Source organism: Argopecten irradians, chromosome 6 (genome assembly GCF_041381155.1).
Source record: "Argopecten irradians isolate NY chromosome 6, Ai_NY, whole genome shotgun sequence".
In the NCBI taxonomy this organism is placed as follows: domain Eukaryota; kingdom Metazoa; phylum Mollusca; class Bivalvia; order Pectinida; family Pectinidae; genus Argopecten; species Argopecten irradians.
Window position 1 is genome coordinate 43,025,657 of NC_091139.1, and position 236,301 is coordinate 43,261,957.

At 37.1% G+C, this 236,301-nt stretch overlaps 7 protein-coding genes across 12 annotated transcripts; 5 read left to right on the forward strand and 2 right to left on the reverse strand.

Moving 5' to 3' along the window:
* The first annotated feature begins 15,270 nt into the window (after nucleotides 1–15,270).
* Nucleotides 15,271–21,050, forward strand: LOC138325978 (store-operated calcium entry-associated regulatory factor-like). Its single transcript, XM_069272018.1, has 7 exons — nucleotides 15,271–15,406; nucleotides 15,772–15,911; nucleotides 17,559–17,764; nucleotides 17,994–18,104; nucleotides 18,353–18,480; nucleotides 18,746–18,948; nucleotides 19,308–21,050. Exons 2-7 carry the CDS (start codon nucleotides 15,845–15,847, stop codon nucleotides 19,619–19,621), a joined length of 1,029 nt encoding a protein of 342 aa, XP_069128119.1. The 5' UTR covers nucleotides 15,271–15,406; nucleotides 15,772–15,844; the 3' UTR covers nucleotides 19,622–21,050.
* A 2,701-nt stretch (nucleotides 21,051–23,751) lies between these two features.
* Nucleotides 23,752–165,946, forward strand: LOC138326533 (KICSTOR complex protein SZT2-like). Its single transcript, XM_069272632.1, is given in 64 exon segments — nucleotides 23,752–23,903; nucleotides 24,448–24,573; nucleotides 24,999–25,196; nucleotides 25,515–25,592; nucleotides 25,965–26,057; nucleotides 30,796–30,927; nucleotides 32,150–32,285; nucleotides 33,519–33,739; nucleotides 36,141–36,283; nucleotides 40,121–40,275; nucleotides 44,116–44,212; nucleotides 44,593–44,757; nucleotides 45,216–45,371; nucleotides 45,790–45,855; nucleotides 46,250–46,453; nucleotides 46,887–47,204; nucleotides 48,487–48,708; nucleotides 50,631–50,709; nucleotides 51,077–51,162; nucleotides 51,372–51,528; nucleotides 84,472–84,587; nucleotides 84,889–85,040; nucleotides 85,361–86,431; nucleotides 87,572–87,827; nucleotides 89,116–89,335; nucleotides 91,996–92,047; nucleotides 92,892–93,167; nucleotides 93,376–93,595; nucleotides 98,385–98,463; nucleotides 98,781–98,972; nucleotides 99,357–100,137; nucleotides 100,836–100,974; nucleotides 102,509–102,741; nucleotides 103,912–104,082; nucleotides 104,601–104,706; nucleotides 104,983–105,050; nucleotides 105,983–106,026; nucleotides 106,922–107,039; nucleotides 108,163–108,287; nucleotides 108,782–108,946; nucleotides 111,634–111,715; nucleotides 116,356–116,457; nucleotides 116,460–116,522; nucleotides 121,623–121,820; nucleotides 129,820–129,864; nucleotides 133,422–133,591; nucleotides 138,338–138,509; nucleotides 138,653–138,846; nucleotides 141,851–142,016; nucleotides 142,453–142,580; nucleotides 148,164–148,334; nucleotides 150,385–150,646; nucleotides 150,978–151,060; nucleotides 151,738–151,905; nucleotides 152,551–152,777; nucleotides 153,079–153,283; nucleotides 153,606–153,816; nucleotides 154,310–154,437; nucleotides 154,738–155,011; nucleotides 155,614–155,743; nucleotides 155,902–156,043; nucleotides 157,559–157,759; nucleotides 158,170–158,238; nucleotides 161,919–165,946. Coding segments are annotated over 64 exon segments (11,190 nt in total). The 5' UTR covers nucleotides 23,752–23,864; the 3' UTR covers nucleotides 162,063–165,946.
* LOC138326534 (uncharacterized) lies at nucleotides 162,174–163,245 on the forward strand. The gene is made up of 2 exons (XM_069272633.1): nucleotides 162,174–162,206; nucleotides 162,340–163,245. Exons 1-2 carry the CDS (start codon nucleotides 162,174–162,176, stop codon nucleotides 163,243–163,245), a joined length of 939 nt encoding a protein of 312 aa, XP_069128734.1.
* A 3,207-nt stretch (nucleotides 165,947–169,153) lies between the features above and the next one.
* LOC138325980 (ERI1 exoribonuclease 3-like) lies at nucleotides 169,154–173,863 on the reverse strand. Its single transcript, XM_069272020.1, has 4 exons — nucleotides 173,752–173,863; nucleotides 173,270–173,342; nucleotides 171,723–171,819; nucleotides 169,154–170,211 (listed from the first exon to the last, which is right to left on the reverse strand). Exons 1-4 carry the CDS (start codon nucleotides 173,823–173,825, stop codon nucleotides 170,132–170,134), a joined length of 324 nt encoding a protein of 107 aa, XP_069128121.1. The 5' UTR covers nucleotides 173,826–173,863; the 3' UTR covers nucleotides 169,154–170,131.
* An 11,224-nt stretch (nucleotides 173,864–185,087) lies between these two features.
* LOC138325981 (zinc finger FYVE domain-containing protein 16-like) lies at nucleotides 185,088–209,610 on the forward strand. 3 transcript variants are annotated; one of them, XM_069272022.1, is made up of 17 exons: nucleotides 185,088–185,206; nucleotides 185,774–185,847; nucleotides 186,833–189,010; nucleotides 189,493–189,713; nucleotides 191,067–191,166; nucleotides 192,628–192,771; nucleotides 193,773–193,928; nucleotides 194,069–194,173; nucleotides 194,722–194,775; nucleotides 195,085–195,153; nucleotides 195,867–196,031; nucleotides 196,627–196,851; nucleotides 201,337–201,524; nucleotides 202,713–202,863; nucleotides 203,282–203,525; nucleotides 203,914–204,196; nucleotides 204,828–209,610. In XM_069272022.1, exons 2-17 carry the CDS (start codon nucleotides 185,793–185,795, stop codon nucleotides 204,978–204,980), a joined length of 4,491 nt encoding a protein of 1,496 aa, XP_069128123.1. In that variant the 5' UTR covers nucleotides 185,088–185,206; nucleotides 185,774–185,792; the 3' UTR covers nucleotides 204,981–209,610. The 3 variants fall into 3 exon arrangements, with proteins under 3 accessions (XP_069128123.1, XP_069128125.1, XP_069128124.1); XM_069272023.1 differs by lacking the exon at nucleotides 185,088–185,206 and adding an exon at nucleotides 185,221–185,465; XM_069272024.1 differs by lacking the exon at nucleotides 192,628–192,771.
* An 806-nt stretch (nucleotides 209,611–210,416) lies between these two features.
* Nucleotides 210,417–221,242, reverse strand: LOC138325983 (geranylgeranyl transferase type-2 subunit alpha-like). 3 transcript variants are annotated; one of them, XM_069272029.1, is made up of 13 exons: nucleotides 221,197–221,242; nucleotides 219,792–219,902; nucleotides 219,240–219,364; nucleotides 218,420–218,607; nucleotides 217,915–218,112; nucleotides 217,434–217,517; nucleotides 216,596–216,678; nucleotides 216,157–216,255; nucleotides 215,855–216,021; nucleotides 215,234–215,322; nucleotides 214,790–214,924; nucleotides 213,185–213,457; nucleotides 210,417–212,835 (listed from the first exon to the last, which is right to left on the reverse strand). In XM_069272029.1, exons 1-13 carry the CDS (start codon nucleotides 221,197–221,199, stop codon nucleotides 212,675–212,677), a joined length of 1,716 nt encoding a protein of 571 aa, XP_069128130.1. In that variant the 5' UTR covers nucleotides 221,200–221,242; the 3' UTR covers nucleotides 210,417–212,674. The 3 variants fall into 3 exon arrangements, with proteins under 3 accessions (XP_069128130.1, XP_069128129.1, XP_069128128.1); XM_069272028.1 differs by lacking the exon at nucleotides 221,197–221,242 and adding an exon at nucleotides 220,954–221,183; XM_069272027.1 differs by lacking the exon at nucleotides 221,197–221,242 and having other exon boundaries at nucleotides 219,792–220,492.
* Nucleotides 221,243–224,675: 3,433 nt separating this feature from the next.
* LOC138325986 (putative hydroxypyruvate isomerase) lies at nucleotides 224,676–234,090 on the forward strand. Of its 2 annotated transcripts, none has more exons than XM_069272035.1 (8): nucleotides 224,676–224,982; nucleotides 228,951–229,062; nucleotides 229,344–229,443; nucleotides 229,859–229,937; nucleotides 230,291–230,340; nucleotides 230,736–230,805; nucleotides 231,094–231,225; nucleotides 232,661–234,090. In XM_069272035.1, the coding sequence occupies exons 1-8, from the start codon at nucleotides 224,724–224,726 to the stop codon at nucleotides 232,711–232,713; spliced, it is 855 nt and encodes a 284-aa protein (XP_069128136.1). In that variant the 5' UTR covers nucleotides 224,676–224,723; the 3' UTR covers nucleotides 232,714–234,090. The 2 variants fall into 2 exon arrangements, with proteins under 2 accessions (XP_069128136.1, XP_069128137.1); XM_069272036.1 differs by having other exon boundaries at nucleotides 231,094–231,157.
* The last annotated feature ends 2,211 nt before the right edge of the window (nucleotides 234,091–236,301 follow it).

A 236,301-nucleotide genomic window follows, 5' to 3' on the forward strand; every position in this document is an offset into this window, starting at 1 on the left:
GTCCAAATATTTGCTTAGTTTTGTGGTCACACTAGAATTCCTCATATGGGCAACAATACTGTCTCTGCATGATTTATGTCCATTTTCTGTCCCAGAGAGTGCAAAACTAATCGCACGAAACAAGCAGTTGCCGTCTCCTCTGATGCTGTGTATTTCTGATGGCTTTCCTGCTGATTCCTTGTCATTTCCATAATTTGGGTCTTGAGAAACTTAATGTTCATCCTATTGCACAATTTAGGGAGGGCTGAAGCTGGAAGTGTTTTGAATATACATTTTGCAGGTGTTTCCTTTGTGATGTTCACATGATGCTGTTGTGATTGCCTTTGTGATGTTGTCTTGGTCTGCTTTCTTGTTTGTTTTGGAGTTAGAGGTGCTCTCTTTGTTGTCTTTAATGTGCGCTTTGGAGTACTGGTGGGAGTCTGGCAATGTGATGTCTGTGTATCAGGTGTGTACAGCTTGAGGTGGGTGCTATGGTAGATGTTTGAAAGTGTCTTCTTACTTTTGGCATTCTGTAGTCTAACCCGTCCTTTGTCTAAAGTTTCAATGACTCTGTATGGTCCTACCCACCTTGGTGCAAGCTTGCATCCAAACCTCCTAATTTTGCTCGTGTTTTTCATCAGAACAGAAGATCCTACTGGATAAGAGCTGTGTGATTGGTGACGTCGATCATAATTTTTCTTCTGTCGTTCTTGTGCTGTCTCAATATTGTTTTTGACACATTCGTTGATCTCTTTTCTTTGATCTGCAATATTAGTTAAGACACTATCTGCAAATTTACATGATTCTAGTGTTGGCTTCTTCCCAGAGTTTGGAACAATCCTTGCCTTTCGTCCATACATCACCTCAAATGGTGTACACTTTGTAGATGAATGAACACTTGTTCTGTAGGCAAACAATGCGCTCTGAAGCAACACATCCCAATCGGTCGCATTTTCATTTGTTACTTTACTTAACATTTCTTTCAAAGTTCTGTTGTCACGTTCTCGCTGTCCATTTGTCTGTGGATGGTAGGCAGAGGAAATTCTGTGGTCAATTTGAAGTTCATCTGTTAAAAAGTCTACAACTTTGTTGGTGAACTCCTTTCCTTGGTCTGTGATTATAGAATCCATTGGTCCTAGTCTACAGACACAGTCCAATATGAACTTTCCCACATTCTCAGCAGTTTTCTCGCCAATGGCACGTGCTTCTGACCACTTTGAGAAATGGTCTGTTGCAGCCACGATGTATTTATTGCCAGTATCCGTTATTGGTAAAGGTCCAACAATGTCAATTCCAACAAGGCTCCAAACTTTGGAAGGCACTGATATAGAATTAAGTGGAGGAGCATTTTTTACTGGTCCAAGATTGACTCTACAACACTGATCACAGTCTCTAACAAACAAAGTTACATCCTCTTTCATGCCTTTCCAGTAATATCCTTGCAGACACTTTTGGTATGTTTTGTCTCTTCCTAGATGACCACCAGCATATTTTCCTGTGAATTGCAAATATGTTAAAATTGTATGAAACAAATAATCAAACAGAAACATGACATCCCTAACATTAGAATCAGAGATGGGAGTGTAAAATCTCTAACATTAGTATCAGAGATGGGAGTGTAAAATCCCTAACATTAGTATCAGAGATGGGAGGGTGACATCTAAGAAAGTCAGGGGCACGCTGATCTCTAACATTAGTATCAGAGATGGAAGGGTGACATCTCTAACATTAGTATCAGAGATGGGAGGGTGACATCTCTAACATTAGTATCAGAGATGGAAGGGTGACGTCTCTCACTTAAGTATCAGAGATGAGAGGGTGATATCTCTAACATAAGTATCAGAGATGGGAGGGTGACATCTCTAACATTAGTATCAGAGATGGAGGATGACATCTCTAAATTAGTATCAGAGATGGGAGGGTGACATCTCTAACATTTATCAGAGATGGAAGGATGATATCTCTAACATTAGTATCAGAGATGGGAGGGTGACATCTCTAACATTAGTATCAGAGATGGGAGGGTGACATCTCTAACATTAGTATCAGAGATGGAAGGGTGACGTCTCTCACTTAAGTATCAGAGATGGAAGGGTGACATCTCTAACATTAGTATCAGAGATGGGAGGGTGACATCTCTAACATTAGTATCAGAGATGGGAGGGTGACATCTCTAACATTAGTATCAGAGATGGAAGGGTGACGTCTCTCACTTAAGTATCAGAGATGGAAGGGTGACGTCTCTAACATAAGTATCAGAGATGGGAGGGTGACATCTCTAACATTAGTATCAGAGATGGGAGGGTGACATCTCTAACATTAGTATCAGAGATGGGAGGGTGACATCTCTAACATTAGTATCAGAGATGAGAGGGTGACATCTCTAGCATTAGTATCAGAGACCGGAGGGTGACGTCTCTCACTGAAGTATCAGAGATGGGAGGGTGATATCTCTAATATTTGTATCAGATATGGGAGGGTGACATCTCTAACATTAGTATCAGAGATGGGAGGGTGACATCTCTAACATTAGTATCAGAGATGGAAGGGTGACGTCTCTAACATAAGTATCAGAGATGGGAGGGTGACATCTCTAACATTAGTATCAGAGATGGGAGGGTGACATCTCTAACATTAGTATCAGAGATGGGAGGGTGACATCTCTAACATTAGTATCAGAGATGGGAGGGTGACATCTCTAACATTAGTATCAGAGATGGGAGGGTGACATCTCTAACATTAGTATCAGAGATGGGAGGGTGACATCTCTAACATTAGTATCAGAGATGGGAGGGTGACATCTCTAACATTAGTATCAGAGATGGAAGGGTGACATCTCTAACATTAGTATCAGAGATGGAAGGGTGACATCTCTAACATTAGTATCAGAGATGGGAGGGTGACATCTCTAACATTAGTATCAGAGATGGGAGGGTGACATCTCTAACATTAGTATCAGAGATGGAAGGGTGACATCTCTAACATTAGTATCAGAGATGGGGAGGGTGACATCTCTAACATTAGTATCAGAGATGGGAGGGTGACGTCTCTAACATTAGTATCAGAGATGGGAGGGTGACATCTCTCTAACATAGTATCAGAGATGGGAGGGTGACATCTCTAACATTAGTATCAGAGATGGGAGGGTGACATCTCTAACATTAGTATCAGAGATGGGAGGGTGACATCTCTAACATAGTATCAGAGATGGGAGGGTGACATCTCTAACATTAGTATCAGAGATGGGAGGGTGACATCTCTAACATTAGTATCAGAGATGGGAGGGTGACATCTCTAACATTAGTATCAGAGATGGAAGGGTGACGTCTCTCACTTAAGTATCAGAGATGGGAGGGTGACATCTCTAACATTAGTATCAGAGATGGGAGGGTGACATCTCTAACATTAGTATCAGAGATGGGAGGGTGACATCTCTAACATTAGTATCAGAGATGGAAGGGTGACGTCTCTCACTTAAGTATCAGAGATGGAAGGGTGACGTCTCTAACATAAGTATCAGAGATGGGAGGGTGACATCTCTAACATTAGTATCAGAGATAGGAGGGTGACATCTCTAACATTAGTATCAGAGATGGGAGGGTGACATCTCTAACATTAGTATCAGAGATGGGAGGGTGACATCTCTAACATTAGTATTAGAGATGGGAGGGTGACATCTCTTACATTAGTATCAGAATTGGGAGGATGACATCTCTAACATTTATCAGAGATGGGCCCAGCAACAACTAAGTATAGGATAAACCATGAGTTGGTGTAGAATAGGCCAGAGAAAACACACATATCGAAGGGTGAAGTACAAACTAGTATTTTGTTTTCATAGACAAAAGTTACTTACTTAAAATTTACACTCCTCTACACTATAAGCATCATTGAAAAATTTGAGCTTCTTATTGTTATTCAGAAAAGAAATATGTAAAAGAATTTTGAAGAAGATTGATCAATATCATTATACTGTAAAAATGAAGCACACACAAAAACAATCATACTAAATGTTTTTAAATGCTTTAAAAATTTGGAAATAGCAGCATTTGCACATGAAAAGCCACCTACGGCATGTACATTCCTCTGAATTGTGTAATTAAACTTAAATACATGCAAGTTTAATGTTTTTTGATTTTGAAAACAGAATCTGTTTAAATATACCCAGATTTACCTGGCAAAACCTCAAATGCTAATTACCATCTGCATGTGTACATGTATATCACATCGATATACATTGTATATGCACATTAATTTAACATGTTCTAATTTATATATTCAAAAATTGCATACTTGTTGAAACTATTTGAATAAAAACATAAAAATCGGACAGAAGTAAAATTTAAATTAGATAATAAATTTTAAATGATCATCTGCTTTCAAAAATTAAGCTCCATAGCTGACAGCATTAATGATACTAGTCATTTGAACAATAATTGGTGTTAATAATCATGTGTGGAATGTATATGTCTAATTAACACAAAAAATAATATAAAATGATTTATTTTGTTTTTGGTGTGTGTGAGATCAGTATTCCATTCCATATAGAACGGAATTTTTTCTGGATGCATTGATTAATGTAAATATTTTTATCTTGAAGTAAAATTAGAAGTTCAAACTTTTCAAAATGATGGTAATGGTGTAACTGAAGAAAAATACTGAATTGTCTGCTCATGTTTTTGACGGAGAAAAATACCATTTGTCGACAGTGGAGCATCTTTAAATATAATAATTTTGAAGATATATATATATACATGAATATATAATTACCTGAGTGAAGGCTGGTCAAGACAGCTTGTACTTCATTGTGTCTCAGTACCTTCTTGTCATCTTTGTATAAGGTGCCATCTTTGCACTGGAACCCCTTAGCTTTGATGCGAATTCTTCTTTTTTCAGATTTCTTCTTATTTGCATCTTTAATGTTTGTTACATATGCAGGGTACACTGATTTACTGAGGTATATAACAAGTTCATTGTAGGAATTATCTTCCATGGTTTTTCAAGGTGGGATGATGCTGATTGCATCAATGAAAAGTATACAATGTATAGTGGTCACAAAAGCAGACAAATGTATATATATATAATATTACCAAATATGGACCTTACTGATGTCAAGGTGTGAAGCCATACCCAATAAACAGCAACTATTAGCTATATAGATCAGACATGGTGACTAAAGACTACAATGCTTTAAACAAAAGAGTCTTCAGCCAGGTGTGATATGTTAGGGTGAACCGATGTTAGATCAGGTGACAGTCATTAATTAGTACAATCATCAACACCTATTTAATTGTCTTGTAATTACCATCCCTTAGAGCTATTCCAACATATAGATGTTGTTATTTCAATGGTGTACAGGTGTCACTTCAATGTCAAAATTAAAATTAATATAAACATTTTTTACACAAAGACAATTAATGTAAAAATGCAATGTACTTTTTAAACTTAAGGGAAAAACTTCCAATATGTATTTGATTATATCTTTTACAAATTTAGTACATCATGGTTCCATTATTTCGTTAATTTCTATATTACTTGATATATCAAAATAGGAATTATTGATATAAAGACTCAAATAACTCAATAATTTCATATTTTTGCTGAAATGTAGCAATGTTCCATTACCAGTGGTATAATTATATAAAGAATATAAAGAATTAAGAATAAAAAAAATACATTGTATATACAGATCTGTATATTTTGAACATTTACGCAATTTTAGAAATATGAAGGGGCTTAATTTTTGTTTTAATTTCCTTTAGTATGGGGGGCGGGGGCAGCAAGAACAGATGAGAAAGCCAATAATTTATTCCTGAGAAAAAAGGGTTTGGTGCAAGAATCAAGTATAGTCATGCAATACTACATGTTATTCTCACACCTACATGTTCACCCCAGAAGTAAGTAGAAAAGAGGGAAAGATGACCGCCCCCCTTCAGCTAGCCAATAGTCGAGAGGGGAGGGGGTATCACCTAGCTATATCACCCCTCTCAAAATATATGGAGTGGGAGGAAAGAATAAGCTACCTAGTAGTTTTCCCTTCTCAAATAAATCAAGACTGGGAAAGAATCAGTTAGCCAATAGTTTCCCACTTAAAAATATATCGAGATGGGGAAAAGAATCAGCTAGCCAATAGTTTCCCCCCTAGATATAATCGAGAGGGGGGAATGAATCAGCTAGCCAATAGTTTCCCTCTAGAATTAATCGAGAGGGGGGAAAGAATCAGCTAGCCAATAGTTTCCCCCTAGATATAATCAAGAGGGGGGAAAGAATCAGCTAGCCAATAGTTTCTCCCCTAGATATAATTTGTGAGGGGGGAAAGAATCAGCTAGCCAATAGTTTCCCTCTAGATATAATCAAGAGGGGGGAAAGAATCAGCTAGCCAATAGTTTCCCCCTAGATATAATCAAGAGGGGGGAAAGAATCAGCTAGCCAATAGTTTCCCCCTAGAATTAATCGAGAGGGGGGAAAGAATCAGCTAGCCAATAGTTTCCCCCTAGAATTAATCGAGAGGGGGGAAAGAATCAGCTAGCCAATAGTTTCCCCCTAGATATAATCAAGAGGGGGGAAAGAATCAGCTAGCCAATAGTTTTCCCCCTAGAATTAATCGAGAGGGGGGAAAGAATCAGCTAGCCAATAGTTTCCCCCCTAGATATAATCAAGAGGGGGGAAAGAATCAGCTAGCCAATAGTTTCCCCCCTAGATATAATCAAGAGGGGGAATGAATCAGCTAGCCAATAGTTTCCCCCCTAGATATAATCAAGAGAGGGGAAAGAATCAGCTAGCCAATAGTTTCCCCCTAGAATTAATCGAGAGGGGGGAAAGAATCAGCTAGCCAATAGTTTCCCCCTAGAATTAATCGAGAGGGGGGAAAGAATCAGCTAGCCAATAGTTTTCCCCCTAGATATAATCAAGAGGGGGGAAAGAATCAGCTAGCCAATAGTTTCCCCCTAGATATAATCAAGAGGGGGGAAAGAATCAGCTAGCCAATAGTTTCCCCCTAGATATAATCAAGAGGGGGGAAAGAATCAGCTAGCCAATAGTTTCCCCCCTAGATATAATCAAGAGGGGGGAAAGAATCAGCTAGCCAATAGTTTCCCCCCTAGATATAATCAAGAGAGGGGAAAGAATCAGCTAGCCAATAGTTTCCCCCTAGAATTAATCAAGAGGGGGGAAAGAATCAGCTAGCCAATAGTTTCCCCCCTAGAATTAATCAAGAGGGGGAAAGAATCAGCTAGCCAATAGTTTCCCCCTAGATAAAATCAAGAGGGGGGAAAGAATCAGCTAGCCAATAGTTTCCCCCCTAGATATAATCAAGAGGGGGGAAAGAATCAGCTAGCCAATAGTTTCCCCCTAGATATAATCAAGAGGGGGGAAAGAATCAGCTAGCCAATAGTTTCCCCCCTAGATATAATCAAGAGGGGGGAATGAATCAGCTAGCCAATAGTTTCCCCCCTAGATATAATCAAGAGAGGGGGGGGATATCAGCTCGTCAATAGTTTCCCCCTAGATATAATCAAGAGGGGGGAAAGAATCAGCTAGCCAATAGTTTCCCCCTAGAATTAATCAAGAGGGGGAAAGAATCAGCTAGCCAATAGTTTCCCCCCTAGATATAATCAAGAGGGGGAAAGAATCAGCTAGCCAATAGTTTCCCCCTAGATATAATCAAGAGGGGGGAAAGAATCAGCTAGCCAATAGTTTCCCCCTAGAATTAATCAAGAGGGGGGAAAGAATCAGCTAGCCAATAGTTTCCCCCTAGAATTAATCGAGAGGGGGGAAAGAATCAGCTAGCCAATAGTTTCCCCCCTAGAATTAATCAAGAGGGGGGAAAGAATCAGCTAGCCAATAGTTTCCCCCTAGATATAATCAAGAGGGGGGAAAGAATCAGCTAGCCAATAGTTTCCCCCCTAGAATATAATCAAGAGGGGGGAAAGAATCAGCTAGCCAATAGTTTCCCCCCTAGATATAATCAAGAGGGGGGAAAGAATCAGCTAGCCAATAGTTTCCCCCTAGAATAATCAAGAGGGGGGAAAGAATCAGCTAGCCAATAGTTTCCCCCCTAGAATATAATCAAGAGGGGGGAAAGAATCAGCTAGCCAATAGTTTCCCCCTAGATATAATCAAGAGGGGGGAAAGAATCAGCTAGCCAATAGTTTCCCCCTAGAATTAATCGAGAGGGGGGAAAGAATCAGCTAGCCAATAGTTTCCCCCTAGAATTAATCAAGAGGGGGGAAAGAATCAGCTAGCCAATAGTTTCCCCCTAGAATTAATCGAGAGGGGGGAAAGAATCAGCTAGCCAATAGTTTCCCCCTAGAATTAATCAAGAGGGGAGAAAGAATCAGCTAGCCAATAGTTTCCCCCCTAGATATAATCAAGAGGGGGGAAAGAATCAGCTAGCCAATAGTTTCCCCCTAGAATTAATCAGAGGGGGAAAGAATCAGCTAGCCAATAGTTTCCCCCTAGAATTAATCAAGAGGGGGGAAAGAATCAGCTAGCCAAAGTTTCCCCCCTAGATATAATCAAGAGGGGGGAAAGAATCAGCTAGCCAATAGTTTCCCCCTAGAATTAATCGAGAGGGGGGAAAGAATCAGCTAGCCAATAGTTTCCCCCTAGAATTAATCAAGAGGGGGGAAAGAATCAGCTAGCCAATAGTTTCCCCCCTAGATATAATCAAGAGGGGGGAAAGAATCAGCTAGCCAATAGTTTCCCCCTAGAATTAATCGAGAGGGGGGAAAGAATCAGCTAGCCAATAGTTTCCCCCCTAGATATAATCAAGAGGGGGAATGAATCAGCTAGCCAATAGTTTCCCCCCTAGATATAATCAAGAGGGGGGAAAGAATCAGCTAGCCAATAGTTTCCCCCTAGAATTAATCGAGAGGGGGGAAAGAATCAGCTAGCCAATAGTTTCCCCCCTAGATATAATCAAGAGGGGGGAAAGAATCAGCTAGCCAATAGTTTCCCCCTAGAATTAATCGAGAGGGGGGAAAGAATCAGCTAGCCAATAGTTTCCCCCCTAGATATAATCAAGAGGGGGGAATGAATCAGCTAGCCAATAGTTTCCCCCCTAGATATAATCAAGAGGGGGGAAAGAATCAGCTAGCCAATAGTTTCCCCCCTAGATATAATCAAGAGGGGGGAAAGAATCAGCTAGCCAATAGTTTCCCCCTAGAATTAATCGAGAGGGGGGAAAGAATCAGCTAGCCAATAGTTTCCCCCTAGAATTAATCGAGAGGGGGGAAAGAATCAGCTAGCCAATAGTTTCCCCCTAGAATTAATCGAGAGGGGGGAAAGAATCAGCTAGCCAATAGTTTCCCCCTAGAATTAATCAAGAGGGGGGAAAGAATCAGCTAGCCAATAGTTTCCCCCCTAGATATAATCAAGAGGGGGGAAAGAATCAGCTAGCCAATAGTTTCCCCCTAGATATTATCGAGAGGGGGGAAAGAATCAGCTAGCCAATAGTTTCCCCCTAGAATTAATCAAGAGGGGGGAAAGAATCAGCTAGCCAATAGTTTCCCCCTAGAATATAATCAAGAGGGGGGAAAGAATCAGCTAGCCAATAGTTTCCCCCCTAGAATTAATCAAGAGGGGGGAATGAATCAGCTAGCCAATAGTTTCCCCCTAGATATAATCAAGAGGGGGGAAAGAATCAGCTAGCCAATAGTTTCCCCCTAGAATTAATCGAGAGGGGGGAAAGAATCAGCTAGCCAATAGTTTCCCCCCTAGAATTAATCAAGAGGGGGGAAAGAATCAGCTAGCCAATAGTTTCCCCCCTAGATATAATCAAGAGGGGGGAAAGAATCAGCTAGCCAATAGTTTCCCCCTAGATATAATAAGAGGGGGGAAAGAATCAGCTAGCCAATAGTTTCCCCCTAGAATTAATCAAGAGGGGGAAAGAATCAGCTAGCCAATAGTTTCCCCCCTAGATATAATCAAGAGGGGGGAAAGAATCAGCTAGCCAATAGTTTCCCCCCTAGATATAATCAAGAGGGGGGAAAGAATCAGCTAGCCAATAGTTTCCCCCTAGAATTAATCGAGAGGGGGGAAAGAATCAGCTAGCCAATAGTTTCCCCCCTAGATATAATCAAGAGGGGGAAAGAATCAGCTAGCCAATAGTTTCCCCCTAGATATAATCAAGAGGGGGAAAGAATCAGCTAGCCAATAGTTTCCCCCTAGAATTAATCAGAGGGGGGAAAGAATCAGCTAGCCAATAGTTTCCCCCCTAGATATAATCAAGAGGGGGGAATGAATCAGCTAGCCAATAGTTTCCCCCCTAGAATTAATCAAGAGGGGGGAAAGAATCAGCTAGCCAATAGTTTCCCCCCTAGATATAATCAAGAGGGGGGAAAGAATCAGCTAGCCAATAGTTTCCCCCCTAGATATAATCAGAGAGGGGGAAAGAATCAGCTAGCCAATAGTTTCCCCCCTAGATATAATCAAGAGGGGGGAAAGAATCAGCTAGCCAATAGTTTCCCCCTAGATATAATCAAGAGGGGGGAAAGAATCAGCTAGCCAATAGTTTCCCCCCTAGATATAATCAAGAGGGGGGAAAGAATCAGCTAGCCAATAGTTTCCCCCTAGATATAATCAAGAGGGGGAAAGAATCAGCTAGCCAATAGTTTCCCCCCTAGATATAATCAAGAGGGGGGAAAGAATCAGCTAGCCAATAGTTTCCCCCTAGATATAATCAAGAGGGGGAAAGAATCAGCTAGCCAATAGTTTCCCCCTAGAATTAATCAAGAGGGGGGAAAGAATCAGCTAGCCAATAGTTTCCCCCCTAGATATAATCAAGAGGGGGGAAAGAATCAGCTAGCCAATAGTTTCCCCCTAGAATTAATCGAGAGGGGGGAAAGAATCAGCTAGCCAATAGTTTCCCCCTAGAATTAATCAAGAGGGGGGAAAGAATCAGCTAGCCAATAGTTTCCCCCTAGAATTAATCAAGAGGGGGGAAAGAATCAGCTAGCCAATAGTTTCCCCCCTAGATATAATCAAGAGGGGGGAAAGAATCAGCTAGCCAATAGTTTCCCCCCTAGAATATAATCGAGAGGGGGGAAAGAATCAGCTAGCCAATAGTTTCCCCCCTAGATATAATGAGGGGGGGAAAGAATCAGCTAGCCAATAGTTTCCCCCTAGAATTAATCAAGAGGGGGGAAAGAATCAGCTAGCCAATAGTTTCCCCCTAGATATAATCAAGAGGGGGGAAAGAATCAGCTAGCCAATAGTTTCCCCCCTAGATATAATCAGAGGGGGGGAAAGAATCAGCTAGCCAATAGTTTCCCCCCTAGAATTAATCAAGAGGGGGGAAAGAATCAGCTAGCCAATAGTTCCCCCCCCCCTAGATATAATCAAGAGGGGGGAATGAATCAGCTAGCCAATAGTTTCCCCCCTAGATATAATCAAGAGGGGGGAAAGAATCAGCTAGCCAATAGTTTCCCCCTAGAATTAATCGAGAGGGGGGAAAGAATCAGCTAGCCAATAGTTTCCCCCTAGAATAATCAAGAGGGGGGAAAGAATCAGCTAGCCAATAGTTTCCCCCTAGAATAATCAAGGGGGGAAAGAATCAGCTAGCCAATAGTTTCCCCCTAGAATATAATCAAGAGGGGGGAAAGAATCAGCTAGCCAATAGTTTCCCCCTAGAATAATCAAGAGGGGGGGAAAAATCCTAGCCAATAGTTTCCCCCTAGATATAATCAAGAGGGGGGAAAGAATCAGCTAGCCAATAGTTTCCCCCCTAGATATAATCAAGAGGGGGGAAAGAATCAGCTAGCCAATAGTTTCCCCCTAGAATTAATCGAGAGGGGGGAAAGAATCAGCTAGCCAATAGTTTCCCCCCTAGATATAATCAAGAGGGGGGAAAGAATCAGCTAGCCAATAGTTTCCCCCCTAGATATAATCAAGAGGGGGGAATGAATCAGCTAGCCAATAGTTCCCCCCTAGATATAATCGAGAGGGGGAAAGAATCAGCTAGCCAATAGTTTCCCCCCTAGAATAATCAAGAGGGGGGAAAGAATCAGCTAGCCAATAGTTTCCCCCTAGATATAATCAAGAGGGGGGAAAGAATCAGCTAGCCAATAGTTTCCCCCTAGAATTAATCAGAGGGGGGGGAAAGAATCAGCTAGCCAATAGTTTCCCCCCTAGAATTAAATCGAGAGGGGGGAAAGAATCAGCTAGCCAATAGTTTCCCCCCTAGATATAATCAAGAGGGGGGAAAGAATCAGCTAGCCAATAGTTTCCCCCTAGAATTAATCAAGAGGGGGGAAAGAATCAGCTAGCCAATAGTTTCCCCCTAGAATTAATCAAGAGGGGGGAAAGAATCAGCTAGCCAATAGTTTCCCCCCTAGATATAATCAAGAGGGGGGAAAGAATCAGCTAGTCAATAGTTTCCCTCCTAGATTAATCAGAGAGGGGGAAAGAATCAGCTAGCCAATAGTTTCCCCCCTAGATATAATCAAGAGGGGGGAAAGAATCAGCTAGCCAATAGTTTCCCCCTAGAATAATCAAGAGGGGGGAAAGAATCAGCTAGCCAATAGTTTTCCCCCTAGAATTAATCAAGAGGGGGGAAAGAATCAGCTAGCCAATAGTTTCCCCCCTAGATAAAATCAAGAGGGGGGAAAGAATCAGCTAGCCAATAGTTTCCCCCCTAGAATTAATCAAGAGAGGGGAAAGAATCAGCTAGCCAATAGTTTCCCCCTAGAATTAATCAAGAGGGGGGAATGAATCAGCTAGCCAATAGTTTCCCCCTAGAATTAATCGAGAGGGGGGAAAGAATCAGCTAGCCAATAGTTTCCCCCTAGATATAATCAAGAGGGGGAAAGAATCAGCTAGCCAATAGTTTCCCCCTAGATAAAATCAAGAGGGGGGAAAGAATCAGCTAGCCAATAGTTTCCCCCCTAGAATTAATCAAGAGGGGGAAAGAATCAGCTAGCCAATAGTTTCCCCCCTAGAATTAATCAAGAGGGGGAAAGAATCAGCTAGCCAATAGTTTCCCCCTAGAATTAATCAAGAGGGGGGAAAGAATCAGCTAGCCAATAGTTTCCCCCCTAGAATTAATCAAGAGGGGGGAAAGAATCAGCTAGCCAATAGTTTCCCCCCTAGATATAATCAAGAGGGGGGAAAGAATCAGCTAGCCAATAGTTTCCCCCCTAGATATAATCAAGAGGGGGGAAAGAATCAGCTAGCCAATAGTTTCCCCCCTAGATATAATCAAGAGGGGGAAAGAATCAGCTAGCCAATAGTTTCCCCCCTAGATATAAATCAAGAGGGGGGAAAGAATCAGCTAGCCAATAGTTTCCCCCTAGATAAAATCAAGAGGGGGGAAAGAATCAGCTAGCCAATAGTTTCCCCCCTAGAATTAATCAAGAGGGGGGAAAGAATCAGCTAGCCAATAGTTTCCCCCCTAGATATAATCAAGAGGGGGGAAAGAATCAGCTAGCCAATAGTTTTCCCCCTAGATATAATCAAGAGGGGGGAAGAATCAGCTAGCCAATAGTTTCCCCCTAGAATTAATCGAGAGGGGGAAAGAATCAGCTAGCCAATAGTTTCCCCCCTAGATATAATCAAGAGGGGGGAAAGAATCAGCTAGCCAATAGTTCCCCCTAGAATTAATCGAGAGGGGGGAAAGAATCAGCTAGCCAATAGTTTCCCCCTAGAATTAATCAAGAGGGGGAAAGAATCAGCTAGCCAATAGTTTCCCCCCTAGAATATAATCAAGAGGGGGGAAAGAATCAGCTAGCCAATAGTTTTCCCCCTAGAATTAATCGAGAGGGGGGAAAGAATCAGCTAGCCAATAGTTTCCCCCTAGATTAATCAAGAGGGGGGAAAGAATCAGCACGTCAATAGTTTCCCCCTAGAATTAATCAAGAGGGGGGAAAGAATCAGCTAGCCAATAGTTTCCCCCCTAGAATTAATCGAGAGGGGGAAAGAATCAGCTAGCCAATAGTTTCCCCCTAGATATAATCAAGAGGGGGGAAAGAATCAGCTAGCCAATAGTTTCCCCCCTAGAATTAATCGAGAGGGGGGAAAGAATCAGCTAGCCAATAGTTTCCCCCCTAGAATTAATCGAGAGGGGGGAAAGAATCAGCTAGCCAATAGTTTCCCCCCTAGATATAATCAAGAGGGGGGAAAGAATCAGCTAGCCAATAGTTTCCCCCTAGATTAATCAAGAGGGGGGAAAGAATCAGCTAGCCAATAGTTTCCCCCCTAGATATAATCAAGAGGGGGGAATGAATCAGCTAGCCAATAGTTTCCCCCCTAGATATAATCAAGAGGGGGGAAGAATCAGCTAGCCAATAGTTTCCCCCTAAAATAATCAAGAGGGGGGAAAGAATCAGCTAGCCAATTGTCTCCCCCACCCCCTGAAAATAATTCGAGAGGGGGGAAAGAATCAGCTAGCCAATAGTTTTCCACTAGATATAATCAAGAGGGGGGAAAGAATATGCTAGCCAATAGTTCCCCCACACCCCTGGAAATAATTTGTGAGGGGTGAAGAATCAGCTAGCCAAAAGTTACCCCCTTGATATAATCAAGAGGGGGGAAAAAATCAGCTAGCCAATATATATATATAATTTCCCCCTAGAATTAATCAAGCAGGGAGAAAGAATCAGCTAGCCAATAGTTTCCCCCTAGAATCAATCAAGAGGGGGGAAATAATCAGCTAGCCAATAGTTTCCCCACCCCCTGGAAATAATTCGAGAGGGGGGAAAGAATCAGCTAGCCAATAGTTTACCCCGTAGATATAATCAAGAGGGAGAATAATCAGCTAGCCAATAGTTTTCCCCACCCCCTGGAAATAAATCGAGAGGGGGGAATGAATCAGCTAGCCAACAGTTTCTCCCCTAGATATAATCGAGAGGGGGGAAAGAATCAGCTAGCCAATAGTTTCTCCCCTAGATATAATCGAGAGGGGGGAATGAATCAGCTAGCCAATTATTCCCCCTAGAATTAATCAAGAGGGGGGAATAATCAGCTAGCAAATAGTCTCCCCCACTCCCTGGAACAAGTTCGAGAGAGGGGAAAGAATCAGCTAGTCAATGGTTTTCCCCCTAAAACTAATCAAGAGGGGGGAAAGAATCAGCTAGCTAATTCTTTCCCCGGGGGATAAAAGTAATTAGGGGGGGGAAAGAATCAGCTAGCCTATTCTTTCCCCGGGGGAAAAAATCAGTAAAATATCGTTTTTGACCTATGAAGCTCCAAATACTTTGAATTTCTTCTGTTTTCTTTACCGTTTTCTCTTCCCCGTCCATGTTGGATTCGACGTTGACAACACGCTTGAGCTAAATGATAATGTCTAATTGAAACACAAGCGTTCGACTGCGACTGATTTTAAACCGGAAGTAAATAAATACACGTCAGTTTACTGTTTGCAATGTCATGAAAAAGAGTTATTGAATCATTTCTTTAGGAGAATACCATCAAAAGCAGTCACGTTATAAAAGTAAGTACTAGAAGTTTAATTTTAAAGGGAAAAATCGGGATCGAGACAATCTGATCAAATATTGTGGGGAATCAAGGCTAAGTTACGTGCTGCATGGCTGACTGCAGTTCCATTCTGATAACGTTTTTCTCTTTAAAAACTAAATACGAAATTTGGTTCAATCTATATGTTTTAGCAGTCTATACAATCATGTTTAACGTACCACTTTGAAAGAATGTGAATATTTAGTCTAGCCATTTCTTTTGAAAAAGAGTACACTGTAATTTTATGTATTTTCTTTTTATGTCTCAGAAAAAACCCATTGTTTATGTTATAAACTACTGTATATGTTTTTTAAACAAAATAACTTTCTGTTTATTTTTCAGAAAAAGAATCTCATTTTAAGCTGTGATATTAACATTGTTGTCAAAAACTACAAATATCCAAGAACAGAAGAAAATGTCCAAATCAAAAGAGTTTTGTCGGCATTTGCTAATTTTCATTGTGTATATCCACCTAGGTATAGGTGAGTAGTCACTTACTCTCTTCATATACTCATTAAACTAGTACTGCCATGTACGGTGTATTTACTGCTGTAGATACTACGTAAACATACATAACTTTATTTTCTTAATTCTATTGTACATGTAATTGTTTCTGTTTTTGGTGCGAGCTTACTCTCCCACTATTATTTTCCTTGTTGGATGTGGAGTCTGTGTACATCCACTATGCGCAGATTCCAACCACGTACGCGATACTCGAAGTCAGTGTCTTATACCGTTTAATAGATTTCGTTGTGATTAAGTGACACCAACCTTTCAAAAACATATATATACTAAGATACACCTGTCAGCGATGCTCTACTATAAATTAACATCAGTGACATAACACAGTGCTAAACACATTCTTTTTTTGTGTGTGTAAATTTCAAGCAGAGTATCATACAAACTATTGCGTCGGTCACAATATCTAACCACCAAATCGACTATGGAAACTTCCGGAACAATACAATGCAAATCAGGTTTATATAGTCAAGAAAAGAAAGTGACGAAGGTTAACTTTTAGTACCGGAACATTTACAGCGTTATTTAGCAGATTAAATTTAACTTATTTCATCCTAGGGTATAGGTGTATGTTGTACTATCGTACTAGCGTACAAATATTTTGAACAGCGAAAAAGGTCAATTGTATCAATATCAATATGGTAATAAACACACTTCTATGTAACGAAGAATACAATTAACAAAGTTCAAAGTAATTTCATATTTAAAGTTTTGATGAAATAAAGTACTTATTATAATACATCAAGGACGTAAACAATGTCCTTGCAAAAGTCCCAAGGATAATGAGTGAAAGTGCTAGTACATATATCTGACCTGTTACCGAGGATGATTTCATACTGAAAATTAAGGTTAGGAAGTAGTTAGCGAGCACTTAATGTCTAACAGACATATTTGTAGTTTTGTTATATTATACAGTATGAATTAATAATCTAAATTTGAGGGTGTACACTTTAAATTATACACAAATGCATCGAGAGAGTAAAATATACATGTGACATTTTGTCTGATGATCTTTTATGTACATATATTTTATGTTGTATGTAATTTAAAAATTACCCCCTCCATGGTATATTGGGAAGTATATATGAATACATGACTTTATACAAAAATTTAGATTAACATCAAACATTTGGCTTTTATGGTTTAACATCCTAATTATAGCAAGGTTTAGGGGTCATTTAAAGGGACAATTCAGTCTAAGAGAACATTAAAATTTGTACATATATCGAAAAAACCCAGTTCTAATGGAAATAAGATCAGTCGGTTTCACTGTGATATGGCAGAAAAGCCCATGGTGGTGAAAGTGTGTGTGAAATGTTTATACTCGCTCGCTGTCCGCCATTACACATTGTGTTTGAACACATTGTGTTTGAACATCTTGTATGCTGAACCCTGTCCCTTGCTCGTAGAGTAATGCAACTTTTGTCTAGAACTGCTCAAATCGCTCTGACAGTAGTGTGTTTACCTTATCAGGTGAATTGTTTTGTCTAAAAAGTCGTTTTTCAGACATAAGGTTTCCATCAGACTAAATTTAAGTCCTGTATAAGACATGTCTTCACTGGACTAATAACAAACCTGACTTACTTAAGTATGACATTATGTTATTGTAGTATCCTCATCACGGAGCAGTGGAAGGGATGGAGTTTTACTTTCTGACGTTAAAACATTGACCTTGTACAATGGTAAAATGACAAACTCCCGCCGGAGTGCTCCAGTACCACAGTTGAAGTGTGTAGGAGGATCTGCCGGATGTGGTGCTTTTGTCCCACAAGTGGTGCAGTGTACAAACAGAGGATCAGACGGGTATGATGTTCAGGTGAGTTGATTATTACCTCCCAAATAGGATGAATAGGAATGTTTTATATAAAGCTTTACCCTAAAACTTAAAAAAGTTCCTGTTATTTTCCTTTTGCTACTTTTCCCCAGAAAAATAAATTGAAAACAAATGGAATCTGTTGGTGTCTTGTTCTTATAAAAACTATGGTTATTTCACATTTAAGATTAGGAAGAGGAACTAGACTAGGATTTCATTTGTTTTTTTCCAGTGGGAATGTAAGACAGACATGGATAACGCGTACAGGTTCGGGAGAGTAGAGGTGTCATGTGAGGGATACGAGTATCCAGATGATCCATATATCCTAAGGGGCTCCTGTGGGGTAAGTATCTAATAATTAACAAAATGTATAAATAAATCAATGTGAGATACTAAAATTAAATATGCCACTTTTTCTATGAGTTTACTGAAACCATTTTGTATGCACTGCTTTGTTAAGTTTAGTGTCTTGCAATAATTGAAATGGAATAATTTCCTAATTTCAAATGGATATAAGTTTATATATGATATTTTTTACCGTAACTTACTTCAGAGTGAATGGTAGTTAAGAGTTGGTTTGTTCTGTTCCAGTTGGAGTATACCATTGACTTAACTGAGGAAGGTCATGAGAAGAGAAGGAATCAACAGCATCATAACTATGGTAACCAATATGGAGGTAACCAAGATGACTACCATCATAGATCCTCTTACCAATCTGGGTTAGTACTCGGTAGTCAACATTATGTTAATCTGGAGCAATAATGACTGAATGGTTAAGATGATCGACATTCAACCCCCCGAGTGGTAGCCTTTCTGTACCAGGCAGGGGTTTAATTTCAAGTTATTTTAGTTTTCTCTAACAGTACACAAAGGCACCTCATGGGCTTCCATGAGGGCCAACAGAAATAAATGATAAAAGCTTGTATAATTTTTCTAAACAAATGAATGAATGATTGATTAATTTCAATCCTGTACATGTCACAGCTATGGCTACAGTAAGGCCAAGTCTATCCTTGGGGACGTGATCATGCTGTGTGCTGTTGGAGGAGTCGTCTACATTATCTACCGGACCTGTATCGCAGGAGGTCCACAGACTGCAACTGGATATCCCCCTAACCAGGACAACCAGTGGGGTAACAGTCAGCCCCCACCCCCGGGGTTCCGCCAGGACTATATGCCAGGGGGAGGTGAGTGATAGATACACAACACAGACTTCAGACAGATTCAACAAAAAGTCAGACGAGATGCAGTGAAATGATACACTATCAGAATTATCTGTTAAAATCAAACTTAGATTAAGGTTGTATTCTTAATGTTCATAATTGCATTACATGAAATGAAAAAATTCGAGATATAAAATAATCGACATGTATTTTAATGTTTGAGTTACATGTATATAAAAGGATAATGTAATATGCTTACATGAATGCACAACCCCAGAGTTACAGGCTATTTTGGTATCAATTGACCCCTCCATATCAAGTAAGGAACTACTGCTACCTCTACATTGTATATTTTAATACTGACCTGTTATTTTATTTTCAAGCCTCATGCTCAGGATCTTCTCAGTATGGTGGCCATACAAACTACGGGCAGCCTGGTAACACGGGAGGTGGCTTCTGGACAGGTGCTGCCACTGGTGGCCTCCTTGGATACATGTTTGGTAACCGTGGCAACAATCACTATGGTAGCAGAACATACTCACCCTACACAGGATCCTCCTTCTGGGGCCAGTCACACACACATCGCCCCACAGCGTTCTCGGGAGGATCCTCATTTTCATCTTTTGGTGGAGGTAGTAGCTCCAGAAGCTCAGGTACTAGAACAGCCTCAGGGTTTGGTGGAACCAAACGGCGATAGTTTTGTTTGAACTTTAGCTTCAAAGATCAGGGAGTTGATAGGGAATATTTCAGATTAAAAAATTAAATTGAGGAAATTATGCCACCAAATGAAAGATGATATTGATTCATAAAAACTTTTGAATTTACTTCAAGTTTAAGGAGCTTATCAAAATTGGATGAAAGACCAGTCAGCATGAAGGCTCCTACATGGAAACCCACATGATTCTAGTCTGACTCCTAGAGTACTGTCAACCATCCAACCAACTTTATTTAGGGTTTTCATAGCTTACTACTTTTTCACGGCAATTTTGGTACTCTAGACTTTTATGAATCTATTTTACCTGTATTTGAAACATTTTTGTGGAGATCTTATCATCGCCAATATACTCAGAATTAAATCGCTCATGAAAATAAGTTGGTTTACAGTAATAAAGGTATTCAGTATTTTTATGTAATGTATTTGAATTTGTTTCTTCATTTGTAATTTTTCACTTATTTATGAAGATATACCTTTCCATATTCAAATTGAAAAGTAAAAAAAAAAATAATTATAACCTTAGAAATAATTTAAATGATTCCATTGTCACATTTGTTTACATGTATATCGTGAAGATGTTAATGATATGCAATGTTTGTAGTGTTTTATCATAGAAATTGAGCTGTGATATTTGTATGTGTTCCATGTGTGATACAAAATAGTGTTCTGCTATACCTATAAGGTATACACAATATCTCTGTATGGAGTGTTTAGGATGATCATCAATATTTTTTTGTGAACCAGCTATTGTTCACACAAAGGGTGTTAACACTAGCTAGATTCACCTTTTGTTTTATCTTTTAACTTTTCCTAGTCAAAGTTTTTTTTCAATATTCCAAAACCTTAACTTTAACCACTAATACTTTCCTGTTGAATTTCCTTATGTGCAGGAATGTTGGTAAAACTGGCCAGTCAGTGTAGACATAGCCATGATGATGTTAACAGTTGTGTCGTATTTGATTGATTAAGTCTAAATTTTAAGTCTAAGTTTGTTTAGGTTCCTGGCGCTAGGAAACAGAAAAATCTTGTTTCAAATTTTCTAAAGTCTGTCACAGGTTTACTTGGTTAATTATTATTAAAGTTTTATATTTTGAAAGGACTTAAAATAACATCTAAAGTTGAATAGCATTATATATTTCTCCAAACTTTGTCATCTAGGACTTATCTACGCATTGTTTTGAAATTGTTAAAAATGTGGATGTGTTAAATCATTATCTTTTGTAATCATTCAACGTCTATATCGAGACAAATCAAATTCTACAGATATTAAAGTTCCTATTTGAAGTTGAAATCCACACATTTGTTTTCTATTGTATAATCATATACAACTTCGAACTATGAACCAGGTCCTCTGCAGTTCGAGTTTGAGAGGTTTTCCTGTATTGTAAAGTAGAAAATCTATTCCTTAACATTTTAAGGAAAGACATTTTTCATACATCACTCACAGATATATATCCACATATATGTTAATTTGTGATATATTGCTCTTGTATCTGGTTAACTGGAATTCTTGATAGTTATCATTTAAAGTGTTTTACAGTATTTTATCCCAGAAAGATTTTTTTTTTATACAGAGCTACTGTTTGTTTGTTGTTCTCCTTTATGATAATTGCTATTCATGTAAACATCGTAATAATAATATCAAACATTAACTGATAAGTGTGTATGTTATGGAATGATTTTGGGTTAAGATGAATTAAGACAATGATAATTAAGATAATGACATGATTTTACATCATTCCAACATTAATCAAGGTTTTTCATAAATTCAATCACCCCTGATGTTTATCATGAATTTTCACAGTCTTAGAATAGGGTGACCAAGTTCATGCTGGAATGCCCTTAATACAGTTTTGGATTTTAATAGGTAGATATAAACATCATTATTATTTAGATATTATAAATACCATGGCTTCACTGTGATTCTTGTCTGAGAGTCATCATTAAACTTTTTTATGTTGTTATTGTTCATCATTAAACTTTTTTATGTTGTTATTGTTCATGATGTATTTGCATTTCATAATAAAAAAAGTATTTATTATTTTATTCTTGTGTTTTTCTTTTTTAAGAGTCCATTATCATAGCCATGGATGCTCTGTAGTGTAAACAATCTAGTCTGTCAGAAAGTGGTTTGTCAGTCCATTTACTTTTGATTCCTTGCATTTTATTTCGTTGTATTACTTGAAATGGATTGTGACTCATCTGTTTCATTTTAAGGTCAAATGTCAAGGTTCTGCTTAAGTGCCATGGATTGTCGCCATGGTTAATCAACAGAAGACTTAAAAGTCAAAGGTCATGCAAGGTCATATATTGGGAAGACAATATGCAGCAAGTTAAGAAAAATCAATTATAACCTATTTAGCCTGAGATACTCTGGCCCCGACACCAGACTTAGACTTTATTACAGACAGATGCCTGGTGCAGGGACTAAAATACCTTGGTCTTTTCAACAAATAAATAATTTAGCTACCGAATGCAATCCATTTCATCATGTATGCATGTTATATTATGTGAATACATGTATTAGTTTCTTTTCTACAACTTTACCTGGTCATCGCCATTTTCTCATAGTATACAAATCGCCTGAATCTCAATGGATTGCTATATTTGGGTCAGACTAATTCGGAGATGACCTGCCCGATACCCCATGCAGTGTAACTTCAATTAAATTCAGTTTGAAATTATGAAAACGACGAAGGTCTCCTCATTTGATTTCTTTTTCAAATTGTTTGATGGCTTACTCTGTGAAATAATATTACAATGAAAGACTAGCCCAGATTTGGTTTTAGTGCCCCTCATAATAAGGCAATAATATTTGGCATTGTTTTAAAAAATTTCGCTGCAAATCATAGATCGAAATGAGATCGGCAAATTCCAATTGGCGAATTTAAAATTTTTTACCCAGAGCTAGCCCTGCTTATTTTTTTCAGTTTTTAAAGATGCTCCACCGCTGACAAAAGGTATTTTTTCACTATCAAAAACAGGAGCAGACGATTTAGTATTTTTCTTCTGTTACAAAAGTTACTTACTTTACACAATTACCACCATTGAAAAGTTTGAGCTTCTAATTTTACTTCAAGTTAAAAATATGAAAAATAATAAATTGCATCCCGAAAAAATTCCGTGGCACTATATTCTATATGAAATGAAGTACTGATTGTGCATGCACCAATGGCGAAATAAATGATCTTATATTATATTTTGTGTTAATTATGCATATATATACACGATTTAACACAAGTTATTGTTTGAATGATGAATATTATTTATGCTCTGTCGGCGGTGGAGCATCTTTAAGGGCCCTGTGGGCTTATTATTGGGTCAATTTTTTAAAGGCCCACTACCTTTCCGGAGCAAAATATATAGATTTCTTAAAAACATTAATAACCTCAGAAAATATATACCGATGGCCTAAGATGAGGTTACAACACCAAACATATGCAAGATTTCCTGCGTAATGTATGATAACAATGGAGAGTCATTTCGCTGTTTTACCGTCTGCCGCAGTGATAGCCAACTACCGCGCGGTATTTAGGACGACGGGGGGAAACATAAGACGACCCGCGTTATGAAAATTAACATTTTATTTATTTTAATTAAATTGTTTAGGAGGTGATAATAAGTGTAGTATTAACGTTAAGTTAATAACTTTTGCAACTCTACAAAATTATCAATCTCGTTTTACATTCCCATTTTAAAAATTAAAAACCGTTTCGGAAAGGTAGTGGGCCTTTAAGAGTATCTCTTTTGAAAAATGTTGTTAGATTAGCAGAATTTTGTATTTATAGGCTCAAGCACTCAAACTTATGTCAAACAAAAGTCCTATCAACTTATTATGGTCAAATAGTTTAAAGGGAGGTAACTCAAGATGTAATGATGTGGTCATTTTAAAAATGTATTTTGTCTAATTATTCTAATATTTATCATTTAATATTATTTTGGTGTATATTTATGTTACCTAAATTCCGAAATCGACGTGAGGATGCACATTTGTAGTGAACGTTAGGACATAGATTTAATAAAATAAAATAACGAAGTCGGAGCCTTAAAAAATATATATAAGCGTCTAGCTGATTGAGACTATATCATACTAAGCGTTCAATTGATGTTGATTTGTTAGCTGCAGACTGCAAAAAGTTTCTGTTGATCTCGAAGAAAATGTTGCTTGCAGAGTCAGTGATGTGAAAGTCACGCAAAATCAACGTTTCCAAATCGTCCATCAGACATGGAGGACACGGGATCTGACAGCGAATCTGAGGACAAGGTGTGTTAAATATGCTAACCAACTGTTCTCTTTTGCGTTATCAAGATTGGTCTTCACTGATGCACGATGCAATCAGCTGATTATCTCAAGGCCAACTTTACTCAAGTTAATCAAAATCTGATTAGTTCTAAATATATATATATTCTTTTCATTTTATATTGTTTAATACGATGCATTTTTACTAGTTTTGCATCGATATTAAACTATTTTGTAACCATATTTTTTGTAAGATCAATGATTATTTTCCCTCTATGTTCTTACTGGACCAAACTCCCAGCCTTCGTGTATACAAAAAGTTGCAAGTATACCAATGTCGTAATAACACGCTTGAAATTTTATGACTATACATTAAAAGTTATTTCATGGTATTCAAACACAACTTTATTACCACAGTGAAAAGCATGATGATTCATTGATCTTGCAATACATATCTTATAACTTTCTAAATAACTAACAAGAATCTCTTCCTTTCACCTTATATAGAATGATGAGGAAACATTTTATTTGAATATAGTGTTTGTTTTAAAACAAAATATTTTTTCAGATCCTCCCAGCTAAAACAGTGTACCTGCTTATGAAGAAGGATTACAGGATCTCCAGAAATATCAGGGCATCATGGTTTCTCGAGCATTTGAACAGTGTTATGCAGTTCAACCCTGTAGAATGCATTGTAAGAAAATAAGTGTTACAGATGCTTTTATGTGATGAAACATTCAGCAATTAATGTTTGTAATCAGTAGCAGGACTGCGTTAGGTCAATCATTGATGACCAGATACATCAAGCTCTTTATTGTATCTTTACCCATCGCAGTTATAGAAAAGTTTCAGTTTTATTTACTCACTCATTATACCTCCCACAACGAGGTTAAGGAAGGGTAAACTGGAATCAGGTTGTCTGTCTGTCTTTCCATTTGTTTGTTTGTCTGTAGACTTTGAATAGTAAACTCCTCTCCATTACATAATTGCCACAATTGTGATTAATGTCAGATGTGATCTAGAGAGTTTGAAAATGATTAAAATGTCACTGAATATCTCAAATTTCAAGCTAACCTGATCAGCTTGTTTGCTGTAAAGATTAATATATTTTGTTGTCAGAGTGACACAGATGAAGAGCTGAAACTTGTTTCCGTGGTACCTGCCATCAGGGAGGAGATTGGGGAGGATCAACTGCCACAGGTACAGCCAGGGATGCCATTTATGTTCCAGCTGCTTCCGTCGACAGTGGTCACCTTCCTGGCGAGGCGTTACAGACTGGTGTTTGTCCTTGACCTTAGCCCTTCAGCAGCCTCTGTTGTAAGTGATCATGATGTTTCTGTGTACTGTGTATAGAAATTTAAACTGGCAGTATTAACTTGACATTAGATATCTTTGTCATTTAATGCTTGATGACTGTTGTTGATTTACTAGGTCATGTATTTTTATTGTGTAATATCATCTCGTCAATGAATTGTGGTTTAGATATATTGATTTTACGATAAACTTTGTCATTTAATGCTTGATGACTGTTGTTGATTTACTAGGTCATGTATTTTTATTGTGTAATATCATCTCGTCAATGAATTGTGGTTTAGATATATTGATTTTACGATGAAATATCCCTCATGTCTTCAGGATCTTAAAACAGGAGAAGTGCTGTTGGACAAAATCAGCCACAACTTGAGATGCTGTATTATTGGACTTGTAAAGCCAGTAAGTTCTAGAATTTGGAAAATTTTGCAGCGTATAGATAGCTTAAATTAGCTTTGGTGAACTACCACTGGGTTCCTAGATTCCTCGGTACCACAGCTTTCTTTCACCTCCTAAATCTGGCACTTCCTTAAAAGTTCATAAAAATGATAAACCTAGCCCAATTAAAATGTTCAGTGATTTTCATTGATTTAAAGTTCAAGGAACTTTGGAATTTGGATGCTTAGAAACTAGAATACACAGACCTTGGTTCCTTAGATATGATTTCAAACTTGGTAAAATATTCATTAAGGACAATGTAAGGTTTAAGTTATCATACCTTATCAATACATTTTCTAGTATTTACTCAAACAATGCTATACCAAATTTTTTCAGTTCATGCTTCCTGGGACTCGCCTGAAGTTTGTACCTGAACTGTACGTCACAGTCATAGCCTACACACCTGTTCTTGCATGTACAGCTAACCAGGTAAACTGATAATGATGAACTTTATTGAGGAACAGTATCAGTATTTTTTGCCCACCATCATCAGATGGTGGGCTATTCAAATCGCCTTTCGTCTGTGGTCTGTGGTCCGTCCTTGGGTCCGTCTGTCCATCCTTCCGTCCATCCGTTAACAATTCTTGTTACCGCTATTACTCAGAAAGTACTTAAGGGATCTTTTTTCAAAGTTGATTTGTAGGTTCCCCTAGGGCCCTTGTCTGGGATCTTTTGTATGTATCTTAATGACTATGTAACGTGCTCGAGTCTACTTTAATAGTATAGCCCTCTGGTAGGCGAGGTGCTCTATAACCTTTGGTAACAAGGTTCAAATCCCTGGTAGCGAGGTACAACTTACACCTTTGGTAACAAGGTTTCCACAGGTACAACCTCTGGTAGCGAGGTATCACTGTTACGCCTTTGGTAGCAAGGCTATAGATATTTAAGTACAACCACACAGTGACAGAATTGTCTAACTCATTAAATCAAGTTTCAGTTTTTGTATTATTATTTACATGGCCATATCAACAACCAGGAGATTACAGATAACACACAGTACAATATCTAACAGATATAATACATTATAGCTGCAGTAGAATAGATCTCAATAGTATAATTCCACATTAACTCGCTTATTACAGATAAATACTATTTTCTTTATAGTAGTATCCCACAAGAAATTAATACTATTACTCTTTCCACTACTCTATCGCAGTACCACACTACCTGGAACTACCGCAAGTCTACGACCTTGACAGAGTTGCTAATGTAAATAAACCAAATAGACAAGCTGTAAAACCCCTGTTCTATTAATAGCCTAACTATGACATCACACTAAATACACCAAAGCCATTTACATGTGAAGATAGGGGCTGAGTTGCGTAGACCCTAGGTTATCAGTTCTGAGATCGAGAACACGACTTACCTCATCGACTGCAAGGGCGCAACTGACCTGAGGGCATCAGATGCCCCCCGATGCCCCAAATTCCCGTGCAGGTACTCCGTCACGCTGATTGGCTGGCGAAAATAACCAAACCGGAAATGTGATTCCCAACCGCGACGGACATGCACAACACAATAGTCGAAGCGGAAAAGGCTGTCTGAAGTTGTAAGATTTACGATGCCTAGAACGGCAAATAACATCACTTAACGACCATGATATAGGTAAACTTGACATCACGTAGATAAGATACCACTCGCTAAAACCCAGAATTATCGTAACACTTACTGTTAACGCGGGTAAATACGACAATCTCACAAACTTCATCCAGTCACATGGCCGGTTGGTACAACTGTAAACGTAAACATGTCATTGTAGATTAAAACATTACAAACTTATCTTTACTCAATACATGGAATGATGACAATAATAACAATCTATAGATATATGTACAATAGACGTAATTCTAGTCACGCTACAACTACATAGTCTTTTGTTTGTTAATTGTATAGAAGTAAAATCAAACATAGGAATTTGACATTTAATTTTGTCCAGAATAAATATCATACCTCAATATCCAACATTCTCTGACAGGGATTTGAGCGTCAGATCAGAGAATATTGTCTACCTAGGGACATGGACTGTATCAAATCTCTACAAATATATTACAGTTATTGTCAGTGTTACTGTGGTCAAAGTGTGATAACTGACCCGTGTCTTATCTTTTGACCTCACCATGTCCCTTTGTCTCAACTCTAAACTTTATCATTTCCCGATGTCCTAACTCTAAACTTCACCATGTTCCCATGTCCTAACTCTTAACTTCACCATGTCCCTTTGTCCTAACTCTTAACTTCACCATGTTCCTATGTCTCAACTCTAAACTTCACCATGTCCCTTTGTCTCAACTCTTAACTTCACCATGTCCCTTTGTCTCAACTCTAAACTTCACCATGTCCCTATGTCTCAACTCTTAACTTCACCATGTCCCTTTGTCTCAACTCTAAACTTCACCATGTCCCTATGTCCTAACTCTTAACTTCACCATGTCCCTATGTCTTAACTCTAAACTTCACCATGTTCCTATGTCTCAACTCTAAACTTCACCATGTCCCTTTGTCTCAACTCTTAACTTCACCATGTCCCTTTGTCCTAACTCTTAACTTCACCATGTCCCTTTGTCTCAACTCTTGATTTCACCATGTCCCTTTGTCTCAACTCTTAACTTCACCATGTCCCTTTGTCTCAACTCTAAACTTCACCATGTCCTATGTCCACCAACTCATGCCTATGTCTCAACTCTAAACTTCACCATGTCCCTATGTCTCAACTCTAAACTTCACCATGTCCCTTTGTCTCAACTCTAAACTTCACCATGTCCCTTTGTCTCAACTCTAAACTTCACCATGTCCCTATGTCTCAACTCTAAACTTCACCAAGTCCCTTTGTCCTAACTCTTAACTTCACCATGTCCCTGTGTCCTAATTCTTAACTTCACCATGTCCCTATGTCTCAACTATAAACATCACCATGTCCCTACGTCCTAACTCTTAATTTAACCATGTCCCTATGTCTCATCTCTTAACTTCACCATGTCCCTTTGTCTCAACTCTAAACTTCACCATGTCCCTTTGTCCTAACTCTTAACATCACCATGTCATTTATGTCATAACTCTAAACTTTATCATTTCCCTTTGTCCTAACTCTTAACTTCACCATGTCTCTATCTCTTAACTCTTAACTTCACCATGTTCCTATGTCTCAACTCTAAACTTCACCATGTCCCTTTGTCCTAACTCTTAACTTCACCATGTCCCTATGTCCTAGCTCTTGATTTCACCATGTCCCTATGTCTCAACTCTTAACTTCACCATGTCCCTATGTCCTAACTCTTAACTTCACCATGTCCCTTTGTCCTAACTCTTAACTTCACCATGTTCCTATGTCTCAACTCTTAACTTCACCATGACCCTATGTCTCAACTCTAAACTTCACCATGTCCCTATGTCTCAACTCTAAACTTCACCATGTCCCTATGTCTCAACTCTAAACTTCACCATGTCCCTTTGTCTCAACTCTAAACTTCACCATGTCCCTTTGTCTCAACTCTAAACTTCACCATGTCCCTTTGTCTCAACTCTAAACTTCACCATGTCCCTTTGTCCTAACTCTTAACTTCACCATGTCCCTATGTCTCAACTCTAAACTTCACCATGTCCCTTTGTCTCAACTCTAAACTTCACCATGTCCCTTTGTCTCAACTCTAAACTTCACCATGTCCCTATGTCTCAACTCTAAACTTCACCATGTCCCTTTGTCCTAACTCTTAACTTCACCATGTTCCTATGTCTCAACTCTTAACTTCACCATGACCCTATGTCTCAACTCTAAACTTCACCATGTCCCTTTGTCTCAACTCTAAACTTCACCATGTCCCTTTGTCTTAACTCTAAACTTCACCATGTTCCTATGTCTCAACTCTAAACTTCACCATGTCCCTATGTCTCAACTCTAAACTTCACCATGTCCCTATGTCTCAACTCTAAACTTCACCATGTCCCTTTGTCTCAACTCTAAACTTCACCATGTCCCTATGTCTCAACTCTAAACTTCACCATGTCCCTATGTCTCAACTCTAAACTTCACCATGTCCCTTTGTCTCAACTCTAAACTTCACCATGTCCCTTTGTCTCAACTCTAAACTTCACCATGTCCCTTTGTCTCAACTCTAAACTTCACCATGTCCCTATGTCTCAACTCTAAACTTCACCATGTCCCTATGTCCTAACTCTTAACTTCACCATGTCCCTATGTCTCAACTCTAAACTTCACCATGTCCCTTTGTCTCAACTCTAAACTTCACCATGTCCCTATGTCTCAACTCTAAACTTCACCATGTCCCTTTGTCTCAACTCTAAACTTCACCATGTCCCTTTGTCTCAACTCTAAACTTTCTTCACCATGTCCCTATGTCTCAACTCTAAACTTCACCAAGTCCCTTTGTCCTAACTCTTAACTTCACCATGTCCCTGTGTCCTAATTCTTAACTTCACCATGTCCCTATGTCTCAACTATAAACATCACCATGTCCCTTTGTCCTAACTCTTAACTTCACCATGTTCCTATGTCTCAACTCTTAACTTCACCATGTCCCTTTGTCTCAACTCTAAACTTCACCATGTCCCTTTGTCCTAACTCTTAACATCAACATGTCATTTATGTCATAACTCTAAACTTTATCATTTCCCTTTGTCCTAACTCTTAACTTCACCATGTCTCTATCTCTTAACTCTTAACTTCACCATGTTCCTATGTCTCAACTCTTAACTTCACCATGTTCCTATGTCTCAACTCTAAACTTCACCATGTCCCTTTGTCCTAACTCTTAACATCACCATGTCCCTATGTCCTAACTCTAAACTTTATCATTTCTCTTTGTCCTAACTCTTAACTTCACCATGTCTCTATCTCTTAACTCTTAACTTCACCATGTTCCTATGTCTCGACTCTAAGCTTCACCATGTTCCTTTATCTCAACTCTAAACTTCACCATGTCCCTTTGTCTCAACTCTAAACTTCACCATGTCCCTATGTCTCAACTCTAAACTTCACCATGTCCCTATGTCCTAACTCTTAACTTCACTATGTCCCTTTATCTCAACTTTTAACTTCACCATGTTCCTATGTCTCAACTCTAAGCTTCACCATGTTCCTTTATCTTAACTCTTAAGTTCACCATGTCTCTATGTCATAACTCTTAATTTCACTATGTCCCGGTGTTGACAGGTTCTCGCCCAGGGGATGAAGGTGACAGAAGATAATGCTGAGAGCTTTCTTCGTTTAGTGCTGGAAAGGCTTGACAACTTTGAGCAAAGTTTGGCCACAGGATTCAACAAAATGAAAAACAGCCTGAATTTGGTAAGTTTTACAAGAATTGTTTCTCTGCATAACTGTCAATTTGAAAATGGCAGTTTATTGTGGTAATCAGAATGACATTAATAATTCATTTCCCAATGCTACAAATTTGTTGATCAACATTTCTGTAATGAGCACTCACCAACGCATTGTAAATAATGAGCTTCTCCTTAGTGGCATCATTGTATGATGTAAATGGCGAACAATATTGCATGGTGTGACAAAGATCTGACTCCCATTATCTAACGTAAGATTTACTAAATTATAACGATTTCAAGACAAAGTATTTTGTTGAATGCATTAGCTATTTATTCTTATTGGAATGGTTTATTTGTGAGATATAATCCATGTAGATTGAGAGAGACAGTTTCATTCTGTTACAGTATAGAGATAAAAGGGGGATGTAACAAGTTTCATTCTGTTACAGTGTAGAGATAAAAGGGGGATGTAACAAGTTTCATTCTGTTACAGTGTAGAGATAAAAAGGGGATGTAACAAGTTTCATTCTGTTACAGTGTAGAGATAAAAGGGGGATGTAACAAGTTTCATTCTGTTACAGTGTAGAGATAAAAGGGGAATGTAACAAGTTTCATTCTGTTACAGTGTAGAGATAAAAGGGGGATGTAACAAGTTCATTCTGTTACAGTGTAGAGATAAAAGGGGATGTAACAAGTTTCATTCTGTTACAGTGTAGAGATAAAAGGGGGATGTAACAAGTTTCATTCTGTTACAGTGTAGAGATAAAAGGGGATGTAACAAGTTTCATTCTGTTACAGTGTAGAGATAAAAAGGGGATGTAACAAGTTTCATTCTGTTACAGTGTAGAGATAAAAGGGGAATGTAACAAGTTTCATTCTGTTACAGTGTAGAGATAAAAGGGGGATGTAACAAGTTTCATTCTGTTACAGTGTAGAGATAAAAGGGGGATGTAACAAGTTTCATTCTGTTACAGTGTAGAGATAAAAGGGGGATGTAACAAGTTTCATTCTGTTACAGTGTAGAGATAAAAGGGGGATGTAACATATTCACTCATGAGAACACATTGGAATTCTTTCAGATCTGAAGTCGGAACAGTTTATTATGAAGGTTTAAGGATATCTACAAGTAAAATCCCAAAGTATCATTTCATACATATCAAAGCAAAGAATTCTTTCTTATAATTAAAATTTATTATGAAATCTTTATTGATATTGATATAACAAAAGAAATGTTTCTAATCTTACAGGTTGATGATGAACTAGGTGAAAGTATTGGGTATGAGGAAGTGACTGCACATCGTCGCAAACTCAATGATTCGCTGTACAACCTTATCCGCCAAGGACTATTTGCACTTCAGCTTCTCCCGGAGAACTCTAGTGCAGGTAAGTTTTCATGTGTATAGAAGGTGACTGAAGCAAAGAAGGGCCACAGGTCATAGTGGGTAAGTTTTCTGACATTCTACCATTAGCTGTACATGTTCACCTCATGCAAGCAGTCATCAAGGAAGCAATTTTTTTATGTAGCAGAAAATATTGTTATAGAGTTGTCTGGAGACATCACCATAAACATTCCTTTCTAGGAAAGATTCTTGACTCAAAGGAAATTATGTCGGGTAATGTCAATAGAGGAACATAGAGAAGGAACAATTTAAGAAGGTCCGTATGATCATACTTGTATCTTTTTGGGTGTATTTGGGGTCTATTAAAGGCCCCTTATTTTAGTTATATTGTTGCTATATTTTCCAATTTCATTTAAATATTTTCACAAATAAAAGGGGGAAAATTGAATATAGACTAAAAGAATCTTACATGGGTCTGTCAAGTGGACAGGGATATCTCAACCCAAGTGAAAGATTTTGGCTGGTCAACCCGAGGCTTGCCAACGGTTGATGGCCAAAAATCTTTTACAAGGGTTGAGATAATTCTGTCCACTTGACAGACCCATGTAAGATTCTTTTTCTCCCATACGTATTTGAAAAATGTGAAAAAAAACAGTTAGCATTTTCATCGCGTCATGATCAAAGGAATGTCGGTATGCGTCAAAATTGATGACGTCATCGACAATGCACGCCGCGGCTAAGACGCATGTATTGATGACGTCACGTTATTGTCTTGCGCCCGTGAGCTGTCTTACACCCTCCTGTGTAAGACTGAGTTATCTTTTCCCTAGCAACCAAGGGATATCCTTGTGAAGTATGGCATATATACATGATTTTACATATTTTATTGAAATAAAAACTCGAAAATAAATTCATATGTACAAATAAATACATACACATTAATTCATTTACATACCTTTATCATATGTGTACAATATATAATTACTTGCAGTTCCTCACCAGTCAGCGATATAGAGCTATAGAATTACACAACCCAAACCTTGAGGCGGAAAATTTGGATCCAGAATTTTAGCTCCAGATACCAACATAGTGAAATTTTGGTGTTTTAAATTTTGGAGCTCTGGAGCCAAATAAGCCAAAATATGACCATATCCAAACTATTCCAATTTATGGTATAAGAACACTCAAGGGAGACACTCCAAATTGTCTTTAAAAACAGGTGTTCTTATACACAGGTTAGATAAAAAATTTGTTAGCATATGCAACTTATTCACAGGTGTTATAATAGTGACTGACGCTATGATGGGATCACCAGACGCCAACATGTTTGATCATATCATGACCCAACTTAGAAATAGCACAGTTGCATGTTCCTTCCTGAAGCTTGGCGAGACGTACTGTGCCCGGTGTCAGTTTGGATGTATACCTCATGTGGAGCTCCTACAGTTCATCTCCACAGCGACGTTTGGGGCCTACTTTGCAATGTGTCCCAACGTGGTGAGTATCATATTTTCTAAATTTGATTTACCAGTAATTATGCTTTGGTGTTAGAGCAATCACAGTATTGCTCTGACAGGAACTAATTCAAGTATTAGTAGTGGCTAATAATACCTATACTGGAGGCTTCTGAAGGCTTTCTATTGCATCATATTAATGTGGAGGGATGGTATAGTTGAAGGAGGAAATACCATCTCATTGCAAGATAATGCTGGAAAAGGAACAAAATTGTCAAAGTCAACGATTAGGTGTTTGTATATACAAATGGGTTCCGTCCGTCCGTACGAATGGTTTCCGGAGCACAACTCTAAAACCAGCAGAGATATTTCCACGAAACTTTATACACACATTGGTCTTATGGTCTAGTAGTGCCTTTTGCTATTTTTAGGTTTTCATTTTTTGCATTTTTTCGGTAACCATGGAAACATTGCTGAAAATATCATATTTTTGTACCAGGTTAGTTTCCGGAGCATAACTCTAAAACCAGAAGAGATATTTCCACGAAACTTCATAGACACATTGGTCTTATGGTCTAGTAGTGCCTTTTGCTATTTTAAGGTTTTCACTTTGTGTACTTTTTTCTGTAACCTTGGAAACATTGCTGAAAATGGCAGATTTTTGTGTAAGAATCGTTTCCGGAGCACAACTCTAAAACCAGCAGAGATATTTCCATGAAACTTCATAGACACATTGTTCTTATGGTCTAGTAGTGCCTTTTGCTATTTTTAGGTTTTCATTTTTTGCACTTTTTCCGTAACCATGGAAACATTGCTGAAAATATCATATTTTTGTACCAGGTTCGTTTCAGCAGCATAACTGGAAAACCAGTTGAGATATATGCACGGAACTCCATAGGCACATTAGTCTTATGGTCTAGTAGTGCCTTTTGCTATTTTAAGGTTTTCACTTTTTGTACTTTTTCCTGTAACCATGGAAACATTGCTGAAAATGGCAGATTTTTTTGTAAGAATCGTTTCCGGATCACAACTCTAAAACCAGCAGAGATATTTCCATGAAACTTCATAGACACATTGTTCTTATGGTCTAGTAGTGCCTTTCGCTATTTTTAGGTTTTCACTTTTTGTGCTTTTTTGCTGTAACCATAGAAACATTGCTGAAAATATCATATTTTTGTAGCAGGTTCATTTTCGGAGCATAACTCTAAAACAAGCAGAGATATTTCCACGAAACTTCATAGACACATGTACATTGTTCTTATGGTCTAGTAGTGCCTTTTGCTATTTTTAGGTTTTCACTTTTTGTGCTTTTTTGCTGTAACCATGGAAACATTGCTGAAAATATCATATTTTTGTACCAGGTTCGTTTCAGCAGCATAACTGGAAAACCAGTTGAGATATATGCACGGAACTCCATAGGCACATTAGTCTTATGGTCTAGTAGTGCCTTTTGCTATTTTAAGGTTTTCACTTTTTGTACTTTTTCCTGTAACCATGGAAACATTGCTGAAAATGGCAGATTTTTTTGTAAGAATCGTTTCCGGATCACAACTCTAAAACCAGCAGAGATATTTCCATGAAACTTCATAGACACATTGTTCTTATGGTCTAGTAGTGCCTTTTGCTATTTTTAGGTTTTCACTTTTTGTGCTTTTTTGCTGTAACCATAGAAACATTGCTGAAAATATCATATTTTTGTAGCAGGTTCATTTTCGGAGCATAACTCTAAAACAAGCAGAGATATTTCCACGAAACTTCATAGACACTTTCTTTTTATGGTCTAGTAGTACCTTTTGCTATTTTTAGGTTTTCATTTTTTGCACTTTTTCCGTTACCATAGAAACATTGCTGAAAATATCATGGTAAATGGTAAATGTTACTTTGCAAAACTCCACCCGTCTTTGTGTATATAGTCTAATATAAATGTCAAGGCTGTATACCTGATTCAACAATTGCAGCCCCGCTCTATTTGAATTATGCTCCATCTTTCTTTAGCTCAACTTCCTTTTTCCTGTTTTTTTTTCATACACATAAGTCTCCACAATCAAACTTACTTCAGCTTTGATATCTCCATTGGCGGGAGATCTGAATGACTATGTCCTTGTTAAAAGTAATAATAAACCTATTGAAGCTTTTAATTCTTGTCTAAATTCAGGAGGAGAGTCATTTGGAAAATCTCCAATCCCTTTGATTGGTTTCTACACTATGTAATACTATGCAATTTGAGCTGACATCCATCTTGTTCCCATAATAAAGAATAGATCTTTTATACAATATTTGTGTATTTGCCATTTCAATCAATCTGAAAGCTTAACTTGTGAAATTAATTAACATTTTAAAAAAGTGGAATCAATGTGATAAATACTAATGTGTGTATGAATTCCTTATTTGTTTATTGATGATTTCTTTGCGTTCTGTTGACCTATCATTTTATATTTGTTAAGTCCAAAGATAGTTCGGGTCAGATGAACATCTACCATAAGGCCCTGTTACTGTGGAGTTTCCAGAAAGGTCTCGAGGGCTTTAAGTATGAACTGACTCATCATCGCCATGTTGAACCCATGCATCCCGTGGCTCTGTCTAGCAGGTAGTATATTCTCTTCTATTGTGGAAAAAGTCAAAGGTAAAAATCTTACTAAATCATTACTGTACTGCAGAATGTTAAGCCTCAGAATATATATGTAAAATATAGTTCTATAATGTTTTTCAGTAGCATTACATTCAGATATGTAGTAAAATTCTCTGAAAGATTTGATAAAGACAGGTTAGATCTGAAAGGTTTGATGTATAAGGATATTCTTGGTCAATCATCTGTGACCAGGTTGTTCAATGTTGGTAGAGCAGTTAAGAGCAATTGTTCAGAGGTCCTGAATTCAAACTCCATTCTGTTTGTGACATGTATCCTCTCATGTTACAAAATTAGTTGTGAAATGAGGATGATCGTGATATCTACCGGTATGTTGATTAGATAAATCTGTAGGGAATATTTCAAAATTAAAATTGTTATACAGCAGCCAATAAGCCAATAATGTGTAAAATACTGCATGTGGTGACGATAATGGTGTATGTTAAAATACTACATGTGGTGAAAATAATAGTTTATGTTAAAATGCTACATGTGCTGAAAATAATAGTTTATGTTGAAATACCACATGTGGTGAAAATAAAAGTGTATGTTAAAATACTACATGTGGTGACGATAATCGTGTATGTTAATATACTACATGTGGTGACGATAATCGTGTATGTTAAGATACTACATGTGGTGACGATAATCGTGTATGTTAAGATACTACATGTGGTGACGATAATCGTGTATGTTAAGATACTACATGTGGTGACGATAATCGTGTATGTTAAGATACTACATGTGGTGACGATAATCGTGTATGTTAAGATACTACATGTGGTGACGATAATCGTGTATGTTAAGATACTACATGTGGTGACGATAATCGTGTATGTTAAAATACTGCATGTGGTGACGATAATCGTGTATGTTAAGATACTACATGTGGTGACGATAATCGTGTATGTTAAGATACTACATGTGGTGACGATAATCGTGTATGTTAAAATACTACATGTGGTGACGATAATCGTGTATGTTAAGATACTACATGTGGTGACGATAATCGTGTATGTTAAGATACTACATGTGGTGACGATAATCGTGTATGTTAAAATACTACATGTGGTGACGATAATCGTGTATGTTAAAATACTACATGTGGTGACGATAATCGTGTATGTTAAGATACTACATGTGGTGACGATAATAGTGTATGTTACTGTCGGCGCAAGAATAGTGTGAACGGTTTCGGTTGATCACTACATCAGCATTCTGTCGCAATTGCCTGGCAGGCTGGCGGTACACTCTCGATACCTTGGTCACAGTTTTGGTTATGCTATCTCGACGGTGCCGGCAGGTGGCGCTGTTAAGTCATACACACATGTGTAAGCCTACACAGGTATTTCATTATAGCTGCAGCGACAAGCGACAATGATTACATGTGTTTTTAATGAAACGTACCGTACATTACAAGACTCAAAGCAATGTTACTGAAGTAGTTTACATATTGTAAGATTACGTTCAGTATGTACAGTAATTACCGTAGTCAAATCGGACATCAGTGTGGAATAGTTTTTGGCAAGCGTTGAAACATTATCATGGAGAAAACGAAGACTGAAATGTAACCCAAAAAATACTAAACGTATTAATTAGGAAACCGGACTACACATACAGAAGCGAAAGGTATTTTACTTTTACCATTTCTGTGAGTTGGCTTTCGGTGTTTTTTTTAAACAAATAAAATATTATTTAATCTCAAAACGATGCCAAATATATTTGGAATGGTAGGAATGTTGTTGTTTTTTTCGTGAAAACCATGCAACTTGGATACTGGAACTGCCAGAAAAAGAGTAGGCCTAATACGAGGGGTGTTCCTAAATTATTGATACTTTGGTGTTTTCTCTTTGATAGAAGTAATTCTGATCATTTTACTTTGCCCTGTCCCTCGAAGTACTCCCCCTCTGCATTTATGCATCGTTTCAACAGATCGATCCACTTTTGGAAACAGTTTTCGTACTCTTGAATTGGTATACTCATAAGATACTGGTAAATGGCAGAGCCAAGTGCATTTCTTGATTTATATTTTGTTCAAGACAGTTGAAATTTTGGTTTGGGGAACAAGAAAAAGTCACAGGGGGCCAAGTCTGGTGAATATGCAGGGTGGGGGAGGACAATGACATTTTCTGCCTTCAAAACTCCATTACAATGCACGCCTTTGGTGCTGGCGCATTATCATGTAAGAGCCTGAGGTAATTCAAACCTGACTGTGGGCGGCAGCGTTTGTAGACTTTCTTAAGTTTTCAAAGTACAACGTCTCTATAATACTTCGCTGTGACAGTTTTGCCTTTTGGAACAGGGATTTGAATGATTGGACCCTTGTTATCATAGAATATGACATACAAAACCTTCCTCACGGTGCATATTCTTTTAGCAATGCTAGGGCGCCTGGCGTTTTTGTTTGCCCAGATTCGATTAGAGCATTATCTTTTGGGTTCAAAAAAATACACCCATGTTTCATCACCTGTGACCAAATTATCAAAGGCAGTTTTGCTGTATTTTGGGTATTTCTTCAATAAGGATTTGGCCTTGTCAACCCGGGACCTCTTTTGGTTGTCAGTTAGTAAATGGGGTATCCACCTGGCATTGATCTTGCCCAGCTTAAGATGTTTCTTTAAAATGCAATGAATACGTGCTAAAGAGAAGCCTGTCATTTTAGCTAACTGTCGAACAGTTTACCTTGCATCTTTTTCAAGGATTTGCCGAATTAGTTCAATGTTATGCTTTGTTGTTGTTGTTGCAGGGCGACCTGTGTGGTCAGCATCTTTAAGCTGCTGGTGTCCCGACTTAAATCGAGCAACCCACCTACAAATAGTCCTATATGACATTAGACCCTTCCCATATATATCACACACCTCACGATGAATATCCACCGGCTTTAAGCCAAGTAGAGACCTACCTTTGATATAGGCCCTAATTTCAATTACGTTTTCAACTCTCTTGCCAACCATATTTGTATAGAGTGTAACGAGTGCGCTACAAAACAATGTACACAGCACCAAGGTCAGTGTAATTGTGAGCGAGATATTTACCTATATCACGCTTCAGATATCACGCTATCGCCACGAGGTAGTTTTAAGCCCATTTAGCACGATTTCCAAGCAATATTGCGCAAGTAACATTAATTTCGGAACATCCCTCGTATGCCGTAACAACTGTATCGTAGTTTATATTACGGAAAAGAACACTTGTATGACATCAAAATCTCAAATATCAAACTATTCGATGTTAACACTCTTATCAGATAATGATAACGTATTTTAAAAGTTATTTTAAGCAAGGACCTATTGTACAGTTCGTGTTACGAACGCCAAATGCTTATTATTCCACTGTAGGTAGGTCCTAATTTGTTGCCATGATCTCTTGATTAATCAAATAAATATGACAAAAACAATCAAATCAGGTTGTTGCACTGGTATCAGGTCGTAAATATAGATAAGTGGACACAACAACGGCTAACTTCTCATTGTATTTAACGACAGTACCGGGTTAACACGCTCAACAAAGTCGTCCATTTTGACAGTAGCTCAGCTACCGACAAGCGTGTTTCCTGCAACACCTGTGTGTGACGTAACAGCGCTACCTACCGGCACCATCGAGATAACATAACCAACACTGTGACCAAGGTATCGGGAGTGTACCGCCAGGCAATTACGACAGAATGCTGATGTAGGGATCAACTGAAGCCGTTCACACTATTCTTGCATTGACAGTAAAATACTACATGTGGTGACTATAATAGTGTATGTTAAGTATTCAAATACTAGACTGAAAATTGTTGCTCTCCTCTTTCAGAATATTGTCCCATCCAATAAAAGACAAGAATTCTGTGGTACTACCAACTGTTAGACAGAAACACATGGACACCAAGCTCAGTGCTAACATCTTAAGTGTTCTATCGGTGAGGCTGAGGGAGGGATACACAATCAAGGACGTCAACCTTACTAAAGGTAAAGTGTTCTATCAGTGAGGCTGAGGGAGGGGTACACAATCAAGGACGTCAACCTTACTAAAGGTAAAGTGTTCTATCGGTGAGGCTGAGGGAGGGGTACACAATCAAGGACGTCAACCTTACTAAAGGTAAAGTGTTCTATCGGTGAGGCTGAGGGAGGGGTACACAATCAAGAACGTCAACCTTACTAAAGGTAAAGTGTTCTATCGGTGAGGCTGAGGGAGGGGTACACAATCAAGGACGTCAACCTTACTAAAGGTAAAGTGTTCTATCAGTGAGGCTGAGGGAGGGGAACACAATCAAGGATGTCAACCTTACTAAAAGTAAAGTGTTCTATCAGTGAGGCTGAGGGAGGGGTACACAATCAAGGACGTCAACCTTACTAAAGGTAAAGTGTCATCGGTCTAGGCTGAGGAGAGGGTACACAATCAAGGACGTCAACCTTACTAAAGGTAAAGTGTTCTATCAGTGAGGCTGAGGGAGGGGTACACAATCAAGGACGTCAACCTTACTAAAGGTAAAGTGTTCTATCAGTGAGGCTGAGGGAGGGGTACACAATCAAGGACGTCAACCTTACTAAAGGTAAAGTGTTCTATCGTGAGGCTGAGGGAGGGGTACACAATCAAGGACGTCAACCTTACTAAAGGTAAAGTGTTCTATCGGTGAGGCTGAGGGAGGGGTACACAATCAAGGACGTCAACCTTACTAAAGGTAAAGTGTTCTATCGGTGAGGCTGAGGGAGGGGTACACAATCAAGGACGTCAACCTTACTAAAGGTAAAGTGTTCTATCAGTGAGGCTGAGGGAGGGGTACACAATCAAGGACGTCAACCTTACTAAAGGTAAAGTGTTCTATCAGTGAGGCTGAGGGAGGGGTACACAATCAAGGACGTCAACCTTACTAAAGGTAAAGTGTTCTATCAGTGAGGCTGAGGGGGGGTACACAATCAAGGACGTCAACCTTACTAAAGGTAAAGTGTTCTATCAGTGAGGCTGAGGGAGGGGTACACAATCAAGGACGTCAACCTTACTAAAGGTAAAGTGTTCTATCAGTGAGGCTGAGGGAGGGGTACACAATCAAGGACGTCAACCTTACTAAAGGTAAAGTGTTCTATCAGTGAGGCTGAGGGAGGGGTACACAATCAAGGACGTCAACCTTACTAAAGGTAAAGTGTTCTATCAGTGAGGCTGAGGGAGGGGTACACAATCAAGGACGTCAACCTTACTAAAGGTAAAGTGTTCTATCAGTGAGGCTGAGGGAGGGGTACACAATCAAGGACGTCAACCTTACTAAAGGTAAAGTGTTCTATCAGTGAGGCTGAGGGAGGGGTACACAATCAAGGACGTCAACCTTACTAAAGGTAAAGTGTTCTATCAGTGAGGCTGAGGGAGGGGTACACAATCAAGGACGTCAACCTTACTAAAGGTAAAGTGTTCTATCAGTGAGGCTGAGGGAGGGGTACACAATCAAGGACGTCAACCTTACTAAAGGTAAAGTGTTCTATCGGTGAGGCTGAGGGAGGGGTACACAATCAAGGAAGTCAACCTTACTAAAGGTAAAGTGTTCTATCGGTGAGGCTGAGGGAGGGGTACACAATCAAGGACGTCAACCTTACTAAAGGTAAAGTGTTCTATCGGTGAGGCTGAGGGAGGGGTACACAATCAAGGACGTCAACCTTACTAAAGGTAAAGTGTTCTATCAGTGAGGCTGAGGGAGGGGTACACAATCAAGGACGTCAACCTTACTAAAGGTAAAGTGTTCTATCGGTGAGGCTGAGGGAGGGGTACACAATCAAGGACGTCAACCTTACTAAAGGTAAAGTGTTCTATCGGTGAGGCTGAGGGAGGGGTACACAATCAAGGACGTCAACCTTACTAAAGGTAAAGTGTTCTATCGGTGAGGCTGAGGGAGGGGTACACAATCAAGGACGTCAACCTTACTAAAGGTAAAGTGTTCTATCGAGGTCGTGAGGCTGAGGGAGGGGTACACAATCAAGGACGTCAACCTTACTAAAGGTAAAGTGTTCTATCAGTGAGGCTGAGGGAGGGGTACACAATCAAGGACGTCAACCTTACTAAAGGTAAAGTGTTCTATCGGTGAGGCTGAGGGAGGGGTACACAATCAAGGACGTCAACCTTACTAAAGGTAAAGTGTTCTATCAGTGAGGCTGAGGGAGGGGTACACAATCAAGGACGTCAACCTTACTAAAGGTAAAGTGTTCTATCAGTGAGGCTGAGGGAGGGGTACACAATCAAGGACGTCAACCTTACTAAAGGTAAAGTGTTCTATCAGTGAGGCTGAGGGGAGGGGTACACAATCAAGGACGTCAACCTTACTAAAGGTAAAGTGTTCTATCAGTGAGGCTGAGGGAGGGGTACACAATCAAGGACGTCAACCTTACTAAAGGTAAAGTGTTCTATCAGTGAGGCTGAGGGAGGGGTACACAATCAAGGACGTCAACCTTACTAAAGGTAAAGTGTTCTATCAGTGAGGCTGAGGGAGGGGTACACAATCAAGGACGTCAACCTTACTAAAGGTAAAGTGTTCTATCAGTGAGGCTGAGGGAGGGGTACACAATCAAGGACGCAACCTTACTAAAGGTAAAGTGTTCTATCAGTGAGGCTGAGGGAGGGGTACACAATCAAGGACGTCAACCTTACTAAAGGTAAAGTGTTCTATCAGTGAGGCTGAGGGAGGGGTACACAATCAAGGATGTCAACCTTACTAAAGGTAAAGTGTTCTATCGGTGAGGCTGAGGGAGGGGTACACAATCAAGGACGTCAACCTTACTAAAGGTAAAGTGTTCTAAATCAAGGACGTCAACCTTACTAAAGGTAAAGTTATCGGTGAGGCTGAGGGAGGGGTACACAATCAAGGACGTCAACCTTACTAAAGGTAAAGTGTTCTATCGGTGAGGCTGAGGGAGGGGAACACAATCAAGGATGTCAACCTTACTAAAGGTAAAGTGTTCTATCGGTGAGGCTGAGGGAGGGGTACACAATCAAGGACGTCAACCTTACTAAAGGTAAAGTGTTCTATCAGTGAGGCTGAGGGAGGGGTACACAATCAAGGACGTCAACCTTACTAAAGGTAAAGTGTTCTATCAGTGAGGCTGAGGGAGGGGTACACAATCAAGGACGTCAACCTTACTAAAGGTAAAGTGGAGAATGGACATATTCAATGGAGTTTCAGTTCTAAAGATTTCTTACATATTTAAGAACATTGTACATATATTGTCCATAAAAAGTACCATATTTGACCTCAAAGCACTGCACAAGTAAGTAAAGAGTGGGAGTCACAGAAGATGATGATTAAGTTAGAAAGTGCAAACTTTGTCAAAGCATTTTAAAAAGGATGGGAAAGGAGGAGGAGAAATTAAAAGGACGTTGACAAATTATTATTAGTCAAATATGGTCAATTGGCTTACCGTATATATGTTGTCAAATATTTACCTGGCTATTTAATAATGATGACAAGTAAGTTCTACAGTGTGGAGGTATTACCTCCCTTTAAAAATATGTATCAAAGTTGAACCCTTGTTGGTGTGTAGTACCATTGAAGTATCTAACATACATCTTTCTAGCTGTTACATGTTATGTACCTACAACAAAGAACAGGATTACAAACAAATTCACCAACACATGATAGCATGATTATATCTATAATTAGGACTAAGTGAGAGACCATTAAGACTGAATGCTTGTGCCATTACACTGTTTTCACCCATGAGAGATCAAATTATAGAACCTATTTAATAACATGTATTTGGTAGTTACTCTTGTGAAATCCTCTATTACTTACTCTGCCACACTATGAATATTTTATATATTACTTGCAGGTGGAACTCAGATTGAGGTTCGGCTAATCCTTCCTTATAAAGACTATGTCAAGATAGAATACATTGCCACAGCTCTTTGGCCAATGGACACTGGCATGTAAGTTCACAACTACAATTACCAGAATTTTATAGTCACAAGTTAAAATACAACAATTATATGATAAAATGTGCAATATTTATATATGCTAGATACATAAAATGAAATTTTTGTCTACATTAAGTCTGCCTGCATTATTTTGATGGAGTGGTAATCTTGAGAACTGCATTTTCTCCATTTACCAACGGTTCTTGCACACTTACATATGGCCCTCTCATAAAAATATTCTATCTTTCTAGTTGCCTGTGTTTGATGAATAACAAACTAGAAAATGAAATAATTGTAATGCTTTGTTGTGTGAAAAGCAGATACATTTACCGTTTGATAAGGAAAATCTAGAATTGGATTGCCACGTGAGTTGAGTGTCTTTGTTGATGTAGGACAGCAGATGGTAGCTTCAGTCCTCAGGACTCGCAGACATACGCCGAGGTACACATGGAGGGTCGTTATGACTTCCTACACGACTTCACCTGCTCACAACTCAAGGTCAATCAAAGTCAAACTCGAATGTTCAACATCAAGCGTTTTTGGATGACTCTAGAACGGTAATGTTATTTCACTTGATTTATTTTTCATTTTCTCAGTATGACCTTCAATTTTCAAAGATACAGTTGAACTTAATTATTTTGAAGTTGTTGATAGGGCCACAGTAAAAATTAAAGTTATGTAGGTATTATATTTACTGTAAATATGGAAATTTACGAAGTTTCGCTAATGATGCGCAGGTCGCTCGATCGCGAAAATTTCCCCTCTTTATACATGTAACATGTAAACAGCACTGTGAAAGTTTCATGTTTGCAAATCACGAAATTAAGCACTCTCAACAACATCCAAATTTACAGTAAATGTGATTGATTTAATGTTTATACAGCATGATCCTCCAGACAGGATCTATGTAAGGATTAGTCCTGTAGTGACAGAGATTTGGCTTGAAGAAATGTGAAATCAACATTCATTTAAATCTATGACTGTAGATGATATTTATGCTGTGATTATATTGCAGCCTGAAACAAGATGACCAACTCCTCGACCACCTGCAGTCGTTCGGATCTAATGCCATACACTACAAAGTCCCTGACAGCATACAGAAAGGCATTCCTTTGTTTTACATGCCACCAAACTCTAACAACCCGGTGCTCAACTCTCAGCATAACAACAAGTGAGTTGTCTCCCCTTAGTATTACTGATAATAAACCAGTGTTTCTGATAAACAACTTAGTTGTGTGATGATTGAATTTGACACACAATGTTGTTTTCCATGGACATAAATTACTCAAAGTCATGCCGTGATCAATATTTTTAAGGATCAGTTTCCATCAATAAGGTCTACTGTATTTCTGATTGAAAAACAAAAACAAAAAAACTTGTGCATTTCTTTTGTGAAATATTTTGAAGATCAAATAAACTACACACACCACACAAATAATTTGGTTTACTATAAGTTTTATTGCATTACATTTATTGGAAAGTGTTTACTTAGAAAACATTTTAGGGTTGTTTCAAGCTTCAAAATTTTTAAAAGTTTAATAGTTTCCATACTTATTTCATTTCACTGATTTTATGTTCCTTACTTTAAGGGACTCTGGTCTACTTTCATTTGCAATGTACTGGAAACCAGTGGTGAATCTGGACATCAAGATTTGGTGAGTTGGTTTATCTAAGTCAGGTCGCAATGGCCAACATGTTTTTTGTATAAGTAATTGCTTCAAGATAACTCTGAGGAAAATCGTTTGATTGCATGATAAAAATGGTAAACAATACAGGTTTTTCAGATTTTTATGTTAAATAGAGGATTGGTTTGTGTTGATATAAGTTTTCAACTTAATTCAAGAAATTGACTTTATAACCCTTCTTTATTTGATTATCAAAGAAGAGAGTTTGTACTCCCTGAGTGTATGAAATGAAAACAGTTATACATTTCATCTTTTGTTATTGACATGGCAGCAATTTGAAAATGGTATTCTCGATTAACGTTTGATTATCATATAAAATAAAAATAACGTCCAAAATGAATGATTTAAGATTTGTGTTGAACAGGCAAAAGTGGATGCACAGTCACCGTATAGGGATGATACTAGAGCATGACGTACCTTTACCTAAATACCTACACACCCCAAACTCAAGTGGACGCTTCCATGTGGTGCTGTGTCGTCAGGCCCTCACATCTCTACATGTACTGCTACGGGATTGGAGCACCTTCGTCTTACTGGAGAACGACTCCTACATCAAACTCCTATCAATGTTTGTAACCTACATGTACTTCAAAATCCTATCAATGATTGTAACCTGCATGTACATCAAACTCCTATCAATGTTTGTAACTTACATGTACATCAAACTCCTATCAATGTTTGTAACCTACATGTACAGTAGCCATAGTAATCACCTTTATAGAATGACCAACAGCTTGTAAGGCCATCTTTGTGTGATACAGCCCAAAACCTTTTAATTGTAGAATTTTCTGTTTCTTGAACTAGTGAACAAAATCCTTGCTAACTTAAATTGATCTGATTTGGGTTTTGTCACCTTAAAAGGCAACCTACATTTACAAAATGTGAGAGAATGATGTGACTAAATAAACTTTAGACTCCATTATGTTTTATATAATTTGTTGTTTGGTGTAAGTTTGTAAATTATGTGACAATTCCCATTGTTTTCTTTTCTTTTTATTCAGCGATTCAGAAAAGCCTCCAACTTCTTTTCTGCTACTGAGGGTGACATCCAAGCCACCCTATATGGTGATACGGTTGGCGTTTTTAGGAGGTTCGCCTGGCTGGGAGAGGTACTGTATCATGCAGGAGCTACGAGACAAAGTTGCTGCTCTGAGGTTTCCAAAGAGGGGCCCCACCAAAGTAGAGAAGGCCAAAGTATCCCCAACTAAAGAAAGTGCCGTGAAGAAACTTAAGAAGAGGCCATCACCACTTTTACGGGACTGGTCAGAAATCAATTGTTGTGTTCTACTGACCAAACCGATGGAGCAGATTCTTATCAGGTAATGGGTCACATAGATACTAAACGTGTTTAACTTTGTATGCCTGCACCATGAAATTTTGGGAGGGGCGGCACTTTAATTGTGATACCTATGTCCCCTTTTTCCCATTCCTTCTCGACATTAGCCTTCTTGTTCCATTTGATAAATAGCGTAGGGGTGGCGATTATGTCTTACAGATATTTCTTTTTGATAAGACACTAAATAAACATATTTTAGTGTTAATGTAAGTTAAGCAGCCTTTGCTAACTATTCTGCTATACAGAATTATTGTAACAATTATACAAATCAATCTGTTAAAAATATATGTTAATGCACCAAAACAGTTGTTTCCAGATCAAATTATAAAAAAAAACTTAATACAAAAACTTTATTGGTAGACATTCTTTTATTTCCAATATCCACTAATGAACTTTGGGAAAAGAGCCCATAGTTTGATCACAATGTTAGTGTTTTACACTGCTTAATAAATTAATTATGTATCAGCATAGAGAAGGCAAGTATGTTATGCCTATGTATCATTGATGCTTTAGGATTGTAGTGTGGTAGAACAGTGATGATGACTGATGATGCACAAACCAGGGAGACAATCAACTACAATATATACAATTTATTTACATAGATATTTTACATTGATATATAAATCTATCCATCTTGCTTACACAGATTCATTCAGTCTCGCTCACTAAGCCTAAACATATATATATACAGAAACAGTTGCAAATGTTCAGATACTGTCTCTGCACATGATCACTATCCACTATGATAGTCGGGGTCTCTCATGCGCGCAGTAATGTGATGGCCATGACAACGATGATGTCACCCAGACGTAAACAGTTGTTTAGTTGTTCCCTCGGTCTTGTTCAGGACCCGTGAACACTCTCTCCCTGGCTCTTATGTGTCACCCAAACACTTCACATAGGATGCTGAAGAATTCCATTTGTAGGAGGTCAGGCAAGTCTCTCATCAGTCCGTGGAACCAAATCTATCGTGTCGAATTGGTTGTCTTATCCACTCAGTAGCAGTATCCTCACCTACAGGTATGTCAATCATTGAGACCAGACATCCCGCTTCCTGGGCTGTGATCGACACCTGTCTGGTGTTTACAACGGTTTGACACGTCTTACCAGTTTGCTGGTCTTAGACTGTGTTTCGTTACTTACCTGGTGTGTCTAATACCCGGAACGGAAGTAAAAATATCCGGCGAAACATATTTTAACTTACTGCGAAATATGAATCGTGACAAGGATTACGCCTATATTTATATGTACCTGTTGATTGACAGTTATGACCGCCTACCCCAGGATATGAGTATCATCGAGGATCCATCCAAGTTCCTCCCAAGCCACCTATCTAACCAGCAGCTAGCCAGTAAGACCGCCGTGGCTAATACCTTCAACATGATGTCCCGCTACCTCCATCATCAGCGTTGGGTCTGGACGGTTAAACAAGGAAAGGTCGAGGTCAGCATGCCGGCCATAGGGCGAATCCTGTCCACTCTGGCAAAGTAAGTAAAGGTCACATCCTGTCCAATCTGGCAAAGTAAGTAAAGGTCACATCCTGTCCACTCTGGCAAAGTAAGTAAAGGTCACATCCTGTCTACTCTGGCAAAGTAAGTAAAGGTCACATCCTGTCCACTCTGGCAAAGTAAGTAAAGGTCACATCCTGTCCACTCTGGCAAAGTAAGTAAAGGTCACATCCTGTCCACTCTGGCAAAGTAAGTAAAGGTCACATCCTGTCCACTCTGGCAAATAAAGTATTAGATGAATCCTGCCAACACAGGAATAGAGTAAAGTATGAAACAAGTAAGATGAAACTATAAGTCACAATAGAAGCAAAACATTATTTTAAACTATCTGAACAGTGAATGTAGTTCCACAATTCTGTTTGCTGAAAATCGAACTCTTAGGTATGAAAATCTTAGGCCTTTATTTAGTGATAAGACCCCTCCCCAATAAAATCCCAATATTTATTTCTAGTGTAGAGGGGCTTATTGCAGTAGAAAATGGTATACATTGAATTACAGTATACCATCAAACGTGTAATTATCCCCCGCCCAACGAAGTTGGCGGGGGATATACAAATGGGTTCCGTACGTCCGTCTGTCTGTCCGTACGAATGGTTTCCGGAGCATAACTCTAAAACCAGTAGAGTTATTGGTCTTATGGTCTAGTAGTGCCTTTTGCTATTTTTAGGTTTTCATTTTTTGCATTTTTTCCGTAACCATGGAAACATTGCTGAAAATATCATATTTTTGTACCAGGTTCGTTTCCGGAGCATAACTCTAAAACCAGAAGAAATATTTCCATGAAACTTCATAGACACATTGGTCTTATGGTCTAGTAGTGCCTTTTGCTATTTTAAGGTTTTCACTTTTTGTACTTTTTTCTGTAACCATGGAAACATTGCTGAAAATGGCAGTTTTTTGTGTAAGAATCGTTTCCGGAGCACAACTCTAAAACCAGCAGAGATATTTCCATGAAACTTCATAGACACATTGTTCTTATGGTCTAGTAGTGCCTTTTGCTATTTTTAGGTTTTCATTTTTTGCACTTTTTCTGTAACCATGGAAACATTGCTGAAAATATCATATTTTTGTACCAGGTTCGTTTCAGCAGCATAACTGGAAAACCGGTTGAGATATATGCACAGAACTCCATAGGCACATTAGTCTTATGGTCTAGTAGTGCCTTTTGCTATTTTAAGGTTTTCACTTATTGTACTTTTTTCTGTAACCATGGAAACATTGCTGAAAATGGCAGATTTTTGTGTAAGAATCGTTTCCGGATCACAACTCTAAAACCAGCAGAGATATTTCCATGAAACTTCATAGACACATTGTTCTTATGGTCTAGTAGTGCCTTTTGCTATTTTTAGGTTTTCACTTTTTGTGCTTTTTTCTGTAACCATAGAAACATTGCTGAAAATATCATATTTTTGTAGCAGGTTCATTTCCAGAGCATAACTCTTAAACCAGCAGAGATATTTCCACTTCATAGACACATTCATTATGGTCTAGTAGTACCTTTTGCTATTTTTAGGTTATCATTTTTTGCACTCTTTCCTGTTTTTTTCATACACATAAGTCTCCACAATCAAACTTACTTAAGCTTTGATATCTCCATTGGCGGGGGATCTGAATGACTATGTCCTTGTTTCAATACAAATTGACTTGTTATAAAGACTTGGCTATAATGACCATGCTTTCTTGTTCCTTCTATGATCTTTATAGACAGGTGTGACTATTGCTTTTCAAAAAGGCTATTTGTGGTCTTTAGGAATGTAGACTACCCTAGAATTTGTTGAGTTCGTCTGTAGTGATGGGTCTTTAAACTGGCAAGTACTGCTTAGAATTAAGGAACATGAAATTGATGATATGCATAAGGCTTCTTTTTCAGTATACTTAATACTACTGACTTTGTTTTTCAGAATTCGTCTCCAGGAAGGGTTCAATTTTGTTTCTAGTAATTCAGGTATTGTTAACATGGTGGCTGAAGTAGAAATGCAGGTGAGCTATTTCAATTTGCAGTTTAAGTATTTAAGCAGCTATTTTGAAATTCTGACAAATACTTTAAAGATGACGCTGCTTTAAATTTTGGTTTTAATGCATTTTGATTAAAATGAAAAAAGAAGATAACTGATGTGGGTAGGTATATATCCATTGTAACGCCATTATTTTGTTAGCAAACGTCTTATCTACCCCTGTGGGTAGATAATACTGTAATATGCAAATACAGAAGTTAGTATTACAGAAAAATGAAACTAAAGCATAGATAGATTGGGTCAAATTTATTTAGAAATTCCACATTTTCTTTTTGCATATTTTGACATATTGCATATTATCTTTTCATTCATTCTCTTTCTTTTTGATGTAGGACAAAGGAGGACTGGACACAGATATCACTAAGTGTGCTCTACAGTACATCATATTTCCTCCTTACATCAAAACTACCAGGGACAGGTCAGTTATATTTTATGATACGGAATAAAAACCAAGGTCATTTATTAAAAGTCTCCTTCTCTGTGTGTGTTTTCTACTCACAAACTAAAAACATTGCAATCGATACAAGGGCAGATAACCCTGTTACATGCAAAGGTGAAATGTTTAACATAACCACCACTCTCTGTTGTCTTTGTCATCAGAATGATAGTGTTGCCGGTGTTTTATAGTGTTTCAGAGGAAGATGAGCTGGAGACTACGGAGGCTGATGGTGATGTCCAGATTGTCACGGAGTGCTGGGCAGAGCCTCAGTTTGGTGTTAGTGTCAACAACCCGACGGAGAGAAAGCACTGGGACGGCATGACTTACAAAGACATGGCTAAAGCAGTAAGTACCTAGTATTACTATAAATATATGTATCTTAGTGAAACACACTAATATACTGTAAACATACAGGTTTTAATAGTAACTGATATTTTATGGATTCCAAACTTGAAATGTTGGTAAAATTTGAAAATATGTTTCAACTATGTAATTGTGTGTTTCTGTGTGGTGTTGATACAGAATTTTTTTTTAGAAGCGCATATTTATTATTGTGCTAACTGTTCAAAATCAGTATTAAAACACATGTATGTTTACAGTTATTTATCTTGCCATGATTTAAGGAAGCAATGTCTTATTATGTAAAGCAGAGCTAAAACTTATTAGCTCATTAAGCATTGAAATACTTACTACACACCAAGTAGGCACATTAAAGTTTCCTACAAATAAACAAATGTGACTTATTGCTGTGTATGGAAGGAGCCTACTGATAATCATATTTAACCAATTCAAGATTTTACTTCTCTAATATAAGTGACATACAACTATTTTATAAGATGGTATAAAAGGAATATTCGTTCCAAGTTGTCACTAAATTATGTTACACCGGAGTACGACATTTTTATCTGATTTAATGACTCCCCAACATACAAGGGTGGAATCTCACAGGAAGATATGAGAAAAAACGTTACCCAGTATTCTACAGTTTTATTTTTACTGTTTACGACCAGTGGGAATATTGAGTTACCTCCCTTACCTATTACACCTACCATGATATCATTACTATTGAATCTAATCTGGAATGTTAGTACCCGAAGGACACTTTTAATTAAAGTCTAGGAACGTAGTCACAAATCACCAGTTATGTGCGTGTGTGCCAAGACACCAGACTTGTGTTCACTGGGACATTAAACTGTCACTGTACAAATAGTTTGTTGTAGGTTGTAAATATATCTGAACTTTGGTGACTACAAGCCATAGAAATTGAAGATCCTGATTGATTCAAAAAAATGGTTGGTCCCCACCAAACATTATACATTACAAAAAAATGGTTGGTCCCCACCAAACATTATACATTACAAAATAATGGTTGGTCCCCTACAAACATTATACATTACAAAAAAATGGTTGGTCCCCACCAAACATTATACATTACAAAATAATGGTTGGTCCCCACCAAACATTATACATTACAAAATAATGGTTGGTCCCCACCAAATATTATATATTACAAAATAATGGTTGGTCCCCATCAAACATTATACATTACAAAATAATGGTTGGTCCCCACCAAATATTGTATGTACATTACAAAATAATGGTTGGTCCCCACCAAATATTATACATTACAAAATAATGGTTGGTCCCCATCAAATCATTATACATTACAAAATAATATTGTATGTACATTACAAAATAATGGTTGGTCCCCACCAAATATTATACATTACAAAATAATGGTTGGTTAAAATTTTAAGACTTGTAAACACCTATGACTGCTTGAAACACTTAGGCAAATAATCTTATCTCAGTGTATTGACCATCTCAGACAAATTATCTTTCTACAGTGTACTGACCATCTTAGACAAATTATCTTTTTACAGCGTATTCTATTTTTCTCTTTCTGCTGCAGTGTATTTGTAGTATTTCCAGTCAAACCTGCTTTAACGACCGCCTGTATATAACGACAGCCTGTCTATAACGACCGCCTGTATATAACGACAGCCTGTATATAACGACCGCCTGTATATAACGACCGCCTGTCTATAACGACCGCCTGTCTATAACGACCAGTTTTTGGACTCCCTGTGCATTTTTAGCCCACCAACATCAGATGGTGGGCTATTCAAATCGCCTTTTGTCTGTGGTCCGTCGTCTGTCCTTCCGTCCGTTAACAATTCTTGTTATCGCTATTTCTCAGAAAGTACTGAAGAGATCTGTCTCAAAATTCATATGTAGTTTCCCCTATGGCCCTTATTGTGAATATTGTATTTTGGGATGGATCGGTCAACAAGATGGCCACCAGACAGCCATCTTGGATTTTGATAGTTAAAGTTTGTTATCGCTTTTTCTCAGAAAGTATTCAATGGATCATTCTCAAATTTCACATGTAGGATCCCCTGGGGCCCCAGTTGTGCATATTGCGATTTGGGACCGATTGATCAACAAGATGGCCACCAAGGAGCCATCTTGGATTTTGATAGTTGAAGTTTGTTACTGCTATTTCTCAGAAAGTACTGAAGTGATCTGTCTCAAATTTTATATGTAGTATGTTTGAAAAAGTTTGAAAAGTAGAGAAAAGATCCATCTTTCCATTGTCAGACATAGATCATTCTTTGGTGGGAGGCCAAGATCCCTCTGGGATCTCTTGTTACTATATAGTGGCACTCTGCATAACGACCACCTGTCTAATGAGGCTAGCGACTGGTCATTTTAGCCCCATCAGAGTTGTCTAACAACCGGTCGCTGAGATCGAATTTTGGAGTACCGAATACAGTGTGTGTGTAGTAGCGTCCCTTTGACCTACTTCCGGTAATTAACTCCCTTAGTAAGCAAATGCATCCATTACTGAAGTCTAAGCTATGAATTATCTATACATGACTGTATGGTTTATAACCTAGCGGTCGTAACATTTGAGGTACAAATATGTTTGCCGTCTTGAAGATGAAAGTTTTACGACCTTTTATGCCTATCAAAGACTGAAATTATATTTGGTCACAAACGCCATGTGCATGAAAAGATCACTCGTAAAGCGTGATTTTGAAGCCATAACTCGGATGATACGGTAGGCAAAATAAAACATGCCGATTTATTCAATGTGTTCCGTTATTCATTGTCAATATTTAGCATTGTAATACTACTAAGAAATGGCCTGTAAATAGCCTAACCTATTTCAAATTAGGCCTATAAATTCACGTTCGATTTCTTCACCATTATAGAGTCAGTCGGATTATCGCCCGATGTAACCGGGGTATTTTCGATGTGTTTATCAATAAAATACGGTCCCATTACTTGGTAGAAATGCTACTGAAAGTTAATATGTGTACCTGCATTGTGATTTTTATAGTTTTGAAGCTATATATTGTGAGAAAACGCCTCCAAATCTAGGCCTATCTTTCATGTCCTGAGATTAATCCGTCAAAACTTGTTACATGGCAACATTACATACGACTTGCCAGCGAGAAAGTGTTGTACAAAATATTACACGCATACGTTGTGGGAAAATTAATCTTGCACAGATAATTTCAGGCCATGTCAAGTCAGTAATTAGGTAATTGTTATGTTTATAGCTGAAAAAATCTACAACTAGTGTGTATCAAAACGAGTTGATTTTGTTATGATCGAAATTCCGATTGCATTTGAAGGCCCCATCCAAACAATAAAAAGTAAAATGAACACAAATTACTGAAAAATATTGATAAAAGCAGTTCTTAAATAATGCATGGTAATCAATATATAATATCCAATAACAGGTCTGTTTTGCATTAAAAATAACAACTGTTTTATTTATTGGCTCGCTGGTTGGCACGAAAGCCCCAACCTGTCTATAAAGGCAACCTGTCTATAGTGACCGTTTTTCTGTCTCCCCTTCAGTGGTCGTTATAAAAAGGTTTGACTGTACTTTTATTTAATGTATATTGTCTTTCTGTCAATATATCTGCAAAAAGCATCACATCATATTCTACTATTGATGTCTACAATGAAATAATAATGGAAATTGGACTATCCAGTCATTACCTTTCATCCTTGAAGCACAGTTATTGAACTCTTCTTCATGTAATAGTAGGGAAGTTTGTTGTGAATTTCAGATGTGATTATCAGTTTGTAGGAGTGCTATATAAATATAAATATAAACTTTATTTATTTTACATCGATTGAGAAACAAGTTACACAACTTATATAAATCATCCTCGATGGCCCGAATGTAAGCGTGCGAGGGGTCCTAGTGTGGGAGGAAACCGGAGTGCCTGGAGAAAATCCACGTGATCGGGCAGGTGACCCCTGACCTTTTCACGTCCATGCCGGGGATTGAACACTACCCAATCACCAGGAGTGCTATCAAGCCAGTTAAAACTAGAATATGTGTCCTTATGCAAAACATGAGCTAAAGCTGTGAAACAGTGACCTTTATGTGTCCTGGTTATATATATAATTATCTGCAACATTTTGACTGTTGCCCTAGGCAGGGATAGAATTTAATTTTTAAAACCACTTCCATTTTTGGCAAGTTTGTAAAATTTCAACTCGCCAAAACAGTAATTTGCTTGCCGCTTTGAAAATTAAAAATTAAGATCAAAATTAAAAGCAATCAAATTTGTTGAAATTTAATGTATTTATTTATTGTAGGTAACAATAAATGTTGGACATTTTTAGTGTCAATGTAATGCAGTGTAACAGGGGTTTATTTTTAGAATGTGGCATTTCATGCAAATGAAAACTTGTTAAATATGATTAAAGTATCACGTCTGATTCTCTATATATATATTGAGAATAACGACTGATGCATACTCTGGCCAAAAATTGCAAGTACAATATTTTTCAACTAGCTAAATAAAAAATCAGCTCGCATTTGGCCAGTTGGCGAGTGTTAATTTTGAACCCTGCTAGGCCTGTTGTTCAAAAGTACAATGAGATAATTGTAACTATTGGTGATAGTATAGTGAAATCAGGTGAAACAACTCTTTACATGTATCATAAGCATGTTTACGTGTTGGTAAGATAGTGTTTTAATATGTTCTTGATATTTGTGGTCATTGTGGCGACTTTTTTCAGTCAGGGGCAGAATATAAAGAGATGAAAATCACATTTATTGGCATATGATCATGGACTTTGTTTAAATTTTACCAATGATAAACCGATTTGTTGCTTTGTGATACAAATTCACTAGGTCATTGGTTTTATCAATGGATTTTTTTTTAAAGTTTAATATGTAAACCACAATGATTTATGAATGAATTGTTGTTTGATGAATGAAATAGTTTTTGAAGCTCACCAATGATATGACCACCAATGTAATGGAGGTTTGTGCATATAGCATTACTCATGCCTGTCGCATCCTCGTTGCATTCCAATGCATCGCTTCTAATCTGATCATAATTTTGCTTTAAGGTGGATTATTCTTGTCTTTCAAACATTGCTAGTTTATGAATGAGAAAGTAATTAAGCTAAATAAGTACACCTGACTGACAATGAGGTCGGGGTGAATGTACCTGTAATAGATAATCTCTGTATTTACCTAGGAGTACCTTTGGTCGAGAGAGAGGATGTGTGATACAATTGATAATGAGGAAATCACTGAAGAATTAGCTCAGGACAGATAAAAGGGATAGATAGACCAAAGGCCGCCATTTCACAACCTTTGTCTGTCCCCTTATCTAATATAACTACAACTCTCATTGTTCATACCCATGAGAAATGTCACTGTGTAATCTGAATTATCAATGCATGTTTACAATAGTCATTTTAATTGATACAATGGGGCAATTAAGGGGATTTCTTTTATTTCTTAATTCATGCAATAATGATTTATCTCAAAGAAGTTATGTCTATCTAAAGTCAGGACATGTTTTCTGAAATACCACATTGTTTTATAATGTGGCTGATTATCAAGAAAATATTAATGAGTTATCTCCCCTAGGTAATGACTGCTTGTGGAATCTAAAGTTAAAGATGCTCCACCGCTGACAAATGGTATTTTTTCGACATCAAAAACAGAAGCAGATGATTTAGTATATTTCTTCAGTTACAAAAGTTACTTACTTTACACCATTACCACCATTGAAAAGTTTGAGCTTCTAATTTTACTTCAGGTTAAAAATATGAAAAATAATTAATTGCATCCCGAAAAAATTCCGTTGCACTATATCCTATATGGAATGAAGTAATGATTCTGCATGCACCAAAGGTGAAATCAATTTTTTATGTTATTTTTTGTGTTAATTAGGCATATATATACATGATTAAACACCAATTATTGTTCAAAGGATGAATATCATTTATGCTCTGTCGGCGGTGGAGCATCTTTAAGGTTTAGTGTTTGTGTTTCTAACCCTCTTAAAGATACAAAACAGGAAAATATCACTACAAAAACACCAATAAGGCAGGTGAACTTGCTGGATTGTGAAGCACAACATCTGTTAGGATTATACAGGGTTTAGGAACAAACAAGGCAGTAATTCCAGAACTAGCTATAACAGCCTGATTAATCCTGCTTAGAAATCTAAATGGGAGAAAATTATCAGCTAGGTAGGAGCTTAAACCCACAACCTCTGAACACTAACCTGATGCCCTACCTGTCAATTGCATTACCTGTGTAACAAGAGAGGAGAAAATGCAGGGGCCAGACTGGAATTTGAACAAGGGACCTCCAAACACTAGCCGAACGCTCTACTGCTGAGCTACTTGGTCACCGATGATTGACCCAGTCCAATACTGCTACATTCCTCCCTTCTTTTTCAGTCTTTGCCCTTGAAGACATACCAGACACTTATACCACTACCATGTGTATTTTAGTTGGGCGTCTTGGTTACTGATGATTGACCCAGTCCAATCCGCTACACTCGGTCACTGACAATTAATCAGTCTTGCTATACATGTTTATGATGTTGATATATATAGATACTGTAAACTATTGTAGAACAGCAGAAAAATAAAAGACAAATTTAGTTTGCATATGATCAACCAGACAACACTCAAACATACCCTGGGGTCTCTAGTATGACATTTGTATCATGGATTTCAACATTTTCAGTTATTTACAAAAACAATACAATGTAAGATTCTAAGTATTAGAACTGGCAGGTTGGAAATAAATGATCTGTAGCCCCTATGAGGTTGTGCTTTCAGTGTGTGTTTTGTTCAAACAGCTATGGTCATTGAAAGGCAATTGTCAGGTTTTGATGGTCAATTCAATTACAAAACTATTTCCAAATGTAATAAAACATATAGGGATTACATGAAACATAATACTATGTAGTTAAACAACAAGGTGGAGAACACAGCTTAGGTAAAGATAGTAGAGAAAATCCAGAGTTCCCAGAAAAAAACCTGTAATGAATAGTCACCTATACTTTAATAGATAATCAGGCAACTTTTCCTCAAGCTTTCCACTGAAAGATGTGCAGACTAGTTAACGTTTTAGACTGTTGGACATTCTGTTGACTATCATAGTCTATACCATTTAACTGTCTCCCTGCCCAGTAACTTACAATATTGTCAAATGTCTGTTACACAAATGTCTTGTGCAATGGTGTATAGAGCTTAGATATTTAAGACTTTAGGACAGAGCCTGCAAAACTCACAATTATTTTGATCAGGTCTACGTACCTTATTTTATCATAGATTATCTTATATATAGATGTTAGAAAAATTGTAAAACTTCAGTAGACAAAATGGTGTTTCATGTATGTTAACTCTAATTTTATCATAAAAAGTGTATGCATGGTGTGTTCAATTCAGGTTCAAAAAAAACATCTATGAATTGATTCTCGATAAATAATATTAAAAAAATACAAATTGCAACAGAAAACAGCACCATACCAAAACATTCATATCTTGTCTGTCACGGCTTCATTGCTATTTATCACTTCTGAGACTTTCTAGCTGTGAAATAATTTTTTAAATAAAAGTAATGGCGATTAATATCCAAGATTGATTTAATTAGATATACCAAATGTATTTGATGTTGAGAATAATGGAACACATGCCTGAGCTAATTGCCCATAATTTACTGTTGATTAGAGTCATTTAATTTGTGAAATATATTACAACATAGTCCATACTGCCTTTTGTCACATGACGTGGATTTCTGTTATCTGGACTAGTTCAATGGGCTTATCTCCAAGACCCTAATGAACCTGATAGCAAGTGTGAGGCAAACTTGAGAAAATATAATGTTTTAACAAGTCGATGATAATCTGAGCTGGGTTTGTATACCCGGCTGATAGAGCGGAGCTGATAGAGGCGGGTGGGAATACCCTATGGACACCTTTTGGGCTATCTTTATCTGGCGTTTCTTTAGTGCCGCGATAGTCCACCTATTATCATCCCGACGGTGGCTATCTCTGCCTGAGAAATCCTGTGACCACTGATAACACAGATACCTTATATTCATATATTTATCATAGATTTGTGTGCTAATCTCCTCCCATACCTACAATAAAGCTACAAATTCAACAATTTAGGACTTCACTATTAGTGGAGATTTTATAGTGGCGTTGGCTGTATATATATACATTATGATGAAGGTTCTGGTCATATTTGGTTACATTGTTAATGAATCTGATTTAGTCCTGGACATGATTGGGGCTGTTCGGAGAGAAGTGTTGCTCGGGCTAAGATAATGTGTTCTCGTTAGGACTTGCCGTCCCCTCAGAGATAGTGGAACATGTCTCGTAGCTGTCAAAGTACAAACTTCATGTTTGCTGTCCTGGTATGGAGAGCATAAAAATGGCTGGCGGAGCAGTGCACCCCATTGTTGAGCCAGGTAGAGCAGCCCTGTGGCTGGGGACAAGAGGCCTAGCAGGCCCCCTACTGTCCTTATACAGGTGTGTTATCCTCGCCGCCGCCAGGTACACAGGAGTTACACGGCAGCATGGAAACGTAAGCATTCACTCTAATGTACAAAACTTGTTCAACTGTTCTAAACACAACTAAGCCAGGCCTCTTTAATTGGGTGGTACTTCATACAAAGTCAACACACTGAATTAGTGTTTGTCTTTCTTCTTGTCCTCACTAAATTGATATTCAAATAGGTGATTATATACGGCTTTCATTTTGTAGAATATTCATAAGGCAAAATATGCTTAGCTGTCAAAATTAAAGTAGATATTCAGTGACTTCTCAAATGTTCTGTTTTACACCTAATATATTTTAACTTTTATAATGCTTTTATACTAATAGGAATGACAAGTTGTATAAACTTAAATGTCTTCTTTGGAATTTAATTTTAGTAATTTTACCCAATTATTGTGCATTCTCTAGGTTCCATGTTACCAATAATCTATTTCAGCAAATTTGTAAAAAAAAACTTAAATGTATCCATTATTTAAAAATGTCAGTTGAACAAGTGTTTGTCCGAGTAATATTTCAGAAAAGCCGCGATATTGTTGTCGTACGTCTGTGAGTTGGAAGGTTTGGTCTTTAGCACTCTTGTTTCCTTGCCAGATCTAACTCTTCCAGCTCATGGCTGTACGACCAAGCAACACTTCTCTCCTTCTCAGTCCACTGGGCTCTTCAGTCTTACTAGTGTTAGGTTTGTTAGGAGTTGTACTCATTTACTTATGTTTCTAAATCTCAGGTTTTTGCTTATTTTCTGAGAATACCTCGCTGCATCATATTTCATGGTTGAGTGATTTCTTTCATGTTATGAACACTTGAGGTCTGTATGTTTGAAGCAGTGGTAAGAAATCAACTTTAAGTGGTTATATGAAATGCTGTTTGAAGTTTGACCCAAAATTTATGGTGGTTCACTTAATATTGTTTGAAGTTTTTATCAGATATTTATACTAAAGAATCATTGTATTTTATGATATGGTTGATCCCTAGTTCAATATAAATACAGTATCTAATAATTTCCTGTTGTTGTAGGTTTCATTTCATAATTAGTGGTTTTAGAACTTAATGAAAGTTTGAAGTTTTTTTTACCAAACTATTTCGCTACAGAGTTGTAACTGTTGTATTTGATGTGTAAATTCCTTGATGCCCTTGGTATACTATAAGCATGTGTTTTAGTGATTATTAAGTCTACATATAATTAAGTCAAGCTGATAATGTTGACTGTGAGTTCTGTAGATTGTATTATCTCGAGACTTATAACAGCTGTTGTTTTCACTCCAACGTGACCGACCACGGTGTGGGCCAGGTTTGGACAATGGCACTAGCTTTTTGAACAATGGCACCATAGATTTTGATTGCCACTATGAGGAGTCGGTACATTGTTGGTGTATGTGGTTGTATTTTGTGGGAGGTTTTGTTGAAATTACAATAATATTCTTATCACAGGTATGTATGGTAACCTCTATCTTTTTCAGAGTTGTTTCTGCCAATACTTTCATGTAGAATTAAGTTGCACATTATATTTCTTTGCTATTCTTTGCTGTCTTTGTATGACTAATGGATTTACTTATTAGATCTTTTGTGCATATTTTACATGGAGTAGACAAAAGTTGTCAGTTATAGACAAATGGTTTACCTATGGAGGTGTCTGGTCTGTTTCATTCAGGGTTATCCTTTAGTTCTTACCAGTGGTAAAAAACTCATTAAATGTTTGCAGTGTCATCCCAATACACAATACATTCTGCGATTGTTAAGGGGAGGTAATCCTCTCCTTTTGTAAATTTTAGTAGTTTTGTTTGGACTACAGTATAGCAATGAATTGTAACTTATGCAGTGGGATTTGAGCAATAATAAACCTGACAAATGTTTTATATTGTGTAGTATGATGGTCATGAGTTGTCTGGTAAACATTCAGAAGACTTATAGTGTGTAGTTGTCATCTAGAATATATTGTCTGGGAAGCGTTTGGACTATGTAGACCTTTAGTGTTAGTTCTGTACTCGGAGTAAACATTACATGGCCCCTCCCTGTCGAGGGGGGACCCATTCACAACCAAATCCCTCATCCCACTATGTTTGGATTTCTTATTAAAACAAATGGAATAATCTAGTGCAAATATTGGCTCATGATGGAGTCAGGGTCAGTGGGATGTTCCTGGTGTAATTACATTGTTCTGAGACATACTATCAGGGCCATAAGTGGGAGATATATCACTAGCCTAATATTTAATCAGTTTGGATCGTAAATTTATATAAACAAGATTAGAAGCACCTTTTGTTTTCTGGAGATTTCCTTAATGCCTCTTTCTTTAAACTTGAAACCACACCCCATTAGGTACGGTATACTGTGACTTCACGTAAAACTGTTAAACAGATTATGGAAAATAGGAGCTATTTCTGATTTCTGTAATTTTTCTACAAATGGTGTCCAGATATATATAATCACTAGACAACTGTTTAAGACATGCTTTATTTATGTTATTATGATTTAAGTTTTTATGAAATCTTAGATATTTAACATGAAGTGTGTGATCACCGGTGTTGTCTAGCCCACACATAGCTGTAATACTAGGGTTGTAAATACACTAATGAGTGAGTAGATTTATATACCAGGGTTAGTGTTTGTTTTGTAACACTGGGGCCAACATTCAAGTGTTAGCCTTACATCCATAAAGCCAGCATTATCAAGTTATAGTGTAAACCTCAGTCATTTCACCATAGGATGTGGCTTTCTACTCGTCATTGCCCCTCATGCCTATACAGAGCGGACCTTCTGGTACTGCCAATATTCATCTCAAAATGTTCCTTTCTGGATATATCCAAATGCTTTAAATTTGTGGTCTCTGCTGATCAAAGTCGATAACGAACTCTTATTCTCTAATGTTTCCGATGTCTCTTTAAAGCTTGTTAAAGCTGTGTCCTGTTTCAATTCTACATTTCTTTTGCATATACAATGGTCTTTTGTCATTATTCTCTGCTATTGTTTGTAGTTTTTGATATTTTTATATGAATTCTAATGTTTTCTCTTCTGATTTCTCAACTTATCTTATCTTTTTCCCATTTCATCTGAAATAATTCATTAAAGTTGTCAGTTGACTTATTTGTTTTAAGATAAATCATGTGGTAAACAAAAGCAAGATACTAATTGTTTTTCAAATGGAATTTCTCTATGTTCCTGTACATTAATTTTTCCAACTGTTAATGACTGGTTTATCACCTACACGACCTATTACTCGTCTGCTTTAGATTTTGTCTGATCTCTGTGTCTAATGAGGTTGATCTTCCCTGTATATTGTGACTGTCTCTAGTTTTGAACTCTACATTTCCGGTAGTGTGTAATTAGCCATTTTGTTTCTTTTGTAAAGTCTAGTTTTAACATAACGTCTCTCATTGCCTCCACCTTCCTCATAGTTTTCAAATACAAATGTAATGTTGATGAAGATTTCGTTATGAATGACTTCCTCATTAGTGTATGGGTAATGAGAGTATTTATAGTACAGGCACTTGGCGTTTCCTCAAACATGAGGAAGTGGACTTTGTATCAGATGTGTAACCTATAGACAGTGGTCTCGCACTAGTAGGTGGACAACTTGTAGGAAGACATTGGTTTTATGGATTACATGGAGGTTAAAACTATTGAATGGAATACTGGATCAAGGACACCACTGACCCATTTTTTCACCCTATCTGATTCTGTGGTTTTCGTGCTGATAATGTGGAGTTTGAGGGTCAAATATCTCGGCTGCTTCGATGGGAGGGGTTAGTACACCGCCACACCTGCCTAGCTAGATAAGCTGTCACAGGCCCCTGGAAATGTGTCACAGGCTCTGGAAATGTTCAACAGGCATGAAAATACTGGTCAGGTACTAAATATTAGCTAGGTTTGTCAAATAATCTGTTCAGGGCCCTGGAAATCCTAGCCAGTTGTTTGATATAGCGGTTAGTCAGGCTATGATACATGACCTGCACAGGGCCATGGGAATTCTTATCTGGCACCTTCTATTGTCTAGAAATTAATGTTGAATAATCTGCTAAATGGGCTGTATATATAAGTCTTATATTGTGTCTGTATTTATTGAATGATTATAGGGTTTTGATTTATGTGAATAGTGATGTTTGTCTGGACATCATCAGCGTTCCCTTGCATAGTACATTGTTGTATTACTGAGTTCTGTACAAAGTAATCTTTATGTTGCTAACTGTAGTGGTACTTATCGCTGAAATGCTTGGAAGGGTCTTTGGAAAGCTTGTCTTATGTGTAATTGTGGTATGCTGCTGTCGCATGCATTTGTCATCTTATGAAGATTTGGTTTTTCTCAGGGTACTCCAGCTTTCCTCCACGCTCTAAACCTGGCATGTCGTGAAATGAATGTTTTAGGGGTGGATGACTGGATGTATGTAAACACATATGTTCAGTATTATAAAACTGTACATGGAATGTGGTCAATCTGTAATAAATCTGTCACATGATCAGTCAAGTTGTGTAGATAGTAAGGCATTTCTTTAGTAGGCTCCAGATCTCACAGACATACAGAGGGGAAATCTACATAGAATGGGGATAGATTGTTAATTGATGTTTACATTAGGACATATAGTACAAAAAGAGCAGGGAGGGGTTAGTGATGTTACTGTGAACCATTCTATGTTGGTGTGAACTTTATTTTAGAGCAAAGTGGTTGACCATAAAAAGGTTGAAAGAAGTTACTACTACAAAATTAGTTTTCTTTAAAAATATCATTTCTTTAACTTCTTTAAAACTAATCTTGCCATCTTTCTTTTAGGTAATGGGTTTGTACTAATTAATCCATGATTTTAAGACAAATATAGAGTATTAGATACAGTATTGTGTGTGAGGTGAATGGAAGAATTTGATGGATTCATGGGGGGTAGAGAATAGCCAGGAGCTGGGATATATTCTGGTCCAGACCTGTTTAGGTGTAAATTATGCGTGAGTATGAGGAGAAGAGTGATCAGGTGTGTGACAGGCATGCTAATACAGTTGTCAATCAGTGCACAGTCACTGCTGCTAAGCCACTGTCTTACCACACATTTGATCTTAGGTGTCTTAATCAAAACTCAATTCCTGTGAAATTGACTGGAATTGAAAAAGTTCAGCAGGGGGCATCAGTCAGAATTGATCAGGCTCCATATACTGTATTGAAATACCCTGAGAGTAAAGTACAGCATCTTTAAAGTAACAAAATGGTTGTTTAATTCATGGATACCTGAAACTTTTGGATTTTTCGTTTAAAGTGAAAGTTCAAAATTTTAGAAATGAGGGATAAATCTTAGAGATGGAGATGAATATATAGACAAAAGCCTTAAAATTTAGAGATAAAACTTCAAGATTGAGAGATAAAACTTCAAGATTGAGATACAAAACTTCAAGATTGAGAGATTTAGAGATAAAGATACTATTACTATCTATAGAGACATCATTATAAAGGGTAGCTATATACCATAGGAATATTTTGTAAGTACTTGAGAGTTTCCCATTGTATCAGACCTAATGTTAAGTCAGTGGTTTGGGATTAGTTAGCAGTAATTACTGTACTAATCTGGCTTCAAAGGTTGTTAGTGTCCTCAACTCTGCCTTAAGTGATCTTTGACATTAACAACCTTGTCATCAGTAGTAAGTCAGAAAATGGTGTCGTCTGCTCACAATGTTCTGTCACTTAGTACAGGAGATATTGTCACATGGTGTCTTCAGAAGGGAATCAGAAACTAATGGTTTTATCTGTGGGAAGGCTAAGAATTAGGATACTATACACAAATAATTTAGGTATTGTTTACAACTGGAAATGTATACTAAAGTGATATATTCAGATTTCATCAGTCAGATATAGTCTTCTTTTTACTTTTAGTTTGGCCTGTAACCAATGTTTTGGTTAAATTGTTTCCTTGGTTGTATTTGGAAGGTAGGAAACTGTTTATATTATAAAAATTTGCAAATCTATACAAGATGGTCATTTAAATCTGTATGTGATTTGTGATTCCCAAAAGTCCCTGTGATCCCCAGAGGTCCCTGTGATTCCCAGAAGTCCATGTGATCCCCAGAGGTCCATGTAACTTGTAGATTAGAGCCCTGGAGTGATGTGACCTTCTGATAAAGTAGGTTATATAGGACCTGCTGGTAGCAGATTCTCATAGGCAAATGTGACAAAATATGAAAGGTCACAGCAGGCTAGTAACACCTTTTGGCAAGTATGACTCGGGTGTAAAATTCCTAGGTAACTACAAGTTGTGTTTGAAATTCATTGGAACTACATATGTAGTACACTTGGTTGTCAAATCCTTGTAGGCTAGCAGAGTTTGTATCTGGGTTCTATTTTGACAAGTTTCACATGGTTGTCAAGTCAGTAACACATTCAGGATTTGTATCTTGATTTGTATAGTCCCTTTATGATACCATACAGTAACTTGGTTGAATGTTCATTATATAGGCAAGTATTACCGTTACTTATTTCAAATTAAAAAAATGTGACTTGGTATGCTGGTACCTTGTAAGCTAGTATAACTTGGTTCAATGGGACATGTGGATGCATTTTGAATCTGTATATAGACCTTAGGGTAACGTATTAGCCAATGAAGTCAAGCTATATTTACAATACATAACAAAATGTCGACAGATTTTTGTTTGTCAAGTCAGATATCATAAATCTTACGTTGTTTCATTGAGTTTTTTCAAATGTGGATGTCATTTGACTGAGAATGCGTTGTACATTTTATGACCATTAAATACAATTGAATGTTGGGTTTAGATCTTTTTCATATTTAAAAATTCATCTTTATGTACTGGACATAGTGAGGTGTGGGACTGGAATATAATTTTCTGTGCATTAATTCTTTTGTACTCCTGACCGTGTTTAATCTGTGTCTGTTGTGTGTGGTAGGTAGTATACAACTGTCATAGCCGATGATGACCTGTCCCTATTATACATACATGATCAACCCAAAAATTTTAGAACATGCTCATACATAATCAATATAAAGTCAAAATTGGCTTTGGGTATAGAGTGGGGCAGATTGTATTTCACACTGTCGGTCGTGTAGGCTTAGGATGAGCGGGGAATATTTGGGTAACTGCAAACGATTGTTTGGACACAACAAATAGAGGGACTTATGGGTCATGTAAACTTGCCTAGCGTTGTCAGTCTAGTGGCTAAACTCACATGCCAAAAAGGTTAGGGTCTGACTAAGGCCTAACATTAGGGGTGGGATTGGGCCCAACACCGCCGCGGTCAACAGTGTGGACATATACCTGGAGTGGAAAAGCAGCTTTTATCATTGCCAAAGGACTAAAAATCGATGGACAGGATTTAAAGTTTGGTTAAGATTTGTGACAAAGGTATTTCATGGTTGAGAATTGCGAAATTAAGTCAAACTGTGGTGGAGGTGAATTTTTACTTCAATCTGATTTATATATCTGTGGCTCTTTTATACGTTGTTTTATGTGGATTTTGTGTTGTTAGCTGAGTTAGTTGTTTGACTTGATGCTATGATTTGAGGTGAGATCTTTGAGTGGTTGGTTTGATGTTTCGAGTGACTTGGTATTTTGTTGTAGTTTTGTGGCTGGAATGACAAACTGGTGATTTATCTGTGGAATGTTCTTTGGTTGTGCTGTATGTAGAGCGAATATGTGGCTTAGTTTGTTCAAATGTTTTATATCATTTATATACAGATCAGTAGTTGACTGTTGTTTGAACTTTCTGTGAGATTTTGTTTAGTAAGTTCCAAGTTGGAATATATATCTATCATTTCTTGGTTGATTTGATGCTGCAGTTGAAATTTGATGTTGGAAAAGTCAAATTGGAAGTATCAGGGTTGGTGTTGGTGATCGGAATGCTGAAAAGTAGTGAACAAAATCGTTTGTTGTTTCTATTACTAATTTGGTGCTGGTAACCTTTGAACTTGTTTCCACGGTGATGGTTCCTAGAAAGGGTGTAATTTGTAGTGGAGAGAGTTTTATCTCATCGTAAATAGCATGGTGAGATTCAACTCCTCCAACTGCAGGATGCGCCATTTTGCCGCTAACATACTAACCTCACGAACACCATGGAAACACAAACTCTTCCTGTGTGAAACACTGGTGTATGTGGATTTGTAAGTATCTTTGGTAAGTAAAATAATTAATAAACTCATCCTAAATAATAGCTTAACGAAAAACAAAAGTAATGCTTTGTTGCATTTTATCTCTAAAATAAAATTTTAAATATAAATCAATTATGTCACAGTGACCTACGGAACTCTGTGGTCAAATAAGGCTAAAGGGCTTAGAAAGGTCACATTAACTGTAATCACTCCAAATATTGACCTTTGTTTCATCATGACCTTTTAAGTTCAAGGGTCAAAAAAGTTTAAAGTGACTAGAAAGTTTTGTTGAAATGCAAATTGACTAGAAAGGTCTGTTGAAATGCAAGCTTAATTAAAATCATGAAAAGATTATAATTTTGTCCCAAAGTGTGATTTTGCTAATCACATTTTGCATAAATTTTGTTATACCAGGTAAAAGTAGTTATTTTGATAGCATATAACTATGTAATTAATCATATTAAAAATCTGTTCAATATCAGCTCACTGTATTCAACCAAATAAGCGCCCATGTCCCTATAAGTGCACACCCCTCCGCCTATTCTTGCCTCAATTTCATTTGACTAAGAAAAGACCAAAATTATCAAAACTGTGTAGGTTCGACTTTGCTTTACAATAATTTTGTCTTATTAGGCACCTTTTCATTTTTTCAATTTTGTAAACGCCCTGGTCGCTTATTGGGTCGAATACAGTACCACTGAAATTTGATTGTGCCAATATTTTCCCAAGATTATACTGATTAATAAATATTTTTCAATCCAAAGTTGTATGAAACAATATGAAACATTAGATTAATGAATCTGTTATTGTAAGAAATAGGGATATAACATGCAGCAGACTGTAATGATCAATAAATAGATAAAATATAATATTATAAAAAGTTGACATGGGTGATGGTTACTTGACCAGAGAGTTTGTTTCTATGGTGATACACAAAAGGTGAGTAATGTGACTTATAAATGCAACTCTTTTTTTATCACTTATATAATTTGACATGTCAGCGATATATACATAGAAAACTTGATTATGGTTCTTATTTATGGTACTTACAGGTATCATGTTCATATCAGACTAGCACAAGATTTTGTAAATATTTGGATAAAATTTAGAAAAAGGCGTTTTTGAGACTCAATTCTGCTAGGCCAATACTACTACTAGGCTAGGCTAATTACTGAGTATGAACATTTTTCTTTTAGACATTTTTCACACGAACAGATGATAGTCCTTCTCACAGGATTCACTACATAACTCAGTCGCCACGACAAAGAAATGGAGTAGAATTTTGAATTCCAGTTGTGCACATGTACAGGTCCAGTGGGCCTTTTGCTCTATAATTTTATGGCCTGAAGAGCAATTTACCTCATAGCTTGTTGATGGTCATTTTAGTAAGTGTAACGTACTTCATCTAATGATGCAAAATTCTGAATTCCAAATTTTGAAGTACATGTAGCATCTTATTTTTTGTTTGAATATGTACAAAAATGAAATAAACATTTTTAAAAATCTTTGGTATTTGTGTAATCAAAAAGACTATATTTCTGATTCAGTAAAGTTGGAATTGAAATAGTATACTTCAAATGTCAAACTTTTAAAAGATGATGTAATCATAACATAAAATGATTATGACTTGAAGACATTTCCAAAATTATTGATAAAAAAAGGAAACTTTATTGTATTTTCAGCATTCTACAGATCTTTCGATGCAATGTTGTTTTTTTGTATGTGAAATTTTGTGAGTGTCCTTTTGGATATACCTTGTTAAGATGGGGTCTGTGTCAATGTTTCTTGTTAAAAGTGATTACCCTAGATTTTCACACTTAGAGACATCCAGTTTGACAACACATTACGCTACTACTAAGTTATAAATTGACGTGGATTGTACACCGTCAGGTGTTCTGTGGTGAAGGTCGGCAGTAGATCTGGGTCGTCGCTATATCACGAGATACGTTAGTAACCTTTACACATCCTCAAGGGTCCTCCCCAGCAGCCAAAGTCTGTACAGATACGACAGGTGCCTCTTCACCGACTCACCATCCACACATCAAGACACTCATTGACAAGTCATAACGTGTTCTAACAGGAGTGTTTATAGAATAATATCATATGATTATAGACTGGAGGCTCAGATTGGGGTGGCTTATATAACCAAGTAATAAAATAATAAAACTTCGGATAAACAATAGAATATGACAATACATCCAAAGTCAAACCTCACTATATCAAAATTGGTGTAACTAAGGAAACTTAAATTACCTAAGTGAGTTCAAATGTTTAGTTCAGTTAAAACTTTGAAATAATTTGAAATTAATTTGAGTATTCAAATTAGACAAAATAGAGATCATGGGGAGTTTAAGAATTAGCTAAATATTATGTGACAGTTATTAAAAAAGTTAGCTCCCTTAGCAAAAGATTTCATTAGGCTTATTATTTTTAGCCCACCATAATCAGATGGCCCCCCTAGGGCATATTGCATTTTGTAACTGATAGGTCAACAAGATGTTGGCACGGCCGCCATGGATTTCATTGTTGAAGTTTGTTACCATTATTTCTTAGAAAGTACTACAGCGATCTGTCTCAAATTTTATATGTAGTGTGTTTGAAAAAAATTGAAAAGCAGGGAAAAGATTCCTCTTTCCATTGTCAGACATAGATCATTCTTTGGTGGGCGCCAAGATCCCTCTGGGATCTCTAGTCATTTAAAACTCTGATTATAAAAATATTTCAAATCAGTATAGACTATGAACTCAGACTCGTTCATTAATTGATGTTCATTCAACACATGATCTTGTAAGTGTATATGAGGTTCCATTCGGGTTAATTACAAAGGTTGTAAATGCATATAGGGGCCAATAAGGGGTAATCATAGACATTTTTGTAACTTAAACTTATTGCGAGGTCCCTACAAGGGATTTTAGGCATCTACAACCAATGTGATTTATCAATATGATTTATGGAATAACATTTAATAATCGGAGCTGGATCACTGCAATAGGCTTGCATCAAAAACAACATACAGTGCTTTCATTTATCATGTGATAGTGTAAGCATGATGCCTAAGTACATAGTAAAAGTGATTCCTGTTGTAAAGTAAATTTGGCCAGATTTGAGGAGGTAATGAGATTTAAATAGCAATATATGCAAGTAAAGTTTGTACAAACAGGCAAACATAAATTAACTAACTTAACCCAGACCTGGAGAGGTTTAAATACCCGTAATAGGTTTATCAATATATACAGGGTACATCACTGTGTCAATATCGGCAACTAATTTATCATCTAAAACTCTTGTTTGTTGTGAGTTTTGTACAAAACAAAAAAGATTAACGTTATCATTGTACGAAAGGTAGTAAATTTGTATTTTCAAAATTGTGAAAAAAAGGAAAAAAAATTATAAATACAGTTATTATAGTTACTTAACAGCTCACACGAAAAGTGATCTTATAAACATTACACTTTCAGCTTGACTGCAGAATAATCAAGATAATTATCCGATTATCAAATTAAGTAAGTTTTAATATTCGGATGTTTAATTGAAATAAACAAGTATTAAATTCATATAGGTTTATGTAAAGAAATCTCAAGAAACTTTGATGCTTCGTGAAGCATTATTTTTGTGATATCTTAAAATGAAAAAATCTGGATTTCATACCGGGTAGTTGTAATCGAGATACAATGCCTTTACTGTTTTTCTATGCATATGACGGTTAGGCAGTGTTATCTTGAACGATAAAGGTGGCATATGATTGAGATGTTTGTCAGCAGAAATTAGCCACTGTATTGACTATAGTTATCTTCTATAGATAAAGAAGTGCCTTTATCAGTTTTCGATCTGCCAGAGCCACGAAGGCACAGCTTATAAAGTCAGGACATCAAGGTCTAATGTGGGCATACACAGGGGGAATATAAGTAAGGTACCAGGAATACCTCTACATGATGTGGGTAAAGTATAATTTACCGTCGGTTAGTCCCACGTTCTGGTAACTGTGACATCATATTTTGAAGTGATTTTTGTGACGTCCCAATCAGCAGGACGTGGGATTAATCGACAGTAAATTGTAGTTTACCTGCGTTATTGCTGGAAACCCTGGTATCGGTCAGGCAGCACAATGACAACTAACTTCTTTTCACCAAAAAATTTGGGTTTGATTCTCTGATTGAAAATGAAAAGATTAGGCTTGCCTAAAAATGTGGATTTTAACCCTTTTTACTGTGTCTTTTAGTTTACTATCATAGTATGACCCAAATGTGCTTTTGTTCGAACCACCAAATGATATGTGTCTATGAAACCTTTTTCTGAATTTTTTTAAAACTATTTTCTTTACTCAAAATATTTTTTTCGTAATGTTTGCATATTCCTTCTTAATTGTTTTCTCAAATAAATTATGGACAATAAATCAGTTTTTGAGTTTGGATGTTCATGTTAGTTTCTGAGATAATGTTGAAAAATCTTCTTTATCACATTTTTCACAGTTAAATATAAGGTTTTACAGTGGCCATAAAAACGATATACTTCGATCACTCCAGTCAAAATTTTGATATCTACACTTGCTTTTGACCAATCGGAATGCAGCGTTGATAAAAACGCGTAAAAATATGATGTTATGCTCACAAAAATACAATGTGGGTTTTTTTTTTTTTTTTTTTTTTTTAAATAAGTTAAACGTCCTATTCATAGCCAGGGTCATGTATAAGGAAGCGGCAGGTTTGTTGGTGGAGGAAAGCCCGAGTACACGGAGAAAAACTACCGACCAGTACCTGGCAACTGCCCCACATGAGATTCGAATTCGCATCCCAGAGGTGGAGGGCTTGTGGTAATATGTTGGGACGTCTTAACCACTCGGCCACCGCGACCCCTAAATACAACGTAATAATCGCAGGGGCAAATAACTCTGTAAAATACAATGGCTGAATAACCTTTGGCAGAACTACTAGTTATGGTCTTTAGTAAATGGAAGTGAGAAAAAAAATGTTAAATAGTATATTCCTTATTTCTTGATGAATACCAATAATATTTCATATCGTGAGGTGGAAACTTTGCTGTTTTTCAATTATGTTTCGCACTCATGAAAGATATCAAAGTTTCCACTTCATTCGGTGAAATATAACTGGTAGTCATCAAGAAATAAGGAATATCCTCTCTTTATCTAGGACTAATAATGGAAATATCAAATGACAATCATGTTATTGTTTTTACCTTTTAAGTTCTAATATGAAAGAAGAGCAGTATTTGAATTTCAAAATTTTTGAGTTAAAAAAATAACTTAAAAAAAGTAAACTGAAAAATAAAAACTGAAAAATAAAAGAGTTTTCTGCATTTCTAATTAAAATATTAAAAAGTATCCATGTATATTGATTTCTATGTCTTTCTAATGTAGATAGCTTACATGTATTTTATGTTTTTCCAATAAGATATTTTCTGTGGGTATCTAACCATGTCTATTGTTGTTGTTTGAAATGAATTATACCGTATAAAATGGACTTTTTTGTTGTGTATATATTTCGTAGATTCCGTGCGTGGTTGAAATGGATCGAGTAAAATAAAAGCAACAGATTTTATTTTAGGCCTATACATAAACACAATCATTGTTTCATTGCTCGACCAGGAATATTTATATCTAGGAAATGATTTGAAAGATCCAGAAGTACACACAATAAATTCATGTTTTACAGTATCTAATATGGGGGTGTCAAGTTTAAAAAGAATCGTTGGTAAAGTACCATTTACCTTTGATTAGTGCCACCTTTCTGTGATTGTGACATCACGAAAATCATATAAAAATATGATATTACTAGGATGTGGGACTAATTGACGGTAAATTGTAATTTACCCACATTGTTTTGGTGTCTCAAAAATGACGTATTATTTCAAACAAACCTTGGTATCTTCTGAAGATAAATTGAATATGATACATTGTCCTGTCAGACATCCAGTATGATGTACTGGAACGAGTACTTGATTTTCATCCGGTAAGTCCAAACCTGTTTGGATAAGAATTAAATCATATCTGATATGATGGATGGGTAGTCCTTCACACCCTTCTTTAAAATTTGAAAGAATTTTCCAAATTGAAATTAAGTATTTTATTTCAGATGGATATATATGTATGACATTAATGTATACAATCCAATTTTTGTGTCTTTTAACAAAAAGAACAAGTACATAAAGCAGTGTGCCAGTGTTTAATTAAGAAGAAAGATTGTCAGTTGGTGAATTGATACTAAGTATCATTTGCAAAATTCTGATGTCTTCAAAGGTGAATGTATGACTGAAATATTAAGTTCCAAAATGTAAAGAGTAGAGGTTTAAAATCAAGCATTGTGGCAAATATTAAATGAAACAACATATTTAAAAAATACATGAGACAAAAAATTTCAATAGCATGTATAAAAATCTTCAAATTTTCAAGACCATCTGTTAACATATTATCCACACATACACAAAAAAAAAAACCATATACATGTAAATGTATAAAACATAGATAAACTACGGACACTATCATAACATATTGTCTGAATAATCCCCAATGTTCGTCGCTATTGGATACCTGGTAATCAAGAGTGTAATTCCAGGGAGACAACTCCCACAAACATCACATTTCATAAACTTGTGAAATCTATTTTAACAAAACAAAGTTATTGGTGCAAATAGTTTAGAAGATGTGTTTGGATATTGCTTATAGAGAAGATGCTGCAAAATAAAAATGGAAACTACATAGGTGTCTATAGATTTGTCAGAATTACCTATGTCTGAAATGTAAATCCAACCACAATCAAGTTTTAACAGTCTCCTTGAAAATTAAAGAATTATGGAGTTTTTAGTGGTTTTGAAAGTCATTATTTGTTTGACTGTGAATACAGTGAAATTAGATGACCTGTAAATAAAAGTAACTTTACAGTAGAGGTTGTAACAAAATTTAAGCTTGATGGAGTAATTACTGGTAATTAGGATTGTTAGAATGTTTGATGGAAAATTCAACACTAATTATCTCCCCTACCTAGATTGTGACTGACAAAATTATCTCCCTTCTCTGGGATGTGATTGACAGATTCTCTTTCTCATACCCCAGAGAAGGGAGATAATTCACTCCAGGGTAAAGACAAACTACACAATTACGTCAATTACGAGAATAAACAATGTCATGGCATTGGCCTGACAACACAACAACAATACAATGCAATACAAGTATGAAAAAAATGTCATTCTCTCTATACTTTTGGACAAGACAAGTAATCTTAACTCTTAGGATATGATAGCTGGCTAACACTTGTCAGATTGACAACTTAGGTTCCAGTCCTCAGGTTCAGATTCCTGTCTAATTCTAAAGTGGTGATTAATTCTCTTATGATCCCCGCAATTTGAAGTGGTAAAGACATGACATACAAGATTTTTGCACATACACAATAAAAGTATGATGGTGTAGAAACAAGTATCTTAACATCACGGAAACAATGCCATACAATCAGTCCAACAATGCCATACGATCAGTCCAACAATACCATACCATCAGTGAAACAATGTCATACCATCAGTCCCAACGATGCCATACAATCAATGCAACAATGCTATACGATCTGTCCAACAATGCCATACCATTAGTTCAACAATGCCATATCATCTGTCCAACAATTTTATACCATCTGTCAAACAATTCCATACCACCTGTCCAACAATGTCATACCATCAGTCCAACAATGCCATACCATTCCTGCAACAATGCCATACCATCTGTCCAACAATTCCATACCATCAGTCCAACAATGTCATACGATCAGTCAAACAATGCCATACCATCAATCCAACAATGCCATACCATTCCTGCAACAATGCCATACCATCTGTCCAACAATTCCATACCATCAGTCCAACAATGTCATACGATCAGTCAAACAATGCCATACCATCAGTCCAACAATGCCATACCATTCCTGCAACAATGCCATACCATCTGTCCAACAATTCCATACCATTAGTCCAACAATGTCATATGATCAGTCAAACAATGCCATACCATCAGTCCAACAATGTCCAAGTACCATCAGTCCAACAATGCCATACCATCAGTCCAACAATGCCATACCATCAGTCCAACAATGCCATTCCATCAGTCCAACAATGCCATACCATCAGTTCAACAATGCCATACCATCAGTACAACAATGCCATACCATCAGTCCAACAATGCCATTCCATCAGTTCAACAATGCCATTCCATCAGTTCAACCATGCCATTCCATCAGTTCAACAATGCCATTCCATCAGTTCAACAATGCCATACAATCAGTACAACAATGCCATTCCATCAGTTCAACAATGCCATTCCATCAGTTCAACCATGCCATTCCATCAGTTCAACCATGCCATTCCATCAGTTCAACAATGCCATACCATCAGTACAACAATGCCATTCCATCAGTCCAACAATGCCATACCATCAGTGCAACAATGCCATACCATCAGTGCAACAATGCCATACCATCAGTGCAACAATGCCATACCATCAGTGCAACAATACCATACCATCTGTCCAACAATTCCATACCATCAGTCCAACAATGTCATACGATCAGTCAAACAATGCCATACCATCAGTCCAACAATGTCATACCATCAGTCCAACAATGCCATACCATCAGTCCAACAATGCCATACCATCAGTCCAAAATGCATCCATCAGTCCAACAATGCCATACCATCAGTCAACAATGCCATACCATCAGTCCAACAATGCCATACCATCAGTGCAACAATGCCATACCATCAGTGCAACAATGCCATACCATCAGTGCAACAATGCCATACCATCAGTCCAACAATGCCATGCCATCAGTTCAACAATGCCATACGATCAGTCCAACAATGCCATACCATCAGTGCAACAATGTCATACCATCAGTCCCAACAATGCCATACAATCAGTGCAACAATGCTTTACGATCAGTCCAACAATGCCATACCATTAGTTCAACAATGCCATACCATCAGTGCAACAATGCCATACCATCAGTCCAACAATGCCATACCATCAGTCCAACAATGCCATACCATCTGTCCAACAATGTCATACCATCAGTCCAACAATACCATACCATTCCTGCAACAATGCCATACCATCTGTCCAACAATTCCATACCATCAGTCCAACAATGTCATACGATCAGTCAAACAATGCCATACCATCAATCCAACAATGCCATACCATTCCTGCAACAATGCCATACCATCTGTCCAACAATACCATACCATCAGTCCAACAATGTCATACGATCAGTCAAACAATGCCATACCATCAGTCCAACAATGTCATACCATCAGTCCAACAATGCCATACCATCAGTCCAACAATGCCATACCATCAGTCCAACAATGCCATACCATCAGTCCAACAATGCCATACCATCAGTCAAACAATGCCATACCATCAGTCCAACAATGCCATACCATCAGTCCAACAATGCCATACCATCAGTCCAACAATGCCATACCATCAGTCCAACAATGCCATACCATCAGTGCAACAATGCCATACCATCAGTGCAACAATGCCATACCATCAGTGCAACAATGCCATACCATCAGTCCAACAATGCCATACCATCAGTCCAACAATGCCATACCATCAGTGCAACAATGCCATACCATCAGTGCAACAATGCCATACCATCATCAACAATGCCATACCATCAGTGCAACAATGCCATTCCATCAGTGCAAGAATGCTTTAACATCAGTCAAAACATGCCATACCATCAGTGCAACAATGCCATACTATCAGTGCAACAATGCCATTCCATCAGCTCAACAATGTCATACCATCAGTGCAACATGCCATTCCATCAGTCCAACAATGCCATTCCATCAGTCCAACAATGCCATACCATCAGTGCAACAATGCCATACCATCAGTCCAACAATGCCATACCATCAGTCCAACAATGCCATTCCATCAGTTCAACCATGCCATACCATCAGTTCAACAATGCCATACCATCAGTGCAACAATGCCATACCATCAGTGCAACAATGCCATACCATCAGTGCAACAATGCCATACCATCAGTCCAACAATGCAATTCCATCAGTTCAACCATGCCATTCCATCAGTTCAACAATGCCATAGCATCAGAACAACAATGCCATTCCATCAGTCCAACAATGCCATTCCATCAGTTCAACCATGCCATACCATCAGTGCAACAATGCCATTCCATCAGTTCAACAATGCCATACCATCAGTACAACAATGCCATTCCATCAGACCAACAATGCCATTCCATCAGACAAACAATGCCATTCCATCAGTTCAACCATGCCATTCCATCATTTCATTAATGCCATGCCATCAATACAACAATGCCATTCCATCAGTCCAACAATGCCATTCCATCAGTTCAACAATGCCATACCATCAGCTCAACAATGCCATACCATCAGTTCAACAATGCCATACCATCAGTGCAACAATGCCATACCATCAGTCAAACAATGCCATTCCATCAGTGCAACAATGCCATTCCATCAGTTCAACAATGCCATTCCATCAGTTCAACAATGCCATACCATCAGTGCAACAATGCCATTCCATCAGTCCAACAATGCCATTCCATCAGTCCAACAATGCCATTCCATCAGTTCAACCATGCCATACCATCAGTGCAACAATGCCATACCATCAGAACAACAATGCCATTCCATCAGTCCAACAATGCCATTCCATCAGTCCAACAATGCCATTCCATCAGTTCAACCATGCCATACCATCAGTGCAACAATGCCATACCATCAGTCCAACAATGCCATTCCATCAGTCCAACAATGCCATTCCATCAGTTCAACCATGCCATACCATCAGTTCAACAATGCCATACCATCAGTGCAACAATGCCATACCATCAGTGCAACAATGCCATACAATCAGTGCAAACAATGCCATACCATCAGTGCAACAATGCCATACCATCAGTCAACAATGCCATTCCATCAGTGCAACAATGCCATACCATCAGTGCAACAATGCCATACCATCAGTGCAACAATGCCATACCATCAGTGCAACAATGCCATACCATCAGTGCAACAATGCCTTACCATCAATCCAACAATGCCATACCATCAGTCAAACAATGTATTACCATCAGTCCAACAATGCCATACCATCAGTGCAACAATGCCATACCATCAGTGCAACAATGCCATACCATCAGTGCAACAATGCCATACCATCAGTGCAACAATGCCATTCCATCAGTCAACATGCCACATACATCAGTCCAACAATGCCATACCATCAGTCCAACAATGCCATTCCATCAGTCCAACAATGCCATTCCATCAGTTCAACAATGCCATACCATCATGTCAACAATGCCATACCATCAGTCAACAATGCCATACCATCAGTCAACAATGCCATACCATCAGTCAACAATGCCATACCATCAGTCCAACAATGCCATTCCATCAGTCCAACAATGCCATACCATCAGTCCAACAATGCCATACCATCAGTGCAACAATGCCATACCATCAGTGCAATAATGCCATGCCATCAGTCCAACAATTCCATACCATCAGTGCAACAATGCCATACCATCAGTGCAACAATGCCATACCATCAGTGCAACAATGCCATACCATCAGTCAAACAATGTATTACCATCAGTCCAACAATGCCATTCCATCAGTCCAACATGCCATCCATCAGTCAACAATGCCATTCCATCAGTTCAACAATGCCATTCCATCATTCCAACAATGCCATCCATCATCAACAATGCCATTCCATCAGTCCAACAATGCCATTCCATCAGTTCAACAATGCCATACCATCAGCTCAACAATGCCATTACCATCAGTCAAACAATGCCATACCATCAGTGCAACAATGCCTTACCATCAGTCAAACAATGCCATTCCATCAGTCCAACAATGCCATTCCATCAGTTCAACAATGCCATACCATCAGTGCAACAATGCCATACCATCAGTAACAATGCCATCCATCAGCCAACAATGCCATTCCATCAGTTCAACAATGCCATACCATCAGTCAACAATGCCATACCATCAGTCAACAATGCCATTCCATCAGCAACATGCCATACCATCAGTCAACAATGCCATACCATCAGTCAAACAATGCCATACCATCAGTCCAACAATGCCATACCATCAGTGCAACAATGCCATACCATCAGTGCAACAATGCCATACCATCAGTGCCATACCATCTGTCCAACAATGCCATACCATCAGTGCAACAATGCCATACCATCAGTGCAACAATGCCATACCATCAGTGCAACAATGCCATACCATCAGTGCAACAATGCCATACCATCAGTGCAACAATGCCATACCATCAGTGCAACAATGCCATACCATCAGTGCAACAATGCCATACCATCAGTGCAACAATGCCATACCATCAGTGCAACAATACCATACCATCAGTCCAACAATGCCATTCCATCAGTCCAACAATGCCATACCATCAGTGCAACAATGCCATACCATCAGTCCAACAATGCCATACCATCAGTCAACAATGCCATACCATCAGTCAACAATGCCATACCATCAGTCCAACAATGCCATTCCATCAGTCCAAACAATGCCATACCATCAGTGCAACAATGCCATACCATCAGTGCAACAATGCCATACCATCAGTCCAACAATGCCATACCATCAGTCCAACAATGCCATACCATCAGTCCAACAATGCCATACCATCAGTGCAACAATGCCATACCATCAGTGCAACAATGCCATACCATCAGTGCAACAATGCCATACCATCAGTGCAACAATGCCATACCATCAGTGCAACAATGCCATACCATCAGTGCAACAATGCCATACCATCAGTGCAACAATGCCATACCATCAGTGCAACAATGCCATACCATCAGTGCAACAATGCCATACCATCAGTGCAACAATGCCATACCATCAGTGCAACAATACCATACCATCAGTGCAACAATGCCATACCATCAGTGCAACAATGCCATACCATCAGTGCAACAATGCCATACCATCAGTGCAACAATGCCATACCATCAGTGCAACAATGCCATACCATCAGTCCAACAATGCCATACCATCAGTCCAACAATGCCATCATCAACCATCAGTGCAACCAATGCCATACCATCAGTGCAACACATGCCATACTATCAGTCCAACAATGCCATTCCATAAGTCCAACAATTCCATACCATCAGTGCAACAATGCCATACCATCAGTGCAACAATGCCTTACCATCAATCCAACAATGCCATACCATCAGTGCAACAATGCCATACCATCAGTCCAACAATGCCTTACCATCAATGCAACAATGCCATACCATCAGTCAAACAATGTATTACCATCAGTCCAACAATGCCATACCATTAGTGCAACAATGCCATACCATCAGTGCACCAATGCCATACCATCATGCAACAACAATACCATACCATCTGTCTTACAATGCCATACCATCAGTGCACAATGCAACAATGCCATACCATCAGTGCAACAATGCCATACCATCAGTGCAACAATGCCATACCATCAGTGCAACAATGCCATACCATCAGTGCAACAATGCCATACCATCAGTGCACCAATGCCATACCATCAGTGCAACAATGCCATACCATCAGTGCAACAATGCCATACCATCAGTCCAACAATGCCATACCATCAGTGCAACAATGCCATACCATCAGTGCAACAATACCATACCATCAGTCCAACAATGCCATTCCATCAGTCCAACAATTCCATACCATCAGTGCAACAATGCCATACCATCAGTGCAACAATGCCTTACCATCAATCCAACAATGCCATACCATCAGTCAAACAATGTATTACCATCAGTCCAACAATTTCATACCATCATTCTAACAATGCTATACCATCACAGAAACAGTGCCATACCATCAGTCCAATAATGCCATGCCATCAGTGCAACAATGCCATACCATCAGTGCAACAATGCCATACCATCAGTGCAACAATGCCATTCCATTAGTACAACAATGCCATACCATCAGTGCAACAATGCCATTCCATCAGTTCAACAATGCCATACCGTCATTCCAACAATACCATACCATCAATCCAACAATGCCATTCCATCAGCCCAACAACGCCATACCATCAGTCCAACATTGCACCTGCATCAGCCGTGACAATAATATAATCACAATAAGTTTTATTTCTTGTCATTTTTACCATCACAAACTCTCATAAAACATACAATGTGTGAATATGGATACTTACATATGATGGTTCAGATCCATAAAAGCATCAATATACTATTGGCATAGTGGTTAATGTTGCATGAAATATTACACGTTTGGAAAGAACGCCTCAGTCAATGCCATATTTCAAACTTTCGAGTAATATTGGAAAACTGAGTTGCATCACGTGATCAACATCGGCAATATATGTAAAGATCGGAATAGATTAATGATTGAGACATCTCTCATATTTTCCTGTGTCTGATCATTGGATGGTATAATAGTAGCTTGAAAAAATGTTGTCCTCAGACGTAGAAAACATATTTTTTTTCTGCAAATAAGTTCTTATTAGGTCACCTGAGACAAAGTCTCAAGTGACCTATTCTAATCACCTTTTGTCCGTCGTCGTCCGTCGTCCGTCGTGCGTCGTGCGTCGTGCGTCGTGCGTCGTCCGTCGTATGTCCGTAAACAATTTACATTTTCGACTTCTTCTCCAAAACTGCTGAAGCAATTTCAATGAAATTTTGCACAAACATTCTAAGGCATAAGGCCTATCAAAATTGTGAATTATATGGTCCCCACCCCCCAGGGGGCTGCCGGAGGGGCCAAAAAGGGTAAAATTTAGTAAAATTTCAAAAATCTTCTTCTCTACTCACAGATGTGGCAGAATCAAATACTCTTCATAGATAGAAAGGTCTTAAGGTCCTTTACAAAAATTGTGAATTATATGACCCTGGGGTCTCTAGTTTCCCCCTGGGGAGGGGGTTAAGTTTACTATAGTTTATATAGGGAAAACACATTTTTGAGCATTATTTGGTCATTTGTAATAGGAAATGAGTCAAATGTTGTCAGAATTGTCAGTATGAGATGGCCATTAAATCCTATTAACAAATTTTCTATGACTGACCCCCAGGGGCCTTAGGGGCGGGGTCAAAAGGGGTTAAATAGGCTAAAACTTCAAAAATCTTCTTCTGAAATTCTGGAAATGGTAGAATCAAATTCTTTTCATAGATAGAAAGGTCTTAAGGTCCTTTACAAAAATTGTGAATTATATGACCCTGGGGTCTCTAGTTTCCCCCTGGGGAGGGGGTTAAGTTTACTATAGTTTATATAGGGAAAACACATTTTTGAGCATTATTTGGTCATTTGTAATAGGAAATGAGTCAAATGTTGTCAGAATTGTCAGTATGAGATGGCCATTAAATCCTATTAACAAATTTTCTATGACTGACCCCCAGGGGCCTTAGGGGCGGGGTCAAAAGGGGTTAAATAGGCTAAAACTTCAAAAATCTTCTTCTGAAATTCTGGAAATGGTAGAATCAAATTCTTTTCATAGATAGAAAGGTCTTAAGGTCCTTTACAAAAATTGTGAATTATATGACCCTGGGGTATCACGTTTCCCCCTGGCCTGGGGAGGGGGTCAAGTTTACTATAGTTTATATAGGGAAAACACATTTATGAGCATTTTTTGCTCAATTTTCATTGGAAACGAGTCAAACTTGGTTTGAATTATTAGCCTGAGATAGCATTTTAACATCATATCCATATTGGTTCAGGCCGACCCCCTGGGGGCAGAGGGGCGGGGCCAAAAAAGGTCAAATAGGCTAAAACTTCAAAAAATATCCTTCTAAAATTCTGGAAATGGTAGAATCAAATACACGTTATAGATGAAAAGGTCTTAAAGTTTGTTTCGTAAAAATTGTAAATTATATGACCCTGGGGTCTCATGTTTCCCCTTGGGGAGGGGGTCAAGTTTACTATACCGGTATATGTCTTTAATTTGTTTCATTATTTGTTTCATTATATATTCTAACTCGGGTGACCGTTAAGGCCCATGGGCCTCTTATAAATAATTAATTAGAGAGAAAACTACGTATGCTTTTATATGATGGATATAATGGAAAAGGAATTCCACCCTTAGCCATCCTACATTAGCTCTGTTTTCTCTCAGCCTCGGGTTTTACCTGATTTAGTAACACCTCAGGTAGAATATCCCTATCCTTTATACCCTCATATGTAATATATATATATAAATATCTTATAATCTCACCTTTTTATTTGATGACTGATACATTTATCTCCTTTTTCCTGATGCCTCAGTCAATGTAATTGTTGATATTTACAGCTGTACCCCCCAGATCTGGAGTGTATCTCGTGTCTGGTGACGTTTGAACATCTCGTGTATGTGTGTCAGAATACTTTTGCTGTCCCCAACAGCGTGGAATGGCTACAAGATGGCAGGTGCGTACAAATAAATGCTATAAACGTACATATTTTAGTGCTATAAGCAATTGATTGTGCCAAAAGGAATACATTTAGTATAAGAGGGAAAATCCATCTTGAAATGTAATTAAACCTATTCAGCTTACCTGTAATTGAAAGGTAACGCTGCCCTGGCATGGGTGTTCCATCTCAAAACTGTTAACATTTTTGAGATATGTTTTGTGATGAATTATAGGTCCAAAAATTACCACCCCACACCATTTGGATATGGGTCAATCATCTAGGAGTGAGAGAATTTGTTTTGTGTATCTCCTTTCAGTTACTCCAGCAGTACTGATTTTGTGCCCCTGTACGTGGATGACATGCTAGGAAACCCACACACAATACATCAGCTTCCTTTACCGTTTGACATTTTGTCCTTGTTGCCTCGTAGTCAGCAGGCGGAGCTTCTGGTTTCAACCTACAAAATTGGTATGTCTAAGTAGAAATTGGTATGTTTAAGTATAAATTGATGTATTTAAGTATAAATCGGTATGCTAAACTATAAATTGGTATGCTAAACTATAAATTTGTATGTTTTCGTGTAAATTGGTATGCTTTTGTATAAATTGGTACATTTATCTATAAACCTCTCCCAAAAATTGGACTGTTTAAGTATATCCTTTTCCTTTCTACAAAATACAGCATAAAATGATAGATTAAATACTGTAAATCACAGTATACATTTGTTATAGTAGAATACAAGCAACATGAATGTGTGGGGTTTAAATGTTGTTTTAATTAAATTGCAGCCAATCCAAGGGAAGATGAGATCCAGAGGGATATCAAGGGCTCTAACAACCTATTCTTCAACCTCATGTTTGAAAAACTTAAAGAAACTACCCAAAGGGAGGTAACTCTCTCAGCAACGGACAGTTTCCGGTTCCTGTACTTACTGAAGAGAAGGCCCAGAGATTGCTCCGGTCATCCTTTTCCTTTCTCGTTTGAGGATGATCTAGACCAGCCTCTCGAGGATGAAGTTACTGACCCAGGCGTTCTGGGAGAACTTGCAAATGAGCAAAAGAAACTTTTTAACTTCAAGAGAATGAGGAAATATCCTCTCTGGCGATGTTTTGTTCGAACGTCCAGTAACACCAGAATGTTTCTAACATTTCTCCCAGCTTCCTTTGATGACCTCTTGAAGTTAAATGACCTTGAGGAAATTGTGAAATCCAAATCTAGCTCAATGTGTGAGGATGGTATCAAAGATGGCAGCTTAGGTAGAAACGCTAAACTAAAGGTCGATGTTACATGTTTGGAGTCATCACATGGTGTATCTGACTCCGACACAAACACGCTCATCGACAGAACTGAAGGGTCGGACGCTGAGATTCTACAAAAAGGCAAAACAGCCGACTTAGAAGACCACGAGCAGATGGAATTAGAAGCCATGGAGAGGGAGGACATTGTTAGCGATCTGCCTGGAAAGCTGGAGGAGGATGTGAACAAGGAAAGTAAATATGTGTCATGTGTTGTTCCAATGTACGTGTATGAGTGTTATCTGAACAATGTTACAGACTCGCTGATAAACCCTTGGACGTTCGAACTATCACCAGACATCTATGAGGACTGTACATTTCAAACAAGAGGGGAGAGTTTGGATACCCCTGGGGGGAAGGGCCACTTGTTCCGTTTTCCGTTGTTTGACCGTGACTCTACACCTGGTAGCGATGATAAAGATGACTACGAGACTCTTCACCAGATACTCCGATGTAGCCAATCACAGGAGCGCAGGATGACCGAGAGTTCGGTAGATGGTACGGAGGACCTGAAGATTCACTGTACTTTTCTCTCTGACATCTACTCCAGCTGTTTTGTCAATGGTAAGGCTGCTCATGTTGTCTGGAAACAAACTTTTGTCATGTGGTATTTTTATTTTCAAGCCTCCACACCCACACACACACACAAATCCAAAGATAATCCTGACTTTCGCTTATTCTGTGTTAACAGAGTCATGTGCTCTTGAGGGAAGCTTTACTTATGCCATTGGTTTTTCAGTGAAAATGATTTTGTTTACTCTGAATGATATATTACTCTTATAAAAACTTATGTAACAATCAATGCCTCATTTGTCAGAGAAACAATAGAGCAATACAGATTGAATTGAATAGGTAAGCAATACTGCTTGGTGACGCATCATGAAAGAAAAAAAACTTTGTTATATTATTAAAACTTAACTACATTCTTGGGTTGAAAATATTATTCAACCATTTTGTGTATAATTTATTTGCCATTGTTGTAGGAGTGTTCCAGTGTATAATTTATTTGCCAATGTTGTAGGGGTGTTCCAGTGTATAATTTATTTGCCATGTTGTAAGAATGTTCCAGTGTATAATTTATTTGGCAATGTTGTAGGAGTGTTCCTATGTATAATTTATTTGCCAATGTTGTAAGAGTGTTCCAGTGTATAATTCATTTGCCAATATTGTAGGGGTGCTCCAGTGTATAATTTATTTGCTAGCGTCGTAGTGTGTTCCAGTGTATAATTTATTTGCCAATGTTGTAGGAGTGTTCTACTGTATAATTTATTTGCCAATGTTGTAGGGGTGTTCTAGTGAATAATTTATTTGCCAATGTTGTAGGAGTGTTCTAGTGTATAATTTATTTGCCAATGTTGAAGGCGTGTTCCAGTGTATAATTTATTTGCCAATGTTGTAGGGGTGTTCCAGTGTATAATTGATTTGCCAATGTTGTAGTGGTGTTCCAGTATATAATTTATTTGCCAATATTGTAGGAGTGTTCCAGTGCATAATTTATTTGCCAATGTTGTAGGATTGTTCCAGTGTATAATTTATTTGCCAATGTTGTAGAAGTGTTCCGGTGTATAATTTATTTGTCAATGTTGTAGGAGTGTTCCAGAGTATTATTTATTTGCCAATGTTGTAAGAGTGTTCCTGTGTATAATTTATTTGCAAATGTTGTAAGAGTGTTCCCGAGTATAAATTTATTTGCCAATGTTGTAGGGGTGTTCCAGAGTCTACAGCAAGGCTACTTCATGGCACCAGAGGACATAGATTCTGTCATTTACAATATGTGTACAGAGTCGTTTCCCTTGGAGACTGACATTACGACATTCTTGTTAGCATCATGTCGGCATTTCCGTCAGATCGTGGAGACAGCCCAGTCTGAACAGGGAACTAAAGAGCAGGATAAGCCAGCAGACGAAACGAACAGACGGACGTCAGTCAGATTCATGGAGAATCTAGATGAAACAGATGGGTAAGGGGTCTAAGGAGAATTTTTTAATTTTTTTTATTAAAGCCCCTTGATAAAGATAGATAGATAAATTGAATTCCAACCTTTATAAATAGTCACAGAAGATAGTCCATGTAAATGACCTATTACTTACTTTGGTCCATGTAAATGACCTATCACTTACTTTGGTCCATGTAAATGACCTGTCACTTACTTTGGTCCATGTAAATGACCTATCACTTACTTTGGTCCATGTAAATGACCTATCACTTACTTTGGTCCATGTAAATGACCTATCACTTACTTTGGTCCATGTAAATGACCTATCACTTACTTTGGTCCATGTAAATGACCTATCACTTACTTTGGTCCATGTAAATGACCTATCACTTACTTTGGTCCATGTAAATGACCTATCACTTACTTTGGTCCATTACACTTACTTGGTCCATGTAATGACTATCACTTACTTTGGTCCATGTAAATGTAATGACCTATCACTTACTTTGGTCCATGTAAATGACCTATCACTTACTTTGGTCCATGTAAATGACCTATCACTTACTTTGGTCCATGTAAATGACCTATCACTTACTTTGGTCCATGTAAATGACCTATCACTTACTTTGGTCCATGTAAATGACCTATCACTTACTTTGGTCCATGTAAATGACCTATCACTTACTTTGGTCCATGTAAATGATGACTATCACTACTTTGGTCCATGTAAATGACCTATCACTTACTTTGGTCCATGTAAATGACCTATCACTTACTTTGGTCCATGTAAATGACCTATCACTTACTTTGGTCCATGTAAATGACCTATCACTTACTTTGGTCCATGTAAATGACCTATCACTTACTTTGGTCCATGTAAATGACCTATCACTTACTTTGGTCCATGTAAATGACCTATCACTTACTTTTACTTACTTTGGTCCATGTAAATGACCTATCACTTATTTCGTCCATGTAAATGACCTATCACTTACTTTGGTCCCTGTAAATGACCTACCACTCACTTTGGTCTATGTAAATGACCTACCACTTACTTTGGGATCAACTTTCAATAGGCAAGTGGGACTCAATGTTTTATGCAAAGTGAAAAAGAGCTATTTTTAATATCAAATAGATAATTAAAATTCAACCAAATATTGGCTTAATATACTGTACTACTCTACAAATGACAACCATAAAAATCATCAGTTGCTTGTCTAACAATTAGGAATTTTTCAACTTCTAATATACTATTCCTCCTGTTGAGAATGTTTAAAAAAAATAAATGATACACAATATTTTCCTTTACCAGAAGTGACTCCAGCGTAAAACCAGTCCCTACCATCCTCCAGCTCCCTAGTGCCCTGGTAAAGCTTCAGACACAGACTTCTGGTCGGTGCGAGTACCAGGAGGGTCTGCACAGTCTCATACGACGCAAGTTCACCGACATCACCCAGAAATGGTTCCAGCTCGTCCCCAACTATCCTAACTACTACTTCTACTGCCCTGAGTCAGTACCACAGGATAGCTCAGTAAGTTCTAACTTGTCCTCAACTATCCTAACTACTACTTCTACTGCCCTGAGTCAGTACCACAGGATAGTTCAGTAAGTTCTAACTCGTCCTCAACTATCCTAACTACTACTTCTACTGCCCCTAGTCAGTACCACAGGATCGCACGGTAAGTTCTAACTTGCCCTCAACTATCCTAACTACTACTTCTACTGCCCTGAGTCAGTACCACAGGATAGCTCGGTAAGTTCTAACTTGTCCTCAACTATCCTAACTACTACTTCTACTGCCCCGAGTCAGTACCACAGGATAGCTCAGTAAGTTCTAACTCGTCCCCAACTATCCTAACTACTACTTCTACTGCCCCAAGTCAGTACCACAGGATAGCTCAGTAAGTTCAAACTTGTCTTCAACTATCCTAACTACTACTTCTACTGCCCCAAGTCAGTACCACAGGATAGCTCAGTAAGTTCTAACTCGTCCTCAACTATCCTAACTACTACTTCTACTGCCCCGAGTCAGTACCACAGGATAGCTCAGTAAGTTCTAACTTGTCCCCAAATATCCTAGCTACTTCTTCTACTGCCCCGAGTCAGTACCACAGGATAGCTCAGTAAGTTCTAACTCGTCCCGAACTATCCTAACTACTACTTCTACATACATGCCATACCTCCCGGCGTGAGACAAAACCTCCCGTATTTTAAAGCCTTTTATTGTCTCCAGGCAGGAGAGTCTAAATTCCCGATTTCTATAAACCCCTCCGTTTTATTTTCGTTGCCACATTTGTGTACATGCTAGGTTAATTTTAGCACGAGAGTAACCACTCCCTGACCCCCTGACCAACACCCAAGTGGCCCTAATTAGCAGCCTTGGGCTATTTCCACCTTGGCTTGTGGTGTCACTTTCACTCACGTCTGTGTATTACGTAAACTGAAGTCAAGCAGCCGATCGGCTGCCTAGAAAACAATCAGCTGGCCTTTCAATAAATTTTATGACTACAGCTAGTGAGCATTACAACAAAACAAATACTGCTTACAACTGTGAATGATTTACTCACGTTTTTAATGTTAAATAGGCCTATCTGTATTTGATGGATGTCACAAACTTTGCAATCGTAATGGCCGCCATTTTGGGTAATTGTAATAGATGATCCGGATTTTATAGAATTTCCGGATTTCCTAATAACCACGTTTTTAAAAATGGAAAAAGTATTATTTTTTTTTAGAATTTCTGTGTGAATTTATTTTTAGAAAAAAAAAAATATATTAATTATATAAAAAATTATCAGTAGTAACTGAATTTAAATAAATAAAATTAAAAAGAAATTTACTTTTTTTCTCTCTCAGATTAAATTACATTTTGAATACTACTGTAACGATTCTGGTTTTTTTTTAATTTAGTGCTTGTAAATGTAAGAACTTTATCTAAGTTAATTATCCGTTATTGTGAAAGATTATTAAAAAGCCCAGTCCAATATTTCGAACAATAAAACTGCTCCAGAACTGGGTGTATATAGGGATGTGACTACTTTTGCAAAACCACACATTCCTTTATTTCAGTAAAATTCAATATGAATGCAGAATTTCATCATAAAAAAGCAGATATTTAATTTATTCATATATGTTGCGCGTATACCTCCCTCTTTTGAGACCAAAATCCCTCAAAATGGTTATCAATCTCCCTCACCACCCCTAGAAAAATATGGCATGTATGCTTCTACTGCCCCGAGTCAGTACCACAGGATAGCTCAGTAAGTTCTAACTCGTCCCCAACTACCCTAACTACTACTTCTACTGCCCCGAGTCAGTACTACAGGATAGCTCAGTAAGTTCTAACTCGTCCTCAACTACCCTAACTACTACTTCTACTGCCCCGAGTCAGTACTACAGGATAGCTCAGTAAGTTCTAACTCGTCCTCAACTATCCTAACTACTACTTCTACTGCCCCTAGTCAGTACCACAGGATCGCACGGTAAGTTCTAACTTGCCCTCAACTATCCTAACTACTACTTCTACTGCCCTGAGTCAGTACCACAGGATAGCTCAGTAAGTTCTAACTTGTCCTCAACTATCCTAACTACTACTTCTACTGCCCTGAGTCAGTACCACAGGATAGTTCAGTAAGTTCTAACTCGTCCTCAACTACCTAACTACTACTTCTACTGCCCCTAGTCAGTACCACAGGATCGCACGGTAAGTTCTAACTTGCCCTCAACTATCCTAACTACTACTTCTACTGCCCCGAGTCAGTACTACAGGATAGCTCAGTAAGTTCTAACTTGTCCCCAACTACCTACCTAACTACTACTTCTACTGCCCCGAGTCAGTACCACAGGATAGCTCAGTAAGTTCTAACTCGTCCCCAACTATCCTAACTACTACTTCTACTGCCCCGAGTCAGTACCACAGGATAGCTCAGTAAGTTCTAACTCGTCCCCAACTACCCTAACTACAACTTCAACTACACTGAGTCATAGAATAGAAACTACGATTGCTGTTTTAGCTTCAACCGGTGGGGGACTTGATTTTATTTTATTGTTGTAATTAAAAAATGAAAAAGTTTTTGATAATTTATTTGGAATTAACACATTCCAACTACTTCCACTATATCCTTAATTAGTGTTACATATGTATAATGTAATTAATGAAGATGTTGTGGAACTTCTGCTTTTTCATTTCAGATGGACTCTGATGAAAAAGACATGGATGAACATACAGAGGGACCTACTATTGGTAAGCCTACTGTAATTAGTTTTATGTATGGATGTAGGATACAGGAACTGTATAATTCAACCCTAAATCTTTCATCTGTAAAATGTGAATGCTCCAAGATCAATCAACTTATTATTATATATTGTGTAATATCAGGCTACTGGTATTGTTTATAGTTTTTAATTTTTCATAAAATTTGATTGAATTTGTTCATGCGTCTTTATTATCAACTTACGACACATTGAATGTTATATTATATATCTGCTATAACACATGACAGATGGTCAAAAGTGTACTTGTTCAAAATGGTTACCTACTAGATTGATGTTTACATGGGATTATCTGCAAATAAAAACACCCCCCTACCCCCCAACCAATTTTTATCTTTATTTCTTTTCTGAGTGGGAGATCTTATTTGTGGTGAAATACGGTTATAGAAATATCAATTGAGTAAATATAGGTGAACATTATTACAGCTTACTATGCATGTATTACTGACTCTGACCTTGACCCAATTTGAGACACTGAAACTATAAATTTCTGACCTTCACATATTTGGAGACAGTGTTCTCTATTTTTGTAACCTTGACTATCATTTTAAACAATTCATGAATTTTCTGGCCTTTACCCACTTTAATACCATTGATTTGATATGACCTTGACCTCATTTTAGATCTTGTACCCTTCATTGGTGAGGACTTTGACCTTGACCTCTGTTTTAATCTGATGCTCACCATTGGTAATGGCAGTGAACTTGACCTCTGTTTAGATCTTGTGCCTATCATTGGTTATGACTTTGACCTTGACCTCTGTTTATATCTGGTGCCCTTCGTTGATTTTGACTATGACCTTGACCTCTTTTCAGATCTGGTGCCCTCCATTGATGATGACCTCAGCTTTAAGATGACGGAGCAGGAGGACGGATTTCTGTTGGTCTACAAGAGTGACGATGCTGATCATAGTTCGATGGCCACTACCCTGGACTCTAATGAATCGTTTGGCTCTGAGGAAGACTTGTGTCCTGAACTGGCAGACGATGACAGTAACAATACAGGTCCCCTCTTTGTCCACTTTACTTGTACAGTGAAGAGCCGCATGCAGTACAAGGATGTGTCAGTCCAGACTCTTATCCCATGTCTAGGTATGTATCACTTGATGGAATTAGGTTTTATTTTGTAGTAGCATCTGTCTAGGTCGATTATCTGTAACCAGGTAGCTCAGTTGATAGAGCATCTGGTCCTTAGTTTGAACCTGGGTTAAGCCGCCACTTATGTCTCGCCTCCTGTTATAACCTATTTCACTGCACTTGGAAGAAATATCTGTTTAAGAACCTTCTTTCTTTTTCCCAGATGAAATTTTAATTGCTGAGGAGAAGGAACAGTCAACAAGAGATCCGATGGAGTTACAACTGGGTGACCTTAAAATAACCTTTGATCTCCATTGTTTAACACTACAATCTGACTCTGACATGCAAACCAAGCCCGCGTATCAAAGGATGTTGTCTACCTCCAGTGAGGCTGAATCTCAGTCCCCTAGCTCAGAGACAGAGGGCTCAAGTTCTGTTCAGGTGTAAGTATGGCCGACACTCTCACTCCCATAGCTCAGAGACAGGGGGCTCAAGTTCTGTTCAGGTGTAAGTATGGCCGAATCTCAGTCCCCTAGCTCAGAGACAAGGGGGCTCAAGTTCTGTTCAGGTGTAAGTATGGCCGAATCTCAGTCCCCTAGCTCAGAGACAAGGGGGCTCAAGTTCTGTTCAGGTGTAAGTATGGCCGAATCTCAGTCCCCTAGCTCAGAGACAGGGGGCTCAAGTTGTGTTCAGGTGTAAGTATGGCCGAATCTCAGTCCCCTAGCTCAGAGACAGAGGCTGGCCGGGGCTCAAGTTCTGTTCAGGTGTAAGTATGGCCGAATCTCAGTCCCCTAGCTCAGAGACAAGGGGGCTCAAGTTCTGTTCAGGTGTAAGTATGGCCGAATCTCAGTCCCCTAGCTCAGAGACAGAGGGGCGGGCTCAAGTTCTGTTCAGGTGTAAGTATGGCCGAATCTCAGTCCCCTAGCTCAGAGACAGGGGGCTCAAGTTCTGTTCAGGTGTAAGTATGGCCGAATCTCAGTCCCCTAGCTCAGAGACAGAGCTGGCGGGGCTCAAGTTCTGTTCAGGTGTAAGTATGGCCGAATCTCAGTCCCCTAGCTCAGAGACAAGGGGGCTCAAGTTCTGTCAGGTGTAAGTATGGCCGAATCTCAGTCCCCTAGCTCAGAGACAAGGGGGCTCAAGTTCTGTTCAGGTGTAAGTATGGCCGAATCTCAGTCCCCTAGCTCAGAGACAGGGGGCTCAAGTTCTGTTCAGGTGTAAGTATGGCCGAATCTCAGTCCCCTAGCTCAGAGACAGGGGGCTCAAGTTCTGGCTCCAAGTTCTGTTCAGGTGTAAGTATGGCCGAATCTCAGTCCCCTAGCTCAGAGACAAGGGGGCTCAAGTTCTGTTCAGGTGTAAGTATGGCCGAATCTCAGTCCCCTAGCTCAGAGACAGAGGCTGGCCGGGGCTCAAGTTCTGTTCAGGTGTAAGTATGGCCGAATCTCAGTCCCCTAGCTCAGAGACAGGGGGCTCAAGTTGTGTTCAGGTGTAAGTATGGCCGACATCTCATTCCCCTAGCTCAGAGACAGGGGGCTCAAGTTCTGTTCAGGTGTAAGTATGGCCGAATCTCAGTCCCCTAGCTCAGAGACAGGGGGCTCAAGTTGTGTTCAGGTGTAAGTATGGCCGAATCTCAGTCCCCTAGCTCAGAGACAGGGGGCTCAAGTTGTGTTCAGTGTAAGTATGGCCGAATCTCAGTCCCCTAGCTCAGAGACAGGCCAAGTTGTGTTCAGGTGTAAGTATCATTCCCCTAGCTCAGAGACAGTAAGGCTGGCCGGGGCTCAAGTTCTGTTCAGGTGTAAGTATGGCCGAATCTCAGTCCCCTAGCTCAGAGACAGGGGGCTCAAGTTCTGTTCAGGTGTAAGTATGGCCGAATCTCAGTCCCCTAGCTCAGAGACAGAGGCTGGCCGGGGCTCAAGTTCTGTTCAGGTGTAAGTATGGCCGAATCTCAGTCCCCTAGCTCAGAGACAAGGGGGCTCAAGTTCTGTTCAGGTGTAAGTATGGCCGAATCTCAGTCCCCTAGCTCAGAGACAGGGGCTGGGGGGCTCAAGTTCTGTTCAGGTGTAAGTATGGCCGAATCTCAGTCCCCTAGCTCAGAGACAAGGGGGCTCAAGTTCTGTTCAGGTGTAAGTATGGCCGAATCTCAGTCCCCTAGCTCAGAGACAGAGGCTGGCCGGGGCTCAAGTTTGTTCAGGTGTAAGTATGGCCGAAGGTCCCTAGCTAGGGGCTCAGTTTGTCAGGTGTAGCCGAATCTCAGTCCCTAGCTCCCTAGCTCAGTAGTCCCTAGCTCAGAGACAGGGGGCTCAAGTTCTGTTCAGGTGTAAGTATGGCCGAATCTCAGTCCCCTAGCTCAGAGACAGGGGGCTCAAGTTCTGTTCAGGTGTAAGTATGGCCGAATCTCAGTCCCCTAGCTCAGAGACAGAGGCTGGCCGGGGCTCAAGTTCTGTTCAGGTGTAAGTATGGCCGAATCTCAGTCCCCTAGCTCAGAGACAGGGGGCTCAAGTTCTGTTCAGGTGTAAGTATGGCCGAATCTCAGTCCCCTAGCTCAGAGACAGAGGCTGGCCGGGGCTCAAGTTCTGTTCAGGTGTAAGTATGGCCGAATCTCAGTCCCCTAGCTCAGAGACAAGGGGGCTCAAGTTCTGTTCAGGTGTAAGTATGGCCGAATCTCAGTCCCCTAGCTCAGAGACAGAGGCTGGCCGGGGCTCAAGTTCTGTTCAGGTGTAAGTATGGCCGAATCTCAGTCCCCTAGCTCAGAGACAGAGGCTGGCCGGGGCTCAAGTTGTGTTCAGGTGTAAGTATGGCCGAATCTCAGTCCCCTAGCTCAGAGACAAGGGGGCTCAAGTTCTGTTCAGGTGTAAGTATGGCCGAATCTCAGTCCCCTAGCTCAGAGACAGAGGCTGGCCGGGGCTCAAGTTCTGTTCAGGTGTAAGTATGGCCGAATCTCAGTCCCCTAGCTCAGAGACAGAGGCTGGCCGGGGCTCAAGTTCTGTTCAGGTGTAAGTATGGCCGAATCTCAGTCCCCTAGCTCAGAGACAAGGGGGCTCAAGTTCTGTCCAGGTGTAAGTATGGCCGACATTCTCATTCCCCTAGCTCAGAGACAGGGGGCTCAAGTTCTGTTCAGGTGTAAGTATGGCCGAATCTCAGTCCCCTAGCTCAGAGACAGGGGGCTCAAGTTCTGTTCAGGTGTAAGTATGGCCGAATCTCAGTCCCCTAGCTCAGAGACAGGGGCTGGCCGGGGCTCAAGTTGTGTTCAGGTGTAAGTATGGCCGAATCTCAGTCCCCTAGCTCAGAGACAAGGGGGCTCAAGTTCTGTTCAGGTGTAAGTATGGCCGAATCTCAGTCCCCTAGCTCAGAGACAGAGGCTGGCCGGGGCTCAAGTTCTGTTCAGGTGTAAGTATGGCCGAATCTCAGTCCCCTAGCTCAGAGACAGGGGGCTCAAGTTGTGTTCAGGTGTAAGTATGGCCGAATCTCAGTCCCCTAGCTCAGAGACAGAGGCAAGGGGGCTCAAGTTCTGTTCAGGTGTAAGTATGGCCGAATCTCAGTCCCCTAGCTCAGAGACAGGGGGCTCAAGTTCTGTTCAGGTGTAAGTATGGCCGACATTCTCATTCCCCTAGCTCAGAGACAGAGGCTGGCCGGGGCTCAAGTTCTGTTCAGGTGTAAGTATGGCCGAATCTCAGTCCCCTAGCTCAGAGACAGGGGGCTCAAGTTGTGTTCAGATGTAAGTATGGCCGACATTCTCATTCCCCTAGCTCAGAGACAGAGGCTGGCCGGGGCTCAAGTTCTGTTCAGGTGTAAGTATGGCCGAATCTCAGTCCCCTAGCTCAGAGACAGAGGCTGGCCGGGGCTCAAGTTCTGTTCAGGTGTAAGTATGGCCGAATCTCAGTCCCCTAGCTCAGAGACAGAGGCTGGCCGGGGCTCAAGTTCTGTTCAGGTGTAAGTATGGCCGAATCTCAGTCCCCTAGCTCAGAGACAGAGGCTGGCCGGGGCTCAAGTTCTGTTCAGGTGTAAGTATGGCCGAATCTCAGTCCCCTAGCTCAGAGACAGAGGCTGGCCGGGGCTCAAGTTCTGTCCAGGTGTAAGTATGGCCGAATCTCAGTCCCCTAGCTCAGAGACAGGGGGCTCAAGTTCTGTCCAGGTGTAAGTATGGCCGAATCTCAGTCCCCTAGCTCAGAGAGAGCAAGGGGGCTCAAGTTCTGTCCAGGTGTAAGTATGGCCGAATCTCAGTCCCCTAGCCTCAGAGACAGGGGGCTCAAGTTCTGTTCAGGTGTAAGTATGGCCGAATCTCAGTCCCCTAGCTCAGAGACAGAGGCTGGCCGGGGCTCAAGTTCTGTTCAGGTGTAAGTATGGCCGAATCTCAGTCCCCTAGCTCAGAGACAGGGGGCTCAAGTTCTGTTCAGGTGTAAGTATGGCCGAATCTCAGTCCCCTAGCTCAGAGACAGAGGCTGGCCGGGGCTCAAGTTCTGTTCAGGTGTAAGTATGGCCGAATCTCAGTCCCCTAGCTCAGAGACAGAGGCTGGCCGGGGCTCAAGTTCTGTCCAGGTGTAAGTATGGCCGAATCTCAGTCCCCTAGCTCAGAGACAGAGGCTGGCCGGGGCTCAAGTTCTGTTCAGGTGTAAGTATGGCCGAATCTCAGTCCCCTAGCTCAGAGACAAGGGGGCTCAAGTTCTGTTCAGGTGTAAATATGGCCGAATCTCACTCCCCTAGCTCAGAGACAGGGGTCTCAAGTTCTGTTCAGGTGTAAGTATGGCCGAATCTCAGTCCCCTAGCTCAGAGACAGGGGGCTCAAGTTGTGTTCAGGTGTAAGTATGGCCGACATTCTCATTCCCCTAGCTCAGAGACAGGGGGCTCAAGTTGTGTTCAGATGTAAGTATGCTGAATCTCAGTATCCTAGTTGAGAGACAGGGGGCTCAGGTTCTGTTCAGGTTTAAGTATGCTGAAATTGTTCATCATAAAATTCTTATAAAAATCTGATATCTAGAATCTGGATATCACATTACAGTCCACAAAATGAGAAGGGAGAGGTCATATAAAATTGTGTAGCCGCCACCATCTTACACAGCATCAGTTTCTGTTTTCATATGGAGGTGGAGCCATTTAGGTCTTACAGACTTTTTAGATGTTAAATATCATAAGGGAATCAATGCAAGGTTTAAAATACATTTTCCGTTTTATCACTTAACTATATAGTAGGTCTGTTACAATGTAAAGACATAATGATTCCTGTGCTTGTTTCCACAGCAATGTCGGCCAGTTACAGGACCCTATAGCTCACCTGCCCAAACTACAGCAGCACGCTGTCCATAAGTGTAAAGAGGAGGTAACTCACAGTTTTATTAACCATTAAACATTATATGGACATATACTCTCTCTATATATATTACAGTTTTGTTGGGTTTAACAATATTAAAGAATTTACTTTTATATTGAAGGATGAGGGCTTCCTTCTGAATGTTTTTCATAAGGACAAATTAAACATGAAATGCAACTTTGTTGAAGAAAAATCATCCCTTGTGCTGCCAATTCAGGCTATTTAGTGAAATCAAGGATATAATTTTACATTTATCTGTAGGATGTGTAATGTTTTGATCATCAGGAGCAGTATAATTACAATAAATTCATCACTTGTGTCTGTAGATTGAATGGTTACTTAAGGATGAAATCGTGTCTGCCCTGCGTCACCTCCAGCCAATCAAGACAGATGCCCTCCATTTTGTCACAGAACATGTCCGTCTGTCTGCGGAGATGGGGAAACCAAATTGTGCTACTGAGAAAGTCAAACTAAGCTTTGTGTATGGATCAGAACACAGTCTACTCAAGTTCAAGGAGGTGAATAAAATACTCCCTTTCAGTGTATGAAACCTCAAAATCTTAAATGTCTGCAATGTATATCAGAATAGATACAAAAATTATGATTTAGATTGAAATCAAATGTCACTGATCTTGTCATTGAAATGATAAGATCTGTTTATCAGCTGTTGGAACAATACATTACAATATCACAAGATGTTCTTGTTCAAAACCATAGTTGAAGCTGTGCATTAATTTCAAGACATTTTCTTATTTCTATGCAAAGACTTTTCAATCGATTCTTATAATTTCTGATGATGTTTCATTGTTTACGGATTGTTATATTTTTATAGTCCCAGTTGGAAGATTCAATATGCTATCTTTGCTATGCAGTACCGTTTATTTGGGGTTGACCTATTTCAGGAATTTGAGAGACTTAGTTACCTTGGTTACCGACTGATGAAAGAGGAAGATTATTATTATGTAGTGCGAGGACGGACAATGACTAATCTGAGTCATGCTAAAGCTTTAAATACAGCGTTGGTGGAGTTAAGTCGTGAAGGGACTCCGGCCAAACAGAACAATCAGCTGAAGGCAGATATGTACAACACGCTGAACCTAGACGATTCACCTGAAGTTCTCACGACGTATGTATCACCTTTGTTTCTCACTCCTGAGGATCCCAGGAGAACCTCGCTCGAGGTGGAGTCTCCAAACATGAGTGGTAGTGATGGTATGAGAGATACTGAACCTCAAGAAGCCAAGGGTATTGATATAATTGAAGGGACAGCTAAAGGAAACAAAAAACGGCAGTCACGGTCACGCTTCCCAGTTCCGATGGAGTTGAATTTTAACCGTGACCGCCCAATGGACTTTCCACGAACTCCACTGACCCCTCCAGTGAAGTCTGCCAAGCGAAGTATGAGTCTGGGTGAAGAGATCGGACAGGCTGTACTGAAAAAGTCCTCTAGTTTTGCAGGTTTTCTGACTGAGGATTCCGTTGAACCTTTCAAACGACAAGACTCTATGACAGTTCTGTCCATGTCACCCATAAAGGGTGTGTCAGGGACCCCACAGCTACCGTCCCTCGGACGACTGCGACACTCGTCAGCTCCCTCAGGTCAGGGCACTCCTATGAGTAAACATTCAACACTGCCACAGACGCCATCATGGATATCGTCCAGGGGCAGTTACACAGATATCGGTAAGACGGAATCCTAGATCAACATAATTTTCATAGTCGATGCTCTAGATACGAGAATCTTTGCTCCTTGTCAGTTATAGATTATGATAAGGCTCCAATTACTGTCATAATTACGATCAGCTGATATTGTGTACAGATAGACCTTGAAAAATGGATACTTGCATTGATCAAATAACCATAGCTAGACTGACATATGTTTTCATAAACATTTTTTTAAAATTCATCAGAGGTTTTTGTAACCATTATCTCCCTTAGAGTTGTAAAATTTTGTGATTTACTGTTTTGAAGTTATTCGTAGGGGTTAATTTTCGCAAATTATCTTCGTAGATTGTAAAGCGTTGTTCAGACGACAGGCTATGATATGTAAAACCGTGAATTTGATCAATTTCGTGAAGTATAAGATTTCATGATTTTTAATGGATCCGTGAATTTAGCGAAATAAAAAAACTCGCAAATATTACCAACTATACAGTAGACTTCTGAAAAATGGAAACTTGGAGCACATAACCAAATTCAGCTTGACAAACAAATAATTTTATAACTTTATATATATATATAAAGATATAATAAATTTATCATTTTGGTATGAATTTGCTTCTGGTATACAGCTTGTGTAAACGTTATCTATACTATTAAAACTGTAATGCTCTGGGATTGAAGAAGACTATAATATTGTTTGACTACTTTTATGTTGCTAGGATACGAAGGAGATTCCAGTGATACAGACGATGACAATGCTACGTACAGTGACCTGAGTGGACGACAGCAGCCGGTCCCGAAATTCTGGTTACTGATGCAGGTTGGGGAGGATGGTGTCGATATTTACTTCCACGCCAGGTCTGGTTCTTGCCTAGTTACTTTATGATTCATATTTGTCTGAAACAGTCTGGTCTCACCTAGCAAAGTATTCCTTTGGACTTTAATTTATGATTCGTATTTGTCTGAAACAGTCTGGTCTCACCTAGCAAAGTATTCCTTTGGACTTTAATTTATGATTCATATTTGTCTGAAACAGTCTGCTCTCACCTAGCAAAGTATTCCTTTGGACTTTAATTTATGATTCATATTTGTCTGAAACAGTCTGGTCTCACCTAGCAAAGTATTCCTTTGGACTTTAATTTATGATTCATATTTGTCTGAAACAGTCTGCTCTCACCTAGCAAAGTATTCCTTTGGACTTTAATTTATGATTCATATTTGTCTGAAACAGTCTGGTCTCACCTAGCAAAGTATTCCTTTGGACTTTAATTTATGATTCATATTTGTCTGAAACAGTCTGCTCTCACCTAGCAAAGTATTCCTTTGGACTTTAATTTATGATTCATATTTGTCTGAAACAGACTGGTCTCACCTAGCAAAGTATTCCTTTGGACTTTAATTTATGATTCATATTTGTCTGAAACAGTCTGGTCTCACCTAGCAAAGTATTCCTTTGGACTTTAATTTATGATTCATATTTGTCTGAAACAGTCTGCTCTCACCTGGCAAAGTATTCCTTTGGACTTTAATTTATGATTCATATTTGTCTGAAACAGTCTGGTCTCACCTAGCAAAGTATTCCTTTGGACTTTAATTTATGATTCATATTTGTCTGAAACAGTCTGCTCTCACCTAGCAAAGTATTCCTTTGGACTTTAATTTATGATTCATATTTGTCTGAAACAGTCTGCTCTCACCTGGCAAAGTATTCCTTTGGACTTTAATTTATGATTCATATTTGTCTGAAACAGTCTGGTCTCACCTAGCAAAGTATTCCTTTGGACTTTAATTTATGATTCATATTTGTCTGAAACAGTCTGGTCTCACCTAGCAAAGTATTCCTTTGGACTTTAATTTATGATTCATATTTGTCTGAAACAGTCTGCTCTCACCTAGCAAAGTATTCCTTCCGACAGAGCATAAACAATACTCAACATTTTAACAATATTGGATATTTTCTTCCCAACCTGGGCTCAGTTGTTCAAAATATGATTATTTTAATCACTTTATTAGTAAAGTTTTCATTTCTTATTTGCTGCCAATTTTGTGATTACATCTTCTCTATTGTTAGAGAGTAGGTAAAGAATGGAATACTTCAGAATTTTTTAAAAATTTTTGAAGTTTCTTTTACAAGTGATAATTTTATCTTGATTCGAAAATCATTGTTAACCTGTAATTAGTCCAATCAGCTTTCGAACAACTCGGCTCTGAAGTTAAAATCTCCTCTAGAGGCAGCCACTATGATAAGAGATCCTGGGATTGTCTAAAAATAAATGGCTGTCGTTGTTTTGACTGTTGGGAATTTACAATTAGTTGTAAATAAACAAATATAAATATGGTAAGGTCTTCTGGGCATAGAAATGGTAAGGAGAGTGAATAACACTGTTTACAGGGAAACTGGTAAAGAAGACAATGAAGAGAAGATAGAACATCGCACACTTCTCAGCTACTTCAGGAAAAGTATCGAAGACTTGTGTCGCCGTGTCAACCAGAAGATGCTGCTAAATGATCTGTATGAGAGCCGGACATGTGACCCTCTCCTCTTGCCCGAGGCTGATGAAGAGGTCTCCTGGAATCTTGACAAGCATGTGAACATTGGCCAAAGACATCTTGACTTATCTGATGGTAGGTATCCAGTAGGTTTTACCCACAAACAAAAATTCATTATACGGCATTATGGTAAGTTTTGCTGTTATATTTGAAAAAATGAAAATAACCGATAGGAAGTATATTTTGATGCCATGAGAATAATGAACCAGAGATCCCAGAGGGATTGATCTATGTCTGACAATTGAAAGAGGGATCTTTTCTCTACTTTTCAAACTTCAACTATCAAAACTCAAGATGGCAGCTTGTCTGCCATCTTGTTAATCAATCTGTCTTGAAATGCAATGTGCACAACTTGGCCCAAAGGGAAACTACATATGAAATTTGAGAACGATCCCTTCAGTACTTTCTGAGAAATAGTGGTAACAATCTTTTTAACTATCAAAATCCATGATGGTTGCGTGGCAGCTATCTTAGTGATCGATTGGTCCCCAAATGCAATATGCACAACTAGGGTCCTACGGGAACCTACATATGAAATTTTAGAACGGTCCCTTCAGTTCTTTTTTGGGAAATAGCGGTAATAACCTTTAACTATCAAAATCCAAGATGGTGGCCTGTCGACCATCTTGTTGACTGATTAGTCCCAAAATTCAATATGCACATAAACATGTAGGACCCTAGTATATCCTATATATGAAATCTGAGAATGACCCCTCCAGTACTTTCTGAGAAATAGCAGTAACAAACATTAACTATCAAAATTCAAGATGGCTGCCTGGTGGCCATCTTGTTGACAGATTGGTCCCATAATGCATTATGCACAACTAGGGTCGTAGGAGAACCTACATGTGAAATTTGAGAAAGGTCCCTTCAGTCCTTTCTGAGAAATATTGGTAGCAAGAATTGTTAATGGACGGAGGGACAGCCGACAGACCACGGACGAAAAGCGATTTGAATAGCCCACCATCTGATGATGGTGAAAGCAGGGCTAAAAAATAAGAAAGTTTAATTATAAGCCGGGTTTAAGATGTGCGGGAAAACTACAGTATAAAAAAATGACTGACTGATAGTCAATACCTAGCTAACTGCCTCACATAGGTTTCAACCTTGCAGAGGTGGAGGGCTTGTGGTAATATCAGGACACCTTAACAACTTGGTCAACGTAATCCTTAAAATAGGTAAACCTCAAAATATCTGAAACCCTAAGAACTTTCACAAATAACATTTTATACTTTCCTGTTTCAGCTTCGGAAGCCGATGAGGAGGAGGATCAACAGAAGGTGAAGCCGTACCTGGCAGCCACGTACGATCTCCGCCACGAAGCCGGCTTCTTTAGCTGTGACTGTGTACTCACACATCAGTTCATTATCAATCCTCGACTAAAAATGGGTGCGGCTGGCTCAAAGGAATCTAGAGGTAGGAAATTTTCATATTTAAATGAACTACTAAAGAGATATTCAATTCAGATCATCTTTTCACAGTAAAATGTTGCAGTCAATTTTAACTATTCCAACTGGAGGAAATTGCTGTGTTGTACTTAGTAGATCTTAGACATGCACATATTGTATATTCATAGCCTAGTTAAAGACAATGGCAACATCAAATTGTATTGTTCGTTTTAACCCAAAATAAACATTAATGTGTACTTACCAGCCAACAATTTAATACTGGTGCAGTTGTCTCGAAAGAATCAAGAGATTGGATAATTAGATTTCATTACACATAACGAATACATAGCAAGTAAAATTGATTCTGTTTACTCTCATGGTCTGCTATGTATTTCAGGAGATGATGTTTTAAGTAATGCTGTTTACTCTCATGGTCTGCTATGTATTTCAGGAGATGATGTTTTAAGTAATGCTGTTTACTCTCATGGTCTGCTATGTATTTCAGGAGATGAAGTTTTATAAAATCCTGTTTATATTTCCCAACAGGCATGAAGGCATTGAGGAGTGTACTGAATAAATTCTCTGTGATCAACAGGAAGAATATGTTTGTCGTCAAAAATCAACATGGCTCTCAGGCTGTGTTTTACCTCAAGTAAGTCAGACTACTCAGATTGGGCAGGGGAAAAACCCCATGTAAAATGAGTTTTGTCATATTAGAATAGTTGGAAAATGGACGAAATGAATGTAAAGTGAATTATAATGTCAGAGGTGGTTAAAGATTTTACTATGGAGGTAGGAAAGGGAGATAATAAAAAAGATCTGAAGAAAAGTTGAAGAAGGGAACATAATCATTATTTCTTCATTGTAACATACCAATATTTACTACAAATATTCATCATCCAGTAATTCATGTTTGTTATGTGACTAGATTAAAAGAGGTTGGTGCTTTGATGAGACAAACGTCCACTATCAGCACAGAAGATATGTCCCTCATCGGTGAGTGTTCAACACCTTAAAATTCTGGGGGTTTTTGACAGCTCTTTTATACCCACAATTTATATAATAAATTTATACCAAACGTTTTGATTTAATTAAAGATATGATATGTACTTTGTTTATGTAATTTTCTTGTGATGATGTGATGTTTATATTTGTGATAAGATCTTTTCTCTGATAAAGATTTGATCGCAATGTTTTCATTCTATGTCTTTATTGTTGGTGAATGATATTGTTCTGCTTTCTAATATATGGTTTGTTTTGGCTCATGCAATACTAAGTAATATTTCTTAATGAAACTTATCAAACATATCCACTGAAAATGTTTCCATCCATGTGCTATGTGATTGGCACAATGTCCATTCTGAATCGGTATATAAAGATAAACCGTTTACAATATTTACATTCTGAACTGGTATATATAGATAAACCATTTACAATATTTTCATATTGAACTGGTATATAAAGATAAACCATTTACAATATTTTCATTCTGAATCGGTATATAAAGTTAAACCGTTTACAATATTTACATTCTGAACTGGTATATAAAGATACACCGTTTACAATATTTACATTCTGAATCGGTATATAAAGATAAACCGTTTACAATATTTACATTCTGAACTGGTATATAAAGATACACCATTTACAATATTTACATTCTGAATCGGTATATAAAGATACACCATTTACAATATTTACATTCTGAACTGGTATATAAAGATACACCATTTACAATATTTACATTCTGAATCGGTATATAAAGATAAACCGTTTACAATATTTACATTCTGAATCGGTATATAAAGATAAACCGTTTACAATATTTACATTCTGAATCGGTATATAAAGATACACCATTTACAATATTTACATTCTGAACTGGTATATAAAGATACATTATTTACAATATTTACATTTTGTTTCAGATTCAGCATCTTCTACCATGTTTTCCAGCAGAAGGGATGAACAGGTGTCTACATATTACTGGATGAATGGATTTTATCTTGATATATTTTTTAAATTCTGGGATGGGCTCCATGTCAATCATTTTTCACCCTGCAATTTAGTTAAGGAGGGTATTGCGTCTTTGCATGTTACAGAGTTAGCTCCCTTGCGAGTAGGTATCGATTGTTACGTTATTATTTTGTGAGCGCAATTGACGTTGGTTTCCCCGAAAAGTATGACGTTACGCTCGTAAACACATGACGTCACAATCAATACCTTCCCACAAGGGCAGATAACTCTGTAATATACAAATACAAAATACTGGAATTAGGTTGTCCGTGTGTCTGTCTGTCTTACAGTCCGTCTGTCTGTCTGTAAAAACAACTTTGTCAGGCGAACTCCTTCAAAACTACAGGACAGATTTTGATAAAATTTTGTATGCAGAAACCTGATATAAAAGGGGAGTTAAGTAAACTATATTGGGTTCTGCAATATCCCCTACTAATGGAATAATTATTAAATTTGTGCAGGGGTTATTAGTTGGCCACTCTGGTGACATTTTATTTGATAGGAATGTTTAAAATTTGAATCCTGAACTGATTAATCACTTGTAGCTAAGATTTCCATTTTGAGTGGCAATGATAAAAAATGACTTTATCAGACAACAAAACTTGGAACCTTACACTATCTGGCATCAGTCAGCCTGGTCATCTAGAACTGGACAAAAGAACAAATCATTGTCTATATATCTCTTATATTCCTGCATGTAACTAACAGCCACTTACATATATTCAGTCTAATCTGCCATAGCGACAACCTGCGTACAAAGACCACCTGCGTAATAATACCACTGTTTTTTGCTCCAAAATGGACAATATCTACACCATTTCACCTGTGTTACCTATTTATGTGATTTACAGGGTATGTTGGTTCCAGAGAAGGACAGTGACTCGGTCTCTGTAACGTCCGTAGGCAGTGCGTCCCAGAGGTCCTGCCAAGACTATGTAGAAATGCTGGTCCATGGCATAGAGGAGGCTGGTAAGTAGTATCTACTTTCTTAATTATTTATATGTAAAACAGGCTCCAGGATTATAAAACAATCTTAGACTTAGGTTTACACTTAGCCAATCATTAATGACGTAACTTTTTGTTACGTTATATGTGATTGGCTAAGTCTAAACTTCAGACTGTTTAATGTTTAAGTCTATTTCATGATCTTGGGACCAGGTGTTTACTCCAGTTTTTTTTTCATATTTTCCTTGGAATCGTCACAAATGTTATTCACAGTTTAAACATGCATCATCTAATACATTAGCATGTTTCAGAGATAGTGTTATCTCCAATGATTAATTACAGATATGATGTGTTTATTTAGAGATAGTCGTAGTTCATGCTCCCATGATTCACTACAGATTTGATATGTTTATTTAGAGATAGTCGTAGGTCATGCTCCCATGATTCACTATAGATTTGATATGTTTATTTAGAGATAGTCGTAGGTCATGCTCCCATGATTCACTATAGATTTGATATGTTTATTTAGAGATAGTCATAGTTCATGCTCCCATGATTCACTGCAGATTTGATATTTTTTTTAGAGGTTGTCGTAGTTCATGCTTCAATGATTTACTGCAGATTTGATGTGTTTATTTAGAGATAGTCGTAGTTCATGCTCTCATGATTCACTACAGATTTGATATGTTTATTTAGAGATAGTCGTAGGTCATGCTCCCATGATTCACTATAGATTTGATATGTTTATTTAGAGATAGTCATAGTTCATGCTCCCATGATTCACTGCAGATTTGATATTTTTATTTAGAGGTTGTCGTAGTTCATGCTTCAATGATTTACTGCAGATTTGATGTGTTTATTTAGAGATAGTCGTAGTTCATGCTCTCATGATTCAATACAGATTTGATGTGTTTATTTAGAGATAGTCATAGTTCATGCTCCCATGATTCACTACAGATTTGATGTGTTTATTAAGAGATAGTTGTAGTTCATGCTCCCATGATTCAATACAGATTTGATGTGTTTATTTAGAGATAGTCGTAATTCATGCTCCCATGATTCACTACAGATTTGATGTGTTTATTTAGAGATAGTCGTAATTCATGCTCATGTGATTCACTACAGATTTGATATGTTTATTGGCTAGGTCCTGACATCAAGGTAGACTTGATTTCCATGCTGCAGAAACGTTTAGATGATGCAGTTTTAGAGATGATCTCGTTACAACTTAGCCGTAACCCAGTCAGCAAACTCTCCCCGGGGGATGTTCACGTGAGTATATATACAACATGATATATGAATATCTTGTTTATGAGACTGCATACAGTCAGTTATTTAGTCTGCAATGTCAAATTAAACTTTGAAATAATAACAACACACTCATTGGAATAACGAAGCATATGAAGAAGTTTATTTTCAAAGAAATAAACATTGTATTTATATAAGAAACAATAACTAACATGTGAAGTGCATATATCAGTATATAAATTACTTGAAACTTTGAAATGATTTTTTCATGTTTTCCACAAATCGTCTGAAGAGTGGTACACTTTAGCAATGAAAAGGAAAAGTGATGCGGCCCACTTTGTAAAATATTGAGGCTGATTCAAATCTTCATTCATGTTTGGAAGAGTCCAACTGAAAATAACTGATCAGAATCAAAACGATCTCATGTGTTTATCCAGATAATTTCTATGTACATATTTGTAACATTAATCCAATACTTTTAGATGTAAGAAATGACACCAGGGAAGTTTTGTGTTTAGTTTATCCAGAAGCCCGGTGTGGAGGCGAGTAAGACGTTACACCTGACGGTGCCCTCTAGTGTGGGCGTCCATTTGTCTGCTCTCATGTATTACCTCAAACAAAACCTACTGCAGTTCTGTCACATGCCGAATTATGCTGATAACAGATTGGAAAACCGCTTCCAGGTAAGAATGTATCATTAGAGATTTATTGGTACAGTTGAAACGCATATGTCACATTCACCTATACGTTCTGGGATTCTGGAACTTAAAAGTGAAATAGAATGGAGTCAACAACCTGACTACCTATAGATTGGTTCTTTCCTTCCTAAAACAAACCTCTGAAACATCATGTGATTAACATAAGTAGGCTTAACGTGTTTCGTAAATAAGGAAATTTTACAATTATTAGTCTTGAGTTTTGAAGGCATGGCCTTCATTATGATGTGTGAAGTTTAGTCCTTTTGATTCTTTAACATCCCTACTTTTGTTTTTATCCTCCGCGAAATGCATTTGCGGGGGATATTATTTTGAGCTCCTTCTGAGCGTCCAATTAACTAAAAAACCATTCAACACAGCCCCTTGAAACTTTCTGTATACATCAGACAACGTGACCTAGTTGTGGCTTTTATTATTGCAGATCTTCCATTTTGGGAATTTTTTCCGTTACCATGGAAACGTAGTCAAAAATACCAAAATTACTGTTTCCTTTTGTTTCCGGACTATAACTCCAAAACCATTTAACACAACTCCATGAAACTTTATGAACATGAAAGACAAGTACCCTTGTTGTACCTTTTGCTATTGTGGACCTTGTATATTTAGGTTACCTGAGACGAAGTCTCAAGTGACCTATTCTAATCGCCTTATGTCCGTTGTTGTGCGTCGTGCGTCGTCCGTTGTGTGTTTGTAAACAATTTACATTTTCGACTTCTTCTCAAAAACTGTGGAAGCAATTTCAATGAAATATTGCACAAACCTTCTAAGGCATAAGGCCAATCAAAATTGTGAATTATATGACCCCCACCCCCAAGGGGGCTGTAGAAGTGAAAACACATTTTGGAGCATTATTTGGTCATTTATAATAGAAAATTAGTCATATGTTGTCAGAATTATCCCTATGAGATGGCCATTGAATCATATTAACAAATTTTCCATGACTGACCCCCAGGGGCCTAAGGGGCGGGGCCAAAAGGTGTCAAATAGGCTAAAACTTAAAAAAATCTTCTTCTGAAACTCTGGAACTGGTAGAATCAAATACTCGTTATAGATGGAAAGGTCTTAAGGTCCTTTACAAAAATTGTGAATTATATGACCCTGGGGTCTCATGTTTCCCCCTGGGGAGGGGGTCAAGTTTACTATAGTTTATATGGGAAAAACACATTTATGAACGTTATTTGCTTATTTTTCATAGGAAATTAGTCAAACTGGGTTAGAATTTTTAGCCTGACATAGCATTTTATCGTCATATCCATATTGGTCCTGGCCGACCCTGAAGGGCCATAGGGGCGGAGCCAAAAGGGGTCAAATAGGCTAAAACTTCAAAAAAAATTCTTTTGAATTCACAGATTCGATGGAACCAAATACTCTTCATAGATTGAAAGGTCTTAAGGCCCTTTACAAAATGTGTGAATTTCATGGCCCTGGGATCACAGATTTTCCCCTGGGGAGGGAGTCAAATTTACTATAGTTTATATAGGAAAAACACGTTTATGAATATTATTTGCTTAGTTTTATTAGAAAATGGGTCGTACTGGGTAAGAATTATTAGCCTGAAATAGCATTTTAACACCATATCCATATTGGTCCTGACTGATCCCCAGGGATCAGAGGGGTGGGGCCAAAATGTGTCAAAATGACTAAAATTTCAAAAATCTTCTTTTGAATAATCTTCAATGATTAAAAAATGAAATTTATAAAATCACTGACACTGACTGACTTCTAGTTTGATTTTGTTGTTAAACGTTGGCAAAGCAAATTCATAGACACATTCTTTTTATGGTCTAGTAGTACCTTTTGCTATTTTTAGGTTTTCATTTTTTGCGCTTTTTCCGTTACCATGGAAACATTGCTGAAAATATCATTGTAAATGGTAAATGTTACTTTGCAAAACTCCACCCATCTTTGTGTATATAGTCTAATATAAATGTCAAGGTTGTATACCTGATTCAACAATTGCAGCCCCGCTCTACATGAATTATACTCCATCTTTCTTTAGCTCAACTTCCTTTTTCCTGTTTTTTTCCATACACATAAGTCTCCACAATCAAACTCACTTCAGCTTTGATATCTCCATTGTTTGCGGGGGATCTGAATGACTATGTCCTTGTTCTAATTTGTAAATACTTTTTACAGATATGAACCAACTTTGCAATACTCTTTCTGTATCAGCACTCAGGTGACCGTCAAGGCCTCATGGACCTCTTGTTTGAATATTTTCCATAAGCATGGAAACACTTAGTCAAAAATACCAATTTACTGTTTCCTTTTGTTTCCGGACTACAAATTCAAAAGCGTTCAACGAGCTCCAGGAAATTTTATGAATATATCAGAAATGTGCCCTAGTTGTGCTTTTTGCTAGTGCAAACCTTCCACTTTGGGATTTTTTTCCTTTACCATGGAAACTTAGTCAAAAATACCAAATTACAGTGTCTTTTTGTTACCTGCTGTTATTTTTTGTACAGTTTTACAATACTTGTATGCATTTAAAGTTGTACTTGAATAATTCTTACTTTGACCTTTATGTCTTTAGGTTTTATTCCAACTGTGGGGCGAGGGGGATAATGCCACGCTTTGCCACTCTTTGTTTAGGTTTTTGTTTATTTTGTCCTTTATGCTTTCTGAGATATTCCTATTTTTGTCTTTGTGTACAGAGCCTAGTGAACAACAAATGGCAGGTGGTCGAGGAAGGAAACATGTTTATCTACATCAGACCACATGCTCTCGGAGGTCGAGGTAATGACAAGTTGACTATTGACAAAATATTCTCCAAAAATGTCAGAAGGAGACTTTCTGGGTTGTTTCAGATCAGTCTCTGTTTCCTCTGACAATATGACATTACAATTACAAATAGATGATATAACAATCAATACCTGTTTACAAGGGCAGATAACTCTATAATATGACATAGCAATCTATACCTGTTTACAAGGGCAGATAACTCTATAATATGACGTAACAATCAATACCTGTTTACAAGGGCAGATAACACTATAATATGACGTAACAATCAATACCTGTTTACAAGGGCAGATAACTCTATAATATGACGTAACAATCAATACCTGTTTACAAGGGCAGATAACTCTATAATATAACATAACAATCAATACCAGTTTACAAGGGAAGATAACTCTATAAAATGACATAACAATCAATACCTGTTTACAAGGGAAGATAACTCTATAATATAACATAACAATAAATACCTGTTAACAAGGGCAGATAACTATAACATGACGTAATAATCAATACCTGTTTACAGGGGCAAATAACTCTATAATATGACAAAACAACCAATACCTGTTTACAAGGGCAGATAACTCTTTAATATGACGTAACAATCAATACCTGTTAACAAGGGCAGATAACTCTATAATATGACATAACAATCAATACCTGTTTATAAGGGCTGATAACTCTATAATATAACATAACAATCAATACCTGTTTACAAGGGCAGATAACTCTATAATATGAGGTGACAATAAATACCTGTTTACAAGGGCAGATAACTCTATAATATGACATAACAATCAATACCTGTTTACAAGGGCAGATAACTCTATAATATACCATAACAATCAATACCTGTTTACAAGGGCAGATAACTCTATAATATGACATAACAATCAATACCTGTTTACAAGGGCAGATAACTCTATAATATGACATAACAATCAATACCTGTTTACAAGGGCAGATAACTCTATAATATGACCTAACAATCAATACCTGTTTACAAGGGCAGATAACTCTATAATATGACCATAACAATCAATACCTGTTTACAAGGGCAGATAACTCTATAAAATGACCATAACAATCAATACCTGTTTACAAGGGCAGATAACTCTATAATATGCCATAACAATCAATACCTGTTTACAAGGGCAGATAACTCTATAAAATGACCTAACAAACAATACCTGTTTACATAGGCAGATAACTCTATAAAATGACCTAACAAACAATACCTGTTTACAAGGGCAGATAACTCTATAATATGCCATAACAATCAATACCTGTTTACAAGGGCAGATAACTCTATAAAATGACCTAACAATCAATACCTGTTTACATGGGCAGATAACTCTATAATATGCCATAACAATCAATACCTGTTTACAAGGGCAGATAACTCTATAAAATGACCTAACAATCAATACCTGTTTACATGGGCAGATAACTCTATAATATGAGGTAACAATAAATACCTGTTTACAAGGGCAGATAACTCCATAAAATGAAAAAACAGACAACAATACCTGTTTACATGGGCAGATAACTCTATAATATAACATAACAATCAATACCTGTTTGCAGATAACTCTTTAATATGACATAACAATCAATACCTGTTTGCAGATAACTCTTTAATATGACATAACAATCAATACCCTGTTTGCAGATAACTCTTTAATATGACATAACAATCAATACCTGTTTACAAGGGCAGATAACTCTTTAATATGACATAACAATCAATACCTGTTTGCAGATAACTCTTTAATATGACATAACAATCAATACCTGTTTGCAGATAACTCTTTAATATGACATAACAATCATACCTGTTTACAAGGCAGATAACTCTTTAATATGACATAACAATCAATACCTGTTTGCAGATAACTCTTTAATATATGATGACATAACAATCAATACCTGTTTACAAGGGCAGATAACTCTTTAATATGACATAACAATCAATACCTGTTTGCAGATAACTCTTTAATATGACATAACAATCAATACCTGTTAACAAGGGCAGATAACTCTTTAATATGACATAACAATCAATACCTGTTTGCAGATAACTCTTTAAATATGACATAGCAATCTATACCTGTTTACAAGGGCAGATAACTCTATATACATAACAATCAATACTTTTAGCAGATAACTCTTAATATACATATAACTCAATACCTGTTTACAAGGGCAGATAACTCTATAATATGACATAACAATCAATACCTGTTTACAAGGGCAGATAACTCTATAATATGACATAACAATCAATACCTGTTTACAAGGGCAGATAACTCTTTAATATGACATAACAATCAATACCTGTTTGCAGATAACTCTTTAATATGACATAACAATCAATACCTGTTTGCAGATAACTCTTTAATATGACATAACAATCAATACCTGTTTGCAGATAACTCTTTAATATGACATAACAATCAATACCTGTTTGCAGATAACTCTTTAATATGACATAACAATCAATACCTGTTTGCAGATAACTCTTTAATATGACATAACAATCAATACCTGTTTGCAGATAACTCTTTAATATGACATAGCAATCTATACCTGTTTGCAGATAACTCTTTAATATGACATAACAATCAATACCTGTTTGCAGATAACTCTTTAATATGACATAGCAATCTATACCTGTTTACAAGGGCAGATAACTCTTTAATATGACATAACAATCAATACCTGTTTGCAGATAACTCTATTTTATGACATAAAACTTTATAGTATGATGTAACAATCAATACCTGTTTACAAGGGCAGATAACTCTATAATATGACATAACAATCAATACCTGCTTACAAGGGCAGATAACTCTATAATATGACATAACAATCAATACCTGTTTATAAGGGCAGATAACACTATAATATGCAAATACAGAATATGTTAACCATTTTGCCAACTCTGCCTTACAAGAGTGGGTTTCGTGTTCAAACACTCTAAATTTTTATATCAGGTAACAATTTATGCTCCTGCTTTACTTTAAAATAGTGAAAACTTGTTCACTTGTTGTTAGTAAGAATGTTTTGATGATATAAAATATCAATGTGTGTGTATTATTTTTGATGATATAAAATATCAATGTGTGTGTATTATTTTTGATGATATAAAATATCAATGTGTGTGTAGTATTTTTGGTGATGTAAAATATCAATGTGTGTGTAGTATTTTTGGTGATGTAAAATATCAATGTGTGTGTAGTATTTTTGATGATATAAAATATCAATGTGTGTGTAGTATTTTGGATGATGTAAAATATCAATGTGTGTGTAGTATTTTGGATGATGTAAAATATCAATGTGTGTGTAGTATTTTTGATGATATAAAATATCATCAATGTGTGTGTAGTGTATTTTTGATGATATAAAATATCAATGTGTGTGTAGTATTTTTGATGATGTAAAATATCAATGTGTGTGTAGTATTTTTGATGATATAAAATATCAATGTGTGTGTAGTATTTTTGATGATATAAAATATCAATGTGTGTGTAGTATTTTTGATGATATAAAATATCAATGTGTGTGTAGTATTTTTGATGATATAAAATATCAATGTGTGTGTAGTATTTTTGATGATATAAAATATCAATGTGTGTGTAGTATTTTTGATGATATAAAATATCAATGTGTGTGTAGTATTTTTGATGATGATGTAAAATATCAATGTGTGTGTAATATTTTTTGATGATATAAAATATCAATGTGTGTGTAGTATTTTTGTGATATAAAATATCAATTGTGTGTGTAGTATTTTTGTGATGAAAATATCAATGTGTGTGTAGTATTTTTGATGATATGAAAATATCAATGTGTGTGTAGTATTTTGGATGATATAAATATCAATGTGTGTGTAGTATTTTTGATGATATGAAATATCAATGTGTGTGTAGTATTTTTGATGATATGAAATATCAATGTGTGTGTAGTATTTTAGTATTTGATGATATAAAATATCAATGTGTGTGTAGTATTTTTTGATGATCAATGTGTGTGTAGTAAATATCAATGTGTGTGTGTAGTATTTTTGATGATATAAAATATCAATGTGTGTGTAGTATTTTGGATGATATAAAATATCAATGTGTGTGTAGTATTTTTGATGATATAAAATATCAATGTGTGTGTAGTATTTTTGGTGATGTAAAATATCAATGTGTGTGTAGTATTTTTGATGATATGAAATATCAATGTGTGTGTAGTATTTTTGATGATATGAAATATCAATGTGTGTGTAGTATTTTTGATGATATAAAATATCAATGTGTGTGTAGTATTTTTGATGATATAAAATATCAATGTGTGTGTAGTATTTTTGGTGATGTAAAATATCAATGTGTGTGTAGTATTTTGGATGATATGAAATATCAATGTGTGTGTAGTATTTTTGATGATATGAAATATCAATGTGTGTGTAGTATTTTTTGTGATGTAAAATATCAATGTGTGTGTATTATTTTCGATGATATAAAATATCAATGTGTGTGTAGTATTTTGGATGACATAAAATATCAATGTGTGGGTAGTATTTTGGATGATATAAAAACATCACTATTTTTGTAGTATTTTGGATGTTTTAATATAATTGTTTTTTGTAGGTATTGCCTGTATTCACTTATCATTTGTGGACAATAACGGCTCCCAGATCCGGGTCCTGACCAGTCCAAAACCTTCAAGACATGGCTGTACCAGATCAACCACCCAAAAGACTTTGATTCCTATATCCATACCGAACTGTACACAGCCTTGCCCAATCACAAACCAGGTAATCCTGTATTTTGTTCCGCTTGTCATGGATTTTGAAATTATCTTTAATGAATTATGGCATAACTACAGTTGTCAAGGTTTTTGTTTGGAACACCTAACTTGGCCCAACTTATACCATAGGTTAATAAATACTTTGTCTAGTCATTTGATTGGGAGTGCAAAACCTGACCTCAATATATATTCATTAAAATTGTTGATAGGTCAAGTTCTCAATGGAAGATTGACCTTATTGACCTACAAACTTGGTATGACATACATTTGTTACTTATAGGTCAGACAACACTTATGCAGTTCTCTGTTTGTGAGAGTGACCTTGACTTTATTGATCTATAAAACTGAATTTCAATGTCTGACACCTCTTGTAGTTTTCTGCGTGGGAGTGGCTTTGACCTTACCCGACCTACAAACCTGTTCTGACATTGTCTTGTTACTTACAGGTCTGACTACACTTGTACAGTTCTCTGTATGAGAGTGACCTTGACCTAACTATGACTTGTCTTGTTACTTACAGGTCTGACTACACTTGTACAGTTCTCTGTATGAGAGTGACCTTGACCTAACTATGACATTGTCTTGTTACTTACAGGTCTGACTACACTTGTACAGTTCTCTGTATGAGAGTGACCTTGACCTAACTATGACATTGTCTTGTTACTTACAGGTCTGACTACACTTGTACAGTTCTCTGTATGAGAGTGACCTTGACCTAACTATGACATTGTCTTGTTACTTACAGGTCTGACTACACTTGTACAGTTCTCTGTATGAGAGTGACCTTGACCTTACTATGACATTGTCTTGTTACTTACAGGTCTGACTACACTTGTACAGTTCTCTGTATGAGAGTGACCTTGACCTAACTATGACATTGTACTTGTTACTTACAGGTCTGACTATACACTTGTACAGTTCTCTGTATGAGAGTGACCTTGACCTTAACTATGACATTGTCTTGTTACTTACAGGTCTGACTACACTTGTACAGTTCTCTGTATGTTAGTAACCTTGACCTAACTATGACATTGTCTTGTTACTTACAGGTCTGACTACACTTGTACAGTTCTCTGTATGAGAGTAACCTTGACCTAACTATGACATTGTCTTGTTACTTACAGGTCTGACTACACTTGTACAGTTCTCTGTATGAGAGTGACCTTGACCTAACTATGACATTGTCTTGTTACTTACAGGTCTGACTACACTTGTACAGTTCTCTGTATGAGAGTGACCTTGACCTAACTATGACATTGTCTTGTTACTTACAGGTCTGACTACACTTGTACAGTTCTCTGTATGAGAGTGACCTTGACCTAACTATGACATTGTCTTGTTACTTACAGGTCTGACTACACTTGTACAGTTCTCTGTATGAGAGTGACCTTGACCTAACTATGACATTGTCTTGTTACTTACAGGTCTGACTACACTTGTACAGTTCTCTGTATGAGAGTGACCTTGACCTTACTATGACATTGTCTTGTTACTTACAGGTCTGACTACACTTGTACAGTTCTCTGTATGTTAGTAACCTTGACCTAACTATGACATTGTCTTGTTACTTACAGGTCTGACTACACTTGTACAGTTCTCTGTATGAGAGTGACCTTGACCTTACTATGACATTGTCTTGTTACTTACAGGTCTGACTACACTTGTACAGTTCTCTGTATGAGAGTGACCTTGACCTAACTATGACATTGTCTTGTTACTTACAGGTCTGACTACACTTGTACAGTTCTCTGTATGAGAGTGACCTTGACCTTACTATGACATTGTCTTGTTACTTACAGGTCTGACTACACTTGTACAGTTCTCTGTATGAGAGTGACCTTGACCTTACTATGACATTGTCTTGTTACTTACAGGTCTGACTACACTTGTACAGTTCTCTGTATGAGAGTGACCTTGACCTAACTATGACATTGTCTTGTTACTTACAGGTCTGACTACACTTGTACAGTTCTCTGTATGAGAGTAACCTTGACCTAACTATGACATTGTCTTGTTACTTACAGGTCTGACTACACTTGTACAGTTCTCTGTATGAGAGTGACCTTGACCTAACTATGACATTGTCTTGTTACTTACAGGTCTGACTACACTTGTACAGTTCTCTGTATGTTAGTAACCTTGACCTAACTATGACATTGTCTTGTTACTTACAGGTCTGACTACACTTGTACAGTTCTCTGTATGAGAGTGACCTTGACCTAACTATGACATTGTCTTGTTACTTACAGGTCTGACTACACTTGTACAGTTCTCTGTATGAGAGTGACCTTGACCTAACTATGACATTGTCTTGTTACTTACAGGTCTGACTACACTTGTACAGTTCTCTGTATGAGAGTGACCTTGACCTAACTATGACATTGTCTTGTTACTTACAGGTCTGACTACACTTGTACAGTTCTCTGTATGAGAGTGACCTTGACCTAACTATGACATTGTCTTGTTACTTACAGGTCTGACTACACTTGTACAGTTCTCTGTATGAGAGTGACCTTGACCTAACTATGACATTGTCTTGTTACTTACAGGTCTGACTACACTTGTACAGTTCTCTGTATGAGAGTGACCTTGACCTAACTATGACATTGTCTTGTTACTTACAGGTCTGACTACACTTGTACAGTTCTCTGTATGAGAGTGACCTTGACCTAACTATGACATTGTCTTGTTACTTACAGGTCTGACTACACTTGTACAGTTCTCTGTATGAGAGTGACCTTGACCTAACTATGACATTGTCTTGTTACTTACAGGTCTGACTACACTTGTACAGTTCTCTGTATGAGAGTGACCTTGACCTAACTATGACATTGTCTTGTTACTTACAGGTCTGACTACACTTGTACAGTTCTCTGTATGAGAGTGACCTTGACCTAACTATGACATTGTCTTGTTACTTACAGGTCTGACTACACTTGTACAGTTCTCTGTATGAGAGTGACCTTGACCTAACTATGACATTGTCTTGTTACTTACAGGTCTGACTACACTTGTACAGTTCTCTGTATGAGAGTGACCTTGACCTAACTATGACATTGTCTTGTTACTTACAGGTCTGACTACACTTGTACAGTTCTCTGTATGAGAGTGACCTTGACCTAACTATGACATTGTCTTGTTACTTACAGGTCTGACTACACTTGTACAGTTCTCTGTATGAGAGTGACCTTGACCTAACTATGACATTGTCTTGTTACTTACAGGTCTGACTACACTTGTACAGTTCTCTGTATGAGAGTGACCTTGACCTAACTATGACATTGTCTTGTTACTTACAGGTCTGACTACACTTGTACAGTTCTCTGTATGAGAGTGACCTTGACCTAACTATGACATTGTCTTGTTACTTACAGGTCTGACTACACTTGTACAGTTCTCTGTATGAGAGTGACCTTGACCTAACTATGACATTGTCTTGTTACTTACAGGTCTGACTACACTTGTACAGTTCTCTGTATGAGAGTGACCTTGACCTTACTATGACATTGTCTTGTTACTTACAGGTCTGACTACACTTGTACAGTTCTCTGTATGAGAGTGACCTTGACCTTACTATGACATTGTCTTGTTACTTACAGGTCTGACTACACTTGTACAGTTCTCTGTATGAGAGTGACCTTGACCTTACTATGACATTGTCTTGTTACTTACAGGTCTGACTACACTTGTACAGTTCTCTGTATGAGAGTGACCTTGACCTAACTATGACATTGTCTTGTTACTTACAGGTCTGACTACACTTGTACAGTTCTCTGTATGAGAGTGACCTTGACCTAACTATGACATTGTCTTGTTACTTACAGGTCTGACTACACTTGTACAGTTCTCTGTATGAGAGTGACCTTGACCTAACTATGACATTGTCTTGTTACTTACAGGTCTGACTACACTTGTACAGTTCTCTGTATGAGAGTAACCTTGACCTAACTATGACATTGTCTTGTTACTTACAGGTCTGACTACACTTGTACAGTTCTCTGTATGAGAGTGACCTTGACCTAACTATGACATTGTCTTGTTACTTACAGGTCTGACTACACTTGTACAGTTCTCTGTATGAGAGTGACCTTGACCTAACTATGACATTGTCTTGTTACTTACAGGTCTGACTACACTTGTACAGTTCTCTGTATGAGAGTGACCTTGACCTAACTATGACATTGTCTTGTTACTTACAGGTCTGACTACACTTGTACAGTTCTCTGTATGAGAGTGACCTTGACCTAACTATGACATTGTCTTGTTACTTACAGGTCTGACTACACTTGTACAGTTCTCTGTATGAGAGTAACCTTGACCTAACTATGACATTGTCTTGTTACTTACAGGTCTGACTACACTTGTACAGTTCTCTGTATGAGAGTGACCTTGACCTAACTATGACATTGTCTTGTTACTTACAGGTCTGACTACACTTGTACAGTTCTCTGTATGAGAGTGACCTTGACCTAACTATGACATTGTCTTGTTACTTACAGGTCTGACTACACTTGTACAGTTCTCTGTATGAGAGTAACCTTGACCTAACTATGACATTGTCTTGTTACTTACAGGTCTGACTACACTTGTACAGTTCTCTGTATGAGAGTGACCTTGACCTTACTATGACATTGTCTTGTTACTTACAGGTCTGACTACACTTGTACAGTTCTCTGTATGAGAGTAACCTTGACCTAACTATGACATTGTCTTGTTACTTACAGGTCTGACTACACTTGTACAGTTCTCTGTATGAGAGTGACCTTGACCTTACTATGACATTGTCTTGTTACTTACAGGTCTGACTACACTTGTACAGTTCTCTGTATGAGAGTGACCTTGACCTAACTATGACATTGTCTTGTTACTTACAGGTCTGACTACACTTGTACAGTTCTCTGTATGAGAGTGACCTTGACCTAACTATGACATTGTCTTGTTACTTACAGGTCTGACTACACTTGTACAGTTCTCATGGTGACATTGTCTTGACTACAGTACACTTGTACAGTTCTCTGTATGAGAGTGACCTTGACCTAACTATGACATTGTCTTGTTACTTACAGTCCTGACCTACTATGACTTGTTACTTGTCTGCTACACTTGTTCTCTGTGTGGGAATGTGGTGGGATGGACTTAGTTACACTACAGGAGAAGCTGACCAACGCTGTAAAACATGCCCTGTGTGACATTGTGATGGAGTATTATGTGCTAACAGCCTCCGTGTGTCCTGTACCTATACAACTACAGGACCTGCTACCAATGCCAGCCTACTCCGCTCCCTCCTCCCCCATCACACGTAAAGGTAACACACACAGCCAATATCACTTTGCTTTTCTATTAAATGTTATTCAAACATTAGAAAGTACCTTAAAATTTATCAACAAAATCATTCAAAATTTCTATTCTTTTTTCTTCTTTGCTTGGAATAATATCTACAAAAACAACATTTATAAACTAACCTATATTGTGGTAACTATAAATCTAGCATTTTCTTTACTCACAACTTTTTCATGGTGTTTAAATTTTATGATTTAGATTCATATGGCTGAAATATATCTTTGTTTGAAACAATTTCAATTAATTTTCGCAAAATTCATGAAATACAAGAAATTAAAGTATCAATTGTTTAATGTTGATGTTTAATCATCATTTTCTCTGCTATACTATACATTGTCTAGCTGTAGAGTTTATGTACTCTATTGTTTGTCATGTAATTACTCAGAAAGGGCTTAATTAAACACATTGTCTGTTGCCAAATTCCCTTTGTATTAACATATATACTGAACATACATGCCATATTTTTCTAGGGGTCAAAAGGGAGATTGATAACCATTTAAAGGGATTTTGGTCTCAAAAGAGGGAGGTATACGCGCGATATATATGAATAAATTTAATATCTGTTTTTTTTATGATGAAATTCTGCATTCATATTGAATTTTACTGAAATAAAGGAATGTGTGGTTTTGCAAAAGTAGTCACATCCCTATATAACACCCAGTTCTGGAGCAGTTTTATTGTTCAAAATATTAGACTGGGCTTTTTAATAATCTTTCACAATAACGGATAATTAACTTAGATAAAGTTCTTAAATTTACAAGCACTAAATTAAAAAAAAAACCAGAATCGTTACAGTAGTATTCAAAATGTAATTTAATCTGAGAGAGAAAAAAAGTAAATTTCTTTTTAATTTTATTTATTTAAATTCAATTACTATACTGATAATTTTTTATTATTAATATATTTTGTTTTTTTTAAAACATAAATTCACACAGAAATTCTAAAAAAAATAATACTTTTTCCATTTTTAAAAACGTGGTTATTAGGAAATCCGGAAATTCTATAAAATCCGTATCATCTATTACTATTACCCAAAATGGCGGCCATTACGAATACATATAGGCCTATTTAACATTAAAAACGTGAGTAAATCATCCACAGTTGTAAGCAGTATTTGCTTTGTTGTAATGCTCAGTAGCTGTAGTCATAAAATTTATTGAAAGGACAGCTGATTGTTTTCTAGGCGGCTTATCGGCTGCTTGACTTCAGTTTACGTAATACACAGACCTGAGTGAAAGTGACACCACAAGCCAAGGTGGAAATAGCCCAAGGCTGCTAATTAGGGCCACTTGGGTGTTGGTCAGGGAGTAACCAGGGGGTCAGGGAGTGGTTACTCTCTTGCTAAAATTAACCTAGCATGTACACAAATGTGGCAACGAAAATAAAACGGAGGGGTTTATAGAAAGCGGGAATTTAGACTCTCCTACCGGGAGACAATAAAAGACTTTAAAATACGGGAGGTTTTGTCTCACGCCGGGAGGTATGGCATGTATGACTGAATAGGAAAAGTATATAAAAAAGGAAAGAAAAGTGGATAAATTGATCCGTGGTTGTAATCTGACCTTGTTGGTTGGGGGAACTGTATAGTGGGGTGGAGAGTTTCATATCTTTGTTTTAGACAGAGAATAATACATAGTTAGTATCTACAATATAAGGTTTATTTTGGTGTGAGACTTAGGAAAGCTTAGATGGTTAGGCTTTGCTGAGACATCTCTGCTTTTAGTGTCAAGCTGTTTGTTCTGCAACCATTTCTTTATAATGAAATTTTTTCAAATTGATGGTTATTTACTAGGTTTGCTCGAAGCAAGATGTTTCTTTGATGTGCAGGAAAAGATTCATTCAATAAACCGAATGAGTTTGTAGTCTTTTTTACTTCAGTGGGAAATACATAAATGCCTTCACAAAAAGTTTAAGATTCATAGTGTAATATCACTACATCAAGTAATCATTTACAAAATTAAATACTCAAACAACTTTTTGATCACAAATGTGGTCAAGCAAATGAATGTAAAATTGTTCAACTTCTGAAGTGAAGCAAGAGGAGTTAACTCTAAGTCATCTCATCTTTTGGTAAAAGAGTTGTTTCCCCTTATGTTTAACCTATTTTAAGCATAATAATCTCAATTTGCTTGTTAAAGGACAATATACATATATTTTAATTATAAAAGAATTTTGAAAATAGTTTTTATAACGATTTTTTTATTTAAAAAATTCTAAAAAAACAACAATTTCCATTTATTTTTTTTTATATTTTTTAAAAGGCAAGTTAATACTATTGACTATTTCAATTCCAACTCTGACCAATTCACAGTGTACTAAGGACGTTAAGCCCCATCAATCAATCATATTGAATTCACAAGGAGATGTGTGAAAGTAAAGCAAAACGTAACTGTTTTAACACACTAATTTATGACAGACCTCATGGTCCATACATTAAAATAACCAACAATATAATGTTATAGATTGAATAGGGTCTTCTTTGATCAGCTGTTTTAACAGAGTTGATCATCTGTGACCTGAGATAGTCTTTAGCTCAAAGACTGTAAAGCTTCCAGTTAGTATCTGGAGATCCTGGGTTCAAGCCTCAGACTGGATACTGAATTTTCACCTGTTATTAGCTATGACTTTTACTTCGGTACAAGTCATACCCCAGAAAATATGGCTATGTACACAGTAAAAACTGTCTTAGCTTGAACCTCTGTATAGAGACCACAACTTTCTTGGGATCCTTAATGACCAATTTCAGCAACCCATTATTACTTTGTTCCTTGGCTGGTCTAAATGCACAGGTTACTGTTTACCTATATAAATATCTGTCTTGAAGGCTATAGCTAGATTTGTCATTTTTAACTGAATATCTCTGAACATGGAAGCTATTAATTTCAGACACATGTAACAGATGGAGTGAATTGGTTCCCAATTTGTCAAAACAATAACAACATTAATTTGCTGATATGTTATAATAAAGTTTGAATGTACAGTTATCATCGAATTGACTTTATTTAGAAGAAGTCTTAATTGATTCCTTTTGCAAATTAATTAAACGCCTTAAACTGTTTGCTTGCTAATATAGTTAAGCAAATGAATGTAAAATTTGTTCAACTTCTGAAGTGAAGCAAGGAGAGTAAACTTTAAAAGCCATTTCATCTTTTGATAACAGAGTTGTTTCCCTTATGTTTAATCTATTTTAGGTATAATAATCTTAATTTACAAATTAAAGGACAATATACATAGATTTAAATCATAAAAGAATTTTTGTAACATATTTCTTATTATGACTTTGTTATTTCAAAAAGATATGTAATTCTGATAATTATCAATTTTTGTATTGTATTAAGGAAAAGTTAATACTAACAAATGACTATTTGTATTGAAGTTCTAATGAAGGATAATTTGATTGTGTTTTTGGGTAGTATTTGAGTAATATTGGGTAGTAATATTACCAATTTTTGACAGACCTGAAACTGGTCTAAATGACATTGTGAAGTAAACGATGTAATATGATGACATGGTCAGGATTTCTATATTTAGAAGTTGAACTGTATTGATAGAATTGATCAGATGTCACCAGATATGCTATAGCTCAATGACTGGAAAGTTTCCATAACCTGGTTCAAGCCTCGGACTGGCTGCTGTATTTCCTCCTGTTTTTAGCTGTAACTTTTACTTCGGTACAAGTCATACCCCAGGAAATATTGCTATGTACACAGTAACCCCCCGGGGGCCTGTGGGGCGGGGCCAAAAGTTTCAATTTGACTATCTTAATATAAACGACTTCTTCTCAGAAACAAAGCATGGGATAGCACTCTTAATGCAATGGTTACTAAGCATCCTTATAGAGTGGAGATTCAAAATTGTACAAATGATAAGGTTACCCCCCATGGGCCTGAGGGGCAGCCCAAAAGGGATCAATATGGCGACTTTCATATAGACAACTACTTCTCTGACACTTAGCATTGAATAACACTCATAGTCATATGATATTGATAGCATCATGAAATGGTTTGGATTTAAAATTAAACAAATCATTGGGTTAATTTTGCTATTTCTGATTATAAGAGCTTTTGTAATACATGTACTTAGTAAAAAAAAAACAAACAAAAAAACAACATTTTAAACCTATTTAATGTCAGATTTCTAGGTATCTAAATAATCACAACTGTTTCAATAATTTCATAATAAAAACAGCCATTTGAAAAAGACTGTAACATATCTTGATAACGTCAAGTTGCTGTACCAATAATTGTGATATTTTTTCAAAAACATATTAAAAATAGTTAGGCGTGATGAAATGAATTAACTTTAATATCATTATATTCACAAATATCTAAATCATTTAAAACAAATATTTGATGTGAAAATGTTCATGCAAAAAAGAGAAGACATGTCTTGTTTGCCACCAGTGATATTGTAAGATTCTGACTATACAGAGAAAATGAAAGGGCCGCCATTTCACGATCTATTTGTGGCAAAATAACGAATAATTTTAACATGTCTTCATCAATGCTTGGCATTTTGAATAAATAATAAAGATATTTAAATTATTTTCGGTGGTGATTGATTCTTTACATTGAAATAACAAACAAAATCAACATAGTGATCTACCTTGTATTTTGTCGTCTGGTCAAGTGACCCCTACCAGCGGTTTTTAGTGTCTAATTGCTATGATAGAATTATCTCCTTTCCAACTGTTGTCTGACATCATAAAAAAGCAGACGATATGCGATATAATTGTGACTATTTATCTTAGAATAAAGCTGATACCATGTTTCCCCCCAGCTAATGTCATTCTTATGAGGTAAGATTTACTGAAATTAACCATTTTTAATCTTAAAATCTAATTTGCTTCTACAACTTGAAAATATTGTTAGTAATTTTGGTATGTTTCAATTTTTATAAACAAAAAAAGTATAAAAATCACATTTTGTTTATAGTGCCATTCAAAATTGCAATAATGGGTCCATAAAGATAATTGGTCACTCAACAGTAGGTTTTTTTTATTCTTATACATAATTAATTAAACTCCTCGAAACTATTTGCTCACAAATCTGGTCAAACAAATGAATGTAATCTTTGTTGAACTTCTGATATGAAGTTAGAAGTTTCTGAGTTAAAAGAGGTAGTTTATGAGTTAAAAGAGGTAGTTTATGAACAAAGGGAGTTAACTCTTAATCATTTTATCTTTTGATTACAGAGTTGTTTCCCTTATTTGTGATCTAGTTAAAACAAAATAATCTCAATTTTCTAATCAAAGGACAATAAACATATATTTCAATCATAAAAGAATTTTTGTAACATAGTTGTTTTTACATCTTTGTTACTTTTAGAAATATAAAATCCAGATAATAATCAGTTTTTAATATTTCTCGAAAGGAAAGCAAATACTAACAAATGACAAATTGTATTGAGACTCTAATTAAACTGTTATCATTATGAAACGAGAACCTCAGGTAAACGTTAATGATAACGTTTGTATTTTTGACAACCCTAATGGGGTCCATTTAACCAACAGTATAATGTTTAGTTGCTTTGAGCTCTTTGTCTCTGACCTGCTGATTGCATAGCAGTGACGTGATAGGAATTAAAATGACTATAAATGCTTGATTTTATTTCACATTGTGGCAAAATAAATGTGATATGGGAGAACACAGAGCTATGACCTAATTACAATGTCTACTGTAGCCAGAAATTGACATGATTGGCCTCATGTCATTTTCTACAAACATATCAGCTTGTTACCTTCATCCTCGGTCCCAGGTGTTAGTAAGCGATAGTGAGACATGGGCCGCATTTGCTGTGGATCTAATAAATATTCATAAAACTGCCCACCCATGAACAAGCGTATTCAAGTTATCGGCACACTTGTGCAGGTCCAGTCCATCACTATATAAGACGTCACTATCTACTTACCTGGTATCCATAATGCATTGCGTAACTCGTCCAATTGACTAAATAAAATGAGGTCACATGGTCACCTTTACTATGTATTTACACAGTGTGCGAACTCTTTTGTACGGTTACCGGATGTTGTGATGTCCAAGGGGGTACAAAATTGTCATGTATAGTCAGGACGAGTATGAAATGCTGTATTTAGTCTAAATAAGACAGATGTTGACATCTTAAATATGCTTGGCTAGAAGATAGAATATCCATATCATTCTTAGATGGTCTTCCTATGTTTGATTCATTGCAAATCTATCAAAAATATCAATAATCACCTGCGATTCTTCTGATGTCGAAGCAAAATAATTTTCCAATTGTCGCTCCATTATCTGCAATACAGCAAATATCATATTGCGAAACGAAAGTTTGAAACCATTACTGGCAAGTTGCGAGTTTCCTGACTGTCTAATGTCATGTAAAATGGCATTTACGGATGGAAACTACATGCGGTCGAATATGGAAAGTGTAGCGGTTGTTACGAAAAACACTGTACATGTGATTGTGAAATTATATTTCAAACATGTACGGGTTGTTGTGCTATACGTGATTAGTTCAAAATGATAGACCTGTTGTGTTAGATGTTTTTAATCGAGTCCTAAAGTTGTATGTGCCATAATTTTCACAAACAGAAATCGGGAAAAGTAATCAATAAGTTATACAGCACAAAAGTTACTTATCTGAATTTTTACTCAAGTCATCAAAAGCATATAAAGGTAAATATAAATTTTAATTTAGCTTCTAGGTTGGTTACCATCGTTAGCGACAATGTTCAAGTCGATATACTTTCAAGCATGTCCAAGTAATTTTTTTATTTGTTGAAGATGCTCCATCAATGTAAGTGAGCTATGTAAGTAACTTTTGTAATTGAAGATAACTACCAGGTACTTATTTGTCTGCTCCTGTTTCTGATAGAGAAAAAATACCGTTTGTCAGCGGTGGAGCATCTTTAAACAATGTTTAAAAATGAACATATAATACAACATCAGATATTGGTGCATCTTATGGTTTTATCTGACAAACTTTTGAGTCTGAAGTTTTGTATTCGGCCGATTTTCGAAAAATTCATGCTTCGGGGTGTTTATCACTACAAATAAGGTATGTTTTCATTGAATTGGCTTTATTTAAATGATATAGGTTATTGATTCTTATACACAATTAATTAAACTCCTCAAAACTATTTGCTGACAAATGTGGTCAAAGAAATGAATGCAATATTTTTGAACTTCTGATACAAAGTTTTAAGTTTCTGAGTTAAAAAAGAAAAGAACTTTAAACCACAATAGAGGTAGCTTATGAGCAAGCAAAGGGAGTTAAATCAAAGTCATTTCATCTTTAGTTAAGAGTTGTTTCCCCTTACTTTTAAACTATTTTATACACAATAATCTCAATTTGCTAATCAAAGGACATTAAACATATATTTGAATCATAAAAGAATTTTTGTAACATTTTTTTTAATGGCTTTGTCACTTTAAAAATATGTAATCTCAAAAAGTATTGATAGCATATATTTTTATAAATGAAAGAAAGCTAATACTGAAAAATGACAATTTATATACAAACTCAATTCTGAAAACTAAACAAAGTCTGATAATATCGGATAAAACGTAGTAAAATAGGAATTTATGTCAGACCCTTTATGAGGTCTTAAAAATATAATAGTATCAAACTAGCAATTTTATGTTACAAGCCAGTTTGGATTTCTTTGTTTAGCTGTTGTGACAGAGTTGATCATCTGTGACTAAATACTCTAGCTCATTTCCAGCAAGAATCTGGAGATCCTGGGTTCAAGCCTCTGTCTGGCTGCTGTACTTTCCTGTTATAGTGGAGAAAGTTTGCACAATATTCATTCAACTTGTTTTGGAAAATCACTATAAATTTTGACCAAATTTCATTTTAGGCATTGTTGAAGTAAAACGTACCAAACGCTCTTTATTCATTGATAAACTAAATCTTTCAATGAATACATTATACATGATTTGTGTACTGTTGACATTGACAAATCTGTTGATTTCCATGTGTAGATGAAATACCAGTGAATCAGTTGGATGGAGGGATTCAGATACCTGGTATGTTGTGGACCAGCCAAACACTGTCAATCATCTGAAAATCTTGTCATTTTTGTCTCCAAAAACAATTAAATGCCATTTACATGAATTCACGTAAATGCTTCAATATTGATTGGACATTAAGTCACAAAATATTGTCAGATGTATGAAATTTCTGAATTTAGATGCTACTGAAGTGAGGTTTCTCAATTTTCAAAGTGAAAAGTAAACCTCCACTCTTGAAAGCAAAAAATCCTACTGTTATTTTTAAGTGACTTGGCAGTGTTTTAGATATGTTCCTACCATGTTACAAGTGATACAAAACTTGAGACAGAGTATAATGTTTATCACATTTGTGCTCAATGTGTCAGATTTTATCTCACACTCATTAATCTTCGGTCCCCATAAGGTACAAATCACTCTGTTGATAATTATACCTGGGAACACAAGTCACATTTGCTGCGCAACATCATGAATAATTTATCACTCAAATCCTTCTCATTTGATTGGTTCTGCCCTGGGTTGAGACGGAAATCTTGACCAATTAAGGTTATAGATAAAGCACTTGCATAGTTTGTACAGATATGTTTTCACATGACTGGTGCCTGTTATAAAGGTCACTGGTTAAGATTGTACTCAAACAACAAAGACTATCTGGATTTTAGTTAGCTTTTTACATGTGTGATACAAATATTTGTTACTAAGATGTAAGGGATTATTCCCGGAGTGTTTTAATTAGACGTCCCATCAGTTATTCAAATGTGACCACAAACAGTATATTTTGTTTTGATAGGGTATCAGTATCCTATACATGTTATGATTTTGCTCACTGACATACATGTGCAAACATTTTCATTAGCACATTAGTTTATGAAGATTTTTAAGAGAACTGAAGCAAATGTGGGCCAAATTGAATTCCCAAGGGTAAATAAACGACAGAGTGACTTGAACCTGAGACCGAGGATGATTAATCCTCTAGATGCAACTGTTGTGTTTTGTGTTCCTCACTTATATAACCTACTGACACTACAAGCCAATCCACCCAAGGTGTCCCATCTTTGCATATTACAGAGTTGCCTCCCTTGCGGGTAGGTACCTTATCGATTGTAGTGTCATTATTTTGTGAGCTAAATACATGTTGTTTTCTCTGAAAAGTATGGCGTTTGACTCGCAAATAAATGATGTCACAATCAATACCTACTGGCCAGGGCAGATAACTCTGTGATATGCAAATACAGAGTACTATACTCCATAATAATTTATGTATAATTACCCAAGGTATATTGTCCTAGTTTATGCCTGTCCTTTACACATTGATTTTGTTTATAATGAACGTGAAATGAAATCCTTAAGATCAATCTAAACTGTGGATATGATGATTTCAGATTGACAAACTTTATCTTGTCCAATGGACCATTGCTCAATGTATAAGAGATATATTCCATGTTTGTCCTGAAAAATATAAAACGATTGCCATTTATATTCCATCACTACGGTTTCCCTTGCCAAATGCAAAATATGTAATGCATAACCCATGTTACACCCCAACCCCCATCCTCCCCAACACAAAATGTTAAGTGTGCCTTGCCCAACATGAAATGCTTCAGTTTTACTCCTTATTTACCTCGTCTTATGTGAAATTCACAAAACATGAAATATAAGTTTGTCCTGCCTGATATGTTACTTTTGAGATATATTACCCAGTAATTATGTGTGTGTTATGCCCAACATGAAATGCTTAGTCACTTATGCCATATTTACCTTGCATAACTTAAATGTAAACAATTATTCCATGTTTTTAACATGTCTAACATAAAAATAGTCTTTAAAACAATGATGTCATTAAATACTGTATCTAACTTGTTCCTGTCAATGTACATGTAATGGCCCTCTGCTTATCCCTACATTAATAGTCATATAATGGAAGTTAATAAAAAAAAAAGCCATATTTTGTAACGTTAGGATATCATCAGTTTTAAATCAATATTTTAGTAGCCACTTACATTAACCACTTCATTGTTATTTACTGTTGAACTGAAAATGATTTTCTTTGTACATTTCATCAAAGGTCAGTAAAGCTAACTAATCAAGGTCAAATGTTACAGAATTTGTTGTTTAGTAATGGGTACCTAATGAAGATAACAAACCACTTTTAATCTGTGTAGTATTACATTACTGAACTAAAAATCAATTTTAGTAACTACTAAATTCATTAACCGCTTTATCCTAGCTTACAAACTGCCTAACTCAGCCCATGAAAAATAAATTTCTTAAAGTTGTACATTTCATTTCATAAAAGGTCAAGGTAACTGCTAATAAGGGCATACATGATTCATCCCTGAAAACACATTTGAACTCTGCCATTTCTATGGCTGGAACATTCCATTACTAAATCACAGGGTTGAATGAGTTAAATATACTTTAAATCTGAGGTTTATACCACTTTTAATTCTATTTGTGTAGGTAGTATATTACATTACTGTACTGTAAAGTTTCGCATGATTGTTTTATGTTCAGTTGACAATGATATGGATGTACTTTTTTCACCAATGGGGAGATAGTTGAGTTTTGTGGTTTTCAGTTTATGTGAACAGTTGTTATTTTCTCACTAATTGTGGAAGTTACTCTTGCGAATAAATCAAGCAATTAAACCTGCCAATAGGGGCAGATAACTCACCATAAACATATAAAGAGTGAGTTAAATTGTAAGTTTGATTTATTATCATTTATATGGGTAATCAAATTTTCTGCCATTTTATTTAATTTTGCATGTCAAAGTCATTGTCCGTTATAACTGTATTTTGTTCTTGTGCCTCCTAAATTGATAAATTCTGTTTGATAAAAAAACCGATGATATTTTGTTCTAATATTCACAGAAGTATGTAAAACTTACATCATATGTCAAGGATTTATAAATGAGAAGGATTTGTCACTCTTGGTTTTGGATGAATACAGCGCAAGAGCTTTTGTGTTTGTGCACTGACTGTGACGTTCGGCGACGACTGATTTTCCTTTTATGTCTGCTGGCGCAACCTTTGATGTAGCTAGGCTTACTTTCCAAAGCGGACCGTCATTTCATGAGCTGTCATATTTTTTTAACAAAAATTTAAGACATTTCTTCTAAATATTCCATATTATGTCTAGTAGTGTAAAGAGACACAAACAAATCCTTCTCACTTATAAATCCTTGATCATGTTGAATGATATTTCATTCATTATTCAACATTATATAACATAGATATTAATGGACAAAATGGATCAGAAAATAACTTTAAGCTAAATTGATTCCCTTTCCTATTTTATGTTATGGTAATTACCTTGTTTTGTAATACATATAGTAACATTCTATTTTAATAATAACCTGATGAAATTTTGTAATATTTACCTATGATAATTACCTAATGTATAACATTTACCTGTAATATTTACCTATGATAATATCTAATGTATAACATTTACCTATAATATTTACCTATGATAATATCTAATGTATAACATTTACCTGTAATAATTACCTATGATAATTATCTAATGTAAATCATTTACCTGTAATGTTTACCTGTTATTTTATTGATCAGAAATCGTGCTAGAGAGGCGACACTCCATAACCAGTCGTAAATTGTCGGAGTCCCTCAAACTTGTGAATACTGCTGCTGTGAAACAGTCTGACCACTCTCCTCTACAGTCTCTGAAGGATGCTTTCTCCTCCAAAACTCGGCTGACGTCTCCTCCCCCAGACTCACAAAAGGTACAGTATATACCATATACTCTCCTTTAAAACTCGGCTGACGTCTCCTCCCCCGGTCTCACAAAAGGTACAGTATATACCATATACTCTCCTCCAAAACTCGGCTGACGTCTCCTCCCCCAGACTCACAAAAGGTACAGTATATATACCATATACTCTCCTTTAAAACTCGGCTGACGTCTCCTCCCCCGGTCTCACAAAAGGTACAGTATATACCATATACTCTCCTCCAAAACTCGGCTGACGTCTCCTCCCCCAGACTCACAAAAGATACAGTATATATACCATATACTCTCCTCCAAAACTCGGCTGACGTCTCCTCCCCTAGACTCACAAAAGGTACAGTATATACCATATACTCTCCTACAAAACTTGGCTGACGTCTCCTCCCCCAGACTCACAAAAGGTACAGTATATATACCATATACTCTCCTACAAAACTTGGCTGACGTCTCCTCCCCCAGACTCACAAAAGGTACAGTATATATACCATATACTCTCCTACAAAACTTGGCTGACGTCTCCTCCCCCAGACTCACAAAAGGTACAGTATATATACCATATACTCTCCTACAAAACTTGGCTGACGTCTCCTCCCCAGGTATCACAAAAGGTACAGTATATACCATATACTCTCCTCCAAAACTGGGCTGACGTCTCCTCCCCCAGACTCACAAAAGGTACAGTATATACCATATACTCTCCTACAAAACTCGGCTGACGTCTCCTCCCCCAGACTCACAAAAGGTACAGTATATACTATATACTCTCCTCCAAAACTGGGCTGACGTCTCCTCCCCCAGACTCACAAAAGGTACAGTATATACCATATACTCTCCTACATAACTCGGCTGACATCTCCTCCTCCTGACTCACAAAAGGTACAGTATATATACCATATACTCTCCTCCAAAACTCGGCTGACGTCTCCTCCCCCAGACTCACAAAAGGTACAGTATATACCATATACTCTCCTCCAAAACTCGGCTGACGTCTCCTCCCCCAGACTCACAAAAGGTACAGTATATACCATATACTCTCCTCCAAAACTCGGCTGACGTCTCCTCCCCCAGACTCACAAAAGGTACAGTATATACCATATACTCTCCTCCAAAACTCGGCTGACGTCTCCTCCCCCAGTCTCACAAAAGGTACAGTATATATACCATATACTCTCCTACAAAACTGGGCTGACGTCTCCTCCCCCAGACTCACAAAAGGTACAGTATATACCATATACTCTCCTACAAAACTCCGCTGACGTCTCCTTCCCCCGGTCTCACAAAAGGTACAGTATATATACCATATACTCTCCTACAAAACTTGGCTGACGTCTCCTCCCCCGGTCTCACAAAAGGTACAGTATATACCATATACTCTCCTCCAAAACTCGGCTGACGTCTCCTCCCCCGATCTTACAAAAGGTACAGTATATACCATATACTCTCCTCCAAAACTGGGCTGACGTCTCCTCCCCCAGACTCACAAAATGTACAGTATATACCATATACTCTCCTACAAAACTCGGCTGACGTCTCCTCCCCCGGTCTCACAAAAGGTACAGTATATATACCATATACTCTCTTACAAAATCGGCTGACGTCTCCTCCCCCAGACTCACAAAAGGTACAGTATATACCATATACTCTCCTCCCAAACTCGGCTGATGTCTCCTCCCCCAGACTCACAAAAGGTACAGTATATATACCATATACTCTCCTCCAAAACTCGTCTGAGGTCTCCTCCCCCAGACTCACAAAAGGTACAGTATATACCATATACTCTCCTCCAAAACTCGGCTGACGTCTCCTCCCCCTGGACACACAAAAGGTACAGTATATATACCATATACTCTCCTCCAAAACTCGTCTGAGGTCTCCTCCCCCAGACTCACAAAAGGTACAGTATATACCATATACTCTCCTCCAAAACTCGGCTGAGGTCTCCTCCCCCAGACTCACAAAAGGTACAGTATATACCATATACTCTCCTACAAAACTCGGCTGACGTCTCCTCCCCCAGACTCACAAAAGGTACAGTATATACCATATACTCTCCTCCAAAACTCGGCTGATGTCTCCTCCCCCAGACTCACAAAAGGTACAGTATATATACCATATACTCTCCTCCAAAACTCGGCTGAGGTCTCCTCCCCCAGACTCACAAAAGGTACAGTATATACCATATACTCTCCTCCAAAACTCGGCTGACGTCTCCTCCCCCAGACTCACAAAAGGTACAGTATATACATATACTCTCCTCAAAACTCGCGGCCACAAAAGGACAGTCTCTCTCCCCCCGACTCACAAAAGGTACAGTATATACCATATACTCTCCTACAAAACTCGGCTGACGTCTCATCCCCTGGACACACAAAAGGTACAGTATATACCATATACTCTCCTCCAAAACTCGGCTGACGTCTCCTCCCCCAGACTCACAAAAGGTACAGTATATACCATATACTCTCCTACAAAACTCGGCTGACGTCTCCTCCCCCAGACTCACAAAAGGTACAGTATATATACCTTATACTCTCCTACAAAACTTGGCTGACGTCTCCTCCCCCAGACTCACAAAAGGTACAGTATATACCATATACTCTCCTACAAAAGTTGGCTGACGTCTCCTCCCCCAGACTCACAAAAGGTACAGTATATATACCATATACTCTCCTACAAAACTTGGCTGACGTCTCCTCCCCCAGACTCACAAAAGGTACAGTATATATACCATATACTCTCCTCCCAAGCTCGGCTGATGTCTCCTCCCCCAGACTCACAAAAGGTACAGTATATATACCATATACTCTCCTCCAAAACTCGGCTGAGGTCTCCTCCCCCAGACTCACAAAAGATACAGTATATACCATATACTCTCCTACAAAACTCGGCTGACGTCTCCTCCCCCAGACTCACAAAAGGTACAGTATATACCATATACTCTCCTACAAAACTTGGCTGACATCTCCTCCCCCTGACTCACAAAAGGTACAGTATATATACCATATACTCTCCTCCAAAACTCGGCTGACGTCTCCTCCCCCAGACTCACAAAAGGTACAGTATATACCATATACTCTCCTCCAAAACTGGGCTGACGTCTCCTCCCCCAGACTCACAAAAGGTACAGTATATACCATATACTCTCCTACAAAACTCGGCTGACGTCTCCTCCCCCAGACTCACAAAAGGTACAGTATATACCATATACTCTCCTACATAACTTGGCTGACATCTCCTCCCCCTGACTCACAAAAGGTACAGTATATATACCATATACTCTCCTCCAAAACTCGGCTGACGTCTCCTCCCCCAGACTCACAAAAGGTACAGTATATACCATATACTCTCCTCCAAAACTCGGCCGACGTCTCCTCCCCCAGACTCACAAAAGGTACAGTATATACCATATACTCTCCTCCAAAACTGGGCTGACGTCTCCTCCCCCAGACTCACAAAAGGTACAGTATATACCATATACTCTCCTACAAAACTCCGCTGACGTCTCCTTCCCCGGTCTCACAAAAGGTACAGTATATATACCATATACTCTCCTACAAAACTTGGCTGACGTCTCCTCCCCCGGTCTCACAAAAGGTACAGTATATACCATATACTCTCCTCCAAAACTCGGCTGACGTCTCCTCCCCCGATCTTACAAAAGGTACAGTATATACCATATACTCTCCTCCAAAACTGGGCTGACGTCTCCTCCCCCAGACTCACAAAATGTACAGTATATACCATATACTCTCCTACAAAACTCGGCTGTCGTCTCCTCCCCCGGTCTCACAAAAGGTACAGTATATATACCATATACTCTCTTACAAAACTCGGCTGACGTCTCCTCCCCCAGACTCACAAAAGGTACAGTATATATACCATATACTCTCCTCCCAAACTCGGCTGATGTCTCCTCCCCCAGACTCACAAAAGGTACAGTATATATACCATATACTCTCCTACAAAACTCGGCTGAGGTCTCCTCCCCCAGACTCACAAAAGGTACAGTATATACCATATACTCTCCTCCAAAACTCGGCTGACGTCTCCTCCCCCTGGACACACAAAAGGTACAGTATATACCATATACTCTCCTCCAAAACTCGGCTGACGTCTCCTCTCCCAGACTCACAAAAGGTACAGTATATACCATATACTCTCCTACAAAACTCGGCTGACGTCTCCTCCCCCAGACTCACAAAAGGTACAGTATATACCATATACTCTCCTCCAAAACTCGGCTGATGTCTCCTCCCCCAGACTCACAAAAGGTACAGTATATACCATATACTCTCCTACAAAACTCGGCTGACGTCTCCTCCCCCTGGACACACAAAAGGTACAGTATATACCATATACTCTCCTCCAAAACTCGGCTGACGTCTCCTCTCCCAGACTCACAAAAGGTACAGTATATACCATATACTCTCCTACAAAACTCGGCTGACGTCTCCTCCCCCAGACTCACAAAAGGTACAGTATATACCATATACTCTCCTCCAAAACTCGGCTGATGTCTCCTCCCCCGGTCTCACAAAAGTTACATACATTAACCTCCCATAGTTATAGCTATTCATTTCAGTAGATAACAAAGAAGTTTGAAATAACATATAGGAGAAAAAAATACTTATGATAAGAAACCTTTGTTTTTAATTGAAAAATGTAAAAATCAAGTTTTTGTGTCAAATGCTAATTTATGTTTATGCCTTGCCCATGTCATGTTTATGTGTTTTGTTTTCAGACATTTGAATTTGGACCAATGGCTACTGCTGTTGGAACTCCGCCTGTACAGACAGAGAAAGACAATGAGATTCAGTCTATCATTAGACAGTATGAAGAGGGAGAGCGCGGCAACCTGTCGAAGATGTTCACCACCTTACTGACGGATTGGATGGAAATTTGTTACAAAGCAGGTATGTAGAGCCTTAGGTTGTTATCAGGGTGCCTGTTGATTAGGTGGGATAGAACAGAGACAGGGTAAAACTAATAAGTCCCCCTCTTCCTTTGGGATACTGAATAAGCATAACAATGATAGGTGTTGTATTGTTTTACACAGGTGTCCCTGCTGTTAGTAAGCTGGAGGTTAACCTTCTGTCCAAGTACTCTGTGGACAACTTCCTACGCGAGTTCCAAACAGCACTGACCACAGTGTCCTCGGACATCAAATCTATGGTGTTTCAGCTGGTCAAGGATTCTACTGGTCAATGGTATGGCAGTCACCCCTACAGACCTCATCGACAACCACTACAGGTAAATACACTACAGGTAGATATACTATGGATAAATGCATTACAGGTATAACTACAGGTAGATACCAGGTCAACACCTTCTAGTAAATTTCTAACACTAACAGTTATACATTCTTATCATTCTTTCTGTTTATTTCTTTCACTTTAAATGTAGTAAAATTTAATCCCCTGCCAATAACTACAATACATTATCATTGATGTAATTATAACAACAACTACAATACATTATCTTTGATGGAATTATAACATCAACAACAATACATACATTATCATTGATGTAATTATAACACCAACTACAATACATTATCATTGATGTAATTATAACACCAACTACAATACATTATCATTGATGTAATTATAACACCAACTACAATACATTATCATTGATGTAATTATAACACCAACATAAATACATTATCATTGATGTAATTATAACACAACATACATTTTACATTATCATTGATGTAATTATAACACCAACTACATTTATTGATGTAATTATAACACCAACTATAATACATTTTCATTGATGGAATTATAACATCAACAACAATACATTATCATTGATCAACAATCGACTTCTTCTCCATAACCGCTGGTCAGATTTCAACAAAATTTGACTGGTAGCATCCTTATGGGCTACTAACTTAAAATTGTACAAATGATGGGGCTGACCCCCCGGGGGCCTGAAGGGCGGGGCCAAAAGGGGTCAATTTGGCTATTTCCATATAAACGACTTCTTCTCTGAAACCAAGCATGGGATAGCACCCATAATGCAATGGTAGCATCCTTATAGGGTGGGGATTCAAAATTGTACAAATGATGGGGCTGACCCCCCGGGGGCCTGAGGGGCGGGGTCAAATGGGGTCAATTTGGCTATTTCCATATAAACGACTTCTTCTCTGAAACTAAGCATGAGATAGCACTCATAATGCAATGGTAGTATCGTTATAGGGTGGGGATTCAAAATTGTACAAATGATGGGGCTGACCCCCGGGGGGGCCTGAGGGGCGGGGTCAAAAGGGGTCAATTTGGCTATTTCCATATAAACAACTTCTTCTCTGAAACCAAGCATGGGATAGCACTCATAATGCAATGGTAGTATCGTTATAGGGTGGGGATTCAAAATTGTACAAATGATGGGGCTGACCCCCGGGGGGGCCTGAGTGGCGGGGTCAAAAGGGGTCAATTTGGCTATTTCCATGTAAACGACTTCTTCTCTGAAACCAAGCATGGGATAGCACCCATAATGCAATGGTAGCATCCTTATAGGGTGGGGATTCAAAATTGTACAAATGATGGGGCTGACCCCCCGGGGGCCTGAGGGGCGGGGTCAAAAGGGGCCAATTTGGCTATTTCCATATAAACGACTTCACTGAAACTAAGCATGGTATAGCACCCATAATGCAATGGTAGCATCCTGATAGAGTGGGGATTCAAAATTGTGCAAATGATAGGGCTGACCCCCGGGGGCCTAAGGGGCGGGGTCAAAAGTGGTAAATTTCCATATAAATGACTTTTTCTCTGCAACTTAACATGGGATTACGCTCATAATGCAATGGTTACTTCCTTATAGGGTTTGGATTCAAAATTTTGCAAATGATGGGGCTGACCCCCCGGGGGGCTGAAGGGTGGGGTCAAAAGGGGTCAATTTAGCTATTTCCATATAAACGACTTCTTCTCTGCAATTAAGAATGGAAGAGCACTTATAATGCAATGGTAGCATCGTTATAGGGTTGGGATTTGAAATTGTACAAATGATAGGGCTGACCCCCGGGGCCTTAGACGGCAATAGATGCGAGGTCAAAAAGGTCAATTAGGCTACTATTTTCATATAAACTACTTTGTCTCTGAATATATGTATTGGATAGCATATTTGTATGGTATCAATAGCATCATTGTATGGTTGTGATTAAAATTAAACTTTGGGAGTCAATTTTGCTTATATTTCTAATTGTCAGAGTCTTGTGATAATTACTAACAAAAAACCAGGTGAGCGATACAGGCCCTCTGGGCCTCTTGTTATAACATCAACTACAATACACTATCATTGATGTAATTATAACATCAACTACAATACATTATCATTGATGTAATTATAACATAACAACAACAGTACAATACATTATCATTGATGTAATTATAACACCAACTACAATACATTATCATTGATGTAATTATAACATCAACTACAATACATTATCATTGATGTAATTATAACAACAACTACAATACATTATCATTGATGTAATTATAACACCAACTACAATACATTATCATTGATGTAATTATAACACCAACTACAATACATTATCATTGATGTAATTATAACACCAACTACAATACATTATCATTGATGTAATTATAACATCAACTACAATACATTATCATTGATGTAATTATAACAACAACTACAATACATTATCATTGATGTAATTATAACACCAACTACAATACATTATCATTGATGTAATTATAACATCAACAACAATACATTATCATTGATGTAATTATAACAACAACTACAATACATTATCATTGATGTAATTATAACAACAACTACAATACATTATCATTGATGTAATTATAACATCAACTACAATACATTATCATTGATGTAATTATAACACCAACTACAATACATTATCATTGATGTAATTATAACACCAACTACAATACATTATCATTGATGTAATTATAACACCAACTACAATACATTATCATTGATGTAATTATAACATCAACTACAATACATTATCATTGATGTAATTATAACACCAACTACAATACATTATCATTGATGTAATTATAACACCAACTACAATACATTATCATTGATGTAATTATAACAAAACTACAATCCATTATCATTGATGTAATTATAACAACAATTACAATACATTATCATTGATGTAATTATAACACCAATTACAATACATTATCATAAATTTCATTAAAGTGCTTTAATAAAGGGAGATGACTCTGTATTAACATTCTGACTACAGGAAGAAGGACAGATGGAGACCTCCCTTGACTGTGATAGGAGAAGGTTGCCAGGAAGTGAGGACGGCCAAATCATGGTGATCGGTCGGAACGTCGACCAGTGGAGGGCCAGTATTCAGGACTTCAATGAAGAAGAGTTTAGTTTAATGACATCTACATCCTCGACAGGTAATGGTTGCCATGGTTACATAACAACAAAACTCTTGATGATGAAGTTGTCAATGAAAATTTGTTTTGTTTTATTTTTTGGTTTTATATTGATGCATTTTTGTTGATAACAAGTTTTAATAACCTTGAGTGTTGAGAGTATTGAAACCTGTGTAATCAGACTTTATGTTAGATACATTTGTAGTGCTCAAAGTGTTAATATCAATAAGTAGTATAAGAAGAAATAACATACAGAATATGTTGCCTTTAGAATGTGGAATCATTTCCTGGTCTTCGGTCTCAGTGATGACATCGTGAATGGCTTCTCAAAGACGATTAAATGTTCTTAAATATGATGTCCTAGTAGAAAAAGGAATTTAAATAAAAAAAAGCTTTTTGAAGTAGAGTTGTGGACTCACCTAAAAATTTGCTGAATTAAATCTGATCTTTTTGTCAGCTATTCCTAAGCAGACATTTCAGCGTTTCTCACCGCTATTTAACACAAGTCAGGATATGGTTGGATTAAGTGAACAGACGTTTATACCCAGACAGCGGCTACTGATGCTGACCATAGAGAACAAACAGGTAGGTAGACAGGTCCTAATGACATCTAGTAAGGTGGACAGGTCCTAATGACATCTAGTAAGGTGGACAGGTCCTAATCATATCTAGTAAGGTGGACAGGTCCTAATCACATCTAGTAAGGTAGACTGCAGGTCCTAATGACATCTAGTAAGGTGGACAGGTCCTAATCATATCTAGTAAGGTGGACAGGTCCTAATAACATCTAGTAAGGTAGACAGGTCCTAATCACATCTAGTAAGGTGGACAGGGCCTAATGACATCGATATCTAGTAAGGTGGACAGGTCCTAATGACATCTAGTAAGGTGGACAGGTCCTAATGACATCTAGTAAGGTGGACAGGTCCTAATGACATCTAGTAAGGTGGACAGGTCCTAATGACATCTAGTAAGGTGGACAGGTCCTAATCGCATCTAGTAAGGTGGACAGGTCCTAATGACATCTAGTAAGGTGGACAGGTCCTAATGACATCTAGTAAGGTGGACAGGTCCTAATGACATCTAGTAAGGTGGACAGGTCCTAATGACATCTAGTAAGGTAGACAGGTCCTAATGACATCTAGTAAGGTAGACAGGTCCTAATCACATCTAGTAAGGTGGACAGGTCCTAATGACATCTAGTAAGGTGGACAGGTCCTAATCACATCTAGTAAGGTGGACAGGTCCTAATCACATCTAGTAAGGTGGACAGGTCCTAATGACATCTAGTAAGGTGGACAGGTCCTAATGACATCTAATAAGGTAGACAGGTCCTAATGACATCTAGTAAGGTGGACAGGTCCTAATCACATCTAGTAAGGTGGACAGGTCCTAATCACATCTAGTAAGGTCGACAGGTCCTAATGACATCTAGTAAGTTGGACAGGTCCTAATGACATCTAGTAAGTTGGACAGGTCCTAATGACATCTAGTAAGGTGGACAGGTCCTAATGACATCTAGTAAGGTGGACAGGTCCTAATGACATCTAGTAAGGTGGACAGGTCCTAATGACATCTAGTAAGGTGGACAGGTCCTAATGACATCTAGTAAGGTGGACAGGTCCTAATGACATCTAGTAAGGTGGACAGGTCCTAATGACATCTAGTAAGGTGGACAGGTCCTAATGACATCTAGTAAGGTGGACAGGTCCTAATGACATCTAGTAAGGTGGACAGGTCCTAATCACATCTAGTAAGGTGGACAGGTCCTAATGACATCTAGTAAGGTGGACAGGTCCTAATGACATCTAGTAAGGTGGACAGGTCCTAATCACATCTAGTAAGGTGGACAGGTCCTAATGACATCTAGTAAGGTGGACAGGTCCTAATGACATCTAGTAAGGTAGACAGGTCCTAATGACATCTAGTAAGGTGGACAGGTCCTAATCACATCTAGTAAGGTGGACAGGTCCTAATGACATCTAGTAAGGTGGACAGGTCCTAATGACATCTAGTAAGGTGGACAGGTCCTAATGACATCTAGTAAGGTAGACAGGTCCTAATGACATCTAGTAAGGTGGACAGGTCCTAATGACATCTAGTAAGGTGGACAGGTCCTAATGATATCTAAGGTGGACAGGTCCTAATGACATCTAGTAAGGTGGACAGGTCCTAATGACATCTAGTAAGGTAGACAGGTCCTAATGACATCTAGTAAGGTGGACAGGTCCTAATGACATCTAGTAAGGTAGACAGGTCCTAATGACATCTAGTAAGGTGGACAGGCCCTAATGACATCTAGTAAGGTGGACAGGTCCTAATGACATCTAGTAAGGTGGGCAGGTCCTAATCATATCTAGTGAGGTGGACAGGTCCTAATGACATCTAGTAAGGTAGACAGGTCCTAATGACATCTAGTAATGTGGACAGGTCCTAATGACATCTAGTAAGGTAGACAGGTCCTAATGACATCTAGTAAGGTAGACAGGTCCTAATGACATCTAGTAAGGTGGACAGGCCCTAATGACATCTAGTAATGTGGACAGGTCCTAATGACATCTAGTAAGGTAGACAGGTCCTAATGACATCTAGTAAGGTGGACAGGTCCTAATGACATCTAGTAAGGTGGACAGGACCTAATGACATCTAGTAAGGTGGACAGGTCCTAATGACATCTAGTAAGGTGGACAGGTCCTAATCACATCTAGTAAGGTGGACAGGTCCTAATGACATCTAGTAAGGTAGACAGGTCCTAATGACATCTAGTAAGGTGGACAGGTCCTAATGACATCTAGTAAGGTAGACAGGTCCTAATGACATCTAGTAAGGTGGACAGGTCCTAATGACATCTAGTAAGGTAGACAGGTCCTAATGACATCTAGTAAGGTGGACAGGCCCTAATCACATCTAGTAAAGTGGACAGGTCCTAATGACATCTAGTAAGGTAGACAGGTCCTAATGACATCTAGTAAGGTGGACAGGTCCTAATGACATCTAGTAAGGTGGACAGGTCCTAATGACATCTAGTAAGGTGGGCAGGTCCTAATCATATCTAGTGAGGTGGACAGGTCCTAATGACATCTAGTAAGGTAGACAGGTTCTAATGACATCTAGTAAGGTGGACAGGTCCTAATGACATCTAGTAAGGTGGACAGGTCCTAATGACATCTAGTAAGGTGGACAGGTCCTAATGACATCTAGTAAGGTGGACAGGTCCTAATGACATCTAGTAAGGTGGACAGGTCCTAATGACATCTAGTAAGGTGGACAGGCCCTAATGACATCTAGTAAGGTGGACAGGTCCTAATGACATCTAGTAAGGTGGACAGGTCCTAATGACATCTAAGAAGGTAGACAGGTCCTAATCACATCTAGTAAGGTGGACAGGTCCTAATCACATCTAGTAATGTGGACAGGTCCTAATGACATCTAATAAGGTGGACAGGTCCTAATCACATCTTGTAAGGTGGACAGGTCCTAATGACATCTAGTAAGGTGGACAGGTCCTAATGACATCTAGTAAGGTAGACAGGTCCTAATGACATCTAGTAAGGTGGACAGGTCCTAATGACATCTAGTAAGGTGGACAGGTCCTAATGACATCTAGTAAGGTAGACAGGTCCTAATGACATCTAGTAAGGTGGACAGGTCCTAATGACATCTAGTAAGGTGGACAGGTCCTAATCACATCTAGTAAGGTGGACAGGTCCTAATGACATCTAGTAAGGTGGACAGGTCCTAATCGCATCTAGTAAGGTGGACAGGTCCTAATGACATCTAGTAAGGTAGACAGGTCCTAATGACATCTAGTAAGGTGGACAGGTCCTAATGACATCTAGTAAGGTAGACAGGTCCTAATGACATCTAGTAAGGTGGACAGGTCCTAATGACATCTAGTAAGGTAGACAGGTCCTAATGACATCTAGTAAGGTGGACAGGCCCTAATCACATCTAGTAAAGTGGACAGGTCCTAATGACATCTAGTAAGGTAGACAGGTCCTAATGACATCTAGTAAGGTGGACAGGCCCTAATGACATCTAGTAAGGTGGACAGGTCCTAATGACATCTAGTAAGGTGGGCAGGTCCTAATCATATCTAGTGAGGTGGACAGGTCCTAATGACATCTAGTAAGGTAGACAGGTCCTAATGACATCTAGTAATGTGGACAGGTCCTAATGACATCTAGTAAGGTAGACAGGTCCTAATGACATCTAGTAAGGTAGACAGGTCCTAATGACATCTAGTAAGGTGGACAGGCCCTAATGACATCTAGTAATGTGGACAGGTCCTAATGACATCTAGTAAGGTAGACAGGTCCTAATGACATCTAGTAAGGTGGACAGGTCCTAATGACATCTAGTAAGGTGGACAGGACCTAATGACATCTAGTAAGGTGGACAGGTCCTAATGACATCTAGTAAGGTGGACAGGTCCTAATCACATCTAGTAAGGTGGACAGGTCCTAATGACATCTAGTAAGGTAGACAGGTCCTAATGACATCTAGTAAGGTGGACAGGTCCTAATGACATCTAGTAAGGTAGACAGGTCCTAATGACATCTAGTAAGGTGGACAGGCCCTAATGACATCTAGTAAGGTGGACAGGTCCTAATGACATCTAGTAAGGTAGACAGGTCCTAATGACATCTAGTAAGGTGGGCAGGTCCTAATGACATCTAGTAAGGTGGACAGGTCCTAATGACATCTAGTAAGGTGGACAGGTCCTAATGACATCTAGTAAGGTGGACAGGTCCTAATGACATCTAGTAAGGTGGACAGGTCCTAATGACATCTAGTAAGGTGGACAGGCCCTAATGACATCTAGTAAGGTGGACAGGTCCTAATGACATCTAGTAAGGTGGACAGGTCCTAATGACATCTAAGAAGGTAGACAGGTCCTAATCACATCTAGTAAGGTGGACAGGTCCTAATCACATCTAGTAATGTGGACAGGTCCTAATGACATCTAATAAGGTGGACAGGTCCTAATCACATCTTGTAAGGTGGACAGGTCCTAATGACATCTAGTAAGGTGGACAGGTCCTAATGACATCTAGTAAGGTAGACAGGTCCTAATGACATCTAGTAAGGTGGACAGGTCCTAATGACATCTAGTAAGGTGGACAGGTCCTAATGACATCTAGTAAGGTGGACAGGTCCTAATGACATCTAGTAAGGTGGACAGGTCCTAATCATATCTAGTAAGATGAATAGGTCCTAATCACATCTAGTAGTAGGCCATTTTGTTTAAATACTCCCGATTTATTCATATCCATTTAAATTATGACATTGAACACATGCTTTTGATGTGAAGACCTTCAACAATCAACAGGCTAGACCAACTGGATGGGGTTTCGGAAATTAAAACAAGCATTGATAAAAATCAGTGATAAAAAATTACTGTCTGTCTGTCTTGCAACACTTGCTGTAAGCTTGTTTTAGAAGTATTCAGAGTTCTTACAGCCGTCAGCTTGGCCGGAAATTATGTCACTATCGATATAGCCTCACAGCATATTATGTGTGTACGTGTGATTTTCAATCAAGTGTTAATTACCTTTTGTTTTTCCGGTATTTTACACATTTTAGATTGTCCAAACTTCAGATAAAGTCAACTTATTTTTGACATAATTTCCCTGGAAGGAATTCAAGGCTTACTTTCAAGTGCGGACTCTATTCAAAGCCAGCATATTTTCAAGATTAATTTCTTTGTAAGAAATCCAAGGCTTACTGTCAAGACCTACCTTTTTTCGATTCAGGCTTCTTATCTACATTTTAGGGTAAAGGTGTTGTCAAAAATAAATCTTTAGTAAGTGGTACTTAATCAAATAGAGCATATTCAGGCCTTACAATGATAATGTTTTAAAAACATAAGCTGCTTTTTGGTGAATGGTTGGAAAACAAAAACCAAATATCATAACAAAATTGTAAACTGACAAAAACAGATTGTTCACTATGAACTATATTGTTATAGACTGATTTACATTAAATGTAATGCTACAGTACAATGAAGATTTCATGAATTTGGAATAATTGTTGTTGAGGAATTAAGGAATAAAGAAATGAAATTAGCACAATGATTTATTTTGATAAAATTATATTTCTTGTAGGAAATGGTAAGAAATATCCTGATCTGTTTTTCTCTAATGACATTTGTGTTGTTTTTGACAGGTATCGGTGTACTCTTACAATTGGGCGAGGGACTTGTCCACCATGCTGAGTAATCGTGTGACACAGATTGTCCAATGGCACAACACACGCATCCGTCTCCTTGACAGCATCGTCAGTCAAAAAATGGGCCTCTACCATCACACCGTGTTCAGGGAACTGAGAGGCAAAAAGGTGACTTTTACTTTTGACTCTGACACACCGTGTTCAGGGAACTGAGAGGCAAAAAGGTGACTTTTAATTTTAACTCTGACACACCGTGTTCAAGGAACTGAGAGGCAAAAAGGTGAATTTTACTTTTGACTCTGACACACCGTGTTCAGGGAACTCAAAGGCAAAAAGGTGACTTTTAATTTTAATCTTAACTCTGACACACAGTGTTCAGGGAACTGAGAGGCAAAAAGGTGACTTTTACTTTTAACTCTGACACACAGTGTTCAGGGAACTGAAAGGCAAAAAGGTGACTTTTACTTTTAACTCTAACACACAGTGTTCAGGGACCTGAGAGGCAAAAAGGTGACTTATACTTTTAACTCTAACACACCGTGTTCAGGGAACTCAAAGGCAAAAAGGTGACTTTTAATTTTAACTCTGACACACCGTGTTCAGGGTCCTGAGAGGCAAAAAGGTGACTTTTACTTTTAACTCTGACACACTGTGTTCAGGAAACTGAGAGGCAAAAAGGTGACTTGTACTTTTAACTCTAACACACCGTGTTCAGGGAACTCAAAGGCAAAAAGGTGACTTTTACTTTTAACTCTGACACATGGTGTTCAGGGAACTGAAAGGCGAAAAGGTGACTTTTAATTTTAACTCTGACACATGGTGTTCAGGGAACTGAAAGGCAAAAAGGTGACTTTTACTTTTGACTCTGACACACAGTGTTCAGGGAACTGAGAGGCAAAAAGGTGACTTTTACTTTTAACTCTGACACACGGTGTTCAGGGAACTGAAAGGCAAAAAGGTGACTTTTACTTTTAACTCTGACACATGGTGTTCAGGGAACTGAAAGGCAAAAAGGTGACTTTTACTTTTAACTCTTACACACGGTGTTCAGGGAACTGAAAGGCAAAAAGGTGACTTTTACTTTTAACTCTTACACATGGTGTTCAGGGACCTGAGAGGCAAAAAGGTGACTTATACTTTTAACTCTAACACACCGTGTTCAGGGAACTCAAAGGCAAAAAGGTGACTTTTACTTTTAACTCTGACACATGGTGTTCAGGGAACTGAAAGGCAAAAAGGTGACTTTTAATTTTTACTCTAACACATGGTGTTCAGGGAACTGAAAGGCAAAAAGGTGACTTTTACTTTTAACTCTAACACACCATGTTCAGGGAACTGAGAGGCAAAAATGTTTAATTTTACTCTTAACTCTAACACACCGTGTTCAGGGAACTGAGAGGCAAAAAGGTTTAATTTTACTCTTAACTCTGACACACTGTGTTCAGGGACCTGAGAGGCAAAAAAGTGACTTTTACTTTTAACTCTTACACACTGTGTTCAGGGAACTGAGAGGCAAAAAGGTGACTTATACTTTTAACTTTAACACACCGTGTTCAGGGAACTGAGAGGCAAAAAGGTGACTTTTAATTTTAACTCTGACACACGGTGTTCAGGGAACTGAAAGGCAAAAAGGTGACTTTTACTTTTAACTCTGACACACGGTGTTCAGGGAACTGAAAGGCAAAAAGGTGACTTTTACTTTTAACTCTGACACACAGTGTTCAGGGAACTCAAAGGCAAAAAGGTGACTTTTACTTTTAACTCTAACACACCGTGTTCAGGGAACTCAAAGGCAAAAAGGTGACTTTTAATTTCAACTCTGACACACAGTGTTCAGGGAACTGAAAGGCAAAAAGGTGACTTTTACTTTTAACTCTAACACACCGTGTTCAGGGAACTGAGAGGCAAAAAGGTGACTTTTACTCTTAACTCTAACACACCGTGTTCAGGGAACTGAAAGGCAAAAAGGTGACTTTTACTTTTAACTCTAACACACCGTGTTCAGGGAACTGAAAGGCAAAAATGTTTAATTTTACTCTTTACTCTGACACACCGTGTTCAGGGAACTGAGAGGCAAAAAGGTGACTTTTACTCTTAACTCTGACCATTTAAGGCTGTTGTTTTATGTCCCTGCCAAGGATACCACATATTAGATTAGATACCTTAGATTAATCTAAGTAACAAATAGTACAATTAAAAATGTTGTTTGTTTTCGCAGGAATACGGTCCCTATGCATCCTCTAGCACAGATATTGATCACCTGATCAAGTTCACAGCTCCAAGTTCATCCTCTCATGAACCTATTCGTCGCCACAACAGTCTGTCAACGTCTATCAACCAGCCAGTGCGATCATTTGATGAATCCTTCAAAGATATCCAGCCACAGAAACCGCTCCACCAGACGAGTTTTGCCTACTATAGTGATCCAGTGGCTAGACATGGTCTACAGGCGCAGGACCTACGCTGTCATAACAGGAAAGGTAGGATACCCCATAACATGTACACTATATAGACCTCAGACATGGTCTACAGACACAGGACCTACACTGTCACAACAGGAAAGGTAGGATATCTCACAATCATAAAATGTACATACATGTACATCATAAATGAGTGAAATATCATGAAATCAGTCATAGGAGTTTTTTTGGCAAACAAAAATTCTAAATCCGCGACAAGTTTAATAAAATCTCATGTGAAATGAACAACAGCATAAATTAGTGTTATTTTCATATGAGGTTTTAAAAAATGAAACTTAGAATCAGTTCTGGGCTTAAAACTTGTTGTGAATACTATTGGTTTTGATTACAGAGATGGAAAAGTTGTTGAAGCTCAACAAATTGTACTGGATCTGGTTCGAGAAGAACTCTGTCAACATGAACATGCCAATCTCCGTAAGTTTAACTTTGTTCATATAAAGTCATTACAGTAAAACACATTTATAACAAACACTCACTACAAATTCATAGTTATAGCATACTGATTCCCTGTCAAGATGCTTATCTTATGTATATAACAAATTATGTTTATAACGAAGTCATTTCGTTGATCCCAGAGGTTCGTTATGATCCTATTTTACTGTATATTGTACAATTTAATTAACCTGATTAACCAATATTACCTGTATCTTGTATTTCTCTGCATCACATGTTTACCTGTAATTAACCAGGACAAGGTTAATCTTTATTACCTGTATCTTGTATTTCTCTGCATCACATGTTTACCTGTAATTAACCAGGACAAGGTTAATCTTTATTTCCTGTATCTTGTATTTCTCTGCAACACATGTTTACCTGTAATTAACCAGGACAGGTTATCTTTATTACTTGTATCTTGTAATCACATGTTTACCTGTAATTAACCAGGACAAGGTTAATCTTTATTACCTGTATCTTGTATTTCTCTGCATCACATGTTTACCTGTAATTAACCAGGACAAGTTAATCTTTATAACCTGTATTTTGTATTTCTCTGCATCACATGTTTACCTGTAATTTACAAGGACGAGGTTAATCTTTATTACCTGTATCTTGTATTTCTCTGCATCACATGTTTACCTGTAATTTACAAGGATGAGGTCATACAGCTGCTGAAACAATCATGTCGTCTGTATCACTACTGTGCCACGCCGCTCCTATTTCACCCCCAGTGGCGCCAGAAGGTCATGGAGAAGTACAAGGTCACACAGCGACAGACATCTATGTCGTCCAATACGTCTGAGAAACCAGAACCCAAGGCTGTAAGTATCAGTAGACCTCCAGACTGGATAGCAATGAAACGTCTGGTGTAGAAAAGCTAGGAAAATCTTTAAAGAATGACCAATCCATGTAGAACTTGTTGATTATATTAAGTGTAATAAACTTGACATATTTGTTTACGATGTCCCTGCCAGCCAAAAACGTACCTACATCCATGACATTCTGTCGGACTGTCCCAGCACATCCGATCCTGTTTCCTTCTGCTTTGATTTATGGAGCGGACACATAAATGTCATAAATACTGTATCTACAATAAAACCTGCTGTAGCACCCACCTCAGTATAAAGACCACCAACATAATAAGGCCACTTCCTCAGGGTCCCAAATGATCAATTCTAACACAATTTGTCCTGTGTACAAAGACCACCTTGCTGTAAAGACCAATTTGGCTTGGTCCCTTGGGTGGTCTCTATAGGCAGGTTGTACTTCAATAGAAGCTTCTTTGATTAAAATTTTTACTTTTATATAATGAAAATTTTGTCATGTAGTAAATTGTATCTGAAAAATTTGAAAATATATTGATGTAAATCTTAAACTAATAGAATTGAAAATTTATGTTACAATGTATGTTGTAATGTTTGTGTAACAGTTCAGGGACATCTGATTATGTTGAGTTTATGTTGTAGCGGTCGCGCCACAGTTCAGGAACATCTGTGACAAGTATGAGAACAAAGAGGGCTGACAGTACAGAGGGTAAGAAAAGACCGGCCATCAACATCACACACCAGGAACAGATTGAAGAGGAACCTTGGCATATTGACCTCCGCGCCAGCTTCGTGAATGAGTACATGCAGTATGTACAGTCTCTAGGCTTCGTCCTCATTCAGATGAGACCAGCAACACCAAAGAGAGCGTAAGTTGAGTGTCTCCTATTTTGTGGGGTTCAGTCATTCGACATTGTTTTTACATATGAATCCTTTGGAAAGTAGAGAGAGTCCACATAATTAAGTTATAGTCAATTCACTTTCAATGTCTCGTAGGTTTTGGAGGGAACATAAATTGTATTCAGACCATACATCAGTGAACACTAACAAAGACCTGATTTATAGGATAAATACTGGGGAATATTAGCTGTTGCATATTCAATGTAAATCCTCCTACCTTGTCAATCATGCTTAAGATATTTTAATATCAAGTAAAAACGTCTTTGTCAGGTCGCGTCACGTGAAGAAGTCGTCTTTTGAGCGTGTGTTTATAGAAGGAGAGAGTATCCACGGACCTATAGGGACGGTACACTATCTACAGAAGACACAGGCTGGAGGTATCATGTTGATGGAACTGAGCTTCCGAGAGCAGTACTTCTGTGTCAAACTATTCACCTGTGAATATACTCGTTTGGGCGTACCTATCAACCAACAGGCAAGTTGTTTAGGGAGTAATCTGTGGTGAGAAATGGAAGTCTTTTTCCTTTATATACTCTATAGTCTGCTACATATTAACTTGGGTGGTTGGGCTACATGATGATAATGTATTTGCCAAAATTTGAATTAAAATTTTCCATAGAAAAATTGCACAAAAGTTAAAAAATCGAAAGTTAAGGAGTCTTAATGCTTTTCTATGGATTTTTTTTAAAGTTTAGGAATTTCCTTGATTTAAGGAATGTTCATGAAACTGGCCCTGATATCTATACACCTGTATGTTCCTGTGATATTTACTGGATTTAACCTTTACTATTGTTCAGCTGAAGCTACTGTTTGTGGAGGAGTGTGAGAAATGTAAAGATTTAATCCACGTGCATTCCTTCGCCCACGACTTCCATCTTCGCTGTATCCAATCTCACATCAGTCGACAACAGGTGTTCAAACACAGCTACCATCTGACGGGATTCCTCTCCGACTTCATCCAGGTGTACCCCTACCCGCCCCACTTTTCCAGGAATTATCTCCACCAAGGTTATCACAAGATAGACACTACTTTTTTGGTTAATTGAAAAGTGAATAGTTTTAAGAAATCATGACATTTCTTTGATTGAAGTGGAACTTGTCCAGTTCAGTGACCAGGTTTAAATCTAGGTCTGGTGATTGTATTTCTGTCTCCTTTTGGTAAAAATATTATTATTCTGTATTTTACATATTACTGAATTACCTACTCCTGCAGTTGGGTATTTTGTGATCATAACATCTTTTCAGAAAAATTAACATGATTTCCGCATACAATCTAATGATATAACAATAAATAGCTGTGATCATGAGCAGATAACTCTGCAAATATGGACTAAGAGATAAACGAGTGAGACTGTTTTATACCTCGGAAAATAACTGCACTATGGTATGACCACATGCAATATGTATTATCATACTGATTGTGTTACATTAAAATGATTCTTAACAGCATATTGATTATATCCCATGATATTTCAATTTATAAACATTTGTGTTACTACAGAGACAATGACAGTAGGACCCCTGACTTGTCCTGGTTCACAGCTCTATGAATTCATGTTACAACATGTCAAACTGCACCAGATGAAGGTCATCGCCATGGTACCAAATGTTGATACTGACATAGACAGTGTAAGTAAGAAGTAAAAACAGTCACTATAAATGGTTTACAAAAAATAATAAAGCAGTTGGACAATATCTTTGTTACTGAGCTGTAATATCAGAAAGTGACTTGAGACAAATTCAGTTGACCCATTGTGATTTGCATTTTGAGTGGCATATATTGTTTGTTGGAAATAATTTACATTTTCAAAATTATTTCTTCTCAAAAACCATGAGGCCTGGAGACCTGATATTAGGCATTCAAATAAATGACTGTTAATTTCTTAACTACTTCAATATAAACACATTGCATACCTGATATACTTTTAGGAGTACCACTTTGTCAGAAGTAATGAATACGCTTTGATCTGCCACAAACTACGGAAAATCCAAAACCCAAAGCTGAAACAGAAACTGGATGACTACAATGTGGGACTTGTGATTACCCATGATTCTCAGCAAGTGAACTTTCAAAGTGAGGCTGAAAGGACTTTACTGAAGCTACATTACTTTGTTGTGATGACAAGCTGTAGAGAACTGTTCCCCAAAGCCACGATTGACAGTAAGGTGGGAGCCAAGGGTATCTTTTTGGAGGAGCTGAGAGGTAGGTCAATTTGTAGCTATGACAGTAAGGTCGAAACAAAGGATAGCTTTCTGGAGGAGCTAAGAGGTAGGTCTATTATAGTTACAGCAGTAAGGTCGGAGCCAAGGGTGTCTTCCTGGAGGAGCTAAGAGGTAGGTCTATTATAGTTACAGCAGTAAGGTCGGAGAATAGGGTGTCTTCTTGGGGGAGCTGAGAGCTAGGTTTATCTATAGCTATGACAGTAAGATCGGAACAAAGGCTGTCTTCCCAGAGGAGCTAAGAGGTAGGTCTATTATAGTTACAACAGTAAGGTCGGAACAAAGGCTGTCTTCCCAGAGGAGCTAAACGGTAGGTCTATTATAGTTACAACAGTAAGGTCAGAGCCAAGGGTGTCTTCCTGGAGGAGCTGAGAGGTAGGTCTATTTTAGCCACAAAGTATAAGATATTGAATGTTTGTAGAAGTTAACAAGGAACGATATCTGACATCTTGCAATATAAAATCTAACATGGACTTCATATCCGTCATTACATCTTACAAAAAAAAATTAATGTAACATGTGTACAGTATAATCTATGTTTTCCATGGTACAAAACAATAAATATCTGCCTATTTGTTGTGATAGATCGTAGTAAGCCTGTACCAGTGAAGCAGCACATTGGTGTGAGACAGGAGACTGTGAGGACGTCTCGTACTGCCGGGATCTACAACACACCGGGTTACAACCTACTCATGGAGGAGGCACAACTGGCAAGGTACACGGCTTATCATTGTATACATCATAATTAATGACTCAATCTTCTGTAAACCAGATTTATTTTGTGGCTTTTAAATTTTGTGATTTCTATGTCAAAATAAGTTCCCGAAGATAAACCTATCACTATAAATAAGATATTTTGTTTTTTCTGATTAGGGAAAAAATTGAAAGAATGGTTGAGGTTTCTACAGAGAAGTGTCGTAAAGATTTGTTGTGGCAGCGTATGCTGGTAGGGGAACAGTCAGAGGAAGACGGAAGGCGTAAAAAACGCAGCGAGACAGAGGAGAGCCGTGACGTGGTAGGTGAAGGTTACTACATTAGTTTACCATTTATATTATGTCTCACCAAATACAGCCTTTATCCTTCATTTTCTCATCTACTGTAAATTTTAAGATTATTATAAAGTCTGAACATGACAGCCAAAATCTTAAAATACATATTTAAAGGTCTGTAGATTATTATAAAGTCTGAACATGACAGCCAAAATCTTAAAATACATATAAAGGTCTGTAGATTATTATAAAGTCTGAACATGACAGCCAAAATCTTAAAATACATATTTAAAGGTCTGTAGATTATAAAGTCTGAACATGACAGCCAAAATCTTAAAATACATATTTAAAGGTCTGTAGATTATAAAGTCTGAACATGACAGCCAAAATCTTAAAATGCATATTTAAAGGTCTGTAGATTATTATAAAGTCTGAACATGACAGCCAAAATCTTAAAATACATATTTAAAGGTCTGTAGATTATTATAAAGTCTGAACATGACAGCCAAAATCTTAAAATACATATTTAAAGGTCTGTAGATTATTATAAAGTCTGAACATGACAGCCAAAATCTTAAAATGCATATTTAAAGGTCTTCTACAGTTCTATTGATGCCAATTACATCATTTTGGCAGGGTCATAAAGAGAAGATTGTTGTTATTCTTCAGGTCTTACATGGCAGCCATAATGGCATTTTTATGACATGACTATAACAGTTTATCCTCAACAGCACCTGTTTAAAACTTCCGCAACTTTACTAGTGGGAAGATTTCCTGTCTGAACATGACAGCCAAAATCTTAAAATGCATATTTAAAGGTCTGTAGATTATAAAGTCTGAACATGACAGCCAAAATCTTAAAATGCATATTTAAAGGTCTTCTACAGTTCTATTGATGCCAATTACATCATTTTGGTAGGGTCATAAAGAGAAGATTGTTGTTATTCTTCAGGTCTTACATGGCAGCCATAATAGCATTTTTATCACATGATTATAACAGTTTATCCTCAACAGCACCTGTTTAAAACTTCCGCAGCTTTACTAGTGGGAAGATTTCCTAAAACTGCTAGATACATGCATACAAACATGTACATTACAATATATACAATGTTTGTTTATTTGACATTGTATACAATATTTGTTCATTTGACATTGTATACAATATTTGTTTATTTTTTCAGTTCCAGAAGTTGTCGTTCGAGGAGTTCCTTGAACTGTTAGATATTTACAATGATGTGTTTACTGTATTTCAGTACCAGAAGTTGTCGTTCGAGGAGTTCCTTGAACTGTTAGATATATACAATGATGTGTTTACTGTATTTCAGTACCAGAAGTTGTCGTTCGAGGAGTTCCTTGAACTGTTAGATATTTACAATGATAAGATGTCTGTATTTCAGTACTAGAAGTTGTCATTCGAGGAGTTCCGTGAACTGTTAGATATATACAATGATGAGTTGCCTGTATTTCAGTACCAAAAGCTGTCGTTTGAGGAGTTCCTTGAAATGTTAGATATATACAATGATGAGTTGCCTGTATTTCAGTACCAGAAGTTGTCGTTCGAGGAGTTCCTTGAACTGTTAGATAAGGTGGTGAAGACACCGCTGGGAGAGCTGGATCCCTTGTTGATGCAGTTAGAGAGTATGAACTTCCAGTGGTACAAAGGCCTGTTTCGTGTCCTACAGTCACACTACCCCGAAACACATCGTAGCTTCTTCAGTCCCGACGGACAAACACAGTACATTGTAAGTCATTAATTTGTATCATAGGGGCTTGATACATTTCTATGGTGGGTGGTGGGAGATGGGTAACAATATCCCTTGATATAATGCTGGTGTTATGTATTAGAGAAAAATCTCTTAATTACCATTGAACATTTTTCCCATTCTGGATAATGGGGTCATGTCAAGCCACCAAGATTTGTGATTAAAGTCATATAATGTATTTATGCAGCTTTAATGAGTTTATTAGAGGAAAACTTTTTCAAATGTAAATTTAGTTCTGTTCATTAGAAGAAAACTAACGGTATATGCCACTTTCCTTTAATCTTTTCTTAGTTTGATATGTTGTGCTTATTACTGCAATGTCATTATTTAATTACAAACACTTAAAATTTATTATCAGTGATACCATAGTTTAAATGTTTTGTTTGTAGCTCATCCTCAATCCTAACTATCTGGACATGTTTATGATGTTGATGCTGGACAACACAGAGAGAAGGATGGTGAGTAGCTGTTACATAGAATTTGTTTACTGTGATCTATTAACTTTATTTATCCTGACATATAGAATTTGTTTACTGTGATCTGTTAACTTTATTTATCCCGACATATAGAATTTGTTTACTGTGATCTATTAACTTTATTTATCCTGACATATAGAATTTGTTTACTGGGATCTATTAACTAAATTTATCCTGACATATAGAATTTGTTTACTGTGATCTGTTAACTTTATTTATTCCGACATTAAGAATTTGTTTACTGTGATCTGTTAACTTTATTTATCCCGACATATAGAATTTGTTTACTGTGATCTGTTAACTTTATTTATCCCGACATATAGAATTTGTTTACTGTGATCTGTTAACTTTATTTATCCTGACATATAGAATTTGTTTACTGTGATCTATTAACTTTATTTATCCTGACATATAGAATTTAATTACTGTGATCTATTAACTTTATTTATCCAGACATATAGAATTTGTTTACTGTGATCTATTAACTTTATTTATCCAGACATATAGAATTTGTTTACTGTGATCTATTAACTTTATTTATCCTGACATATAGAATTTGTTTACTGTGATCTATTAACTTTATTTATCCTGACATTTAGAATTTGTTTACTGTGATCTATGAACTTTATTTATTCCGACATATAGAATTTGTTTACTCTGATCTATTAACTTTATTTATCCTGACATATAGAATTTGTTTACTATGATCTATTAACTTTATTTTCCCGACATATAGAATTTGTTTACTGTGATCTATTAACTTTATTTATCCCGACATATAGAATTTGTTTACTGTGATCTATTAACTTTATTTATCCTGACATATAGAATTTGTTTACTGTGATCTATTAACTTTATTTATCCCGACATATAGAATTTGTTTACTGTGATCTATTAACTTTATTTATCCCGACATATAGAATTTGTTTACTGTGATCTATTAACTTTATTTGTCCCGACATATAGAATTTGTTTACTGTGATCTAATAAATTTATTTATCCTGACATATAGAATTTGTTTACTGTGATCTATTTACTTTATTTATCCTGACGTATAGATTTTGTTTACTGTGATCTATTAACTTTATTTATCCCAACATATAGAATTTGTTAACTGTGATCTATTAACTTTATTTATCCCGACATATAGAATTTGTTTACTGTGATCTATTAACTTTATTTATCCCGACATATAGAATTTGTTTACTGTGATCTATTAACTTTATTTATCCCGACATATAGAATTTGTTTACTGTGATCTATTAACTTTATTTTTCCAGACATATAGAATTTGTTTACTGTGATCTGTTAACTTTATTTATTCCGACATATAGAATTTGTTTACTGTGATCTATCAACTTTATTTATCCCGACATATAGAATTTGTTTACTATGATCTATTAACTTTATTTATCCTGACATATAGAATTTGTTTACTGTGATCTATTAACTTTATTTATCCTGACATATAGAATTTGTTTACTATGATCTATTAACTTTATTTTTCCAGACATATAGAATTTGTTTACTGTGATCTATTAACTTTATTTATCCCGACATATAGAATTTGTTTACTGTGATCTGTTAACTTTATTTATCCTGACATATAGAATTTGTTTACTGTGATCTGTTAACTTTATTTATCCCGACATATAGAATTTGTTTACTGTGATCTATTAACTTTATTTATCCTGACATATAGAATTTGTTTACTGTGATCTATTAACTTTATTTATCCTGACATATAGAATTTGTTTACTGTGATCTATTAACTTTATTTATCCTGACATATAGAATTTGTTTACTGTGATCTGTTAACTTTATTTATCCCGACATATAAAATTTGTTTACTGTGATCTATTAACTTTATTTATTCCGACATATAGAATTTGTTTACTGTGATCTGTTAACTTTATTTATTCCGACATATAGAATTTGTTTACTGTGATCTGTTAACTTTATTTATTCCGACATATAGAATTTGTTTACTGTGATCTATTAACTTTATTTATCCTGACATATAGAATTTGTTTACTGTGATCTATTAACTTTATTTATCCCGACATATAGAATTTGTTTACTGTGATCTGTTAACTTTATTTATCCTGACATATAGAATTTGTTTACTGTGATCTATTAACTTTATTTATCCTGACATATAGAATTTGTTTACTGTGATCTGTTAACTTTATTTATCCCGACATATAGAATTTGTTTACTGTGATCTATGAACTTTATTTATTCCGACATATAGAATTTGTTTACTGTGATCTATTAACTTTATTTATCCTGACATATAGAATTTGTTTACTGTGATCTGTTAACTTTATTCATCCCGACATTTAGAATTTGTTTACTGTGATCTATTAACTTTATTTATCCTGACATATAGAATTTGTTTACTGTGATCTGTTAACTTTAATTATCCTGACATATAGAATTTGTTTACTGTGATCTATTAACTTTATTTATCCCGACATATAAAATTTGTTTACTGTGATCTATTAACTTTATTTATTCCGACATATAGAATTTGTTTACTGTGATCTATTAACTTTATTTATCCTGACATATAGAATTTGTTTACTGTGATCTGTTAACTTTATTCATCCCGACATTTAGAATTTGTTTACTGTGATCTATTAACTTTATTTATCCTGACATATAGAATTTGTTTACTGTGATCTGTTAACTTTAATTATCCTGACATATAGAATTTGTTTACTGTGATCTATTAACTTTATTTATCCCGACATATAAAATTTGTTTACTGTGATCTATTAACTTTATTTATTCCGACATTAAGAATTTGTTTACTGTGATCTGTTAACTTTATTTATCCTGACATATAGAATTTGTTTACTATGATCTATTAACTTTATTTATCCTGACATATAGAATTTGTTTACTGTGATCTGTTAACTTTATTTATCCTGATATATAGAATTTGTTTACTGTGATCTATTAACTAAATTTATCCTGACATATAGAATTTGTTTACTGTGATCTGTTAACTTTATTCATCCCGACATTTAGAATTTGTTTACTATGATCTATTAACTTTATTTATCCTGACATATAGAATTTGTTTACTGTGATCTATTAACTTTATTTATCCTGACATATAGAATTTGTTTACTGTGATCTATTAACTTTATTTATCCTGACATATAGAATTTGTTTACTATGATCTATTAACTTTATTTATCCTGACATATAGAATTTGTTTACTGTGATCTGTTAACTTTATTTATTCCGACATATAGAATTTGTTTACTGTAATCTATTAACTTTATTTATCCCGACATATAGAATTTGTTTATGGAATCACTTTGATGTTGTTGTAAGGGCATATGCATTTATGTCGCATGAAGTGTAGCAATAACTTTTTAATTGTTCATTATAAAACTGTTTCAGATTGTGTCTTATCAACTCATTTTCCAATAGAAGCACTTACCTGGTATATAATCCTCCCTTCATATAGAGACTAAATCTGAAGTGTCTGTTAACTTTAAGCTTCCTTTTGATTGGTATCCAATTTTCAGGATTCTATATTGTAGTTCTTTTACAATTTACTAAAATAGATATTGAACAAAATTTAACCAGAATGTCTTGTTTCAGGTATGCTGATAAGTTAACGATGTGTTTTTATTTGTATACAGGAACTGTGTGCCATATTCCGGGAGTCGATCACAGACCAGGAACACAGTCCAGAGAATCCTAACCTCAATGTGCTGGGCATGCATTCACATGTTGAGGACTTTGTCAATGTCTGCTGCTACCACCTATGGGCCTCCATGGTATAACATCACGGACCCTGGGCCTCCATGGTATAACATTACAGACTCTGGACCTCCTTGGTGTAACATCACGGACTCTGGGCCTCCATGGTATAACATCACAGACTCTGGGCCTCCATGGTGTTACATCACAGACTCTGGGCCTCCATGGTATAACATCACGGACTCTGGGCCTCCATGGTGTTACATCACAGACTTTGGGCCTCCATGGTGTTACATCACAGACTCTGGGCCTCCATGGTGTTACATCACAGACTCTGGGCCTCCATGGTATAACATCAAGGACCCTGGGCCACCATGGTATAACATCACAGACTCTAGGCCTCCATGGTGTAACATCACGGACTCTGGGCCTCCATGGTATAACATCACAGACTCTGGACCTCCTTGGTGTAACATCACGGACTCTGGGCCTCCATGGTATAACATCACAGACTCTGGGCCTCCATGGTGTTACATCACAGACTCTGGGCCTCCATGGTATAACATCACGGACTCTGGGCCTCCATGGTGTTACATCACAGACTCTGGGCCTCCATGGTGTTACATCACAGACTCTGGGCCTCCATGGTGTTACATCACAGACTCTGGGCCTCCATGGTATAACATCAAGGACCCTGGGCCACCATGGTATAACATCACAGACTCTAGGCCTCCATGGTGTAACATCAAGGACTCTGGGCCTCCATGGTATAACATCACAGACTCTGGGCCTCCATGGTGTTACATCACAGACTCTGGGCCTCCATGGTATAACATCACAGACTCTGGGCCTCCATGGTGTTACATCACAGACTCTGGGCCTCCATGGTATAACATCACGGACCCTGGGCCACCATGGTATAACATCACAGACTCTAGGCCTCCATGGTGTAACATCACGGACTCTGGGCCTCCATGGTATAACATCACAGACTCTGGGCCTCCATGGTGTTACATCACAGACTCTGGGCCTCCATGGTATAACATCACAGACTCTGGGCCTCCATGGTGTTACATCACAGACTCTGGGCCTCCATGGTATAACATCACGGACCCTGGGCCACCATGGTATAACATCACAGACTCTAGGCCTCCATGGTGTAACATCACGGACTCTGGGCCTCCATGGTATAACATCACAGACTCTGGGCCTCCATGGTGTAACATCACGATTGCCTCCTCTGTGCAATATTGTACTGTATATTAAGAAAACATATGTAAATGTGATACATCCCATATAAAACAATCTGCAGTTACCTTTAGATAATAGATCTAGTCAATTATTTGTATTTTTTCTGATCTCTCCTAAAGAACTTGTACCTACCAGGTCGAACTGACTTCCAATGTATATGAGCAGTTTTGGCTGATGCCTATATTACTGTCTTCCTTAAAATGTTTCAAACAGAAATTGGTTTGTGAAGATGTTGTCAGAGCATGTTGGTACTAAGTGAATCATTGTAAAGCATTGTGGCCAGATTAGCTGGTAAAATTGCATGAAATATGAGATTATGTATATATACACATCATTGTTTATAATCATTTATCTAAGCATGTTTGTATAAGGTCAATGACAAAGGTCAACTTCTATGTCGTCTTCACACGATACATCTAGCATTGTAAGATATTTTAATTGCATCTTATGCTTTTTTCTCAAAAACTTTTATATGAAATTTATCATTTTTGACCCAATAAGCATCCATGACCCATTGGAATATAAAAAAGTTGAAAATTCTATTGCAATGCATTTTTAAACAGTGAATATTCAAATGTTTGTGTCTCTTTGACTATGATACAATTTGAAGCAACTGGATCCAGAGCATTAGGCAGTATCAACTTATGAAGGCATTTTTATGTACATGTATAAAAATATGCAATTTATACATTGTATGTAAAAAAATTAAATATACATGTACTTTTGATTGTTATTAAACAATACTACAAATGGATAGCTTGTAGTAAGATTGTGTGAGGTATATTACTCAATGTTGTGATTCATCAAAAATGATAATGTGCATCTTAGTATGAAGAAAAAGGATGGGGTCTCATTGAGATATAGTAGCTCTATGAATTTAATGGTAAGCTGGATGTCTCAAAATTTAAGAATGTGCTTGATCATTGTTAAATGTAAAAATTAGTCTTCAAGTAACAACATAGTAGACAATATGTTTATTTACATTTACCATTAGAAAGCTGATATAGAAGTAAAAATTCACAATGTAGCATGAACAAGTAATATGATAAACAAGATCTCATACTTTTGCCCTTCAATCATTGTTTGAGTGACTGAATTTTTATAAGGTTGTTTGAAATCCTTTCTGTCTGTGATGGTTTCTTATTGAAGGATTATCAATTATTTCTTAAAGTTTATAATTTTTTACAAAATTATGAATTGCAATTAATTTTTTGTTTGTTTACAAGATCATGAATATCACAATAATTTGTTCTTTTATAAGATCATGAATAAGCTAATCCTCTTGAAGAAATCTGCCAATGAAAATGAAATTTATCCCTTAATTATGTATGATCCAACGTGTCATAGCTGTTTAGTTAACCTTAGCTGTTTTCAGGTTTTTATTTATGTTATAAATGGAATGTTGAAAATAAAATGAAATGTGTTAAATCAATGAATGTCTATTGATATGAATGTACTTTGGGAATATTTAAACGGGTGACCATAATATCAAAATAAGTGCAATGATGATTTGTCATACCGTCTGTTACTGCAAGTGATTTAAACTGTCATAAAGTGCACCTTTCCTCCTTTAATAAACTGCTATACACATGGGCATTTCCACAGATTCTTTCACAGTTATACTGGGTCAAGGTCTATAACTCTGCCAGCCTTGTGGCACTACTTAAATTCTGAAAAAAATGTTAAAAGAAAATAACTTCTTTACAAAATATAGTGCAATGTTTGCAATTGTTTGTTTCATTTTAAACACACAAGCATTATTCATCTGTGTATTATCATAAACTGATATAATGTATAGAGGTTTGTTTGTAACACATGTATTTGTTATATAAAACTGTGTGAAAATGTACTTTTGAGACTTTTGAATGATCAAATGTGTCTTGAATTTGTTTGTTTCAAGCAAGACATTAGGAAAATTTGTCTTGAACATTTCATTTTTTTCTTGTCAAAAATCATGCACAAAAATGAAAACTTTCAATACTCATTTCAAAAGTCTTGAAATAACCGAAATTCAAATAATTTATAATCCAATATGTTTGTTTTATAACATAACCTGGAATTGGATGACTAAACTGAATGACTGTGATGATAATATGATGGTATTCCTATGTCATTTACATGTAAAGCCTTATTCCGTCATTACATATTACAGAGTTAGCTCCCTTGCGGGTAGGTATCGATTGTTACGTCATTATTTTGTAAGCGCAATTCAGGTTGTTTTCTCCTAAAAGTATAATGTTACGCTCACAAACACACGACGTCACAATCAATACCTACCCGCAAGGGTAGATAACTCTGTAATATGAAAATCCGGAATACATGTACTGGTATGTGTGTTATTGTTACTCTGCAAGTGTGTTTGAAAGTGGATGTTATTGTAAGTGAATGTGGTTGGGTATGTATGAAAACAAAACCGAGTAAAGATACATGTAGTTATAAATGTGTACAGAATATGTCGGTGTCTGAAGGGTTCTGACTAGCCGATACACACACTGTATTATCTGCCGTGAACACAAAATTTGGTGCAATCAATAGTCAGAAGCCCTTGGACTTCAGTGGGGATGTTTTTATAATACATGTAGATTGTCTTTCATTTGAGTGATTACTGTGTGCAGCATATCAGAATGCTATTTTCTTTGTGTTCTCTTTTTAACAAACTTAATCCAAACTTTATTATTACTCATGACAATGACCTAAATAAAACACTGTAAAAGTTTTGAATTGTTTTTGTTTTTCTGCTAAGCACACATAATGGAAATAGTTGCACAATATAACCTTTTTGTGATATATGCCAATTTTGAATTTGCAATCAAGAGATGGGATGACATTGGTTGAGTGTCGAAAATCACATACAAGTACCCGGTATCCTACACGTGACCTCCTTGACTTTTGACTAGAGGCTCAAGGTCATAATATAAGATATAAGATTCAGTGCTTTGTACAGTAGCTTTTAATTACCCCAATTGAATGGTTTTGAAAGTAATAACAAGAATGAATAAATTATAGTAACTAGAACAAGAGGTCCAGAGGGTCTGTATAATATCACTCACCTTGTTTGTAATGCCAAGTTATGTTCCGAGTACAGGTTCATTATTTCTTTTCTAAAAGAATTAAAACATTTACCTCTATTTTCTGAGCCAAAATTTATAGTTTATATCAACTCTATTCCCCTTCCCACAAGAATATTTCTGACCAAATTTGGTTATAATCCATGCCAAAATCTATGACTAGTAGCAATTATAAGGATTTACCTCTATTTCTTTTATTGGGCCCACCCAGGGGTCAGAGCCAAAATTTATGAAAAGTCTGTTCCCCTTCCCCCAAGGATGTTTCTGGCCAAATTTGGTAACAATCCATGTAGAACTCTATGACTATTGACTAGTAACGATTTAAAGAAATGTTGACGGACGGACGACGGACGGACGGACGACGGACAGACGGACGGGCCAGGTGAGCTAACAAAAACCACTAGAAATTATATCCTTCATTTGAAAAGGAGGTACATGTCCACATGTATGAAATTAGCCAGTCGGTGTGGCTTAATGTACAAAGCATTAAATACAGTTGGTTGATTTTGGTTTGATCACAATAGTTTATTTTCTTATTAGCAGTAATTAAAGGATGTGTCAGATTTATGGATGGAGGAATGCTGGAGAAAAACCAACAATCAGCCAGCAGTACCTATCAATTGCCCCACATGGGATTCAATCTGCCAACCCAGGGGTGGAGGGCATGTGGTAACATATTGAGACATCTGAATCATTCGGCCACGTCAGCCATTCTGTCACTCAGTTGATAGCTAGAGCATTTTTCTTTGGCTCAAGTTTGTAGATATAGAAATTATCACTCCAGAAACTCGGGTCCTACTCCTGGTCCAGGTACTCTATGAAAATGTATGCTTTATCTGCTCTTCTACATTTTATTATTCGGTCATCTAAAGCTTGAATGAAATGATCCTGACATGGTACCGTTGTTATTTTTTGGGTTGATCCAAAGTCAACCATCTTAGCCACCATCTTAAAAACACATTTTGAACTTCTTCTCAAGTTCTACTGGTGCGAACTGGCTGAAACACAGGAAATGATCCTGACATGGTCCCAAAAAGTGTTGTTATTTTTTGGGTCGATCGGAAATCCAAGATGGCCACCACAGCCTCCATTTTGAAGACACATTTTAAACTTCTTCTCAAGTTCTACCAGAATGATTTGGTTGAAAATTACTTGAAATGATCCTGACATGGTCCTGAAGTGTTGTTATTTTTCAGGTTGATCCGAAATCCAAAATGGCTGTCACAGCCGCCATCTTGAAAACACATTTTGAACTTCTTCTCAAGTTCTACCGGTGCGATTCGGCTGAAACTTCCCAGAAATGATCCTGATATGATCTTGGGCCTCTTGTCTACATTCTATTAAGCAGAATAAATAATGCAGCACATGTAGGTAAAACTCCTTAGGGCGCCTACCAAAGAATGATCTATGTCTGACAAACGAAAGAGGGATCTTTTCTCTGCTTTTCAAACTTTCACTACATATTACTACATATGGAGAAAGATCCTTTGAGTACTTTCTGAGATACATAACAGTAACAAACTACAATTATCAAAATCCATGATGGCTACCTGTCGGCCATCTTTTTGACGATCAGTCCGAAAATGCAATATGCACAACTAAGGTCCTAGTGGAACTTACATATAAAATTTGAGACATATCACTTCAGTACTTTCTGAGAAATAGCGGTAACAAGCTTCAACTACCCAAATTCAAGATGGCAGCCTGTCGGCCATCTTTTTCATCGATCGGTACCAAAATGCAATATACGTAACCAGGGACCTAGGGGAACCTGCACATAAAATTTGAGACAACTCCCTTCAGTACTTTTTGAGAAATAGTGGTAACAAACATCAATTGTCAAAATCCAAGATGGCGGCCTGTCGGCCATATTGTTGAGCGATCAGTCCCAAAATGCAATATGCACAACTAGGGCCCTAGGGAAACCTACATGTGAAAGAAGAATCCCTTAAAGGCTTTCTGAGAAATAACGGTAACAAACTTTAACTATTAAAATCCAAGATGGCGGCCTGTCGGCCATCTTGTTGACCGATCGGTCTGAAAATACGATATGCACAACTAGAGCCCTAGGGGAACCTGCACATGCAATTTGACACAGATCCCTTCAGTACTTTATGAGAAATAGTGGTAACAAACTTTAATTGTCAAAATCCAATATGGCGTCCTCTCGGCCATCTTGTTCACCGAACGGTACCAAAATTCAATATGCATAACTACATGTAGAGCCCTAGGGGAACCTACATGTGAAATTTGAGAAGAATCCCTTCAGCACTTTTTGAGAAATAGCGGTAACAAACTTTAATTGTCAAAATCCAATATGGCGTCCTCTCGGCCATCTTGTTCACTGAACGGTACCAAAATTCAATATGCATAACTAGAGCCCTAGGGGAACCTACAGGTGAAATTTGAGAAGAATCCCTTCAGCACTTTTTGAGAAATAACTTCAATTGTCAAAATCCAAGATGGCGGCCTGTCGGCCATCTTGTTGACTGATTGGTCCCAAAATGTAATATGCACAACTACACCCCTAGGGGAACCTGCACATGCAATTTGACACAGATCCCTTTAGTACTTTTTGAGAAATAGCGGTAACAAACTTCAATTGTCAAAATCCAAGATGGCGGCCTGTCGGCCATCTTGTTGACCGATTGGTCCCAAAATACAATATGCACAACTAGACCCCTAGGGGAACCTACATGTGAAATTCAAAAAAGATCCCTTCAGTACTTTCTGAGAAATAGCGGTAACAAGAATTGTTAACGGACGGAAGGACGGATGACGGACCACGGACAAAAAGCGATTTGAATAGCCCACCATCTGATGATGGTGGGCTAAAAAATAAATAAATTTAAGAGTAACAACAATACAATCTTTATTTTGCAAATCAACAATCCTCAATGACACATGATGTGTAATTATACATAATAATACATGTACAGTTTTTTTTTTATATTACAATATTAAAAGACAACTTTTGTTAGCACACTGGAATGGCTAAATCTCTTCACCAGAAACAGATGTGTATATACATGTATATGTTTCTGTCATTATCTCCAATTGTATAATATAAACATCACATATATTTGAAGTTATTTTTCACATGCATTCAACCTTCTCACTCAAACCAAGACAAACTACCCACGCAAACTTTCCACACAAATATCTTACTCAAACTCGCTCCATTTCGATATTCATAGATAACTCATGTTTTACCACAACCCTGCTTCAATATAGTGAGGATCTTTGATTGTACCATATACATTGAATTTTATTTTATATTTCTCAACAGCTGTCTCAATACATATATCACCCATAGCAGCTAACTGAATTTATCACAGAACTAACCAAATGTTCTGTCATGTTTTATCAGTACTCAAGTAAATGACATTGAAATGATTATATAATACAGTACAGATGTAGAGAAAAATTGAAAACCAGAGGCAATGCCTGCCTTCCTGTCTGATATAAAAGTAAAATGGATTGCTTTATATTCATGAAATACAAACTTATACTATGAGATACTATCAGAGTCTTCCATTTGTGGCCATAAAATATGAAATTGATAAACCTTTATCCATAACTTAATATGTCCTAAGCCTAAAGATAAATTTCCTGTCACACCATCACTCGTGTACTATCCTCTGAACAGAAAATTTGATGTTGTTTTGGAAAGTAAAATACTTGTAATTGAGATTCTTTTACGCCCTACATAAATGTCAAACTTGAGCACTTTGACTTTTCTGTAATTGATCAACATTTACACACAAAGAAATGATGTTGTGTTAATACTTATTAGACAGGTCAGATAATTTAAGAGGAAGAGGAATTTGTAGCTACAGGTGTCCTGTGACTTTAAAAACATGTCCTTTCTTCAGTAATTCCACTGCAATTCTGGTTATGTTTTTACAGTCATCTGAAATAAAGGAGAATTAATGAATTATCCCTTATAATATACCAATCTCATATTAATTGTTTGAAACTATGCAGAGCTGATAATGCAACTTGCTTAAAAACTTTAACATGGAAATATGACAAATTAACAGACTCAAAAAACCCCTAAAGGGCCCCAAATTGGTTGTATTATCACGTTCAGCATCCATACACATTAGGAAAATAAAATCATAAACATTTATGATGACTTAAGCTTAAACAATAGACAAAATAGAAACTTGCTCAAAAAATTTAACATGGAAATATGACAAATTAACAGACTCAAAAAAAAACCTAAAGGGCCCTAAATCGGTTGTATTATCACGTTCAGCATCCATACACATTAGGAAAATAAAATCATAACCATTTATGATGACTTAAGCTTAAACAATTGACGAAACAGAAACTTCTTCAAAAACTTTAACGTGAAATTGGACGCCAACGCTGACTTAAGCTTAAACAATTGACGAAACAGAAACTTCTTCAAAAACTTTAACGTGAAATGGGACGCCAACGCTGACGCCGACGCCGACGCCGACGCCGGGGTGACAACATTAGCTCCCTCTATTCTTCGAATAGGCGAGCTAAAAATAGCTCACAATCAAGGGACAACAACTCTTAGTTTCAAAAACAGTTTTATGTTATAATGACTAAGAAACACCATAAACTACAAAGACATACACTGTTAAACAAACAATTTATATACTCTACCTCGAGGAAAAATAGTTTAACATAACTGAGATTAGGAACAAAAATAACAGATAACTATGCTTTTGTTAATCAATAAAAAAAAATTAAGGCATTTCTTAACAACCATTTTACCAAGTTAAAAGACTATCCTTATAAAAAGTGTTACAATGAAATTTATCACCAAATTAATGCAGTCTCTTGTCTGATAATATAAATAGCTGATTCCAATAGAAATGACAATTTAATTATCTTATGTTTATAGGGTAGAATTGGAGACAGGCATGTGTGATATAGTGGGTTAGGCAGGATACGATTGTCAAGTTGAATAATATCAAAGATGAACGATTTGAACTCTCTTCCTATTAGAGAAAACCAAAAGGTAATTGAAATGTAATAGCTTTTCTGTTTTATATGTATGTTCATATATTTATAATCTCAGTTCCAAACTAGGCCTTGAGCTGGCAATGTCTATTAAAAGTACAGAAGGAATATGCAGTGTTGTATACATTGGGGTTATTCAAAATTGTACTTGGTAACACAAATATTGCATGGAAATAATTAATCAAGGGGGCCATAACTCCCACCAAAACCATTTCTTGTTTCAGTGAAGGCAGGGGTTAATAAAAGTTTCCAGTTAACAGTCAACAAATGGACAATACAATATCTTACATTCTGTTAATTATAAGATGCACAAAATTTTATATCAAGAATAATTATGTATGGAGTGTTTTGAGGTTACATGCTTAGAAATGTTCAAATTGATAGAGCTGTGGGAGATGATAAGATTTTGGCGTGGATTGTTACCTATTCCACTATGATGGCGGCCCTCCAGACGTAGAGATAAGTCATTGAGCATCACCAGCATTCCTTTGGGATATTTACTGGTAGCTGCTGCATATTCCTGAAAATTTCAATCATTTTGAATTTAAACTTTTTTAATGAATATAAAGAAAAGATAGCAAAGTTTTATATAAAATTTTCGTTTGGTAAACTGTCACTTTTGGGTAGAGATGCGTTGTTAGTGAGTCAATAACAGAATGGAAACACCATAAAGTAATTCTTTATCTTAGTCATACAATGTATTTCATCGTTGGTATAGAAATCTACTTTCGTTTCATTTACCATAAATTATATTAACCAGTAGAAATGGAGAGTGTAGTCTGCTCACGGTAGGTGAAAACTATTGTTTATTTTACTATTTTGAAATACCATTAAATTCTGAAATAAAAAAGATGCTCGTTTTTATTTGTTCAGGTACTATATTCCGTATAAGCTTGATGTATGAACCATTGAAGTCAGTATACATTATTTGTACGTATACCACCGGGAAATCAGGGTGCATGCCTATTATCGTAATTCATTTTTTTTTTATTTACAAATGTATTTTAAAAGAAATCCCAAAACATCTGAAAAAATATAACTAAAAAGATTTAATACAAACCTTATGAGTTGGAAAATCACGATAATATGCTGATCACGGTAATAGGCATGTACCCGGCTGTCATAAGATATAAGGACCGTTGAAAACCACGTTCTGACCAAACCTAATGGCATTACGTTTGAGTCGAATTCCGGATGAGTCGAATTATTTTCGTTGGTCCGTTGAATTTCGAGATAACGAGTTTCGACTGTACAGTATAACTTGTCTAAACTGAACCCTGTATAAACCGGAAACTTGTCTATAGCGATTAATTTGTTTGGTCCCGGCAAATTTCTTAATAAACTATTGTACCCAAAACCTGCATAATCCGGAACCTGTCTACTCTGAAAACCGGAACTGTCTAGGTAATGTTACTATACCTTTCTTTGTAAAATTAACTTGGGCAAACCGGCAGCAATGTTTTCACAACATGAGACTGATCATGAGGCGCCTAAGGGGATTTACCTGTACCGGTATACTAAGGGCTAGATAGTGACAACTTTTCACTTTTCATTCGACGGTTTTGTTACATGTACATTGTATTTGTGAATACTTTTCACGGTCAATTCTAACAATAAAACATACACATAACTTCTGAGAGTTCATTTGAATGTAGCACACACAGAGAAATGGATCGTACATGTACACCTCAGAAAACGTAGGATGGAATTCTGTGTTCTACCATGTACATATGTGAGAATAATTGTTTGTGCTGTAATAAAAAAAATCTTCTGATGATTTCCATGTGAACATATTGTGATAAGGTTCTATCCTTTATAAACTGGACACCTGTATAAACCGAACAAATAGACTGGTCCCGTTCACATCCGGTTTAGACAAGTTATACTGTAAATACATTGATATACTCTGATTAACTGAACATTCCAAAAGAGATAAGTCCTATGGTTCTGAAGATAAAACAGGATCTTACCTTCTTTATATTGATCCACTGGTTAAAATATCCTGGCTTTTCAATATTAAAGTAATCACACTGACTTGGAAGCCTTCAACAAAAAGAAATCACAGGATGTAGAAAATCATATCTACAAATCAAGATACATAAAGGCAGGTTTCCTGTGAAATGTAACTTGAATGGTTTCACAGTTATTGACCAGTCATTTGACAATCGTTATTGAAAATTTAACATTTCTTGATTTATTTGACCTTGAGGTTAAGGTCGTATTGATTTAACATTAGCTGTAGATGATGATTTGGATATCTAAAACATTCAGGTGACCTTCTATAAAGATTACTAGGGGCGACAGTGGAATTAATTAATATATGTGTATGGTCACTTTAGGATAAGGAAACCTTAAAATCACTGAACAATTTGTTATAGTAACATAATCTGATGTACTACTATATTTTAGTGTCTACCAAACATGATAAATGTTTGCATGAACGACTTATTACATCGTTTTAAGATCCCAGTCTCCACAAGTTACAAATGCAAATGTATGGCCCTTACTCAGCACCTTCTCCTCCATCCATTTGTCATATTTCTGAAACAGCAATACACAAGGTCATGTGATGAAATACAATATACTGTTATAGTTTGTTTAAAGATGTTTTATGCTATCAAGAGGTAGTGTAATATAATGTTAACTAGTGATGATGAGGAGAGCCATACACAGTGGAACAACATGTAATATAATGTTAACTAGTGATGATGAGGAGAGCCATACACAGTGGAACAACATGTAATATAATGTTAACTAGTGATGATGAGGAGAGCCATACACAGTGGAACAACATGTAATATAATGTTAACTAGTGATGATGAGGAGAGCCATACACAGTGGAACAACTTGTAATATAATGTTAACTAGTGATGATGCGGAGAGCCATACACAGTGGAACAACATGTAATATAATGTTAACTAGTGATGATGAGGAGAGCCATACACAGTGGAACAACTTGTAATATAATGTTAACTAGTGATGATGCGGAGAGCCATACACAGTGGAACAACTTGTAATATAATGTTAACTAGTGATGATGATGAGGAGAGCCATACACAGTGGAACAACATGTAATATAATGTTAACTAGTGATGATGAGGAGAGCCATACACAGTGGAACAACTTGTAATATAATGTTAACTAGTGATGATGAGGAGAGCCATACACAGTGGAACAACTTGTAATATAATGTTAACTAGTGATGATGAGGAGAGCCATACACAGTGGAACAACTTGTAATATAATGTTAACTAGTGATGATGAGGAGAGCCATACACAGTGGAACAACATGTAATATAATGTTAACTAGTGATGAGGAGAGCCATACACAGTGGAACAACATGTAATATAATGTTAACTAGTGATGATGAGGAGAGCCATACACAGTGGAACAACATGTAATATAATGTTAACTAGTGATGATGAGGAGAGCCATACACAGTGGAACAACATGTAATATAATGTTAACTAGTGATGATGAGGAGAGCCATACACAGTGGAACAACTTGTAATATAATGTTAACTAGTGATGATGAGGAGAGCCATACACAGTGGAACAACATGTAATATAATGTTAACTAGTGATGATGAGGAGAGCCATACACAGTGGAACAACATGTAATATAATGTTAACTAGTGATGATGAGGAGAGCCATACACAGTGGAACAACATGTATATAATGTGATGAGGAGAGCCATACACAGTGGAACAACATATATTTAATAGTGATGATGAGGAGAGCCATACACAGTGGAACAACATGTAATATAATGTTAACTAGTGATGATGAGGAGAGCCATACACAGTGGAACAACATGTAATATAATGTTAACTAGTGATGATGAGGAGAGCCATACACAGTGGAACAACATGTAATATAATGTTAACTAGTGATGATGAGGAGAGCCATACACAGTGGAACAACATGTAAATATAATGTTAACTAGTGATGATGAGGAGAGCCATACACAGTGGAACAACATGTAATATAATGTTAACTAGTGATGATGAGGAGAGCCATACACAGTGGAACAACTTGTAATATAATGTTAACTAGTGATGATGAGGAGAGCCATACACAGTGGAACAACATGTAATATAATGTTAACTAGTGATGATGAGGAGAGCCATACACAGTGGAACAACATGTAATATAATGTTAACTAGTGATGATGAGGAGAGCCATACACAGTGGAACAACATGTAATATAATGTTAACTAGTGACTAGTGATGAGGAGAGCCATACACAGTGGAACAACATGTAATATAATGTTAACTAGTGATGATGAGGAGAGCCATACACAGTGGAACAACATGTAATATAATGTTAACTAGTGATGATGAGGAGAGCCATACACAGTGGAACAACATGTAATATAATGTTAACTAGTGATGATGAGGAGAGCCATACACAGTGGAACAACTTGTAATATAATGTTAACTAGTGATGATGAGGAGAGCCATACACAGTGGAACAACATGTAATATAATGTTAACTAGTGATGATGAGGAGAGCCATACACAGTGGAACAACATGTAATATAATGTTAACTAGTGATGATGAGGAGAGCCATACACAGTGGAACAACATGTAATATAATGTTAACTAGTGATGATGAGGAGAGCCATACACAGTGGAACAACATGTAATATAATGTTAACTAGTGATGATGAGGAGAGCCATACACAGTGGAACAACATGTAATATAATGTTAACTAGTGATGATGAGGAGAGCCATACACAGTGGAACAACATGTAATATAATGTTAACTAGTGATGATGAGGAGAGCCATACACAGTGGAACAACATGTAATATAATGTTAACTAGTGATGATGAGGAGAGCCATACACAGTGGAACAACTTATGATGATGAGGAGAGCCATACACAGTGGAACAACATGTAATATAATGTTAACTAGTGATGATGAGGAGAGCCCTACACAGTGGAACAACATGTAATATAATGTTAACTAGTGATGATGAGGAGAGCCATACACAGTGGAACAACATGTAATATAATGTTAACTAGTGATGATGAGGAGAGCCATACACAGTGGAACAACTAGTAATATAATGTTAACTAGTGATGATGAGGAGAGCCATACACAGTGGAACAACATGTAATATAATGTTAACTAGTGATGATGATGAGGAGAGCCATACACAGTGGAACAACATGTAATATAATGTTAACTAGTGATGATGAGGAGAGCCATACACAGTGGAACAACATGTAATATAATGTTAACTAGTGATGATGAGGAGAGCCATACACAGTGGAACAACATGTAATATAATGTTAACTAGTGATGATGAGGAGAGCCATACACAGTGGAACAACATGTAATATAATGTTAACTAGTGATGATGAGGAGAGCCATACACAGTGGAACAACATGTAATATAATGTTAACTAGTGATGATGAGGAGAGCCATACACAGTGGAACAACATGTAATATAATGTTAACTAGTGATGATGAGGAGAGCCATACACAGTGGAACAACATGTAATATAATGTTAACTAGTGATGATGAGGAGAGCCATACACAGTGGAACAACATGTAATATAATGTTAACTAGTGATGATGAGGAGAGCCATACACAGTGGAACAACATGTAATATAATGTTAACTAGTGATGATGAGGAGAGCCATACACAGTGGAACAACATGTAATATAATGTTAACTAGTGATGATGAGGAGAGCCATACACAGTGGAACAACATGTAATATAATGTTAACTAGTGATGATGAGGAGAGCCATACACAGTGGAACAACATGTAATATAATGTTAACTAGTGATGATGAGGAGAGCCATACACAGTGGAACAACATGTAATATAATGTTAACTAGTGATGAGGAGAGCCATACACAGTGGAACAACATGTAATATAATGTTAACTAGTGATGATGAGGAGAGCCATACACAGTGGAACAACATGTAATATAATGTTAACTAGTGATGATGAGGAGAGCCATACACAGTGGAACAACTTGTAATATAATGTTAACTAGTGTGATGATGAGGAGAGCCATACACAGTGGAACAACATGTAATATAATGTTAACTAGTGATGATGAGGAGAGCCATACACAGTGGAACAACTGTAATATAATGTTAACTAGTGATGATGAGGAGAGCCATACACAGTGGAACAACATGTAATATAATGTTAACTAGTGATGATGAGGAGAGCCATACACAGTGGAACAACTGTAATATAATGTTAACTAGTGATGATGAGGAGAGCCATACACAGTGGAACAACATGTAATATAATGTTAACTAGTGATGATGAGGAGAGCCATACACAGTGGAACAACATGTAATATAATGTTAACTAGTGATGATGAGGAGAGCCATACACAGTGGAACAACATGTAATATAATGTTAACTAGTGATGATGAGGAGAGCCATACACAGTGGAACAACATGTAATATAATGTTAACTAGTGATGATGAGGAGAGCCATACACAGTGGAACAACATGTAATATAATGTTAACTAGTGATGATGAGGAGAGCCATACACAGTGGAACAACTTGTAATATAATGTTAACTAGTGTGATGATGAGGAGAGCCATACACAGTGGAACAACATGTAATATAATGTTAACTAGTGATGATGAGGAGAGCCATACACAGTGGAACAACATGTAATATAATGTTAACTAGTGATGATGAGGAGAGCCATACACAGTGGAACAACTTGTAATATAATGTTAACTAGTGATGATGAGGAGAGCCATACACAGTGGAACAACTTGTAATATAATGTTAACTAGTGATGATGAGGAGAGCCATACACAGTGGAACAACTTGTAATATAATGTTAACTAGTGATGATGAGGAGAGCCATACACAGTGGAACAACATGTAATATAATGTTAACTAGTGATGATGAGGAGAGCCATACTCAGTGGAACAACATGTAATATAATGTTAACTAGTGATGATGAGGAGAGCCATACACAGTGGAACAACATGTAATATAATGTTAACTAGTGATGATGAGGAGAGCCATACACAGTGGAACAACTTGTAATATAATGTTAACTAGTGATGATGAGGAGAGCCATACACAGTGGAACAACTTGTAATATAATGTTAACTAGTGATGATGAGGAGAGCCATACACAGTGGAACAACATGTAATATAATGTTAACTAGTGATGATGAGGAGAGCCATACACAGTGGAACAACTTGTAATATAATGTTAACTAGTGATGATGAGGAGAGCCATACACAGTGGAACAACTTGTAATATAATGTTAACTAGTGATGATGAGGAGAGCCATACACAGTGGAACAACTTGTAATATAATGTTAACTAGTGATGATGAGGAGAGCCATACACAGTGGAACAACATGTAATATAATGTTAACTAGTGATGATGAGGAGAGCCATACACAGTGGAACAACTTGTAATATAATGTTAACTAGTGATGATGAGGAGAGCCATACACAGTGGAACAACTTGTAATATAATGTTAACTAGTGATGATGAGGAGAGCCATACACAGTGGAACAACTTGTAATATAATGTTAACTAGTGATGATGAGGAGAGCCATACACAGTGGAACAACATGTAATATAATGTTAACTAGTGATGATGAGGAGAGCCATACACAGTGGAACAACTTGTAATATAATGTTAACTAGTGATGATGAGGAGAGCCATACACAGTGGAACAACTTGTAATATAATGTTAACTAGTGATGATGAGGAGAGCCATACACAGTGGAACAACTTGTAATATAATGTTAACTAGTGATGATGAGGAGAGCCATACACAGTGGAACAACATGTAATATAATGTTAACTAGTGATGATGAGGAGAGCCATACACAGTGGAACAACTGTAATATAATGTTAACTAGTGATGATGAGGAGAGCCATACACAGTGGAACAACATGTAATATAATGTTAACTAGTGATGATGAGGAGAGCCATACACAGTGGAACAACATGTAATATAATGTTAACTAGTGATGAGGAGGAGAGCCCATACACAGTGGAACAACATGTTAATATAATGTTAACTAGTGATGATGAGGAGAGCCATACACAGTGGAACAACTTGTAATATAATGTTAACTAGTGATGATGAGGAGAGCCATACACAGTGGAACAACATGTAATATAATGTTAACTAGTGATGATGAGGAGAGCCATACACAGTGGAACAACATGTAATATAATGTTAACTAGTGATGATGAGGAGAGCCTACACAGTGGAACAACGTAATATAATGTTAATAGTGATGATGAGGAGAGCCATACACAGTGGAACAACTTGTAATATAATGTTAACTAGTGATGATGAGGAGAGCCATACACAGTGGAACAACTTATGATGATGAGGAGAGCCATACACAGTGGAACAACATGTAATATAATGTTAACTAGTGATGATGAGGAGAGCCCTACACAGTGGAACAACATGTAATATAATGTTAACTAGTGATGATGAGGAGAGCCATACACAGTGGAACAACTTGTAATATAATGTTAACTAGTGATGATGAGGAGAGCCATACACAGTGGAACAACTTGTAATATAATGTTAACTAGTGATGATGAGGAGAGCCATACACAGTGGAACAACATGTAATATAATGTTAACTAGTGATGATGAGGAGAGCCATACACAGTGGAACAACTTGTAATATAATGTTAACTAGTGATGATGAGGAGAGCCATACACAGTGGAACAACTTGTAATATAATGTTAACTAGTGATGATGAGGAGAGCCATACACAGTGGAACAACTTGTAATATAATGTTAACTAGTGATGATGAGGAGAGCCATACACAGTGGAACAACATGTAATATAATGTTAACTAGTGATGATGAGGAGAGCCATACACAGTGGAACAACTTGTAATATAATGTTAACTAGTGATGATGAGGAGAGCCATACACAGTGGAACAACATGTAATATAATGTTAACTAGTGATGATGAGGAGAGCCATACACAGTGGAACAACATGTAATATAATGTTAACTAGTGATGATGAGGAGAGCCATACACAGTGGAACAACTTGTAATATAATGTTAACTAGTGATGATGAGGAGAGCCATACACAGTGGAACAACATGTAATATAATGTTAACTAGTGATGATGAGGAGAGCCATACACAGTGGAACAACTTGTAATATAATGTTAACTAGTGATGATGAGGAGAGCCATACACAGTGGAACAACTTGTAATATAATGTTAACTAGTGATGATGAGGAGAGCCATACACAGTGGAACAACTGTAATATAATGTTAACTAGTGATGATGAGGAGAGCCATACACAGTGGAACAACTTGTAATATAATGTTAACTAGTGATGATGAGGAGAGCCATACACAGTGGAACAACATGTAATATAATGTTAACTAGTGATGATGAGGAGAGCCATACACAGTGGAACAACATGTAATATAATGTTAACTAGTGATGATGAGGAGAGCCATACACAGTGGAACAACTGTAATATAATGTTAACTAGTGATGATGAGGAGAGCCATACACAGTGGAACAACTTGTAATATAATGTTAACTAGTGATGATGAGGAGAGCCATACACAGTGGAACAACATGTAATATAATGTTAACTAGTGATGATGAGGAGAGCCATACACAGTGGAACAACTTGTAATATAATGTTAACTAGTGATGATGAGGAGAGCCATACACAGTGGAACAACTGTAATATAATGTTAACTAGTGATGATGAGGAGAGCCATACACAGTGGAACAACATGTAATATAATGTTAACTAGTGATGATGAGGAGAGCCATACACAGTGGAACAACATGTAATATAATGTTAACTAGTGATGATGAGGAGAGCCATACACAGTGGAACAACATGTAATATAATGTTAACTAGTGATGATGAGGAGAGCCATACACAGTGGAACAACATGTAATATAATGTTAACTAGTGATGATGAGGAGAGCCATACACAGTGGAACAACATGTAATATAATGTTAACTAGTGATGATGAGGAGAGCCATACACAGTGGAACAACTTGTAATATAATGTTAACTAGTGATGATGAGGAGAGCCATACACAGTGGAACAACATGTAATATAATGTTAACTAGTGATGATGAGGAGAGCCATACACAGTGGAACAACATGTAATATAATGTTAACTAGTGATGATGAGGAGAGCCATACACAGTGGAACAACATGTAATATAATGTTAACTAGTGATGATGAGGAGAGCCATACACAGTGGAACAACATGTAATATAATGTTAACTAGTGATGATGAGGAGAGCCATACACAGTGGAACAACATGTAATATAATGTTAACTAGTGATGATGAGGAGAGCCATACACAGTGGAACAACATGTAATATAATGTTAACTAGTGATGATGAGGAGAGCCATACACAGTGGAACAACATGTAATATAATGTTAACTAGTGATGATGAGGAGAGCCATACACAGTGGAACAACATGTAATATAATGTTAACTAGTGATGATGAGGAGAGCCATACACAGTGGAACAACATGTAATATAATGTTAACTAGTGATGATGAGGAGAGCCATACACAGTGGAACAACATGTAATATAATGTTAACTAGTGATGATGAGGAGAGCCATACACAGTGGAACAACATGTAATATAATGTTAACTAGTGATGATGAGGAGAGCCATACACAGTGGAACAACATGTAATATAATGTTAACTAGTGATGATGAGGAGAGCCATACACAGTGGAACAACATGTAATATAATGTTAACTAGTGATGATGAGGAGAGCCATACACAGTGGAACAACATGTAATATAATGTTAACTAGTGATGATGAGGAGAGCCATACACAGTGGAACAACATGTAATATAATGTTAACTAGTGATGATGAGGAGAGCCATACACAGTGGAACAACATGTAATATAATGTTAACTAGTGATGATGAGGAGAGCCATACACAGTGGAACAACATGTAATATAATGTTAACTAGTGATGATGAGGAGAGCCATACACAGTGGAACAACTAGTAATATAATGTTAACTAGTGATGATGAGGAGAGCCATACACAGTGGAACAACATGTAATATAATGTTAACTAGTGATGATGAGGAGAGCCATACACAGTGGAACAACATGTAATATAATGTTAACTAGTGATGATGAGGAGAGCCATACACAGTGGAACAAACTTGTAATATAATGTTAACTAGTGATGATGAGGAGAGCCCTACACAGTGGAACAACTAGTAATATAATGTTAACTAGTGATGATGAGGAGAGCCATACACAGTAGAACAACATGTAATATAATGTTAACTAGTGATGATGAGGAGAGCCATACACAGTGGAACAACATGTAATATAATGTTAACTAGTGATGATGAGGAGAGCCCTACACAGTGGAACAACTAGTAATATAATGTTAACTAGTGATGATGAGGAGAGCCATACACAGTGGAACAACATGTAATATAATGTTAACTAGTGATGATGAGGAGAGCCCATACACAGTGGAACAACATGTAATATAATGTTAACTAGTGATGATGAGGAGAGCCATACACAGTGGAACAACATGAGTTAACTAGTGATGATGAGGAGAGCCATACACAGTGGAACAACATGTAATATAATGTTAACTAGTGATGATGAGGAGAGCCATACACAACTTGTAAATAATAAATGGTAGTTCATCTGTAGAAGGGCATATCAAAATGGTGTGTAGTCAAAATAAGTTTCAAATTAGAAAAATTATTTACATTTGTACATACGTAGACACTTTATGTAATAAATGTGTGCAACACTAGGCGTATCAAACAGAGAAGGTGTCAGTCTGTTTGTTTATAAATAAAAGATGGACATAAGGTCTAATGAGTCAACTCGCCCGCAGTGAGGATCTCGGTATATATAAGGATGTCCTTACTATATGAGTCCAAGAATCAAAATGGAACTGTGCAAAGTCAAGTGAACAAATAAAAATATTTGTATATATAAATTATGCAAAGCATTGTACAATATGATTTCATGGAAGTACCATAAAATATGTTTACAAGTGAAAAAAATACTGATTAGGACAACTCGTCCCATGTAAAGTCGTCCCAGATGGCCTGTCCATGATATTGCTCCGAAAGGGCAGCACAGCACCAGCATCCCAATGTCAAACAGACGATAGCAAATATCAAAATAGCGATAGCAAAAAGTGGTGAGAAAAAATCAAACAGTGGCCAAAAAGTAGTGAGAAAAAACGTCCGTGACCGTCCTTAACATGATAGCCTGATACAGGAGGTCACAATAGAGTTAGAACCTTTATCATTCGTTCTTTTTTCAATAATTTTTTATGTTTTTGTTGTACGTCCGTGACCGTCCTTAACATGTAATTTTATTTGTTCTTCTTTTGTCTTGACAAAGGGCAGATCGCCTCGAAAATTCAACAAACTTTTGTCCACACTGTTAGAATTACTTCTTTGCCCTATATAAATTTCTGGTACTTACATTTGTACAAAAATGACTTAATTGATTATGAACACGTGGTTGAACATATTCATGAAATACTGCTTCTGTAGCCAGTGTTTCTGTGTTGAGCATCACGACAGGGAATTCAATTATCTCCTGAAACAGAATAATGATATGAAAATTCCAAACAGATAGTCATTAACCCAGTTTATATTATTACATTATGTACATGTAGCCAGTTTGTGTATTGAACAGGTTGGGCACAACCCTGCATATAGGTAACAGTTATGAGTAATCAATAAGTTACCCAAATGAGGAATTATGTGAAAAGAAAACACATAATATTATTTTAAAAAATATTATCAAAAAAGGGCGTCATAATTTTTAGAATGCCTTACAACTGATCTAACATTCTATGTTTCTGTGCATGAAATATCAAATCCTGTTGTGTCATTTTGTTGTAAGATGACAATTTAGTGTTCTCCATTGACTACAGTGTATAACCATCAGGGAAATTCAGTGCAAATGTTATGGTTGCATGAGTTTTACCCATGTTCTATTTTTAGCACCATATTAAGCAATGGAGGTAATTTAGTTTGTGACTTTTACCAAAATTGAGACAATGAAATTTGTCCCATATTGATTCATAATGTACCAAGTTATGTTAGTAATGGTGCCATGTCAAAATTATTACGCCCTTTTTGATAAAAAAAGTTTAAAACAACTTCATGCATTTTTCTTTCACAGAATTCCTCATTTGAGAAACTTATTGGTTACTCAAACAGGTAACTGTTACTCAAATGGGTAACTGTTACCCATATACAGGGTTGTGTACAACCTGTTGAGTATCACAACCAATAAAATAACAACTTCTTTACACTAAATAAAAACAAATTGATTTTACTCCTGTAACAGGAGAGGAGTGACCAATCCAGAGTTCGAACCCGTGACCATCGAGCACTAACCGGATGCTTTACCGATTTAGCAACTTTGTCACCAATCACTGTGGACGGGCTGTCATTGTGTAGATCTAAGTAAACAAACCTGTGGATGTAACTTCTTTCTGTCGTCACATGTCGCTTCAAAATCCAAAACAAGAAAATATTGAAACCTTTGAGGTTTGATATTAGTGTTTGCCTCCGCCATAGCAGATTTAAAAGATCTAGACTGTTTGAATGAATTCCATCGTATACAAAATAATATGTCGCGTTGTTGTGAAATAATTAAACGACGTAGCGACAACGTGCGAGTTAACATTTTCTACTTTCACTTTGATTACTTCCGTTTCCGTTTTAGGTCATGTGATTATCAAACTACCTTGACCTTGCTGTCTGCATCAATATAAGATGAGATCATCCCTTGTAGACGACCATCCTGTTTGGGAAGAATAACGACCATTTATGTACAGTTATGCCGGAAAGAACGAGGCTATATGGTATTTATCACATTGTTACAATCTAAATGAGCGAGTTGGAGCAATATTTGACCCCACTACTTTCATTCTGAACGAAAAATTCCATGTCTAATTTGAGACTGTTAAACGGCAGATGTGGAATTAAACCACAACATTGACTAGGAAATAATATGTGAACTCTTGTTGGAACGGATATTAGTCTTTTTCCCTAATTTCTTTTACATCTTATATACGTTACCAGTTGTCCTTTGGATTCCTAACATGAAGAAATCCAAAACAGGTGAATATCTTGGTGTTAACCATTTTTTATACAAAGGACTTGGGTAATAGACCTCTATTTAAACAAGAGTCTAAATGTGTACAATAGAAAACATTAACTATGTCTTCCTGTTTCTGTGTGATCAGTCTAATCTGATTATTAAATTTAGACCAGCATATATATATATACATGTGCGTGTACATGTTTAGAAGAAATGTACAACCCATATTATCAACTTTTTCTTAATGTTATCAAGATAAATGACCCATCTTCAAGTCAGCAATGGAATCTTTTGATCAACAACATAAGAATTGTGATGTATTTTACAGGTACATGTTGTGATACATAATGGATAGTCTCATTGTGGACCTTGATAAAGTGTTGGACGACTTTGAAGCAGAAGGTAAGTTTAATTAATCAAATGAGTTTAGCTTTTTTACTTAGTTTTAAAGGAAAATATAATCCTGTTATACAAGTCATTTTGACTTTCGCTATATAAAATGAAGAAAACAAAATTCAGTTAGGTTTATTATTATTAAACTTTTACCTCTGTACTTAAAGGGACAATTCAGTCTAAGAGAACATTAAAATTTGTACATATATCGGATAAAAACAGTTCTAATGGAAATAAGATCAGTCGGTTTTACTGTGATATGCCTGAAAAGCCCACGGTGGCGACATGTGTGTGAAATGTTCAAACTCGCTCGTTGTCTGCCATTACACACTGTGGTCAAACATCTTGTATGCCGAACCCTGTCCCTTGCTCGTAGAGAAATGCAACTTTTGTCAAGAACCACTCAAATCACTCTGACAGTGGTGTGTTTACCTTATTAGGTGCATTGTCTTACCTAAAATCATTCTATCACCTTCTCAATGGTTATGTAGTTCATTTGTTTAATGTGCATAACTTTGGCTCGGGTATGGGTACAGCGTCTATATTGTACCTGCTTAATCGTATTGATCAACGATTTGGTATTTCAACGATATTGATTAAAATACTTAACAATGTCGTGGAATTCGTCAATGTTTTACCTTATATGTTTCATAAGAAATGTAGAACAATACATTTTTGCTATATTTTGCTTCTTGGTTATGTAAAATAATTCGCCTGAGTGAATTGTCTCTTTAAATATTAATACTGTAAATTATAAAAATTATGAGTCAGAAAAAATTTACTTTTGAATATAAGAGGTAGGAAATATATTGTGATTTTTTTTTTTTTTTTGTGAGGCATTGAAATTACAAAAATGTATAAATGATAGAGGGAAAATTTCAATGAATGATCCAATTATACTAATACATGAACATTTGATATTGCAAAGTAACATATATAGGTTTACTTTAAAGTCTCATGATAGTTGACAAGATTGTGCTTATTGTGTTTTCAGAGAAAGAATCCTCCCAGATTGTTCGCCATTCCCCCACAGACTATTCCGAGTACATCAACGCTAATGATGATCGGCCCTGGGACGAAATTAGTCATGTACCTATCACAACAGGCACTGCATGGACATCTTATGGCTCCGAGGACGACAAATGCTCCACCGCTGTTTACGATGTACCCTACATACCCGCAGAAACATTCGACTTGTCCGAAGCTGATTTCGCACCATCTGTCGGGAAAAATGGGAAAAGTACATATACAGGGCCTTTAGATTCAACAAAGGCAGAGGATATATACGACAATTTTACCAAAGATATTCAAAATGCTATTCAAAAACAAGAAAACTTGTTAAAAGCAGTGACTGCTGGTCACCAGGACAATGGGAAAATAGACAACGACAGTGGTGGTGAATCTAAACAATACAATTCCTATTCTACCATCAGTAATTCTAATGTTATCAATAATTACTCTGGTACAATAGATTTAAGTTGTAAACGCTGTGATGTTGTGGATGACACGGGGATCAAGTCTGATGATAAGTTGATATCACCGGAGCGACCACTTACTCACTCTCCCAGTGACAACAGACAAACAACAGTGTTTGTTGCAGATAACACAAACTGCAAATACCCAATACAGGTTGTGGATAGATTTACACCAGTCGTGGAAAATAAAGAGTTTGAGCCTGCTGTGCCAACCGATGTAAATCAAGTTAAGGAACACTTACCGAACCATCTGGATGAGAGTAAAAGTTTTGTTGTTAATGGTGACAGTGGTGACACGCCTCCAGTTAACGGAAGTCCTATGGATGAGGAAGATAGTCTGATTGGGCGGAATGAAATGGATGCAACTGATTCACAAGTATCATCTTTATCTAGTCAGAATGAGGCTATATCTGTCCCAGATGATACAGCCAAACACTTAAACAGTTCAGATTTGTCCACAGGTCATTGTCACAATCCTGTATCAATGCAAACAGACAATGACAGACTGACAAATGGTTTGGTAGCTTCAGGTGACTGTGACACAAATAATATGTATCAGACTGAAGCTACCATGCAATGTGACGGTGTGGGCAGTACGACCGGTCAACCAGTGGAAATGGTGACTGATCCCAGTGACAATGTGGTGGGGTTTGGGGTGGTGGACAATGATATGACGGAGAATGACATCAACACATACTTAAGTGATATGCAGTGTGACCCTGGAGCTGGGGTCAACAGTGACCAACATTCAGGAGTGGGCATTACAAGTCCTGATCATGCAAATATACTAAATGAGAGAGGTTATGCAAAAAATTTTGATTTGGTAAATGCACTTGCAAATAAAACATCAAAAATGGGTTCAGCCAGTGAACAAAACGTGTCTGAAAGTTTAGAGCAGGGCAGTAAACATGAGGAAATGTCAGGCGGAGGACTGATGGACTCGCCTGTGGTAGAAATGTATCCACCACAGGCAGACACAGGACTTATATCACCTAGTACAGCCATCCAAAACTACATGGCTCTGGATGGACAGACTTCACCTGCGGGAAGTTCAATATCATCATTTGGGGAAGGTGCTCGCCCTAAGGAGCTATCGCGACCGAGCAGTCTCAGAGGGCTGTCAATACCTCCCTTTGAAGCTCCGGCAGTTGAACAGTCTGTTGAGGTTTCCAGTCCCCCAGAGAACGGAGAAATTTGTGAGAATAGCGATTCCCAGGAGCCTTTAGTGAGTCAAACAATTCAGAGTATACAGGAAAACCACGACTGTCAAACCAAGGCTGATGAAGCACTGCAAATTGACACTGTGAACCTCTGTGATAACAAGGGTGAAGAAGGAGTTAATGTAACTGACCCAGCCTCTAACAGACTGTCTGAGGGGGAGGTCGGTGACGTGGATATGGAAGACACTCCTGTCATGCGAAGGTCACATGATCCTCCTCCTTATACCAATGAGTCACAGCGACCTAGTTCTTGGAGTCCTACTGGACCTGCGTTGGCAGTGCCTCCACCTCAAAAACGTCCTAACAGTTTAAACCTCCCGTCCCGGGGTGAAATGGTCGTCGGTAATTCAGAGAGGACACAAGCACCCTTTAGATTTCCTTACCAGTCGACTAATGCAGAGACAATTACCCCTGAATCCATGGAAACTCCTGAAACTGATGTCAAAGGGCCTGAACCTACAGAACCGGTACAAAAGGGTATGTGTTGCTTTCCAAAACATTCACCAGTAACTAAGAAATATCACAATTAAAGTTAAACTACAGTCCAACCCGGTTATTACAAATTCCTGGGGACCCTTGAAATCCTTATAAATGTACTATAGGGGTTTTGTACTAAATTAACATTTGTACAGAAAAAACAGAAAATGATACAATATGGGACTTTGGTCAGTGATCTAGACTACTATTGTTTTACAGAATGTTGTTCATCCCCTGTGTGGATTATCCACTCTATACTGAAGTTGTTTATTTCTTTTAATACCCTGGTGCATTGTCTAGTAAAAATACTTACATTGAGCTAATTTCTTTATCAAGATTCTTGAAACAATACATGGATGTTTGAACTAGGTGTTACAGATTTAGTGTACACAATTAATAGAGAGAGAATAAATCTTGCCACATAACCGACCTTCATATTTTCATTTTGAATAAAAGATGAAATACAATAACTTTGACTCCAGAACCAGAGGAAAGTCCAGATGCGATGAACGGAGCAGTAGGTAATGTGGTTGAGGAAAGCATTCCAACAATGGATGTAGAGCCATCAGCTACACAGACAGAAAATGCTCTGGGAAAAGTGGCACCCAGATGGATTCCTGATGCAGAAGCTCCTCTATGTATGGGTTGTGAAGCCAAGTTCACATTCACTAAGAGGCGGCATCATTGTCGGGCATGTGGAAAGGCAAGTTCATAATATCAAACTTTGGTCATTGTATCCAATGGTAAAGCTATTGCTTTCATGATGAAAAGTTTAAACTACAAAAAAATAAATTGGGTAAATTATGTAACTTCTTACAGCAAGATCATCAAAATATGATTCAGTAAAATTTCAATTTTCTTTTTTTAGTTTGTCAAAATTGCAAAAATTAGGACAAAAAAAATTTATTGGATATGATTGATACAGAATTTTAGTCCACATGCTAGGACTTGAAACAAAAATTCAATCAATTTATGAATTTATTATCTACAGGTTCGGGGGATATACAAATGGGTTCCGTCTGTCCGTCCGTACGAATGGTTTCCGGAGCATAACTCTAAAACCAGTAGAGATATTTCCACGAAACTTCATACAAAAGCATAACTCTAAAACCAGAAGTGATATTTCCACGAAACTTCATAGACACATTGGTCTTATGGTCTAGTAGTGCCTTTTGCTATTTTAAGGTTTTCACTTTTGTATTTTTTTTCTGTAACCATGGAAACATTGCTGAAAATAGCAGATTTTTGTGTAAGAATCGTTTCCAGACATAGACATATAGACATGTTTAGTTATCCACCGCTTTCTCCGAAACGGAGGATAGTAATTTGGGTTTGTCCGTCTGTCTGTAACACTTTGTTTCCATGCAATAACTGTAACAAATGTAAACCGATTTTCTTCAAACTTGGTGACAAAGTTAAATGCCTTAAGAGCTCGGCCAAGTTCGATGGCGACTGTCGATGGACCTTATTTAGGGGAGTTATGGCCCTTTGAATTACTAAAAACATCATTTTCTGCCATTTCCGTGCAATAAGTGTAACAAATGTAAACCGATTATCTTCAAACAAAGTTAGATGCCTTAAGGGTTTTGCCAAGTTCGATCACCATTTTCTGCCACTATAATAAATATTAACCAATTTTCTTCAAACTTGGTAACAAAGTTAAATGTCTTACTTCCGAATAAGACTTCAGTTTATTTTTTAATGTTTCAACCAAGGTTAAACCTAACCTCAATAATGTTTACCTACAATATGCTCTGAAAGCGGGGGATGAAAATTCCACGAATTTGCTTGTTGTACATCAAATAGAGTCTATAAACAAACCATAATGCCAAGACAATTACAATGGTATATTGTTGTTGTGGTTGTTGTTGTTGTTGTATGAAATTTCCTTCCAGTATATGGAACACCTCTAATTAAAGGGTAGGTCTAGATCTATTCTTCCGGAATTTCAGGTATTCAGTTCTAGGGTGAAATCTAGTTTTGGGGGTATTTCGCATATATTATCAGGCTACATTATGTGTCATTATAACTTTATATATTTTTCTTATTTCGACAGGTATTTTGTTCCACTTGCTGTAATCTACGAAGTCGACTGGAATATATGGAGAACAAAGAAGCGAGAGTGTGTCTGTCATGTCATCAGCAACTAGCAATAGGTATATTTATATGTATATAGATCTAACCTTGTAACACCCCTATAGCTTAGGTACAATAGTAGTTATATCGACCAGACTTCTCTATAGTAGCTGCTATGTTATATGTCTGTCATTCCCCCAATCCAAAGGTTTGGCATCATTATTCCTCCATCTAAAGATCCCATTTCTGCTTTTGTTTTCGTCTATTTTTATTTATTTTATTATTTTTTTTACAATTCTCTGTTATTTGTCCAGTTCATAGAATATCATATCTCTCCATTGGAAACACCAGAATCTCTCTTCTCCTAGCATCAGGTCCTAGAATAATTTATCTATCCCCACTAGAACATCATAATTCTTTCTCCGTATTACATCAGTTTATAGAATAGCATACCTCCCCATTTGGAACATAAGAAACACTAGAAAGTCTCCTGACATCAGCTTACAGATTGATTTGTATATCTCTCTCAATCCTGGGTAGTTGTGTACATAATCATTGATGAAGGAATAAAAACAATTAGAATGTACAAGTTTATACATTGATGGAGGAATAAAGAAATTAGAAAATACAAGTTTTATGTTAATGCATGTTTGAGGTGATGGTAGTTCTTTATTTGCACTTGTTATGAGTTAGTCTTTGCTTTTATGTACTAATCTGTTTCCTGTGTGAATTGAATGTGAGCGTAATCAGGTAGAATCAGAATGGGTAGGCTATTTAATAAACTTTTTTTGCTTAGATGATATAGAAATTATAAATGAGGAATCTTTGTACATGCTTTAAAACAGAAATAAAAATTATAGAACAGAAACCAGAATCATCATCCATCATCTGGTGCCCATTATTACCATACGCTGGAATTTGTCTACATGTACACTTACCATCATTTCCATCATTGGCCACATATTGTCGTTCTCAACGGTCTGGCCGAACACGGATGATAAACATCTCCTCTACTTTTGTAACTCACAGATCTGCATTCAATTTGGTTTGTCTGACAAAAACTTTTTCTGATATTTAAAATACATCCCAACCCTCAATACTTTATATAAGTACATCATGAAAAGAAGTTTTGAAGCCAAGCTGAGTCTCATTTAATTATATAATTAACAAAGAAAGACATTTTGTGCCAGCTAGATCATTTATCAAATAAGTTTGAGATTATTAGGTTTTTTGCATTGTTAATATTTTGTAAATTTTCCTGCTCTCATGATCTATAGCAGTCCTTTGGAATGGATATAAATCTAGGTTCATTTTTCTGAGATGAAACAGAAACATGTGAAGTATATTAAGTATGATACTCTACCTGGTATATATATATCTGTTTTCTCTGACTCTGTTATGACCTTGCATTTTAACATTTTATATACAGTTTGTCCTTCATGTATAATGTGACTTGTCAGTTAATGAACAAAGTCTTCTCTTTCTTCTGCTGCTCGTTGCTAGATATGGCTTTGATTTGAGCTTTCTGCTTGGTTCCTCAGCGGAAATTACCAGTGGAACAGGCCGCAGTCCCAACCCCAATAACCCCAGCGAATACTGCTCTACCATACCTCCCAACCAACAGGTGTCCTCGCGATCACTCCCTCCCACAGTCATGGTACCCGTCGGGGTGTTAAAACGAGAGGGTGAGTCACGCACAGATTTGTTGGTACTGCAATATGGCCATGGTGGCAAAAAAGACATTGCTTTATTTAGAACAAATATTTTTGGTTTAATTGGCCTTTTATTTGAAAAGATTATGATTAAAATTTCATTGTACAACTTCTACAAGTACATTGATTTGTTTTATTGATCATCTTGGTGATAGGGATATTTATATATAGCATGCTGTCTGAAAAACTATATAATTGAATCTTACTCTTCTTCACTTCCTTGTCATTAAACTTTGGTATGCAATCACCTATATCCACGACCGTAATGTGACAGTATGTGGGTAGGGTGTAAGGATGCAATGTAAAATGAATAATGGGGTATCAGGCATCACTTCTTATCAAAGTATATCTTATCAGAGTATCAGGAATGGCTTTCTTAATCAGTAGAAATTAAAATAGATTAACACCTGTCATTTATAATTAAAACATTAAATGCCCTATTACGTAGTCTTACAACTTTGTATAGTTGCACACAAAGAATTAAAACCAGCTTTGTATTCTGCAGAACTGAATACTGTATAATGTGAGATGTATAGCTGCTTGTATCATAGAACTAATTGCAGAAAATTAAACTGAAAAAAAATTGAATAATTTTCCCACAAAAACATTGCACAATATTTTGCCTATTAATGAATTCCACTTGTAAACTTAAGCTTCAATGCTAAGACTCTGACAAGCATGCTATTTTGCTTTGGTGCTCTTTAACGGTCTGCTGGCTTTTAAATTCAAAATAATCTCTAATTAAAAGTTTTTAGCTAGATGCTTACAATATAAACACATCTGTACATGGAATTAATTCTTTTCAGGAGAAGTGGACTTTTTGACCATTAGTTTAAGGAATTATAAGGCAATGTTGTACCATTACTAGTCTTTACTTTTGTTTGATGGGTCACTGTGACCTATATTTGACCTTTAGCCTATTTGTCACGAGTCAGTTTGGTATATAGATTAACCATTAGTTACCATGTCCATAGGGAGCTCCAAGCGTTCCGAGCCAAAACAGGTGATGTTTTCTGACGGCATCCGACCTGGAGGGGATCTCACGGAGCTTGATGGTTCAGAGGCTGCCAACAAACTGCCGCCACGACGAACAAGCAGAGCCCAAAAAAGGGTGGACAGAGGCTCTCCAGGTAAATGTTTTATCGCTGATCTGACAAGAAAATTAGTTACAATAGTTTCTTGATACATCACATGAAAAAGAGATTTGATGCTCACATGTTTGTCAATATACATCAAATTGGATATCTATCTTAATGAATGTTGTTTTCAGATTCTGGCCGCTCCAGTAATAGGAAGTCTCGTCACAGTGAGGCGAGGAGAAACAAGTGTTTGATACCCGAGAATGGCTTACCACCTGTATTGTTAACCAAAACAGGTGAGTAGTTGATAGTCTTAGGGTTGTATATTTAGTGGACCCGCGATAATCCGGATGCCGATAGTCCTAGGGTTGTATGTAGTGTAGAAGCTTTTTGACATTACTAAGGACCTCACATCAGGAACCCGGTAGTAATCATCTATCTGTCCGTTTATCTGTCCATAATTGATATTCAGAGATTTACTTATAAAACCATTGGGCATTGAACTGATGCTATGTTTATTATATGGATTAGGGGGCATGAATTACTTCTGTTTTTCGATTTCAGTTAAAATTGTTTCTTGGTGACATGGATATCATCATTGATGTTTACTAAGGGTTTGGGAATTAAAAATGGCCACCTTGGTCCTTTAAAATTAAAACAAACACAAAAATATTTGATTTAATGAAAGTTTCTCAATTAGACGTTTTTGGGTCTGACACTGAATGGTACCTAGGTAATGGAGTTCCCTAAACTGGGTCCCTCTCTGATGGATGCCAATTTGTCAAAAAGTTTAGTTGCAAAATTAGTGATGACATTTATGAAGGATGTGTTTTTTTCCCCACAGATAATGCAATGGATGAGAACCCCAACATGGCTGAATACTTAACACAAATTAAAGGTAAAGAGGAATTTAATAGTTCTACAAAATCTGAGGAAAATTGAGAAACGCATGTATCATAACAGAATCCTGAAATATTTGATAACAAACAGCATTCTATAATAAATGACAGATGTTTGTAATTGTTATATTGATGTGAAAGGAGACAGGAATGCCCAATGATCATTGGTTAGCTCCTTTCTGTGTAACAAGACAAATTGTTTATATTATGACATTGTTCCTGGTAGTTTATTGAATACATAAATGATGATGATTTAGCAAAGTGTTTTCAGTTTTTAAAATTAACAGTTATCTTTTATTTGATAACAGACGAGGAGGCAGAACCAGTTATTTTTGCTGTGAATTCTAACTTGTCTGTTCTCGTCAAAATAGTCACACGTAAGTTGATCAAATGAAAATATTTGTGAAGCAGAATTCAGTAAAGTAGATCCAACAAAATGTCGATATATACTTTACTTGTATAATGGTGTTCTGATTAATAGAGTTCATCGAGCATCATTGGTTTGGGGTGTTTGACCAATTAATTGATTAAGAAATATGTAATCGAGTTTCGTTGGAATTGCCTGATATCATGATAAACAAAAATGTATAATTAGCCAGTCAGTAAAACAAGCAAGAAATGTCATAGAAAACTTGTCGCAATCAATCGCTTGTGTGTGTTGTTGCTCATATCATTTCAAATAAACCAAGTGTCTAAACGAATTGAAGTGCACATAAGCACTATGTAGTAATGTAAATGTTCAGAGGAGAATTCGAAAACATAAGCAACCTGGGAACATGGCAACACTTGAGTCCGTAGAAGAAAGTTTGTACAATTTTCCTGGAAAACATACGCGGACAAATAAAATCGATTTTAATCGATCAATGATTGGTTACACAAAAATGATGATCGATCATAAAATTTCAACCGGTTCTTAACGCTAGCTTTTATAATTGTACAAGATACAAATCAGAGAACATTATGAACTGTTGACTGAGGAACCTGGTTTGATTTACTTAGTTACATATGTTCACCTCCCTATATTTTGACTTTCTCTGTGAAACTAGTACTTCAGACCTTTAACCTTTGATTGTTGACCTTTGTGTTGCAGTTGACTGCTGTGTAAACAGGACGTGTTGGTGTTTGACCACGCGAGGTATGTGTACTGTAGGACAGGACGAGATCGTCATCGTTCTCGAGGTCCTACCTGATGAGGAGACACTTCCTCGAGACATCCTCTGTCACTTCCAGACAATGTATGAGGAGGCAGGTAAAGGTAAGTTTGATTACAAATCTTAACTTACTAATTATATTTACACAGAGTTATCTTCTCCTGTGAGTTGGTGCTGATGGTTGTGCGATTTTTCTGTGTAAATAAAGTTCTGAGAAAATAATTTTATCAATAAGAAATACAGTTAATCCTGGAATCTTTGTTAGGGTAAAAAAATCACGACCATGATTGCGCCGCAAATTATCAGAGTAATCAACTAATTCACCCCTGTAGACACATTTAGACTCTTCCAAATCAAGGACTTGAATAGTCTATTGTAAAACTTCAAGGGTGAATGAGTTTTAAGTTGGGTTGAATATATAGTGAAAAGTTAGGTCAGGATCAACAAAAATAGTTTGAAGTAAAGTCTCAGTGTTTTACAAAAATAAGCTTGTAATTGTACTAGTTTGAGTTAACGAGGTTTGACTGAACCCGCCAACAGGGGTAGATTACTCTGTACAACAAAAAGGCTCATAATGTGGTTGAAAACTAATTGTAACTGCAAGAAAATGGGAAAAAAATATGCAATGCAAGTCACATTTTTGTTTACCAGTAGATCTTATTATTCATATATTTTACATTCAATGATGCTTTATTAAAGGTAACACAGTGTCAGACATGGGACACACAATATTTAACCAGAGTTTCCTGGATAGCCGTGACCATGGTGGGATGCTGTATATCTACCCGACCTTCCAGTGTTTACACAAATTGGTCCTACCCAAGCCTCCGTATGTGTTTGGAATACTACTACAGAAGTGGGAGACACCCTGGGCCAAGGTCTTCCCCATCAGACTGTTACTCCGACTAGGCGCCGAGTACAGATGTAAGTAACACTCAGTTAAAACACTTCCCCATCAGACTGTTACTCCGACTAGTCGCCGAGTACAGATATAAGTAACACTCAGTTAAAACACTTCCCCATCAGACTGTTACTCCGACTAGTCGCCGAGTACAGATGTAAGTAACACTCAGTTAAAACACTTCCCCATCAGACTGTTACTCCGACTAGACGCCGAGTACAGATGTAAGTAACACTCAGTTAAAACGCTTCCCCATCAGACTGTTACTCCGACTAGACGCCGAGTACAGATGTAAGTAACACTCAGTTAAAACACTTCCCCATCAGACTGTTACTCCGACTAGACGCCGAGTACAGATGTAAGTAACACTCAGTTAAAACACTTCCCCATCAGACTGTTACTCCGACTAGGCGCCGAGTACAGATGTAAGTAACACTCAGTTAAAAACACTTCCCCATCAGACTGATACTGTTACTCCGACTAGGCGCCGAGTACAGATGTAAGTAACACTCAGTTAAAACACTTCCCCATCAGACTGTTACTCCGACTAGGCGCCGAGTACAGATGTAAGTAACACTCCGTTAAAACACTTCCCCATCAGACTGTTACTCCGACTAGGCGCCGAGTACAGATGTAAGTAACACTCAGTTAAAACACTTCCCCATCAGACTGTTACTCCGACTAGGCGCCGAGTACAGATGTAAGTAACACTCCGTTAAAACACTTCCCCATCAGACTGTTACTCCGACTAGGCGTCGAGTACAGATGTAAGTAACACTCAGTTAAAACACTTCCCCATCAGACTGTTACTCCGACTAGGCGCCGAGTACAGATGTAAGTAACACTCCGTTAAAACACTTCCCCATCAGACTGTTACTCCGACTAGGCGCCGAGTACAGATGTAAGTAACACTCAGTTAAAACACTTCCCCATCAGACTGTTACTCCGACTAGGCGCCGAGTACAGATGTAAGTAACACTCCGTTAAAACACTTCCCCATCAGACTGTTACTCCGACTAGGCGCCGAGTACAGATGTAAGTAACACTCCGTTAAAACACTTCCCCATCAGACTGTTACTCCGACTAGGCGCTGAGTACAGATGTAAGTAACACTCCGTTAAAACACTTCCCCATCAGACTGTTACTCCGACTAGGCGCCGAGTACAGATGTAAGTAACACTCAGTTAAAACACTTCCCCATCAGACTGTTACTCCGACTAGGCGCCGAGTACAGATGTAAGTAACACTCAGTTAAAACACTTCCCCATCAGACTGTTACTCCGACTAGGCGCCGAGTACAGATGTAAGTAACACTCCGTTAAAACACTTCCCCATCAGACTGTTACTCCGACTAGGCGCCGAGTACAGATGTAAGTAACACTCAGTTAAAACACTTCCCCATCAGACTGTTACTCCGACTAGGCGCCGAGTACAGATGTAAGTAACACTCAGTTAAAACACTTCCCCATCAGACTGTTACTCCGACTAGGCGCCGAGTACAGATGTAAGTAACACTCAGTTAAAACACTTCCCCATCAGACTGTTACTCCGACTAGGCGTCGAGTACAGATGTAAGTAATACTCAGTTAAAACACTTCCCCATCAGACTGTTACTCCGACTAGACGCCGAGTACAGATGTAAGTAATACTCAGTTAAAACACTTCCCCATCAGACTGTTACTCCGACTAGGCGCCGAGTACAGATGTAAGTAACACTCAGTTAAACACTTCCCCATCAGACTGTTACTCCGACTAGGCGCCGAGTACAGATGTAAGTAATACTCAGTTAAACACTTCCCCATCAGATTGTTACTCCGACTAGGCGCCGAGTACAGATGTAAGTAACACTCCGTTAAAACACTTCCCCATCAGACTGTTACTCCGACTAGGCGCCGAGTACAGATGTAAGTAACACTCAGTTAAAACACTTCCCCATCAGACTGTTACTCCGACTAGGCGCCGAGTACAGATGTAAGTAACACTCAGTTAAAACACTTCCCCATCAGACTGTTACTCCGACTAGGCGCCGAGTACAGATGTAAGTAACACTCAGTTAAAACACTTCCCCATCAGACTGTTACTCCGACTAGGCGCCGAGTACAGATGTAAGTAACACTCAGTTAAAACACTTCCCCATCAGACTGTTACTCCGACTAGACGCCGAGTACAGATGTAAGTAATACTCAGTTAAAACACTTCCCCATCAGACTGTTACTCCGACTAGGCGCCGAGTACAGATGTAAGTAACACTCGTTAAAACACTTCCCCATCAGACTGTTACTCCGACTAGGCGCCGAGTACAGATGTAAGTAACACTCAGTTAAAACACTTCCCCATCAGACTGTTACTCCGACTAGGCGCGAGTACAGATGTAAGTAACACTCGTTAAAACACTTCCCCATCAGACTGTTACTCCGACTAGGCGCCGAGTACAGATGTAAGTAACACTCCGTTAAAACACTTCCCCATCAGACTGTTACTCCGACTAGGCGCCGAGTACAGATGTAAGTAACACTCCGTTAAAACACTTCCCCATCAGACTGTTACTCCGACTAGGCGCCGAGTACAGATGTAAGTAACACTCCGTTAAAACACTTCCCCATCAGACTGTTACTCCGACTAGGCGCCGAGTACAGATGTAAGTAACACTCAGTTAAAACACTTCCCCATCAGACTGTTACTCCGACTAGGCGCCGAGTACAGATGTAAGTAACACTCAGTTAAAACACTTCCCACTCAGACTGTTACTCCGACTAGACGCCGAGTACAGATGTAAGTAACACTCAGTTAAAACACTTCCCCATCAGACTGATACTCCGACTAGGCGCCGAGTACAGATGTAAGTAACACTCAGTTAAAACACTTCCCCATCAGACTGTTACTCCGACTAGGCGCCGAGTACAGATGTAAGTAACACTCAGTTAAAACACTTCCCCATCAGACTGTTACTCCGACTAGACGCCGAGTACAGATGTAAGTAACACTCAGTTAAAACACTTCCCCATCAGACTGTTACTCCGACTAGGCGCCGAGTACAGATGTAAGTAACACTCCGTTAAAACACTTCCCCATCAGACTGTTACTCCGACTAGGCGCCGAGTACAGATGTAAGTAACACTCAGTTAAAACACTTCCCCATCAGACTGTTACTCCGACTAGGCGCCGAGTACAGATGTAAGTAACACTCAGTTAAAACACTTCCCCATCAGACTGTTACTCCGACTAGGCGCCGAGTACAGATGTAAGTAACACTCCGTTAAAACACTTCCCCATCAGACTGTTACTCCGACTAGGCGCCGAGTACAGATGTAAGTAACACTCCGTTAAAACACTTCCCCATCAGACTGTTACTCCGACTAGGCGCCGAGTACAGATGTAAGTAACACTCCGTTAAAACACTTCCCCATCAGACTGTTACTCCGACTAGGCGCCGAGTACAGATGTAAGTAACACTCAGTTAAAACACTTCCCCATCAGACTGTTACTCAGACTAGGCGCCGAGTACAGATATAAGTAACACTCAGTTAAAACACTTCCCCATCAGACTGTTACTCCGACTAGGCGCCGAGTACAGATGTAAGTAACACTCAGTTAAAACACTTCCCCATCAGACTGTTACTCCGACTAGGCGCCGAGTACAGATGTAAGTAACACTCAGTTAAAACACTTCCCCATCAGACTGTTACTCCGACTAGGCGCCGAGTACAGATGTAAGTAACACTCCGTTAAAACACTTCCCCATCAGACTGTTACTCCGACTAGGCGCCGAGTACAGATGTAAGTAACACTCCGTTAAAACACTTCCCCATCAGACTGTTACTCCGACTAGACGCCGAGTACAGATGTAAGTAACACTCAGTTAAAACACTTCCCCATCAGACTGTTACTCCGACTAGACGCCGAGTACAGATGTAAGTAACACTCAGTTAAAACACTTCCCCATCAGACTGTTACTCCGACTAGGCGCCGAGTACAGATGTAAGTAACACTCCGTTAAAACACTTCCCCATCAGACTGTTACTCCGACTAGGCGCCGAGTACAGATGTAAGTAACACATCACTATGTTACTGAATGTCACAACATTATCCAAACACTTTTGAACTCTTCGTATTTTTAAGCTGGAACATGGGGACAATTCAAAAGAATCTATTGTTTTTGCATCAGAATAAATTTAAAATAATTCATCCTTTACTAATTATGGAGAATTGAAGAGGTATGCTCTCAGCTTGTAATGTGAAAATTTAGAATTAAAAATTCTATATTATTTGTTACTGTAAAGGCAACACGTTTTAGTGCCAAACTGATTATATGTTTTTATGCAACAATTTAATGAACTGATGACAGGGTGTGCCTGGGATATTTCCTTGGTTAATGGCCTACCGTATGGGTTAAATCAATTTCACAGTGCCAAATCTTTTTGGGAATTTAAATCACTTGTAAAATATACTTAAGTTGCATGTACATGGAACATTTAAAAATATCAAAATTGAAATTGTTTTGTTTTCAGATTACCCTTGTCCTCTGATTAGTGTTCGTAATAGGAAGCCGGTGTTCTTTGAGATCGGCCACACAATCATGAACCTACTGGCAGACTTCAGGAATTTCCAGTACATGTTACCCCAGATAAAGGGGGTGACAATACACATGGAGGACAAGAAAACTATAATGAACTTCCCCAGGAACAGATATGATGATGTGAGTCTTACAGATCTACTTACAGATTTGATACCCACTTATAAGATGAAGGAACATACCTTTGTTATCCCCCGCCCAACGAAGTTGGTGGGGGATATACAAATGGGGTCCGTCCGTCCGTCTGTCCGTCCGTCTGTCCGTCGGTACGAATGGTTTCCGGAGCATAACTCTATAACTAGTAGAGATATTTCCACGAAACTTCATACACACATTGGTCTTATGGCCTTGTAGTGCCTTTTGCTATTTTTAGGTTTTCTTTTTTTGCATTTTTCCGTAACCATGGAAACATTGCTGAAAATATCATATTTTTGTACCAGGTTCGTTTCCGGAGCATAACTCTAAAACCAGAAGAGATATTTCCACGAAACTTTATAGACACATTGGTCTTATGGTCTAGTAGTGCCTTTTGCTATTTTTAGGTTTTCACTTTTTGTGCTTTTTTCTGTAACCATAGAAACATTGCTGAAAATATCATATTTTTGTAGCAGGTTCATTTTCGGAGCATAGCTCTAAAACCAGCAGAGATATTTCCACGAAACTTCATAGACACATTCTTTTTATGGTCTAGTAGTTTTTGCTATTTTTAGGTTTTCATTTTTTGCACTTTGTCCGTTACCATGGAAACATTGCTGAAAATATCATGGTAAATGGTAAATGTAACTTTGCAAAACTCCACCCATCTTTGTGTGTATAGTCTAATATAAATGTCAAGGCTGTATACCTGATTCAACAATTGCAGCCCCGCTCTACTTGAATTATACTCCATCTTTCTTTAGCTCAACTTCCTTTTTCCTGTTTTTTTTTTTTTCATACACATAAGTCTCAAACTTACTTCAGCTTTGATATCTCCATTGGCGGGGGATCTGAATGACTATGTCCTTGTTTCCATGTTAAATGGGGATGCTTTTTAAATAAAGTATCTGGAATGATTAATAATTAACAAGAAATATCTGTGAAAGGAATTTAAAAACGGCTTTAGCAGTCTGAAATTGATATAGAATTAATAATATCATATTTCATTTATGAAATCCATAAATCGGTACATACTGTTTGTCCTAAAATATCAGCCGCAGAGATGCAACTTACATTTTGTGAAATATGGTAACTAAAATTTGCAAAGTTAGGAAAGAAGTTGTTTTATTAGCCAGAGTAATTAATGGTAAACATTTCTGTTTATCCCTCTGACAGCTGATGAAGGTTGTGAGTAACAGTAATGAACATGTGATGGCCATCGGAGCGAGCTTCAGCTCCCAGGCCGACTCCCATTTGGTGTGTATACAGAATGATGACGGTAACTACCAGACCCAGGCGATCAACATACAGAATAAACCACGTAAAGGTAAGTTATCATAAAGAATAAATTACGCAAAGGTAAGTTATTATACAGACTGATGATGGTAACTACCAGACCAAGGCGATCAATATACAGAATAAACCACGCAAAGGTAAGTAATCATACAGAACGATGACGGTAACTACCAGACCCAGGTAATCAACATACAGAAAAAAGTAAATTATTATGATTACAGAATAAACCCCGTAAAGGTAAGTTATACATATCAAACCCCACAATTGTATGTTAATATCAGGTATATAAAATAAAAAATCTGCATCGATAAATAACTTACACACTGAACAAATCTCTGAAAGGTAAGTTTCAATGGAAACTTCTCGTACTGACAGCTTTCCAATACAATAAACTTGCATAGCCATGCTATGTAACAGCATAAACAATATCACTGTTCTTATTTCCACAGTAACTGGAGCCAGTTTTGTTGTGTTCAATGGTGCTTTGAAGACCAGTTCAGGTTTACGTGCCAAGTCAAGTATCGTAGAGGATGGCCTAATGGTACAGATCACCCCGGACTCGATGGTGGCCCTGAAACAGGCCATGAAGGATATGCGTGAATATGTCGTCGAGTGTGGCAGTATCACAAATCCATCTCCTGACGAGGTGGTCATGATGCAGTGGGTCAACGATGACAAAAACGTCAATATAGGGTAAGATTATCACAAACTTTGTGTCATACTAGTAGGGAATTATGGCATCAGATGTAGTAAAGTGAATATCTTCATTTAAATCTTCAATTAAGGGGAAAATAATTGTTTGTCTTGTTATTTATGGAAAGATGGTTTCAAATCAGTATAATATAAAGTTTTTTTTTTTTTTTTTTCTTTTTTTAATTTAATGGAAGAGGCACATTTAAGCTTTTCTATTAGTTCTGTTTCTTTTGATAAGTTTAGAAGGTATCTTGACATAATATTTGGCATATGCATACACCACTGCAGGGTGAATATCACTTGACCATAAGGTAAAGTAAATGTTAATCATTCTTCATCTTATTTAATTAAGATACTGATATTACGAGCGGTTTATTTCTGTATGTAGAGTGAAGAGCCCTGTAGACAGTATGTTGATGGATGGAGTAGAAAGCATCCATATTCCTAATGCAACAGACTATGTTGGGGAGACATACATTATCCGGTGGACCGACGTGTTCTTTATACAAAACGAGGACTCTGGATCAGCCAAATGGGAGCCAGTGGACCTGAGTCGACTGGCAGAGACATTATCAAATGCCTGTTGTATAGCTTTAACGCGACACCTAGACTCGCTCCACGACACTTCTCTTACCAAGATTGGTCTGCGAGTCAACATCGAAGCAGAAAAAGTAAGTCTTATACACTCTTAACAACTTCATCAATATGGCCAAAATTGTATTTAGATAAGTTACATCAGTACCTTAAAATAACCATTGTATAAAGTTTCTAATGTACTCTAAAGAAATGAAATCCATGCACCATTCTGTACATTGTTCTGTGTATAGATCAGCTCTGTTTCAATGATGGAAAGTTTGATTGTGATGCCATTCTAAAATGATGTTAGTACCATTAATTGTACTGGATTCGGTTATAACTAACCTCTGGGGACTATTGAAATCAGTTTGCTATAAGCATAGTTCAATATAAACATGTTACAGACATCCTATATTGACCTTGACAGGGAATGACATATAAACATTGTATATTTTGCTATTGTCATGTCAGAATCTGAGAACATTGCTATCCAATGGTTCCAACAGTATGATTAAGAAGAATAAGTATCATCGTAATTACACCTATGTACAAGGAATCATCTACATTTGTACAAGTAATAAAACAAGACAATACATTTTCAAATTCCTCATGTATAACTAAAGTACCCACTACCCGGGTATAGATAAATCTTGAAGCTAGGATGCTGCTATTTTCCTGCTAAGTATACAATGTACATATCTTACAAGATCTATGTGTCTGTTACAGGTTGGTTATGAAATCGGTGCCAATGAGGAGAAGTTACCGGATGTTTACATGAACGACCTTGACAATGAGCTGATTCCCGTGATACACAGTGCAGCCTCTCAGAACCATGGGGGTGCCATAGTATTAGAACTTATATTTCATGTGCTCAAGTAACCTCTAACAGAGCTCTGTTTACATCCGTTACATTTCTAAGACGTCTAATTTAAACAGTCCATTTCTGTTTATCTGTGGCTATGATACAATTCAATGACCTTTGTTGATAATTTTACCTGTACATTTTTGATCCATGGAAAGCTATATCAAATTTCGGAGAAAGTTTAAATTTTCAAAAAATAGTATTGCAGGAATGGTAAAATTTTGTGATTGCACTAATAAGTATATGCCCCTACAGAGCTTTAAGATAAATGTCCACTAATTTCAATAACATTTATGTTGAATTCTATCAGTTTTGTGTGGTTAATGTGAGATTTCCTTGACCTCTGTCACTTCCATTAGTTGTAGTAGCTTTTGTCACTTTAACAACCTCTTTGACCTTGGCTGACCTTCATCATTGAAACATAAATTGGTGGATTTTATTGACATCCGAAAAATGAAGTGCACCACCTAAGATTATGTTGATCAGTCAATATCATTTAAAATGTCTCCATTGACCTTTCGAACTGAGTTGACTTTCTTTACTGAAACCTAATTGTCTGAGTTATCACTATTGATCTGTATCATTGGAGTGTAAGTGTGTAACCTTCGCTGACCTTTACTATGGAAGCATATCTGAGTGACTTGCGTTGACCTAAACTGAGGTCATTATATATATGTACGAGTGAACTGGAATGAACTTTGTTGTTGACCTCTGTTGTATACCTTGGTAACAATGTGTCTGCATGGCCGTTATGAGACACTACAGAATACAGAATAGATAATTGTTATTAATATCACTGTATTGTTGACTGTGTGACCTATGATCTGATCGATTGTTGTCTGTGAATGTTACTGTTACAAATCAGTGTATGTCTGTTGTCTGCAAGTCTGACTGGTTGAAGCAGAAATCTTACATTAGAATTTTCTGAATTTATGAACTCATTCACACCTGTGAATTCTTGATGAACTGTTCCAGTCAAAGATTATGATGAGTTTAAATGTGTGATTAGGGTTGAATGGGTTGATATTTACCTGTAGCCTAATTAATGACAATGATTTATTGACATTTTAGCATAATATATGTGAAGATTTTGTGTTTAAAACCGAGAACAAATCCACACAATATATAGGACATACCCAATTGTAATTTAGATACAAATTTTAAATGATAAGATTCCTAGAAAAAAATATCTAGATGGATGAATAATTGAATCTGCAGACTTTAAGGGAGGTAACTCCACTAACCAATTAGCTGGAACATGGAGTTGACCTTCAGTTTCGGGGGACATTGTTAAAGGCTTATTTACTTGGTGTCATGTACATTGTTAAAAACTTTTATCAGAAATATTTTTAAGTAATTTTTCTATAGGTCTGATGTCAGGAGATTACAGAAATTGTTAGAAGTTAACTGTCGTAGTCACAGGGACCTGGCATTGCCGTAGTGTGTGTGTTTGGCTCTGGACAAGTCATTATGTATACACCAGTAGTCACAGGGACCTGGCACTGCCGTAGTGTGTATGTTTGGCTCACAGTAGTCACAGGGACCTGGCACTGTTGTAGTGTGTGTGTTGGCTCTGGACAAGTCATTATGTATACACCAGTATCTGTTATACCTTGTTTCCCATTTAATTTCAGATAGTATATTGTATTGTTACCACTTGTTGTTGAATTATATGTTGATTCTATTATATTTATTTAACTGTATAGGAAAGAAGATATAATCTATGTTACTCTAGTGAAAGTTTTCAATGAGCAATGTATCGTTTTCATTAAGAATTCAGACACTGCCCCTTTCACAATAGCATGTGTATTAATTTATTTTACCCAAGACTTTATAACGATCTAATATTTGAATTAATGACTATGTCATTTACTATATATTGTTTATTGTGTAAATTACATTTTATTTGACATGCTTCACTAAACACACATAAACCACACAGTCTCATTTGATTCATTTTAGGCTTTAAGCAGATTTCTTAAAAATTTATAATAGCTGACAGTGCTTAGAAGTATCTGTTGTTATTAGAGTTATGTCGAGTAAAATACACTGAAAAGCTGTTTTGATTGATGCCTTTTGGATTTTATCTTGAAAAACAAATCGCGCATAACAGATTTGCCAATTATTGGTAACAGGTTTACCAAACTTACAAACATTGTTTTGAGATACAAAGTGAAATGTATTAGTTATTTGTTTTTTTTGGTGACCTAGCAAATTTGTCCTCTTTTGAAAAAAATATTTTTTCAGTGACCTAGCGTCCTGATTTAAAAACTTTTTGTATTAATTTATTATTGAGGAGTTTGAACACATTAAAATTTGAACTGCTATACAATAACACAGTTTGCATGTACATGTAAAAATGTTTGTGTTTGAATAAGAAAAAATGAATGAAGGAACAATCCATGTTTAAAGAGCATTACTAAATTAGTTTTTTCTTAGGTACAAGATGTTAAAGTGAATGTAATATAACCTGTTTATAATTGTGCTGATAATGTTCCTGATTTCATGGTACTGGGTTATTATCTGTATCTGTTGTTTCAATTTTTCAGAAAAGTAACTAATAAGAAACACTAATGACATGTATCAGAAGAATCACTACCAAGAGAAAATTGACGAAGGCATTTACAGATCTGAAATAGCTATAACTAAGTCACGGTATTCTCGTAAATCTTTGAGCGTCTGTTCCAATGTACAAATATTTTTAACAAACCAGTACTGTGTCCTGAAATCAGATTTTTTTTCAACGGTTTGTATATAAGAGTGTCAAGAGTGTCGAGTCAGTATAGCTGTATGGTGTGTCTATAAACTGTGATGATGGTGTAGCCTCGGTGTTAGAAGTGTTTTAGAATGTATGAGGTCATTTTTATAGAGCACTGAATACATAACCACATGTAAACATCACGAATTCATTGTATATACCCATATCTAAAGGTCACTCTCCAAACCATTCACATTCTGTGAGATGATGTTAGATTTGGACGTTTTACTTACAATGAACTGGTATATCCTATTCACTAATGGACCTAAAACAATGGGACATAACTTGATCTGGTAACAATGAGCCATAACTTGATCTGGTATATATCCCATTCACTGATAGCCCTAAAACAATGGGCCATAACTTGATCTGGTAACAATGGGACATAACTTGTTCTGGTATATCCCATTCAATGACGAACTTAAAACAATGGGCCATAACTTGATCTGGTATATATCCCATTCACTGATGGACCTAAAACAATGGGCCATAACTTGATCTGGTATATCCCATTCAATGACGGACCTAAAACAATGGGCCATAACTTGATCTGGTATATCCCATTCAATGACGGACCTAAAACAATGGGCCATAACTTGATCTGGTATATAATGGGCCATAACTTGATCTGGTATATATCCCATTCACCGATGGACCTAAAACAATGGGCCATAACTTGATCTGGTATATATCCCATTCAATGACGAACTTAAAACAATGGGCCATAACTTGATCTGGTATATATCCCATTCACTGATAGCCCTAAAACAATGGGCCATAACTTGATCTGGTATATATCCCATTCACTGATAGCCCTAAAACAATGGGCCATAACTTGATCTGGTATATATCCCATTCACTGATGGACCTAAAACAATGGGCCATAACTTGATCTGGTATATATCCCATTCACTGATGGACCTAAAACAATGGGCCATAACTTGATCTGGTATATCCCATTCAATGACGGACATAAAAACAATGGGCCATAACTTGATCTGGTATATAATGGGCCATAACTTGATCTGGTATATCCCATTCAATGATGGACCTAAAACAATGGGCCATAACTTGATCTGGTATATAATTGGCCATAACTTGATCTGGTATATATCCCATTCAATGACGAACTTAAAACAATGGGCCATAACTTGATCTGGTATATATCCCATTCACCGATGGACCTAAAACAATGGGCCATAACTTGATCTAGTATATATCCCATTCAATGACGAACTTAAAACAATGGGCCATAACTTGATCTAGTATATCCCATTCACTGACGGACCTAAAACAATGGGCCATAACTTGATCTGGTATATCCCATACACCGGCAGACCTAAAACAATGGGCCATAACTTGATCTGGTATATATCCCATACATTGATGGACCTAAAACAATGGGCCATAACTTGATCTGGTATATCCCATTCACCGACGAACCTAAACAATGGGCCATAACTTGATCAGGTATATCTAATACACCGACAGACCTAAAACAATGTTCCATAACTTGATCTGGTTACAATGGACCATAACTGGTCTGGTTACAATGGGCCATAACTTGATCTGGTTACAATGGGCCATAACTGGTCTGGTTACAATGGGCCATAACTTGATCTGGTATATCCCATACACCGACAGACATAAACAATGGGCCATAACTTGATTTGGTAACAATGGGCAATAACTTGATCTGGTATATCCCATTCACCGACAGACCTAAATCAATGGGCCATAACTTGCATTATGGAGTGTGTGATGTTTATTAGAATGTATATATTGGAGGAATTGTTGTACACCTTCCTGGGAAGTGGTCAACTGTAAATCTTTGTCGAATTTATATTTTGGGGGCACAGAGAAATAAAACATTAAAATGTCAGTTGAAATTTAATTGTTGTTTTCTGTCTTAAATACATACTGTATTTAAATGTTATTATTTAGAACATACCCTGTGTGTATCTAGTGTATCTACTGCCAATACCCTGTGTGTATCTACTGTATGTGTCCACTTTTAAAAGTGTAAACCAACTTAGTTTTGCGGCGACTTATGGTTATTTTATGTTTTCAGATCTAGATCTAACATCATTTTCTCTGCAATTTGATTTTGAGCTTAACGGTTTAAAAGCTATAGCTCTTGTAGTTGAAATGTCTTCACTGCAATTTATTTTGTGGAATTCTGATCAACTGTGAAATGTGTAAAATTTAATTGCACACAAAAAGAAGTTGGTTTACAGTAGTTTAAATGAGATCTAAAGGCTGATGACATCATCTTGACTTACACCCGAGGATAGTGGACATTTTTGATCATCGACCTTTTATGCAGACTACACTGACCTTCTGTTGCACTGCACATGATATTTAGGCCTTGCACTATACTGCAATCTTACTTTACACGTAAATACCCCAAAAAGTTCTAGAGTTGTATATCTCATGATAACAGTAAGTCAATTGGCTAACTAACTTGAAGTAAACACCCACATTTGAGATTAATTAGTTATTGGCTATTATACAAAACTTCTGTATAATTACCTGGTTACCATGACAACCATACTTTTAAGAAAATAATTATTTCACATCTACATATGATATGGTCCCCCAAATTTCATTGACATTGATCTAATAGTTTAGGAGGAGTTTACTGACGACAAACATGAGTGTGATTCCAGTATTCACTGAAAGTAACATTTTAAAAAGCACACAACAATTTCAGATTATGACAGTGTTTATTTAAAATCATACATTGCCTTCATCATCATATTAAATATTAGTATAATCATAGATAAATTATCAACAACAACAGGAATGTAGCACTGAGTTTATGCTGTAGATTTTGTTGTATAAAACATGTAAGCAGTACAATGTGGTTAGTTTGATCAAATTGGCCTTCATGATTCTGACTCAAAAATATTCCGATCTTTACTGAAATCAGGATTTGTGCTGATAAAGTGGATTATATCTATCTTAACGAAATTACATTATGATAATCACTTACTATGGTGATTGGCCTAGTTTGTCTGATTTTGTACCGTAATAGTTATATCGACTATTCGTCACACTTTCAGTTATCTCCCTTGAATTGTTTTTACCTAGCTTATACACATCATGGGAACATGCCTTAGAATGAAATAATAGACATCAAACATATAAAGGATAATTTCAACATTGTAATTGGAGGTTTTGTACATTAGAGTGTATTGATATGTAACTTATTTTAGTGTGATGTTTGCAGTATCAGAAGCATGATCTCCAAGGCATGATATAATATTGTCTGGTCAGGCACTGTGTACCTATGGATCTAACATTAACGACTATTGTTATTTAAGTACATACCACATTTGTGGGATTGAGGAAACCTTGATATCCTCACAATAGGATAATCAATCTGCTGTGTATTATTCCTAGGTATGACATGATCTTCCAACATCTATAGTCACTTAAGGCAAAGGCAGGTTTCTATGGGGGAGAAGAGCTAGAGATCCTGAGGAAGAACGATCTCCTCTAGTCAGTCTCTAGCTTCTGGCCCAAGTAGGCCTTGTATCACAACCCAGAGGTAAATGTTAATCAAGACACTCTAGTCAGTCTCTGGCCCGTGTAGGCCCTGTATCACGACCCAGAGGTAGATGTTTATCAAGACATGAGGGCTAATGGTAGAATATTATACACTTTGACCCATGGTAGAATATTACAAGCCTTGGCCCAGGGAAGAAAATTTCACACCTTGACCAATGGTAAAATATTACACACGTTGACCCTGAGGCAGAAGATTAGTGGTAAAATATTACATGCCTTGACCAATGGTCGAATAATCATACACCTTGACCCAAAGGCGGAAGGGTTAGTGATAAAATAGTACTTGATCTGGCCACAACCCTGTAAGGTTTTTTTTATAACCTTTTTAATTATGTTACAGAACTGCCACACAGACGGAAACACTAAATAAATATTGATTATATTAATATAAATATTAGCAGGATTTGAATTGTTTATACTATTAAGCAAGAACTAAGATTTGCATTGAAACGTTTGTATTTAAGGGACTAGGTAATTATAGCTGTGCATATCAAATAAATAATTTTCATTTGTGGATTCAAATTTTAACCTGTACATTTTTCTTTGTGCTGTTTTTATAATTATGAGAGAAAACCAGCAATGTGATAATTTTTCATATATAGAAAGTATCATTATTCTAGTAAAGGTTTAGGTCTAACTTCCTCTTTATTAAGACGGGTGGACAGCGGTATCTCAACCCAAATTGGCTGGTCAACCTGAGGATTGCATCGTAGGGATAATGGCCAAAATGTTTCACAAGGATTGAAATACTAATGCAAAATTCTTTTCCTGTGATACTGATACTTTATTAAACAATTCAATTTAAACATTTTCACAGTTCTGTCATCACAGGGACGTTACAATGCATTAAAATTACTTGTGTTATCCTCAATGGTCGCTGCATGTATTGATGACATCAAATGCATGTATTGATGACATTGATGACATCATATGTCTGTATTGATGACATCGCATCATTGTCAACCATGTGTGAGCTGTCTTTTCCCTACCCCAATAAAATTCAGAGTTATATTTTCCCTAACAACCATGGGATAACCCTGTCAATTATGGGAGAAAAACATTTTCATATATTGTTTTAAACTGCTACATTTCGTTCTTCAATCTTAAATTTTCTTCAATATTCACTTTTCTTCAAAAAATTCTTTGTATTTTCCTTCCATATAATGTCTATATTTAAAATAATACATTATTTTTTTCTTCAATACTTTTTTTGCGAATAATCTACATGTATTGTATTTTCCTAACATTTCTTTAAAATGAAGTGTTTTTAGGTAAGATATCTGTGTGTAAGTTTGTTACATGTGACAGCTTTCTACAGTCATACAACATCACATAAGTTTAAAGGACAGCACATTGATCACAGTCTTGCTATCATGTTTATCAGGAAGAGTCCCGCTCATCGACAGATTGGAGAGTTTTGTTGACAGCACATATTCTTGTTACATAATCTTCTATGGCACAAACTGGATTTCCTGCTACAGACAACTTCTTCAGATAAACACAAGTTCTTAGTTCTTCAAAGACTTCCACATGTCGTATTACTGATAGAGTTAAGGCTTATTGTGTGTTCAAGTGTTGAAATAAAATTTGTTATATTCTGACCTTGTTATCTCAAAATGGACAGGACCAAGGTAAAGCCTTATGTTACCTGAGTATTATAATTAAGTGAGTTTGAATGTAAAGTTTCAAGTTTGATAGTGACTATTAAAATGCAATGTATCTTAACAGGTCTTCAAAGTTTATAGTTGACGAACATATTATCATATTTTTTGCTTTTACTACCAAACTTTTGTGCAAGCCAACATATCATTTTCTGTATGTCTTCATTACAGCTACTAGTGCAAAACACAAATTCATCATTGCAATAGTCTATTCTAAGTGAAAGGATACAGTTATTCTTTACAGACAGGTCTGTGAGTCTCCTACAACATCCCAGTCCTTTTAAATCAGCCAGCTGATTACTGTCGAGGTTAAGACTCCTCAAACATTGTAGGTCTGACAGGCCCTTTATAGATGTCAGGGAATTCTGGGAAAGGTCAAGTGAGTTCACCAGAACCATCCAATCAGTGTGATAGAGACAAGTGAGTCCTTGTTGGCACAATTTCACATCCCGCACCTTGGAATCGTGGGACTCCAAGACACTCTCAATCATAAATCTACTTCCTGTGATACACAAGGTAAAGGCAACATGTCATTATAGTAAGACAGTAAGCATAAAATGTTATCAAAAATCAGAAAAGTTCTGATAAACTGAATTTCAAAATCTTTACTAACTTGAAATTTTATATGTTGAAACACCAAATCATATATATCACAGTGTAATATTTGAAATATTCACTACCTCAAGTGGATGTTTAGAATCTCTGCACTCCAAATTATAATGTAAAAGTTGAAATCTATACTATCACCTTGATTTCAATATTTGTAATCTGTACCCTCTTAAATTTGACAATGCAAGTTAAAACATATTAAAATGATAAAAAAATAAGTATACTTGTATTTCAAGAATTGTTTATGAGACATTCCCCTGTCGTGGACAGAAATCTTTTTTAACATTCCTAGGTGCTCACCAACCCCAATATTAAGCATGTGAATCGACATACGTGTGATCATTCTATACATGTACATATACACCTAGAATTTGTCCACTGTGTATCACCTACTTATACATAAACAAAGTCGTTACCTGTAATGTTGTATGGCGCTTGTTTTAGCAAGAAAACATGTACAATCCTTCAAGCTGTCATTTAGATGTTAGTCAAAATAAAAATTCCACACAAGTAAATAGAAATCCAAATAATTATCTGTTCACATATCTCCAAGTATATCATCGTACTCGATGCACTCAACTGGTCATGTGCACGTGACTACCTGCTGCGAACGAGCAACAACTACCAAGGACACACACGTGTCAATAATGCACGTATAAAACCTAGTGTATATTGAAGTGTTATATTAGCTTGTATTGGACACAATTTGGGATCTTAACTGAAAACACATTCATGTATTACTTCAATGAAACCTTGTCAGGTGAGTACAGTGTTTATTTTCAGTTTGACATTGTTATTTGCATTATCAGGACATGCGTACCTGAGACAAGATATGTTTAGAATGATGCATGTGTGTCAAGTCCCATGCTTTATATAGGGGGTTGACCAGTGAAGGTAACTAAGCAGAGCAAAAAGAAAAATGGCTGCCACTTCCTTGGATACAACACTGTCATAACTGGTGGATGTCTCAGAAACAATTTTTGAAAAAAATATTTCAATAATTTTTTTTTAGTTTCAATTGCATGCTTTTTAACTTGCATTGTCAGCTTTAAGTAACTTTCATTCTTGAAACCTTTACTTTTGAGATTTCATATAATATTTGAAATTATTGCTACAATGTAGTCTGGTTTATCGGTATTTGATATTTCAAATAACTGGTATTAAAATATAAATTTAAAATCCTTAACACTTGTATTTCAAAGTAATATTTAAAATCTGTATTTACTCAAATCTTTGTAATATGATTTCCTCATTGCGTCCACTGCCACTAGTTTGTTGAAACTCTCCTCCAGTTCTGTGTCATACTTAGTGTGTTCTGGGTCCGTGGCCTTCATCAGGTGTACCATTGTAAGTAGGACCCCTGTCAGAGAAAACAGAACATTACAGGTCTCTATAACACCAAATGGTGGTGGTCCTTATATAGATTTTACACAGCAAAACAACCTTAACTGAAAAGACAATAGCTGGAAAACATATCAAAACTATCCATTTTGACCTCTCCAACTTTGCCAAACACAAATTGACAATATAATACTGGAGTACAGATATGCAACACTTTATTCCTTAAAAGTATTGACAGGTGTCAATGCTATACACTGTACTAAATTACAATTACACACTCAGGTTTATAAATAACACAGATAAATTACGAGTATTAACTGGTACTCACATTTGTTGTCGGGTTCGACAGAGTGAAGCTCCCTGATACTATCTAACTCCTGCACCATGGTAGAGGAAGCGGCTGCACTCAGCTCTGTACTGTAAAACAGATAAACACATCCAAATAGGTTAAAATCAGTGTTTTGAGATGTCTGTGGAGGCCACGCTTTGATGTCTAAAAATAAGAATACATCTCACTGTAATTCTGGGTTAGTTTTAGCCCAATAATAGTCAAACTGTTTCAACATGAGAAGATAGATTTAGGTGTGGTTCCATGAAATCTATGATTGCACTATCATATCACAACCGGGCTACTGTAGTTACAATATTTATGTCAAAATTTTCACGGGGTCAAAAATAACAACACTGTATGGCCCTACAATAACCTTTTCTTGATATTGTCAGGATATTGTTATGAAATCACATTAAGAGTTTGAGGTGATGACATTGACAAGAAACGTTGACATTTAGATGACCTTAAAATAATCATATGATCTTTAGAAGACCTGATAACCTTAATGATAGTATGATTCGCACATAATCAAGAAAATCCAGTTCACTCCGATTCAGGGCATTAAAATACCTAAACCACCGGTCTGATCATTTTCTCTGATTCTAGTAACTAAAATACCTAAACCGTGTTCCCTGTTTGAATTCTGCTACAGCCCAGGTTTCCTCCTGGTTTGGCATCAGGTGGAGACCCTCCGAAAATTTAGTGCAGTAACGGTCATCCAACAAGGTGACCGTAACAGCAGCCTCTGAGTCCACTGGTAAACACTGGTCAGATAGGTCAAGTACCTACAAATAAACAGGAATTATTATTGATCCTTAAAATCTGGGAAAATGAAGAATCAAGAAATTCAGGTCAATTTCGGGTCAAGATTTCTGTTTTCCTGCTTTTGATAATTAATACATACAACAAAATGTGCCTACCCACAATGTAGAGTACATTCCTGATCTTGTAATTGTCCTCCATTTCCCTTTAACTGGCGTACTGTTGATACTGACTGTCAGGGAGTGACCTTGACCCATCTAAACAAAAACATATTACGTTACTCAAACCTGCTTTTTTAACTTTGAGGAAGAATCTAATTGCAAAATTACCTAGTCTCCTCCTCAATAGATGTAATATATCAAAAATAAAATCTTAGTTTTTTGTTGCATCGATGGCAACACCCAATAGATATTTTGTCAGCAGTGTGTGGGTTTTTTTTCTCAAACTGAAAATGTATACGGCAATGTACCTGCCTAATACTAAAACTTGAAAATAAATCAATACATATGTAAGTATTTCATGTGCACCAGTTCAAACTACTGCACAAAAACATATCACATATCCCCATAAATCTGTAAGTTGAATGGAAAAACGTACCATCACTGGTCGAGACAGTAGTACCACTATCCTCTGTAGATCCCGAGATATGTGAACACAGCATATCTGTAGCTTCTTCTTACCTTCAAATAGTCAAAATTAAACATTTGCGATAAACCTTTTTCTATAAAAGGAATTTTTACAATCTAATTAAAATTAGACTTGGAATTCCGAGCCACTATGATGCTCTACGTTACGCTCAAATACAAGATCTAACAGAGCCCTGTTAGGGGTCACCTCAGCATGACTACTATGGTTAGCCAATCAGTGTGTCGCCTACAAAATCTTCGTTGTGGTTACGTCCTGAGATGTTCCAATTCTAGGCCAGGAGTTATGCTGAGGTGACCCCGAAACAGGGTGTTGTTAGATCTTGTATTGGAGTGTAATGTACAGCATCATAGTGGAGTGGAATTCCAAGTCTAATTTTAATAAGATTGGGTATCTTAAATATCAGTTGATAGTTGAAATTATTCAAATTAATTTCTAAATACATGTATTGGAAAATTAATACATAGTGTAAAATTATTTCAGTTGAACTTTATTAGCTTTAACCACATTCAAATTATGGTGAAGTACTCAATATTTCAAGCTCAAGCCAAATTTTAAAACTGAACATTAATTTTCCAATTCACCTGACTGAAAAACAGATATCTCTAAAGGTATCATATACCAGTATTTTTCTATTTGCACTTTCATAGATCACTCACTACTCCTAAAAGTCATAGCACACTTTATAGGCTTCTTGTATGTATGTAATTCCCTTTTGTGGTTACCCATGACATAGTCCACAAAAATTGAATCCAACAGAAATAAATGATGCCACAGCTACGAATTTTACCTCTCCCTAAAAGCCACCTCTGATAGAACCAGGCACTTTGGTCGTCAGGGTCTGTGAACACAGCATTCTGTACCACTTCAAATTCTGTAAATACCAAGACAACAATAATGAGAAGCATGTGTTTAGGAAGCTGTTTGTACATGTACCTCGACATATTATTCTTTAAAATTCTTCTTTTGAATAATGAAATGCTCTTTGACTGTGTGGATTACAAGTTGACAATTGGTCATTTTCAATTTAAAATCATTTTGGTTTAATTTAAGAAAGTTAGTGTGAAAATTTTTCCATCTATAGGGACATTCAGACTTATCTTCTTTCAGTGTCTATGTCAATAAAGACAGTGGCCAGAATAGTCAGGTCTCATTGCGATTATATGAAAAGCTGTGTAAACCAAAACAAGGTAGAAATAGTCAGGTTATACAGTATGTCTATAGAGACAGTGGTCAGTATGGGCAGGTTTATGATCCTGATAATAACTTACCTTTCAGAAGTACATCCTCCTGTACAGCAACGGGATGATTTGAGTCAGGGTGTATCACAGGAAGTAGTTTACTCCGATAATGCCATGAAGAATAGTTGGAAAAATTGGACTGAATTTTTTGCGTAGTATATTGAAGTTCTTCTTCAAGATTTACATTTGAGCATAACACCACATGCCGTCTGTAGTCCCAGCAGTGAACTATACAAATAAAAAATCTTTATATTACAACAAAGTTAAATCACGGCAGAACATTAGTAAAATACTGAAACTACAAAATAAAAATAATTATACATTGTAAAAATATACTTGTCAATAAAGCAAAAGGAAAGGACGAAAAAAAATTTGGTCTGAAATTGTGTAGAAATTAGCCATTAAGGAACTCAAGAAAGCAGTCTTTTTAAGCAGGTAGTTTTTATATGGAAGTGGTATAAAGGAAACTTCCAAACATTTCAATTACGGTAGAAAATGAAGTACATGACTGATTGTAAAAGTGACAATAACTTACAGTTTCTCTCGTCTAAATTAAGGAAGGCATTGCACAGTTGGAGTTCTCTCACCCAGTCAGGTTCTGGAATGGCATCCATCACAAAGCAGCGGTGATGCCATGCCCCATACGATTTGGGGTTCACTTTTAGACATGCCTCTAGGAAGTGGAGCTCATCCACGAACACCTTTTGTAACTCTGCCTCCTCTCTGTTAACCAAAACAATAAACTGTATCAGTATCTATTGTGACAACATTTCAAACACGAAATGCTGAGTAATCTACCACAAAAAAAATTCAGATATCAAACTCCCTGAAATTACTATGTAATAGTAACTCTGGTCAATACTATCCGCAATTGACCACTCAGCAAGACAGAACTTCTCATTAGCTTGATCGGTTGAGAGTCAGATTATTAAACCATAGGTCCTGAGTTCGATCCCTGGCAAGGCAATGATTATATTTATTACAAATCCTGCACCAGGTTACATTGGCACCCATGTAGGGACACGGAAATTATACTCAACGGTACCAGAAAAGGAATCGTTGTGACCTCTGGAAACTAGAGCACAAGTTTATTCTTGGAGGGGGAGTATGTAACCTTGGTCAATACTAGCGGCAATATACCACTCAGCTAGAGAGAAATTCTCTTTTAACTTAGCTTAAACGGTTGAACTTCAGACTTGTAATCCAGGAGTCCTGAGTTTTTATCCCTGGCAGAGGCAGTTAAATATAAATTTTGCACCCTGTTACAACTGTATGTATCACGCCTTTTAACAAGGCTTAAGTGTTATTGAAATCACATGATTATTATTGAGCTTTTCATACATAATTTGAAATACCTTTTGTCTCTCAAATGGATAAAGATTTCTCTTCTAAAATTCCAAAAACTGTAAATGTCTGGATTCACAGCAAGAATTTCTCCAGAAAGCTTCAAGCCTTCCTCATCAAACTCTTTATTTCTCCTCTGCAAAAACAATGATGAGATACAAAGTTATAGCATTTCAAAATCTTGTTACTTAGATAAGAGATTTTATTATTTGCAAAATTATAATGGATAAGAACTGGAGCTTGATTTATGTATTTACTATAAATATTAATACTTTTCTTCACAATATGAAATATCAATGTGTACAAATGACAAAATATATGTTTGACATGAACAATAGCTCAACTTTCATGCAAAAATCAAATTTGTAATTACAGTTGTATTGAATGGAGACAGGACATGACAAAACTAGATAGAATGAAATCCAGTTGTACATGATGTTTATCTGTGATTAACAATTCGTAATTACAAATATCTGTATACTTTATTTACATCAATCTCAAAAAACCAAACAGTATAAAGTTGCGTTACTTTCTCTTGATAATGAACCAAGAAGTCTCTTCACCTTAAGGAAGACTGCCTCTGTTCCTGCATTGTAGAGTTTCAGCTTCTTCTCTCTCTCCTTCCTTTTGGCCTCCTGTTGTTCTGCTGTTGTTTTCACTTTGATTCTTCCATGCTTTGAGTACATAAACATTGTTTATCGAGATTTTAACCGCAAACTACAAATATTGTTGATTACAAACAGTAACAATTCATGGATGTACTGTATTTCCCTACCGTATCACAATTTACAATGCAGTTCTTTGTCAACAAAACATTTCTACATCAACATAATATAACTGATTTCAGTGTGAAAAGAACAGGTTTCTCATAGATCTATAATAATATTGTAAAAGGAGCGGGCCTGAGTGACTTGTACATAGTGTTAATGTCAGCATTACAGTCTCTGTTCCTCAGCTGACAAAGCATGCTTCTTGGCTCAGTTGATAGAGCCGTTGATTCATTATGCAAAGTTTATCATGCTGGAGATCTGACCAAGAATTGATTCATATATTTTCTCTTTTCTACTATGTACATTTGCATCCAACTAAATAAGCCATTGAAGGTGGTTTTAGAGTCTCAGGTTGAGGCTTAGGAAATCTCAAGAAATACAATGGTAAAAGCTGGTGTAAAAGGAGCAGGTTGGTGTGCCTTGAACACACATGCATGTACTGTGAATATGTAACAAGTTGCATTTGAGAGTAGTGTGTCACAGGCAAGACTCAAACCCACGACCCCAGACTTACTGGCCACTGCTGATCCTGGCACGCAACAGGAATATGTAATTTTTCCTGTTCCTCACTAGACCATCAGACAGTTATGATATAAAGCAGCTATAAATGGCAAAATTGCTCCTGTTTTTGTATATCGAGACAGAAACAGAACATGAAGGAACACAATATTTTTGACAGACATGGATAACACGTTGTGATAACATGCTCATTACCGGTATGCTAGTTGATTTTTAGGGAGGGGGGGGGGTAAATGAGAAAATAAAACACTCCGACTCGATCATCTTTTGAGTTTTGATGACAATAATACTAAAAATAGATGTGCTGTAATGTCACAATGTTTATTATACAGTAGGAGTTAGGGGTCAACTAAATTTCTTGTAATCAAGATCAAAGATAAAGTCTTAAGACATATATTCAATATTGTGAATAGAGTGGGTTACGTTGTATGAATACCGTTTCATACATAAATTCCAAAAGCCGTCCCGGATAACCATGATCAGCACCGGTTAGCAGGTTAGAACGCAGCCAATCAAGAAATAACACACTATTAAAAATCGACACACCATCCTTAGCATTTCAATGTGTTGCTTTTTTCCTATTCTATTTTTTTCACAGTAAAATGTTGTTATCGCTAACAAATCTAAAATAAAAGCGTAAATCGTTACAAAATATTTGTCGGATTTCGGCATACCATACCATTTTTCTTTCCGGAAATGACCACTTTCTTGGTTTCCGCACTGAAGAGTTCAGTCAAGTAAAAACGCGGTACGGATTACGGAACGAAACGGGTACCTGTTAGACTGTTTGTTTAAGTAATTATTTCAAATTATTTGAGCCCACGAGGCCTACTACCTAAAACGAGATTTATAATTATAATTTATAGAGAGATACCGTTAATTAATACTACACTTACCATCACCTTCTGAACAATTTAATTACTAAGGAAAGCGGGCTTGCTGAATGCATAAATTGTTTTTGTTTTATTAATTGTTTGATACATGTAACGTTATATTTACTAATTTGCCATTGATCATTGTTGCAAGCTCAGTGAGTTTTTCAGTGGTTTTGATAACAATGGAAACGGTTTCTTACCATTTAATCTTTACAGAAAACTTAACGTGTCTTATATTATGCACGTGACACTAAAGCTAAAATGAAGTGTATGATAGGATCTGAATCATGCAAAATAAACATTTTATGAATGAACAAAAACAAAGAGTGGGGTGAATAACAAATAAATGTTTAAAATCAGTGGCGTAGGAAGTTGGACCTAATGGGGGGGGGGGGGCACAAAGGTCCTCAATATTTTCTACCCCCCCCCCCCCCCCCGCGCCCAACACACACAACCCAAATATACTTAATATATATATATTTTTTTTTTCATACAACATTACATATAATCCTTGTATACATCTATAGACAGTGGCGTCACTAACAGGAAATTCATAAATACGGAAATCGTGAAAAAATTGCTGAGTTTGGGGGATTAGGGGGTCTCCCCCAGGAAAAAAAATACGATTAAGAATGACTGAGATGTGAGTTTTACGAATCATTTTGATGAAATTGTGAGCGCCGAAGGCGCGATATTTTTGTTGTTTGGGGGTCCGGGGGTCTCCCCGGGAAAAAAGTATTACAATTTAGAATGGCTGAGATGAGTTTTACGATGTATTTTGATGATTTTTTAAAAGCGTTCTTAACATGGTAATTTTTCGATTTAAAGTTACCTGCATTTAGACATTATAATTGTGAATGTCGTCATATGCAACCCTGCTCGATCTGAACATACCGGCTTCTCAAAATAATAATGAATTTATTGTCTTTCTAATACATATGAACAAATTAATCTTTTAAGAGACATTTTTTGAAATAGTAGAATCCTTTGATGGACATTTTAGTCTAGTTCATGTGTATTGACTTTTTATCAAAGGTTTGAACATTACGTGCTTGAACGTTTTAGGAAATGCGCCGCGCAGCGGAAAATTTTCTAAAATAATTTCAGTCGACGAAAATGGGGGTGACTGTGAAATATTGTTCGTGATATTGAATAACTAATGTGTTCCAGATTACCGTTTTTGGGTTGTATAGACGAGTTATGATAGGAAAATTCATATTTAGTCCAATTTGATACTGTCGACTCGTGGCCATGGATCTTTCAACGAGACGACTCAAAATTTAGCTTGTGTACGGGGCTTGCTAAATGGGTGTACCGGGGTTCGGTTTAAGTGATAAAAATAGTGTACGGGGGCTTGGTATCATTAAAATGACAAACTTCACAATATGTTTAAAACAAATAGCGTCTAGTCGTCCAAAAGACAGATGTTAAGTTTTCTTCCGACATCTATGTGTTCGTAGATCTCGTGTAAAGATATCAATGAAATAGTTAGCCTACCAGACAAAGATGATGAATGTTGGTTAGTCTGTAGATTTTATATACAAGATCAGTTTGTTTGTTTGCTGGCAATTTTGTTAAATTCTTTAACGGAGGGGAGCAATTTGAGGGAGGAATGTATTCGTATTACACAACCAAGTAGCGCTGCCAACTCAATTTCAATAAGAAATACAACTTCACATGGTGATGTACAAGTGGAAATGTCATAATATAGTAGCAATGGTAAATTATACTTATATTAGTAATACTAATATTTGTCATAGCGTTGTTTCGACATTACGTTTATACAAAATAAAAATCCAATCTGGTATTTTCCACAATGCTCCAACACAACGAAGGTGAGTAGCATGTTTTAGCATAGTTCATTGTGATATTTAATGATATTTACGGTGCAACGTTTGACGGAAATTATGTGACCCTCAGCAGCTGCAAAACTCGTAATTACAATTTTCAATAATATATCATGCAATGCGGTCGTGTTTGATGACAAACCAATGAACACTATAATTCGAGAATACAGCACGGATAACAGTTAAATGCACACTTGTCCAGATGTCATCCTTTACTGATATTACTAATTTTTGCCTGAAATGAAGTTCCACCACCGACAGAGCATAGACGATACTCATCAATTACACAATAATTGGTGTTTAATCATTAATCGTGTATATATATATGTGTCTATTCAACACAAAAATAATATAAGATCATTTATTTTGCTTTTGGTGCATACGCAATTAGTACTTCGTTCCATATAGGGAATAGTGCCACGGAAATTTTTCGGGATGCAATTTATTATTTTCAATATTTTTATCTCGAAGTAAAATTAGAAGCTCATACTTGTCAATGGTGGTAATGTTGTAAAATAAGTAACTTTTGTAACTGAAGAAAAATACTTAACGGCTGCTCCTGTTTTTATGGAGAAAGATACCATTCGTTAGTGGTAGAGCATCTTTGATCATTCTACATTGCGTATCGTTTTATACATTGCTATTTAGAAATGAATATTTGGCTTAAAAAGCTGCGTTTCTCAAATCATCAACAAATTCGCATACGGACGCGATAAATAAGCTGGAACTGGACAATAGTTACAGATACATTAATTACATCAAAACTGTGAAAATATTGCAAAACTTACCCTTGTTGTGACAGGTCACCGCCTCGTCGATACTAATATCCGGTGTAAGGGTACCCACAGTGGTGACAGAACAATTGTATATATGTTTCTGGTTATAATCATTACACCAAGGATGTATATGAGAAATCCTTGATACACAATATGGACAGAAATCCGTGCTTTTGCTTCTAGGAAGAAAAAATCCACACCTATGAAGTACGTTTTTTAAGAAAACACGGTATTTAGTCTATGTCTATATATATGCGACAGAACGTTTCAGTCAAAAAGCATTGAATATGGACATGGTTAATTTCCTGTTAAAATATTTAATCGCGAATGTCGACTGTATGTGATTGATGTATCAACAAAAACCTGTGATATTTCTTCCCGGCAAATCGGTATCCCATAAAGAAAGTAAACAATTCATATTAAACAAATAAAATGAAAGGAAACCTTCACTTTTGAAACAGCATATCAAAATGCATTCGTAGGTGACAATGGTATATATTTGATTAATTTTACTTTCAAAAGAAATTTGAATCTGCATTTTTATGTAGAAATGTACAAAGTTGATGAGATTAATCTAATCAGATCTTATTTCCTAATTAGATTATCCCTCTATTCAAGCTAACCAATCTTTTACAATTTGGTCGACGTGTCTACAGAAATATCACGTGACTTCACCTGGTGACCTCGTTTTCGACACTATATGCCTACATGTTGAGGTCTACTTTCAGTTTTTCCGTCACACGTAAAATCAATAATTGGCAACAAATAAGGATGTCACATAAATTGGTAGCGAACCTGTCAATGATGTTTAAGGAACATCCAAATCTGTCTGCACGGTATAGAGCGGCGAAGGATGCCGGTTTTAGGTACGTGGAGTGCGGCTTCCCATACGTGGAACCTTTGGAAACCATCCAAAAAGCCAGAGCTGAAGCCGGTGTGGAACAGATTCTTATCAACGCATGGCCAGGTATGATCCCATAGATATCATCGGATAGCGGTGACATTCGTGTTTAGAGGAGTACACACACCATTAGCATGTCATTATCATGTCACCTGTTTTGACGGATGCCTGTTTACTTTTAGAAGGGAGATAACTAACATTACTCACTGTCATAATAGTGTAGTATTCATTGCCGTAATTACTAATATATTGTAGTCATAAATCAACAGTTTCTTTAAAAGTATCATGTATATACTGTAAATACAAGGGAGATAACTATACTTACTGCCTTAATATGAAGTATAGTTACTTGTTACATACAAGGGAGATAACTATACTTACTGCCCAAATATGAAGTATAGTTACATGTCACATGCAAGGGAGATAACTATACTTACTGCCCCAATGTGAAGTATAGTTACATGTCACATGCAAAGGAGATAACTGTAGCGTTTCTCCAAAATATGATAGCACTTGGGCTATGACGAGACGCTATTTTATATCGTAAGTCCGTGATGGAAGGTGACTACGGCAGGGAAAACTAGAAAACATCACTTTAAAATTCACATCATTTATTCACATCAACATCCACGTAATATAGTTCACAATAAATCCATTTGGAACACACACACTGGTACACTGTTTCACTTAAGTTCACTGCTAGGTGATATCCATAATTGCGAAGTATTCAGTACATCCCAAATGCATGTATGAATCCCATAGTCACACTAAGAATGATAGAGTAATCCATATATATCACATCACTGATACATGTAGGAAATATCCGTACAGTACATCCCAAGTATAAATCCCATAGTCACAAACACACTAAGAATGATAAGAGTAATCCGTATATATCACATCACAGATACATGTAGGAAATATCCGTACAGTACATCCCAAGTATAAATCCCATAGTCACAAACACACTAAGAATGATAAGAGTAATCCGTATATATCACATCACAGATACATGTAGGAAATATCCGTACAGTACATCCCAAGTATAAATCCCATAGTCACAAACACACTAAGTGTATTAAAGTAATCCGAATGAAAATAACTGATCCCGAGATGTGTGGACAGGGCTCGAATTTCAGGCTGTTTTACTTGCTTTTTGCAAGTAGATATACCAGAATAGCAAGTGAAAAAAATTTGCACTGGCTTATTTTAGCAAGTGGTTTTTAACAGGGACAACTGTAAAAATGGCATAATGATTGTAAAAAATTGTTGTAATGGAAAATATCGGGGCCTAGTTCTTACAGTAATGTTGTTGATATACATTATGTACTTATACACCTCACATCATCATGCAAAAATAAATGATTTTATATATAACATAACTGTAATTTGAATACGGATATTAATTATAAGTAAAAAATATATTTTAGCAAGTAAAAATTTATGGCACTTGCTATTTTTAGCAAGTGGCAAAAAATGTAAAATTCGAGCCCTGTTGGAGTAAGTCCCAAAATTTCATGTAATCTGTCGTTTCGTCACGTGCACCCCCTTTTATACCACTTTCATACTGTCCTCTAATTGGCTAAAACCTCGCGCCTTCCATCTTCATTCTCACGTTCATTGGCTGAATCTTACTATGATTACGTATTTCTACCTACTTCCATCCCCCCTCCCAACCTAACTCTAATTGGCTGGCCGGAGTGACCACTACCTAAATTTAGCTTTCTGTTACTATTAATACGAACACCTTACGCAACCTGTCCATCAAACTGGACCCTAATACACAGCCCTAGTCGTAAACAACTCCTTATATGGAAAACGGAATGCGGTGCCCTAGCTCCCTACGTATACGTAACGACCCCAGATGGGCACATGCACGTGGCCACCTGGTCCCTAACTATCCTATGTATGTATATATACACTATACATACTGCACATATATAAACTAAAACTATCAACTAAATAGTGTAAAACTGTTATTTTACAACACAAATAAACTTTAACTTTAACAACTAATAAAAACTAAGCGTGACATAAATTTCCACGCTACATAACTATACTTACTGCCCCAATATGAAATATAGTTACATGTCACATACAAGGGAGATAACTATACTTACTGCCCAAATATGAAGTAAAGTTACATGTCACATACAAGGGAGATAACTATACTTACTGCTCCAATGTGAAGTATAGTAACATGTCACATACAAGGGAGATAACTATACTTACTGCCCCAATATGAAGTATAGTTACATGTCACATACAAGGGAGATAACTATACTTACTGCCTTAATATGAAGTAAAGTTACATGTCACATACAAGGAAGATAACTATACTTACTGCCCAAATATGAAGTAAAGTTACATGTCACATACAAGGGAGATAACTATACTAACTGCTCCAATGTGAAGTATATTTACATGTCACATACAAGGGAGATAACTATACTTACTGCCCCAATATGAAATATAGTTACATGTCACATACAAGGGAGATAACTATACTTACTGCCTTAATATGAAGTAAAGTTACATGTCACATACAAGGAAGATAACTATACTTACTGCCCCAATATGAAATATAGTTGCATGTCACATACAAGGGAGATAACTATACTTACTGCCTTAATATGAAGTTAAGTTACATGTCACATACAAGGGAGATAACTATACTTACTGCCTTAATATGAAGTTAAGTTACATGTCACATACAATGATACAAGGGAGATAACAATACTTACTGTCTTAATATGAAGTTAAGTTACATGTCACATACAATGATACAAGGGAGATAACAATACTTACTGTCCCAGTCTGTAGTATAGGCATTCTCATTCAATGGACTCTACTATCCAAAGTTCATGTCATTAATTGACCATCAGAATCATAAATCATATCCATTTAGAAAAAGATTTCTATTTTTTTGATGTCATGAGCTCAACAAAATAAAAATTTATTCCTTATATTTACAGTTTTTTCATGCAAATGAATATTATTTATTCTTGCGACAGTTGCACATTTAATTTTGAATACCCAAATTTTTGTCTCTCTTGTCATGGTCAATGAATTGGATTGACCAACTGATTGTAATAAAGTCATTCATATGTTCCCACCAAAAGTGGGGTCAATACTCATGACCCCACGTTTCCCTTCACATTTCGGCATTGACAACAAAAGAAAATAGTTCCCTCATTCTTATATTTTTTAATGGTCATCACGTCATAAAAACATTCATTTTTAACAAAATATACCAAAATCAGTGAAAGGTTTTACAATGCTTTAATGTCTTTAAGAACATTTTTTGTATTTCACGATTTCCGAATTTTTGATATTGAGTTTCCTCCCCTTGATTGATTGTCTTTCCAATAGAATAACCGCACATGTTCTACTATCATTATACAGTGATAATGATAATACTAGAAAGCATGGTTATTGAGTCCATATCAGTGCATACTGTAAATATTCAATCTGAAGCTCATATTAAGATCTCTAGGAAATGTAGATCTCGGTTGACAGAATTTCTATACTTTGCATCATTCAGGTCAGAATTGTTGAACTGCTTTAGGAACATCAGACTGAAATGTAGCCTGCTGCAGCTGAATATCAGATGCAATATAATCATGGTGCCACCTTTGCACCACTTTCCCTGATTTAGGACATAATTTTTGTTGAAGTGGGGCTGCAATCTTTCGTCTTAGTGACAGCATTTTGTATAGTTGTGTAGGATGATTTTGAAAGAAAAATTGTCACTCTTTCTAATGGTACGAACCGTTTTTGTGACTACTTACTAGAAATATGATTTTTTTTTTTAGCCAATAAAGCTAGGAGCGATAGATTTTTTGTCTCAGGAAGCTTTCCACCCTTATAGTGTATAGTACTGCAGTAGAATATGACTTTACCGATTTTTTATCTAGACCTCTTAAACATTTGAAAAAAGTTCTATGGGAACTTTGGTGGGTCGAAATTGATATAAACTGTAACTAATTATCAGATCCCTGTGAAGTCAACTGTGCCTATTTAATTTGTTCCAGGTGATCTACAAAATGGTGAGATTGGCATAGCAGCCCTTCCTCACAAAGTGAAAGAGTTCAAAGAGAGCTTAGAAACTTCCATAGAATATGCCAAGGCACTCAACTGCAAAAGGTTAGTTATTTATAGCTTTTGTCTGAATTGTTTCAAAGTTTTAAAGATGTTAAGTTTCTATCATGTACAAGTAGTTTTAAGTACACCTAATGAGCGCTGGACACTTTTTTATTGCCGTTTTGTTTTTCGAAGGAACAAAGGAATGTGTATATACGTATTTAAGTAAGCTTAGGTACACAGTAAATTTCAACTAAGTGTTATTTGATGTCAGATTGATTGGTACAGAAATAGATAAAAAAAATGAAGATAAATGAAATATATACAAATGATTTTCTGAACAGAATGCATGTGATGGCGGGTTTGAAGCCAGTGTTCAAAGATGAAGCTATGGAAGAAGTGTTCCTTGACAACATTCGCTACGCTGCAGAGAGACTGAGTAAGGTAGGTATGGACCATTCCAGGTACGATCCTATACCGTTTCTGTCTGCATCGAAAGACAACTTGCTGTTCCTACTGCAAAAAGGGTGATTGATTTGCCACCTTATTTCTTTTATTATTAAAAAATGACTGAATTCTTTTCAATTGACTATACCTCATTTTTGGTAATGGATCGGATAATTGCCGCTCCAGTTAAGCACTAAATAAACTTTTATAATGTGTGGTGGAACAATTAGTTTGCCTGTTGTTAGCGTCATGCATATGAATTTAAATGTATCTTCAGTTTTATCTAAGATAGTGATGATTGGTCTTCTCTAAGTGTTCAGTGATGCAATTTCAGAATGGATTAAGGCCTTGGCAAGTTACTTTTGCTCTGAACACCATCACGTTAATTATGAAATATTTTCTTTGATCCCAGGAAGGAATTCTGGCTCTAATTGAACCCATCAACAGTAGATTGTCTATCCCCAAGTACTTTCTGACCGACATACACAAAGGTTAGCTACCACTAACACAAACTGTACCGTAAATGTTGGAACATTACAGAACTTTAAAAAAATCAACATTTCCCGTATAGATATGATTATACCGTATGATGATATGGACGACTAATGAACACATGGTGCATTGAAAAGAGTGATTAAACACATGGGTGTTGTATATGGTATTTCTGTTTGCTTTCATTAATTTTGTCTTTTTATAAGTTACAAAGACACTCAATATTTAAAGTTGTTTTGTGATTTTGAAAAATAACTAGAGAGAGTGAAAGAAACACCACATGCAATATACAATAACCACTATTTGTGTATTCTTTTAATGATAACAAAAATCTATGCCTTTCTCTTCACAGCTGTGGAGTATATACAGAAAATTGACCATCCCAATTTGAAACTACAGTTTGTAAGTACACATGTATAAAGCCCTTTCATAGAATGAAATGTTTGTAAAACAAATGTATAGATATCTGGTTTTAAGGCTTGGAAGATAAAGCATTGAGTCCAAAGATGACCATATATAAAATCAATGTTCAATTTATTTTATCAAAACATCATTAAAAATGAGTTTTTCTATACATTTCATTTTTTCTATGCATAAACATGCAGTTGAAAATCTCCTAAATCATGTTTAATAAGTGTGTATGTTATTTTCGTGATATTCAAAAATGGAGGAATGAACTATTGCTAAATATGACAGTAACATATTGAAAATTATGTTTTGTAACTAAAGAGCGGTTTACTTTTAGTTTAATATTACCGTCTTACTGCTATGTAAACTATGTCATTATCTGTTTACAGGATGTGTTCCATGTCCAAATCATGGATGGCAACCTGACTGGAAATCTCAAGAAATATCTCCCTCATATTGGTTTGTAGATTTAGAAGTAAGACTTACCAAAACACCAGACTCGGGGGATATGGAATCTTGAAACAAAATTATAAGTTTGGACTGAAGATTTCAGATTTAGGTTCATAAGTCTAGAAACAAAATAAGAATAGGGATTATGGAAAAAGTCTTTAACAGAGGCTTTAAACATGCATACATGTAGTGATTTAGATTACGGCTATGATTATAAAAAGTCAGACCTTGTCAATTAAACCATTATTTTGTAGACATTTTGTTGAAGATGATCACAAGTGCTCACCTTTACTGTAGGTCATGTACAGATAGCCCAGGTACCAGACAGAGGTGAGCCCACAGATGGAGAAGTCAACTTCCGGTACGTTTTTAAACTTCTAACAGACCTAGGCTATGACGGGTACATAGGACTGGAGTACATCCCCAGAGGTTAGCGCAACGCTCATTGTCTCCCCTTCATGTCAATATTTGCAGTAGGGGTTCTTTGAAAAGTGATTTCTGCATTAAATTAAATGTACAAAACATGTAGTATTAATCCTATGTGTATCACCTAAAGTTGATGTGCAGTGTAATGTCTCAAATTAAAAGGTAAAACAGGTGGAAGTATTCTGAAGACAAGAGGCCCAGAGGGCCTGTATCGCTCACCTGGTTTGTAATGCCAAGTTATGTTCTGAATACAGGTTCATTGTTTCTTTTCTGAAGGAATTTGAATATTTACCTCCGATTTCCCATATTGGGCCACACCTCTCCTGCCCCTGGGGGGTAAGAGCCAAAATTTATACAAGTTCTGTTTCCCTTCCAAAAAGGATGTTTGTGGCCAAATTTGGTTACAATCCATGCAGAACTCTAGGACAAGTAGCGATTTATAGGATTTAACCTCTATTTCCCCTATTGGGCCCTGCCCCTCCTGCCCCCAGGGGGTCAGATCCAAAATTTATACAAGTTCTGTTCCCCTTTCCCCAAGGATGTTTGTGGCCAAATTTGGTTACAATCCATGCAAAACTCTAGGACAAGTAGCGATTTATAGGATTTACCTCTATTTCCCCTATTGGGCCCCGCCCCTCCTGCCCCCGGGGGGTCAGAGCCAAAATTTATACAAGCTCTGTTCCCCTTCCCCCAAGGATGTTTGTGGCCAAATTTGGTTACAATCCATGCAGAACTCTAGGACAAGTAGCGATTTATAGGATTTACCTCTATTTCCCCTATTGGGCCCCGCCCCTCCTGCCCCCGGGGGGTCAGAGCCAAAATTTATACAAGTTCTGTTCCCCCTCCCCCAAGGATGTTTGTGGCCAAATTTGGTTACAATCCATGCAGAACTCTATGACTAGTAGCGATTTAAAGGATTTACCTCTATTTCCCCTATTGGGCCCCGCCCCTCCTGCCCCCGGGGGGTCAGAGCCAAAATTTATACAAGTTCTGTTCCCCCTTCCCCAAGGATGTTTGTGGCCAAATTTGGTTACAATCCATGCAGAACTCTATGACTAGTAGCGATTTAAAGGATTTACCTCTATTTCCCCTATTGGGCCCCGCCCCTCCTGCCCCAGGGGGGTCAGAGCCAAAATTTATACAAGTTCTGTTCCCCCTCCCCCAAGGATGTTTGTGGCCAAATTTGGTTACAATCCATGCAGAACTCTATGACTAGTAGCCATTTAAAGGAATTGTTGACGGACAGACGGACGACGGACGGACGGACGGACGGACGGACGGACGGACGGACGGACGGACAGACGGACGACGGACGACGGACGCCGCGCCATGACATAAGCTCACCGGCCCTTTGGGCCAGGTGAGCTAAAAATGAAACTCCTTAACCCAAGAAAAGGTTAATAACTGTAGCATTCTACAAAGTCATTATATTTTACAGGTAAAACTGAAGATGGACTGAAATGGATAAAAGACTTTGGACTTACAATGTGATGGGAACAGGAAAGTCAAAAGATTGTAGAAAGTTCCTGTTGTAGTTAGTTTCAAATTTATTGATCACTCTTCTTTATCTTAGAGATGTGTGAGTTATACACCGACTGTGGTACAGATTAATCAATCTTAATTTGATCCTTTTGTTCCATAGCGCATAGGAATGATATAAAAGTGCAAAAAAGTCTGTGATTTTGTATATAGCATATCAAACTTTGATTGTTGACAACTTGTGCACGGCGATACAAGTGCACTAATATATCTAGTGGTATACACTTTATCTATTGCTATAGGGTCACTTTTTTAGGCCTAAATTACTTTGTAATTTTTGGTTGTGCTTCTCTGCAAATCTGATATTGTATGCAGTATGTTCATTAAATTTCCATACATATTGCATGTACTATAAATTGAATATGTTTGTGAGGCAACTTAATTTTGTACCATTTAATTTTGTGATTGATAGTCATGCATCTATGTACCTTTAAATAAACTAATTAATTCAGAGCAAGATATTGATTGAAATACTGTCAAACCTGTCTATAACAACCACTGAAGGGGAGACAGAAAAACGGTCACTATAGACAGGTTGGCTTTATAGACAAGTTGAGTCTTTCATGCTGAACAGCCAGCCTGTAAATATAACAGAATATATTAATGCAAAACAGACCTGCTATTGAATATTTATATATTTATTACCATGCATTAAAGAACTAATTATGTCAATAATAATTATATTTCTGTGGTTTGTGTCTGTTTTATTGTAATGTGTAAAACCATGTAAAAACCTAGTAAGTTTTATTTAAACCAGCAGATGGTTAGATCTGATTAAAACAGAGATCATTACTCTTGTTTTATAGAAGATCTAACAACATCCCACAAGGGGTCAAGTTCTGGTGACCTTTATACTCCCTGTACTTCTGTTCAAAAACAAGCATTCATCACTATATTCATTTTTGCAAAAGGAATGAAATGACTACATACCGGTAGATAATAAAAAAATTCTGAACTTTGCTAAATATTTCAATTTCTAAAATTGACTTTCAAGACTTTGAAAATTCACCGAAATGTAATTCATAATGCAATATTTACATTTTTTCTCTATACTGTATTATGCAATCTTTACATCACTAGTCCCCACCTTGCTAAAATTCATAATGTTCTTATCAAAATTGTGTTATTGACAAAAAAAAGTTTTATAGATCAGTCATGTGTATCTCTCTGGTGTAATAACTGTCAGGGTATTTGTTGTTATGAAGTTTAATAGCTTTAAGGTGTACAATATGTCCAGCATTTTACATTCATGTTAATATTTTGATTTGAAATTTATATTTATACTGTATATAATAAAGGAAAAAGAATATATAAATACATGTATACAAAGTTTTGTTTTGATTGACCAAAACAGTAATAAATCTTAAAGGGATAAGTAAATCAAACATGCTGCATTTTTTCTGTCCAAACAGATTTACTATTCCAGACATTGTAGAATTGACTAACTGGGTGGCTTCTACCATGAAACTAAAAAAAAAATCGAGATATTATCAAAAGGTGATGGAAAGTGGCTAGAGCATTGATAATTAAGTTATTGAAGTTGAACCTGATCTTGCCCCAATGACCTTAAAGCTCAATATTTTTCTGTTGGTATTTATAGGTGTAGAAAATGTATAAAAATATAAAGAAAAGAGGCCAGTAGGACTACATTGATGAAATAGAAGTGCTACACCTGTTCTAAGGTCACTATAAATACCTCCTCACAAGTAAGATAACTGTAATATCCAGATGGAATAGCCACAGGAAGAAAGAACAAATACCAATAATCATTATCATGGTTGCTGTTTTGTTTCCACTTCTCCTACCTGCAGTTGGGGATAATAAGGGCCTGTCCCCATATATGACGAATCCACATCTGTAAATGCAGTATAAGGCCAAAAAAAATAAAAATGTCTGTTTAGGGTTACATTGGCAAAAAGAATAGGGTCGGTAGGTCCAGAGTTTTTCTTTTTTTCTTTTTCAGTGTCTTTCACTCTAAAATAATGGCCGGAACCGGAGTCTGAGATCAAAATCCTGACTTTTAATTTTTTTTTTTCACAGAAAAGTGGAAAAACAATTAGGGTCGGGGGTAAAAAATTAGGGTCGGTCGGGTATCCCTAAACAGACATATAATATTTTTTTGGCCTTATCATGTAGTCTCCTTGTGAAACCAAACCTCTAACTTTCTTACTGAAGTATTCCATCTTTGCATATTACAGTTATCTCCCTTACGGGAAGATATTGATTATGACATAACATTTTGTGAGTCAAACTCCATCTTTTTCTGAAAAATATGACGTTACGCTCACCTACTCATATGGGCTGATAACTCTTGAATATGCATAAATGGAATATGTACAATGTATACTGCCATATAGTGTTAAACTTGATGGCATTTGTCACTCAGCTGACAGAAAATTCGCGATTGGTAGAGCCTTTGGTTATAATACAAAACAATCTAATTAAAATTTGAATTGTAATTCTGATTCTACTGCGATGCTCTTCAATAGGCTCCAATACAAGATCTAACATCCTTTTCAGGGTCATCTCAGCATGATTAGAATAGGAACATCTCGGGACATACTGTTAGCCATTTATACTTCTGAATGAATCAACCACACCAAAGATTTTGTAGGCGACTCCCTGATCGACTATCCATAGGGGTCATGCTGGGTGACCCTGAACAGGATGTTGTTACATCTTCTATTGGAGTGTAACGAAGAGCGTTGTAATGGAGCGGAATTAAAAGTCTAATTTTAATAAGGTTGCATGCCACAGACTCGGGTTTGATTCCTAATCGAGAACGTGTTTTTTTCTTTTTCTTCTACACTACATAATACACAGCAGGATTCTGTCAGTAGAAACTACACTACATAATACACAGCAGGATTCTGTCAGTAGAAACTACGGACTAAAACATCACCATACCATGTATCAGAGCTAAAATATATAACCTGTAGAACTTTACAGATAAGTGAAGGCAATTGTTTGGTATTACAAATGTTATTTTAATTGTTTCATCTCCCAAGCTTAGATTGGAACAAATGTTATTTTAATTGTTTCATCTCCCAAGCTTAGATTGGAACATTGTATTAGGTTAACACAATCTAACACAAAGGCTCCAATACAGACCAATTGTTTCTTGTGGAAAGAGATTGGGAATTCAAGCAATATGCAATGTATTGTTAAGTTCCACAAAAACAAAAGAATTAAATAAGCATTGGATAATATATCTCGAAGTAATTAGTAACAAACCTTGCATCTTGCCACATTTAAACTGTCAGAGGCTGTCATCTAGGTACACAATACATATATGCCTTCTTGGATTAAAGAACTGGATAAAACTTTCAACCTATATCATCTTATTCTCTAACATTATTGGAGTAGTTATCCAACAGTGTTTAAGTTGTTCTAAGACCTTGCAAATTAAAAAATTGTGTATCAATGAAATCATAATTACTCCTAATATGAGTTCAAGATAAAGAAGAACTGTTGTCCTAATATGAGTTCAAGATAAAGAAGAACTGTTGTATTGAATATGTTGGGGTGAAAAATGCAACA

Bases quoted from the DNA above. Each gene is read 5' to 3' on its own strand.
- LOC138326534 (XM_069272633.1), top strand. From the start codon at position 162,174: ATGGTGTTACATCACAGACTCTGGGCCTCCATG. The intron at 162,207-162,339 runs GTATAACATCAC...TATAACATCAAG, and splicing joins ACAGACTCTGGGCCTCCATG to GACCCTGGGCCACCATGGTA.
- LOC138325983 (XM_069272027.1), bottom strand. From the start codon at position 219,920: ATGTTTATGTACTCAAAGCATGGAAGAATCAAAGTGAAAACAACAGCA. The intron at 216,022-216,156 runs GTAGGCACATTT...GTTTATTTGTAG, and splicing joins GAATGTACTCTACATTGTGG to GTACTTGACCTATCTGACCA. The intron at 212,836-213,184 runs GTATCCTTTCAC...TAACTCTATCAG, and splicing joins CCTGTCTGTAAAGAATAACT to TAATACGACATGTGGAAGTC.
- LOC138325986 (XM_069272035.1), top strand. From the start codon at position 224,724: ATGTTGAGGTCTACTTTCAGTTTTTCCGTCACACGTAAAATCAATAAT. The intron at 229,938-230,290 runs GTTAGCTACCAC...TTCTCTTCACAG, and splicing joins TCTGACCGACATACACAAAG to CTGTGGAGTATATACAGAAA. The intron at 230,806-231,093 runs GTTTGTAGATTT...CCTTTACTGTAG, and splicing joins GAAATATCTCCCTCATATTG to GTCATGTACAGATAGCCCAG.
- LOC138325978 (XM_069272018.1), top strand. From the start codon at position 15,845: ATGTCCAAATCAAAAGAGTTTTGTCGGCATTTGCTAATTTTCATTGTG. The intron at 18,105-18,352 runs GTAAGTATCTAA...GTTCTGTTCCAG, and splicing joins TCCTAAGGGGCTCCTGTGGG to TTGGAGTATACCATTGACTT. The intron at 18,949-19,307 runs GTGAGTGATAGA...TTTATTTTCAAG, and splicing joins GGACTATATGCCAGGGGGAG to CCTCATGCTCAGGATCTTCT.
- LOC138325981 (XM_069272022.1), top strand. From the start codon at position 185,793: ATGGATAGTCTCATTGTGGACCTTGATAAAGTGTTGGACGACTTTGAA. The intron at 194,174-194,721 runs GTGAGTAGTTGA...TTTTCCCCACAG, and splicing joins TGTATTGTTAACCAAAACAG to ATAATGCAATGGATGAGAAC. The intron at 194,776-195,084 runs GTAAAGAGGAAT...ATTTGATAACAG, and splicing joins ATACTTAACACAAATTAAAG to ACGAGGAGGCAGAACCAGTT.
- LOC138325980 (XM_069272020.1), bottom strand. From the start codon at position 173,825: ATGGAGGAGAAGGTGCTGAGTAAGGGCCATACATTTGCATTTGTAACT. The intron at 173,343-173,751 runs GTAATAAGTCGT...TTTTTGTTGAAG, and splicing joins GACTGGGATCTTAAAACGAT to GCTTCCAAGTCAGTGTGATT. The intron at 171,820-173,269 runs GTAAGATCCTGT...TGAAATTTTCAG, and splicing joins AGTGGATCAATATAAAGAAG to GAATATGCAGCAGCTACCAG.